Genomic DNA, 288358 nt, shown 5'->3' on the forward strand with positions numbered 1-288358 from the left:
CAGGCAATGATTCTCATCCATCTTTCTCTTCCCCACTGCCTTAAAAAGCAGGCCACCTGGTAAGTGCTTGAAACATTCCTGGCAAAGTGAATACCCACTTTTCAATAAACTCCCATTGCTAAATATCCGTGCATTTACCAGACATTAAGCTTTACATGCATATGATTAGAGTTAGTAAGTTCTAAAGAACTTCTCCTTTGGAGTTCATGGGCCTCTACCAGCATCTCCTCTCCCACCTTCACTGCAGCATTTAGAGATGGGCCTGAAATGGAGAGGACACTGCCACCTCCTGCTCTCACCTCCTAATTCTCAATTCCGAGATTTCTATTATACCTGATTTATGGCCCAACAGAGCTCATTCTAGCCCACAACCTTGAGCTTGTAAAATGCACAGGAGAAAATTTACTAACGACTGTGTTCGTCTTAATGTACTGTAGGGAATTTTTTAAGTGAAAAAGGCTCAAATAGTAGGGACATTTTAAACAGCCAATTATGAATAACAATTGTTTGATGGCCCAGCACCGTAGATCTTCCAGCTCATTCAGTTTTCATCTAATTAAATGTTTCGTTTCCACGGGCAGCATGCAGTACAAACTTGTGCCTGCTTTTGTCGGCAGGAGATAATCAATAAGAAAAATGTGGATGCATTTCAGCATTTATTAGCAGCTCAATTGGAAGTTGTTTTATTTTAATAACATTCTTGCCTTCATTCTGTTCAGGATAAATCGACAGCTTTGATGAATAAAAGACGGCAGAAAACTAGTTTATGCTATCCCATTAAGAGTAAAGAAATCAGAGAATGAAAGGGAGCTGAGAAAGAAATTGAAAGACATGTTAAAGATGCATTTTCTGTTACCAAGAAAAGGGAGAAACAAACAAAAATGCCTTCCATTCACTCTAAAGGACAATCAACCCTATCTGACTTCAGCTAGATATCCCTCCTAAGACCAAGACAATAAACTGCCTCATTCTGAATCTTTCTACCACTTTTATTTGCAGATTATATTTAGTAATTCTTGGTTAACTTCCATTGGAGCTGTAATATTGATGAGAAAGGGGAGAACCAGGTACAAAATGTCTTTTGTTCACCAGAAATAAGCCCAAATGCCCAGAGCTCATATCCTTAAATAGTAGACAAGCTGGTAGGGTAGGATGCCCTAGAACAAATACACAAGGTCCACCATGGTGAGGCATTTACAAGAGGCTTCACACCTCGGTAAGTGGAATTTAAACTGATCTGTGGGCCAGAAGACCTCTCCTTGAAATCTCACGGGGTATAACCAACCGTCTACTGGACAAGCCATGTGAATTTCCCTCAGGCATCTCAAATATAACATCTAAAAATCTGAATGTTTTACCACACTGTGACACCACTTCACAGTCATTAGGGTGAAGATTATTATTATTTAAGTTATGTAATTTAAATTATTTTTAAAAATTAATAAATAACAAGTGTTGGAAAGGAAGTGGAGAAATTGGAATCCTTGTGTACACGTGCAAGTGTGAAATGGTTCAGTCACCATGGAAAACAGTTTGGAGACTCTTCAGGCAACTGAAAACAGAACTACCATACAGCTCAGCAATTCCACTTCTGGGTATAAATCCAAAAGAAGTGAAAGCAGGGGCTTGAGCAGATACCTGTATAACCACGTTTGTAATTGCATTAAATAACAGGCAATAAACAGAGCTGAAAAATGGAAGCAACCCAAATGTCCATCAGTAAACATATGAATAAATAAAACATGGCATATACATACAATGGAATATTATTCAGTTATAAAAGGGAAGTTCTGACATAAACTACAGCATGGATGAATCTGGTAGATACTATGCTGAGTGAAGTAAGCCAGTAAGCAAAGGACGAATACTATATGATCATATGAGGTACCAAGAGCAGTCAAACTCATAGACAGAAAGTAGAAGGCTACTGCTTGCCAGGAGCTGAGGGGGAGGAGAGAATAGGTAGGTAGTGTTGAACGGGTATATTCAGATGCGGAAGATGAGACAGTTCTGGAAATTTTTAGTGGTGATGGTGGCACAACAATGTGAATGTACTTAGTGCCACAGAAGTGTACAGTTTTAAATGGTTAAAATGGTAAATTTTATGAGATATATATATGTATATATTAGCTTCCCAGGTGGTGTTAGTAGTAAAGAACCCGTCTGCCAATGCAGGGGACAGAGGAGATGAGGGTTCAATCCCTGGATCGAGTACATATACATACATACATAGGTACATATGTACATGGGTTTCCCTGGTGGCTCAGACGGGAAAGCGTCTGCCTGCAATGTGGGAGACCCAGGTTCGATCCCTGGGTCAGGAAGATCCCCTGGAGAAGGAAATGGCAACCCACTCCAGTATTCCTGCCTGGAAAATTCCATGGGCTGAGAAACCTGGTAGGCTACAGTCCATGGGGTCGCAAAGAGTCGGACACAACTGAGCGACTTCACTTTCACATTCGTACATACATACATACAAGGTGGTGCTAGTGGTGAAGAACCTGCCTGCCAGCACAGGAGATATTAGAGGCATGAGTTCAGTCCCTGGGTCAGGAAGATCCCCTGGAGGAGGGGATGGCAACCCAACTCCAGTATTCCCACCTGGAGAATCCCATGGACAGAGGAGCCTGACGAGCTATAGTTCATAGGGGCACACAGAGTGGGACACAACTGAAGTAACTTAGCATAATGTGTGTGTGTCTGTGTTTGTGTGTACCCTGCCATGATTTAAAAAAAAACAAACAAACAAACAAAAAAAAACTGAGTATTGTTAACTCCCAGACATAGCTGTCCTCTCTGATATTTCCCACCTGAACATACAGTGCATCCATTCACCCAGCTTGCTCTAGCCAAAGAGCTGGGAATCTGGTATCTTCCCTCTCCTACCTGGTGTCCCTGTATTAGCTCAGGACCCACCTGCTCCAGGCAATTCCCCACCAGCAGCTAGACCTAAGCTGGGTCCTGCCACCCCTCAGCTTTAAGCTTCCCCTTGCACTCAGAATCCAATATGCACTCCTCTCTCTGAAGCCAGCTGACCTCACCAAAATCTTGTGCCACATTCTCCCTCCCTCTGTATATACTTCCATGCTTCTCCTCACACTCTGTACTTCTAGTAGTTCTTCAAACTAACTAGGTTTCCTCCTTTGCCTAGAACATTCTCCCCTCATCCTTTGCAAGCCAAACACTCCTCCGATTTGAGGCCTCAGCATAAACAGAACTTTCTCGAGGGCTCTTCACAGAGGGACAGTGCAGAAACAGTGCCTCTGCTCTCCCGTCAAGTGCTCTTTTCTTAGCCCCCGGCACTTTCTGCATGTCTCTATTTGTATATCTCTCACTACCCAGGGGACAGTTAGATGCCAGAGGTTAGCAGCCAAGCCTGTCTTGATCCATAATCCCAGTACTTACTGCAATGCCTGGTGCATAGTAGATATGTATTTGTCGATGAGTGAATAAATAAAGGAATGCATGCTCTTTTAAATCACCCAAAAAACAGTAAGCATAAACCCTGCCTTTAACCCCAAAAGCCTCCACCCTTTACTTTCTTAGACACCTGGACAGGCCTTTGTACAGTGCCCTGAAACACTGGGAGTCCCACCTCTACTATCTCACATACCCGCTCATAACCATTGGCATTGGACATTTGCTCCCAATGGCACTCTTGCAAAAGGGCCTCGCTTTTCTCACGATGAGAATGCCTGTCATAGGCAGGCTGCTCGAGCTGTTCCCTGCAATGATATAAGTCCACTGACAAGCCTCAAAGCTGTTTCCGCACTTGGTTTTCAATGGCACGCTGCCTGCTGTATTAGTGAGCAAATTCCTTGAAACAACATGAGATCGGCAATATTGATGGAATATAAAATCAGGTCTGTGGCCGCCAAGCACCCCAGAAAGGTCCTGATTCCTTACCTCAGCAGTAATGCTGAAGCCAGCGGCTCCCCGGCCGTTATTCCTGCCTTTGGCAAGCCATCTTCCCCTAGGTAACGCTCCAACAAACAGTAACTTGGGTAATGACCAATGCTACAGTGATTATTATTGTTATCATGGACTCTATTTTATTCTCACTTAATTAGTAATTATTTTAAATTACATGGCTGAAGAGCTGCTACAATGGGTGTTTCCTGGCAGTCAGGGGCTAATTCTTGATCATTGCAAAAATATGGGCTATTTTCAGTTCTGCTGTTAAAGACAGTGTAGTGATGAGCGCCTCTCACTGCCATATGGTGTAGTCTAAACCTAGTGTCTCTTCACAACAATGGTTTCATTTCTATTACCATTAGAAAGAAATGTGTAAAGACAGCTTTTTCTCTAAACCTAGCTCCCTGCCAGCAAGGCCCCAAGTATCCTTTGGAGGAAACCAAACAACCTACAGCACAGATCAGTGCCAGTTCCTTCCTGTGCTCCCCTCAGGGACTCTCAAGCTCACAGCTGATATTTAACTGGCCATAAAAAGCAGAGACATTACTTTGCCCATGAATTGCAGCACGCCAGGCCTCTCTGTCCATCACCAACTCCCGGAGTTCACTCAGACTCACTTCCATCGAGTCGGTGATGCCATCCAGCCATCTCATCCTCTGTCATCCCCTTCTCCTCCTACCCTCAATCTCTCCCAGCATCAGAGTCTTTTCCAATGAGTCAACTCTTCACATGAGGTGGCCAAAGGACTGGAGTTTCAGCTTCAGCATCATTCCTTCCAAAGAAATCCCAGGGCTGATCTCCTTCAGAATGGACTGGCTGGATCTCCTTGCAGTCCAAGGGACTCTCAAGAGTCTTCTCCAACACCACAGTTCAAAAGCATCAATTCTTCGGTGCTCAGCCTTCTTCACAGTCTAACTCTCATATCCATGCATGACCGCAGGAAAAACCTAGCCTTGACTAGATGGACTTTTGTTGGCAAAGTAATGTCTCTGCTTTTGAATATGCTGTCTAGGTTGCTCATAACTTTTCTTCCAAGGAGTAAGCGTCTTTTAATTTCATGGCTGCAGTCACCATCTGCAGTGATTTTGGAGCCCAAAACAATCAAGTCTGACACTGTTTCTACTGTTTCCCCATCTATTTCCCATGAAGTGATGGGACCGGATGCCATGATCTTCCTTTTCTGAATGTTGAGCTTTAAGCCAACTTTTTCACTCTCCTCTTTCATGTTCATCAAGAGGCTTTTTAGTTCCTCTTCACTTTCCGCCATAAGGGTGGTGTCATCTGCATATCTGAGGTTATTGATATTTCTCCTAGCAATCTTGATTCCAGCTTGTGTTTCTTCCAGTCCAGCGTTTCTCATGATGTACTCTGCATAGAATTTCAATAAGCAGGGTGACAATATACAGCCTTGAAGTACTCCTTTTCCTATTTGGAACCAGTCTGTTGTTCCATATCCAGTTCTAACTGTTGCTTCCTGACCTGCATACAGATTTCTCAAGAGGCAGGTCAGGTGGTCTCGTATTCCCACCTCTTGAAGAATTTTCCACAGTTTATTGTGATCCACACAGTCAAAGGTTTTGGCATAGTCAATAAAGCAGAAATAGATGTTTTTCTGGAACTCTCTTGTTTCTTCCATGATCCAGCGGATGTTGGCAATTTGATCTCTGGTTCCTCTGCCTTTTCTAAAACCAGCTTGAACATCAGGGAGTTCACGGTTCACATATTGTTAAAGCCTGGCTTGGAGAATTTTGAGCATTACTTTACTAGCGTGTGAGATGAGTGCAATTGTGCGGTAGTCTGAGCATTCTTTGGCATTGCCTTTCTTTGGGATTGGAATGAAAACTGACCTTTTCCAGTCCTGTGGCCACTGTTGAGTTTTCCAAATTTGTTGGCATATTGAGTGCAGCACTTTCACAGCACCATCTTTCAGGATTTGAAACAGCTCAACTGGAATTCCATCACCTCCACTAACTTTGTTCGTAGTGAGGCTTTCTAAGGCCCACTTGACTTCACATTCCAGGATGTCTGGCCCTAGATGAGTGATCACACCATCGTGATTATCCAGGTCATGAAGATCTTTTTTGTACAGTTCTTCCATGTATTCTTGCCACCTCTTCTTAATATCTTCTGCTTCTGTTAGGTCCATACCATTTCTGTCCTTTATCGAGCCCATCTTTGCATGAGATGTTCCCTTGGTATCTCTAATTTTCTTGAAGAGATCTCTAGTCCTTCCCATTCTGTTCTTTTCCTCTATTTCTTTGCATTGATCACTGAAGTAGGCTTTCTTATCTCTTCTTGCTATTCTTTGGAACTCTGCATTCAGATGCTTATATCTTTCCTTTTCTCCTTTGCTTTTTGCCTGTCTTCTTTTCACAGCTATTTGTAAGCCCTCCCCAGCCATTTTGCTTTTTTGCATTTCTTTTCCATGGGGATGGTCTTGATCCCTGTCTCCTGTACAATGTCATGAACCTCATTCCATAGTTCATCAGGCACTCCATCTATCATATCTAGGTCCTTAAATCTATTTCTCACTTCCACTGTATAATCATAAGGGATTTGATTTAGGTCATACCTAAATGGTCTAATGGTTTCCCCTACTTTCTTCAATTTAATTCTGAATTTGGCAATAAGGAGTTCATGATCTGAGCCACAGTCAGCTCCTGGTCTTGTTTTTGCTGACTGTAGAGAGCTTCTCCATCTTTGGCTGCAAAGAATATAATCAATCTGATTTTGGTGTTGACCATCTGGTGATGTCCACGTGTAGAGTCTTCTCTTGTGTTGTTGCAAGAGGGTGTTTGCTATGACCAGTGCATTTTCTTGGCAAAACTCTATTAGTCTTTGCCCTGCTTCATTCCACATTCCAAGGCCAAATTTGCCTGTTACTCCAGGTGTTTCTTGATTTCCTACTTTTGCATTCCAGTCCCCTCTAATGAAAAGGACATCTCTTTTGGGTGTTACTTCTACAAGGTCTTGTAGGTCTTCATAGAATCATTCAACTTCAGCTTCTTCAGCATTACTGGTTGGGGCATAGACTTGGATTACGGTGATACTGAATAGTTTGCCTTGGAAACAAACAGAGATCATTTTATCATTTTTGAGATTGCATCCAAGTACTGCATTTTGGACTCTTTTGCTGACCATGAAAAAGACGATGGTCATTAGAAAATTACCACTTACTAACCTTCATAGTAACCTTTCAACCAAAAAATATCAAAGATGCTAAACTCCAGTGAGTGAGAGAATGGTGAGGAAAGAACTACTTACATAGTCTCAAAGTATCTCCTTCTAAGATACTTAATAATTACAAAGAGACTTTACAATAATTTTACAGTAGATTCACCTGGCAGTCAGCAGCACAATAAAGTGAATCTAAGTTAAAAATACCAGTAACCAAATAGACATCACTTGCCACCCTGTGGAGTGTGATTCAGGAAAAAAAAAAAAAAAAGCATCTGTGACATTCCAATCAAAACATATAATCTAAGTCCAAGTACAAATTGAAGGAGACTCTACAAAATGACTGGCTTATAATCTTCAACCATGTTCACATCACAAAACGTAGAACTCCCATGTGATCCAGCAATTCCACTTCTGTACAAATACTCAAGAGCAGTGAAAGCAGGGCCTTGAACAGATATGTGTACACTCGCGTTCACTGCAGCAATATTCACAATAACCAAAAGGAAAAGCAACCCAAGTGTCCACTGATGGGTGAATAAGGAAAACATGATATATTCATACAATGGAATACTGTTCAGCCTGGAAAAGGAAATTCTGACACATGCTATAGTATGGATGAATCTTGAAGACATTATGCTCAATTAAATAAGCCAACCACAAAAAGACAAATAGTATGATTCTTATATGAGGTACTTAGAGTGCCCAGATTCATAGAGAAAGTAGAATGGTGGTTGCTTGCTAGGGTCTGGGAGGGAGAAATGGGGAGTGAATGTTCAGAGGATACAGAGTTTCAGAGGAAGAAGATAAAAAATTCTGGAGATGGATGGTGGTGATGCTTGCCCAACAATGTAAGTGTACCTAATGCCACAAAAATGTATACTTACAATAGTCAAAATGGTTAAGCGTTGTGTTATATATATTTCACTGCAAATATAAAAGAATTCAAGCTTTGGAGTCAACCCTGGGTTTAAGGAGTAGGAGGAGATGAGTTTAGCACATAGTTCTGACAGTAATGATAATTTCATAGGTATGTATATGTACTTATCTCCAAACACCTCGTTTTATACATTAAATATCTACAGCTTTTATATGTCGGTCATAGCTCAATAAAGTGGGAGGTTTTGTCGTTGCTATTTAATTTGGCTGTGCCATGAATTGCTTGTGGGATCTTAGTTCCCTGACTAGGGGTTGAACCTGGGCCCCAGCAGTGGAAGTGCTGAGTCCTAACCACTGGACTGCCAGAAAATCCCCATTCAAGTGGTTTGGGGAAGAAAAAAACAAAAACCTGGGTTCAAATTCCGACTCTGCTACTTACTACGTGACCCTTAAGAAAATTATTTAATTTCTTTGAACCTCAGGCTTCTCATTTATAAAATTGGAGACAATATTCAAGTCCACGAGATAAAATAGTTATAAGGCAGAAAACAACATTAAACATTTAGCACAATGCCTGGCATGTAGCACGCATTGGGTTAATATTAGCAAGAGGATAAATGCCACCAGACATGAGATAACGTGCCGCATGTGTTTAGAGAACCAATGCCACTTTGTGAGGTTGAAATATGTCTGCTGAGCGACAGTGCTAGAATGAAAAGCAGGTCTTTTATGCCAAGATGAAGAGTTTATGCTTTGTCCTGAAGCCTATGAGGAGTCACTGGAGGCTTGTAAGCAGTGGAGGGAGATATTAGAGAAGAAGGGAGAGAGGGCAGAGACAAGTGTATATTTCACTTGGTCATGGGCTTTCTCCTCTCCATCAACACATAACATCACTGGCTTCAGTGAAAACAAACCATTAAGGGAAATGCCACGTTTAACACTCTAACTTTGCAGTTAGCACCTTAACAGAACAGGGAACTTAGATAGAAAGGAGTAACAAGCCTGCTGAAGACTGTTTTGCCTTTACCTCCCACCTGAATCACTGGATGGGGGGTACACTGGCCTCCCGTGCTTCTCTGACTTAGCCAGGGCTTCCCACTGCCTTCTCCATCTGTCCCTTAACCCATGCCAAGCTTCCTTTGGCCCCATAACATCTGTCATGAGCAGGGCTGGGTCAGAAGCATCTTGCTCGGGTTACAACCTGCACATCAAGGATGGCCTGTGGCATATAACCTCATCTCGCTTCAGCTTTTTAATGTGGTCACATTTTCACCACTGTCACTAAATGTCATCTAAACAGGTGCACTCTTACTGACTTTTCTATTTATAAGGCTTAAGCTTCTATGTGAAGCTCAAGGTAATGAAAGTAACCAAAAGCATACATTTCTCCTGGGTAAGCTGTGTTTTTCACCTGCTTCTGCTCAGTACCCTAAATGAGATTTTTTTTTTTAATTTTACTGTTTTTTTCCCTCGATTACCTAATGAACATTCCATTAAGAAAATGTCAAAAATATAGAAAGTACAAAAGGAAAAATAAAAACCACCTATAATCTTTTCATCCAGCTATAATACTATTAAAAATACTGGTATACATCCTTCTAGGGTTTTTTTTGCCCTAGAATCTATGCATATTACTATACTTTTCAAAATTACTTATGTTGTACACAATGAAAAATTTACATTTTAAGTAACACTTAGTAACTAGCCAACACTTCACATTGTATGTCATTAATAGCATACTGTGAACCTTACCCATGTCATTCAAAACTGTGTTCTAATGACTCCACAGTATACCATCATTTGTGTATCAGAGCCCTAACCTCCACAGTCCAAGTTGTCGCCTGCACAAGCAGTAGGCCTGGTGTGGGGTGGGGTCTCCTGGAATAGAAGACGACTTTTTTCTAAGTCACACAATGGTGCCATATTAGCTAGAAAATGCCCAAGCACACAAAGGGAACGTAACCTAGCCAGTTTCCTGTCACTGGAATGTTTTAGGTCATTTCCAATTTTCTTTATATGAATATATTTGTGCATATATTATGAAAACATTAACATATGTTAATAAAAAGTTTTTGAGGCTCTTTTTAATGCTGCTGTACTTCTACCAAGTGCTTCAGTGTTCTTTTCTCTACAGTTTCCCAATTCTAGATGTTTCCATTCTAATACTGGGCAGTTAGATATGCGACAAGTGCATACTTTCAACGTGCAACTATTTGATTACTAGGGAGAATTATTTTCAGAAGTACTTCTTCTCTTAAAAACCCGCTATTCATATTCCTTGCCTGTTTTTCTATTGGAATATTGGTCTCATTGATTTTGGGGGCTCTCTGTATTTCAGGAATGCTAATCCTTTATCTGCCACATTTATTTTTAAATTTTACTTATTTGACTGCTCTGAGTCTTTGTTGTGGTGTGTGAATTCTCAGTTGTGGCATGTGGGATCCAGTTCCCTGACTAGGGATCAAACCGGGGCCCCTTGCACTTGGGAGTGCACAGCCTTAGCCACCAGACCACCAGGGAAGTCTGTCATGTACTTTTTAAATATTTTCCCCAATTATATGTTATCTTTCAGTTTTGCTCTGCTGCTTTAAAATTTGTACATCATTTTTAATTTGGAAGTGATAAAAATCTATCAGTCTTTTCCTTGTCTTCTGCCTTTACTTTGATACTTAAAAAGCTTTCTCCACTCCAAGGCAGATTGATTTTACCCACATTTGTTTTTTATTATACACCTCATAACTGCAACATAGGTTCTTCTAACTGGATTTGGTTTACCATGTTCAGAGTCTGTTGACTGTGCTGAACTAGGTGGCTGCTCTGGCTGGTAGAGCAGATTGATTTTACCCACATTTGTTTTTTATTATACACCTCATAACTGCAACGTAGGTTCTTCTAACTGGGTTTGGTTTACCACGTTCAGAGTCTGTTGACCTGTGCTGAACTAGGTGGCTGCCCTGGCTGGTAGAGCACTAGACAGGGGATGGAGAACTGACGACAAAATGAGGGGAACCACCTTCACCAATGCACTTGGACTCTCTACGCCTAAATCCTGTTAAAACGTAGGAAATTACATTTGGACCCCAAGCGTTCCTTTTTTTAAAACTACAAAGTATGGTACATGTAAACAGAAGGCTGTACAGTGTGATGAATAAACATAAAACAAATGTTCCTGTAACTGCCATCGACATCACTGAGATGGAGAGGGAGGAAGAGAGGAGGGGGGAAGACAGGAGGAGGAGAAGGGGGAGTGGGCGGGAGGGAAGGAGGGAGAGAAGACAGACTCTCACAAGGGGTTCTTTCTCAAAAACACTCCTTTTACCTCTTGAGAATCACGGTCCTGAGGCGGCAGTCTTCACTTCTTTACTTTATACTTTGCTCTCCTATGTATTCATCAGCTATCTTTCCTGCATATTTCTAAGCTTTTAATGGTTTCATTTTTTCATCCTTATTTATAATCCATTTGGAATTAATCTTATCAGATGACGTGAGGAATTAATTTCCCACAAATGATTTTTCAATTATTTCAGCACTGTTTATAGCATAATACTTTCTTCTTGAGCCAGTTTTTTAAAGTCAGATCTCACAAGATATAATTCATACTCTTATGATAGTGTCATGAATTTTGACAAGTGCCATGTGTAGTCACAACAATCAACACACACGGATGGAGTATTTCCATCATCCCCAAGTTTGCTTCTGCCCACTTGTAGTCAGTCCCCCATTCCACCTGTCAGCCCCTGGCAACCCTGATCTGTTCTGTTCATGTGGTTTTGCCTTTTCCTGAATGTGAATGAAACATACAACGTATAGCCTTTTGATTTCGGCTTTTTCATTTACTGTAATGCTTTTGAGATTCGTCCATGCCGTTGCTTGTATCAGCAGTTCCTCCATCTTATTGATGAGAAGTATTCCATTGCAGGGACACACCACAATTCATAAATTCTATCTTCCACCATTAAGTATGACAGTAGCCATAGAGTTTTTGTAGATGTCTATTATCAGATTGAGAAAGTTCTCGTGTCCTGAGTTTTTATCATAAATGGATGTTCAGTGTTATCAAATGCTTTTCACGCAGTTATTAAGGAACACATTTTGGTCCGTCTGCCCGAGTAACAGACTGCCACTGCAGAGACTTGAGGCTGTAGTCTACTGTCCAGAGAAAAAGGCAGGGTCTTGAGCCCCCTGTCCACTGATCACTTTGAACCCTGTGGGCAATTTGAGTTTCCTGCCCTACCCCCAGCAGCTTAGAGCTTTTGATCCCTAAGGGAGGATAATCCAGGGAAGCCAATGGCATTTTGTGTCCCCAGCATCCACCAACTGCCTCCTCTGTCTGGACCTCAGATGTGGGTTCAAGAGGGCCAATCTCCTGCCCTCCCCCCGTACTTCTGGTGAGCAGCTGGTGGAAGTCTGTGGAGGACAGTCTAGCTGAGACGGAACTCCTCTGCTACCTCAGCTACCCAATTTACAGCTCACCCACATGTGGATTTTAAGCTACAATTTAGCTGATCTCATCTCCATACCTGGACAGTGGCTGAGTTTCTGCTCCCAAGCTCTGTGGGAGTGGAGACAGTTGTGAAGCCATCTCTCTTCAGAGGGGCTTGTCTCTCTTCTGAATGAGGCTGTGCCTCCCAACCTCATCTTTCTCATGAGCTCAAGTGAAGTAATGATTTTGTAGTTTATGTCATTTTCTCATTATTAGGACAGAAGAGATGTGCTTATTAGCAGCTTCCTATATTTTAAGCAAAGGCGTAAGAACATTTCAATTCCACCTTCATCCTAAACCAAATGTATATACTTAAGTCTGTTTGGGGGCCTATTTTTATTCTTACACAAGAACCATGCTGCTTTGATAATAAATCTTTCCGTGTAAGCCACCTCCCAATCTTCTAAAAATTTCTCAGCCTTTTATTAAGCTTCTCAGGTGACCTTAGGATTATACTGCCTAGATAAAAAAAGAATACTTTTGACATTTTTACTAGAATTGAAACGGCTGCATTACTGAGTTATGCCACCCAAGAATGTAGCATGCCCTGCCATGTAAGTCTTCACGTGTCCGAGGAAAGCTTTATAGTTTTGTTTATATGGGTCCTGCATAGTTTTCATATGTCAAGTTTATTCCTAGATATTTTCTATTTTAGTCTCTATTTTAATAGTTTTTTAAAATTATATATTCTGATGACTGCTAACTTAAAGCATAAGCATTGACTTATACTGATTTTGCAATCAACTGACCTACTGAACTCTCCTTACTTCTAATAATTTTTCAGTTGATTTTCTTGGTTTCCCAGGGAGGCAGTTACATGCAAGTAATAATTCATCTCTTCCTTTCCAAAGATTTTCCTCTTATTTCATTTTGTCTTATGGCTTTTGACTAAACTTTTGGGAAATATTAAATAACCATGAATAGTCAGCACACTTGACTTGTCCCCAACTTTGGTGGGAAAATCCAGAGTGTTATCATTAAGTATGATGATACCTGAGGTAGATATAACAAATTCGCTTAGTCAATAGCTACTCAAATTTCCTTCCAGCCAGTATTTGAAAAAGAAAAGAACAGTCCCTGACGTTCAGAAGTTGGCTAGGCACTTGACACAGTTATTCTCCTGTTGAACAGAAACCATCTCTCAGAATACCAACTCAGACAAGGTCATTCTGGGAACATGATTAAATGAAATAAAACAAGTACACAACATAATCTCACCTAAGGTTGCGGGGCCATCCACAAAATACCAAACACCTTTTCTTTGCTAAAATAAGTGACTGTTAATTCCTTATCGATTATTTACACCTATTTCCTCACCCAAGTTTGCCCTCCCTATATGTAAAATTTATTGAGATAATCAATCATAGAATTTCCCTCACGAATGATGACATCGAATTCAGAGCAAACCCCAGCAAGTCAACCAACCGAAGCCCAAATCCTATAAAATCACTCCACCAAAGCCCAAATCCTAACATCCTCTTGCTGAGGATTCCCCATGGTCGCCATGGTGTGTGTTCTCCCTTGCCGCAAAAAGTCATAAACCCAACTTGTTCAACTCTGTGTTCATGGTGGTCTCTGGCTGCAGGACATGTTTTAAGAGGCCAGAAAATTAGAAAGTCCATTTCTAGACTACTTTATAGCTAAAGTTCAGTCTTATGACACTTTTGCCAGTCACTGATACCCACTCCTGATTCAGAAAATGAAGTAAGTACCTGCAGACAGGGGAAAACATATTATATAGTCTGGGGCCCACTTAGAAATTCTTTGAGCTAGCTAAGATCCTTAATAATTCCCTTCTGCTTAATCTAACAAGATGTTGAAATGAGACACCTGCTGCCCTAGTGAGCTGTCTTACAATGAGACACTATTGTGATAGGTATCGAGATGCCAAAATGATTGTGAGAGCATCACTTCTAACTCCCAATTATTACTCAAGTTCATCTTTTGATCAATTCTAATCCAGAACCATGCAGAGAAATAGAATGACCCAGCCCATTTCTTCACAGGAGTAATATTTTTTTGTTTTTATGCCCTTGTATCATACATATATTTTCATTTTTTTAAATTAAAGTATAGCTGATTTACAATGTTCTATCAGCTTCTGGCATACAGCAAAGTGTTTCAGCTATATATATACATATATGTGTGTGTATATATAGTATATACACGTGTATATAGTGTATATATACATATACACACATACATATACACACAAATATATCTCCCTATACACACATATATTTTTTCATATTCTTTTCCATATGATTACAGGATATTGAATAGTTTCCTGTGCTATACAGTAGGACTTTGTTGTTCACCTATTTTATCTGTAGTATTTTGTATCTGCTAATCCCAAACTCCTAATTTATCCCTCCCCCAAGCCCTTTTCCCTTTGGAAACCGTAAGTTGTTTTCTATGTCTGCGCGTGTTTCTCTTTTGTAAATCATTTGTGTTGCATTTTAGATTCCACATATAAGTGATATCACAGTATTTCTCTTTTTGACTCACTTGATAATGTGAAGGACAGTACGATAATCTCTAGGTTAATCCATATTGCTGCAAATGGCATTATTTCCTCTTTTTATGACTGAGTAGTATTGCATTGTACACGTGTCCCACATCTTCTTTATCCATTCATTTATCAACAGACATTTAGGCCGCTTTCCTGTCTTGTCTATCTGCACCATTCGTATTTCTTTATTAAACTTGTAAGATCTGTCCATAACCATTTTTCCCTCAAATAATTAAGGAGTGTTTTACTATCAAGGAGGTTATGCTTAAACTTTCTTGAAAAGAACAACTTTCTGATTTTAGGGCAGAATGATTTTAAAAAGTGGTCTATATGATTCTTGAAAGAATATGAGGACTTCTCTGTAAATTAAAATTGCAGAATCAATTTAGAGTCTACAACTACAGAATTTAAAATTTGTAGAATCAATTTTACCAATCGTTAGAGACATTTGAAAAGACTGGTATTCTCCTTAGAGTACAAAGTTTGAAATATTTATTAGAGCTACTACTATGTAGCAAACTACCTCAAATTTCAGTGGCTTAGTAAGAACTTACCAATTTGTTCATGAGTCTATAAAGTCAGTTTGTGCTGGTTTACGTACTCTCACCTGTCATCAGTGTTTGTTCCATCAGCAGCTATGAGGATGCTGGCTAGGTTCTCTCATGTGTTTTGTGGTTGGCTGGCTGTAAGCTGGGGCCCACATCTCTCTTCCACATGGTCTCTCATCCTGGAGCATATCAGCTGGGTCTTGTTTACATAGAGAAGCAGAGATCCAAGAAAGAATAAGGAAGCAAAGACAAGGCTGAAAACCTGCAAGCTGTCACCTCTGCCACATGCTATTAGAAAGTCAGCCCAAATTCAAGACGTCAGAAGAGACTCCACTTTGCAATAAGAGGAACTGCAAAGTCACACTGTAAAGAGCATGGATATAGGAAAAGAGTCAAGAACTATGGCCAGATAGATAAAATGAACTTAAATCATTTAAATCAGATTTTCTTATGCTGGGGTCCACTACGGAAACTTGAGACTTTAAGATGAGCCTCAGGAGGTTTAGAAATGGCTTCAAATTGACTGCAGAATGTGTTCCTCCCAATGTGCATTAAACCCTTTTAGGTTCGTTTATGCCTTTTCCTTAAATTCTAGTTCATTTGATACTAATATTGCCATCCCTTACTTTCCAGAATAAAATTTTTATGAGTTTCTTTGGACTGTTAAGTGAAAATAATTCTTCATTCAGTCCCTACTGGATAAACATAAAAAAATTTTACTTGAGTGCACAAGTATGATTCACTTACCAATATTCTCTCTTCAATCCAATGAATTTGTGGTTCCATAACAGAAACATCCTAAGCTGTATACTAACGTAACTCACAGTAGGCCAGTTTGCTTAAGACTAAAGGCTAAAACCTATCTCGTACAGACACTGGACCCTAGACAGTTACATCAGACAATGGCTGAGAAGAGGGGCCTATTCTTAAGTGTTAATAATGTCATCTATTTTGTCCTGCTTTAGAATCTTTCTGGAAGCTCACCCACTCCAAAACCTTTCCTGTTTTAAACCCACACACGTGAGTGAGCTCTTCTTAATCAACTAAAATTGTTACTACAACCTCTGCATTAAAATGAAATCCATGGGAAAAATCCAATCATTTTCATCACTTGTGGAGAAACACATCCATTCTATTTTGCAATATTTGCCATATACTCACTTCACATGTCCTTCCCCTCAGGGTTAGCTGGAGCCTCATTCACAGTTTGATAACTCGGAGTCAGCTCCAGAGACAGTATACTCCGCTCTGCATCACACATGCTATATACTTCTCAACTTCTGAGAGGATGAAGTGGTCCTAACGTTCATACAGTTGACAACAAAACCCAAATTGGCCTGACAACATAGCCTTTTATTGACCTGTATGACATTTTTAATGTTTACCTTTTCCCCTCACTCTCTTTAAAATTAATTTCCCCAAAACCCAAAGGCAGTTTTCCAGGGTGCCCTGATGTCTACTCCCAAAGCCCCATTTCTCTACTCTTAACACTCAGCACGGTGAACCCTTGTAATTACTGAATTACTCCTCCTTTCCCAGTACAGTGTGAGCTCCACGAGCAGGGGTTGATTCCTTTTTCACTACCTGTATCCTCAGCACCAGGCACAGAATGGTTACCCAATAAATTGAGCTGAAGAAAACAAAAGCTTACCTTAAAAAAAAAAGCTATCATATGACAGCCAGGGTAATGGCTAGCCTTGGGGAAGAGAGGTGGGCAGTGACAGGGCAGGGGCATGAAGGAGACCCAGCGTTGCTACCACGTTCTCTCTCTTCATCTGCTTACCTGGGTACGCTCATCACTTGATCATTTATTCAGCTAAACTTGCGATCGGTGCAACTCCTGAATGTGCTGTTGCTGCTGTTTAGCCACTCAGCCATGTGTGACTCTGTGACCCCAAGGACGGTAGCTCATCAGGCTCCTCTGTCCACAAGATTTCCCAAGCAAGAATACTGGAGTGGGTTGCCATTTCCTTCTCCAGAGGATCTTCATGACCCAGGGATCAAACCTACGTCTCCTGCTTGGCAGATGGATTCTTTACCACTGAGTCACCTACAAAGCCCTCCTGAATGCGCTATACACTAACAAAAAAAAGTGTTAATCTATCATAATTCTCTGGGGAAAAAACGGAAATTACAAGCATTCAGATATTGTTAAAGAGAAGAAATCAGTTTCTGAACCATGTAAAGTTAATTTCAGCATGGAAACTAACCAGATGTACTTAGCAACAGTCATAATGGGAAACGTTCATTGAGATAATGTATACACCATGTTTAAAACAGTACCCAGTCCTGAAGGCTAGCAATCAGTACACTTTAACATACCAGAAGCAGTTCCAAATCAAGGCTGAACCTTAGATTACAAGCAAACATTCTTCATTAGACTCCAAGATGTTTTGTTCTTACCTATTTCAAAACACTTTTAAGATGAAGTAGCATCCTCATTTATGCAATTTATAGTTACGGAGTCCACACCACCACCTGGTGTGTTTCAGTCACACCCAAGGAAGTAAAAACTCTTGAGACTAAAACTCATAGAGCATCTGCCCCGAAAGAAAGCCAGGAGACCCTCCGATCCAGGGATTCTTAGCCACGCATCACTGGGGCATTCGTTACCAGTGTAAACCCCTGGTCCCCCACACCAAACCCTGACTCACTAAGTCGGAGAGTGAGGCCCAGGGATTTGGATCTTTTAACAAGCCCTTCAAGTGATTCTGAAGGTGTTCTCCAGACAACTCTGAGCCTCTTATCTTCTAGGTAAATTAAATGGAGGCCAAGCACGGAGGAAATCTGCCCAGAGTCTTACTTCTGGTTAGTGATTATGCCAAGACTAGAACAAACGTTACCTCCCACCACTCTAGTGTTATTTCCACGCTTCCATGCTATAATACCTTAGGACCCAGAATGAATCTGCCCGACACCTCAGTGACTTATTCACTGAGCCCTCTGCCTTTTTTACCCATACATTAGGTTAACTGCAGAAGCCTAGAAATATTCCTGTATATTCAGTAGGTATGCATAAATAACTTAAACCTACAGTTTAAATTACAGTCCAATATTTACAAACTGTGTAACCCAGAGATGGTTACTTGTAAAATATAGCACAGAGCATGTCAAATAATGAGGTCCCAATAAATAGTAGCTATTATTAATGCCATCTTAAAACATGGCACTGAAGCTACATTCTTCATTTGACTCAAAGTGCAGTTCCCGAAAACAGAATCATCTGGAAGTGCTTATTTAAAACAGATTTTTAGTGAATCAGAATATTTGGGGGAGAGGGGTGGAGAGGGACCCAGAAGTGTGCATTAATAAGCACCCTAGGTTCTTCCTCTGCATATAAACATTAGAGAAACACTGAACTAGGGCCGTGGACAGAGTGCTGAATACTCTTAACAATTTCTGCTAACAAGAGGGAAGTGAGTGCCATCTACTGCCTTATTTTAGAATGCAAGGCTGAGATTGGTTCTTCTGATTGAATTCACTCTGAAAAATCAATCCTAAACAAGATAGCCAAGCAACAGAAAGCACTGTTAGAAGGAGACATAAAAACAGTTATTATTTAAGGAAAATAAACTTTATAAGTTAAATGATTTTTGGAGTTTTAGATTAATATATCTAATAAATTCCTATAATTTCAAGTTTCAGCTAAAACAGTAAAGGGTTATATAAACCCTCACCCACTAGTCAATGCCAACAGTGAAAGGAAAAACTGAACCACAGAACGCTCCAAAATACTGCACTGAAACAACATGCAGGCATGCTCCCCTCCACTACCTCCCTTAGTCTCAAGAGGAAAATCAAGTGAAATAATAAGGACAAGCTTTCTTATCCTACAACATTCTACTCAAGTCTGGTATCAAAACTACCACCTGCAGGGCACTAGCTACAAAGCTAACGTTCCTTTCAAACGGGACTCAAAAAAGCCTTCTGAATTATACAGTCTGTCACTATGTTTAAAGCTGATTTCCCCTTCCTAGTTGCAAATACATAAAATATAACCAGAGGCTCTCAAGAAATGGACAGAGATTTATAAATATTCGTATAAAACCAGCAGTGGTACTTCATATTTCAATAATTCAATAACGATTCACAGAAAGCATTTGTCTTTAATTTTTGTTGGTTTTAAGAAATAAATGGCAAAATATATACACCATGGAGTCTGAATAGTCCCATCACAGAGCATGAATGATGGTCCGGTTGCGAAGCTCCTGGATATACTCTTTGGCGTGGGTGACTGCTGTCTTTGGTGCCTCAGGTGGAGGGGGAGGGCCTTCCACCAACTTCACAAAATAATGGCAAAAAACCTTCTCCATAATCCCAAAGCGACCTCTGCCGTGGTATCGGATGCGTTTCAGGTATTGGCCTCGCCCTGAGGTGGACTCAGCTAGACAGGGAAGAAAAAGAGAATTACACAAAACAACCATAACTGTATCTGCAAGATTACAGCTTGACTGGCTGAGCAATTTATGTCTTCTCCTCAGCTGGATTCTAAGATTACATGAGCTCACTGGCTGGCTAGAGCAGCTTATCTAAAGACAAGCATCTCCTGAGTTCTTCCTCACAGATCAGGCTCCATTTCAGGTCCTGGAGAAGTAAGAGTGAACGAGACCAGCAAGGGCCCTGGCTCCACACAGTGGACACTCTGGAGGAGAATGACAGAAGACAAACACCATCATTTTAGTTAGTGACAAAGCGCTATGAATAAAACAAAAACAGTGATGTGACAGAGACTGAGAGGGTGTTGTGGGGGCAACTTCAGACTGGGTGGTGTCAAGAGGCATCCTTGAGGAAGACACATTTGATCCAAGACCAGAATGAATCACTCATGCAAATACCTAAGGGCAACGTGTTCCAGGCTGAGGAAAGAGCAAGCGCAAAGCCCCAAAGGTAAGAACATCCTTGGCTTGTTTCAGGACAAGAACCTGCTAAAGCACAGTAGGCAAGGCGCAGAGTGATACAAATAAGGGGAAGAGATCAGAGATGAAGACAGGATTACACAGAGCCCTGGAGGTTGTGGAAGAACATTCTGATTTTATTTTAACTGTATGAGAAGCCTCTGGAACCAATGGTTCCCAAATGCTATCCTCAGGCTACTACATCAAACAAACCTAGGGAACACATTTAAAATGCTGATGCTGATATTCTAACTTATATTTGGAGTGGGCCTTGGAAATTATATCCTGAGCAAACAACATCCCCCAATCCAGGCAACTCTGATTCACAGTCAGGTTTACCAATTCCTGCATCACATCTATCCCCTCATCTCCCTGTCCCAATCCTACATCTCAAGGTTTGACCTTGCAAAATTTGAAGAAATCTTTTAAATAGTAATAAGAAGTAATCTATTCACCTGTTCACCCATGGTAAATCATAGTAACTACCTTCTGAATTTAGTCTTACATTTTTAGTTAATTTAATAAGCGTTTTAAAAAGGCAAAATCTATAGCATACGGAGCAAATTAATTCACTTTCATACTCACCACTTTTATTCTTACTGTGACGGAACTTTATATTACAGAGACCATGTCAAAGCATGTGCTCCACAACCCTCTGACCACAAACCTCTCATGAAGTGATTTCAGCAGAACCATCCTAAAGAGAAAGCTAAGGATGAAAGTGACTAAGAAAACTGCCTAGGGTTTCAGTGAAATAAGGTGAGAGTTAACTCCCTATTTATCAAATTCATCTACTGGGCACTAAAGAAATGAATTTAAGAATTTCCAAAGATAGCGGTAGGGGGCAGGTGGGCGAAATGGATGAAGTGAGTCAAAAGGTACAAACTTTCAGTTATAAAATAAATAAGCCATGGGGATATAATGTACAGCATGGTGACAATAGTCAATAATACCCATATTGCATATTTGAAAGTTGAGAAGAGATTATTATAAGATCTCATCACAAGAAAAAAAACAACCCTGTAACAATGTATGACAGATGCTAACCAGATTTGTTATGGTGATCACTTTGCAATACTGAATCATCCAGCTGTACACCTGAAATTAACATAATGTTGCATGTCAATTATACTTCAATAAAAAAATTTTTTTAGTTTCTCCAAACAAAAACCAGAATTACACAGATCACTTTATAATATAAAGTATTTCCAGGTGCTCTGAATCCACTTGTCAGGAGGAATCCTAAAAATAAAACCAATGACACTGGGAAGGGTGTAGAAACTTCTGAAAAGATTTTTCAAACATGATGGCTAATTTTATCTAAAACTCCTACTCTATCCAATTTGAGCATCAATTTCCAAATGCTCTGAGAATAAGGACTACTACACTCCAGGGAAAGAAGTATCAAAACTAGCTAACTGCGCAACACTACATAATCTATCAGAACACAGCGATCAGTGCTACAGGGTCCATGCTAACTACCGTTTCCTTTCCATTTCTCCCAAAATACCTAATAGCAAACACTCAGAACCTACAAAATGCCAGCCATGGTTTCCTCTTTAGGCCATAAAATAACATCTGCCTAACCTGCATGCATATAATGCCATCACTTTTTAATGTCAAAACAAAAACATTAATTCTTCTCAACCACCACACCCTGGAATGGGAATACACAACACAACCACTCAGATCTGAACGAAATCAGGGCTTACAGTATAGATTCCAAATTGGTTTACGGTATCACCTCCTCCAGTCTCTCCTCCACTAAGTATGTATGTTGAGTTTCAAACTACTTTAGTACAGAACTACGTCAATTAAAATGAAACAGTATGTAGCTGCTGCTGCTGCTAAGTCGCTTCAGTCGTGTCCGACTCTGTGCAACCCCAAAGATGGCAGCCTACCAGGCTCCCCCGTCCCTGGGATTCTCCAGGCAAGAACACTGGAGTGGGTTGCCATTTCCTTCTCCAGAAACAGTATGTAGATGCCTACTTTAATAGCAATTTGTTCTACATGAAACTTGGAATTTCTGTTTGTTGAGTGAGTGAAAAGCACAGTTTTGGCAGATCCAAAACTGTGCCGTTCACTCACTCAACAAACAAATTTCAAGTTTCTGCTGAGTGTGAAGCCAGGCTTCCCTGCCCATCACCAAATCCTGGAGCTTGCTCAAACTCATGTCCATTGAGTTGGTGATCCCATCCAACCATCTCATCCTCTGTCATCCCCTGCCTTCAATTTTTCCCAGCATCAGGGTCTTTACTAATGAGTCAGTTCTTCACTTCAGGTGGCCAAAGTATTGGAGTTTCAGGTTCAGCATTAGACCTTTCAATGAACACCCAGGATTGATTTCCTGTAGGATGGACTGGTTGGATCTCTTTGCAGTCCAAGGGATTCTCAAGAGTCTTCTCCAAGAACACAGTTCAAAAGCATCAATTCTTCAGCACTCAGCTTTCTTTATGGTTCAACTCTCACATCCATACATGACTACGGGAAAAACCATAGCTCTGACTAGATGGGCCTTTGTCGGCAAAGTAATGTCTCTGTTTTTTTAATATGCTGTCTAGGTTGGTCATAGCTTTTCTTCCAAGGAGTAAGCATCTTTGAATTTCATGGCTGCAGTCACCATCTGTAGTGATTTAGGAGCCCAAAAATATAAAGTCTGTCACTGTTTCCACTGTTTCCCCATCTATTTCCCATGAAGAGACATCTCTGCTAAATTGCTCAAATTCTAAACTAAATTTCATTGTTTCCCAAGTACACACAGTACTAATATACACGGTTTTGGTCCATGGGGTTTTGTGACCCCATGGACTGTAGCCCACCAGGCTCCTCTGTTCATGGAATTCTCCAAGCAAGAATACTGGAGTAGGTTGCCATTTCCTTCTTCAGAGGATCTTCCCAACCCAAACCGGGGATCAAACCCAGGTATCCGGAATCACAGGCAGAACCACACAGACTGAGATAACAGGGAAGCAGGCACTCAAATATTTTTTGAATGAAAGAAAAAACAGTAAGGTATCTCAAAAGAAGAAATGACCTTCAAAGATATTGCCCAGCAGGTACCATGTATTGAAAATATTCTCAATATTTCTGATTACTTGTATTTAGCTTAATGGGAACCTTAACAGTAACTTCAGAAACCCTCCCCACTTTCCCCTTCATCAGTCTTAGCCCAGAAGACTGATTTACAAAGTCAGTCATTCACTTTCCCTGAAGTGAACCACTTTAAGATGCTATGAATCACAGAGCAATGGCATTTTTTTAGTCCATGTCCACTTGTTAAGGCCTATCACTGTCATCAGTCATCATTACAAGTTTGAAAAGGAAATGAACTTTCAAAGTCTATGGTCATGCAACACCAGGTATGAGCTTTAGACTGATGACAAGCATTTGAAGGAATTACCACATAATGAGAACATATGCTACCAAAAAAGTACATCCCTTATAATCTCTCTTACTTATTTCAGGGGACTGAAAGAGCTTTTGCTGAGCCAAACCGGCAGTCAACAAGTAACTAGGCTTTCAAACTCTAAAACAAGTCTATGGAATGAAATATCTAGGCCTTCTCAAAGACTATAAGATCAATTAGTGTCCCACATTTTATGGGTAAGAATCAATAGACTTTACCCAAGCCTCTCCCTTGGGGTTTCAGTCTGTGGTGAGGACTGGGAATCTGTGTTTTTAATAAGAGAAAGTGAAAGTCACTCAGTTGTGTCCGACTCTAGAACCTCAGACAATTCATATTAGGGAAGTTTAGCAAATACAGGGATAAACTGCCTGATGTGTTGTGGTCAGATACTTCGTCTTCCGGGGGGTACTCATCTCCTTTTCCTTCATAACAAAATTAGCCAACAAAACACTTAGCAAATGAGTTTTTAAAATCATAAGACAAATCCAGACTTACTAGCCCTACTTAAGAAAAGAGACTTTGACCCAGAACTAGATGAAAAGAAGGTACAGGAGGGGCAGAGGTTTCTCAGCAGAAATGTGCATAAGAAGCCAGCACATTAAAGGACCATTCACAGTTAAGTCGATTTCTGCTTAAAGGTAATACTGGACTTTGCTCCTTCATTTGGGAAGACAGGATTAAGCTCTTCACCCTCTCGCTATATATACTAACTACTGAAACGGATTTAAACACAAATTTCATTTCACTTGCATCTGAATTACATTATGAAATGCTGCCAATCAGCTGAAAAGCCAATATTCTTATGAAATTGAATGAAATTAATTAAATGTAATTTGATATTCAGTCATGGAGCAGGAAAGGTCACCAAGAGGTTTTAAGCAAATGGTCTTGCCCTTCATCCATTTCATCTTTTCCAGTGTTTCTGGGTCCTTCCAGCATTACTTATTCATGCTTCTCCCAGAAGAAAATGTTTATGATTAACTACTGTGGCCTGCATCTTCTAGCTGCCATTTTGATTCCCCTCTAACTCTACGCATGTATCAGAATATAATTAATTTTACAAGATTCAGCTTTAAAATAAGATGTTTCAATTGAAAATCATAACTCATTTAAATTTCAGAAGTAGCTGTAGCTGCCAGCGTCAATTTCAGGTGAGGTGAGGTAAGATATTAACCAGAATAAACATCTCCAGTAGGGCAGAGGTTATGTGACAAAGTGGAATTTAGATGATCTTTTAAAATGCTAATTGCTGAAAAACTATAAGGTACAAGCAGCTAACTTCCACTATAATGATTCAGCCTTTTCCCCTCTGTGTGGAGAGCAGCAGTTCCCATATCTTGAATTTGAAATATCTTTAGTAAAACAGTCCTTCTTATATGTAGGTTTGGTAGACTGAGAAAATTTTGCTTGGACATCAACATCTCTGTTTGGTGATAAAAATCCTGAAGTCAGGAGTAACTGCTGTATTAACTCCAACCTATGCTCCATTTTATTGGGGTGGGGTAGGGAAGAGCTTTGTAATAAACACTGATCTCTTTCTAAAAAAAGATCAGTATGAAGGTATGCTAACAAAATATCCTTTACATTTGTAGAGTACACCATGCCTTCCAAAACATTTTCACTTCCATTAAATAGATGTGAGACAAGCCTACAAAACCAGAGCTAATGCTTTAGGATGTTAAGAACAAAGAGGAACCAACACATCTGGGTCACTAAGTCTTCGAAGGTCCTCTGGCTTTTGTAATTCAACAGATGATTTTCCAATCTGGTACTAGGAGGGCTAACTTACAGGATACCTCTATGGATGAGGCGCCTGGCATGGCACATTATCTATAAAGACTGTCTAAGTCCACTGTGATCCTTTATATATCTCTTTCGAGTTGACAAAGAATTCATTTTTTAAAAAATCAGCTACATTCTTATTATGAGTAAAGGACCACTCTACGTATCATCTTGATATCCATTATTTAATAACTATCAGCAATAGATTTCATGATCTCAATCTCATTAGAGAACAAGTAAAAATAAAGCAGTTAGGACCATTACAACAGACTTAACATTCACACGCTGGAGACTGAAAAATAAGCTATTACCAGCAATTTCCAATGGTAAACATAGTCCAAAGTATTTAGATATTAAAGACTGTTATTAGGTAAAGAACTTGGCACCACTACTAGAAGACACTTTCCAAAGCTAAGATTATTAGAGATCTTACCTATATATAAATTGGATCTGAATTCCACATTGTGGTCTCTTACTGCCATATCTTGTGCTTCTAAGAGAACCTTTAACAAGGAAAAGAAAGGCATTCATATGGCTGACCTTGAACTAGAACAGAATTAAATTTCTCATTTCTTGTTGTTATCTCTACATGACTGCTAATCACACGCTTTCCTATTATAGTCAATTTTAAAAAGAGAATATCAAATGATAACAGTACTAAGGAGAATGGATACAGTGAGTTTCCTTCCTCAGACAAGAATTGCAAATGCAAAGAACACAGTCGATACTGCTAAGTTTTAAATAGAATGTGTAAGCTGTAAAGGAGGAGATAACAGTACTAGCAGCAGAAACCCTGGTAATGAGCATTATGTCTTTGAGTCACAGACTTTGTCAAAAAGTTCAAGAAGCTCAAGAGCTAAATCTTACTGAAAATTCTTAAACTTTGGATGCAAAATAACCATTAACAACATCAGACAAATAGAGAAAATCATACTTTAAAATTTCCTTTAAGAATTATTAAGTTTAGGGATTTCCCTGGTGGTCCAGTGGTTAAGACCCCAAGCTTTCAATGCAGGGGACTCGGGTTCTATCCCTGGTCAGGGAACTAAGATTCCCACATGCCAGATGGCACAGCCAAAAAATAAAAACAAAACAAACAAAAAAAGAATTATTAAATTTATACTCCATAAATATTTTGAATTAACTTTCTCCAGAACACATTTCTTGAAATAGGACAGTAGTTGTCAGAAATAACAGAAAGCAGATCTTTTTGTCCTTTAAAGAGGAAGAATGTAGTACAAAGCTGGGTACACAACAGATACTTAGTAACTGCATTCTGAATGGAAATAAATAAGAGGCATTACAAGAGAGCCTCTTAGAAGTCTGAATCCAACAACCTCAGCTATTCAACTACTAAATTAAAAGATCTGACTTAATGTGAAAATTAACTGAAGTAATGCTGATTTCCCCAGATGTCCTCAACTCAGCTTTCTGAAACAAAACACTCATGTGCCTAGAATGAGTCAGCATAAATACCAACAGTATATTTGCACCAAGTGAATCAGCTACATTTAGAGCTAGAGAGGTCTTTCTTACAAATAAGAAAAATGGAACTAGACAAGTGCCTTGCCCATAGTCACAACAGAAATTGTCAGAGAAAAGATAAGACCAAGTCACCAGAGTTCCAGTCCAGTGCTTTTTCCACTCAAATTAGTTATAAAATCCCAAGCTCTCAGTTGTGGAATTGACAAAAATTCTTCTAAAATAATGTATCAAGACCCAATAATTTAAAATAAGATGTATATAAATGACTTTGTGGTACAAATAAAAGCATCTCAGGAAAAAGAATACTTAAAGCATAGAACATCCCTAACGTATAAGAACATTAATAAAACTGAGTACCCTGAATCTGTATAATATAAACTCTGCACTTAAATGAGCTAATTCTGGATTTAGGCAAAGCTTACTAACATCTGCAAGACAACTACGTGCTCTTTCCCCACCAATCTTAGTTTACCTCTTTAATTATCTGGGCTCCTTTTTTGTCACTGAATTCCAATTGAGCCAGAGCCTGGTCAATTGACATTCCTCGTATCTAGAATTAAAGGATAATAGACAAAGAGAAAATAAATAAATTGGTTTACAAAGTCAGTATTGCCACTTCAGTGAAAAGTAAAAGCCTTACATAATCCAAATAACTTCTAAAAATAGCTAACAAGTTACATGTTAATTACATCTCAGTAAAATTAGGGAAAATTTTTTTCATTAAAAATAAAAATAGCTAATAAATGCAAAGGAGAAAAATACATGTTTGAGAAGGTACACCATCACTCTCTTTAAGTTAAAATCAAACTTAAAAATTTCAACCACTAACCTGGATTTTAATAGTTTTAATAATAAAAGAGAGCAGACATGACAAAGAAAGATCATAGGTTGGCAAGGATGCTAGCAGGCATAAAAGGCATCTTTTTCCTATAGAATAAATGTATTATTATACATGTATTTGCTGCTTTTGCTTTCTCTCCTATATAAATTTTATTTTCTGGGTAAAAAACTTAAAAGGCAACAGTTTTGAAACAGGTTGAATCAGCTTTTACAGATATGTAAGTTTGCTTCCTAGATTCTCTAACTGTAGCCAGGTTCTCGATGCCTTTGTTCTAAATATCTATGAATCTAACATGATTGAGATTCTCAGGAGGTAAAAACTGGACAAAATCACCAATTTCTGAGCTATCATTTTTGGATTACCTACCAAATGTCTGAAAATGTAATTATATTCCTCACTTTTTGGAGAAAACAAGGCAAGTTTTTTTTCGGTTGTTGGTTTTTTTCAAATACTAGGATAAAATTTGAACCTTCTTTCCCAAAGTATTATATGGTAACAGTCACTTTAGCTTACCAATTTTGCCAAATACCACATCTTGTCTTTGCTGTACTTTATTTGTCTTCGACAATGGTAGATTTCCTTACAAACAGGAAAAAAAAAAAATTAAACAAGCCTATCAAAATGACAGTTGCTGCTAAGTCACTTCAGTCCTGTCCGACTCTATGCAACCCCACAGACGGCAGCCCACCAGGCTCTGCTGTCCCTGGGATTCTCCAAGCAAGAACACTGGAGTGGGTTGCCATTTCCTTCTCCAATGTGTGAGAGTGAAAAGTGAAAGTGAAGTCGCTCAGTCGTGTCTTGACTCTTAGTGACCCCATGGACTGCAGCCTATGCTCCTCCATCCATGGGATTTTCCAGGCAAGAATACTGGAGTGGAGTGCCATTGCCTTCTCCGAAAATGACAGTAACACAGTATTAATAAAGTTTTTACTTTCTAATGCCTAATGAAATACTTCCATAAGAAATAAAAACATTATCAAGAATATGGAGACTGTTTTTTCCCTATTTAAAGCCATATTTTTCCAAAGTCTCACTGTCATAAAGATTACTAAGGGAGAAACAAACTGCAAAATGGCTAGTTCGTGACAATATCTGCAATGCTTCTATACAGGTGAATAGTAAAAGACTTAAATGAAAGTATTTTAAAAACATTTAGTTGGCTAAAAGAACAAAGCACACAAAAAGAAAAAAAGTTTCTGTTAGTGAGGAAAACAATGGAAAAACGGATGAAACAACTACTTTTGTAAGAAAACCAATACTGCGGGTGTCTGGTGAAGAGCACAGGTTCTAGAAGAAGAGCATAGATTCTAGAATCAAACTACCGGGGTCTGAATTCCCACTCTACCATTTACCAACTACAGAGCCCGAGGCCCTTCACCAGTTTCTGGCTAAGTCTCTTCTTTAAAATGAAGACAATAGTACCTAACACCTAAAACTACAATAAGGATTAAATAAACTAACCTATGTGAACCAAGTACTATACAGTGCCTAGCACATGGTAAGATCTTAGTAAATATTAAGTTTTTATTTGGGGGGGCTCCAAAATCACTGCAGATGGTGACTGCAGCCATGAAATTAAAAGACGCTTACTCCTTGGAAGGAAAGTTATGACCAACCTAGATAGCATATTCAAAAGCAGAGACATTACTTTGCCAACTAAGGTCCATCTAGTCAAGGCTATGGTTTTTCCAGTAGTCATGTATGGATGTGAGAATTGGACTGTGAAGAAGGCTGAGTGCCGAAGAATTGATGCTTTTGAACTGTGGTGCTGGAGAAGACTCTTGAGAGTCCCTTGGACTGCAAGGAGATCCAACCAGTCCATTCTGAAGGAGATCAGCCCTGGGATTTCTTTGGAAGGAATGATGCTAAAGCTAAAACTCCAGTACTTTGGCCACCTCATGCGAAGAGTTGACTCATTGGAAAAGACTCTGATGCTGGGAGGGATTGGAAAGGGGACAACCGAGGATGAGATGGCTGGATGGCATCACTGACTCGATGGACGTGAGTCTGAGTGAACTCCGGGAGTTGGTGATAGACAGGGAGGCCTGGCATGCTGCGATTCATGGGGTCGCAAAGAGTCAGACATGACTGAGCGACTGAACTGAACTGATTTATAGAAGGTAGCTTTATCCCACTGAATTTTTTAATCAATCATCCATTACACAATTTATAGTTCATAAAGCATTTTTTAAGCCCTTTATTTCATATGATCTAACTCTATGAGTTGGGAGAGAAAACATTTTATAAATCTTTTACAAAATGAAAATCAGAGAAATCAAGTGACTTGTCCAAGATAGCAAAGCCTGTAAGAGACAAAGCTAGTGCCACCCAGGGAAGTATGTGAAGGGCTTAATACAATGTCTGGCAGGTCTATCTTTAAAGTTCTCCTCATGACTCTAAAACCCACACTCCTTCTACCACTACACCACACTGCCACTTAAAAATCAGAAAAACGTTTTCAAGGTAATTCAAGGCAAGTAACAGCAGAGAAACCGCAGAACTTTTTAACATTCTGAGCCCAGCTAGAAGTTTACAAATGACTTAGAAACACCAGTTAGTCTCAAGTGGCCATCTTTCAATATGTAGCAGATTTCAATTCTGTTGCAGTAGAAGCTGACAGGCTGAAAAGTGTAGCAACAGTCTAATTACATTTTCAGCAATAATCTGTCCTGGGGAGCACAGGAGAGGAAAGAACTGTCATGACTGATAATATTAATCTGCAAAATTAATACTCAACAAAATCTTTTATATAGAAACCTTTCAACTCTTGGTTTCCCATGGTGAGATATTGTTAAACCTGAATTGTATATAATCATCTTCAAATATTAAAAAAAAAAAAAAAAGACACTGTAATCCTGGCAAAACACTGGGAAAAAAGGAATCAAATGTTTACCAGAAAAGGTGAAAGTTATTCAACCATCGTCTTCTAAAACTAAAAAGCTCAATGTTTACTTGAGGCAGGTGCACTGTATAAAGTAAACCAGATAAAGTCTCAGTAAATAAACCTACCATGGCAAATAGATAAAGTGGCAAATTTGGAGGTCAGAAGGCCTGGTTAAACATAATGGCTATTAATTAACCTACACAGTAAAATTAGGTAAAGTTACATTAGAATATAATGTCCAAAACAGCTATTCAAATAAAGTATAAGTCTAAATTATGAAATGTCTAAATTAGTAACTTGTAAAGAAGTTTATTTTTAAATGCATATAATGATACAAACAGCAACAGCAACAAAAAATGTCACCTAATAGAGGATCCACATTAATGACTCTTAAGAATGACGTATGATCAGTATGTCAATTAATCCACATATTAAAAACATGCCTCTTATAGAAGTGACTGTTCAAACAGTTTTGATACAGTTTCACTACTAATTTATTTAACTTAGCTTTCTTCAGAAACATAAAAAGTCAAGCTCAATTTAACAAGGTATGACTATTTTATATGTATATATATTTTTAAAAGCCTTTAATTTCTGACTTACTTTCTTTACCAGGATGAAGTCACATGTAAGATAGTATCTACAGGAGCCTACATTGTTTGGATATTTGTACTAGCTAAATTAGGAAGACACTCTTAAAAATAAAGGAGTGGTCTAAACTGGTGACATTCATTTTAAGTTACTGCTATAGGATTTATTCATTGCCCATCTACTATTATTTAACTACATATTCCAAATGCTGAAGAACAGAATGAGACAGAATGGTAAGTATTATCTGGCCCTCTTTTAAACAAGAGGTAATACTAACTTTCTAAATGTTTGCAGCTAGCAGACTGAAAATACTAAGGAACACTGCAAATAATGACACAGTGTGTAAACTATGTGGCTAGGTGAGCAAATTGTTCCCTGTTAGTAAGCAAGGTATGTATAGTGAAAAAAGTGAAAGTCGCTCACTCTTGTCCAACTCTTTGCAACCCACTGGACTGTAGCCCACCAAGCTCCTCTCTCCATGGAATTCTCCAGGCAAGAATACTGGAGTGGGTTGCCATTCCCTTCTCCAGGGGATCTTCCCTGACCCAGGGATTCAACCCCCAGTTCTCCTGCATTGCAGGCAGATTCTTTACCATTTGAGCCACCAGGGAAGCACATCCAGGAGCGCTTCTGGATAAGCAAATAAATAAAGAAACAAAATAAATAAGAAGCAAATAGATAAGAAACAATCTTTTTAACTATCAAAAAGATAAACCTAGAATATTTTCTGTATCAATGAAAAGATCAAGAAAATTGATGTAATTTTTTTCTTAATATGGAATACTAAATCACTGCTAGCTATGCCAGGAGCCAGCGTGAGGAACTCCGCCCATGGCAAAGGTCATGAGGAAGGAGGCTTGGCATACGCAAAGGCGTGATCAAGCCTCAGGAAACCCCCTGTTCCCGAGCATCTAACCCCAAAACCAGAGTCTGTTTTATGCTCTCACCTACACCTCTGACTTTACGGGGGGCTCTCCTCCATAACCGTTTTTCTTGGAGAAGGAGTAAACGTGCAGCTCCAAGGCAATAAAAATCCTTGGGCGTGACAAGAGTGTTTCAGCTTACGGACTCCTCTGAAGGTTATCTAGCCCACCTGTATAGGTTCGTCCGGCCACATGTGATTGTTTACAGCCTCCCAACCTGAGAGGCATGAGATGTTTTAGACTTATTAAAGGCAAATTCTTTTGGGGAGTTAGAAATTATTAGTATAGTGTGTTGGTTAGGAATTATATTGGTGAAGGGTTTTTTCATTTGTTGTGTCAATAACTGCTGCTAATTCCCTGCTCTGGGTGGGACAAGGATGTCTCAGGTCAAATCTCTCTGCTGACAGACTAGCCTGTGTGACAGCATTATCCATACTCCTGCCACATGATTGTTTACTACCTCTCAACCATAAACAGCACAGAGAGTTTTGGAGTATTTTGAGAGTCTTAATTAGCATAGGACGGTTTCTTCTTGTTGAGTCAATGATTGCCGCCAGGCCTCCATATCCTTAGGCACCTGGGAATATATTAATCAACGTATTTGGAATATAGCGAAGGAAATATGGTAGTTTGATGTTAGCAATACTAGACTTTTTGAGTTAATGGATTTTCTCTTTTGTAATAGATCACTGTACTTTGTTATAAATCACTGTGTCCTTGCTATGTAAAAATGTAACTTTATCATATCTTAAGACTAAATAGATCTTAACGGGAGCATTGGTGAAAGGATTTTCATTTGTTGGGCTGATGTTTGCTGCTAAATCTCCATATTCCCTGCCCTTATAATGAATATAACTAGCATATAGGAGAAATAAGTATTAACCTTTAAGCATATAGGAGAAATAAGTATTAACCTTTAAGACTAATCATGTTAACCTTGGGTTAAATAAATTCCTTTCTTGATTGTAACTCACTACACCCTCACCCTATAGGAATGTAACTTTATTTGGAGGGTGGTGCCTGGTTTAAGAAAAAACACCCTTGGAAGAAATAAGTTTTTTGGTTATCAGAAAGAATGGATCATAAAATGTCAGCAGGTCTCACTCATGGCCAGAAGATGATGTACCTTTTTTATACATTTATATGAAGCACCTGATTTTGATAAAGGTCAGGACTGCTGACTCCCGGGTGACTCTGTATTCATCCCTATGTGTAACGAAAGGTATATAAGCAAACCCAAAAATAAAGAAATCAGATCAGTTTCCAGAAAGACTGATTCCCCCATGTCGCTTCTTTCTTGCTCCCATTTTTCTGGCTGAATTCCCGTCTGGAGCATGGATGCTATTCCACGTAATCCAAGTTATTCAGCCTCTTTTTCTCCACTAATCTTCCTACTACACTATCCATTTCTAATCTCTCTATATCTGTGATTAAATATGTATTTTTCCAAAGACGCCGACTCCGTCCGCACCTTCGAATTCCCTGGATCCACCGGGGCTGGACCCCGGCATAGCTACACAAGAGTAAGAGTGCTTTATCAAAATGAAGAGATCAGTTATACCCACAAACTTACAGCTGGTCTCCGAGGTTCTCCAGGCAGTTGTGGAGGATAAACAATTTTATTCTTCTTCTCCCATTTTCGAGATATTTCAAGAGAAGCACTTGTGTGGATATGTGATTGAGGTAAAATGCTGTGAGATGAAAAAAGCCTGTAAAGCAACAGACACTTAGAATCTTCTCCACATCTATTTTCTGAACCACATCAGCTCCATTTTGATGGAAACTATTTAAGGATAACAAGTGGGAACATTCTGGACATATTTGTTAACAGAGAGTGCTATTACATAAAATACCACAAAGAGCTTGTAGTGTACTGAATGCTAAGAAGAGTGAAAAGCCAGTAACTCACATTAAGTCAAATAATAAACATATTATAATGCCCAAGATATCTTATCCTTATTGACCAATAAACACTTATTTTTTTAGGGACTTTCTCATCATATATATATATATATAATATACAACATTATGTAAGTTTCAGGTGTACAACATAATGAGTCACAATTTTTAAAGGTTACATTCCATTTATAGTTATTATAAAATGTTGGCTATATTCCCTGTTGCACAATATACCCTGGTAGCTTACTGACTTTATACATAGTAGCTTGTACTTAACCTCCTACCCCTGTTTTGCCTCCCCCCTTTCCCTCTTCCCACTGATAACCATCAGTTTTCTACATCTGTGAGTCTGTTTCTTCTTTGTTATATTCACTAGCTTGTTTTACAGTTTAGATTCAACATATGTTGCACAATATTTGTCTTTCTCAGTCTCACTTATTTCACTAAAGATAATAATTTAACTGAAGTTCATCCACATTGTTGCAAATGGCAAAATTTCATTCCTTTTTACGGTGGCCAGCGACTACTGATTCGCTACTTTAAGTCATCTCAGTCCTAAAACAGATTTAAAGACACAGCAGATCCCTGACATGATCTGAAGAATTCCTCAACTTTGTTGAAAAATCAAGACAAATAACATCATTTTGTAATACCTAAGAAATTAATGCATAAAGGTGGATTCATATGCCTCCTGATGTAAAAAGACACCACCCACCATCTATGAAGTAGTCTTTCTGCCAAAAACAAACCTGAATCAATCTTGAGTCAACACAGAAAAGACAGAGATGGGGACACCTGTTAAACAACACAAAGGGGATGCGCTCAACAAAATCAGAGCTGTACTTAAGTCTGTGACACCAACAGCCCACTTTCTTCAACAAACAAGTCACAAGGAGAGTTTTTAAAAAGGAACTGAATAAAGAACCTACATACAGATGATGAGAACTAAGAAAAATGTTAACGAGTGGACTTTTTTTGAAAGTTTGATTCAATGTATTTAAACTAAAAAAACGGCAAAACAAACAAAAAAACCCAATTTGTCCATTTTTCCCACCCCTCAACACAAGAGGTTGCAGCCTCCTGCAACTATCAATCTGTTCTCTGTATCTATGAGCCTAGTTTTATTTTTGTTTTTTAGATTCCACATACAAGAGAAATCAAATGTATTAGTCTTTCTTTGATTGACTTATTTCACTTATCACACTACCCTCCAGGTTCGTCCTTGTCACAAACAGCAAAACTTCATTCTTTTTTACAGCTGATTAATACCTCTGTGTGTGTGTTTATATATTTATATATATCACAATCTCTTTACCTATTCATCCACTGATGGACACTGAGGTTGTTCCCATATTCTGGCTACTGTAACGCAGCAATGGATAAGAGTGTGTATACATCTTTTCAAAGCAGTGCTTTTATTTTCTTCAGAAGCAGAATTGCTAGCTGACATGGTAGCTCATTTTAAATTTTTTGAGGAACCTCCATACCGTTTTCCACGGTGGCTCCACCAAGTTACATTCCCACCGAAAGTGCACAAGGTTTCCCTTTTCTGCAAATCCCTGCCACCCTAACATGTGTGAAGTAGTATTTCACCATGGTCTGGATTTGCATTTCTCTGATGATTTATGATACTGAGTATCTTTTCATGTACCTGTTGGTCACTGGCATGTCTTCCTTGGAAAAATAGCTATTCAGATCTTCTCAGTTTTTAATTTGATTGGGGTCTCTTTGCTATTTAGTTATATGAGTTTGTTGTATACTTTAGACATTAGCCCTTTATCAGATATATTACCTACAGTTGTTTTCTCCCATTCAGTAGCTTGTCTTTTCATTACGTCACTGATTTCCTATGAGAAGTTTTTTAGTTTAATAAGGCCCTACTTGTTTATTTTTGTTACTGTTTTTGGTATCAGATTAAAAAACATTATTGCCAAGACCTAGGTCAAGGAGCTTACTGCCTGCTTTCTTCTAGGAGTTTTATGGTTTCAGGTCATACATTCAAGTCTTTAACCCACTTAATTTTAGAGTATGGTGTAAGATAGGATCCAATTTCATTATTTTGCATATGGCTGTCCAATAGAGACTATCTTTTCCCCAATATTGACAAAATATTTGTGGGTTTATTTCTGGGCTCTCTATTCTGTTCCATTGATCTATATGTCCATTTCTATACCAATATCATACTGTTCTGATTACCACAGCTTTGTAATCAGGTAGCATGATGCCTTTAGCTTTGCTCTTCTTTCCCAAGATTGCTTTTGTTATTAGAGTTTGGAGGGTCCATGCAACTTTTAAAAGTGTTCCATTTCTGTGAGAAAACGCCACTGAAAAATTATTTTTAATTTTATTTATTTTTGGCTGGGCTGGGTCTTCAGTGCTGCATGGGCTTTTGCTGTAAGTGGGCTACTCTCCAGTTGTGGTGCGCAGGCTTCTCATTGCGGCAGCTTCCCTTGTTGTGAAGCACAGGCCCTAGGACACATGGGCCCAGCAGCTGCAGCTCCCAGGCTCCAGAGCACAGGCTCAATACTTGTGGCGCACAGGCTTAGTCACTCCACGGCACGTGGGATCTTCCCAGGTGAGGGATCGAATCCGTGTCTCCTGCACTGGGAGGTGGATCATTTGCCAGTGAGCCACCAAAGAAGCCCTGCCACTGACATTTTGATAGGGACTGCACTGAGTCTGTAGACTGCTCTGAGTGGTATGGTCATTTAACAGTATTAATTCTTCCAATCCATGAACACAAAATATCTTTGCATTTATTTCTATCTTCTTCAATTTCTTTCATTAATGTCTCCTAGTTTTTAATATACAAGTCTTTCATCTCCTTGGTTAAATTCATTTTTAGATATTTTATTCTTTTTGATGAAACTGTAAATGGGTTACTTGATTATCTGATAGTTCATTATTAGTATAAACAAGTTTTTGTGTATTAATTTTGTATCTTGCAACTTTCCTGAATTCATTTAATAGTTTTTTTTGGAGTCTTCAGGGTTTTCTCATCATGTTATCTGTAAATAGAGTTTTCCTTCTTCCTTTCCAATTTGGATACATTTCTTTTCTTGTCTAATTTCTGCAGCTAGAACTTCTAATATCATTTTGAATATAAGTGGTTAGAGTACATGTATATCATCATCTTTGTTCCTGACCTTATAAGAAAAGTTTTTAGCTTTTCACCATTGAGTATGACGCTAGCTGTGGACTTGACATATATGGCTTTTATGATGTTCAGGTATGTTCACGCAATGCTTGCTTTTTATCAAAAATGGATACTGAAAGTTTTTATCATAAATGAATACTGAATTTTGTCAAATGCTTTTTTTGTACGTCCATACTGAGATGATCATATGATTTTTTTTAATCTTTCATTTTGTTAATGTGGTGAATTGCATTAACTGGCTTGCATGTGTTGAACCATTTCTGGAACTGTAAAGTATTGAATACATTTTTAGAATAAATCCCACTTAATGATGGTCTATGACCTTTTTTTTTTTTAAAGTCTGGTAAGGATTTATTAGGAAGCTTATTAGTCACAGTGAATAAAAAACCATGAACAGAAGAACCGAGATCTCCAAATTCTGCCACTGGTCTTACAACACTAGTTAGAAGCTGATAGACATTAAGAATATCCCAAAGGGAAGCATATCAAAGTCCCATCTTACCCCAACCAGGCTACCCACAAACACAGAAACAATGCCATGCTCTCCTCAGACCGCTTACCTGGGCAATAGGAAAAAAGGACCCTCTCAAGCTATTAAGCAACATCAGGAGATTCCTGCTCTTCAAGCTATAACATGGGACACTGGTGCATGACAGACAACTCCAAGTTGGGCAACTTGACATGAATGTTGAAAGATGACAGGGAGAAGGAGCAAGCAGGGACAAGTATTTCTAGTTACAGACCCCCCTGATGGTTAATACAAACACAATGCTGAGGCTTCAAAAAGTTTACCACAGCCCAGGAATAGTTTCCATTTTAAAAAACAAGTCATAAAATAATCCTGCCACAAAGCAACAAGACACTTGGGGTCCCATGGCCACATAAACTGGGAAGGCAGGCATTATCCATGGCTGCCAGATACTGACCAGCCCAAGACCCAATTTCTGTAGGGCCCTAGAGAACCACGATTGTTCCCTGGCACCCACACAACCCTTCCTGGGGGTGTGGTATCTTCCATAGGCCAGGTTTCTGCAGCAAGCCCCAAAGACAAAGCTTGGCAGAGGCTGTGGCAGCCAACTCTCTTTGGAGCCCCATCTCTCTTTGTCCTTCCCAACAGGATGTCATACTTCTTCAATGACACAATGCCTCTGTGGGAGTCTTAGCCAGACCTTAGGAAATAAAGTGTTTCTGTGGGGTTACCTGATGGACCCTGTGATCAGCTGGATTGGGTCATGCTTCATAACTACAGATGGTGACCTCATGTGAGCAAAGCTCAGTCCATTCTCCTCTCAGGCCAATATTAAAGACCTTTGCGGTATCAGCTCCAAAGTTTTTTGAAATATGAATTGAGAGATGACAGATATTTGAAAAATGAGAAATTTTTGTAGCATACTCCAATTCCCCTGTAAGATCCCAGTTCAGACTAAAGGTCTGATCTGGCTCCCTGTCTCTATCATCAAAGGACATCTGTGGAATGTTCCTGCACAGTCTCATCTCAGAAGGGTGTGAGTCATCATCTTCTCCCATTATAATGCCCTTGAGCTTGACATTGCCTGTAAATGGAATATTAAACACAAGCTCTTCATCTGCATCACTTTCAACAAACTTGGAGCGGTCAGTCAGCTCCTCCCATGGCCTAAAGACACCGTGGCCGCTGCCCTCACGGCTCTCCTTGAGGCACTGCAACTGCTCCAGGTCAAAGAGCAGGTACAGGCCAGGTACAGGCCGAAGGTCAGGCCGCACTGCTCGGGAGGCTCCTCCCATTTGGCGGCGCAGCGGCAGCCACCCCCACTGTGGCCATGCGACAGGGCGCCGCGACTGCCCGTGCGTCCCCTCGGCCTGCTGCTGCCGCCGCTCCCCACCACTCCTCTATGATCCTTTTAATGTATTGGTGAATTTAGTTTGCTAAGAACTTGTTGAGGGTTTTGCATCTGTGGTCATCAGGGATATTGGCCTGTAATTTTTTGTATGTGGCACATTCTTTGGTTTTGGTATCAGGATAATGCTGGCCTCATAAAATGTGTTCGGAACAATTCTGCCCTGTTCTATTTGGGGGGAGAGTTTGAGAAGGACTAATTTTAATTCTTCTTTGAATGTGTGGTAGAATTTACCAGGGAAGCCATCTGGTCCTGGACTTTTTTTTTTTTTTGCTCCTGGACTTTTGTTTGTTGGAGTTTCTGATTACTGATTCAGTCTCCTTGCTAGTAATCAGTTTGCTCAGATTTTCTATTTCATTATGATTCAGCCTTATGCTTCCCAGGTGGCACTGGGCTTGGTAAAGAATCCGCCTGCCAAACCAGGAGACACAAGAGACGCAGGCTCAATCCCTAGGTTGGGAAGATCCCCTGTAGGAGGAAACAGCAATCCACTCCAGTATTCTTGCCTGGAAAATTCCATGGAGGAAAGCCTGGTGGGCTACAGTCCACAGGGTCGCAGAGTCCAACATGACTGAGCACACACACACAGATTCAACTCAGCCTTAGGTTATACGTTTCCAGGAATTGTATTCATTTCTTCTAAGTTGTCCAATTTGCTGGCATATAATTATTCATAGTAGTCTCCTTTTTTTCAGTGTTTTTCAAGTTATTTATTTATTTTGGCTGCACTGCGCCCTCACTGCTGTGCACGGGCCTTCTCTAGTTGCGGCACGTGGGGGCTGCTCATCAGCTGTAGTGTGTGGCCTTCTCACTGCGGGGGCCTCTCTCGGGCTCTGGGCACGCAGGCTGCAGTTGTTGCGGTGCACGGGCTCAGCTGCTCTGTGGCACGTGGACTCCTCTGAACCAGGGATCAAGCCTGTATCCGCTGCAATGGTAGGCAGAGTCTTAACCACTGGACCACCAGGGCAGTCCCATAGTAGTCTCTTAAGATCCTCTGTATTTCTGTGGTATCACTGTCACATTTTTTCTTTTCATTTCTGATGTTATATAATAAAGTCCTCTCTCTCTTTTCTTGTTGAGTCTACCTAAAGGTTTGTCAGGTTTGGGGGATTTTTTTTTTTTAATCTTTTCAAAGAATTAGCTCTTAGTTATCAGTATTTTCTCTTGCCTTTTTAATGTCTAGTTCATTTGTTTCTGCTTTAATTTTTATTATTTCCTTCTTTCTGACTACTAACCTTGGGCTTCATTTGTTCTTCTAGATCCTAGAAGTGCAGAGTTATGCTGTTTCTTGAGATTTTTTGTTTCTTGAGGTAAGCATTTGTTGCTGTGAATTTCCCTCTTAGAGCTGCTTTTGCTGCATCCCACAAACTCTGGTATATTACATTTCCATTTTTCTTAAGGTATTTTCTGACTTCTTCTTTGACTCATTGGTTATTCACCAGCATATTATTTAATCTCCTATACCTCCTGCCACAGACACACTGAGTCTACAGCTACACATGGAACAATTTTCTCTTAAAAAAAAAGAGAAAACTAAAGGCTGGCTGGATGACAACAACACATCAGGTACACAGGAAGAAAACTATATCACAGCAGTAGGAGAGGATGGCTCACAATCTTGTCATAAATCCCACACCTACCATGGCAACCCATAACTGAGAGGGAACTCAACACTCAGACCTTCTCTCTGAGAACAAAGGGTTCAAACTCCACATCTGGCACTGCAACTTTTAAGACACACACTTGAAAGATGAACCCCCAAAACACCTAATTTTGAAAACCAACTGAGCTCACGGCCCACAGCCCACAAAGCCGGAGACAATCAGAGAAACACCTCTTAAAGAGTCACACTCAGAAACTCACCCACCCCAATGCTCAGCTCAGAAGCAGCTGATTTCCACACTTAAAGTAAAGGAGGCTCACCTGTTTACATTAAAACTTCAGCCTGGGGATTTCCCCAGCAGTACCATGGTTAAAACCGAGGCCTCACTGCAGAGGGTCCAGAGGCTCAATCTCTGGTCAGGAACTAAGATCCCACAAACCATGTGGTACAGCCAAAAGTAAATTTAAACGAACAAACCAACCAACCCTAAGCCTGAGAGGCAAGTTAACACACACATTAAGGAGCCTGCTGCAACGCTCTCCAGAGAAGGAGACTGGTAGGCACCATCTTTGCTCTCTCCTTTACCATGCTCCAGAGAACCAGTATCTATCTCCCAGAAGACAGCCTTTATATGCATCTGGTACCCCAACTTTTGCAGCTGCCACCCAGGAGATAACTCTTGACTGTCTGGCTCTGGAGGTCAGAGGAGCTTGCGTTCCAGTTCACATGGAACTGTAGTAATAGGTGTCGCCCAAAGAGCTCAGAACCCTGTCTGGCACCATGAATTTTATGACTGCTGCCAGGGGACACTTCTACATCACTTGGCTCTGGTAATCAGAGGCTTAAACTTACTTGTGGGTCCTCCAGGAATGTAACCAATGGAGAAAGAGTTCTTTAACAGTTGCCACCCATGGGACACAGCAAGAGGCAACAGATCTTTGAGGTCTTTCTATGAAGGAGGCCTATTAGCTAACCATCCTAACTGGCCTGGAGGCAGGCTTCTAAGCAAACAATACATATCAAGGGGCTGACTGTAATCCTTTCCAAAGTTGGGGTTGGTGGTGGGGAGGTTGTAGACACTATCTTAGCACTCATCCTCTGCCAGGCTACAAAGCACCAGTGTCTCTGGAGGGGAGCTTTACACACGTCTGGTATACCTTCTGCAGCTGACATCCAAGGGATGCCCCTTGGTCACCTGGCCCTCATGACCAGAGGGGCTTGTGTTCTGGGTCTCATGGGACTGCGGCCACTGGGGAAGGATGGTTCATGGCAGGCTACCATCCTCAGGTGACTGCACAGACAGCAGACCAAGGCACACTGCTCAGTCTTTCTATGAAGGAGACCACACTGCAGTCCTGGAACTTTTGAGTGGGAAGCCTCAAGTCTGCAACACATTTAGTAGCCTATGAAGCAGCTCTCAAGAATGCAGGCTGGGGTCTTCGCTGGTTGTCCAGTGGTTAAGACCTCGTGCTTCCAATGCAGGAGGCACAGGTTTAATCTTTGGTTGGGGAACTAAAATCCTACATGCCTTGCAGTGCAGCCAAGAAACAAAACAAAACAAAAAATAATGTAAGCTGTAGACATCAGCTTGGAGCTCTTTTTCTCTGCCTTACTCCAGCTTACCAATATCTTCCCAAAAAGAAGCATATCTACTCATCTGGAGGGCGTATCCTGATTTTTGCAACTGCTGCCCAGAGGACAGATCTCCTGGCTCTGGGGGCCAAAAGGGCTTACCTTTGTGGCCCCCCAGAACTGAATATATTTGCATACTTATAAGTTTGCTGCCTGAGGGTCTAGCTTCCAGTCAGATTGAATCTAGGTGCTGAAATCCTCCTCTTTGGAACACTATTCTCGGCACAACCTCAACAAACGGGAGCCATTTACCACTTGTGCAAACACAGAAGTGTGAAAGACAAACAAAAGCTGTGGCAGGGATGAATGAAAAGCTTCACCTCCTACATGAGGCCACTCCTTCAAGACTGGGAGAAGTGGCTGTTTCTTCTACTGTATAGAAACCAACACAGAGAGTCAAGTGAAATGAAGACACAGATGAATATGCTCCAAGTGAGTTAACAAGATAAAAACCTCACAAAAAATTCTTAAGGAAACAGAGATAAGTAATTTACCTAATAAAGAGTTCAAATTAACGGTCATCAAGATGCCCACTGAACTGGGAAGACAAATGGATGAAAAGAGTGAAAACTTCAACAAAAAGTGGAAAATATAACAAAATATACAGTCTGTGTATTTCTCTAGGCCAGAATACCAGCGTGGATACCCTTTCCCCTGTCCAGGGAATCTTCCCAACCCAGGGATCAAACCCAGGTCCCCCGCATTGCAGGCGGATTCTTTACCAGCTGAGCCACTGGGGAAGCCCAAGAATACTAGAGTGGGGAGCCTATCCCTTCTCCAGGCGATCTTCCCGACCCAGGGATCGAACCGGGGTCTCCTGCACTGGTGGATTCTTTACCAGCTGAACTACCAGGAAAGCAGCAGCAGTCACAGAGCTGAAGAATTATTGCACTGAAAAATACACTTGAGGAACATCAACAAATTCAATGAGGCAGAAGGAAGAATCTGTCAACTTTAAGGAAAGGCAGTAGAACTCACCCAAGCAGAGCAACAAAAAGAAAAAGAATAAACTTCCAACCAAGAATACTCTATCAGGTGAAGTTACCACTCAGAATTGAAGGAAAGACACCATAAAATGGGCATAGCAGGAACCTACCTCAACATAATAAAGGCTATATATGACAAACTCCGAGCAAACATTTTTCTTAATGGTGAAAAACTGAAACTATTTCCTCTAAGATCAGGAACAAGACAAGGGTGCTCACTCTTACCACTACTATTCAATATAGCTTCAGAAGTTTTAGCCACAGCAATTAGAGAAGAAAAAGAAATTAAATGAATCCAGATTGCAAAAGAGGAAGCAAAACTCTCACTGTTTGCAGATGATATGATTCTACACATAGAAAACCCTAAAGGAGCCACCAGAAAATTACTAGAGCTAATCAATGAATTTACAGCAAAGTTGCAGGATACAAAATTAAGAGAGAAATCCCTTGCATTCCTATACACTAACAACAAAAAAATCAGAAAGAGAAATTAAGGAAACAATCCCATCCACCACTGAAACAAAAAGAATAAAATTCCAAGGAATAAACCTACCTAAGGAGACAAAAGACCTGTATGCAGAAAACTGTAAGACACTGATGAAAGAAAGCAAAGACGACACAGACAGATGGAGAGATGCACTGTATCACTGGACTCAAAGAATCAATACTGTGAAACGAGTATACTATCCAAAGCAAGCTACAGAGTCAACACAATCCCTACCAAATTACCAACAGCACGTTTCACAGAACCAGAACAAAAAATTTCACTATTTGTATGAAAACACAAAAGGCTCCAAATACCCAAAGCAAACTAGACAAATAAGAAGGGAGCTGGAGGAATCAACCATCCTGATCTCAGACTACACTACAAAGCTACAGTCAGTCAAGACATTATGGTATCGGCACAAAAACAGAAATACAGATCAACAGAACAAAATAGAAAGTCCAGGGATAAATACACATACCTATGGGTACCTTATCTTTGACACGGGAGGCAAGAATATACAGTGGAGAAAAGAGAGCCTCTTCAATAAGTGGTGCTGGGAAAACTGGTCAACCACATGTAAAAGAATGAAACTAGAACACTTTCTTACACCATACACAAAAATAAACTCAAACTGGATTAAAGACCTAAACGTAAGGCCAGACACTATAAAACTCTTAGAGAGGAAAACAGAGGCAGTACATTCTTTGACATAAATCACAGCAATAACCTCTTTGACTCACCTCCCAGAGTAATGGAAATAAAAATAAACAGTGGGACCTAATTAAATTTAAAAGCTTCTGCACAGCAAAACAAACTATAAACAAGACAAAAAGACAGAATGGGAGGGAATAAATGCCTGTGAAACAATTGAGAAAGGATTAATCTCCAAAATATATAAGCAGTTGATGCTGCTCAATAACAGAAAAACAAACAACCCAATCAAAAAATGGGTGTGAGAACTACAGAGGCATTTCTCCAAAGAAGACATACAAATGGTCAACAAACACATGGACAGATGTTCAACATCATTCATTACTAGAGAAAAGGAAATGAGGTATCACCTCACACCAGCCAGAATGGCCATCATCAAAAAATTTACAAACAATAAATGCTGGAGAAGGTGTGGAAAAAAAGGGAATCCTCTTGCACTGCTGGTGGGAATGTAAACTGATAGAGCCACTACGGAGAACAGTATGGAGATTCCTTAAAAAACTATGAATAAAATTACCATATGACCCAGCAATCCCACTACTGGGCATACACCATGAGGAAACCATAACTGAAAAAGACACATGTAACCCAATGTTCACTGTACCACTATTTACAGTATCTAGGATACAGAAGCAACCTGGATATCCATCAACAGGTGAATGGATAAAGAGGTTGTGGTACATACATACAATGGAATATTATTCACCCATAAAAAAGGAATGCAGTTCAATCAGTTCTAATGATGTAGATGAACACAGAACCTATTATACAGAGTGAAGAAAGTCAGAAAAAGAAAAATAAGTATCATATGTTAACACATACATATGGAATCTAGAGAAATGGTACTGATTAAGCTATTTTCAGGGCAGGAACAGAGATGCAGACATAGAGAATGGACTTTTGGACACCGTGGGAGAAGGCGAGGGTGGGATGAACTGAGAGAGTAGCAATGAAATATGTATATTATCATGTGTAGAATAGCTAAGGAGAAGTTGCTGTGTCACACAGGGAGCTCAACAAGGCACTCTGACAACCTAGAGGGGTGGGATGGGGGGTGGGTGGTGAGTGAGGGGACAGATGTATACTTATGACTGATTCACTTTGTTGTATGGCAGAGGCCAATACAATATTGTAAAGCAGCTGTCCTCCAATTAAAAACAAAAGCAACGAAAACAACTGACTGAAATACATATATGTAGACAACTGGTTCAAGAGAAAAAAAAAAGAACTAAAGGAGTTTTCTAGACAAGCAAAAGCTAAAGGGGTTCCTTACCATTAAACTGACCTTACAAGAAATAAGAAATGCTAAAGGAATTTCTTAAGTGTGGACTACTATAACTTTAAAAGTATAAAAGTTATTTAACCACTGGAAATTTGAACATTACCTGGACATTCAGTACTTTTAAATAAGATACACGGTGAAATATTTATTGATGAAATAACAAACTATCTGGGATTTGTTTCAAAATATGATGGGGGGAAGCAAGGGCCAAAGATAAAGCAAGAAAGGCCATGAGTTAATAAGTGCTGGAGTTGGATGATGGGTTCATGTGGGATCATCATATTGTCTATCTTTCCTTACATCTCGATATATCCAAATAACAACAAACTTTGGTGCTTCCATACTGCTCAGAATATAGTCCAAACTCCTCAATAAGACATAAAAGGCCTTTCATATTCTAACCCCAAGCTGACCATCGTAGCTTATTTACCTTAAGGCACAGACATTCGCTGTTCCCTGTACAAGCCACATACTTCTTTATCTTTACACTTTTGCTCACATTGTTCTCTCTTCCCTCATTATCTCCTAAATGAAATGCCTGTCCTGTTTTAAGTCCCAGCTCAAATGTCACCTCAATGTGAAGCACTGAGCACCTCAACATGAACCTGATTCCTTGTTTGAGATAACCAACCCCCCCCGACCATTGCCTTAATATTAATACTTTGTTCTTGCCAGCTGTACAACAAGTTGGACTACTCCTGAACTATTAATAAGGTGACTGCAAAACAATGAGTTCCCGCAGTAAGTATATCAATTTGAGCATCTCAAGGGCAAGACTCACATCCTTTGTATTTCAGCACCAAGGACAGTATCTGGCACATTCATACTGAGTGAAAATTTAAACTACACTTAAATATTCAAAGTTGTTGTATACTGGCAGACCCTCACACAATTTATGCAATTAAATTATATACTTGGTAATGTCTCTGCTTTTAATTCTCAAACCATTCAGGCTGAAGAATTTTAAAAATGTATTCTTCTAGTGGCTCATTTCTCCTACTCTACCTCAAGTTCACTGATCAGTGCCGTTGAAATACCTAACAAAATCTGTACCTTTGCCATCCACCTTTAGGTTCCACTATTTTAACTGAAAAGCACAAAACTAGGACACATGATGTTAGAGGACAGAATTTTCTAATAAAATTATGAGCCAGGTGATGAGGGCAGAGACTATAGAATCCAGCAGACCTGGATCTAAACCCTAACTTTAATCCTAGGTGAATGGCGTTGGGGAAGTGACATACCTTTCGAGGCCTGTTTTCTCATCAGTAAAATGAGTAATAATAATAATTATCTCATAGGCTTTGTTTTGGCTGCACTGTGCAGCACACGGCATCTTAGTTCCCCAACCAGGTGTTGAACCCACACCCCCTGCAGTGGAAGCACAGTGTCCTAACCACTGGACCACCAGGGAAGACCCCCTCAGAGGTTTCTTGAAAGTGAAAGTCGCTCAGTCGTGTCTAACTCTTTGCAACCCCACTGACTGTACAATCCATGGAACTATCCTGGCCAGAATACTGGAGTGGGTAGCCTATTCCCTTCTCCAGGGGATCTTCCCAACCCAGGGATTGAACTCAGGTCTCCTGCACAGCAGGCAGATTCTTTACCAGCTGAGTCATGAGGGAAGCCCAAGAATACTGGAGTGGGTGGCCTATCCCTTTTCCATGAGATCCTCTGACCTAGGAAATCGAACCAGGGTCTCCTACACTGCAGATGGATTCTGCACCAGCTGAGCTACCAGGGAAGCCCATGGACTTCTTAAGGAGCTCAAATGAGATATTTTAAGTAAAATATTTAATCTGACACATTAATGAGGCTCAATAAATTTTAGATATTATTACTTTTAGAATGAGAAGAACAATACCTACTTCATTCTGTTGGCAGTAGATAAAAAATTAACATACAACGCCCCACAAAGTTTACCACATGATATACACCAGTAGCTAGTATTAATTTTTAATCAGGCCCTCTGAACAATTCATCTCTTCTGTTCTCAATAATCAAATAAATAAACACTTTGTAGATTTAAAAAAACACTTTGAACTGTAAACTTCACATTACAAAATTTCAAACCTTCTCTCATGTTTATAATCATGGTCAAATTTGTTTCTATGAAGCTGTGATTCATGGGCCCTAAGTTAGTCAAATTAACCTTAATCTTCTCTAATCTCATGCCTAACAGCACGATTTCAGAAATATGAATGGCTTGGCTTCTATTTAAAAAACAAACAAAACTGAAAGGCAACCAGGATCAACTTTTATCACTTGGAAATTCATATATCACTACTGATATTTACTATATCTTTTCATTTACTAGGAAACCCATATCCCTTTACCTTCACTGTATCTCTGTAACTTCGGTGAAGGAGGGTAGGCAAGAACCACCAGTCTAGAGTGTTCATATGCAAAATACACACACCGGTTCCCACACTACAGTGAGACTGCCAGAATTCAAGCAGAAAGTGGATGGCATGCTGGAACTAGCATATGAATTTCCCTACTCTCATCATTCTGGTGTTCTGTATCTACCAATACGCAAGGATTAAGTTTAAGTAGCACTTTTCAAATCCTGCCCATAGTCATTTGGCATTGAAAAGTAGCTCAGCATTGAAAAGTAGCAGATCCAAGCCAAATTTCAGGATTAAGAGTTAAATCAGATAATAAGAGTATCTGAAACTTTATAAAGTCACAATTTGACAGAATGAATACTTCCTCTTTGTTACTCAAAGTTTATTTAGAAATTTAATTCAAGGTATACCCATGTCCCAAGTGAAGATAATACTGGCCTCCAGCTCAGTCTTAAGAATATCATGTTATTAGATGCAACAAGGCACAAAATTCTTTGTTCCAAATTTACTTCAGATAACATCAAATTCCACACTTGAGACTGAATAAAAGAACATACTCCCTCCTGACTCAATTAAAATCGAAAAGGGCTGAAGTGATATATAACAGTTGAGCTGTTTCAAATCCTAACAGATGATGCTGTGAAAGTGCTGCACTCAATATGCCAGCAAGTTTGGAAAACTCAGCAGTGGCCACAGGACTGGAAAAGGTCCGTTTTCATTCCAATCCCAAAGAAAGGCAATGCAAAAGAATGCTCAAACTACTGCACAATCTCACATGCTAGTAAAGTAATGCTCAAAATTCTCCAAGCCAGGCTTCAGCAATACGTGAACCGTGAACTCCCTGATCGTCAAGCTGGTTTTAGAAAAGGCAGAGGAACCAGAGATCAAATTGCCAACATCCGCTGGATCATGGAAAAAGCAAGAGAGTTCCAGAAAAACATCTATTTCTGCTTTATTGACTATGCCAAAGCCTTTGACTGTGTGGATCACAATAAACTGTGGAAAATTCTGAAAGAGATGGGAATACCAGAACCACCTAACCTGCCTCTTGAGAAATCTGTATGCAGGTCAGGAAGCAACAGTTAGAACTGGACATGGAACAACAGACTGGTTCCAAATAGGAAAAGGAGTACATCAAGGCTGTATATTGTCACCCTGCTTATTTAACTTCTATGCAGAGTACATCATGAGAAACACTGGACTGGAAGAAACACAAGCTAGAATCAAGGTTGCCGGGAGAAATATCAATAACCTCAGATATGCAGATGACACCACCCTTATGGCAGAAAGTGAAGAGGAGCTAAAAAGCCTCTTGATGAAAGTGAAAGAGGAGAACGAAAAAGTTGGCTTAAAGCTCAACATTCAGAAAACGAAGATCATGGCATCCGGTCCCATCACTTCATGGGAAATAGATGGGCAAACAGTGGAAACAGTGGCAGACTTTATTTTTGGGGGCTCCAAAATCACTGCAGATGGTGACTGCAGCCATGAAATTAAAAGACACTTACTCCTTGGAAGAAAAGTTATGACCAACCTAGAGAGTATATTCAAGAGCAGAGACATTACTTTGCCGACTAAGGTCCATCTAGTCAAGGCTATAGTTTTTCCTGTGGTCATGTATGGATGTGAGAGTTGGACTGTGAAGAAGGCTGAGCACCGAAGAATTGATGCGTTTGAACTCTGGTGTTGGAGAAGACTCTTGAGGGTCCCTTGGATTGCAACGAGATCCAACCAGTCCATTCTGAAGGAGATTAATCCTGGAATTTCTTTGGAAGGAATGATGCTAAAGCTGAAGCTCCAGTACTTTGGCCACCTCATGCGAACAGTTGACTCATTGGAAAAGAGTCTGATGCTGGGAGAGATTGGGGGCAGGAGGAGAAGGGGACAACCCAGGATGAGATGGCTGGATGGCATCACGGACTTGATGGACGTCTGAGTGAACTCCGGGAGATGGTGATGAATAGGGAGGCCTGGTGTGCTGCAATTCATGGGGTCGCAAAGAGTCGGATACGACTGAGGGACTGAACTGAACTGATATATATATATATACACATATATATATATATTCTCAGGCATGCGTGCATGCTAAGTCACTTCAGTCATGTCTCTTTGAGACCCTATGGACTGTAGCCCACCAGGCTCCTCAGTTCATGGGATTCTCCAGGCAAAAATACTGGAGTGGGTTCCCATGCCCGCTTCCAGGGGATCTTCCTGACCCAGGGATCGAATCTGTGTCTCCTGCATTACAGGCAGTTTCTTTACTGCCGAGCAACCAGGGAAGCCCTGTAAATTCTCCTAACTCAATATAATTTTACTGTGTGAAAATCAAGGACAAGCAATCAAGGAAATAGGAATTTAGCAAACAAAAAAGAAGTGAAACCAACATTGGTCTTGGTATCTTCATATCTTCAAACTTTATGTCTCTTCCTTGCTAATTAAACCTCCAGTATCTCCTCCCTCATCCTCAGTCTCAGCTAATAACTGTGCTTCTTCACTGAGATAAACAACCAGAAGAGAACATCTACAAGCTCCCATCACCTAATCTACATACTTACCAGCATCCGTATCCATACACACTTAACGACTATACCTTCACTTACTACTATAATTCAAGTCTATGCACTAACCAGGACCAATCTCATCCCCTGCTCCCTAGATCCCATTCCTTCTCACCTACTCAAGAGCACTGCTCCCACCAATTCTTTCTTCCCCCTTTAAATCATCAGTTTTTCTTCTCTATTGGAACATTCTCATTAGCAAACAAATATACTCTAATATCTCTCAACTTAAAACAAACTGTCCCCAACCAAGTTCCTCGAACTACTCAAGCAAAACTCCTTGAATGAGTTACCTAAATTCCTTGTCTCTCATTCCAGCCCTACCATTCACCCTTAATCCTCTCTGCAATTGTGACACCAACACTGCTTTATTAAAGTCATTGAGAATATCTGTGTTGTAAAACCCAGTGGACAATTCTCACTTTTCACCCAGAATGATTGAAGTATCTCTGGTAAAAGGGATCTGACTACTCAACGATTCCAACTTGGCGGGGGGCAGGGGGTGGTTCCTCACACCACCACTAAGCAACACTGACATCAGCTGGGGGTCCTACAGTTCAATTCTGACACTCTCTACCTGGGGGTAGCAGATCAAGGTCTTCCCCCATAAAACCACCATCCACTTAGATACCAATTACAAGCCCAGGTTGTTACCTGTGCTTCTGACCAACTGCCTACAAAGATCAAGAGGTTCTCATGACCCTCTTTTTGGGTTTGCTAAAGCAGCTTGTAAGATTCAGGAAACCTACTTAATCACTAGATTATTGACTTTTTACAAAAGATTGAACCCCCTTTTGTCTTTTTATGGAGGCTTCATTACATAGGCAGGATTAACTCATTCACTGGCCATTGGTAACTGATTCAACCTCCACTCCTTCCCCCGTCCCTGGATACCAGGAGGTGGTACAACTCAGTCCCACCCCTCCATTCATGCTTGATTCCGCTCACAACCACCACCCCGTCTCCAGTGCTTTCCCAAACTCACCTCATTAATAAAAACCCTGTGGAAAGGGGCTTGTCAGGAATAACAAGAGACCCAGTTCACTTTATGCCTCTGAAGTCATAAACTGAGACGAAAGACCAAAGATGATGACAAAAGAAGCTCCCATCAATCTATGGCTCAGGAAATTTCAAAGGTTTCAGGAGTTGTAAGCCAGAACCATGCACAAAGACCAAACACATATGACAGAAGTATATTTGGATTCTCACAAATCACAATACCCCATCTGGTCACTTGCTCGTCCTTGGGACACTTCTCTGAGCTCCAGGACACTGTGCATGATGGGTTCCATCTCACCTCTGCAGACACTTCTCCAGTCTCCTTTGCTGTGTCTTCCTCACCCTGAGGTGTAAAAGCTGGCTGCCTCAGGCAGAAATCAATCCTTTAACTTGTGCATGCGAGCATGCTCAGTTATGTCCAATTATTTGCAACCCCATGGACTGCAGCCCATCAGGCTTCTCTGTCCAAGGGATTTTTCCAGGCAAGAATCTGGAGTGGGTTGCCATTACCTTCTCCAAGGGATTTTCCCAACCCCAGTCTCCTGCATTGGCAGGTAGATTCTTTACTACTGAACCACCTGGGAAGCTTTGACTCCTGAGTTTTCTATCTACTCTCACAGTGAAGCCAACCAGTCTCATGGTTTTAACTACTGTTCATACACTGATGACTCCCAAATCTGCATGCGCTCCCTGAACTCCAAACTCATATATCCAGCTGTTTCCCCACATCTCCTCTTGTATGCTTACTGGATATTTCAAATTTAAGAAGCCCTGAACTGAGTTCCTGATGGTCTCCCAAAGCCTGCTCCTCTGCAAGTCTTCCTATCTCAGCAAACGGTAACTCCATCCCTCCACTTGTTTAAGTGGCAAACCCTCGTGTCATTCCTGTTTCTCAGACTCCAATTCATCAAAAGGTCCTGTTAGCTGTGATTAATATACTGCCAAAATCCAACCATTCACCCACCTTCACAGCCATCCTAATCCAAGCCACAATAATCTTTATCTTGAAATACCAATGGTCTCTTGCTCCTCATCACCACTATGGTTTGTTCTCAACAAAGAATCACCCATTTCAGTCATATTATTCTTACACTGAAAACCCACCAATTGTTTCTCATCCCACTTAGACTAAAAACCAAAGTACTTCCAATGACCCATAAGGTTCTACATGATCTCCTATTCCTTCTTCTGACCTCATCTACTGTGTTCTTCCTCCTCTCATCCTCTCATACACTAGATATCTGGGCCTCTGCGTTTATGTTCCATCTGTCTAAAATGTTCTTCGCTCAGATGGCATGGCTTGAGAGTTTGCTCCCTGGTTTCTTTCAGATCTTTAGGCAAATGTTACCTTCTTAGAGGTCTTTCCTATCTGAAACTTCAATATCACACACACACACACACACACACACACACACACACTTTCCACTCCCATGCACGTACACGCACACACGCACACACACTTTCCACTCCCATGCACGTACACGTACACGCACACGCACACACATGCACACACACTTTCCACTCCCATGCTCTGCTTTCCCCTTCTATGAAGCTGTCACTTTCTCCTATATTCTATATTTTACTTACTATTTGCCTCCCTCACTAGATTGTACACGCCATAAGGACAGTGATTATGCTTTTTGTTCACTACAAAATTCCCAGTGCTAGAACAGCTTGGCATGTGGCAGGCACTAAATACATATTTGTATCAACAGAATGAATTACAGAATACAGGGGACAGCCAGGATAATACAAACAAGAGGGCTGAGTATAAGTACCCATGCAAAACTTTTAAACATAGTTGGAAAATGAGGGAAACTGAAGAATATTCACCATCCAAGGAGTGATATACTCTTCTGCTCTAGAAATTGCTGCCATGTCTTGCTATGCATAACAGAATCTAAAAAGCTAGATTTTTATGAGAAAGTCACCAGTTTTAAAATGATTTAAGTTTTTAAATACAATATAACATACAAAACGTATCTGCAGGCCTGACTCATCAGGCAGATCTTCAATCTGTAACCTCTTGGGGTAAGCTAGTAGAGCCCCCAAAACAACTATTTAAGTTTCATTCCTTCCCAACCCCACATTACTCTTATTTTTCATGATATAGCCCTTATTCATTATTTTGTATTTTTATTTATACATATATATTAGGGGAGGTTGGCTCACTCTAGAGGTGGATAAGAACAACTAAAGAAGTCACAATTTTCAGCAGAATAATTTTTTAAAAAAAGAATCTGAGGGAAAAAAAATTACAAAATTTATAAATATATTCTTGTTTAACTTCCAATTTCACAGATCTAACATGTTCCCTCAGAGAGGCTAGTGGAAGTCTCTGGTGTCAATAATTATTTGAAAATAAGGCACTAACCCTTTCAGATCCCTACTGTATCATTCAGAATAGTAACAGTCATGTTCTAGTCAGGAACAAAGTTACACAAGCTTCTCATTTTTTCCTAAGGAATAGTTAGAATACTTAAAAGAATCTGGATAATCAGTGCAAGCTGGTCTATTACATAAAGTTGGAATCTGTACGTGTACTTAATTTGCCATTAGGGTTCGTTCTTGGCACTGGAGTGGAAAGCCAGGATCTCAGTTTCTGGCAATCCTTCATCTACCACTTGCATCTACGCAGGCCGAAAGTTCAACTTACACTTATTGAGAAATTAATAAGGACAGGGTACTACAGGTACTGTTTCAAGTGATGGGGATGCAAAGAGACATGAAACTATCTCCTGTCAAGTGATTTAAAATTCAGTTAGAGAGATAAAGAATTAACCATACTGTGCAATAGGCATTAAAATGTCAGAAAAAGCAACAGAAGGGCTGAGGTAATCAGGATGGCTTTACGGAGTTGGGACTGAGTGTTGAAGAAGGCAGACTTCCATACTCAGAAACCCAGTACAAGAGCACTCCAAGTTAAAGGCATAGCAGAAGTAAAAACACTTTTACAGGGCATCATTCCGGAAAAAAAAAAAGACCTGAAGATGTCATCACAGACCTTTTTTGAAACTCAATGTAGTGGGCTGAACAATGATTCCCAAAATATGTCTGCATCCTCACTCCCAGAATCTGTGAATAATACTTTTTGTGGAAAAGGAGGTAATTAAGTTAGGGATCTACTGAGGAGGAGCTTATCCTGGATTATCTTGTTCAGCCCTAAATGTAATTTCATCTTTCCTAATGAGAAAGATGCAGAGAAATGGAGGGAAAGGTGAGGTGAAGACAGAAGAAGAAGCTGAAGAGACAGGCAAGGAATGAATTCTCCCTACAGCCTCCAGATGGAGTGCAGCCCTGCTGACAGCTTGATTTTGGGATTCTGGTCTCTGGAACTATGAGATAATAAGTTTCCATTGTTTTAAGTCACCCAGTTTGTGATAATTTGTCACAGCAGCCCTAGGAAACGAACACAAAAATCTTTCAAGTAAAGTTTCTACAAAGATCTACAAGTAAGGCTTCAACAAGATACAAACCCTAATTGAAAGAAGAGTCCTTACAGAAGAAACAAACACAACATTGTAAAGCAATTATCCTTCAATGAAAATTTTTTTAAAAAGAAGGAAGCATCTTGAGAGTGCCTTGAAGGAACTGTCACATAAACAAGAGACTCACTGAACAAATATAAATGTTACAGCACTGAAAATTTTCATCTGTAAGTTTTAGGGCATGGCCAGTTTAGGGCTTATTGTCAAGCCACAAATAATGGTCAATTTTTCTTTTTTCAAAAGTAAATGCCAGCATACACTTGACTTCTATTTGACTCCTTTTAACATTAAAATAAAAGATAATTAAACTGTACCATTTCAATAATAGTTTGCGGTTCGTGGGACCTTTGTCACTTTTCGGAAATATAACCTGAATTGATTAGGAGTAAAGTACCATAGTGTGTACAATTCACTTTCAAATGATTTGAGGGAAAAAAGCATATATATTTATAGAGAGCTAAAATTATGAGTTCAGCTGATGAGTCCAGCTGAAGGACACTGTAATATTCTTTTAACTTTCCTATAGAATTGAAATTTTTCAAAATAGAGGGAAACATTTCATCCATTAGCACAAGGGCCACTGCCCATATCACTAATCATCACTGAGTAGTTATATACAAAATTGTGTATCATCATCGTGCTTTTGTTTAGTTATCATGTCCCAGTGCAAAGATTCCTACACTAGGGATGATGAAATTACAAGTCAAACTATGAATACTATATGCATTTTTCTGGGAACATGTTTTGTGGCTTTCATCAGACTCTCAAAGAAGTCTGTGACTGACTCAAATTTAAGAATCACTGACCTAAAGGGCAAGGAATCACAGCTCCCTCAGGTCACAGGTTAAGATTAATTAAAAGAGCACAAATCGACATGGTAGTCGTATCTGCTGGTCACAGCAACCAGAACACTGACAGCATAGATACATTAAAAACAAGAGATAATTTCTCTTGGTAAAGGTGACACTGCACTTGAAAACATGTGCATTATTGTCAAATATCTTTTGATATTGATTTCTAACATAATCCCACAGTGATGAGAACAGACTCTGTATGATTTCAATACCTTCAGACCATAAAATATTTGCACCTTGTTTTATGTCCCTGGATATGATCCAGTCTCTCCTAATTTAATCTACGGAAACTTGAATAGAATTTTTATCCTACTGTTGTGCGAAAATTGTATAAATCTTAATTATGTTAAATCGATTTATGGTTCTTTTCAGGTCTACTATATTCTTCTACTTTTCTATATATTCATTCTATTAATTTTTGAGCATTTGATATTGAAGCTCCAAGCAAAATTGTTAATTTATCTACTTAAAAAATAATTGTAATAGTGGAACTATATGCAACTCTGTTCTGTATTTTCCAAGTCTCCTGGTAAATGTGTTATCATACTTTAAAAAAATCAAAAAGAGGAAAAAAAAGAATTACAAAAACAGTAGGGCTGATGGATGAAGTAGGTAACCTTATCTAAGAGTGCTGAGTATCCACTGATTGATTCTAGCATTAAATATGACTCCTCTCAAACAACTTCACAGCAGTATCATCTCCAACACAACATTTTCCCGGTGCCATGCACTATAAGACATTCTACGTATTAAGTCTCTTAATTCTCACAGGCATCCTTGAAGTTAACTATTATCCTCATCCTTTGATATGAGTAAACACTGAAACTGAATCTCAGAGAAGGTAAGCAAATGACCCAAGGCTCCAACACTTGTGCCTGACAGAAGCCTGAAATCCAACTCTATTACCTGCAGCCCAGTGTTTTTCAAACATATCACAATGCTGTCATCATTGTTCCACCAAATTGCTGATTCACAGTATTTCCAACTTGGTTTTTCTTGTGGAGAATTTTAACATATGTACACCTTAATTGTGTACACATGTAATTAGTGCCTTCAAACTTTTACAACCAGCTCTTCTATTTTTAAAACACCAAACCATACTCTTCACTCTTTAAATTTTAACATCACCTCTTCCGGGAAGACTCCCTTGATAAACCCCTTAAGGGCTCATCACTCGTGTCCCTCCCATGTGTGATACCACACTATTTTAAGCCAGAGAATTTTTTGTTTAGATCCCAGATTTGCCATGTAACCTTCAGTAAGTCACAAAATTTCCCAAATGCACGCATCACTAAAATGGGAGACTTAAAATTTAAAGGCTGGAAATTGTCCATCTGCTACCAAATATAACCTGTAGAAAAGTATTTGATGAGCAGCATTTTTAAATCCAGTTCAGTGTCTTTAGAGGAGGAATGTACTCAACTGTCTTCCACAAGCCCTACCACTCTTTTTACAACAACTACGTCTCTATAATTCATTTCTATCATCTGTCTGGCATTTGGGATGCAATGAGGTTTCCAACCACTGGATTATTATGTTATACCTTTTCTATTCAGTTTTAATGTGGTCATTTCCCCACTATAAAGCCCAAAATGGGGATTCATAAATTATGTAACTTGAAAACTAGAAAGAGATTACCTAGCAAAATCCAGCCTTTCTGTATCACACAGATGAAAAGACTCAAGCCAAAGTGCTTTAGTTACTTGCTCAGAGGTTCCCAATACAAGTCAGTGTGGGACAATTTAAATCAACCAGAATAAACAAAACATTCACTTTGTGCAAGACCCTACCCTGGAGCTACAAAGTGAAACAAGAATTGTCCCTAACTGTCCAGGATATACGAGGTAAGAAAGGACAAAGACATATATATCTGAAGCCATTATTTAAGAAACACATGCTAAAAAAAGAAGAAACTGATTTCATTTTTTTTTAATATTTATTATTTATTTGGCTGCACTGGGTCTTAGTTGCAGCATGTGGGGTATTCATTGCAGCATGTGAGATCTTTTAGTTTTGGCCATGTGGGATCTAGTTCCCTGACCAGGAATCGAACCCGGGTCCCCTGCAATGGAAGCGTGGAGTCTTAACTGCTAGGCCACCAAGAAAGTCCCCATTTCTTTCATTTTTAGTGAGATCATGAAAGGTAAACATTTAAACAGGGATCTGAATAATGAGAACTGCTGGATTGTTTTGTTTGTTTTGAAGATTTCCCCACTGCCCTTACTCACAGAAAAATGTATCTTCACATTTGTTCTCAACCTGACCAAGGGGAGCAGCACCCTTTCTCCCAGAGAAGTGCATTGTCAGAAGAAATGGAGAAGGACTTTGAGGGCTGCCGTTACTAAAAGAAAGTGAGGGCACAGCATGAAAAAGCCAAGAAATATGTAAAGGCACAGCATAAACAGAAAAAGTAAGTAAATCAGCATGGCTGAGGCTAGTGTGATGGAAGATAATCTACGAAAGCAAACTGAAGACAAATCCTAAGTACCAGTACTTCTTATTTTCTTCTTTAGCCACCTCTTCATCCCTTAAGCCAAGAACCTAAAACAAAGCTAGATATAATAGGAACTCAATAATAGTTTATAACAATAAAAACACTAATGGAAGCTAAGATTTAGGGTGGGAATATTATACGTCATGCACTGCATAAAACACTTTATAAACATTATTTCATTTAATCCTAATTTAAAAATCTATTAAGTAGGCACTAATAACCCTCTCATATCACAGAACTGAAGCTTAGGAAAAATGAGTTAACTTTTCCAAAATCAAAGTTAAAATGTGGATTCACAACTTATCAGATGTCTCCAAAACCTAGGAATTAAACCAAAATTAATGTTAACAAACACATCAATTAGAAAATTTACAATCAGATTATCAACCTCCACATAGCAATAGCTATACTACATTCGAAGGAAAATGAGAAGCAGGCAGAGAAAGCCTCTTACCAGTACTGACTAAAGTTCATTCCCTAACCTTAAGGAACGCTTTGTCCTGAGGTCAAAGCATGGTCTACAAAATACAGCATAAAGCTTCAAAATTCTGTAACTGTGGGACCTTGGGCACAGGTTTCCTCGTCCCAAAAAAATGGGTATTGCAGTACCTACACTATGTAGGATGGTGTAAGAATGAGATAATGCACATAGATTTTAACACAACGTCAGACACGATGTAAACTGCACCTGTCTACGATACAATCACTGCCCATATAGGCAGATAATTAGATAACGAGAAAAGTATGCTCCCAACTTGGTGGGAGAATCTAGGAAGTGTCCAGAAAAGGCATTTACAACGTCCCTTCGGTCACTGAAAATCCTGGTCCCCTCAGGGCTATGCAATACGGGGGTAATAAAAAACGGGGTGGCAAAGCTGATATTCTGGTGTACCGTTCGCCAGCCTCAGGGCATAAAGCAGAGCCCGGCACTTAAGCTCTCAGAGGATGAGATGTTGGATGGCATCACCGACGCAATGGACATGAGTCTGAGTAAACTCCGGGAGTTGGTGATGGACAAGCGCAGGCGTGCTGCAGGCCACGGGGTCGCTAAGAGTCGGACGCGACTGAGCGACTGAACTGAACTGGGCTGAGGCCAGGAACCTTCCGCAACTCCGAGGCGACACTTACCCCAAGGCCAGCTTCCCCCTGAGATTCTGCACCCATAACGCACCTGCAATATCAACACAAGTCGTTAGTTCAAATTCCCACCTCACTCCCTTCCTCCACCACTTAACCATCAAAAAATCTCACCCAAACGTTCCAGTATAACCGCCGCCATGTTTCTCCTCCCTCTACGGAAGCCTCTGAGTTCAGAACGCCGTGTGCGCAAAACGCATGCGCAATTCCCAGGGTTTTAGGGTTTTGTTGGGGTTTGTTTTCCCTTCTTATCGCGATACCCAGCCGCACCTTCATTCGTGGTGTTGTCTTGGAAACCGTCAACAGGAGGCTGGTGCTTAGGGCGGGGTCCCGTCAGCCTTGCTTCCGAATGGATTACTCAATAAGGGCCAAAGTTTAGCGAGTTTCCGAAGATTCGTCCGGATCCAGAAAAACTGCGAAGCCTCACAAATGGTCTGAAAGGACTAGGAAAACAGACCGTGAACCAAGCCAACTACCCTGGGAGGACTTCAGTTTCTAAAAACAAAAATAAGTATCACTGGGGTACAGGCTTGTAAAGACCACTAGAGATTGTATGAAAGTTCTTTTAAAGAACTCTAAGCATCAAGGTGCTAGTCACTCAGTGGTATCTGACTTTTTGCGACCCCATGGACTGTAGCCTGGCAGGTTCCTCTGTCCATGGAATTTTCCAGGCAAGAATTCTGGAGTGGGTTTGCCATTCCCTTCTCCATGGGATCTTCTCAACCCAGGGATCGAACCCAGGTCTCCTGCATTGCAGACAGACTCTTTACTATCTGAGCCACCACGGAAGCTATGTATAAAATAAGGCACAAGGATATATTGTACAGCACAAGCAATATGGCCAATATTTTATAATAACTTTCAGTTCAGTCGTTCAGTCGTGTCCAACTCTTTGCGACCCCATGGACTGCAGCACGCTAGGCCTCCCTGTTCACCACCAACTCCTGGAGTTCACTCAAACTCACGTCCATTGAGTGAGTCAGTGATGCCATCCAACCATCTCATCCTCTGTCGTCCATTCCCTTCTCCTCCCACCTTCAATCTTTCCCAGCATCAGGGTCTTTTCCAAAGAGTCAGTTCTTCACATCAGGTGGCCAAAGTATTGGAGGTTCAGCTTCAGCATCAGTCCTTCCAAAGAATATTCAGGACTGATTTCCTTTAGGATGGACTGGCTGGATCTCCTTGCAGTCCAAGGGACTCTCAAGAGTCTTCTCCAGCACCACAGTTCAAAAGCATCAATTCTTCTGTGCTCAGCTTTCTTTATAGTCCAACTCTCACATCCATACATGACTACTGGAAAAACCATAACTTTCACTAGACGGACCTTTGTTGGCAAAGTAATGTCTCTGCTTTTTAATATGCTGTCTAGTTGGTCATAACTTTTCTTCCAAGGAGTAAGCGTCTTTTAATGTCACGGCTGCAGTGAAAAAAATAAAAGTCTGCAAAAAAAAAAAAAAAAGGCTGGCACTGTTTCCACTGTTTCTCCATCTATTTCCCATGAAGTGATGGGACCAGATGCCATGATCTTCGTTTTCTGAATGTTGAGCTTTAAGCCAACTTTTTCACTCTCCTCTTTCACTTTCCTCAACAGGCTCTACTGTTCTTCTTCCCTTTATGCCACAAGGATGGTGGCATATCTGAGGTGCATATCTGAGGTTATTGATATTTCTCCCGTCAATCTTGATTCCAGCTTGTGCTTCATCCAGCCCAGTGTTTCTCATGATGTATTCTGCATATAAGTTAAATAAGCAGGGTGACAATATACAGCCTTGACATACTCCTTTTCCTATTTGGAACCAGTCTGTTGTTCCATGTCCAGTTCTAACTTGCTTCCTGACCTGCATACAGATTTCTCAAGAGGCAGGTTAGGTGGTCTGGTATTCGCATCTCTTTCAGAATTTTCCACAGTTTATTGTGATCCATACAGTCAAAGGCTTTGGCATAGTCAATAAAACAGAAATAGATGCTTTTCTGGAACTCTCTTGCTTTTTCCACGATCCAGCGGATGTTGGCAATTTGATCTCTGTTCCCCTGCTTTTTCTAAAACCAGATTGAACATCTGGAAGTTCACGGTTCACATATTGTTGAAGCCTGGCTTAGAGAATTTTGAACATTACTTTACTAGCATGTGAGATAAGTACAATTGTGTGGTAGTTTGAGCATTCTTTGGCATTGCCTTTCATAGGGATTGGAATGAAAACTGACATTTTCCAGTCCTGTGGCCACTGCTGAGTTTTCCAAATTTGCTGGCATATTGACTGCAACACTTTTACAGGATCATCTTTCAGGATTTGAAATAGCTCAACTGGAATTCCATCACCTCGGCTAGCTTTGTTCGTAGTGATGCTTCCTAAGGCCCACTTGACTTCACATTCCAGGATGTCTGCTTCATCGTGAGTATCTGGGTCATGAAGATCATGGAGTTAATCTTCAAAAATTGTGAATCACTGTTATACACTTCAAATTAATATTGTAAATCCACTATACTTCAATAAATAAAAATAAGGAACAAATGGTTCCAATACTAAGTATGATGCTAATCTTCAGGTTTACCTCCAAGAGTTAAGAGTTAATATTCAGCAGGCACTAGCTACCACATATAGCCAGCAGGCATTTCAGTAAATCTCATGTAATCCTCACAGTTAGATCCAACCCAACTAGATCTGGATCGTGATCTTACTTCTTCAGCTGAGAAAAAGGATTTATAACAGGTTAAATTCCCTGAGATAATAACTGGCAAAAACAGTGGTCAACCTAGGGGAAAAGATCTGTAATAGGTTAAAGTCTCTCACATAATAACTGGCAAAAACAGTGGTCAATCGAGGGGAAAAAGATTTATGATAAAGCTTCTCTTCAGTAGCATGGATAGTTCAGGTTTTCTTTGCTACATATTCAAGAGTTCGAGATACCCAATGCAAACAAGCAATACAAAGAAGAATAAGTGCATAAACGGAGCATTTTAGGCCGTTTGAGGTGGAAGGAAACTGGTTCTTTTTTCTCTACAGCATTTAACACATACAGTCCCTTCATAGAGTGGTACTTAATCACATCAAAAGAGGGTTACTCTATTCTGCTTCTCCTTGAGTATCAAAACTCAAAGATAGAATTTCCACCCAGTTTCAAAAACTCTTGTTTTTTATTTCTGATTATAATTTTTACCTTTTTGTTAGTTGGCTTCTTGCAGATACTTTTAAACCATCTCCAGAGCTAGCACGGTAGAGAATAAACTAGCAGGGCGGGGAGGTGACTCCATTGCTGTCGTTAATGAGAATACCTAACCTCTGGGCTGGGCTTCCTTGGTGGCTCAGACGGTAAAGAATCCGCCTGCAAGGCGGGAAACCTGGGTTGGATTTCTGAGTTGGGAAGATCCCCTGGAAAGGGGCTTGACAACCTACTCCATTATTCTTGCCTGGAGAATTCCTTGGATAGAGGAGCCTGGCGGGCTGCACAGTCCATGCGGTTGCAAAGAGTCGGACACGACTGAGCGACTAAGCACACAGTACAACCTCTGGCTAACTAGGCTCCAGTGGTACCAGACCCTCCAGGAGGAGCTGGGAAGCCGACTGCAACCCGGGGCCCCGCCTCTCCCAGGCTCGAGGCGGCTGGAATCGAGCGCGCCGTGAGGTCTGGACCTTCGCGCGCGCCGTAGCGGCGGGCTCCGAGTCAACCCCGCCCCCTCCCCGGCTCCAGCGTGGGGCTACGAACGGTCTGCTCCAGTGGTTGCTTCCCTCATCCCTGGTTGCCCGTGATTATGGGACAGGAACCGCGCACGTTGCCGCCCTCCCCTAACTGGTACTGCTCCCGATGCAGCGATGCCGTGCCCGGGGGCCTCTTCGGCTTCGCGGCGCGGACTTCGGTCTTCCTTGTCCGCGTGGGCCCGGGCGCGGACACGATCCCAGGGACGCCCCCATTTCGAGGTAAGTCCCCACCTCTTGACCCCAAACTACCTGCACTAACTGCGTTCCCCGGGGGCGCCAAGAGGGCGTGCCCGCCATAGATGGGGAAACTGAGGCTCGGGCAGAGAGAAGGGTCTATTCATAGTCGTCTAAACTGAGTTGTGTCCGGGTCTCCAAGGCTGAGCTCTACACCACGCTGTGGCTAAGCGGTCCCGCCTCCTGGCTCTCTCAGCGTGCATCCGCTGGCTTACTAAAAAGTTATCCGTGTGTCTTTCCAGGTATTTATAACACCTAGGCCTTGCTTTCTACAGCTCCAGGCCCTAAGCGAGATCTGCTTCCAGGGTCCAGCTAGGTTTTGGTTATGCCTTGGGATACGGCATGCCAGACACTTCCTAAAGACTTCTAGCCAGATCTAAATACAAATCCCTTTTACATTCTTCATTGGAGCTGCTCCTCAGCCTGAGAACTAGGCACATCGAGCGATATGAACGTATTTTACAGTTAAAAAGACTGAGTCCCAGGGAGATAAAACGACTTGTCTGAAGTCAGATGGCAGAGCCAATATCTGCACATGAGATTTCTAATTGTGGGTTTCTGGATATTTTTGTTATTCCATGGAATAAGTGAGGCCGCAATCACCAACAACAGTAAAGATGCTGGCGGGAATCTTAGATAGCTCTTTAACCTGCAGCCTGGTTTTGCTTGAAGTCATAGGCGAGTTGGTGGGACACACGGAAAAGGTGTCTGGCTTCACGTTTTGTCATCACCCGGATCAATACAACCTCTGCGCCACCAGCTCCGATGATGGGACGGTGAAAATCTGGGAAGTAGAGGCAAAAACAGTTGTGACGGAACATGCACTCCATCAGGTACCATGGCTTACTGGTTTCTCAGACTATTAATAAATATCTGTGTCAGAGTTCTCCTGCTTCAAGTATAGTTTTGCTAGCTCCTCTGTGCTAACTTTTATTTATATATATAATTGAGTATAATTTTAAAAATATATAATTATTATAAATATATATTAAATATTTATTAAATATATAAAATTTATATAATATATATGGTAACTTTTATAATTGTGTTTGTTCATTAGATCAGAAGGTATATATTGTAAAGGTACCTCAAAATTTTTTTGAACGGCGATACATATAAATCAGAGGTCAACAAACTGCACTGCTGCCTGCTTTTGCAGAGTTTCACTGGAATACAATCACAGCCGTTCATTTTAGTATTGCCTACAATTTTAACTATTGCTGCTTGCAGGCTACAATGGCAGAATTGAGAGTTAAAACAGACAATATTGCCCACACAATCTAAAATATTTACTCTCTGGCTCTTTACACGAAAAAGACTCTTCATATAAACTGTGAGTGAAACTTATTTTGAAACTAGATGGTTAAATGATATACCTGCCTAGAAAATATAGACAATAACTCAGTTAGTCTTAGGAAGAATTTTGCACTAATCTACAAAGGAAGAAAAAAATTTAATCATTCTTAGCCTGAATTCTCCTATCATTGGATTATAATATAATATTGCTATATGGGTGGTCCTAACAGTATTTATTAAGTACCTATAATATGCCTAGCATTATACAGATTAAAAACTAAGTAAAAATTAAGCAATAACAAATGAGAAACAAATATATCTTTCCTTTGTTTTAAAGCATACAATATCAGCATTGCATTGGTCTCCTCGAGTAAAGGATCTGATAGTATCTGGAGATGAAAAAGGAGTAGTTTTCTGTTACTGGCTTAACAGAAATGACAGTCAGCACCTCTTTATAGAACCTAGGACAATTTTCTGTCTTACTTGCTCGCCTCATCATGAAGATTTAGTAGCTATTGGGTGAGTACTGTGCCATTTGCACTAATAATTTATTTTTGTTTATGATGTTATTTTGTATTTTCTTTACCTTCTCCTATCCCTTTATTCCTCACAGGAAACCATTTACAGGTATTAACCACTCTCTCTGCACCCCTCGTATTGTTATTCCTGTGACCTCCAGGTCCTCACTGTATTTTTGTTTCCCTGGTTTCTGTGATACTGTACTTTCCTTATTCTTCATACCTGATTTCTTCAGTGAATCTCCAAATGTCAGAAATGTCCTCTTTCACCTTTTACTCCTCTGTACTTACCTTTGGTTATATTAATAACATTTATTCCCATAGGGTCAAATGACTCAGCTCTGCTCTGATTCTCAGCTCTTCCACTCAATTGGGAAAGCAATGTGGCATTGGGATCCATCTCCCCTGTGATCATCAAGGTTGTCTTCACATGAGCTGCCTCAGTAGGCGGTCCTCTCTCCCTTACTGCTCCATTTACTTATCTCTCAAAGATGTCCATTCTGTCTAGTTTAAAGATGAGACATAAGCACAAGCATCTAAGAGGAGAAAGTCCAACGGAGAGAATTCCAGACACTTGGAGGCGGGATAGATACACATGGTGACAACTTTTCCACAAACTCTGTTGCAGCGATGTGCATGTAGACATGAAGCCAGAGGAGGCATATGGGGGTCAGGGAGCATTAAACGGAAGATAACAAAGGCATGTTTCTATGCTGATAGAAATGAGGCAGAAGAGGGGGAGTCTGTTGCAGGGGTGAACAGTGATGAATACAGGAGTGCTGAGAAGTCAAGAGGGAATTGGCCCCAGATCACAAGTAAAAAGAACCAGCTGAGAATGTGGAGATAGGTGTAAGTAGTTTCACAGATCTGCTTAGAAGAGAAGGGTGTTTCATTCTGATGGCTTCTGTTTTTTTGTGAGGCACAAGTCAAGTTCAGAGTGGGACAGGAGCTCGATGCAGGACGAAGGTATGAAGAGTCATCTCAGAGAACAGGAAAATGAACTTTCTGATGGAAATTGCAGGTCCTATGGTCCTGGTTGAGTGCCAAGCCGAGGATCATGATCGTGAATTTTAAGTAAACTACTCAAACTGATTGAGAAAGGGGGTGGTTGGATTCAACCAGGTTTGGGGTTCTGTGGAGTAAATACCCCTGAGAAAAAGGGGGAACAAAGGAGATAAGGATTTTATTTAAGGAGTGATTATAATGATGGATCATGAATCTGCTCTGCATGCAGGGATGAACAGGAAGACAGGTGTGCATGAGTAACACTAAAAATGGAAAGGGTCTGTGATGGGAGGTCTCCATGAAATGGGAGCATTGTGGTGAGGGTACAAGAGACGGAGCAGAAAGGGTGGTAGGCAGGGGTCAGAGAAGGGTAAATCAAACTGACCTTGAAAGATGAGCAGAAATTCACAAGAAGAGGTGAGTCTTTCAAACAGTCAAACAGGATTGAATCAAAATGATTTATTTTTAAATGTTCTTCAAAACAGTGATTAGTCCCTGAAGTCTTGATTGAAATTGCAAAATAGCTTGATCACATGTCTATTGTTAGGTTATATAACTTGATGGTTTTCAAAGTCTCTATCTTCAAAGATTTGATATATTCTATGATTTTATTTTTTTTAAATAAAGTTGTAACTGGGAAAAGATTTTTTTAATAAAAAGAGAAATAAAGCTGTAGGATTATCTAGTGTATAGGAAAACAGGTATGCCTACTTTGGAGACCAATTTTGCACTTTCTAGTAAAGCAAAAATGTGACTAAGATTCTGGCAGTTCTGTTACTAGGCATCAAACCTGAAACTGTCTTAAGTGTGTGATAAGATTATTAATTAAGATTATTATATATTTTATAATCTTATAATAATAAGATTATTAATAGCATTTTATGTTTGTAACAGTAAAAAAGTGAGAGCCTTTCAAAAGGAAAATGAGTAAACTTGAAGTATATTCATACAGTGGAGTACTATGCAATAGTATAAATGACTGATCAGGGACTAGAGTTACATGTGTTAACATGGATGACTCACAAAAAGAATGAGTGGAAAAAACAAGCTACAGAAAAATAAACAACATGTTACCATTTATATGAAGCTTTTAAAGTACAAAGTAATTTTGTTTCTCATTTAGGAATATATACAAAGGAAGTCTAGAACTAATATAACACAAGATAGAGGAACTGCAGTTTACCTCTGTGGAAGAGAGGGAGAAAAATTTGATTGGGATGAGATATACAGAGGATTTCAACTGTACTGCAAAGTTTTGGGTTTTTTTTCTTAAGCTAGAGAGTAGATATTTCTTTATTGGGTCTGAAATACTTCATCATTTAAAGAAAAAACTATTAGAATGTCTCAATTTCTTCTAATTTGAAAAGAATGACAGTCTTGAAATACCCAGATCTACAGGTTAGAATTCTGCAGCTTTTGTTAGAAAAGTAAGATCACTTGTAAAATAAAAAGATATTTTTAGTGTATTAGGACAAATTCATTTCCAATTAGGGGGATTGCTGGCCCCTTTCAGGGCTACTTTTCTTTAACGTTTCCCTCGAGCACAAGCATGCTCTGCTGTCAAACTTCATGCTGGGCAACATGCATAGTATAACATAGTACCTGGAATTTGATCATTTGATCAAAATATGAAATAAGTATACTTTGGAAAAAGGACAGAACAAAATATTCCTTGCTCTCTTTCCTCCCTCCCCTCCATGCACTTAACTTGTAGAAATGCACAATAACTCCTAAGCCAAAAGTTTCCTAGAAAGACAGTCTGTATTTTTTAGCAATATTTCTAACCTTGTTTTTTAGCTACAAAGATGGCATAGTGGTTATAATTGACATCAGCAAGAAAGGAGAAGTTATGCACAGGCTTCGAGGCCACGATGATGAGATCCATTCCATAGCCTGGTGTCCCCTGTCGGGTGAAGACTGTTTATCCATAAACCAAGAGGAAAATTCAGGTAGAGATGATTTAAGAGGGTTCAGTACTCTTTAGACCCAAAGAACCAAGTGGGTAGAATAGTACAATTTGAATTACATTTAAAACTAGATTTTACAGATCAAATCTATGAAAATGATAGTTACAGGAACCCTTGCAAACTAGTTTTTTCTTTAATGAGTTCATTTTTAATGCAAATTAAAAACAAAATTACCATCTCTATCCTAGAAGAACCTGAAATTCCCAATGGGAAAGTTACAGCACAAACTCCAGTAACAAAAGGCTGCTACTTAGCCACTGGGAGCAAAGACCAGACCATTCGGATCTGGAGCTGCTCTAGAGGCCGAGGTAAGGCTAATATTCGACATTTCCCTTGTGATATAACTTCTATCAATCCAGTAAAAGCTTTTTTACTGTCTTATTATCCTGAGTGTGTGTCTTGACTGTCCATGGAACTTCTTTTAATCTGCAGGGGTGATGACTTTGAAATTGCCCTTTCTTAAAAGAAGAGGAGGGGGTGTAGACCCAACTGTTAAAGAGCGCCTTTGGTTGACACTCCATTGGCCCAAGGATCAGCCAACTCAGCTGGTATCCAGCTGTTTTGGGTAAGTTTTGTTTTTGTTTTTGTTTTTGTCATGCTCTCTAACACATTTTGTTTTCCTCTCTAGTCTCAGGAATTCCTAGGCTTCTCTTTCTAGACACATAAAATGGAGACAGCAGTGGCTAAGAGGCCCATTATATTATGATGGACCATTTGTAATGGAAAAGTCATGGAATTAATACCTGTGCTGTCTAGTAAGAGTTATGAAAAGATCAAATAAGTACAGCCTGCTTGTTAAGTGTGGACTCTGAAGTCAGGCAGATTTCAGAATCAGTCTGTTACTTATCAGCTGTTCATAAGCAAGATTCTTCACTTTTCTGAGCTTCAGTGACTTCACATGAATAAGGGGGCGGTTATAGTGTTTCCTTTCTCTTAGGATGATTATGACCATTTGTTAAGCAAAATGTATTGAGCACCTGTTTCTAGGTGCTTGAGATGACAAGTGAATTTAACAGACAAGGTCCCTGCTTTAAGAGGCAATGCAGGTAGAGCATATAGGATCTCCCAAAGTGTTAGCAGTGACGCTACTACCCACACTGCTCCAAAGCAGACATATGTCTTAAAGCCTTTGTGGTTGTGCAAATTATGGTGGCATTTTATAATTAAAGCTATTAGGAAAATCTGTTCAGAAGGTAGTCTAGTATGTTTGCATGGTTCAAAAAGAATGAAAGGATATAGTAAAGCTCCTTTTTAAAAATTTTAGCCACACCACGTAGCTTGCAGGATCTCAGTTCCCTGACCAAATCGGGCAACTGCAGCGAAAGCAGAGTCCTAACCACTAGACCACCAGCGAACCCCAGAGCTCCCTCTCCACCTCTGTCTTCTCTGCTTGGTTCTCCTCGCCATAGGCAATAATTTCTTTTGTTTTTGCATCTGTTTTAGAATATGTAATTTGTCTCTCCTTAAAGGAACAATGAACAGAAAGTATTTTGCAGCTGAGGGCCCGCACTCTGGCCCAAAACCACTTGTTTTCAGATTGCTCATGAAAGAGAACTGCTACTTGTTTTTCCTTCACAGAGGTGAACTGCTGCTATGGGATCTCACTCAGTCTTGGAGACGGAAATATACCCTCTTTAGTGGTTCATCAGAAGGGCAAAATCATTCAAGGATTGTGTTTAATTTATGTCCTCTGCAAACTGAAGAAGACAAACAGCTGCTGCTTTCCATATCAATGGACAGAGATGTAAGAACAGCTTATTCTGCATTCAGTACTGTATATTGGTGATTTATGACTTGGATAGGATTAGAGGACTTTTTCAGACTATCATCAGTTCTCACACCTCACCTCGCCCCCAGGTTCCAATTTCAAAGTTACTGTTTCTGATTGGCATTAAATACATTAGCAGTAGAGAAGTAAAAGGAAGGGGAGGAACCACCAAGATGTCTTTTTGTTAAAGCAGATACGATAAGGAAGAGATGTGTGCATGAAAGGATGTGAGAGGTCATCATGGTTTAGCTTTAAAATATCCTTATCTATATAGTTTAGGTAGCAGAATCATCTGCTCTTGGCAGAGTCTCTGTAAGAGAGAATTGGCTTTATCTGAGTAACCTTACTGTTTTTCAGTAATCAAAGCTTGTTTGATAGACTTTGTTTTCTCCCAAGTCACTGTGTTAATAAACAAGTGAAGATTAAAACCTTAGCACTCCTCGTCCAACGGAAATGATAACATATTTTGCTTTTTGAGATAAACTCTAATTCTTCCACTGTCCTAAGACCATCGTCATCTTTTTTCTTTACTTTTTTTTTTTGAGTTTACCAAATGAGATTATCAATGCTGTAATATTGTGGAAAGGCCAGTGGACTCTGGGAAGTAGGAAGCCTGAGTTCTAGTGTATTGTGTGCCTTCAATTCACTTGGCATCTTAGGGAATAAATGTATTCCAAGATCCCTTTGAGCTCTACAGTTTACTGCTTTTTTTTTTTCTAATTCCTACTGGAATAGGTAAGTTACACTCTCCTGCTGCGCTCATTGAGCCCATTCTGTCTGAAACATTAATTGTTTTTCCCGTTTCCCCGATCTTCATAAAGACCCTAACCCTTAACCTTTTCAGGTAAAATGTTGGGACATGGCCACTCTGGAGTGCTGCTGGACCCTGCCTTCCCTCGGTGGGTTTGCCTACAGTCTGGCTTTCTCTCCTGTGGACACAGGCTGCTTAGCGATAGGCGTTGGGGATGGCATGATCCGCGTATGGAATACACTCTCCATAAAGAACAATTATGATGTGAAAAATTTTTGGCAAGGTGTCAAGTCCAAGGTTACAGCGGTAAGGATGCGTTCTTTGAACTTGCCATACGCTGTTTTCAAATAACTAATTCTCCTTTAGAGAATACCTATTCACACAAATGAACTCTATAGGGAATCTACATTTCAGGAGTATTTTTGATGCAATTTGAAACTGGGAAAGCACAGGGACCCTCCCTAACCAAACGCATTACCTCCTAATTCAGAAATTTAGCTTTGTTTTGTGAAATTACATTTTTATTCAAGTCACCCTATTTTCTAATAGTAAGAAATTTAAAATAACCTGGATCTGCGTGCATTCATAGGAGGTACATTAAATTATAATATAACCACATGAGGAATAATAATGTTTGTGATTTTAAAAAAACCCACAGTACAGAAGTGTAGAAAGCAAAAATGTTCTCTTTTCCACCCTTGACTCTATTCTCCTGCTTCCATAATCCAAAGAACCACTGTTAATAGAATCATATTTTCTAAATTGTTCTGGAATCTTTTACTCCCCACCCAACAATGTATCACGAACATCATTTAAACATTTGATCCTATTTTTGTTTTTCAATTATATATAAAGTTTACTCACAAAAGATTTCTAGAAAGATACAGAACTGGTAGTGCGGTGTTTTGGATGGTGAAATTACAAGTGACTTTATTTTTAATACAATTTTTCTTTTAAATAATGAGAATTTGTTACTTTTAAAATTAGAAGACACCAAGAGCAAGAAGTGTTTCCAGCTGAACGCTGAAGTATAACTTAATGAATCCCTTAACAGTGCCCCTTTCTTCGTATTTCCTTGTAGCTGTGCTGGCACCCGACCAAGGAAGGCTGCTTAGCTTTTGGAACTGACGATGGAAAAGTGGGATTGTACGACACCTACTCCAACAAGTAAGAAATAGATGATCTTTATTTAGCCCATTGACCAAAATGTTAGTGAGTTCATTTTGAGTTCATAGACCCAGATGTTTATCATAGTAAGACTGAGAATCATCTTTAAGATTCTGACTCAGACTGGGGCTTAGAATTCAGAATTTTATTTTTAAAACATTTTTTCAGGTGATAGTGATGGTTCAGCCCATCTGACCTATGAACACCACTGAAGTTTTTTTTTTCAGGAAAATATTTGCTTTTGTTTTCCCTCAACATTTTTTTTACCAAAGTTTTCAGGCATCCAAGAATGTTAAGTTATACATAGGGGCTTCCCTGGTGGCTCAGATGGTAAAGAATCTGCTTGCAATGCAGGAGACCCAGGTTTGATCCCTGAATTGGGAAGATCCCCTGGAGAACGGAATGGCTACCGACTATAGTATTTGGACAGAGAAGCATGGTGGGCTAGTCTATAGGGCTGCAAAGAGTCAGACACAACTAAGCGACTGATATTTATATGGGCTTCCCTGGTGGCTAAGACCATAAAGAGTCTGCCTGCAATGTGGGAGACCCAGGTTTGATCCCTGGTTGGGAAGATCCCCTGGAGAAGGAAATGGCTACCACTCCAGTATTGTTGAGTGTAGAATTCCATGGACAGAGGAGCCTGGCGGGCTACAGTCCATGAGGTCACAAAGAGTCAGACACGACTGAGCGGCTAACATTTTCACTTTCAAGAATGTTAAAAGCTTAGAATAAAGAACATCTCTGTTTCTTCCATTTTGAATTACCAGTTGTTAACATTTTGCCATACTTTTGGTACACTTAACAAAAATTAGCAGTAATCCATAACATGATGTAATATCCTGTGCATATACAAATTTCCTCAGTTGAGCCAAAAATGTTCTTCTAGCAACTTTTTTTCAAACCTTTTTTTAATCAGGGGTCACACATTGTGTTTTTTTATGCCTCTTTAGCCTCTTATTATAGAATAGTCCCCCACTTCTTTCCGTAACACTGCCTTTTCAAATTGAAGATTCCAGATAAGTCGTTTTCTAGCATATTCTACATTTTGGACTTGTCTAGCTAATTCTTTGTGGTGACTTGTAATTCAGTTCACTCTTTCCTGTATTTCCTATATTCCTTGTCTTCCCTGTATTGCCTATAAACTTTCTAGAACAGCACTGTGTCTTTAGTCACAGGTGGCTACTGAAGTGTGCTAAGTGTAGAACACACTTGAGAGTTCAAAAAAAAAAAAGAATGTAAGATGCCTCAATATTTATTTTAATTATATTTTAAAAGGTAATACTTTTTATACACTGAGCTAATTCCTAAAATTGAATTTCACTTGTTTCTGATACTTCTGTTAACATGGCTACCAGAAAGCTTTAAGTTGCAGACGGGGTTTGTATTTATGGCTCACAGTATAAATCTATTGGACACAGCTATTCTGAGTGCTTGATTAGATTCCAAACCTGCACTGTTCAGTTTGGTAGCCACTGGCCACATGTGGCTACTTATGCTTAAAGTAATTAAAATTAAATAAAATTAGAGATTGAGCTCCTAGTCACATGTGCCACACTGCCAGTGCTTAAGGGCCATATCTGGCGAGTTCAGTTCAGTTCAGTTCAGTTCAGTCGCTCAGTCGTGTCTGACTCTTTGCGACCCCATGAATCACAGCACGCCAGGCCTCCCTGTCCATCACCAACTCCCAGAGTTCATTCAGATTCACGTCCATCGACTCAGTGATGTCGTCCAGCCATCTCATCCTCGGTCATCCCCTTCTCCTCCTGCCCCCAATCCCTCCCAGCATCAGAGTCTTTTCCAATGAGTCAACTCTTAGCATGAGGTGGCCAAAGTACTGGAGTTTCAGCTTTAGTGTCATTCCTTCCAAAGAAATCCCAGGGCTGATCTCCTTCAGAATGGATTGGCTGGATCTCCTTGCAGTCCAACAGACTCTCAAGGGTCTTCTCCAATACCACAGTTCAAAAGCATCAATTCTTCGGCGTTAAGCCTTCTTCACAGTCCAACTCTCACATCCATACATGACTACTGGAAAAACCATAGCCTTGACTAGACGGACCTTAGTCGGCAAAGTAATGTCTCTGCTTTTGAATATGTTATCTAGGTTGGTCATAACTTTCCTTCCAAGGAGTAAGCGTCTTTTAATTTCATGGCTGCAGTCACCATCTGCAGTGATTTTGGAGCACAAAACAATCAAGTCTGACACTGTTTCCCCATCTATTTGCCATGAAGTGATGGGACCGGATGCCATGATCTTCGTTTTCTGAATGTTGAGCTTTAAGCCAACTTTTTCACTCTCCTCTTTCACTTTCATCAACAGGCTTTTTAGTTCCTCTTCACTTTCTGCCATAAGGGTGGTGTCATCTGCATATCTGAGGTTATTGATATTTCTCCCGGCAATCTTGATTCCAGCTTGTGTTTCTTCCAGTCCAGCGTTTCTCATGATGTACTCTGCATATAAGTTAAATAAGCAGGGTGACAATATACAGCCTTGACGTACTCCTTTTCCTATTTGGAACCAGTCTGTTGTTCCATGTCCATATCTGGCTAAGGGCTACTTTATTGGACAGCACTGTTCTAGGCCAGGGATTAGAAAACTGTGGCCCATGAGCTAAGAAAGTATTTAGTCACTCAGTCGTGTCCAACTCTTTGCGATCCCATGAACTGTAGCCTGCCAGGCTCCTCTGACCATGGGATTTCTCAGGCAAGAATACTGGAGTGGGTTGCATTTCCTCCTCCAAGGGATCTTCCCAACCCAGGGATCGAACCCAGGTCTCCTGTATTGCAGGCAGATTCTTTACTGTCTGAGCCACCAGGGAAGCCCATGAGTTAAGAATAGTTTTATCTTTTAAAAATCAATGAAAAAAGAATCAAGAATATTTCACAATGTGTGAAAAGTAAATAAATTTCAAGTTTCTCTGTCCGTAAAGTTTTGTTAGAGCCCTGCCATACTCATTTCATTACATCTTATCTGAGGCTGCTTGTGTGCTACACAGCAAAGTGAATGGACTGTGACAAAAACTGCTTGACTCACAAAGTCTGAAGCACTGACTACCTGGCCCTTTACAGAAAATGTCTGCCTACTCCTGTTCTAGATCTTTTGCACCTAACTGAGAACCATTCATTATACTGTAGAGCTAAACTTTTCATGTGCCAATTCTTTAGGTACTTGTGTATAACTTGTTGTTTATTGTTTAATCACTAAGTGATATCCGACTTTTTGCAACCCTATGGACTATAGCCCACCAGGCTCCTCTTGGGATTTCCCAGGCAAGAATACTAAGTGGGTAGCCATTCAGTATGGGGATCTTCCTAAGCCAGGGATCAAACCTGTATCTCCTGCATTGGCAGGCAGATTCTTTACCAGTGAACCACCAGGGAAGACCCTATGTATAACTTACACACAGTTAACTGTTTTTCTCCATTTTTAATCTTTTTTTTAAAAGGCTACACTGTTTCAAAGAAGTACTTAATGAAATAAAATTATATATCAATTTAAATAGCTTTGTGTCAGTACAAAATTACTAATTCTAGTAAATTACTATCTTTTGCTTATTATAAGCTAAATATTCAAACTGACAGCAGCAAAGGTATATAATAGGAGGAAGGACGTTACTGTAGATATATTGCTAGGTATTCAGCCAGAAACGCTTTTCTATTTCCTTTAGCCAAAGAAAATTTGGTTTATTGTCTAGACTGATCATGATAAATGTGTCAGATACATGGAGATAAAGAAGTCAACAGCTCATTCAGTCACAGATACTGGAATTCTAAAATCACACAAAGAGTATAGTATATGTTAAAGGTAATAACTGCACTGCCCTGTCTGGACACATCAGATATCATTAATCAACCACAACCTTCAAAAATACCCTGAAGAGCAAGGTTTCTTTTTAAAAAAATAAATAAAAACCAAAAACTCGAATGACCATATGACCCTGCAATTTCACTCCTCAAGATATATCCAAAAAAACCAAAAACACTCATTCTAAAAGATACATGCACCCCAATCTTCACAGCAGCATTATTTACCATTGCCAAGGTATGGGAGTAACCTAAATGTCCATCAGCAGATGAAAGGATAAAAAAGATGTGTGTACACACACACAGGAATGCTACTCAGCCATAAAAAACAATGAAATTTCACCATTTGCAGCCACGTGGTTGGATATAAAGGACATTGTTTCATTAAGTGAAATAAGTCAGACAGAAAAAGACAAGTACTGTATGATATCACTTATATATGGACTCTAAAAAATACAACCAACTACTGAATATAACAAAAAAGAAGCAGACTCACAGATACATTGAACAAACTAGTGGTTACCAGTGGGGGGAAGGGTGGATTATAGAGATGGAGGAGGGGAAGGTATAATCTATTGGGTGTAAGGCTCAAGGATGTATTGTATAACATGGGGAGTATACCCAGCATTTTGTAATAACTAAATGGAAAGTAATCTTAAAAAATTGTAAAACATTGAAAAAATTTTTTAAATAAATACCATTATTAGGTAGAAAGGATGGAAGAAATGAATGTTTGTGAAGAATAAAAATACTAATCCAGAGGAAAAAAACCTAAAAACCTATCTACTCTGAAATCTTGGATAGTCCCTGGCTGTCCAGTGGTTAGGACTGCACGCTGCTACTGCAGGAGGCACAGTTTCAATCCTTGGTCCAGGATCCTGCAAGCTGCTTAGAACAGCCAAAAATAAATAAATTAAGCCTTAGTTTGAGAATGTGATGTTAATGACAGGTTAAGCCAAAAATGATTCTAGTCTTTTACTTGACTATAAGGTGGAGATATCTGCATAGTGATAATAATATACGCTTAGTAGTAACCTTAGTTCTGGGCTGAACAGTTTGCATTTTCTGTCTTGTCCTGTTTTTCTCAAGTTGTGATAGCCTTTACTTTTGTATATAACTACAGTAATATAAGAATATTTGACATTTAAGTGAAGTGAGAAATTCAGGAATAGATAGGGAAAATGACCCTGGCCAGTTAAGGGATATTAATAACTTTTTTCTAGGTAAAGTATGTTTGGGACTTATTTTTTAGTTGCTCTTATTACATGGTATATTATTTAAATGTTTGCTTCTTTACAATCAGTTACTTAGAGATGGGTACTGTTATTTTTCTTTAATATCAGCAACTAAGTTTGTAACAGGCAGCTTTTTTAAAAAAGATGGTCTCTTTTCCACCATACCTTTTTAAATCTTTCTGTTTATAATTTCCCTTCCCCCCAGACCTCCACAGATTTCCAGCACATATCACAAGAAGACTGTGTACTCGTTAGCCTGGGGACCACCAGTACCTGCCATGGCACTCGGTAAGTATCTGAATCATTCTCTAACAAACATAAGACTATTCTCTTTCAACTTAATCCTAGGATATTCAACCTGGAAAAAGTCATAAACATTCTAGTGCAATAAATCCTTATGCAGGCTGCTGTGTTGTCCCTGGGGTCCGTGAGGGCAGTTGTAACAGGTGATCAGTTAGAAACCATTCACCTAGAATAAGCCTCTCCAAATTATAGTATTTGGTCTCTCTGAGCTGAATTTTTTATTGTGACTACAGTTATCTCATGCTAGGTCCTGATACCTAATCTAATAATTTTCACTAAAACTTGCTATCGCCTTTTAATTTTATCAGAATTATAATGTTGGGAATTCCTTGGCAGTCCAGTGGTGCAGACTGCATGCTCTCACTGCCAAGTGCCAGGTTCAGTCCCTGGCTGGGCAACTAAGATCCCACAAGCCACTCAGTGTGGCCAAAAAAATAAACACTTTATTTAAAAAAAATTTTTAAAGAATTATAATGTTAATGATCATGTGTTTCAGCCTACAGTTAAAGCAGGGTTAGAATTTCTCAGATGATCTCTTGTTGCCTGTGAATACATTCTGACCCTTTTCCAGCCCCTCAGTCTTGCCTTTCTTATTCCTACAATGGTAGGTCTTGCAGAATTTATAAATTGAATGTGTTCAGCAAAATCTTTAGTAGTCTTTTCTTCAGCATCTATAGTGGAACATCTGTATATCTGCCTAACTGCAGTGTAAGTCATCAGAACTCAAGCAGCATTGTAGAGTTCATTCATTCATTTAGCAAATGCTGATCCTTGATTTGTGCCAAACAGTTCTACAGTAGTGAAAATAAAATGTGTCCTTACAAAAACCCATCAGAACCACTGTTTACTTCTAAAATAAACAGGAAAGTTACTATAACACCAATTGCTTTGAGAATAGCTTCTTACATTTAATCATACGAAGTCCTGCAACTTCATATATTTAAATGCCAGACAGTACTTATTTCTGTAAGAGAAGATAAATTCCCCAAAACTTTGAGAACATGTCTTCTGATCCCAGCTTTGGCACCCCTACTGTTTTGAGTGGCAGAAGATAAAACATGTCATAGTATAATATGGTCATATTAAGCAACAAACAGTTAAGCTGGTAAAGTACAAAACCGATAAGCTTTCTTTTCTTATTCCATGTAGGAGAAGGAGACAGACCTTCCCTCACTTTATACAGTTGTGGAGGAGAAGGGATTGTCTTACAGCACAACCCTTGGAAGCTTAGTGGAGAGGCCTTTGACATCAACAAACTCATCAGGGACACCAACTCAATCAAAGTAAGTTCTTGTGATTTGAAGTCTTCTCATGATCTCTCTGTTTTATCTTCTCATCTTGCATGATAAATGGCATTATGTGAGGTATCCATTATGCTGTCAGATTTCAGGCTTCTCTCAGTTGCAATGGTTATTTATTATAAACTTTCAGATCTTGAATATAAAGCACCCTTTTCACACCTGCCACTTTCTCCAGAGGGAGGTGTTTATAAAACTTACTTTATACTATGTTATCCAAGTACAACTATGAGGTATTTTGCTCAAAACAGAATTATCATTTTGGTTTTTTAGTGAAATAATTACAGATTTATACAAAAGCTGCAAAAATAATGCAAATAATTTCCTTATATCCTTCACCCAGATTTCCACGTTTAATCACATTTTCTTTACCATTATATCAATATATCTGTATGCCAGAACTGTCTTTTTAAATGAAACCATAAATGTTGAGTTTTCCTTACTCTTTCAAATGAGCATTTTTTACTTTTGCTCATTATTTTTGTATGGCTATTTTTGTTATAAAAATAATATTTAATCATAAATTGAATTGTTTTTAATGGCTATATTCCTTCATGTTTTAAATGTTATCTGAACATTCAACAGTGCATAAAAGAGGCAAAACTCCTGTTCCTAACAAGCTTTTAGTTTTGTAAGACTTAAATAATATAGATCAGAAGTTCACATAAGGAATTTGGGCCGGAAATGGAAATTTAGAGTCCCTTTATATGAGCAGTGGCTAAAGAAGCTGTGGGCATATATGAGGTGGTCTGTGGAGAGACAAGTAAGAAAAGAAGAGGGCCCAGGCAGCCTTGGGGAACAAAGGAACTGTTCTCTAATAAAAACAGAAGGATAGAAAAATAAAATTCTGGGAAAGAAACAGAAGAGATGGGAAGAAAAGAGGGTGGCGTATATGACTTCTGTTAAGATGACAGCCCCCGTGTTATCGAAGCCAGTGGACATGTTTCATGTCTTACTGTGGGATAAAAATCATTTTAATTAAGTTCATTTCACAAGGTTAGACACTGCAAATATTTAATATTCACTGGCCTGTCTTTTGTCCCAGTCAGGAAATCATATTTAGCATACTTGTTCTTAGTAACTCTTTGGCAAATTATGTAGATTATTTATAAGAATGGCTATTGTAATTAGAACATTTTTAAACCAAGGTTTGTTTGTTTTTTCCCCTCATACTGTCATCATTGATTTGTAAGCTGTGTGGCAAGAACAATGTTTTCAGTCGAGATTGGTTTGTTTTGCTTTTCTAGTACAAATTGCCTGTACACACAGAGATCAGCTGGAAAGCAGATGGCAAAATCATGGCTCTTGGCAATGAAGATGGGTATGTGTTTGTTTTTAAAAAAAAAAAAAAACTTTGTAATTGCACATATATTTGATCACAAGCTAGTGCCATCTGTAATGTTAGTTGGGAAAGCCTAGCTGTATTTGATATTCTGACTTATCCCTGATATCCTTAAATAACTCAGGAGCTGTCTGCATTATTGAGAACTGCAAAATAAGTTAAATATTTATAGCTCAAAGAGAATGTTTGCCTACTCTGTTTTGGTTGTAGTATGCTTCAAAGAATGCTTATCTCCAGAATTAAGTTCCCTAAATCTCCTTTCATTCTTTTTAAAGACAAAAAAAGCAGAAATGCTTTTTAGCTCTTACTATATCCTTTCCAATGTTTTGGTTTGGTTGTTTAGGGTGTTTTGTTTTGTTTTGCCCTTTCCGGTATTGATCATAGTAACATGGTACTGTTTCAGCCATTGGTTTATTAATTCTTCTTTTAGTTTTTCCCTGGTACCATTTATTATTTTTAGAGCATGATAAATACAACTTTCCAGAGGTTGTTGAGATTTATTAAAGCTGCTGAAAGAACTGCCTTTTGTACCTGATTTTTTGTACAAGAGTAACCTCTGCAGTTTAGATTGGGTTATCCTATTCCATTTCACCTTTCTTTGACTGATGGAATGAGGGTGATACCTGCTTGCACTGAACTGTAATTTGAGCATCCTTTCTTATCTTGGTGTGTTTCTTATTCCAGATCAATAGAAATATTCAAGGTTCCTAACCTGAAACTGATCTGCACCATCCAGCAACATCATAAGCTTGTGAATACCATTAGCTGGCATCATGAGCATGGCAGCCAGCCAGAACTGAGCTATCTGATGGCCTCTGGCTCCAACAATGCAGTCATTTATGTGCACAACCTGCAGACTGTCATAGGTAACTTTGGTTTCTTTCCATACTGGGGGTGGTATATGTGTTCAGCTACTTTTTGTTCCAATCTTCATACATTTTCCTTTTTCTTTGGTATTAAACACTACTCTTACTATTTTTCTGCTTTCAAAAGTAATGTATTCACCTTATTTAAAACACAACAAAAATTTCAAACATGACAATACCTGTTAACTTAGAAAGTGAAGTACCTCCCTTATTCCCATCCCTCATTAATAAACATTGCTGTTTCCTCCAAATTTTCTAAAGTATAGTTATTGCCAAGTCACTCTCCAAAAGATGGTGCCAATGTATATTCCCTTCCTTCAGTGTTTGAGTATTTGACACGTACAACACACATCCCATCCCATGCATGACTCCATCTAATTCTTACAATCCTGGGAGGTAGGTTTTGTTATCTTCATTTTCCTCATTGAGGCTCAGAGGGGTTAGCTCACTTCCATGCATCCCACAGCTCATATATAATAGAGCCCAGATTCATTCCCACACTGTCTAATTGCAGCATCTGCATGTGTTCTGGTAACTACTAGTCCCTGCCTAGCAGGTTGATCTTTTTCATATTTTCATACAACTTATTCCTTAACAAGGCTTAAACTTCTCTGAACTTCCTCAGCACCTAGAAGAAGTTAAATGGTCAGAAGAGCCTTTTTTAATGTGAAAGAAGATAATTACTTTTTTTCTTAATATGAAGAAAAAAACAAACACATAACCCATCTTCATTGCTAAGAGCTATAATTTTTGTTTTTTAATATGCTTTTGTTTGTTTTGCCTGAAGAGACAAATCCAAAGTAATACTGCTATCATTTATGTCAAAGAGTTCCTTTCTAAGAGTTCTAAGGTTTCCAGTTTTACATTTAGGTCTTTAATCCATTGTGAGTTTATTTCTTTATAAGGTGTGAAAAAATGTTTTAATCTCGTTCTTTCACAGGTAGCTGTCCAGTTTTGCCAGCATCATTTTCAGGAGAACATTAACTTAATTCTTAAAAGCAGTGCAGATCTTTGTCTACTGAAATGCTATCATCCTGGTTTGTTTTTTATTTCATATCTACTGAATAACAGAAAAAGGGAAAAAATGACCAGGAAAAACTTCATTTTTATCTTCTTATATTTAAATAATTCACACTTAGAGGAAAGTTGCAAAAACAGTATGAAGGACTACCATATACCTTTTCACAGATTCAACAACTTATAACCTTTTGTCATATTTGCTTTGTGCTGTGGTGTATGTATTTTCCAAAGTGTTTGTATATTTTGTAAGAATAATGATATTCCCTTATATAACCACAACTCCATTATTCAGTTAATTTAATATAATAGTTTAATCTACCATGCTTATTCTAGTGTTGTCAGTTGATCCAGTATTGTCCTTTATATCTCTCAGCCTTTTTTGTTTTTTCATCTTGATTTTTTTTTTTTTTAATACCAGCTGGTTATGTGGTAGATGCGTCCTCAGTTTGGGCTCATATATTCTTATGACTAGATTCAGGTCACACATTTTTAACTATACATGATAATACATCCTTCTTGGTATCACATCCTAAAGGCATTACTTCCATTTTGCTGGCTTTTAGAAAGAATGAGAGCTATCACTTCTTACAGTAAGCCCATGTGCCAGCCACTGTGGATATGCCTACACTTTTAACCACTAGACAGTGCTGCCCAGTGAAAATCACGTAGAAAGCATGTGGCAACATCTTGACTTGCCATGCTAATTAAAACCCTCCTTTATGTCTTTCTGTTGTTGTTATTGGTACCAATGACATCATCCCCTGTCTTTTAGAGAGCAATCCTGAATCTCCAGTGACCATTACAGAGCCCTACCGGACCCTGTCAGGGCACACAGCCAAGATCACCAGTCTGGCATGGAGCCCACACCATGATGGAAGGCTGGTATCCGCCTCCTACGACGGTACAGCTCAGGTACTATTGCATCCCTGATTCTGTGGGTTCTTCACTACATACTCTGAGACTCTTTCTTCTTCTCCCCTGTGATTTTTCTGAGCTCTCAGTTCAGTTCGGTTCAGTTGCTCGGTGGTGTCCAAGTCTTTGCGACCCCATGAACTATAGCACACCAGGCCCCCCTGTCCATCACCAACTCCCGGAGTCCACCCAAACCCATGTCCTAGAGGGCATTTTATTAAACATATCTGGGCCCTTGGCAGGGTAAATTTGGGTTTTTTTGTAACTTAGGTGAAAGAGAATATTGATAGGAACTAGCTAAACTGATGTTTTTAAAGATTTCACTTTGACCTACTGTCAGTATGATAGACTAAAGTTGATGTGAAAAGTACTCCTCCCATTCTGTTCTATCACAGAATGGTGACTATAAATCATGAAAAAAATAACTCGGTAGCTCACATCTTCAAGTTGTCAAAAATAAAGATGAGATGCCAAGCCAGAGCTATGAAGTGAGTTTCGGATATCAGAACCAGAACAGACCTCAGGAACTGGGGATCCATCATCAATGATGGATGTCTGTCTCAGTACTGAGTGGTAAATGAGCTGTCTGCACAGAGCTGAGAGCCGTGACTGGCTGCCCTTTGAGATGGAGACTGGAATCATTCAGGAAATAGCAAGGAAATTGATCATTTGCCCTGAGATAGAAGAATCATCTGTGAGAAATTAGAACCCTTGCATCACACATGTAGATGTGGGCTCTGAATTAGAGGTATCAGAATCCCCAGCCCAAAGATAACATGCAGTACTGGTTCAAGACAGTGAAATCCACAGGGCACCATTAAAGGCTTACTCCAAATCATTCCTATGGGAATGCCTCTATATCCCAGAATACAGAAACCTCCGTTAGGAAATAGCACTTTCTGAAACTGCAAGTATAAATTACAAGAGGAAATAAGAGTACACAGATTTTTTTTTTTTTTCCAAAAATGTATACCAACGCCCCCTCAGACAATAGAATAACCAAAAATTATCTATTCTCTTGTGCGACTTTTGGTTTTAGGTGTGGGATACTCTCCAGGAAGAGCCTCTATGCAATTTCCGAGGACATCGAGGTCGACTGCTTTGTGTTGCATGGTCCCCACTGGATCCAGATTGCATCTACTCAGGGGCAGATGATTTCTGTGTGTACAAATGGCTCACTTCCATGCAGGAACACTCCCGACCTCCGCAAGGTCAGTCAGAACCTGGAGCCTATAAGGGCTTGCCTCATTCCCTTTTTCCTTTCCTCAGTAAGTTATCAGTCATGCAAGGAGGACATTCATGGTGGGCAATAGAGCAGTATCGTGGGAATGGAAGCCTGGGCAAGGATAGTAGCCCGAAGAGGTCTGAAGACAACACCTGAATAGTAGCAAGTATACCTAGCACCCAGATCTTGTTTTCTAAATCTCAGTCTCTTAAAAGGAACCTACCAGGGCTTCTTGGAGAAATGGCTAGTTCCAGGTTAGGTGGAAAAAATCTAAGATAAGTCTGCAGCATCATTTGCCACAAAGGTATAACTGAGGTCATCAAAAGGACAAAGAAACCAGCTTGAAGGGGCTGGCTACCCAAATGTGAGATAATCTGAACTTGAAAATAATTAACAGAATTTCATTTCTGGCTATAAGAGACTAACTGGAACCAGATTTTCCCACCCACCAGAAATACCTAGAAAACTAAACAGGGTATATAAACAACTAGAAATGTACTCAAGAAATGAAACGATACATCCACATAAAGACTTATAAAAGAATCCTTATACCTTAATCTGTAACTGCCACAAATCAGAAACAACACAAATGTCAGCTGGTAAATAAACTGTGGTATATATCCTACAGTGGACCTATTCAGCAATAAAAAGCAAGTAGCTACTTATAAATACAACAAAATGGGTGAATCTCAAAGATTATGCCTAGCAAAGTAAGCCTGGCACAAAAGACTAAACACTGTATAGTACTAATATAGAGTATGAAATATTAGTATGAAAAATATATAGAGTATGAAAAATTGTATTATCATACAAATTTCTAAAACAGACAAAATTAAACTACAGTGATAGCAAATCAGTGACTGCCTGGGGCTCAGGGAGGAGGGGAATCTACACAAAGAGGCATGAGGGAACATTTTGAAATAATGGCAACAGTTTATATGTGGTGGTGGGTTACCTATACATCTGTCTAAACTCATAAAAACGTTTAAAAATCTGGTATTTTTTCTTGTGTTAAATTATATCTCAGTAAGACAACTTGAAATCAAAAGATAAAAGCTTTCAAACTGAAAAAGTAAATAAGTAATAGTGAAGGATTAAAACATTTAATAGGAATTCTTGAGTCCGTACTGACCACTATAAAGTAACGGTCTAAATAAATAGACAGAAGCAAAAGTTCTTTTCAGCAGAAGGCCACCTAGTAAGTGTAGACTGAACGATGGAACCGAAAATTGCCCTTTGGCCATAATCATAGTAACAATTTTTAGTAAAACTAGTGGGGACAAACCTGCAAGGTACCACCCTCCTTATTCAAGTAACAAGTAAGTATTAGTCGCTCAGTCATGCCCGACTCTTTGCGACCCCATGGACTGCAGCCCACCAGGCTCCTGTGTCCATGAACTTTTCCAGACAAGGATACTGGAGCGGATTGTCATTTCCTTCTCCAGGGGATCTTCCCGACCCAGGGATCAAACCTAAGTCTCCTGCACTGCAGGCAGATTCTTTACCAACTAGCTACAAGGGAAGCACACCAAGTAATCAAAGCGAACCACAAATAATGAGACAAATAGAAATTATGTGCTACCTCACAGGCTGCACCAGGATAAACACAGCCTCACTGGCTTGTATTGCAGCTCAAAGTACATAACCTAAATCTAATTATGCAAAAGATAAGGCAGACCCAATGTGAGGGAAATCAGACAAAATATCCTGTGATCTTCATGAGTTTCTAGTCATGAAAGTCAAAATAAAACCTGAGCCTGTTCTAGGCTGAAGGAAACTAGAGATGTAACAAGCCAGTGCAACCTGTAGTCCTGCAGTGATTTCCTTTTGCTATAAAGGACCCTTCTGGTGTAACTGGTAGAACTTGAATGAAGTGGGAATGAATAGTCTATCAGTGTTAATTTCCTGATATTAATGGTTGTGCTGTGATGATGTAGGAGAATACCCTTCTTTGTAGGATATACACTAAAGTATTCAGGGGTAAATGGGCATTGTGTTTATGATTTAATGAAATCTGAAAAGGGTTTGGTTTGGTTAACATTTTGATAATATAAGACTTCATTGGGAAGTGGGGAAAAAGTAAGAATGTTATCAAAAAGAAGAGCAATAAGGTTTTAGAGTTTATCTCCTAGAGTGCTTTTTACCCAGATATATACTTTAATCTATCATTTTCTGAACTGTGACTTCTATAGGCAAGAAAAGTATTGAATTAGAGAAAAAGCGGCTCTCTCAACCTAAGCCAAAGCCCAAAAAGAAGAAAAAGCCCACCTTGAGAGTGCCTGTAAAGCAAGAATTATGTGACGGGAATGAAGAAGAGAGTGTAAAGGAGAGCCTGGGCCCTGTTGAGAATGGCGTGTCAGACCAGGAGACAGAGGAGGAAGCCCGCGAGCCAGAGCCACCCTGTGGTATCACCTCGGCAGGCATGTAGCCGAATCTCGTGTTTCACTCTCTGGCACTTAACAGTCCTGAGCAGGAAACTAAGTCAGGTCTACCTTTGAAGTGTTAAGGGAATCTAATGATGATGATTGGGATGGAAATAGTAAAATTCTCTAGAGAAAACTTACCAACCTGGGCAGGGTAAGACTGTGGGACAAAGTGAAGCTGGGGCAGCGTATACATAGAACCTTACAAGAAAGGGCACGTTTTTAAAGTTGTGGTGGCTAGAATCTTTATAATTTTCCTTAGATCAGTTAGTCAGAGTTCTAGGTGATAAATCTACAGATTCCTGGAAGGCAGTTTGAGAGGTGGGGAAAGGGAGACTGACTACCCATGCTTCCTGTCTGAAATATTTCATCTTATATTTGGAGTAATAGATAAAATCACACTGTAAAGACTGGGATAGCTCTTAATTTTTAAAAAGAACTAGATTCTACATTGTTCTCATCCAAAGTTTTTTCTTTCTCCCCATGATGTAGTTTCTAAAGAACCAATTATCTGCACTCCAGCAGCCTTAGGTTTTGAAAAGTCAAAAAGCACCATTAATAACAAAGTCACTTTACTGAAAAAGGACGTACCTAAAGAGAAGCCAGGTTGGTATCTAATAACTAAAATAATTTGTTAAAGCATCCTCATTACATGAAAATGAAAACTCAACAGAGTATGGTTTTTTGGTTTTATTTTAGGTTTTAAATATTTGTGTTCTGATTTGGGGTCATTTTTTTAGTACTTGGAAGAACTGTCATTTTGTAGTTGTTGATGTTGGTTCAGAGCCTTCACAGGGACTCTCTGTGTGTTGAAAACACTACCCCCAGCTGCTAATAATTTAATTTGACAGCTTCCTTCTAAGAGTGGGAACGTTCTCTGCTCAGCAGTATTCCTCCAGTAGGTTGCATACCCAGTGGACATGCATTCAGTTTGGGGTTTGTAATCAGTTCTTCAGATGGTCTGTACTTGTATTACATTTCAGAAGCCTTAATCAAGAAGCGAAAAGCTCGTTCCATGCTTCCACTGAGTACAAGTCTGGACCACAGATCCAAAGAGGAGCTTCATCAGGACTGTTTGGTATTAGCCACTGCCAAACATTCCAAAGGTATAGAAGTAAACTTCCCTGGCCCATCCATAGTCTTCTGGGAACTGGCACATAAGTGGTTTTTTGGATGTTGAATGGATGAGTCAACAGACGTCCAAAATTGTTGTGTTTCTGCATCAAGCCTGCTGCGGCTCTGCACTCTGACCGCTGTCAACATTCCCCAGTGCCCTGGAGACATAATGCTCTGCTTTTCTGTTGTCAGGTTGTTGCCAGCCATCTGTGTGCTGGAATTGGTATAATGGCGGAAATATCTCGGTGTCAGTCAGTTCCATCAGCTTTTTCTCCCCAGTAAACAGCATGTACACGTAGAAAAGAACATCATTTGTTTATTGGAAATATACCCTTAATATGGCAGTCCCTTTAAAAATTTTTGATGGAAATTTTTGTTTATAGGTTTTTGGTTTTAACTTTTCAATGTCCTCACTAATGTGTTATTCTGACATTACAGCAACTTTTTTTCTTTTTAATTTTGAATTTTATGTGTTGAAAAGGGATGCACATGATAAAATGAAATTCAAACAGTATAAAGAGAAAATAAATCTCCCTCCCATCCCTCACCCCACTCTTCCATTTCTCCCCTGAAGCCACTATATTATCATTCAGTTGCCTTTTTCAAAAACAATCTATATTGAATCCCTCTGTGGAAGATCCTAGTTTACATTACAGACTTTGTTAGTTTTTTTGGTCTGTTTTTTTTTTTTTTTTAACTGCACTTAAATACACTGAATTTGAGGTTGGCTTTTTAACATTCCTTCTTCCTTCCCACCCCCAAATCTTTCTTTGAGCAAACTTCAAACTAAACTGTCTCATTGGATTTTGCCAAGACTGAGCCTAAAAAGCCTGAAGTATTTTCATATTTTGCTATCAGTAGGGGGTCTCTGTTAGGGTACAGGACTCTGTTAGGGCACAGGACTCTGTCTCAGAATCTGAAATGGGCATTACAGACATAGAATCAGAATTAACTGAACAGAAAACAGTAATGTATTAAATCACTTTCATCTGAATTTTTGTCTTTTTGAATTAGCAGGGCCAAATGAGGATGTGTCTACTGATCTTGAGGAAAGATTTCACCTGGGGCTTTTCACAGACAGGGCTACCCTGTACAGAATGATTGAGGTTGAAGGTGAGGCAGTCCAATCAACACAATCCTGTCTATCTTTGTGCTTTCCTAACACTTTGTATGTACTCCTTTTATGGCTCCCATCTTGTGGCATGCAATGACTAGTTTTACGTGTCAGCTAACTAGGCTTTGAATTCTGTGTGCAAGTTCAGACACCGCTTGCTTACATCCATCATAGGACCCTAAACTTAGTGTTCATTCTGAGTGACTGAGTACAAGTGAAAGTGGGTGGGTGGACAGATGGCTGAGGGGGCGTCAGGCCCCACTACAAACACTCCTGGGAAGGGACTGACCCATCAGCGAGTGACTACATATTCTAGAAATTTATTCCTCTCTTTCATCCTGCCTTTCTTTTTCTAGAAGACAATACAGACAAATGTTTCTGAAACATCTTCTAAATATTATTTCTCCTCCAAACAGGAAAAAGTCACTTAGAAAATGGCCACCCTGAGTTATTTCACCAGCTCATGCTTTGGAAAGGAGATCTAAAAGGTGTTCTGCAGGCTGCAGCAGAAAGAGGGGAGCTGACAGACAGTCTCGTGGCTATGGCACCAGTCGGTATGTTCTTTACCACAAAAGCTCTAGCCTCTCTAGGGTACACCCACTAAAGATAGACATTTTCTTGAAAGACAGTTTGGCCAAGTATAATGATTAGGTTTAAAATCCACATACCCTTTGACTCAGCAGTTCTAACTGTAGGAATTTAACTGTACCTACACATGCAAAATGACAGATAACATGGACCATGATCGCAGCAGTATCTGTAACAGCAAAGATCACAAGAACCTCGATGTCTGTCAGTATAAGACTGGTTAAATCTTGTATACCTATACAGTAGAAACTCCTTCAGGTAACAAAAAACTGAGTATTCTGATACAGAATGGAGCTCCAAAGTTTAGTAAGTGAGAAGAATCTGGGTATAGATGCACAACATAATATTTAATACTCTGGCATTTATACATGGTGTGGTTGTATATTCATAGACTGTTGCCAAAGGTTTCAAAAGAAACCAATAATAATAGTTGTCTCTAGGGAAAGGAATTTGGATAAGTCTGGGTAGGAGGGCTCTAGGATAACAAGGAAATTTTTTATGCCAGGCCGCATTTTTTAGCTTTTTATTCAAGTATGCAAAAGAGAGAGGGAGAGAAGTACACAGGTCATGAGTGTACCTGAATTTCACTAACTGAATACACCCTTGTTAACTAGCACCTGTATCAAGAAATATAACATTATCAGCACCCTAGAAGCTTCTCTCGTGCACTTTTTCACTCAGTCTGCATACACCCAAACAAGGGTAAGCACTATCTGGCTTCCATACTCTTGTACATCTGAATGTTGTACTATTTCTTTATGTATTACATAATCAAAGAAACAGTTTACATTTCCAGGTATAGGGATGGGGAGAGAGAGATGAAACAAATGATCATAACAGCAGCTTAATTACTATCTAAATGTTCTGCTTAATGCAGTGACTAACAACAAGCATTTTCCTTTTTCTTCCTAAAGCCGGTTACCATGTGTGGGTATGGGCCGTGGAAGCTTTTGCCAAACAACTGTGTTTTCAGGACCAGTATGTCAAGGCTGCCTCTCACCTGCTTTCTATCCACAAAGTGTATGAAGCTGTGGAGCTGCTCAAGTCAAACCATTTCTACAGGTCTGTATGATCCAACAGTTGAACTAACAGTTGGATGTGATATGAAATTAACCTATATAACAGTTCTGTTTCTTGACAACCACCATAAAACCTTTACTATAATTAAACATCTCAAATGTATACAAATATTATGTTCACTAGCTTAACAAGATCAACACATCCACCACCTATACTTAACAAAATGTTAACTCTCAGCAATATTTGCCACTGATCTTTTTTTAATTTCTTTATAAAGTATCACAAATAGAGAAAACAGCATGATACAAATGAACAACTTAATGAATTATTAAAAGAGGAAATTGTTTAACCTGGGAAAGAAGAAGTATAGTATTCCAGACTTGGCTGAATTGCCTTTCCCCAGTTCTGTCCTCATCCCTTCTCTAGCAGTAACCACTCTGAGACTGATGCTGTTAAGTTAATATTGTTTCACTGTAATACATATGTAAGTACAGAAAGCAAAAGCAACAAAATATGTCTTCTTTTAAAATTTTTACTAGTATTTATTTTTATTTATTTGACAACTAAGACTCTTAGTTGCTGCACGTGGGATCTAGTTTCCTGACCAGGGATCAGACCCTAGCCCCCTGCATTGGGAGCTCAGGGTCTAAGCCACTGGACCACCAGGGAAGTTCCCAAAATATTTCTTATACACAGCATACAACTGGGCTTTGTTTTTTTTATCTAGTCTGACAGTCTCTGCCTTTTAATTGCAGTGTTTTAATGTAAATATTGGTGTGACTGATTTAAGTCTACCATCTTTTTTTTTTTTTTCCTCTTTTCTTTTGGATTTTATCTCCAATACTGGCTTCTCAGCTATAATCCTTTATTTTCTTAATGGTTACTTTAGGATTTATGATGAGCATTTCTAATTTATCAGTTTACCTCCAATAACACTGTACCAGTTCTTGCATACGTCACACTTCTTTCTTTCTTCCTATCCATTCCACTGTTGCTGTCGTATATTTGACATACTATGTACATGTTATAACCCCACATTACAATGTTAGAATTTTTGCTTTAAACAATGAGTTGTCTCTTTAAGTTTTTAAACATTTTCTTATTTTTGCCCATATACTTATTGCCAACATTTTCCATCCTCTTATGTAGATCCAAATTTCCAGTTGTTATCAATTCCTTCTTTGCCTGATGAACTCCAACATTTTTTTTCTAGTGTGATTCCACTGGTGATGTACTCCATCAACTTTTGTTTGTCTGTAAAAGTCTTTAATTTTGCCATTATTTTAAAGAATCTTTCAGTGGGTGCAGACTTCTAGGTTTCTAAGGTTTTGTCTTTCTGTGCATCACATATCATTCCATTTTTTCTTGGCTTGCACTGCTGACTACTGTATTTATTCTTATCTTTGCTACATAGGATTTTTTTTTCCTGTTTGTAGGACTTTATCCACCACTGATTTTTCAGCCATTTCATATGGCTTTGATGAGACTTTCTTTTTGTTTATCCTCTTCTGGTTTGTTGTCTTCCTTTAGAGCATGCTGGACACTTTTGGCAAGCAGTCAAGTTCCCTGCAGATCAGCTTGATCTTCTCATGGCTGTTTTTAAGCTTTTTTAGGGCAGGTGCAGAAAAATCCATACACTAGAATTAGTTTGCCCTCCTACCTTCTAGTATCTTTGCTGAATGCATTGTGTAATTCAACAAATCAGAACTAAATGTTGGGGTGGTCAAAACTTGTATATACGTCTCCTACCCTGAATGAGCCCTGGGAATTAGTCAGCTTATGGCTCCCTGATTATTCTTTGTTCAGCCTTCAAGCCTTTCCTCCATGTACAGCTTTGTGTTTAAACCAGAGACTCAACAGTATGCATAAGCACCACTGTGGAGCTCTTTCTCTGAACAGCTTCTTGCTTCTTACTGTCCTGCCCCACAAATTCCAACTGCTTCGTCTCCATTCAGCCCTAACTGTGAAGGCTTTGCTGGAGTTTCTTCTGGGAAGATGGTTTTAGGCAGAAAGCCAGGGCCAGGGCCAGGGTTGAGCTCACAGCATGTTTTCTTTTCTCCAGGATGACAGTCCTGTGCTGCTTCGTGTCCAGTGTTTGCAAACACTTGTTTTGTACCTAGTTTCTCCAGTGTTTTAATTTTGTGACAGGAGAATACATGTGGTCTTAGTTATCACCCCGTCATGGCTGGAAATAGAGATCTTCTTAATATTGCTCTAAATCAAAAACACTGACTCCAGCTACAACTTTAGGTTGGATGCAAACCAGAAGTTGTATGTCATTTGGAAAATAGTAGTTCAGTGATTACACAGATCCTCCAAATGTTAACACATTTCATTAAAATATATATATTAAAAAATGACATTCCTTACTTCATCAGAAAAGTCTTTCTAACTTGGGGAAGCTGTCAGGTTCCCAGTGAGAGAGACAAGATTCCTAAAACTCTAATTTTCACTTGAAAGCTCAGATTTTATCACTGGCAACAGTACTGTTTTGGTTGGTTTCCGTGAAATGATACGCTTACTTTGTTCATTCTTGAGAAAACATCTGCCAGATACTCAACGCTAAGTAACTATCGTTTGTATGTTAGTCATTCTTTCAAGAAGTAATGAGAAGTAATGAGGTTCCATCAGTATTAACCTGACATTAAGTGAAATTAATAATTTTTCCGGAAATTTACCTTTATTAAAAAAAAAACAAACACAACAGCCACTACCTCCCGGATCCTTGCTCTGGGTGCCAGCAGTGTACCCACCATTGCTTTTGCATCATCAGTACAAATGTCAGCACAGTAAGAAAAGGCAAATAATCTTGACATTATTATGAAAACAGTCTTGACCTCATGAACCCCCCTGTGAGGGCCTTAGGTACTCCCAGGAATTCACAGACCACACTTTAAGTATTGCTGACCTAGGTGAAGAACAGGCGAAAAGCACAGCTTGCAGTTTCTAACTTGCCCTAAAATGCAGGAATACAGTTGTTTTATGGGAAGTTGGAGTAAGACAGACAACAGAGAAGGTGTAGCCTATCTTGCAACCCACTCCTAGAGCTTTTTTCAGATTGGCTCATTACCTCTTCTTGCCTCTAGGGAAGCTATTGCAATTGCCAAGGCCCGGCTGCGCCCAGAGGACCCAATCATAAAGGACCTGTACCTCAGCTGGGGAGCCATCCTAGAAAAAGACGGCCACTATGCCTTAGCAGCAAAATGGTAAGTCTGAGTGTGCCCAGACAGAGAAGAGCTGCAAAGAGCAGGACAAGAGTGGAAGTTAGTTTAGAGGTGGGGGTGAAGTGACTAGCAAATTAAAAAGCATATGTGTATTAAACCCAGCTTCATTAAGATTCAGCATGGTATCCCTACTTGATATTTACATAAGTCACCATAACTATTCAAGAAATCCTAGTAGTGGATTCAGAAGGTACTCCTTTCTTCAGGGATGTCTTGGATCATTAAATTTGAAAAAAGGGAAGGAATGACTCTTTTGCTTGGGTTCACCTCAGCAGCTGCTGGGGTTCCTTCATGTCCTTTACGTCCATGATGCTGCCTGGGATTCTCTGCCATGCTAGCCTCAGCCTTCACAGGGACAGCTACAGGCAGTGACTCAGCTAGGACCGCAGGAAGCCGTGCGAGTCAGAGTGGACAGAAAGAAATGATCCAACCCTCTGGGGAGCAGGAGTAGGCAGTCTTTTTATGTTTGATTTGTCTTTTGTCTCTTAGCTATTTAGGGGCCACTTCAGCTTATGATGCAGCCAAAGTTTTGGCCAAAAAGGGGGATGCGGCATCACTTAGGACAGCAGCAGAGTTGGCCTCCATCGTGGGAGAGAACGAGTTGTCAGCTTCCCTGGCTCTAAGATGTGCCCAGGAACTGCTTCTGGCCCGGAACTGGGTGGGAGCCCAGGAGGCCCTGCAGCTCCATACAAGTCTAAAGGTCAGTCTTTTTGCCTCTCCTGCTTTTAGGAGGGAGCCCCAGATCCTCTCCAGTCACGTTCCAAGTGCATTACCCAGTTGCACAAGCTGAGCCAATCTGGCAGGTATTCTCAGAAGTATCCAGCAAGCCCTAGCCATACTATCCCATCTAAGTACCCCAGGGCTTGCAGTTGCCATATTCAGAGTAAGAGATAATGTGGTCATCGACAGTGATTCTCATTGCTTAGCAGTTGAATAGCCTTTAGTCAGCTCAGCCCCTGTGCTTTCTTCATTGATGTCATCAGCACAGAAATGAAGAGGGAGAGGGTCTGCTTTGAAGAGGGAGATGGATCAGCTTTAACAGAAGTCACTGTGCTCTGCCTGTAGGAGCCCTCCTCAGCTGCATGCCATAGTGAATTTGGGTAAAATCAAAACATTCTGTTAGGGACTTCCCTGGTGGTCCAGTGATTAAGAATCCACCTTGCAGTGCAGCATATGTGGGTTCTATGCCTGGTCAGGGAACTCAGATCCCACATGCCACAGAGCAACTAAGCCTGTGTGCCACAAGTACTGAGTCTGCGCGCCACAACTAGAGAGTCCATGTGCCACGAAAGATCCTGTGTAACCACAACTAAGACCTGAAGCAGCCAAATTTAAAAAACATTTTTTTCCATTAAATCTTTTGTTTCCATCTGGCTAAATAATCAATAACTTTTTCAATAAATGTCTTTTTCGACATATCAACATTGTCTTTTTCGATATATCAACACTGTGATGATCTTAAAAGCCTTAGCAAAAATGAGTTTTGAAAACATGTAAACATTTGATTCATTTTAGAGAATTTTGCTTGTCAGATATCATATGAACTTTTTTAGTTCCTCTGTCCCTTCAGGAGAATAACTGGGCCAAACGACAGTTCCTAGCTGAATGTCCAAAGCCCAAGAAAAACACTAGGTGAGGAGGTAGCTTTCTGGGAAGTGCAGAAGAAACGTGGAGGCAAAGGTGGAACATCTTCAAAGAGTATCACGTGGCACGTTGTTTGCAGAGTGACCAAACAGAGAGACTAATTTATCTGCCACCACCACCACCACAACAAAAAAAAAGTTTCCAGAATGGTTATTTAGCACTTCTTTCTTTTTCCTCTTACTATCCTTAACAAAGCAAGAAGACTGGGCCTTTTGTCTGTGTTCTGTTCTATTCCAGTTGGTTCCCTCTGTTAAACCTACTTGGATGTAGCCCCTGACCACTGCCCCAGGTCTCAGACCCACACAGCTCATCTGCTCCAGCACTTCTGCCCATGATGCTTTAACTTTTGTATTCCTTCATCTGAAGTCTGGGCGGAGGAAGGAACTAGATAGATGAGTCCAGCCCATCTTTTCTCACACTGGCCACAAATCTTAAGTGGCTGGCCCATATGTGGCTTAAATATCAGTGAGTAGGGCTATAGTTAGGGTTTCATGTTATAAAATATGGTTGCTTGAGCTCCAAGAACTGTCGGTAGGAATTCCAAAAAAGGCTAGGATCCCAAAGATCCTAGAAAAATCATCTATTAGATCACCTCCTCCCTCCCCTCCACCCCCGCACGCAAGACTCACATCAGGTTGGCAGCCCACTGAGGGGGTATGGTTGCTGCAGATACAGAGGGGGAGAATCTGAGAGATGGGGAAAGTCCTAGATAGTGGAGCACTTCCCTGTGTAACAGTTCCTCTCCTTTGTTTTTGGGTTCCAGGGTCAGAGATTGGTGTTTTGCCTTCTTGAGCTACTGTCCAAGCACCTGGAGGAAAAGCAGCTCTCTGAAGGCAAAAGTTCCTTTTCTTACAATGCTTGGCCCGCAGATAGCGAAGGGTCCTTTGTGGAGAGGGTGACTGCAGTATGGAAGAGCACCTTCAGCCTCGACTCCCCAGAGCAGTACCAGGCAGCATTTCAGCAGCTGCAAAAGATCAAGTACCCATCTGCTACAAGTAACACTCCCTCCAAACAGGTATGCCTTCTGCCTGAGCTTCTGATATTAGTCACTCAGTAGTAGGACTTCTCTAACCCCTGTCTAGTATAATAAGGAAACATGTAGAATGCCAGTTTGCATTTCAGAAAAGACTAAGCCAGGCCCAGGAAAGTGGAAAGATCCCTTCAGGGTGATTAGAGCCCTTTATCTCTGAAGTTAGTCTTTGACCAGCATTCCCTTCTAAATGAAAAAATAAAACAGTCTGAAAACAACCACCACCAACAAAAAAAGCAGATAATAAGTACCCATCAATTGGAATTAACAGATATTCATATTCTGTCATTTTTGCTTCACAGAGTCTTTTGGCATGGTTTTCTATATTGTGCTTTTAGTTTAAGAAATACAACCAAGTCGAAGTCCCTCAGTGTTCCCTTGCCCAGTCCCATTCCCCTCCCCTAGCTCACCAACATTTTAGCCCCTGCATCAGACCATGTGTTATTTTGTGGCTTGCTTATGTGACCGTTGTTTATAAAATCTTGTCCGTATTGATAGGAAGAGAACAAATCGATTCATTACAGCTGCTCTACTCATCCTATGAAAACATCTCAGTTTATCCACTTTTTTTTTTAATGAGAAACATCATTATATTTTTGAGGAACGAGATGTTCTCAAGTAGTATAGCACTTTGGAAAACTGTGTGGCTGTTTCTTATAATTAAACATATATGCACGATGACCGGGCAACCCCACTGCCTAGATATTTCACCAAAAGAAGTGAACTCAGGTGTTTGCACAGTCTAGTACAGAAACGTTCATAGCAGATTGGTTCATATAGCCAAACAGAAGCAACCCAAATATCCATCAGTTGGCAAATGGGTATACAAACTACAGTATTTCCACAAGTGGAAAACTGTACAACAACAAAAAGGAACAAATTACGAATGCAAAAAGAGTATCAGTGAATTTTGAAAGCACTGTGATAAGTCAGAGAATCAAGTCACAGAAGACTACAGACTCTACTGTTCCATTCATATGAATTCTAGAAAAGACAAAATGATACTGGCAAAAACTAGATCAGAGGTTGCCAAGGGATGGGGAGAGGGGAGGTGACTGCAAAGGGGTTTAAAGTGAAAATATCATATCCTATGTCTTAATTTTGGTGGTAGCTATACTAAATGTATGTATATATACATATGTTTGTCAGAACTCATCAAATAGCACACTTAAAATTGAAAATTTTCTTAATTACACTCCAGATTTTCTTTTAATTATAAAGCTTTTAGTTCCAGAAAAAGTTTAATTAAAACTTTTTGTTTTAATTAAATGCAAATATCAAGGCATTTTCTTAGCCTGAACAGACTTTAAAACTAGACCGTATATTGCTGTACAACTAAATATGAATGTTTCCAATGAGGAAGCAAAAATGGGTGGTGGGGATAGGAGGATTTTTCTTAAATGTGAACTGTGTGTACTTCCCAAATGCTGTAAATAGGAGCATTTCTGGTGTCATCCCAGTGCTTGGTGTGCAAAGATGTTTACCTGAGACTCTGGCTCTTTTCTCCAGCTCCTGCTCCACATTTGCCATGACCTGACCTTGGCAGTGCTAAGCCAGGAAGCGGGCTCCTGGGACGCAGCTGTGGAAGGACTGCTTCGGGCTGTGATCCGGAGCTACGACTCAGGAAACTTCACCATCATGCAGGAAGTGCACTCAGCCTTTCTTCCGCAGGGTAAAGGAACCCCAGCCCCACTGGGGGCACACCCACTGAAGGATGATATAACCACTGCCAGTGGTGTGGTACCAGGAGTACATAGGTTATTGAAAGACATAGATGAGCCATTGTGTCATTTAGTAGAAAGTTTGAATTCTCTTACCCAAAATCCCAAGAGGTAGTTAGCGTGACTGAGCTGTTTTCCTTTACTGGTCCTACCTGCTTTAGTGTTCCCTATATACTTTCTCCTACACACAGCTAGAGAGAGAAATAGCAGTGTACTCACGAGTTATAAAGAATGGAGAAAACATTCCTTGAGCTACATAACTGGTCACTGACCTAAAACATTAGGGGTTTTCAGAACACAGTGGCATCTTAGCCCCAGAGCCTACAATGGGACTGATGAAACACTTCTTTCTGTCATGCTTTACATGGCCTGGAGCAATGAGGACACTGTCTTAGGCCAGAAGCTCTGGCTGACTTTTGGTGGAAAGCATGCGGTCCCACGCATCACTGCCATTCTTTTTCTTGGGATCTGGCTGGCCTCTTGGGTTACAGGGAACATGTGGGCATGAAATCAGATTTCTGGCAGACAAAGAAATAAACAACCCTAAATCCTTTTCTTCTCTTCTAGGCTGTGACCACCTAAGAGGCAAACTGGGTGATCATCAGTCTCCCACCACACCAGCTTTCAAAAGTCTGAAGGCCTTTTTTATTTACGGACGTCTATATGAATTCTGGTGGTCTCTCTCTGGGCCTTGCCCTGAGTCCAGTGTCTGGGTAAGAGCTGCTCACAGAAGTAAAACCTCTACTGAACAGAGCCAAGAGGTTGACAGTGTCAGCCCTGAAGAAACTGACCCCAAAGCTTCCCAGCCAGAGCCAAGCAGGACTCCAGAACTAGACGTGAGACTTATAGAAGAAGGTGAGCAAATGCAGAACGCTTGTAAGGAGCTCTTGTCAGAAAAGCATGCTGACCTCCAAAATGCACAGAGAACTGTTGCTGAAGTCCAAGAGACCTTAGGAGAAATGATCCGCCAACACCAGAAGAGTCAACTCTGTAAATCCACAGCAAATGGCCCTGATAAGAATGAACCTGAACAGGAAGGAGAGTCCCTCTCTCATCCTCAGAACCAGTGGTAAGTACTGATTCAGTATGTTGTGGAACTAAAATCCCCTGCTCGACTCTCACATGGTACTTGGTGAGACTGATCGGGTCACTTGGAAGCCCCACAGAGCAGTCATTAAGGCACAGGCTTTGGGGTCAGACGTGGGGGTTCAGTCCTGGTCCTGCTCAGTGACCTCAGGAGTCTTAATGTCTCTTGAGCTTTAGTTCCCTTATCCATAAATGGAGTACCAACCCTATCCTTGCTTGTTTTGACAAACAAAATCACAAATATTGTTAATAAAATAATACAATGAAACCCTTTTGGGCAAGATTCCCAAAAAATCAGTCATGTAAAATAGGGAGTTGCAACATTACATCATTAATGAAAACCACTGTTTTTCTTCTTTTGGCCAGCCTCCCTGGCTTGTGGAATTTTAGTTCCCTGACCAGGGATTCAGTCTGCGCCCTCAGCAGTGAAAACACAGAGTCCTAAACACTGGACTGCCAGGAAATTCCCAAAAACCATTGTTTTTTAATTTTTCAGTACTATCCCAAAAAAACACACAAAAAGGGTAGTATATAGAATTACACACCAAACTGTAAAACATCCTAAATGATCAGATTGCTGCAGTGTCCTAATCACATCTTTTGAAAACAAGGGCCAGGTAGATGATCACTGATCACTTTAGAGCCCCTTTGTATTGTCACAGGGTACTCGGCTGTGCCATCTGCAGTGATTAGCAGTTACGGATTAGTTGTTATGCTGAGTACCTTTTACCTTACGTTCCCGCCAGCAAAGGGCCTAAAATATCTTAACTGGTAGTTAATAAATTTATAGCTATTATTACTAACTTTTAAAAATTAAAATTACATTTGTTGCTCTAAAAATACAATTGAAATCTTGAGTCAAAGTTCTGAGTACTCTAGTGAGGTAAACTCTAAGCAGCACTATACGTTTGGTTTTAGTAATAAGAAAAACATTCAACAGTTCTCTAACCAACAGCTCTCAACCTTTGATCAGAGGGCCCCTTTGAGAAGTTTAAGACACTCTTCCCAGAAAAACGTGCATCCATACACCCCGAGGGTAGGGACCCCTGCTCTGTCCAACCTATTATCCAGAGAAATCCAGGCCCTCCGCACTTGGCTGCAGGTTGAATCCCCTGAAGAACCTTAATTCTTCCTGGAGCTGTGTATCTAAGAAACGGGAATTTGGAAAGTGGTGAGGAACGATAGCGCATTTTGAAAACTTTATATCACATCACATTAAATTCCCTTCTCTTAGCCTTAGTATTTAAAGATGAGAGTTAAAGACCCAGGTGACAAAAGTAATTTACAACATAATGGATTTAAAAGTTATGTGCAACAAGACATATGACTCGTAACTTTTTTTATTATCACTAGTAAAGAAGAAAAAAATGAACCAGTTTCTTTGCCTGAATTAACCAAAAGACTTACAGAGGCAAATGAGAGAATAGCTAAGCTTCCTGAGAGTATTAAGGTAAGATACATTAGCAGTTCATTTGGTAAAATATTACTTTTTGTATTATCAATTGACTACACAAAATTCTTTAATGTATCTGAATTCTGTACACATTTCTGTATATTTAAAAACTGAGGATCTAATTGCCTTTGGTGAGCTATAATGTTTTGTGAGAATAGAGTGATTGATATCCCAAGCAATTTTATACCTCAGCCTTAAGAGAAATCTATTAGGAGGTAAAGTAAAATGGTACCATGTATTTGATCATTTACAAATGGATAGGTACGTTTGAATGTGACCCCTAGTAGTAACAGAAGCATCATGTTTTAAATTCATTTGAGTAGGGCTCTTCTTAGAAAAAGATTGTATCGTTTGAGGATATCCCAGTTTTGAGTATCATCTCTCCTTAGAGTAACTGATGAAGAGTCTTAAGAGAGAAATGGCTCAGCCACGCCAGGGATATGTCAGTAGCAGAGGCTGAGTCACTAGTGACTTCTGTGCAGGTGTACAGAGCTTTTGTTTGGCAAATGCTTCCTTGTTTATCCCCGTGTCATCTTTCAGACCTGGCCTTTCCCAGACGTGCTGGAATGCTGCCTCATCCTGCTTCACGTCGGGTCCCAATGTCCTAGCTTTGTGACCCAGGAAATGCAGCAACAGGCTCAAGAGCTCCTTCAGAAGTACGGCAACACAAAAGTTTACAAACGACATTACCAGACCCTCTACACATGAACTTCCAAGGATCTGTAAGAAAGCCAAATCTGAAACATCCAACACCTTTCACCTCTGCATTTACACTTCACCAGACATTCACTTTGATCCCTAGATATTTCTGCAGTGATCCAAGTAATACAAATGAGGGGTCAAGTTTGAATCAACTCTGCACTTGGACCCAGTGAAATCTGACTCTGGACTCAACTGTAGTTTCCTACTGGAGGAAAGATCATGAAAAGCCAGCAGTAGTTACTCAAGAACTAACACCTGCTAAGTGATTGCCTTACGCAGGTTTCACCCAAAGAGGAGAAATTCTTTCAGTCACCCAAGTGTTATATTCGTAAACACAAGCTACCTTTATAAATGCTTCGCCTGATCATAAACATGTCATTCTGGTTTAAGATACAACTGCTGCATATTATGACTACTGGTATCATTTTTCTTTACCTGTTTTTGTTACTTTGGGTTCACTTCTACTCTTTCAAAGACTGAAGCTTGAATGTGAAAGAGGTCTTACCCATCATGCTGACTCTACCCTTTGTCTGAACTTCAGGCCAGAACTTTGGTTTCAGTGGGTAATGGAATTGCTTCTTTGAACAAATCACTGACTAACACTTTAGAAGAACAAATAACTAATTCAGATGTGACTTACCCCTTTAGTTTTATAAGAAATGAATGGTGATCAAAATAGCTCAGGATGAAATGACTGTTTCATTGGTTCTTAAACTTTTTTTTTTTTTGGATCATAGGAACTTTTTGAGAATTAAAGCCACAGATGATCTTTGAAGAAAAATGCATACTCCTCATTTTGCATATGTAACTTTGGAATCACTGGACTCCAACTTTAGCATAATAGGACCCTATATACTATTTAATTACAAATCCCTGTGGGGGTTTGTGGGGGGTTTATTGTTGTTTGGTTTTGATTTTCTGTTGTTATTGTTTTCCCCTCACTAATGAGCATTTTCTCAAGATCTGTTCTTCCCATTGGTTATTTACATAGCTGAAAAATGTCAGGAACAGATGTTTCTGTAATATCACAGTTGCTATAACATAGAAACCAGGCAGTTTAGGGTGAGTTGAGCGGGAGCACTTTCCCAGTACTATTTTCTTTTGGGAATTCATTGTGAAAGCTTTCCTGCTCCAGTGTCCTATTTATTTGTCAATTATTTCCAAGGGTTGGGGTTGTTGTGGGCAAGAATGAAATTGATTACAGAAATTCTAGGAAGGAAAACTAAACTTTTCCTTAGAGGCAGTTTTCAGAGATCTGACTTACTGGGATTTGTTTTTGTTTTTTTATTAGACCTAGCTTTAGGATTTTAAAACCCTAAATCCAAAAAAGGAAATATTGAACAATTTAGATCCTCATAGTTCTTTACATAGGTACGTGAATTTTAGGAAGATGTATGAAGAATCTTTGTAGCAAAGTGGAGAACTAGGTACCAGTTCTACAGTCTTTGTTAAAAGGAACAAATGCTTCACTTAGACAGAGTAAAGAGCAGTATTATTAAACTAGAAATTTCTAAATTCCTTCATGATTTACCAAAACCAACACCTCTGGGTAGGGGCATCCTACATCCTCCTTGATCCCTGCTTTCGTAAGAACAAGTATTGCTCTACAACTAAGCAAGGAGACTTCCAAAAGCAAAGATGAAAGAAATTACACAACTCCATTTCCTCTCAAACTCCTTTTTCCAATTCCAGATAATGTATCAAACTATTTTGGGAGTTGGTGATGGGCAGGGAGGCCTGGGGTGCTGCAGTCCATGGGGTCACAAAGAGTCGGACACGACTGAGCGACTGAACTGAATTCTAATTTGAATACATGGTTTTCATTTCCATCTTCCTAATTATCAGAACCACAGGGAGGTAACTCAAGCTTTCTGAGTGGATAAGATACATCACTAAGCAACTAAAGATTTAGTTTTGGTACTTTTACCCCACCCAAAGTAACTTTTTCTCTAATATAAATCACCATCCTATTACCCAGAAAGCTGCACTCACCTCTCAGTATCTGAACCTGCTTACTTTTTCTTTTTTTGTCGCATGGCTCATGGGATCTTAGTTCTCCAACCAGGGATCAAACCTGGGCCCTCGGCAGTGAGAGCACCATGTCCTAACTACTGGACCTCCAAGGAATTCCCTAAATCTGCTTTCTTATTACTAATTCACCATTCTTCATATACCAATGACTGGTATAACTTACAAATCAAATCTTGTCTACTCCTAACTAAAAAACTTTTAAAGTATTTTCCCATTGGTACTGGAAAGCCCTGCCTAATCCTAGCCCTTACCTCTCAGCTTTCTGCCTAGATGTTCTCATCCTTGCTTCAAGACTCCAGTCACACTGGTCTCTGAGCTGCCACCAAGTTCTCTTGTCATCTCAGGGATTTCTGCCTATGTTGTTTCTCTGCCTGGTCCAGTTGTGCTCATCTCTTAGATCTCAGCTTAAAAGTCCTCTCTCGGGGACTTTCCTGGTGGTTCAGTAGTTAAGACTCTGTGCTTCCAATGCAGGGGGCATGATCAAGGAACCAAGATCCCACATGCTGCACACCACAGCTGAAAAAATGTCCTTTCTCAAAGACTGTCCTTCGACTTAAACCTCAGGTACATCAATATCCTATACTTTACAGCTCACAAATTATATTTTTGTGATTTACTATCTGGCAACACAGGTAGATTGTAAACTCCAATGAGGATAGAGATTGTTTTCCATTTCCTACTTTATCCCTAGCATGTACTTACAATGTCTAGTATCTAGTAGGTGCATAATTCAGACTTATCCACTGAATAAGCTGGCAAACTGAAAAAATGCTCATTAATAGCTTAAACTTAAAGGATTCTAAACAGCGCTTTCATACTAGCACTGGCTGACAACCAAGGCTTGTGAGTGGTAGTCAACCTTACTGCCTTAGCAAACCACAGAAATTCAATAACTGGGATTACAATAGCCCCTCCACCCCCAGCCACAATGTCACTTTCCACAGTTTCAGTTACCCCCAGTCAACAGAGTCCAAAAATATTAGATGGGAAATTCCAGGAATAAACAATTCATAAGTTAAACTGTGGCCATTCTGAGTAGCATGAAGAAATCTCACAGCCCTCCTAGTCCATCCCACCAAAATATGAATCATCCTTTTGTCCAGCATATCCACACTGAATACACTACCTACCCATGAGTATATGAAGATTACAAATCATACATTATAGGGTTCGGTACTACCCATGGTTTCAGGCACCCACTGTGGGTCTTGAAACATTTCCCCCACAGATAAGGGGGACTGTATGTGGGGGAGCTGAATCACACCCAAGTTAGTATTCTCTTGGATATTCTGCAGGACCATCCCTTTCTAAGGATAACCACTGACAGCCCTACACACTCCTATATACAAAGTGAAGTTCTTTCCAGTTCTACTAGACCTGTGCCCCTTCTTTAGCACTTTAAATATAAAGTGATCTCTATGCAATGAGTACACCCCCATGTCAGTAAGCCTGTTCTTAACTGTGGCAAACATAAATGCCTATTTTATACTTGATCTTAGTCAAAAGGCCAAGAAGTAACTAAATGCCTATTTTAATCCAAGTTTTTTAGGACATCTATGTAGGGCTCATAGTCACCAGTATGCCAAAGCACCTTGATTCAGAACCACTGACTGAAGCTGCTTTACCACAATTACAACGATAAATATATATTGCAGTCAAAATTCTAGCTCTGCTCTTGTACCTGACTTACTGTGTCCAACTGTTTGCAACCCCATGGACTGTAGCCCGCCAGGCTCCTCTGTCCATGGGATTTCCAGGCAAGAATACTGGAATGGGTTGCCATTTCCTACTCCAGAGAATCGTCCCCACCCAGGGATTGAACTAGCATCTCTTACGTCTCCCACATTGGCAGGCAGATTCTTTACCACTAGAGCCACTTGGGAGACTTATTACAGCCCCATATTGTTGGGCCAAAAGGAAGGACTGGAAACAAAGTCCTGAACCAAATCTAGAACTTCAATTTGTCTAAAAGTCCAGTAATTAATAAGTGAATCCACCACATATAATGGAATAGCACCAGGAAACAGAATTAAAACCAATTTCCAAGTAAGGCCCAATAATCAGCAGAGCATATGAAGTAAAGAGACAATTCTATTTACACAGTTGCTCATTAAGAGCTTTCTACAGAATGAGACATTTTGTATGCAAGCCAACTTGTGGAAAATGGAGGCAAGTTGCATCCATGTCAACAACCATCTTCTAGAGCCAGCAATTCAGAGTTTCGAAAGACCAAACCTTCATGCCAGTGGTTAAAAAGAAATCTTTATTTTACAAAATTAAAAACATAAATAATATTTACAAGCATCTTAAATACCAGCTTATAATACTTGACATTTTTTAATCATTTCAAATTGAGTTTTCCATAAGCTTTTAAAATGCAAGACTATTCATCCACTTCAGTGAGTTACCAGTTTTCATTTCCACTATTCCAAAGGAGTTTTTGGTTTTTGAAATTGTCCATACTGTAGTCATTCAAAAAAAAGAAAAAAAATACAGCATACTTTTTAAATGACTAGTTAAAAAAAAATTTCACAATCCTGAGCTTCCTTACCCCAGTTGTGCATGGGGTACTACTCCAAGAGAACCCTATAAACCAAATTCCTTACTGCCCTGTTTACATGTAACCACTGTGACTTTTTTAAAAGACTCACCTTCCTTCTACTCACATTAATCCATGTCCCTAACTTCTCAGTTTGCTGAAAAGGAAAAGCACAGAAAACGGAGAAGAGAGGTGGGAGAACAGAGACAACCATCTGAAATCACATTACTGAAAATATAACAGACTTACGACCCAAAACCTGCTCTCAGTAATTTCCAAGATATTTTATGAAATGAAAACTTAGAATGATTTCAAATGATGCATATGTCACAGCTAATCTCAGTGGCACAATGGAACAGACTTGAAGACATTTAAGTGGTTAACTTAATACCCATTCTGGAGTTCCTTGTATATAATGCGTAGACAGATGCAGTAGAAATTTGTTTTTAAGGAACATTTTCATTATCTGGTCTTCTCAGCACTAATTCATTTCCACATAATAATACATAAGACCAGCAAAGTGTGAGGAAAGCAAATGTCCTTGAGAAAAGTCAAAATAAACAAAAGAAAGGAAAGAAAGGAAAAGGCTCAACATCTATAACCCACTTCACAAGCCCATCGCTTGGTTCCACTTTTGCTCGAAGCCCTCAGCTCAGCTGAGGTTCACAGCAAGAAGTCTTCATCCTCAGAGATTAGCAACAAATTTAAAAGAAAAAGAATGACAACAGGTAAGAGTTATATACATTTTACTAGTTTGTTTCCAACTTGTCCTGGATTTTAAAAGGTGTCAAAGGAGCCATGGATGCTGGTGGCAGGAGATAACTGGAGAAGAGAGGCTTAGGGATGAGGAATAGGGAAGACGTTACAAATTCAGAGCAAACTTCTTCTGGATCTAAAATAAAGTCATCTTTTGTCTTCAGTAAAACAAAAGTCTGTCTGTAAATGCAGATGGTAGGTACAGTTTGCTCAAAAAAGCGTCTTCTCTTGGGGAGGAAGGTGAGTATACACGGTCAGCACAGGAAGCACCACTCTGGAGCCGGGCCAGCCTGCAGAGCCTCGCCGCCATCACTGCTGCATGTTGTTGATGATCGCCAGGATGCTCATCTTCTCCTGGGCAGAGTCCACATCCTCATTCTGCTTCTGGGCCACTCCCGTGCCTAGGCCATAGAGCCGCCCACAGTACTTGGCATCATCAATACTGTCCTCAAAAAACAACTGCAGAACAGGACAGAGAACCCCTGGTGAGAACCACGCCAAGAGTCAGGCCAAGAATCAGGCCAAGCCGCAACACTATCACATCAGCACCTCCCAGCTTTCTTAAGGCCTTGAACATCTAGCCAACTAGAAGCTAACTTCATAAAGAAAGGCTCCAAACCTCTCCTATGCATAGTCGTTTCATGTTCCTTTCTCTCTATACAGGTTCCCCTTTCAAAACAGACTTCTACTGATCTTTCCATGAGTTTTCACTGCCAAGATCCCTCTGCTGCTGTTGCTGCTTTTAGTACAACGGCCTCTATCTCATCCCTTCTCTTTAACAGGTAGCACAACGGTTAAAAGCTTGAGCTCTAACCTCAGACTGACTCACTGTGGTAAAGTCACTTCAATGCTCCTTAAGGCACAGATTCCGGTCCATAAAATGGGTAACACAGTAATAGATTGTTACAAAAATGGACATGAAGCACACACAGCAAGGTGTGTCACCCTTCTGGGCACTCCTGGGCAGGAGAACGCTCTGCTGGAGGTTGAGGAGGTGGTCCAGTGTACGGTAGCACTGTGGGATATTCAGCAGCATAACCCCACTCCCCAGGTTATGAGAGCCGAAAATGTCTCCAGACACTGCCAAGGGTGCCCCAAAGGGCAAAACTGGGAGCATGATGTTGCCAGCTTTGTTCTTCTTTCTCAAGATGGCTTTAGCTATTGGGGGTCTTTTATGCTTCCATACAAATATTAGGATTATTTGTGCTATTTCTGTGAAAAAATACCCCACTGGAATTTTGATCAGGATTACATTCACTCTGTAGACTGCTTTGGGTAGTATGAATTAACAATATTAATTCTTCCAATCCATGAGCCCAGAATATCTTTCCATTGACTTATGTCTTCTTCAGCTTCTTTCATTAATGTCTCACAGTTTTCAGTGTACAGGTCTTTCATCTCCTTGGTAAAATTTATTCCAAGGTCATTTTATTCTTTTTGATGTAAATGAGGCTGTTTTCATAATTTCTCTTTCTGATAGTTCACTATCAATGTATAGACACAAAAGATTTTTATATTAATTTTTTTATCCTGCAATTTTACTGGATTCATCTATTAGTTCTGAAAGTTTTTTGATAGAGTCTTTGTGGTTTCCTATATATAGTATGTCATCTGCAAATACTGACAGTTTGCCTCCTTTCTGATTTGAATGCCTTGAATTTCTTTTTCTTGCCTAACTGCTCCAGCTAGGACTTCCAAAACCATGTTGAATAAAAGTTGGCAAGAGTGGGTATCCTTGTCTTGTTCCTCATCTTAGAGGAAAGCTTTCAGCTTTTCACCACTGAGTATGACATCAGATTGGGACATTTGATAATAGAACTCAGCATAAAATGAGTGAGTGGTTTAACAAATGTGTTCACATTACAGAAATCAGAAGAAAAGCAAATAATTGCAAGGATGAGCACTGCAAGGAACACTAAGTACACTTCTAGACTTGAGCATGCTGAGTAACCTCCATTTCAAAATGTTTCTTTGCCTCTCAAATCAGTGTGTTTAACATATGCATAACAAACACACACCCAAAAAAAACCCTGCTTTCAAGTGGCCATCAACTTCCAAGAGACACTATAAATTTCCAAAAAGCCTTTTGCCTTACCTCTTTCATCCTGAAGAATGCCATTCCCGTCAACAGTGAGTCTGAGCCTGCCTGGTGCTGCCTTCCAATTCTCTGCAAATCCAACTGATCAGCAACTTCCTGAAGACCTCCCTGGAGATGGAAGGAAAACACATGTAATACTACAGACCCAACTTCTCTACTGGAGTCACCAATGTCTGTCAACTCTGTCTGTCTGCTCTACTGGAGTCAACTATGTCAACTATTTACTTAACAGGCCTCACCCCAGACTATCCCATTTTTAACCCTCCAAATGATACACTGTCTTATATTCCACCACTTTTCACTCCCTTCTTTTCTGTATTAATCTTGTCAGGCCTCTGCCACTGAAAGTCCTCACTGCTGGAAAACAAGGTTGGGGAAAGAGTAAATGCCAGTGCCATTCTAGATGGAAGCCTCTTAGATTAGCAATTTTTAGGGGAGAGAGTTCTTAAATTGTTTAGAGCTAAAACTCCTCTGAGAGTCTGGTACACCGCAAACCCTATCGCTAACAAACTGTACACATACCTCACGTCTCCAACTGTTTCACTAGGTTCGTGGGCCCTAAGTGAGGAATGCCTGCCTTAGGGTGAGAGAAGTAGAAGGCTCCGTGCATGCCCAGGTCAAAGACAGTTACCACGCAAATCCCTGTGCCAGTCTACTCTACATGCACCCTGTCTAGCACCAGACTGGCACCCGGCAGGATTCCAAGGACACACACTCAACAAACTACAATAAAGCAAAATGACAAATCTACATTTTTATCTTTTTCTTGTTGTTGTTACTATATATTAAGAAAAATACTGTGTACCTTAAGATTTTTACAACTCTTCATCAGGTATTTGACATCATAAATGGATGGGAAGAAAAGATTCAGAATATGAAAGAATTCATGTTCTTCTTCTGGCAAACGAGAATCTGTTAGCAACTTTACCATGTAGCCGAAATCATAGCCACTATAAGGAGAGAATGAGGCAGTAAGGTAAAAGAGTTATCAGCAGTTATCAGACCCCAGCATTCAACTGCCTATTTCTCAGTTTATGGTGCTACCTCATGTTAGGAACTTCACTTTTCCAAAGGACTCGAGTTTATCCTATACTCTGAACTGTCCATTAAATGACAACCTCACAGATTAATATGGGATATATGTAAGTGAATCCAAGGGTTTATCAATGCGGGTTTTACACATCAAAAATTTAAAAGCAGTGAAAAGTAGAGAGTTCCTTAGTGGTCTAGCGGTTAGCAGCTTTCACTGTGGCCTGGGTTCAATCCTTGGTCGGGGACTGAGATCCCACAAGCAACGCAGTGTGGCAGAAAAAAAAAAAAATACCTCTCAAGGAGAATGTGGTTTTTGAGTACCCAGGAAACTCCAGGTCAGCCATTTAAATGACAAGAAAAGGTGACCAAGTCTTCTATCCTTCCCACCCTCCATCTTTCCACTTGGCATATACCCCCTGACAGCCACAGGACACAGCCTAATACTGTGTGAAATAAACCAGCATGAGCTCCAAAGTGTTTTTTGAAAAACTTAAATGTGAGCAATAGTTATCATTTCAACTTTATAACTGCTAGTGAACAATAAGAGTGCCAAGAGGACTGCAAAAGTAATGTAAGAATTCGACTGCCTGCTCCCAAAGCAAAAGAGAAACACTGAGACTGACCTGTGAAATGAGAGCCATTTGACGTTGTCACAGAGAACCACCCCAGATGTCATAAGCAGCTCTGCAAAGTGCAGTGTGTCAATCCCTTCCTCTTCATGCTTCTGAAACTGCAGTCCTGAGTTAGCGAGGAGATCTATGGAATCCTGGGAGTACATGTCCTCTCTAAAAAAGAAGGCATTCATTTCTTAGCTCCTAGCATAGTAAAAGGAGTGGGCAACAATATTACCATCACTATATAAATCACAGAATAAGTATTCTTGAATTGCTTTCATACTTTAAGAATAAATCAACTCATTCCTTCCAGTATTCTAGCAAACAAAGTAATCTTATCTGTAACAGAAAGAAAAATGGGATTTTTTTCCCCTGCAAAATAAGTGTATTCATTACGAAAGATCCACATTTTCTCATTTAAAGAAAAGCAGAGTCAGTCAATGCAAAAATTTAAAAATAACAGAAAGTGGAAAAAATAACTTTATTACAATGCTATCACATAGAAATGACTGTTTTAATTCTTTCATCTCAGTTTGGTTGGTTGGTTGGTTTAGTCGCTAAGTCGTGTCTGACTCCTGCGACCCCACAGACTGTAGCCTGCCAGGCTCCTCTGTCCATAGGATTCTCCAGGCAAGAATACGGGAGTGGGTTGCCATTTCCTTCTCCAGAATATCTTCCCGACCCTGGAATCGAACCTGGGTCTCCTGCATTACAGGCAGAGTCTTTACCGACTGAGCTATGAGGGAAGCCCTCATCTCAGTTTACATACCCTGTTTTCTCTACCCACAGACACACCTCCATCCCTGTATCTACATATCACAGACTATCTTTCCAGACCAACACTCACAGATATAACACATTCTTTGTGGCTCTGAAATAGTATTCCACTGTAAAGATCCATTAATCTAAACACAGGAATATTTATAATACCACATAACAGAAATGAAGGTTTGTGTTCTTCTCCTTTTCCACTAGATTTCACTGCTTGCCTTTTGTTTTTCACATAAACTTAGGACAGAACGCTAGAAACCAAAACACCACAATCTCAATTTTTTTGCACTAAACTGAAACCAATGCTGAATCATAATCATGTTCTTACTAAAATAAACACTATTTTAAATACAAACACCAATCATGCAATAAATATAACCCTTATTTTTCCTGTGTACTAAACTGTCATCACTGTACAAATAACAGGCTTTGGCTAAGGACTCAAAAACTACAGTTAAAGGAAAGATCCAGATCATCTCCTAAAATTATTCTCTGAACCTCAAAGAAAACTCCAGAACAATAATCAAAAAATTATTCCTGACCTATCAGATGCTCCTAGTCCCAATTAAACAAAGCAGTTGTCAAGAACTGGGGCCCAACAGGAAATACACTAACACCACCTCATTTAATGAGCAAAACAATGATCTCCCCAAATTTTCCCCTTAAAAATTACATCCTCCTCAAAAACTTCGAAGAAGAACTATGATGTGATCCAGCAATGTCACTTCTAGGTATATATACAAAGGACAGAAAATCAGTATCTCAAGGTGATAGATCTCTGCACATCCATGTTCACAGCACCACTATTCACAACAGCCAAGACGTGCCAACAACCCAAAGGTCCATCAATGGATGAGCAGATGAACAATACACAGCACATACACACAGCGGACTATCACTCAGCTAAGGGAGGCAATTCTGCCACATATGACAACATGGACGGCCCTTAAGGACATTTGTTGTTGCTGTTCGGTCGCTAAGTGGTGTCCAACTCTGTGACCCCATGGACTGGAGCACACAAGGCTTCCCTGTCCTTCACTATCTCCCAGAGTTTGCTCAGATTCATATCCATTGAGTCAGTGATGCTATCTAACCATCTCATCCTCTGCCGCCCTCTTCTCCTTTTGCCTTCAATCTTTCCCAGCATCAGGGTCTTTTCCAATGAGTCGGGTCTTCACATCAGGTGGCCAAAGTATTGGAGCTTCAGCTTCAGCATCAGTCCTTCCAATGAATATTCAGGGTTGATTTCCTTTAGGATTGACTGGTTTGATCTCCTTGCTGTCCAAGGGACTCTCAAGAGTCTTCTCCAGCACCATTATGCTAAGTAAAATAAGCCAGTCACAAAAAGACAAATACTGTATGATTCCACTTATATGAAATATCTAAAGTAGTCAAATTCATAGAAACAAAGGAGAATGATGGTTACCAAGAGCTGGGGGAAAGGAAAAAGGTGAGCTGTTGTTCAATGGATACAGTTTCAGATTTGCGAGATGAAAAAGTTCTGGAGGTGTGCTTCACCACAACGCAAATACACTTACCATTACTCAACTGTATACTTAAATATGGTTAAGATGGTAAATTTCATGTTGTGTGGTTTTTACCACAGCTTATTTCTAAAGTGCATAAAAATCTGCCCACTATCAGATAGGCTTCAGTTTCAATCACCCTTGACTAGCATACTCTCTACACTTCATTTCTATTATGAAAGACAGTAATAAGACTATTTACAGATAAGGAAACTGAATTATAGAAGGTAAAATAACTGACCCAAATTTGCCCAGCTAAGATATGGCAGAACCCTGATCTCCTAATTGGGGAACTGATTTCCCTTTTACATTTTACACAGCTCTACTAAGATATAATTCACATAGTGAACAATGCCCTCATGTAAAGTGTGCAATTCAGTAGTATATTCACAGAGTTGTATAACCACTATCAATCATGTGCCACCTCATCACCTCTAAAAGAAACCCATACCCATTAAGCACTCACTCCCCATTACCTCCCCGCTATCCACCCTGGACAATTACCACTCTTTTCTCAAGGACCTATTTTGGACATTTCAAATAAACAGAATCATAGGATATGTGATCTTTTGTGTCTGGCTTCTTTCCGTTAGCATGATGTTGTCAAAGCTCGTGCATGTATAGCACATGTCAGTACTTTATCTCTCTGGACAGTCCAGTAACATTCCATGGCATGGAGATACCAAATACAGCCATTCCTCAGATCACAGACATTTGGACTGACTGTTTCTACATTGTGGCCTTTATGAATAATGCTGCTATGAACACTCACAGGTTTTTACATTGATGTATGATTTCATCTTTTAGGTGCAATTGCTGGGTCATACGGTAACGCCATGTTTCACCTTTTGAGAAACTGCCTGTTTTCCAAAGAGGCTGCACCATTTTATGTTTCCAATAGCAATATATGAGAGTTCTAATTTCTCCACACCCTCATCAACATTTGCTATTATGTCTTCTTGATTATAGCTGCCTAGTGGGTATGAAGTAGTTTATTTACTGTTGGTTTTGATTTGCATTTCTCTAATGACTAAGGATGGTGGCCATCTTTTCACAAGCTTATTGGCCATCTTTAAATCTTCTTTGGAAAAATATATATTCAAATCTTACGCCTATTTTTAACTGAGCTTTTTATTGTCAACTTGTAAGAGTCCTTTAAGGGAGGCTTTTCTTTCTGATATTTGTTACTCCATCTTCTGACTGACTACTCTGTCCACCCCCTACTTGGGTTTGAGGGAAACATAACTTAAAAATTAATAAAATCAGTTAAAGTCACAGTCTGCACAAATGTAGAAAGTCTAAGAATAACACTGAGAAGTGTCTCAGACACTTACGTAAGGTTGAATTTGAAGTTGAACTGCCAGGTGTTGATTCCAGAAGGATATTCTCCCTTCTCATTTGTGAATGTAAGGCCCAGCTGGATGATTTTTAAAAGGTCAACATTGCACCGTAAAAGCTGATACTGGTAATCTATAGAACTACGAAATTCACCAATGGGTCGTACCACAACACCTGGAAATTCTGTGTCCTAGGAAAGGAAAAAGTCTCTTGTCATAAGGTTTCACAAACCACTGGATGCCAACTTGATCATTCATAAAAAAATTTTTATCTCCGTTTATAAAAGCTATACGACAAACCCCAAGCTCAGGCACAAAAATTCACCTTAAAATACTGATTTCATTGATCTGCAGAAGGAGCACTGGAATCATGAAGCTTTACACAACAACTTGGAGATCTAAGCAGAATGCGAACAGAAGTAGTTGACTAACTCTGGGTCCATTAAGAACATTCTCAGTTTGGGAATTCCCTGGTGGTACAATGGTTAGGACTCAGCGCTTTCACTGGTTGGCAAACTAAGATCCTACAAGACATGCAGGGTAGCAAAAAAAAAAAACACCACCATTCTAGGTTCATATACAATTAACTAGGAATAGTTGAGGTTGAGAACAGAACTCTTATGAATAAACACAAATACAGGAACATGAGACAGCCATTAGAAAATAATAATCAAGAGCCCCAAGCTTGGCTTAAAGTAAAAAGCCTGGAACAAGATCAGAGAGAGAGTTCTGAATACCAGCCTGAAGACGTAATTCTATACTCTCCACAGCAGGAGTCACAAACTCCAGGCAGTTAAAATAAAGGAGTAAAGCACACAGAATATGAAAAGGGTTATGAGTAATGGAGACTGGAGCAAACTAAAGAGTGCGCACCTCCCCTAAAAGAGGGCCTTGATTTCACTAGGACGCATGTCTCCCTCCAGCTACTCAACACCGGACAGGAAAGTGGACCCTATGGTGCCCATTTTTTCCAGATATACCAGAAATCTGGAATTTGAGTAAGATCTCTTGACTTTTAAATGCTGCCAACTACTTTTTAAAAAGTGCTGTAACACTGTCAAAGTCACCAAACCTGTGGAACACATGTGTCCTATGGGCTGAGACAACTTCTATTTAAAGACAGAGTAACATCATCAATAATCTAAGATCCTGCAGGTTACATCCTTCTCAGACACACAGGCTACCTTGATGTTTCATAAAAGCAACATAACCTGCCAGCATGTTTAATTTACCATGGCTTTAGTGTAATCATTTCTTTCAAAATCTCATAATAAATATTCCCTAAGTCCGTTTCAGAAGGTGAGTCAAGGAGAGTAGAGCTCCTTACCATGGCAATATAACTGTAACTGAGCACAATTTCTCGGATCTTCCTCATCTCTTCTTCCAGATTGCTGGCCCAGACTTCACAGATGACCTGGCTGTTCTCCACAAGTGCCGCAGGCATCCTGAAGAAACTTGAAGGGGCTTTCAGCAGATTACGTTGGAGGGCAAATCAATGGCTGATCTGATCTACATTCAAAAACATATTTTGAAATCACATTAATTTATACACTGGCATTAAGATGTTAACAAAACAAAGACATCAAAACAATACCATCACATCATCAGCTTAAACTAAAACATTAAGACTACTGTATTTATTCTCCCATTTATACAATGGAGAGACACACACAAACACATACTTTGGCTCTGTTCCTCAGTTCTTAAACTTGAAGAAAATAAATAAAATTACTTAAACATGAAAAAACTTTTGCCTAAGCTGCCCTTTAGCACAGAAATGAAGCTATTACCCTAATCCAGTTTTTGAGCCCTCTCCAGACTAACTGAAGACTAAAATAATCCCCTGTGAATACAAATATGTCCTTATACAAGACTTTCACATCACTCTGATCACTCTGCACACAGACCAAATCATGGAAACATTTCTAAAGGAATCACTTCAGGAAGTTTAAATGTACCAGGATCTCTGAAAGCCTGACAGAATGTGGACCTGAACGCTTACGCTGAAGTCTTAACCCTGTGATGAATATGGGCATGGGAATAGCCACTCCAATCCCCAAAAAAGGAAATTCTTTTTCCCCATCAAAAAAAGTCAAATACAACCAGAGGCCAAAAGATCAAGAAGTGAGAGATTTAAGTTGTAAAAACCAATCCCAAGGGCTAATCTGAGCAACTACAATGAAAACCAGAATTTGAGTTATTAATGTCTACTTTTCACCATATAATATTATAAGAAGCTAAGCAGCAATTCAACAATAAAAACAGAGAAGATAGAGGTATAAATAATTCATCCAGAAGCAACATGATTTACAATGTATATTCTGGGAGGAAACTGGGGAGGCAACAAGATAAATTCAACCTGGTTCAGTTTTAAGAGTAATGCTATTACTATAGAAATGATGTGCCTGGTTATAAAATGACAAAAAGGAGCTTATCATAAGGGTATTTACTTAAAAAGCAAGCCCACGCACAGATCCTCAATACAATATTAGAGTGGGCTCCACTGAATATATTCAAGGGAAAATTCCTAGAAAGAGTAAAATGAATCTTTGCTTGCAAGATGCTGTTGTTGTTATTTAGCTGCCAAGTCATGCCCGACTCTGCGACCTCATGGACTGCCGCACACCAGGCTTCCTTGTCCTTCATTATCTTCCAGAGTTCACTCAGATTCATGACCACTGAGTCAGTGATGTGATCTAACCATCTTATCTTCTGCAGCCCCCTTATCTTTTGCCTTCAATCTTTCCCAGCATCAGAGTCTTTCTTTTCCAATGAATCAGCTCTTCGCATCAGATAGCCAAAGTATTGGAGCTTCAGCTTCAGCATCAGTCCTTCCAATGACTATTCAGGGTTGATTTCCTTTAGGACTAACTGGTTTGCTCTCCTTGCAGTCCAAGGGACTCTCAAGAGTCTTCTCCAGCACCATAATTCAAAAGTATCAATTCTTCGGTGCTCAGCCTTCTTTATGGTTCAACTTTCACATCCATACATAACTATAGCTAGGCAGATGCGTAGCTACAGTCATATAGCTATGACTATATCAACACCATAGCTAGACAGATACAAAACTAAGAATGTGGATCAAAACAAAATTGGCATTCCCACGTGCTATCATTTCTGAGACACTTCTGAAAAACCGTCTGTAACCAACCTCTGAAGCTGTGAAGCTCGCTCAGTCGTGTCCGACTCTTTTGCAACCCCATGGACTGTAGCCTACCATGCTCCTCCGTCCGTGGGATTCTCCAGGCAAGAATACTGGAATGGGTTGCCATTTCCTTCTCCAGGAGATCTTCCCAACCCAGGGATCAAACCCGGGTCTCCCGCATTGTAGGCAGACACTTTACCCTCTGAGCCACCAGGGAACCTCTACCAACCTCTGAAGATTCCACTTATTCAAGTTACTCCATACTTTGACAGATGCTTCTCTGAAATTATAGTAGATTTTCTGTAATCACTCTGAAACTTAAATAGACTCTGTGGCAGGTTCCTAACAAATATGGGTGAACACTTCTTAAAGGCAGAATTCATTTCTTCTCATTTTTATTCTACATACAACAGGCATAAAGTAAAGGCGTGCAAATGAACTAATCAAGAACATCAGAAAATGGCAGAAGTTCAGACAGAGTGTGGAGTAAATTCCAATATTTGACCATTATTAAGAAAATGCTGGGGGGAATTTTCTGGTGGACTACTGGTTAGGACTCAGCACTCCCACTCCGGGGGGCCCAGGTTTGATCCCACGGGGGGCCCAGGTTTGATCCCGCGGGGGGCCCAGGTTTAATCCCGGGTCAAGGAACTAAGATCCCACAAGCCATGCAATGTGGCCAAAAGAAAGAAAGAAAATGCTGGGGCCCAAAACCTTAGATTCTAAACCATGCTTAAGATGTTCCCCTGCAATAGGGCATAAAACCATTTCTATGCCCATTAATATTATATCAGTACCCCTTCATGCACTTCCTTTTTGGCATCACATCAAACACAACCATAAAACTACTTTAGGGGAAGTGGGTATCCCTAGTGAGATATTTACATAAAAACAAAACAAAAGCAATTCAAGCAAAAAATTTCTTTGTCCTTCAAGCACCAAAGATCAGGCTTAAAAAGAGGATAATTGGATTATTTTAACTCTTAGAACAAGGTTCCCGAGCTAAGAAGCTCTAATGTCAAAGCGTTAGTTGCTTAGTCTCAGTTGTATTCAACTCTTTGTGAGTCCATGGACTGTAGCCTGCCAGGCTCCTCTTGTCCATGGAAGTCTCCAGGAAAGAACACTGAAGTGGGCAGGCATTCCCTCCTCCAAGGAATCTTCCTAACCCAAGGATCGAACTCAGGTCTCCTGCATTGCAGGCCGATTCTTAATGTTTTATCAAAAGAACTCAGGGAACAATCTGAAGAGGTTCCCTCTGGTCAAACAAAATACGATCTGAATATCTTTATGGATAATTACTAAAATGTATTATGACTTCTCAGATAGAGATTTAAATCCAAGAGTTCATAATGGGTCTTCCCTGGTGGCTCAGTGGTAAAGAATCTGCCTGCCAATGTAGGAGACACGGGTTCGATCCCTGGTCAGGGAAGATCCCACATCCTGCAGAGCAACTAAACCCACGCACAACTACTGAGCCTGTGCCCTAGAGCCCATCTCCGCAACAAAAGAAGGCACCACAAGAGAAACCCTCGCACCACAACTAGAGAGTAGCCCCCGCTCGCTGGAACTAGAGAAAAGCCCAACAATGAAAAATCAGCACAGCCAAGAAATGAATAAATAAATAAATAAATAAAATTTTTTTAAGAGTTCATTATGAGCTAAGAAAATACATTTCATTGGGCACCACTAGAGAATGAGAGTGAATGGACTTATTTTTTAAAACATGTATCTTGTCTTTCCTATATAAACTATAACCCCAAGTAACCAAATAGCTGAAGGAAAGTTTCTCTTTAGAGGTGGTATAGCTAAAAATAAATACGGAGTGATAGACTATCACCATTTTGTAACTCCTAACAAATTTAAAATGGCACCCCACTCCAGTACTCTTGCCTGGAAAATCCCATGGATGGAGGAGCCTGGTAGGCTGCAGTCCATGGGGTGGCTAGGAGTCGGACACTACTGAGTGACTTCACTTTCACTTTTCACTTTCATGCATTGGAGAAGGAAATGGCAAGCCACTCCAGTGTTCTTGCCTGGAGAATCCCAGGGACGGGGGAGCCTGGTGGGCTGCCGTCTATGGGGTCGTACAGAGTCAGACACGACTGAAGCGACTTAGCAGCAGCAATAGCAGCAACGAGTTTAAACATCTGGCATTTATATGGAATATCTAGAAAAGGCAAAGAAAATCTATCAGACAGAAAAGATTACACGGTAGAATGGGACTGAGAGTTACATAAATGGGAATGAGGTTTATCTTATTGAGGAGATAGAAATGTTCCCAAACTCCACAACAATGATTACTGCACAACTCAAAAAATTTAATAAAAAGAAAAAATATCACTGAATTTTACATGAAAATGGGTGTTTTTATAGTAATGTAAATTACATCTCAATAAAGATGTTAAATAATCACTATGGCTGTAATCATCACAAAGAGACCACCAGGTATTATGTGCCTCAAAAAACAAAACACATCACCACAATGAAATTATCTTGCAAAAAAAATTTAACTTGAATCTGACCATGTCTCTATATTTAACTACCAATATACAGAAAATAAGGATACAGGAACACATTAAATGACACCAGAGAAACTCAACCAACAAAATCCAGAAACTTCTACAGGAAACTAGAGAATCCAGCTTTTTCAACAAATAAATTACAAGAAATAAAGGTAAAAGACTCTCAGGATATCTATCAATCAATCAAAACATACAGACCTTAGTTAAACTCTGCTCTAAGCAACTCATAGGAAAAAAAATTCTAACATTTTTGAGACAAGTAGAAGTCTGAACTGGAGAAGGAAATGGCAACCCACTCCAGTGTTCTTGCCTGGAGAATCCCAGGGACAGAATCCTGGTGGGCTGCCGTCTATGGGGTCGCACAGAGTCGCACACGACTGAAGCGACTTAGCAGCAGCAGCAGCGGCTGCAGAAGTCTGAACAATGTCTGATTTTTTTGGTTTCAAGGTTTTCTTTACTCCTCTTTTTTTTTTTTTGGTGTTACATAGCAGTTAATAGTGTTTTTTTTATAAGTTCTCACCTTTTAGAGATAATGCAAAATAGTTGTAAGTGACTGGACATAAAATGTGGGATTTGCTTCAAAGTAACAGTGAAGAAAATTCACAACAACTTTTACAGTACTATCATTCTCCACAGGCTTCCCTGGTGGCTCAGCGGTAAAGAATCCACCCACCAATTCAGGAGACTCAGGTTTAATCCCTGGGTCAGGAAGATCCCCCAGTGAAGGACACAGCAACCTACTTCAGTATTCTTGCCTGGGAAATCCCAAGGACGAGTAGCCTCGAGGGCTACAGTCCATGGGGTCGCAAAGAGTTGGAGATGACTTAACAACTAAACAATAATTTTTCTCTATATTTTACAGATAAGAAAACTGAAATTTAAAGACATTAACTTTAAAAGGTAGTATTATGACTTCCATTTCCAAGAAAATTCTTTTTATAATACAGGGCCTGGGGATTAAGAGGAGTACAAACTATTATGTATAAAATAAGCTATAACAATATACTGTACACAAGGAATATATATAGCCAATATTTTATAATAACTATAAATGGAGTACAACATTAAAAATTGTGAATCACTGTTGCACACCTGTAACATATAACTTTGTACATCAACTACAATTAAATTTCCTTTTCACTTCTTTTTAAAAGCTAACCATTGTTCTATGTGTGTGGGTACGCTCAGTCATGTGTGACTCTTTTCGACTCCATGGTTGTAGCCCATGAGGCTCCTCTGTCCATGAGATTTTCCAGGTAAGAAGAATGAAGTGGGTTACCATTCCCTTCTCCAGGGGATCTTCCTGACCTAGGGACTGAACCCAAGTCTCCCGCATCTCCTGCACTGGTAGGCAGACTTTTTACCACTGAGCCAGCTGGGAAGTATGTATAATCACTGTTATAGTACTGACAAACAAGGAAGTCAAAACCAGACCACTGGCAAAATATTTAAGACATGCTTCCACCAAACCCTTATCTAGGAAAACTATGCAGAAACAAACAATAGCTTGGAAGCAGCAAAATGTAGTGCCACTCGAAAACTGAAAAGGAACGTTCGTTCAGTTCAGTTCAGTTCAGTTGCTCAGTCATGTCCGACTCTTTGCGACCCCGTGAATCGCAGCACGCCAGGCCTCCCTGTCCATCACCAACTCCCAGAGTTCACTCAGACTCACGTCCATCGAGTCAGTGATGCCATCCAGCCATCTCATCCTCTGTCGTCCCCTTCTCCTCCTGCCCCCAATCCCTCCCAGCATCAGAGTCTTTTCCAATGAGTCAACTCTTCGCATGAGGTGGCCAAAGTACTGGAGTTTCAGCTTTAGCATCATTCCTTCCAAAGAAATCCCAGGGCCGTTACACACATTTAATTTAGCGTAAATTACTACTGTCAGCCTAAAGCAACGTAAATAATGATGATGATAATAAATAAAGCTAACAATTCTACCTGCCACTTTCCACTCAGTGAGCACAAGCTCCAGTATGAGCCCAAAATGGGGATCAATAAACATACTTTTCCCCATGGTCATCAGTCCTCTTCCTAAGCCTCTCAGTGCCAACACAGCACAGGGCACCTCATAGTGTAGAATGACTCTATGCCATTCAACCGTGTGTATCTGTTCAACACAGCCCCTAAAGGTAACCTAATTACTGTACCTGGATTACAACCAAAGAAACTGTAATAAGTTTCCAAACTGAGGGAGAAGACTTCTTTAGTAGAGTAGTGTTAAGAATCCATCTGCCAATGCAGGGGACACAGGTTTGATCCTTGAAGCAGGAAGATTCCACATACTGCGGAGCAACAGTGTGCCACAACTACTGAAGCCCGCTCGCCTAGAGGCTGTGCTCTACAACAAGAGAAGTCACCACGATGAGAAGCCCACAGACCGCAACTAGAGAAAAAGCCTCCACAGCAACAAGGATCCAGCAGAGCCAAGACGAAATAAATAAATTATCTTTTTTTAAAAAATGAAGGTGACACAACTGCACTAGATTTACTGAGAAACACAATGGCCATTTCCAATTCTGCACTTTCCTAAGTGAAGTGACAGTGAAGTCGCTCAGTCATGTCCGACTCTTTGTGACCCCATGGACTGTAACCTATCAGGCTCCTCTGTCCATGGAATTTTCCAGGCAATAGCACTGGAGTGGATTGCCATTTCCTTCTCCAGCGGATCTTCCCGACCCAGGGATCGAACCCAGGTCTCCCGCATTGTAGACAGACGCTTTACCGTCTGAGCCACCAGGGAAGTCTTAATTTTGGTTGCATGCAAGGTTTGACCCTCAGGCTGACTTGAAAACCTGATTCCCACAGAAGCTACTCCACTCTATATGAAAGCAAAATACAAGCCCTGATACCTGTTGCTTGCCAGTACTAGACTGTGTAAGGCCACTCAGGAGTTCCTGAGGTGTCTGCCCTGTGCTCATCTGTAGAACAAATTGAGCAGATCGCCCCTCAATGATCTACAGTGTAACTTCTCCAAAACAAAGCTTCTTACTAACTCAGAAAAGCTCTGAAGAGCAACTCAAGAAAAAGTAAACAGAACGCTTTCTCTGCAAGCAATCCAGAGAACCAGACTTTGCTTGGGAAAAGCATGTTTTGGTTTTTCTGGGTTTGTTTTGTTTGAGGCTGTGTGTGCAGTTCAGTCCAAGGAAACAATAAAAAAAGACTTCCCCATTCTAGCGGACAGGACAAAGGCTTTGCAACGCACGGCTAAGAAGGAAAAGGAAGTAAGCAGCACTTCAGAAGAAATGGCAGCCTCCTGGAGGGGGGTTCTCCATTTCCCGGCCGCGGGGGCCGCCGTCCTCCGCCCCCGCCAAACAGTGTCCCAAGACACCACCCTGGACCGAACCGCAGTTCAACCAGTTTTAAAAACTACCCTTGTGGCCCGGACCTGTGAGCTGGCTCCTCCAGAGCGAACAGCTCTGGTTCAGAAAGCCACCGAAAAGCAAGGAAAAGTTGTGAGGCCGCAAGAACCAAGAAGGGGGAGGCGCGCGAGGTTCCAAACTCAGGTCCCCTGCCTTACATCTTCTTCCTTCATCTTTCTCTCCTGTTCTGGACCACTTTCCCACTGCAAACCACCCTTACCCCTCTCCTCCTCCTCCTAACCCCACTTTTTTTTTCTTTGGTAAAACAAAGATATTTAAATTACACCCCTTAGGGCCAAAGAGACCTAAGTTCGAAGCGAGGACGCGAAGGAGCTATGGGGCTTTGCCTACGTTACTTAACCTCTCTCCTGCCTCAGTTTTCCCTTCTTTTAAAATGGGTTTAATGATGGCATACATCTCGGAGGACTGCAGTAGTGGTTAAAAGAATGAAGCACATAAGGTGCTCTTCAAGCTCCGGTACACAGCACTAGAATATTACTGTCGTGTGCTAGTGGTGGTTATTATGACTACTATTTTATTTGATGGGCCTCTTTCTCTTCTCATACCCTTTCCCTCACGCACCCTCCCACTCCCTTTCCTCCCGCAGGCCCCTGATGGCCTCCACACTTTCTTATCTCACCCTCCTCCCTGATAAGCCTGGACTCGCTTACCGTGACAGGCAGAACCCGCAAAGCGCGGTCAGACGGGCTGGCGGGAGGGCTTCCCGGGAGCGGCGACGGTGGCCCTTGACCCGGTGTTCTCCTCCCCCTGCCCCGGATCGGGTCCTAGAACCGAGCGGCCCAGTGAGATGGGCGCCCTCGGGCCCAGAGCGGCTTCACGCACCGCCCCCAAACAACCTGGCCACACCGCTCTACCCATCCGATCCGCCCGACTCGCCTGCTCCTTCCGCGTCGCTTCTGGCGCGCGCGCGCCTGACTCCACCCGCCCCTCCCTTTCTGCGCGCCCCGGCGATCCTGTGCGTGTTCGCCCAACCTGTGGCCTCGCGGGAGCGTCGCGCGAGCGCGCAAACGGCAGGGCGGGGCGACCTCGAACGACGCACGCGGAATACAGGGCCCCTCCGGCCTTCGCGCTGTTCGTTGTGCTGGTTCATTTCATCAACACCACTGCTCCTCCATCTCGGTTCGCCTTCCGCGCACGCTCAAATGAAGGGGCGTGCCCTAGGGCTAGCCTCCTCCCTATGGTGGGCGTGGCCTAGCTAGACTAAAGGCCGAGGGCAGCGCTGGGTCTGTCCGACTCAATCTTCACATTTACGTCTGGGTTCTTTCTCCCTTCTCTGAAGGACCATTAAAATCGGAGGCAGCAGACTTTCAGGGAGGTTTGCTGGTGGGGGGAGTGGGGCGTCGAGGGGAGGGAAGGGGAAGGGGGGTTGTCCTGACCCCTTCCTGTAATACTAATGCCGCCCCCTGGACACTTCACTTACAAGACATCTACCTTACAACTTCCTTTCTGACAACTGGTTGGCAGTGGGGCAGCAACCCCAAATAAAGTCTAGGTGACATCCACCAAGGCCCGCTCCCCACCTCCTCGCCTCGGGGAGCAGAGCCGGCACCGCTACCATAGCAACCAGCCCTAGGGTCTGTTCGAGTTACAAAGAAGACGCGGCTTGGTTGAGGAGGCACAGTGTGAATGCTGGTCCGCTCCCGCTTTCTGAGAAGCTCCGAGACGTGTCGGGTGCTAAGCGAACTCGCCAGATCTTCGTTGTCAGAGCAGTGAGGTCCAGGCCTAGCTTAGGTTCTTTCAAAGCCCGCACCTGCCCTCTGATTATCCGTGAATCTTGTTTGGAAAGAGAGCTCTTTGCCAACTCCTATTCTTGGCAGCTTGACCGAGCTCGGATGCAAGGTTGCCTCGTGTTCTCCGATGGTGGGAGAGAACGCAGAACACTGACTTCCTGAACAGTTAGCAATTCCAAGCAGCCCTCACAGTCACTCACGCAAAACCTCCCGTCCCTGTGAGAAGGTGCAGACTCCCCAGAGCATAGAGAGTCATCCTTCTTGATGTCTTCCCTTGAAGGAGCTGTTGGTACTGCTGCTGCTGCTGCTAAGTCGCCTCAGTCGTGTCCGACTCTTTGCGACCCCATAGACGGCAGCCCACCAGGCTCCCCCGTCCCTGGGATTCTCCAGGCAAGAACACTCGAGTGGGGTGCCATTGCCTTCTCCAGCTGTTGGTAAGTGGATAGCAAATTCAACCCCAGCGATGTGAACGCTCATCCCATTAAAATTGCACTTTCTGAACACTCCTTCCCTTTCCGTCTCCGAAGGAGTATCTGTCTCCTTATCCGTAAGAGGGATATGAAAAACAATCTCACAAGATGTTTGTGTTAATAAATGGAAAAACGCTGTACAAGATATAGAAGTGTATTCAATAAAGCATTGTTTCTGGCCTGTCTCTGTTATCCCTGAAATATTCAGTATTTGTTAGCTCTGCTGCAGGCTTAACAATCATTCCATTCAGCAATACTGTGATGGAGAAGGCAGACAAGACACTCCCTTCTCCCGGCCCTGTGAGTTTCTAATATCCTCTCATCCACTCTGTCATACCATTCAGTACAGGGTAGCTCTATCAAGAGCTAGCCACATGAAGAACAGCCTGTATTCTCCCCACAGCACTGGGCCTGGTGTGCACTGAAACAATCAAGTAGGAAACATACCCCATCTTCTCCCCTCTCCAACACCCCAAACCCCAAACTGACTGTTCGTTTCTCAGGTTACACAAGTGTAAAACAAACACCCTGATGGCTTGTATTTCTGAAGACCTTAAGTGTTTGTTGCAAACAATGGATTTTATACTGCACTTGCTTATTGCAAAATTAGAACAACTGTGTAAAATCACTGATTCTTAATAGGAGATGAAACAACAGTTAGAACTGGACATGGAACAACAGACTGGTTCCAAATAGGAAAAGGAGTATGTCAAGGCTGTATATTGTCACCCTGCTTATTTAACTTCTATGCAGAGTACATCATGAGAAACGCTGGGCTGGAAGAAGCACAAGCTGGAATCAAGATTGTCGGGAGAAATATCAATAACCTCAGATATGCAGATGACACCACCCTTATGGCAGAAAGTGAAGAGGAACTAAAAAGCCTCTTGATGAAAGTGAGAGAGGAGAGTGAAAAAGTTGGCTTAAAGCTCAACATTCAGAAAATGCAGATCATGGCATCTGGTCCCATCACTTCATGGGAAATAGATGGGGAAACAGTGGAAACAGTGTCAGACTTTATTTGTTTGGGCTCCAAAATCACTGCAGGTGGTGACTGCAGCCATGAAATTAAAAGACGCTTACTCCTTGGAAGGAAAGTTATGACCAACCTAGATAACATATTCAAAAGCAGAGACATTACTTTGCCGACTAAGGTCCGTCTAGTCAAGGCTATGGTTTTTCCAGTAGTCATGTATGGATGTGAGAGTTGGACTGTGAAGAAGGCTGAGTGCCGAAGAATTGATGCTTTTGAACTGTGGTGTTGGAGAAGACTCTTGAGAGTCCCTTGGACTGTAAGGAGATCCAACCAGTCCATTCTAAAGGAGATCAGTCCTGGGTGTTCTTTGGAAGGAATGATGCTAAAGCTGAAACTCCAGTACTTTCGCCACCTCATGCGAAGAGTTGACTCATTGGAAAAGACTGATGCTGGGATGGATTGCGGGCAGGAGGAGAAGGGGACAACAGAGGATGAGATGGCTGAATGGCATCACTGACTCGATGGATGTGAGTTTGAGTGAACTCCGGGAGTTGGTGATGGACAGGGAGGCCTGGTGTGCTGCAATTCATGGGGTCGCAAAGAGTTGGAGATGACTGAGTGACTGAACTGAACTGAACTGGAGAAGAATATATTCAATAATATATATCACATTTGAAAGAAAAAAAAACTTGCTTTTGAATGGCACACATTATGAATGGTCATTACAATAAGTAAGACTTAAACATATTCTGAGCTGGGAGAGCATATAGGTTTTAAAAACCTGAGGAACATTGGTTGTAAAATCAGTTTTCCTTAAGAACAAGACAGGATGATTTCCTTAGCCAGCCAAGCCTTTCTGTTATTACTAATTCTCTTGCTCTCCCTTCCTCTCCCCGTTCATGAATGTAACAAACTCATCTTTAGTGTTATAACCAGATTTCAAAAATCTCTGTAATTTTTTTGTAATATGACCAGCATTGAGAATCTTTTCTGAACTTCTGCATTATTCTGTAATGTTCTAGAAGCAATGGGACCCCAAGGCTTCAGAATATCTCTGAAGATTTTAACCAGATGTGTTTATTTGGAGTTTGGGATGAGGGATATATTCCAGAAAAATTGGTAAACATAGCTATAAAAATCTAACTTCCATTAGATCTGGAAGGGGCCTCCAAGATACTCTTATCAAACTTGCTCATATTATAAATGAGGAAACTGAGACCCAGAGAGGCAGAGGTCACAAAACTGGTGAATGACAGTGCCCAGTTTGAGCCCAAATCTACCTTCTTTCAAGATCTCAGAACCTGTCCTCCCTTTAAAGGAGATCAGCCAAGGAAGGGACCATCTTATACAACCTTGAAGTAACAAGAAAGCTAAGCGAATCCTCAAAGACAGAATGGAGAGAAAAACCAGAGGATCAGGGAAGAGTCTCATTCATGCAAACTCTACTGTAAACCTACTATGTGCCAAAGTTATTAGTATCACGAAGATATATAAAGCTATTTTCTGTCATTCCTACCTCCACTTGTACTAATCCTCCCATCCAGAATTTCCTTCCTTGTCTTTACCACTACTCTGCCTCTTTAAAATAGAAAAAAAATTCTGCATATAGTGATCAATAAATATATGCGCATGGCAGTGATTCTTAGAGCACAGGAAAATAGGACATAGGAATAACATTAAAGGAGAGAAATAAGGCAGACCTTGGAAGTCAGTAAGGTTTGGTCAGTGTACAAGACAGACTTGAGTGGCCAGGAATATATACATTACACAAGTATCTAGATTATTGAACAAATACTGGTACCTCTAAAGAAAGCAATGATAAAAAAAAATGAACAAGTTGTACAAGATGTATTTTCTGAAGAAGCATTGAATGTTTGCTGAGCTTTGTGTTGTGCAGGGAATTAGGGAAAGATGACTAAGATGTGGTCTTTTAATTGGCCAGATAACGTATGACACATGGAGACAACAGGACAGCGTGCAACCTTAAGAAGAACATGCAGCTCTTCAAGGTACCAAATGGAACAATCTCTGCATGTGCATGCTAAGTAAAAAAGCAAGGAGCATAACAAGTATATATGGTGAGCTGTTCCTGAAAAGGGGAGACATATATGTTAGTATTTACAGAGATAAGCTCTGGATGGAAATACAAAAACATTAGTTCTAGGGGTTGCCTCTTGGGAGAAGTAGAGGACTGGGAAGGATGAAAAAAGACTTGCTTTTCACTGTACACTCTTTTGACCCTTTGGTTTTTTATATCAGACATACATGCTGCCTAGTAAAAAAAAAAATTTTCAGAAACTTAAAAATTCAATTCTTTTTCAAAAATCTCACCTTTTCACATCACGGGTCATCCTGTATCCTAATTTCACCTGTTTTACCTCTCCAGGGAGGGGTTCCTTTCCTGCATCTAGACTCAACAGCAGTAGTTGCCACATCTCTCCTCCCTTGGCTGCCCTCAGCAGCAACAGAAGCAATCAAAAGTGAGACAATGAGACCTTGTGGTCCAGGGAAGCTTTTTATCCACTTGGACACCCCATCTTCTGCCATTGACATTATCTGACTCCCACGACTCTTACCAAAACTGCCTCCTACAAGACAGTGACATTTTAAGTTGAAGATGTAACAAGTTTGGAAAAAGAAAAGAAGACAAAAGCTCAGAGCTCAGCCAAATGTGCTTTTTCAAGCCGTGGATTTCCTCTTGGTTTTCAGATGTCCTTTGGCAAGAAGGGCGTTTTTGTCTCTCATCAAAATAGACCCAAATTCTTTTTCCCATTATGTTCACGTGCCTGGCCTGAGCCAGCCAATCGGCTTGGCCAGCCTCCCAGCCCACCCGAGTACTAGCAGGGTGAGAAGGCAGCAGCTGCCGACTGGGGGCTGAAGGAAGAGAGAGCTGGCTTGAGCTGTGCAGGGACCTGAAAGAACTGGGAAACAGCCCACTGCAGAGGTGAGTGGGAGCTGGGCAGGGAAGCTCGTCACCAAGATTAGGACACGTCCAAGTTCATTTAAAGAAAGGCCAAGCATCCCCTTCTCACCTTTGCACCTCTCTGTCTTGCCCACTTACAGTGCAGGTGAGATCTGCCTCTGAGAAATGTCCTGGGATGTCTTCTTAGAACACAGAGTCCTCTCCTGTCTTGCTAATGTCTACATCCTCCGCCTGTGTTTTCACCATCTCCCTCCTCTGTGTACTCCCATTTATCTAGCAACTGACAGATAATTCTGTCAAATGGATTGGGTTTGGCTTCAACACCATGTGAAGGAGAAAACCCCAAGTTAGAATTCAAAAATCCGACTGTAAAAGACTGTCAGGAAGCAACTGTGGTTGAATTGCCTCTCTGTAAACTGGTATCCAGGGCCACCTGGAAGACATGGGGCCAATTACAACAAAATTGCAAAGGCCCAAGGTACGTGTGTGGGCTAGGAGCTGGACAACCACATCCAAGCTGTTTTCAAGCAGCATACTGGGATTTATCAACAGCTGTTCCATGTTTACATTTGTGGATGTCCTGGTAGTACCCCAGGATGGATTCCCACAGAGGTTACCAAGGGAGAGGAATAGTGTGTGTAGATGGGGATGAACAGGGGGCCAGTGATTTTCAGGGTGCTCATATGGATCCTTTGAGGTATAAGGCAAGCAAGACAAGATAGAGACTTGTAAGCTGCTTCAGTTTCATAGAAATTCCAACTAAATTTCTCTAGCTGGGATATAAAGAGTCCATTCAATTTGGCAGAAACAAATGCTCTGAGTATTAGCTTCTGACCTTAGAAAGGAAAGTGTATAGTGTAGGGAAAGGTGCTGAATTGTTTGACAGCAAATGTTAGACACATTCTGAGGGCAAAAAAAAAATCTTTTCCCCTTCTTTTGTTTATTCAACAAATACTTCCTGAGTATGCTAGGCTTGTGTTTGGTGCTGTGGATCTCCGAGTAAACAAAATAGGCATGATTTCAGCCCGCCAGCCATGCAGTCAAGTGGGGCAGTAAATCTGAAGGGGTATAAGTACCCACAGCAAAAGCAGTGAAGAGGGCATTGCTAAAACTGTCGAGAGGGGGTCATTTTTGTCTCAGAGTTTAAACGTTTCCTTCAAGCATTTTACCTTCTTGAATGAATATCTTTTCCCTCTATAAGAGTTTCATTTACATACAGACCTTGCCATTCTACCTTCTCGAAACCCTCTTTATCAGAAGCTTTAAGCTGGAGGCAGACTGCTCAGCTTTTCCCAAGAATACAAACAGCCTGAGAGCAGAGGCTGAAGTAATGGCAGTTTCAGTCCTCAAGAGACAGTAGCCCTCTCCCTCATGAAAAAAAATTTGTTATTCTGAAACCACTTGTGATACCAGGCAAAGTGTTAGAAAGCCTGGATTTTGTCAGACAGTGTGGAGTTTGGAACAAGTCAGTTTTGTTATCTAAGCTTCTCTCTTTACCTATAAAATGGAAGGGGTAGACCAGATGGTCTATCAGGTGTTCCATTTCCCTAATAATTTTCTTTTCTAATAATTTCACAAGATATTTACAAAGAAACCATGTACATTCACATAAAATACTCTTGAGAGTCCCTTGGACTGCAAGAGATCCAGCCAGTCCATCCTAAGGGAGATCAGTCCTGAGTGTTTGTTGGAAGGACTGATGTTGAAGCTGAAACTCCAATACTTTGGCCACCTCATGCGAAGAGCTGACTCACCTGAAAAGATCCTGATGCTGCAAGGGATTGAAGACAGGAGGAGAAGGGGACGACAGAGGGTGAGATGGTGGTATGGCATCACCGACTCGATGGACATGAGTTTGGGTGAACTCTGGGAGTTGGTGATGGACAGGGAGGCCTGGTGTGCTGCGGTCCATGGGGTCACAAAGAGTTGGACACGACTGAGCGACTGAACTGAACTGAACTGATCTTTTACCTGTCAAATGGGAAACTTCATCAACCATGTAGAATATCCAGGAACCTAGAATCTGAAAGAACCAGGCTGCAGACAAAACTGCCTACTTCTCCCACCTTCATCCCATCCCCCTGCCCTGTCTTCAGAGTTTCAAGGCTCTGAACATCCACTATAGCTTCACTCTGTCATTTATCTAAATTCGGGATTCTACGATAAAAACTGGCCTAGTCAGAATCACCTACTTTCAAAAGAACCACACTAAAAAGCATGTAATTTGGATAATCTTATAATACCTATTGAAATCCCTTTAAGGGAAAGTCAATTCATTGCCATAAAGTATTAGAATACTTACTTTTAGTGCATATAGTTTCTTTCTCTGAATGCAGTCCCATCATAAATGCCATTTCCTATCCTCCCCCTACATATTTTCTCACTTGGAAAATCAAAGTTATATAGTATTATGTTATTAAATAGAGCCAAGAAGCATGTCTTATTCATCTTTGTATCCTCTGTGGCTAGCATTGTATCTAGAACACAATAAATATTTCTCAAAATAATGATTAATATAGAAAAACCATGCCCTATTTTACTTTCAGTATTAAAAAAGAAAGCACGCACACACAAGATCTAATCCATTATTTACAGCTAATAGAGGCTGATCTTATTCCTTTTTGTCCCTGTACCACCTGAATGACACCCTGCATTCACCGACTTCAGCACATGCTATACATTGTGCAGACTCAGTCAGTATAATAAGCACTGAATTCAAGTTCTGCCACTAAATAACTGTAATCTGAAGCTGAATAATGAAAAATTTTATGCTTCCACTTCTTCAAATGGAAAATGGGGGCAACAGAATAGATGAGATTGGGACTTTCATGGTGGTCCAATGGTTAAGACTCCAATGCTTACAATGCAGGAGGCCTGGGTTCCATCCTTCGTCAGGGAATAGAGCCTGCATGTCACAACTAAAGATCCTGCATGCCGCAAAGAAGAGCCCGTACAGCCAAATTAAAAAAAGAAGAAAAAAAGAATAGTTGAACTAAAGACAATGGTCGTTCTTAAATGGGAGACCTCAAAAAGTAGAGAAATAGACAAGAAGCACGATAAAAATGTAATGATTATAGTACCTTCGGTTCAGTTCAGTCACTCAGTTGTGTCTGACTCTTTGTGACCCCACAGACTGCAGCATACCAGGCTTCCCTGTCCATCACCAAATCCCGGAGCTTGCTCAAACTCATGTCCATCAAGTCGATGATGCCATCCAACCATCTCATCCTCTGTCATCCCCGTCTCCTCCTGCCTTCAGTCTTTCCCTTCAACCTTTCAATCAGGGTCTTTTCTAATGAGCCAGTTCTTTGCATCAGGTGCCCAAAGTATTGGAGCTGCTTCTTCAGCATCAGTCTTTCCAATGAATATTTAGGGTTGATTTCCTTTAGGATTGACTGGTTTGATCTCCTTGCAGCCCAAGGGACTCTCAAGAGTCTTCTAAAACACCACAGCTCAAAAGCATCAGTTTTTCTGCACTTAGTTTTTTTTCTGGTCCAACTCTCACATGCATACACAACTACTGGAAAAACCATAGCTTTGACTACACAGACCCTTGTTGGCAAAGTAATGTCTCCACTTTTTAATATGCTGTCCAGGCTTGTCATAGCTTTTCCTCAATGGAGCAAGCATCTTTTAATTTCAAGGCTGTAGTCACCATCTGCAGGGATTTTGGAGCCCAGAAAAATAAAGTCTGACACTGTTTCCATTGTTTCCCCATCTATTTGCCATGAAGTGATGGGACCAAATGCCATGATCTCCGTTTTTCGAATGTTGAGCTTTAAGCCAACTTTTTCACTCTCCTCTTTCACTTTCATCAAGAGGCTCATTAGTTCTTCTTCACTTTCTGCCATAAGGGTGGTGTCATCTGCTTATCTGAGGTTATTAATATTTCTCCCGGCAATCTTTATTCCAGCTTGTGCTTCTTCCAGCCCAACGTTTCTCATGATGTACTCTGCATAGAAGTTAAATAAGCAGCGTGACAATATGCAGCCTTGACGTACTCCTTTCCCAATTTGGAAGCTGTCTGTTGTTCCATGTCCAGTTCTAACTGTTGCATCTAGACCTGCATACAGATTTCTCAGGCGACAGTTAATGTGGTCTGGCATTCCCATCTCTTTAAGAATTTTCCACAGTTGTTGTGATCCACATAGTCAAAGGCTTTAGCATAGTCAATGAGACAGAAGTAGGTGCTTTTCTAGAATTCTCTTGCTTTTCCTATGATCCAACAGATGTTTGGCAATTTGATCTCTGATTCCTTTGCCTTTTCTAAATCCAGCTTGAACGTATGGAAGTTCTCGGTTCACATACTGTTGAAGCCTAACTTGGAGTATTCTGAGCATTACTTTGCTAGCATGTGAGATGAGTGCAATTGTGAGGTAGTTTGAGCATTCTTTGGCACTGCCTTTCTTTGGGATTAGAATGAAAACTGATCTTTTTCAGTCCTGTGGCCACTGCTGATTTTCCAAACTTGCTGGCATATTGAGTGTAGCACTTTAACAGCAGCATCTTTTAGGATTTGAAACAGTTCACTAACTTTGTTCGTAGTGATGCTTCCTAAGGCCCAACTTACTTTGCACTTAAGGATCTCCATGTAAATTTTAGAATCAGTTTGTCTCATTCCAGGGGAGATTTGGGGTGTGTGTGTGTGTGTGTGTGTGTGTGTGTGCGTGTGCGTGTGTGTGTGTGTTGTAACTCTTGGGTGATTCTAATGAGTAGCCAGCATAAAAAAATCACTGCTGGCCATTCACTTTGACATTCTCTATTACTTACTTAGCTGGTTGCATGTGAAAATGACTCCTAGGCTCACCTGCACTTTCTTATTCCAGATGAAAGGAGAAGCTGGACATATGCTACACAATGAGAATCCAAACCAGGTAAATATGAGTACCCTACCCACCAAACTGAGCTTCCCTGAATGTTCAGATGGTAAAGAATCTGCCTGCAATGCAAGAGACACAGGTTCAATCCCTGGATCAGGTAGATCCCTTGGAGATGGGAATGGCTACCTACTCCAGTATTCTTGCCTGGAGAAATCCATGGACAGAGGAGCCCAGCAGGCTACAGTCCATGGGTTGCAAAGAGTCAGACACAACTAAGCGACTTCACTTCACTTTAACCCATCAAAATGGTGAGCATGCAGCCAGCACTCCCTTGCTTGCAGCGTGACTGACAGGGTGCTGGGATCGCTGACATGTTAGTGAAGTGCTCCCCTCAGTAGCTGAGCAGAATCAATGGAGTCCAAGCTGCCTCCTTATCACTCAAGCCCCTTTGCCTGCATGTAGGGCACTGAAGAGCCCCACAGCTGTCCCACCAAGGTCTCCTGGCCCTTAGAATGCCCAGGCTCAGGCTTTTGGAACCACCCCCTTCTACATCTGCTCTGGGGATGAGGGAGGTCCACTCTGGTCTGGGGCGGGGGTGGGGAACAAGCTGCGGCAGATCCCAATAACGTCTGGTCTATATGCACCTGCCCTTCACAGAGACCTTTGTTTGTATATGTTCCTGGCACTTTGGGCTACAGGAGACAAGAAAACATCATGATCCATGAAAACACATCGCGTCTTACACATGAAAACGAGGTTTTAAATTTGACTAAACTCAAAGGGAAGATTCTTAGGCCATCTGGAAAAGCTCATGAAAACGGTCCTTTGAATCCTAAAAATGGAGTAACTGCAAAAGCCCAAGATGAACTGACTGGCAAGTTTGGGGGGACCTTTAAACAGCCTACGTAAAAGAACAAGTTTCTGTGGTCCTGGTGATCCAACCCATAATGGCAGAGACAGAAAAAGAGAGAGATCAAGAAAGAAAGAAGAAAAGGAGGTCATTTTTCATAACTCAGGACCCCAAAGAGTAGTAGGCATTGAAAAACATTTCACTGGCCCTAGAAAATGACTTACAAACTTCTTCTGATTGAAAATATAAAGGGGTAATCAGAGAAGAGTCAGTGCAGATTCAGGTTGCTCTGAATGCGTCCATCAAAACAGTCTACTACGGGACTTCCCTGGTGGTCCAGGTGGCCAAGACTCCACACTTGCCATGCAGGGGGCCCAGGTTCCTTCCCTGGTCAGAGAAATAGATCCCACGTGTTGCAACTAAGAGGTCACATGCCACAACTAAGAGGTCACATGCCACAACTAAGAGGTCACATGCCACAACTAAGGGTTCACATGCCACAACGGAAACATCCTGCATTCCACAATGCAGCCAAATATTTTTTTAAAGTATTAAAAAAAAAAAAAAACCACTCCTCCAAATCTCCAAAGTCTGGGTTAAAACATGGCATCCTATTAGATCAGCTTCCTGGACAAGGGTGTGTGTGGTCGGGTTCACTAACTGCACACACCTGTAGGGACCACCACCTCTTGTTCTCTCCATTGAAGGAACATGAGCAGACTCCATCCAGGCTTATAAACATAAACTGTAATGGACATTGGTCATCCCTGTGCAAGGTGCTATGGAAATTGGTGACACACCAGGGATTTCCTTCTACAAGACTGGACCTTCCTGTTTTACCATCAGGGTTGCTATCTTTGATGTTTTAGGCTTCTGGAGAACATGTCAGGACCACCCAGTGATGGCCAGTGCCTATTCTTTGCCCAGAGAGCCTCTCATCAGCATTAGACATAAGCTGGCAGCCCAGGCTTATGTCTATGGGAGGCAGAGGACTTATCACAAGTCAGAAAATGTGTTTGTTTACTCTTTTCTTCAAGGACAAAAGAGTGATGGGCACTGGAAAGCAGGCCTGGTTGGGGAACACAGTCAAGTCCCCATGGCCTCACTGAAGATCCTGCAGATCCCTCTGTGACGGCCGTCCCAGCCTTGCTGCCCACTGAATTTCAACGGGGAGCTTTAAAAACAGGGCAGCCCATGCTCCACCCCAGAGACTCTTATGTAACTGAGCTGGGAAGAAGCCTGCATATTGGGATTTTTTAAAAGCTCCCAAGTGATAGCCGTGTATAGAAAATCTGCATCTCTGTTCAACACGAGGACTGGTCATGAAATCCCATGGCTCTTGGAAGACTCATATGTCATTATCTAGGTGACAAAACTGCCTGCTAGATTCTCTGAGGCAGGTGTGCGCTCTTCCTTCCCTCCACCCTTAAGCTCTAACTTTCATGCTCACCTCCGCACAAGCTTGAGAGCTCTTGACAAGGAAGAGCCTCCTATGGAAGCTCAGAAAGGTCAGCAGATGTGCCATGCTGGCATGACTAAGAACCCGATGGCCCATCACTCCTGCGAGGCTTCAGCAGGGAGCTGCCTGAGAAGGCACTAGTCTGGTTGGGGCCTGGCATTTTCTGGTCCTCCCCTAGAAGGGGCACAGCTGGGGCTCCATGAGGAGGATGGCTTTCATCCTGGGCTCCAGCCTTCTCTTGCTGATGATCCACTGGAACTGTGTCATAGGGTGAGTCTGCTCGGCTGGCTCTAATTCAGGATCTGCGGGCCTTGCGGTGGAGATCTGCGGGCAGAGCATGGATTCAGGAGCTGTCCACCTACCAGTCTTCACTCAGAAACATGAATGAGTTTTCTTTCAAGGCATTTTCAGAGATTTTGGGGTGCTTCCAGCTACTTTTGGCAAGCCCAGTGGGAGAGGTTGCTGTCTACATTTGAAGGGAAGGAGTGGCTCCTCTACGTTCTAGGTAAGATTCCCAGACACCAGCCCTTAGGGTGGGTACGGGTTATAGCTTAATTCTGTTTGTTTTGTTCTCTACTCTGAGACTTCTCAGTTTATTACTCTAAGGAAAGAGGACCTAAAGACAGTGGTAATCCCAAAGAGTACTACATTTGTGGGCAATCTTGAATGGATGTTTAAGGAACTTGAGAAAAAGAACTTGACACATCCCCCTAGCTATGTCAAACAGAGAGGAAAAAGAAATAAAAGGAATAAAAAATAATTGAAAAAGAAATAAAAGGAATAAAAAATAATTGAAAAAGAAATAAAACGAATCCAGATTGGAAAAGAAGTAAAACTCTCATTGTTTGCAAATGACATGATACTATACACAGAAAACTAAAGATTCTATCAGAAAATTACTATACACAGAAAACCCTAAAGATTCTATCAGAAAATGACTAGAGCTAATCAGTGAATTTAGCAAAGTTGCAGGATATAAAAATCAATACACAGAAATCTCTTGCATATCTATATACTAACAATGAAAAATCAGAAAGAGAAATTAAGGAATCAATCCCATTCACACTGCAACAAAAAGAATAAAAAATACCTAGGAATCAACCTACCTAAGTCGTTCAGCCGTGTCTGACTCCTTGTGATCTCATGGACTGTAGCCTGCCAGGCTCCTCTGTCCATGGAGTTCTCCAGGCATTACTGGAGTGGGTTGCCATTCCCTTCTCCAGGGGATCTTCCAACCCCAAGGACTGAATCCAGGTCTCCTGCTTTGCAGGCAGATTCTTTACCTTCTGAGCCACCAGGGAAGCCCCACCAAAGAAGACAAAAGAGCTGTATTCAGAAAACTTTAAGACACGGATGAAAGAAACCAAAGACAACATAAACATATGGAGAGATATTCCATGTTTCTGGGTAGGAAGAATCAATATTGTGAAAATGACTATACTACCAAATGTAATTTACAGATTCTATGTGATCCCTATCAAATTACCAATGGCATTTTTCACAGAACTAGAATTAAAAAATCTCACAATTCATATGGAAACATAAAAGACCCTGAATAGCCAAAGCAATTTTGAGAAAGAAGGCTGGAGCTGGTGGAATCAACCTTCCTGACTTCAGACTATAGTATGAAACTAGTCATCGAGATAGTATGGTACTGACAAAAACAGAAATATAGACCAATGGAACAGGGTATAAATAAATATGCCCATGAAATAAATATACCCAGAAATAAACCCATGCACCTACAGGTAGCTTATTTTTGACAAAGGAAGCAAAAATATACAATGGGGCAAAGATAGTCTCTTCAATAAGTGCTGCTGGAAAAACTGGACAGCTAGCTATGTGTAAAAGGATGACCCCATACACAAAGATAAACTAAAAACGGATTAAAGACCTAAATGTAAGACCAGAAACTATAAAACTCTTAGAGGAAAACATAGGCAGAACACCCTATGACATAAATCATAGCAAAATCCTCTATTACCCACCTCCTAGAGTAATGGAAATAAAAACAGAAATAAACAAATGGAACCTAATTAATTTAAAAGCTTTTGCATAACACAGGAAACTATAAACAAGGTGAAAAGACAACCCTCAGAATGGGAGAAAATAATAGTAAATGAAACAACTGACAAAAGATTAATTTCCAAAATATACAGGCAGCTCATACAAGTCAATACCAGAAAGACAAACAACCCAATCAAAAAGTGGCCAATAGACCTAAACAGACATTTCTCCAAAGAAGACATGCAGATAGCTAATAAATACATGAAAGATGCTCAACATGGCTTATTATTAGGGAAATGCAAATCAAAACTACAATGAGATATCACCTCACACTGGTCAGAATGACCATCATTATCCAAAAAAAAGATGATCAAAATTCAATAAAGAGGGAAGATGAATGAAAATACAAAAAATAAAAAATTATGGACCTTAAAAAAATCTATAAATAATAAATGCTGGAGAAGGTGTAGAGAAAAGGGAATCCTCTTGTACTGTTGGTGGAAATGTACATTGATACAGCCACTATGGAAAACAGTATGAAGATTCCTTAAAACATTAGGAATAAAACCACCCATATGACCCAGCAATCCCACTACTAGGCATATACCCTGAGGAGACCAAAACTTAAAAGACACATGTACTCCAATGTTCATTGCACCACTGTTTACAATACCTATGACATGGAAGCAATCTAGAGGTCCACTGACAGATGAATGGATAAGGAAGATGTGGTAATTATATACAATGGAATAGTACTCGGCCATAATAAGGAACATATTTGAGTCAGTTCTAGTGAAGTGGATTATCCTAGAGCCTATTATACAGAGTAAAGTAAGTCAGAAAGAGGAAAATAAATATTGTATACTAATGTATACATATGGGATCCAGAAAGATGGTACTGATGAAATAAATTATTTGCAGGGTAGTAGAGGACACAAAGACAGAGAGAACAGACTTATGCACACAGAAGTGGGCAGCAACGAGAGGGTAGGATGTATGGAGTGAGTACATGTAAACACACATTACCATTTATAAAATAGATACCAATGGGAATTTGCTGTATTACTCAGGGAACTCAAACCAGAACTCTGTAACTTCCAAGAGGTGCGGGATGGAGAGGGAGCTGGGAGGGAGGGTCAAGAAGGAAGGAACGCAGGTAAACCTCTGACTGATTCATGTTGATGTTTGGCAGAAAGCAACACAATACTGTAAAGCAATTATCCTTCAATTTAAAATGAATTAAAAAAAAAAGATCTTGAGACATTTCCTACATACACAAAAATAGAAAAATTTAAAAAGTTTATATATAAACGAAAGCATGTGAGAGCAGTACTCCAGCTTCCAGACATCAGGCTCACAAGCACGGAGGGCTGCTGCATCTCATGTGAGGCTGTGTCCTTGGAGCTGATGCACCCCAGCTCTTGGGACCTGACAGCATGTGTTCAATCAGCAAATATTTACTGATAGTGCCACTTGCTCTAAAGAGTACTAAGGAAACAGAGTAGAAGAAAAAGCTATTTTAAGCTAGATATCTATAACAGCATTATCTACAATAGTGACTGTCCTCAATTATACATGCATTCACTCAAATAGTACTTATTAAGCGACTTTGTGCCAAACTCATAAGTAGGATATAGGGAAATTTAAGATAAAGTATTAACATACTCTAGCTACCCCGTTCAAATTATGTCACAGTCTGACTGGAAGAAAATGACTACAAAACAAACCTCAACCAAAACTATGTCACAGCCTAGAAGGGGAGATAAAAATGTGCCAGTGTCACAAAGCAAACGTAGAGAGAAATAAATTGTCTCATGTTCCTGATGACTGTTTTCTTCAGAAAGAAAACTCTGAAAATGGGCTAAATATTAAACATGACGGGTTAATGGAATCTTAAGGACTCACTGAAAAACACAATGCAAATTACAAATGTACATGGGGAGAGTGGTGGGAAAACATTTTATGTCTCTGTTACAATGATGGGGAAACTACCTATCCTGTGATAGGCAGTGATTAGCAAATACAAGAGAGGAAAAATATTGGCAATTTGACAAGTTAGGGCTGAAAAAACATGCTCAAGACACCTCTTGTGATTTTCACTCTGTATTCCTCAAGGAGCCCTTGGATGAACAGGGAGGCAGGCACCTCGATGGATGGCCCACTAGGCCTAAGGGCCAAACTGCCCTGAGGACCTTTATGCCAGTCACATTTCCCCACTGTGTTGGCCAAATACTTTCCAGGTATTGGCTGGCACAAGCCATGGTGCTCAGCTGATGGAGCCAGAGGGCTACTAGAGGAGGATGGAAGGCAGAGAGAGAGAACGGAGGAAAACACCCTTGCTCCTCAGGATGCTGAAAGCAGAGGAGGCAGCAAGTCAAGGGAAAATACAGTGAACAGCACAAGAGTTAGGTAACACTGTGATGTCACCTGGTTACGGCCACTTGCGGTGGACAAAGTGCTTATTTGTTCACCGGAGGAGATCAGAGATATTTGGAGTGACTTCATGGAAAAGGGGGATCCAGACCAAGAGCCCTATCTAAATTTGTGTTGATCGGCATTTTCTAAAACATCCTGTAGGACAACAGCATTTCTGTAGGAGGTTAATGGGGCTGGGAGGAGACCACACAAGGTATCATCCAAATGGGTCACATGTGAGAGTAAAGGAGGGGTTGTTAAGAATGATGCTGGAATCATAGATGTAAATTGAAACTGTCCTGGGCAGACAGGGACGTATGGCCATCCTCTTCTGAGCTATCTGAGAAAACCGTACTGGAAACAGAAAAGCCTGGGAAAGGCTGAGTTTAACAAAGTCAAGCAGGAAATATCAGAGCTGTTACCATACTGGTCTGGACCCTGACTCTCTAAGAGGGCAGGGTGTGAAGATTGTTTAACCAGGGAGCCCCTCAGAGGTGGGTTTTCCACTTTGGAAAATGCCCACTGGACACCTGAGCTCCCTCTGCTCATGGCCTCATAGGCTCATGAGGACTGGGTGACCCGAGTGCCCGTCATGAGCTGAACTGGTCTCCCCCTGCTTCTCCCTTCCTCGGCTATTCTTTGGGCTCAGTGGGCAGAGACCCAAAAGTCATTTCTACGTGGAGTGCATCACACATCTTATAATGTTTTGTTGTTCTGTCTCAAACCACCTAGAAGTCTATTGCCCCCGTACTACAGCTAAGAAAAGAGATAGAGACACTCCTTAAGTGACCCATGGCAGCTTTCAGAGCGGGCTTGTCACCTGAAGACTAAAAGCAGGGCCCCGGCCCTGGGCCTGCGCACAGTGCAACCTCAGTCACCACCGAGCGTGTGTTCAGGGAATACTTACCCTGCCAGCTCCGGAAGTTGCCCTGATGTTTTCCTTCTGCTTTCTAACTTTAGGTGTCACCCAAGTGCCTCTTCTGGTCTACTGGCCCTTCAGTGGACTTCTCCTGGTGGTGGAGACTGGAAAGCCTAACTTCATCTCCCGCTACCGAATTCAGGTTGACAACAATGGCTGTGTAAGTGTTGCTGCTGCAGCTTCTGCAGGCTGGAGCACAGAGAGCAGCGGCTGAAGCTGCGACCTCCACACTCTGCTAGCCAGCCCCAGACAGAGCATGGCCAGTGCGAGCCCAGTGTTTCTGCAAAAGGCTCCCCCAGATTAGAAGCTTAGAGAGAGTACATAATATGTCTCAAATCTCAGAGCCAGCCAGTCAAGACTCATGTCTGGTCTCCTGACCCCTAGACTTGGCTCTCCACCTGCCTGTTCTGGCCCTTGACACCTGGGTCAGCATTTTAGGAACAGAAATGACTGTCTCAGTCCAGCACTGACCAAGCCCCAGAGAAGTCAGGCAGGTCTCCCCTTACCCACGGGAGCAGGGACAGCAATGGCAGACGCTGACAGGTATCAGTTGGCCTTGTTTGGGAAGGACACAGCTGCTGAAACAATGGATAACCCCACCATCATGAATTCTGTCTGTGTGCTTGGTGGTTGTTTTTTAAGCAGGGACTCCTTCCTGATTATTTCATTCAACCAATTGAATAGAGCTGCCAGATTTTATAAAACCAGTCCACGCTCTGCTTACCCTCCCTCTCTTCTGGACAGGATAGCTAGTTCATGCTTCTCCTCCCTCTTCAAATCCTCAACACATCCTCCTAGATTATGGCTTTGCCTTCAAGTAGAAGAGACCCTTCACAGCCTCGCACCACTGCAGCCTGCGGGGAGCAACTGCACGCATGCTCTCCCTGCCCACCTGGGGCAGCATGTGATCTCCCCTTGTTCCTCCTCCAGCTGTTCCTCTACCATCTGTATACTGCAGCCACCACCTCTTGTTTACTCCAGCAATTATTCCTTCTCTTTCTTGCATTCTTTTCATTTTTCCTCTCTTGCTCTCTTCGGTTCAGTTCAGTTCAGTCGCTCAGTCATGTCCAACTCTTTGCGACCTCATGAGCTGCAGCAGGCCAGGCCTCCCTGTCCAACACCAACTGCCAGAGTTTACACAAACTCATGTCCATTGAGTCGGTGATGCCATCCAACCATCTCATCCTCTCTCATTCCCTTCTTCTCCCGCCCTCAATCTTTCCAAGCATCAGGGTCTTTTCAAGTGAGTCAGCTCTTCGCATCACGTGGCCAAAGTATTTCAGCTTCAGCATCAGTTCCTCCAATGAACACCTAGGACTGATCTCCTTTAGGATGGACTGATTGGATCTCCTTGCAGTCCAAGGGACTCTGAAGAATCTTCTCCAAAACCACAGTTCAAAAGCATCAATTCTTTGGCACTCAGCTTTCTTTATAGTCCAACTCTCACATCCATACATGACTACTGGAAAAACCATAGCCTTGACTAGACGGACCTTAGTTGGCAAAGTAATGTCTCTGCTTTTGAATATGCTGTCTAGGTGGGTTATAACTTTCCAAGGAGTAAGCGTCTTTTAATTTCATGGCTGCAATCACCATCTGCAGTGATTTTGGAGCCCAGAAAAATAAAGTCTGACACTGTTTCCCCATCTATTTCCCATGAAGTGATGGGACCAGATGCCATGATCTTCGTTTTCTGAATGTTGAGCTTTAAGCCAACTTTTTCACTCTCCTCTTTCACTTTCATCAAGAGGCTTTTTAGTTCCTCTTCACTTTCTGCCATAAGGGTGGTGTCATCTGCATATCTGAGGTTATTGATAGTTCTCCTGGCAATCTTGATTCCAGCTTGTGCTTCTTCCAGCCCAGCGTTTCTCATGATGTACTCTGCATAGAGGTTAAATAAGCAGGGTGACAATATACAGCCTTGACATACTCCTTTTCCTATTTGGAACCAGTCTGTTGTTCCATGTCCAGTTCTAACTGTTGCTTCTTGACCTGCATACAGGTTTCTCAAGAGGCAGGTCAGGTGGTCTGGTATTCCCATCTCCTTCAGAATTTTCCACAGTTTATTATGATCCACACAGTCAAAAGTTTTGGCATAGTCAATAAAGCAGAAATCGATGTTCTTCTGGAGCTCTCTTGCTTTCCTGATGATCCAGCGGATGTTGGCAATTTGATCTTGGTTCCTCTGCCTTTTCTAAAACCAGCTTGAACATCTGGAAGTTCATGGTTCACGTATTGCTGAAGCCTGGCTTGGAGAATTTTGACCATTACTTCATTAGCGCGCGCTCTCTTACTCTCTGCTTTATCACAAACCTGCTATAATTTATCCCAGCTTAAAAACGAAACCAAACTCAAATCTGTTACCTCCCTCTCCCATACGCACTCCCACTCCCACTGTTTTTGGTCCCCTTTGCAGAGTTGTCTCTACAGTTTCCAGTTCCTCTCTGTCTACTCTTATTCCCCATCATTTCACACTATGAAGAATGGAAAACACATATACAGAAGGTGAAAAGGTAGTACCCTGATCACTCATTTACCCACCACCTAGATTCACCTAGGACTTCCCTGGTGGCTCAGACGGTTAAGCGTCTGTCTACAATGTGGGAGAGCTGGGTTCGATCCCTGGGTCGGGAAGATCCCCTGGAGAAGGAAATGGCAATCCACTCCAGTACTATTGCCTGGAAAATCCCATGGACAGAGGAGCCTGGTAGGCTACAGCCTATGGGGTCGCAAAGAGTCGGACACGACTGAGCGACTTTACCTTACCTAGATTCACCAGCTTTAAACAGTTCAAAATGTGTGCTTTTGCTATATATAAAAATATAAGTATCTATGCATCTATAATTTTTTGGTTTGTTTGAAACTAAGACATCATAAAACTCTAAATCCTTCCTACCTCGTACAAATAAACACAAAACTATCCTCTCACCTACTCTAGCTAGAAACTTCCTCCCACCAGGCCTTAACCTCCATGGCTCCTTCAGAATGTACAGGTCGCCAATGTCCCCGTCACAGGCTTGTCTCATTAGACCTCACAGGGCTGTTTTCACAGTTGCTCCCTGGCGCCCTGTTGCAGCTTCTACTGGCTCTCAAGGCCCTGCTCTGTCCTCCAGCCTCATAGCTTACCCCTTCCCAGCCTGCTTTCTGGCTCCACCTCAGCCTAATCTCCCCAGCCTCTTAATGTTGACACCCAGGGTTCAGCCTTGGTCTGCTTCTCTGTCCTTGTTTCTTCAGTGTCATGATTTTAAACAGCACCTAAACTCTGACAGCTCACACACATGTAGCTCTCAAACCCAGACTCTCTCCTGATCCAGGATCAAATATCCACCTGCCTCATAGACATCTCCAATCCAACATGATCTATAGACCATTTCTGAACTTCTACTCCCTCCAAAGTCTTTGCTCCCCACAGCCTCCCCCATCTGAGTTGGGCAGCTTCTCACACCCAAAGCCTTGGAGTCACTCTTGAGAATGTTCTTTCCCTCACACTCCATATCCAGCCTATCAGGAAACCTCCGGAATCCAACCACTTCTCACCACCTCCATTGCTACCCCCCTGATCTGCGCCACTGTCCTCTCCTGTGTGTATTTTTGCAATTCTAATTAGCCCCCCCACTTCTGTTCTTGGTCTCCTACCGTCTATTCCCAACACAGCAGCCAGAGTAAGCCTGTACGTGCTGTCACTTCTGGGCTCAGGACCCTGGGATGACATCTACTTCTCTTGGAGTAAAAGTCCAAGTCCTCAGCATGGCTTCAGGGGTCCTTATGCACTGTCTCCTCCCCACCTCTTGACCTCACCTTCCCACTCCTCACCCCACTGCTCACTCCTCTCCAGCCGAAGATGGCAGGAGTGCGACGCCTTAGAGCCTTCTACCAGCTCTTCGCTTTACCCCAACACACTCCCCTTCCATAAATGTTTCCTCGTCATCATTTGTTCAAATCTCACCATCAATAAAGCTTACCCTGATCATTCTATTTAAAATGGTAAGCGTATAAGTTCAGTGAGGGCAGGAATTTGTTTTGTTCCGTTTTCTTCCCGGCACACAACACACTGCCAGGAACACAGAAAGCACTCCATAAATATAATGAATGAGTGATCATACATCACACTCTCCTTCTGGTCAAGGTTGCCAGAAGAGGTGTTTTACTTCCTCTATAGGTGGTTTGAAATGAGGCTGGCCAGACTTGGCTTTGCCATGGGATGAAACTGAAGGTTTAGAGACTGAGTTCTGGTTCCTCAATACACACAGCGCTTGGAGAAGCCAGAGAGCCAGGCCTGAAGTATAAGGACCACTCTGAACCTGGCCTTGCCTTGGGGCAATACACCTCCAGCTTGTGGAAATTTCTCAGGAAGAAATCCTTTCTGACACCCCCAAACCAGTTCATTAGGACCAGCAAGTGACCTGTGGTCATGGGGCTATTCCCTGGAACAAGTTGGTCAAGAGGCCATATAGCAGCTCCCTGGCTCCTTCTTCACTAGGGCCTGATGTAGTGAGACTAGATTGCATGAAGGGAAAGGGGGTGACTTGTCCCCAAGGAAAGGTTGGCTGCAGCATTAAGGCCCAATGGGGTGTGAGCATGTGGGGCCAGGTGAAGTGGGAGAATGCTCAGGCAGGCCCCCATCCTGAGCTGAGGTCACTGAGGGTGAGTACCACCCTGAACAGCAGGAAGACCCACTTACACAAGTTGGTCAAGAGGCCAGATTGCAGCTCTCTGACTCAAATCCGTCTTCGCTTGGGCCTGGTGAGGCGAGGCTAGACCACTTGAGGAGGCACATCACCTCGATCTCTGCACCTGACCCTGGTCAAGCCTCCCTGGATGACCAGGGGCCAAAAGGCTGAAGAAGGAGTCAGGCTGACCGCCTTCTCCACGCTCCCTAAGGTGCCTGTGTGAATACATGGGGTTGGGCCTGGGCGAGAAATGGGGAGGACAGCGGTGGAAGTCGTAGAAGGAGGAAGCAGCAGGCAAGTTCAGACAGACACTCAGGCTGCGGGAGGGGACTTACCAAAAGCAGGGCATGACCAGGTGGCTTCCCCCAAGCTGGTCCACACTCGGGGGCTGCCAGCTCCAGCCGGGCATTACTCCTAGCACCCAGCCCAGAGCGAGGGCCTCCTGAGAAGAGTCCACAGGGGAGCCTGGTTTCCAGAAGACAAAGACCTGCTTATACTCTTGTCCACTTCCTTCCTTCCTTCTTTCCCTTCACAGGTGGATCCCATGAAACCACGCCAGGCTCTCCTCATGATTCTCTTCAATCAATTCGTGATCTCTCTTCCCATGCTGGTCTCACTCTATCCCATCCTCAAGTTGTGGGGACACCCCTGCCATCGAGAGCTCCCCACCTTCCACTGGTTCCTCCTGGAGCTGGTCATCTTCACTCTGACTGAGGAAGTGCTATTCTGCTACTCACACTGGTGAGCGCACTCCTGATCACAGCCAGCACCTCACTCTCCAGGTCCACCTATCACCCAGGAAACAAGGCCTCCTTGGAGTTGTGGGGATGGGACACCACCACCTGGCCTGGAAAGCCTCTTGTTATCTAGGTAACAGGAAGACCACTCTATGCTCCATAGCTGGCAACCCAAGACAACCCAGGAGTGTCTGGAACTCCCATTTATGCCTGTGACAGGGCAGTTTCCCATTCATTCCCCTAAGGAATCCTTTCTGGCCATCATCCACTTTGCAGCTCATACAACTGAGGCAAAGACAAGCTACGTCACCCTCCTCAAATTATGCACCACAAAAACGCAAAGGCAGGTCTGTCTGGGTGCCAATTCAGTGTGTTTTCAACTTTGCTCCTTGTATGTAACCTCAGTTTTTACCTTTGCTTTCTCAAGTTCTGATCAGGGATGGGGAGAGGGAGGCTGGCAAATTATGAACTGGTAACTATCTTTCACCACCACTGGTAACCATCTTTCCTTCACCACCCAAAACTCCATAAGAAAATCCGTAAGAAACACCACGAGTGGACAGTACCCATCACTGCAACCTGTCTATCTGTCCACCCTATTGAACATGTGGTGAGTAGAGCTTGGCTTCCCCAGAGGAGAGGACAGAGGGCCCCAATCCCCTTCCTTAAGCTAAGGTCTCCTGCACAAAATGGGACCACAGTGGGAGTTTCTTTCTTCTGCCCCTTCCACAGCTACCATTTATACTGGCATATCCAAGGAAAAGCCAGATGCCTAATGTGAGTTATCTCATTTAGTCCTCCCAACAAGCATTTAGAAACAACCATTCTGATAATGAGGAAATTGAGGTTCAAATAGTTAATATCTTGTCCTAGATTTCAGGCTGAAAGTTGCTTGAAATTCACCCAGTTGTGTCCAGCTCTTTGGGACCCCATGGATTGTAGCCTGCCAGGCTCCTTTGTCCATGGAATTCCCTTCTCCAGGAGATCTTCCCAACCCAGGAATCAACCCTAGGTCTCCTGCCTTGCAGGCGGATTCTTTTTATGGTCTGAGCCAGCAGGAAACCTGAAAGACTCCAGTAAATTAAGGTCCAGAAATTCATTCATCTTCCCCAGATCTGAGTCAGGAAGTCTTCCTGGTACCACTCTGAGGGAAGGGGCCATCCACCTTGGTTCCCTTCCTCCCCTCAGAGCCCCCTCAGACAGCTCTCTCCTTGCAGATCAACATGCTGCCGGCAAACAGTAATGGGCTCCCACTTGCCCTCCATCACCACGTGGACTTCCTTGGCCCTCATCTTCACCGTGATCTCCCACTGTGGCTACCACCTACCTTTCTTGCCTTCACCTGAATTCCATGACTACCACCATCAAAAGTTAGGCACCCCTCCCCACTTTGGGTCTCTGGACAGTTAACACTCACCTTTATTCCTGGAGCTCCTGACAGCAGACACTGGTGTCTCAGTGTAAATGTGGGTCTAGTGGAGGGAGACGTGTCTGGGGTCAGCACAATAACCACCATCCTGGGACCCAGATCACCTTGCCATTTTGGTTCTGACACTGGATCTTCCTTGCCACTGTTTAAGCTCCATTTACACCTGGACCCTTTGAGTATATAGCATAAGCTATGGGCACTACCAGAAAAATGCATGTATGCACAATACCTGCAGGTAATTCAAGGGGAGCTGTGCGCTTTCTGAAAGCCTCCAGTCTCAGCAGTGTGGTCTAGGACCCTCCTGCATCAGAAATCACCTGAGATGCTTTTTTCAAATGCAGGCTCTGGGGTTCCACTTCAGATACACAGAATCAAAGCCTCTGGGGAAACAGGGCCTGGCAACTGCATTTACTGTGTTCCAGGGGAATCTGATGGATTCCAGAACCTACCTCAACAAGCAGGCTCTGCTGCAGGTTCTGACTTGTGTGCATTAAATCAGAGAGAGAGCTTTTCAAAGGGAAAGCATCAATTTTCACTCTGGAGGGGCCCAGCAATCTGTGCACACCCACTTGGGTGACTCAGAAGCAGGTGGTGGGCATGGTGGGGACAGGAAGGCTCAGGTGGGCACAGGTGAAATGGACATGAGCACACTAGGCTTCAGCACCCTCCTGTCTCCTCCAGGGTTGACCAGTGCTATGCTGCTCTGGGGATGCTGGACTACCACCATGGGACTGACATCGTGTTTAGGCAGACCAAGGCCTACAAGAGACACATGATCCTGCTGGGCTTCACCCCACTCTCTGAGAGCATACCCGATCCTCTGAAGATGACGGACTAACAAACAGCTGTAGTTCCACACTGGTCATCCCCTCAGCAGAGTCCTCTGCTATGCCTGAGGACTCCTACTCACATCTAACAGCTTGCTCCTTCAGCCACACACTCTGATGACGACCCTACGAGGGCAGGGAAGATCAGCTTCCTGGAAAAGCAGAGCCACAGAGACTAGGGCTCCCCCAACTGCTCCTGTTATCCACAATGGGTCCAAGCATTCACAGAAAGAAGGAAAAAATACATCTTCCCGGAATGCAGGCCAGGCAGAGGGAAGAAGCTACTGGAGAGGGTTCCTGGGGAGCCCACTGGTCCTCTCCAATGGAAGGGGACAGGCACCCCAAATGATCCCTTGGTGGCCCTGGCAGGACACAGAATGACAAGGTGGCAGGGAGCTGCATGCCTGCAGCCATCCTTGCTCCTGGCACCAGGGGATGAGGGAACCAGATGCTGCTTTGTCCCTTCCTGTCCCCTAAAGCCTCTCTCATACCCTACTCAGGACAGGGTTAGGACACCCTGGCCGCAGTTCTGGGATTACACACATACACACACAAATGCCCCATTCAACTTAGCCCACTGCAATTGTACATCAGCCTCCTCTGAAGAGAAAAATAAGTCACAGTAGCTTCTTCCAGGATAACTGAAATATAGAGGCGCAGAGGTTACCCTAACACCTTCAGCCACTCACAGACTCAAAGGGCAAAGCCTGCGGCCCTGCTCAGCTGGGGCCCTTGTCACCACAGAAGGATGGGTCAGAGTGCTGACCTTGGAGGACACCCAACTGAGGTACCCTAGTATCCCCTGTGTAAAGGACCAAAAGGGCTAGCACTCTCTTCCTCCAATAAGGTAGCAAATACACATCTGAACAGTGGATAAAATCCTCATTTCCACCCAAATGATGAACCAGTTGTTTCAGCACCCTTTTCACGGGATAATTTTAGCTGCAATGCCTTTTCTGATGAGACCTGTCTACAACGAAACCACAGAGCTGCCCGGTGGAAGCCACCCCTACCCTGGGTTCCCAGGGCAGTCCCCAACATTGCCCAGAACCCCCTGGCTCCCAAGATAAAGGTGAAGACCACTCCTACTTGAAAGGACACCATTATTAGTTCCCAAGGTCCAGTATTTTCCTGAACTTTCAGTTCTCCTCTCTCTAGAATAACCACCTGCTGTAGTTTTATGAAATACTTCCATGTCTGAAAAGGCCTCGTCTCCAGGCAGGACTATCAAAGAGGACCTCTTCCTATGAGACAGACCCAGAGGACCTGCCCGGGAGGCCAACCAACTTACCAGGCCGCCACCCCCTGGGGCCTGGGGGGACCCCCAACTCCTCCCTGGGACCGGGCACCTTTAGCTGGTGGTATATAGCTTCTGGAGCATTAGTGCTGTGCGTGCTCACGGCTGTTGGCCCACACCCACAATCCGTCCTACAAATAGACAACTGGAGAGCAGCCCATTTTCAGTGAACTTAGCAAGGGTCCAGAGTGAGGAGTGTGTAGAAAAAGGAATGGAGGTCTTCCTCCCTTTCAGGTCTGTAGCCTGAAGGTAGTGTCAGGCTGCAGAGGGATGAAGGGCCTCAGGTCTCACCCTGTTTCTTGGGCAGGTGGTTGGGCTGGCCCTCAGACCGGTTACCAAATAGGTTCCAGCAAAGGCTGAAGTCTCAACCTTCCCACCAGAAAATGTGAAAGCAGAAAGCATGAGAAATCAACTGGTCTCCTTTGACCTGCAGTGGATACTTCTGAGTTGTTCTGGCATCATGACCTCGTGGCATGTGGGAGTCACAGCAGCACAAGGAACACTCCGCCCTCCCAGCCCCCCAGCCTCGTTCAGTGTTCCCAGCAGGCGACAGAAGTGCGGTCCCTCTTCCAGAGAGGCCTGCAGAAGCCCTGGCTGGTGTCTCCTGGACTCACCTCTGCCCCCTGCAGGCCATCGGTGGTGTTAAAGTCCCTACTCTCCAGACACAAGGCGAGCTATCTGGAAAACCATTTGTGAAGGGATGCTGACGTGCCAGGCCCAGGACACTTAACAGCTAGTGAATAAGGCCCAGTTTTAGTTTCGTCAGTACACACTACAGCCAGACTGGCATTCGGTCACTACTGCTGGTGCCCGGCCTCATGGGTCAGACAAAAGCCATCAGCAGCCTGGAGACCAGTCCTGGTGGGGGTGCTCGTCCTTCCTTCCCAGGCATATCCGGGGCTGCTCTGGATTCCGTCGGGCCAGAGCGCTGCTCCTCCTCTCCAGCCCATAGGGAAGTGTGCTCAGCAAGGAACCACAGCAGCTTCTATGTTCCTGGCTGTGTCCTGATACAACACCAAGCCACAGCCAGTGCATGAAATCCTGGAATTCCAGCTACTGGCCTGGGGAGTACTCTTGTCTATGGCACTGGCTATAGCTCCCCTGCCCTCAGACACAAGGCAGAGACATGAGCTCAAGACACATAGTTCTGCAGACCCCTGAGGAAGCACCTGAGCGCGCCAGGAGCCTCAGACACTGTCAGGAAAGGGCCCTGGAGAGGTTCCATGTGCTCATGTGAGGGCAGGTTCCCACGTGCTCATGTGAGGGCAGGTTCCCACGGATTTGAGGTCAGAACGTGAACCAGGCTCCACCCAACACACCCAATAGCCATACCCCTTCATGGGAGACCAGCCAGGCTGCTTTTTTTTGCCTTTTCAAGTTTTTATTTTTATACATTTTTTTTGTATTAAAAAGAAAAGCATAATTACCACAAATTACAAACGACTAAAGCAGGACTAGAATAATGAATGAATCACTTCAGCCTGAAAAGCAGATACTCTCAATAATATTAATGTTATAATACAAGCTCATTCAAGTATTTTACATTTTTTTTCCTTGTAAATGTGATATCCTAGCACATGGTAAAGATAATGTACTATGAGCATAAGGTGGAACCTTCTCCGCAAAGCCAGATGACAAGTTTTCCTCTCCAGTCAGAATGGGCTGCATGTTCTGATCTTCTCTGCCTCTGCCATCAATGTGGCTGAAGGAGAGGGTGGGGCTGGGACAAATCCTGGGACCCTCACACACGAGATACTTGGGGGGTCCCATTCGGGAGGGTGATCCAGACCACTCGACCCAGGCTTTTGGCAAAAAACCAGCCCACCCTCCCTAATTAGTTGTCTTCTTTGCCCCTCCTCCCACTGCCAGGGCTTTCTGAGCAGCTTTCTTTTGTAAAATCAATCACCAGGAAAGGGGAAAGAAGAACTACAATAGAACAGAAAAACATAACAACTTTGACATGGGGGCTCCTCGCTGGGCTCTGAGCCCAAGGGGTCCAGGCTGCGGCAGCGTCAGGCACTACCTAGAGTGCCTTTCCTCCCAGGTTCAGGAGACAGTGGGAGAAACCTGCCCCTGAGCAGAGCTGAGGTACACAGACCTTCTGATGTTTGAGGCCCAAAGATCATGTTGGCGTGGACCCATCTTGGAAAGGTACAGGATGAATGGAAGGATTGGGGCAGGCTGTCGCTTCTGTCTCAGATCTTGGATCCCCATGGAGGATGGTGGGTGTGAAGTGGCAAGCCCTGATGTCCTTTGCCACTCCTTGCATGCTTGTCACAGATACATCGGTCCTAAATTCAAGTGTCTTCAGAAAGTGAAGATGTAAACTACTCTTTGCAACATTAACTCCAAACATGTCACACAAAATAAAAAAGGAAGAAAAAAAGCACCCCCCCACTCCTCCCCAGCCTGTATTGAGATGAAGTCCTCACCTCCCCACCCCAAAGGGGCTTCTTCTCTCTGGGGTGTCTGTGGGGAGGGTCAGGGAGAGGATGGCAGGCCCCTGGCCTGGGAGTAAACTCTAGACAACAGCCCACACTCTCAAGGCTTCCTTGTGACCCCAAACCCAGCAGAGAACACACACTGAGGTTACTATGGTGCTGGAAGCAGTACAGGGTCGAGCAACCCGAAGGAAAAGGGGCAATTAAGGGAAGGAGGGGGTCCAGGTGTCCGGTGTGTGGTACATCATGGGGCAGGCACCGGGCTGGCAAGGGAGAGGCCCAGACTCCACTGTCAGAGCACAGAGCAGACACTCATCTTGGCCTTCTAGGCAACCAGCTCAGAGGGATGGAGATGGGCTTCCCCATAATGGGAGGGTGGAGGCTGGGGTGGGCGGGGTGGCACAGCAGTGAGGTGCCCAAGACAGAAGACAAGCCCTTGCCAGCCTGAGATGCTGGCCTCTACTCCCAAATTTAGGGCCCAAAAGAGGAAGCAGTTGAAGAGAGCTGAGAGTGTGAGCGCATGACCACCACCACCTCGGGGTGAGTGTGTCATCATGCCCACGCCCAGCCCCCAGTCCAGTCTGTGAAGGCCAGTCATGGGTCACCGTCCCTAGCTGCAGCTGCCAGGAGACCGGCCATTGCACTAATCATTCACAGCCCGAGACAATCAGTCAGTGGCTGGAGAAGTGAAGACAGGCATACTCTATGTCCACATATACCTTCTGGCCATGGGGCTTCTCCAACTGGCAGGATTACCCATACCCTCAAAGCCTCCTCATCACTTGTTCCTAGGCAGGGTCAACTGGAAGGTGGGCAGAGATGGCTTGCAGAGGGGTGATGCAAGATGGACAAACCCACCCGGCCCACGGGAGGAGAACAGCATCCTTCTCCACCTTTCAAGAGACAAAGCCTCCTGGAGGTCTCAGAGATCGATCGAGGGAATGCAAGCAATGTTTCCAAGCCTCAGCTGCCAAGTGTTCACCCTTCCCCTCTGAGGTGGGGGAAGACGGTCAGGCTGAGGACAAGTGTGCCCCAGATCCAGGCCAGCGCTGTCCTCCAACAATCTGAAGCAAACTTGGCCTTGGGGTTCCGAAGGCAGGATGAAGGGCGTCACGGCAGGACGGAGCCTGGCGAAAGGAACAGCAAGCAGAGCGACGACACGACAGTGGCAGCAGCGTGTGGACACAGGGTGTCAGCCTCAAATGACGCAACAGCGGGAATATTTGGGCACGGCTCTCATCTGAGCCACTCCCAACTCTCTTGCCTACAGGCAGGAGGTGCTATACATGCAACTCAGTTAAGAGACAGATTCTAACCAATCCAGCCCAGGCACATCCAGAGAAGGTGCGAGCTCTTCAAGTTGACTCCACGGAGGAAAACAGGCATTTGGGTATTTCAGATTCCCACTCCACAATAAGGCAACTTTTAAAAAAATACTATTTCCAAGAACAAAACAAAAAAAATCCCAAGAGTAGGGGAAAGACATCACTTTCTGTGGATTAGGTGGGGGTTTTCTGATGGTTTTTTTTTGGTCTTTTATGGTCGATTTTGTCTTTTTTTTTTTTTCTTTTCATTTCCCCAAGGATGGAAAGGTCAGAGAAAAATAAAATAAATCATCTTTCAATAGTCTTTTCTGGTATGAGCAGCGTCTCTCTGGGCTGGAGTAAGGGGCATGGGGAGAGGGGGATGTAGAGAGGCTGAAACCTTCCCTCACCCCCACTTCTAGATCCTTTGGTTTCCTCCTCCCAGAAGATGGCAGAAGGGTGTAATGGGGACAGCAGGGAGAGAACATGGCGATGGCAAGCCCCAGATGATCAAGGGGCTGGTGCTTGTAGGGCCCAGGGACGCTGCCAGAGCCTTTTATGAAACAGTGCTGGGCAATGGGGCCCACAGGGCCTTTTTGTGGGCTGCATAGTTGGCTTGAGGGGGAGCAGGAGGCAGCTGTGGATGGGGACCAGGGTTGCGGCCTACCAGCCGCGGGCAGGGCTGCAGAGTGATTTTGGTAATCCAGACGAACTATCAATAATTTAAAACTTGATATATATATATATATATATATATAAAAATTTCCCCCCTTGCCCTCCCCCCCTTAGAAGAAGCTAGGATGTGAAGAAGAGTCATGGAAAGAGAAGAGGGAAGGGGGTGTGTGGAGGCTCCTGCCCAGGGGTACCTCTGATAGCCCAAATGGTATACACATTGCTACTCAGCACGAAGGCCCATCTTAATGACTACAGGCCTGTCCCTTCTCTGTCCCCTCTCCTGGGACTGGGCACCCCAACAGACGCTCACCTACCCTCTCCATCCCTTCTCCCCCCAAAACCCCAGGGCTAAAGGGCTTTTCACTTCCCCAAAGTCTGTGCATCCGAGTGCTGGCTTGTCCATTTGGCATCTTCCCGGACGGGCTGGCCAGTGGGTGGTGTGGGGGGCTGGCTGGTGGGTCTGCTGGAAGACTGGGAGGGGCACCGTTTCCTGCCCTCGCCGCTGCCACCTCCTGCCGCCACTGGGTGTCGCTTGTGGTTGCCCTCCTCACCCATGGGGGGCTGTAACAAGGTGGGAGTCACAGTGATTAGGGAGCACTACCCACAACCCCGCCCTTGCCAGGGCTATTCAGAAACCCCCTACTTCCTACCTCCCAGTGTAGATAATAAATAGGTTTATAACCCTAAGAACTAGTCACTAGTTTTATTAAGCACATCTTCACGCCAAGATGTCAAACCTTGTGCTGATTTATGCACATTTACTCATGGGGTCTACACCACCCTTTGATGTAGACATGACCATCTAATTTCACAGAAGAGGACAGCGAAGCACAGAAAAATAATTTGCTGCCAAGAGGTCCAGAACTTTTAATGGGTAAAGACAAAATCTGAAACAGGCCTATTCAGCACTGAAGCCCAGGCCTTATCCATACGTCTTTCTGCTCCCCTTCTGGGAAGTGGCGGCTGCTCAGGAGACGGTACATGGAATGTAGCATGCAATCCACTGACATGCCTCCATTCAGAAGGCCCAGAGACTCCTGGGGACTGCCTCATGGCCCTAAAAAGGACACTGATTAAGAGTCAGACTGGGATCCAGTCTAGCCTCACCACTGCCAGAGGTCCTGTAACCCCAAGGTCACCTCTCCCCTTTCTGGGAGCCAAAGCTGAGCCCTTTCTGCTCTGCTCCCAACAGGTCTCCCTGTTCTCTGCACATGCACCCTCTGCACCCTCCCCCCGCTCCAGCCCCCAAAGGAGGAAGTCCTTAAGGATGGAAGAAAACGGGCCTAACTTGTCGTCAGGACACCTAAGCAGTACTGCCACTATCTCACTGGCTGGCCGTGGGCTCCTGATCATCCACTGCTATAGGGATGACAATAAGAACCCTGCCTGCTTCACTTTACAAAGGTTTAAAAAGGTTAAAGCATAGTGTCTGACACACAATAAAGTCAAATTTTTTAATGTATGTGAGGACTCTTACTTACTTCTATTTGCCCTTTTGCTAAAAGGTTTCAAGGAAGTAACACGACTGGCATATCCCTACTACACTATAAACACTTTGAAGGAAAAAGTTTTACTTATCTCTGGAATCCCTGATACACTCAGGACAGAAGAGGAACCAGTAGTCATAACTTTGACCACCACTGGATGTCACTGTTGAGTCACTGTGCCAAGAAGAAGTGGGAGGAGCAGGGAAGAACTAGACATACTTTATCAAGTTCTAGGGCTGGAACTGACCTCTCCCAGAAAGAATAAGAACATTTACCTACGGTACTCGTCCTGATCACCTCTAAATAGGGCACAGCAGCAAAGAGGGATGGAGGTAACACAGAAAGGGCATTACGATGGTTCAGCCACATCCACCATGGGAAAGGGAGTGGGGAGTGATCACAAACCCTCCAATGAGCCTTCACTGCCCACTTCTCATACCTTCTCTTAAAGAAACTTAAGGCCCAAAAGGGACAAGAAGGGTCCCTGGGCTAGTGGCCCAGCTGGGATCAAAACCCAGGTATCCAGATCTCTGGTTCAGTTTTCCTTCTAAGACAATCAGGGTGGGAAAGATGAGAGACATCCACTCACATCCACTCGGAAGTCTTCGAGACGTCGGAATTTGCCGAGGTATTCTTGAAGTTTGGGGTCAATGTCCAAATTTTTGGCTTTGGAATATTTCAAGAAGGCCCAGAACTTTTCTAGCCCATATAGCTGACCTGCAGGGAAATAGAGAGGTAGAAAGAAGCTTGGCCGCTGAGAAGTTAAGAACAGAGAGGCTCAGGAGAAGGGGATGTGATGTGATACAGACAAGCCCAGGGGCCAAGAAGACAGATAGATGACCAGGGCTCACAGAGTCCCAGCTCCGACTCTTACCTGCTTCGTAGTCCTTCACGGTTTCCTCCTGAAAGTCCTTAAATATGTCCAGCCGGAACTTCTTTTCCAGGCCGTAACTGTAGTATCGAAAAAGGCACTCCAAACCATATCTGTAGGAGAACACAAGTCAGTGAAATCAGGACAGTTTCTTTGTCTGTAAATAGGAAATGTATCTGGATGACAGATCTATGAAACCATTTAAAATACATGGATTACTGAGAAAATGCTAAGTGTTCTCTGGGAAGGCTGGCATTTAATGCTAGTCTAAATGAGTCCAGCATTAAACGTTCACCGAGGGTCAGCAAACTTGGGCCAAATGAACAACAGCCTTCTGCCTACACCCATCTGCCTATGAAGTTATCACTGGTTACTTTCTGCTGCTAGAGCAGACAGGAGTTGTAACAAGAGACTTTATGTTCCACAAACCTAAGCTATTTGTTGTCTGTCCCCTAAGCAAATTTTGTCAATCGCCAGCATGAGCTCTCTGCAAAGCCATTTGACCATGGCAATTAGATCATCTATTCACTCACCGGAATCAGAAATTTCAATTCTAGCAACGTATACAGGGAAATGACCAAAAATGTAGATTTAGATTTTATAGATGTACCAAAATTGTTCATAGCAGCATTCTTTTGAAAAACTTAAGTCTTGGAAGAGTGATTAAGAAAAATTATGATAACTGTACAACAGAATAATACAATCTATTTAAAATTATAATTTAAGTATACACTGATGGATACTTAAATGCTCATGCTTATAAATGATGAAGAACGTATTAAAAAAAGCATTCTTTTATGACCTGAATTCATAAATATGGCAGAACATTAACACTGGTTGTCTCTGGACTGAAGGATGTTTTCCCCCAGCTTCTTTAAACATTTGTCCTTTTCAAATTGTTCACAGAGAAAAGATTTTACTTGGGAAAAGTGCCCCTCTAGTTTGTTTTTTTTTAATAGCAAAATATTAAAAGTAACTGAAGTATCTATTAATAGGAGACTAAATTATGGTACAGCTATACAGTAAGACCACATAAGCCATAAAAAAAAAAAAAAGTTATTTATATATGGATATGGAATGATCTCTAAAATACAGCATTAATTAAAAAAGCAAGGTGCAAAATATTACCCAATAGAGGCCATCTTTTATATAAACAAAAGAAGTGTGTGTGGGGTGGGTAAGACTACACAGGTCTGTCCTTGCTTACATAAGCCAAGTATTTTTAGAGAGAACTCACAAGATTCTAACAATACTGGCTGCCTGTGGGGAAAGGAACTAGACGGCCAAAAAACTAGGATGAGGAAGACTTCTCGCTATATATAACCTTACGACTTCTTTGAATTTTGAATATATTACTTATTCAAAAGTACTAATTTTTTAAAATAAAGTACACAAAATATATACACAATGGATTTCCTATCACCGTTCTGGAAGCAGATCCAACAAAGATACCCTCTCACCATCTCTCAAGCACCAGTCAGAGTCTTCACCCCAATCTTACTCACCTGTAGCCTTCTTTGGCATCCTCCAGAGCCAACTGCTTGAATTCCTCGTACATCTTTTTGTTGAAGTGATCTCGGAGGAAGAAGGACCAGAAGCGGAAGAGAGTGTTCATCTCCTGAGACTGGCCAATGCCCAAGCGTTTTCGCTCTGATTGGGGAGGAAAGATATGATTTAGAGCCAGGCTGCCTGTGCTGCGGGGGACAAATGATCCTGTGGCTCAAAGACATCAGTCCTTTCTCCTCCCAGTTCCTTTGCTCATCACTGTTAAGTCTCCGGCGAAGTATTCACTGAGGACTAACTACTCTGCAGCAGGCCCTGCTGCTGGGCACGGGGCCTGAGCACCCCCAGAAGTAGGTGGCATCTGCCTCTGAAGCGGACATCCTGGTCCACCTCTCCACCTCAAGTATCACTGCTCTCAGTGTAGTCAGAGCCAGGAAAAGCACAAATAAGCAATCCATGCACTCAACAAATTATATTCATCATATCATTGTTACCGATTATTTTAGGAGTCCTACAATATTAACTAAAAATCGTACGTGCGAGGGCAGTTCAAGAGGGAAGAGACACATATATACTTATGGCTGATTCATGTTGATGTATGGCAGAAACCAACACAATATTGTAAAGCAATTATCTTCCAATTAAAAATTTAAAAAAATATATACACACACACACAACACCAAAGAACAAACAGATAAAATTTTAAAACTCTGGTATCATTTAAAAATTAAGAACCTTTGTATTCCAAAGGACATGATCAACAAACAAGGTGGAAAGGCAATCCACAGGATGGGAAAAATATTTGCAAATTATATTATCTGATAAGGGACTTATATTTAGAATAAAAACTAATTACAACTTAATAACAAAGACAAATAATTGTTAAAAAACAGACAAAGGATATGAATGGACATTTCTCCAAAGAAGATATACAAATGGCCATTAAGCATATGAAAAAATGCTCAACATTATTAGCTATCAAAACCATATCAAATAAAATCAAAACCATTACAGAATATCATTACACACTCACTAGGATGGCTATACTCAAAAGGAAGACGATAATAAGTGTCAGGAGGATATGGAGCAATCAGAACCCTCATACACTGCTGTGAGTAATATAAAATGATGCCGCTACTTAGGAAAACAGTCTTGTAGCAATTCCTCAAAAGGTTACAAAAAACTACCCTATTATATGACCCGGGAATTACACGGTTCCACTCAAGATAAATGAAAACCTATGTCCACACAAAAACATGTACAGGAATGTTCAAAGTAGCATTACTCATGAAAAGACAAAGCAGAAATTTTGTCCACCAACTGATGAATGGATAAACAAAGTGGAATGTTGTTTGATAATAAAAAGGCATTAAGTACTGATACATGGTACAACATAAATGAACCTTGAAATTATACGCTGAAGGAAAGAAGCCAGTCACAAAGGATCACGTGTCATGAGTCCATGTTTATGAAGTCAAATCCATAGAGAGAGAGCAGATTGGTGGTTGTGTAGGTCTGGGAAGAGTTGGGGAGGTGGAGGGAGGGGGAATGACTAGTAAGGGGCACAGGGCTTACTTCTAAGGTAACGAAAATGTTCTAAAATGGATTCTGGTGATGGATGCACAACTCAAATATATTAAAAGCCAGTGAGTTTGTACACTTCAAACAGGTGAATCATATAGTGTGTGAACTGTATTTACACTAAAGCTGTTATTACACACACATACAACATGAACACGGAAGGTGAACGAATCAAGCGTTGAGCAGCCATGTTTTGTTGAATAAAAGGAGGCTTAGTGACCAGTAACTCTAAGTGAGCATGGCTATGAGCATCTTTAGAGACAACCTAAGAAAAACCTACAGTTAAAAGGTTATCTCCTTTTGTGATAAAAGGAAACATGTGAGTGTCTAGAGAGGTTCTCTCCTTACATTCTCATCTAGAGTAGGGGTTAGCCATCTTTTTTTCTGTTAGGGGCTAGAGAGTAAATATTTTAGGCTTTGCAGGTCACATACGGTCTCTGTCATAAAGTCTCACCCTCCCCACCCCTACTTAAAAATGTTAAAACAAAAACTGTTCTTAACTCTAGGGCAGTACAAAGACAGGTTGCTGGCTGGATTTGGTCCACAGGTCATCATCTTTCTGGAGAATATATGCTGTCTCATGCATATTTGTTTGTAACATCGATGGTTTCATCAGAAACAGGAAAGAAAACTCCTGGATTTTCTTTTTTAAGATCAATAGAGAAAAATCAAGGAACAGGAATATTCTAAGCACCAGATCCTCTTTGCCTCCTATATTCTAAAACTAACTTCAGTCCTTCCTGCTATAATGTTATGTCACTTCTTGCTCTGAGGCTAGAGAGAACAGTCACCTGCTCCACCAGCCCTTACTCTGGATCTCAGTAGTGGCCCAGGAAGCTCCACCCTCTCTCTCTGTGCTTCTTACCATTAAGGCAGCGCCTACGATACTTGTGGTAGACGTGTTGTGTGAAGCCGTTTTCCTTGAGCAGCTCGTGGGAAGGATGTTGGAACTTGGGCAGCGACTGAGGGGTACAGCCATAGCTGCCAACTGCAGGCGTGCCTTCTGAGGGGCTGGAGCTGCAGAGACCATGAAACAGAGCGTCACCAGGTTCCCTAGAGCAGCCAACCATCAGACAGCAGGGGTCCCTCTGGTTCCTTCCAGCCTTCAACATCCAGCCTCTCAGTGTAACAGATAGGCCCAGCTACTGTACTAGACCCTTCATTAACTATACGCATGGATCTCACTTATTATATCCATGGGTCTCACTCAACCAACCTTCGGATGTTTTTTTAACAGTGAGGACATTGGGGCTCACAGAGACTGGGAGTCTTGCCCTGTCACAGAGCTAATATTTAACATCTCAGATCTGTACAATGCCCAAACCTGAGCTTTTAGCTATTTATTTATCCCATGTTAACATTTAACTTTCCTTAACAAGCTGAAATGGGTTAACCCATCCATATTTTTTGCAAAACCACCATCTATCTTTGCAGGGAATAAATAAGAGTGCATAGGTCAATGGCTCCCAAACCTGCTCTGGAAATCAGAACACTGGGGTCATTTTCCTGAGAATAAATAAAAAGGAATCCAGGCCCTACCCCCAGAAGCTGTATCCAGCAGACACAGCTGTACTTTTATTCAACTCCTGAGCTATCCAGAGGGAGGCAGCAAATATGCATGTCTGAAATCAACTGAGCAAACCTCCCATGAGAATACCATGCAGCCACCATACTTCAGAAAGCAGCCTTCCTCTTCCCAGGATCTGGATTAAGCTCTCTAGACTACTGGTTTTTTGGATTTGGATGAGGGCCCCAGAGGTCTTGGTCTCATCACTGTCACGGCTCTGCTGCCCTCCCTGCAGTCAGCCTGACCCCCTTTCCCATGGCCCACACCTGATGGAAGCAGTCCGGGGCCTATGCTCGCGGGAATCCATCACCCAGCCCACGTGACTCTCCAAAGGTGGGTTAGAGCTGTGTCTTGTCTTCCTTTTCCGAGGCGTCTGCAAAGGTCAGTGTGGGATTTGTTAATATACAGTCATACTCATGACTCTGAGGAGCATCAAGTATTTGTAAGATTACGATACCCTCCCAAAGTCTGAGTTATCTCACAATTTACAAAGCATTTTCATATCTAGTCTCACGCGCTGTCCACAGCTGTAAGGAGGAGCTGGCACACCTACTTGACAGGTGACAAAATTGAGGCTTGTGGGTGATGTGATCTGCTCAAGGACCTGTCAGTTCTCCTTAGATCTTATCATGGCTGCTTGGGCCACCACTCCCAGACCCCATTCCACACTGCAGATGGAGCCACTCAATCCCAGTGGGCCCACTAGCCTAATCCGGAGCAGGGAGGGGTAGGGCGGGGGGATGCGGTACTTTCTTAGCTCAAGACAAGGGAAGAAGCGGAGCCCTAGAAGGCCGTCAAGTGAGCCCAAGACTTAGCGGCTTAGCATCAACACCTCACCTTAGCATCCAGGGTTCGACCTTCCTTCACCACTGGATAAAACCGTGACGTCTGGCTTGAATCTTTGAGCTGTGGTGTCCGGGGTGTGCGGGGGGTCCTGGCATTGCGGTAGTTTGGCGACTCTGGGACAGTGGTTGGTAGAGAGCGGGCGATAGCGGAAGGCTCGGGAGCACCAAACAGCTTGTTGGCCAGGGCATCAGTGGGAACTGCAGAAGCAAGAGTGGTGACAGTGAGCAGAGGTAAGCCAGTGCCTGCCTGCCCCCAGAAGCCCCGCCAGACAGCTCCAGACTCTCCCACTCAGGCCAGGGTGGCAGGGGTCATCTCTCACCTTGCTGGAAGCGAGGGGGTCCAGGAGGGACCTCCTGGTTGGGATCCACAGGGGGCTCAGGGGTTAGTGTGTCAAATTGCTCCCGACTGATCATATTGACTTTCTTGAAGTTCTCGACTTCTTGCTACAGAGGACACAAGATGGGTGGGGAAAAGAGGCTGGTAAGAGGACTGCCCTAGCCTGTTTTAGGAATCAAGACAGACAGGAAGTTGAAGAGGGCAGTTGCCACGTCCACATATGTGGAATTCTGGTCCCTGGGCTCTCAGCTGCTCATCACCATACCTCAACCCCAGGTGCCCAGGGGTTGAGTGTGCTCACCCAGCAGGGCTGAAGACTTGCCCAGCCCTCCCTGCAGCAGCGCTGAGGTCAGAAATCCAGCCCTCCCTACAGCAGCACTGAGGTCAGAACTCCAGCCCCCCAGGAACCTGCTATAGCCTCCCCTCCCCAACTCTCTTCCTGTAATTCTCTCATTTCAAAACACATTACAACTACCACTCACTACAGAGGCTCACCAGAAGCCGACTGACCACCATACACATCCACTCCGTACACTCTATAAAATGCCCTACACCACCAGTTTTGACTGTTTCTAAGCAGCAGTGAGTTTTTAAAAGACCTATCTTTTCTCCATATTCCACACTCAAAAGCAAGTTCCTTAAAAGGCCTTTAAACTTTAATACATGCCTAAATATTTAAGAACAGAAATGAAAATCCAATCTTATTCTTCACAAAAGTGTCTAGCCAACCTCTGAAATTAAACACGGATGATTAAGAAGCAGGATGATCACCTCTCACATGGGCAGTTTACAGTGTTAATACACCTCTTCTCATTCTTAATGCCCCCCTCAAGCACTGTCAATCATCACCCCCTTTTATTAGATGAGGGTGCTGAGGTTCTGTGCCCAAGGGCATGCGCTTGTCAGCTTTCCTCTGCCTCACGTCACAGGCACCCTACGCCCCCACCACCACTATGCCCAAGGCGCACCTTGATCTGGGAATACTCGGGTTCGAACTTCTCAGTCCACAGGTCCTGCTCATAGTAGAAGAGCCCATCATTAATGACCTTGGCCAGCTCAGCACTCATCTTGGCACGCGAGGTGTGGTTGCCAGTGCGGTCGCCCCCTGGGTGCCGGCGCATGTAAGGTGGTGTCTGAGTGACAATGAGGATTTTGTTGACATCCCGGTCATCAATCTCATAGTCAGAGTCCTCATCAGACCAGGCGGTGAAGGTATTCTTTCGTCCATCCATCTGCTCCATTTCCTCATCAAACAGGAAATCCAGTTCCTCTTGCTCATCTTGATCCTTGGACATCAGCTGCTGAGAGGGTAGATGCTGAGGCAGAGTGGTCGAGTGAACAAACCTGGGTTCCTCCGACTTCTAAAATGGGGGGAGACCAAAGAGAGAGAAAATCACCAGGAAGTCCTTAGGCCAGGCTGACACTGTCCCCGGAGAGAAGCCCTGACCCCTGAACATGGGACTGTCACATCTGCAGCCCTGATAACGACACCGAGTCACAGCTGTCAGCACTGGAGTCACTCACGAAAAAAGGATGTCCCATAGGACTCTGGGTTTCTCCACTCACAGTTCACATCAGTCCTTCACAAACACTGAGATGACAAGCTCCCTGTATGTACAGACTGCACTCTCATTTACCTAGATACATGCCCCTCCATAGCACCTGGCCTCCGAGCGGGCACATGAAGAAGTTCAACAGGTTGCTTCATCCTTTTCCCCATCCCCAACTCCGCCCAATAAGCTGGAAGCTTCACCAGCCAAGAACCACAGCTGCCTTGCCTTCCACTGCACCCTCAGAACTTAGACTGGGACCGAACAACAGCCCATGCTCAACTATTTGCTGAATGGATAAGAACCACTGGTACCAGGCCCTGCGACCAGGTCCTTGAACTTATGGAGCTCACAGTTCAGCGGGAGAAAAAGTCAGCCAACCAACCAACTGCAATGTGATGGTAAAGACTATAAATAGGCCTCGTGGGAGTACTTAGGGAGGGGCACTTAAGCAACTGGGGGCGGGGCTGGGGACACTCAGGGAAGGCTTCTGTGAAGAAGTGATTATGAAAGGACCTGTTTAGGTAAGCCAGATGAAGGCACGGACAAAGACTGTAAGAGGCAAAACAGACAAAAAACCAAAAACATGGCATGTCCCCAAGGCAAGAGAAAAAACAAAGACTCCTTTCAGCCAAAACAATTTCAGAGTGTTGATAAGCTGAATTATCTCAAAAGTTTTTGGAGGTAAAACATCTGTTTACCTCACAGAACATCTTTAAACATTAATTCCCTGTTGTGCCAAAAAAAAAGCTTTCTCTATAAATCTTAAACTATTCTCTTCTGCAAGGGTCAGGGTAGGCTAGGTAGAAGTGGAGGGCTCTAACTCTGGACTGGAAGCTAGGTGTCTTTGGAAAGGCCTTTCCAAAGCCTCCGCAGTCTTAAAGACTGAACTGAACCTTGTCAGGTCCTTGTCACTTACTACCTTCTCCTCATGATTCTAGCCTACCTGGTACTTCTTGAATAATCAGAACAGACAGGGTCGGGGATGCGGGGGCAGGAAGGAGATGAGGGAGTCGATCACAGTGGTACAATGGAAAAAGGGGCACAGAATTCCATACAAGGTCATCTGTCAGGTCTCCTCTCAAGGCCTAGACCAAGGCATCCAAAGACGGGATGGCAATGGGCAGGTGAATGGAGAAGCTTGCTCCTCAAATCTTAGTTTCAGATTGAAATACTTCTCTAACAGAAGACTATGTGTGAGCTGCTCATATATTGGTCTACTATTTCTAGAGCAATCTAACCCCTCCTTCCTTTCAACCTAAGAGAAACTGAGGCCTTCAGATATTAAAGAAGTTTCCCAAGGTCACCAGCCAGCAATGGCAGAAGACCTGTGTTCCAGTCTAGACTCTCACTCTCCAGGCCATGGGTCTGCTCCTTCTTCCTTCCCTTTTCAAAGGATTTGATGGAGTTATAGATGAGAAGTGAGGACAAATTCAGGGGGACAGCGCTAAATAATGCAGCCACAAGGACTTAGATGGGGCAAAAAGAACAGCCAAGTGGCTTCCCTGGTGGCCCAGTAGCTAAGACTGTGTTTCCGCTGCAGGTGGCCCAAGTCTGATCCCTGGTCAGGGAACTAACAGCCCACATGCCATACAGATCGGCCAAATAAGCCCCCAAACAAATCCAAAAAATCAAACAAAAAAACCCACCCAAGTATTAAGAAACACTTAACTTTCAATGAGACTGCTACCAGAGGCTGCATGATCTCCTCCTGTGAAAAATGCCACTCAGGAACTACAGAACTAGGGCTGTCCTGAGGGGTGATACACTGGAAATGGAAACAGGCCATATCAGCCTTCCTGTACTCACTGGTCACCTGCGGCTTACTCATAACCCTGAACTACCTGACCTGACTTCTATCCCCTTAGAACACAGAGCTCTATGCCTATGTGATACCCGTTCCGCACTCTCCAGCCCAAGGCCCTAGAATCCAGGACAGGGGACAGGCCTCACCCACCTTGGATCGTGCTGGAGAGGGCCGAGGCCTTTTCTTCACTTCAATCCAGGTCTCAGAATCCAGGTCAGGGAGGCTGGCGGACAGGCCCTTGGGCAGCGTCTTTAGGTTGCTGACCTCCTCTGTTTTGGTTGGCACTGGGGTGACCGCACGGGGAGAGCCAGGTGCTGACTCTGAAGGGTAGAAAGGGGAGGTCCTCATCCCTCCAGCCCTCCTCTTGATGCCAGGACTGCTGGCCAGAAGACAAGGGCAACAGGGAGGCATCCACATGCCAGCAGGGTACCTACCTGTCTCTTTCTGGTAGTGCTGGCGGGGCACAAACTCTGGGCAGTTGAGAAGCTGGGAGAAATCGGTCTGGGAATAATCCACTATTGGGGGACCAGGAAGAGGCCATTTCTCAGGTTCTTCCCTCCTGCGTACTTTTTCCTCAACGATCTCTACCACTTTGCTGTCCTTTAGGGCCTGCAGGGGAGAAGGAGGGAGAAGATGCAGAGGGAAGACGCGGACAGACCGAGATCTTGGAAGCTGGGGCATGACTGAGCCCCATGAGCTCAGCGCAAGTCCAGAGTTGGCAGAGTATGAGAAAACTGGCCCCATCTTCCACAACCAGCAGATGAGTGAGATGTTCAAACTTGTAAGAGGTACCAACATGCAAATCACACTTGCCCTTTGACCCCGCCATTCTACTTCCAGGAATCAATCCGGGAAATACTTGTACCGACAGGTGACAACATGTATAAGATATGGACAAAAGGCCATTCACAGCAACACTGCCTGTAAAAGGAAAAACTGGGAACTACCTAAACTTGCCAGTACATAGGCAATTCAAACCAATTATGGCACAGCCATTCAACCCAGCACCACTCAGGCTTAAAAATCAGCTTCAAATGTGTTGAGGTGGTTAACAGTCTCAAAAAACAGGTCTAGGTCAATGACTTTAAGACCCCACTGGGGTTGGAACTCTTAAGTAAAAACATGCAAATGCACACAGATTTTTCCAGGGTTCACAGGGAAAGGGCTGCAGGCGTCTACCTCGGGGGAAGGGGGTGAAGTAATGGAGAGCAGGGAAAAATTTCCTTTTTAAAATCTTTTAAATGGAAAAGAAAAACATTTCAACACGTGACCACATACTCTGTTGGTGAGGCTCGGGAAAGAGGCATTCTCATACACTGCTGGTGAGACTGCAGAAAGCACACACACTAGAAAGGGAATCAGGTAACAGCTAGCAAAATTATACACACATTGCCCTTCAGTTCAACCATCCCACTCCTACACAAGACACACTGGCTAAGCCATGAAAAGATTACACACACACACACACACACACACACACACACACACACACACCTGTAAATAAGAACGAGGAGTATCTTTCTATTACCACCACTACTACTACTAAGTGGTCAGCTCCCAGATACATTAAGTGAAAGCAAAAAATGGTGAAGAAATACATGTGCTATGTTACGATTCATCTAAGAAAGGGTGAGTATATAATACACAGAAAGGCATTTACTTATTTTTTTAATGAAAGGATTCAAAAAAGTTTGTTTATAGTAAAAGAGAAAAAAGTGTTAAGAAAATCTTTTAAGTTGGACTTTCAACATACCATTTGCCTTTGGAACCACAGAAATATTTTATGTAAAACAAGTAAGAAATTAGGGGTAAGAAAGCATTCCCAAAAATGTGAGAGCAAAGCAAAATTACTAAAACTAATATGTACACAACCACACAAAAATTATTTCAACTTCAGAAAATAGTCACTGACCGTATAAATGGGGGAAAAAATTTAGGAGTAGGAGAGGTACTGTAAGCACAATGTGTACAGCAAAACAAATGAATAGTTACTCTGACGTTGTTTGGAATCAGCATTTTTGCCATGGGAGAAAGTAATAGTGACAAACATAAAAGATCCTTGGGTTAAGTAAAGACACTGGAGAAATATTAACAGAAAATACCAGTGTAATCTCATGATGTATTAAAAAAAAAAAAAAAAAAGACGATGACCAAGCATAGCAATAAACACCCTACAACTCAGGCTGTGATATCTAAATATTAGAACTACCATTTCCCCAAAATAAAGGACCTAGAGTGTCCTAAAGAATAAAAAAGGCCATTCCAGATCTGAGGCAACAAAAGTACAAGATGAGCCAGGGTCCCATTGGCAACGATTTGATTTAGCATAATAACTACAATAAATGAAACAAAATGCTTGAATCTACTAGTCTGTAATGATACAAAAACAAAAACCAAACTGAAACCTTACCAGTTACTTTTGAAGGTTATTAGGGATCAGCTCATAATTCTGAGAACTGGTTAACAAAGGAAAAGATCAAGCACTTAACTGCCCTTCCTGTACAAACTACATGCTTCTTGGTAACCAAACAGCTGATAAGGCAAAGTACCTCCTTAAAGAGTTATTCCAGCAAACAAATACAGACACAGATAGAACATAAACATTTTATAGTTTCTAATGAATTAACAGGTAATTTACAGCTTATATGACAAAAAAGAGAACCAGATGAAGCATTCATTAAGTGCCACCTGAGGGAATATATCAATATCACTATCTATAAAGTATTCTCAACAAGGAGGGAGAAAGGAAGAAAAAAACCTGAATCTGATCAGGCCTCTCAATCACTAATTTACAAAAAATCTGGAGTACGAAACATGTAAAATGGTACTACTGTGTCCTATGGAAAATTCTACAAACTGTATAATCTAGCATTCCAACAAAAAACTGCAAGGGAAGAGAGAGAGGAGGAGATATCATAAGACAGTGTATTGATCTTATCTGGATCCTGATTCACAAACTACTAAAAGAAAACTTCTGAAACGGGGGTGAATTGGCAACTGAACAAATATTTGGTGATATTAAAAAATTCTTAGTATATTTATATGTAATAACGATACAGTGAGTACTTTTCTTTAACAGGAGGATTCCCTGGTGGCTCAGAGGATAAATCATCTGCCTGCAATGCAGGAGACCCAGGTTCGATCCCTGGGTTGGGAAGATCCCCTGGAGAAGGAAATGGCAACCCACTCCAGTATTCTTGCCTTGGAGAATCCCATGGACAGAGGAGCCTGGCGGGCTACAGTCCACAGGGTCACAAAGAGTCGGACACGACTGAGTGACTTCACTTTCTTCACTTTCACTTTCACTTATCTTTTAGAGATAGATTAACTGAAACATGGATAAAATGTCAGATTACTGGAGATTTTCTTCAAAGTAATCTGGGAAAGGAAACAGATGAGGAGACAGATGGAATAAGACTGGCCATGAATTGACAGCTGCTGAGCATGGGTAATGGGCTCGTTACACCACTGTGTTGACTTCTGTAAAATTTCCATGTCTGCTGTCTTCCATGATAAAGAGGTGCGGGGGGAGGAAGGTAAGATAGAGAAGGGAAGGGAACGAGGAGAGGGAGGGAGAGAGGCTGGCCAAGCCTTGAAACCTTAGCACAAGTAATGAGATGAGGACTCTTCTGGGGTTCTTCGGCTTGACCCAACTCCAGCTCCTTAAGAAAGGATCTTTCTTTCCCCTCCACCCCAGCCCCAGGGAGGGAGACATACCGCAAAGATGAGTGAAATGTCAGTGGTAAGGGCCTGCACTCGGTGGAAGGACGCAATAAGTGTCATGGGAAGGAAGCCGTCAGCATCCATTTTTCGCCGCAGGAAGAAGTCTCGCTCTAAATTGTCCACGCTGAAGTAGTATTCACTGGGTGGAGGGGAGAAGTGTGATTGCTCCATCATGTGTGAACGTGCCTTCTTTGTTCTGTACATTCCAGGAACCTCATACAGCCTCTGACCAACCCTGTCCCTCTGTATTTACAATCTTAAAGGCTGGAAAGAGATGATGTTATCCTCTCATGGCTTCCTAACCTTGGGTCAAACTCTCTCTGCCCTTCAGCCTCTGGGTACACCTGACAAGCTCCTCATCCTTTAAAACCCAGTCCCAATACTGTTGGTCACCTTCTCCTCTGCTCCTAAAGAGCTTATCACACTTTACTGCAATCATCTCTTCTCTTGTATGGCTCCCCCCACTGGACTGAGACAGTCCACTAGAGGTTAGGAGTTAAGGTTTTGCAAGTCAGACAGAAACAGACTGAAATCTGTGCCTTGTCACTTATTAGTTGGGCAAGTTACTGGGCCTGTTTGCTTATCAATAAAAAGGGGATAAAACCCAGCTCATAAAAATTAAATAGGTAACTCCATAACTAGGTAAGAGAATGCCTATAAAGCTGAGCACTGGCCTCATCAATGAGGACTCCGTGAGTGTCTATTAGCATTCTGACAATGCTGCCATTACAAATAGAGGCCCAAAGGGAACAAAATCTAGACATTTTCTTTCCTTTTAAAAACATTAACTGATTCATTTTTAAAACAGAAGTACAGTTCTCTCAAGTTATCTTTTTCATCTCCAGCCAGAGGCAGCAACCACTGTGATCCCCAGAAGGGCCTGTACAGCCCTACTCCGTCCTCAGGCACCCCCCAACCCCACCCATGTCTCCAGAAGGAAGACGCCTGTCCACTCACATCTGGCGTTTGATGTAGTCTTTAAGCAACTCCTGGTCCACGCTGTAAATCTCAGTGCTGCTGACATTGTCAAAATAGTAGGTGATGTTGTTCATGTACTTGGGGGTGCGAGGCCCCTCCACACCATCAAACTTTCGGTAGCCGAACTGGTAGTCAAAATGGGCTATGGGAGGAACGAGCATCATGAGGGAGAGGAGATCCCCGCCTGCCGCCCCCGCTGAACTCCCTCAGACATCCCGGAGCCCAAAGGGGCCTCACGTACTTCGAGTGCCACCCCGTCCGCGTCCCCGTCCGCGACCACGCCCCCGTCCACGGCCACGGAAGGAAGCCCGCGCCCCACCAGCCCCATCACTCTTCACACTCGATGTCTCATCCTGGTCATGCCAGGCAGGCTCCGATTTGGTCTCTGGTTGCCAGGCTGGAGTGGGGGGGGCCACGGGCACGTAGGTGACAGGCTCAGACCCTATGGGGAGAGGGGGCATCAGGTCAGGCCTGGGGGTGACCCCCAGGCCCAGGCCCTCCATAGTGGGAGCACATACCTTTGATCTCCCCGCGGCTGGTGGGGGTGTGTCGTGGCTCTGGAGGACGAGTAGGGCGTGAGACCAGTTTCTCTCTGGGCACTTCAGGCTTCATGTCTATTTGCAACGGAACCCACTTGTGTTTGTTCCCTGGAGGATAGCGTGGGCACGAGAAAGGCTTGAAGGAGAGGCCCCTCCCGCCCACCTCTACCCCCAATCCTCTGTCCCTGGAAAGGCTTTTACTGCCCCTGTTCACCTCGGGCAAATGCCTTTCCCTCACTGGACCTCATTTTCATCCCTGAAATAAGAAAGTGGTGGACTTCAGTGTGATGGACACTCCTGGTTGACTCCCAACACTGATTTCTCCTGAGCATGCCATTTACAGCCAGACACATGGCAGCCTGGAATCAAGACCGCACCTCCAGGCTCCCCTAGATACATGCCAAGGAGAGCTGAATGCAAGCACTCAATTCTAGGGTGCGTCCCTAAAAAGCAAGGAGCTATTCCCCCCTTTCCCCACCCTAAGTAGAGTGAGTCACCTGAGATGAGAACAGCCAACACACAGCAAGACAAAGGAATCAAAGAGCTGCCATTATAGGCCTGGCCTACTTCTACCAAGCTCTCAAGTGAAAGAAACAACCTTTCATATTGGTTAAACCACTGTTCCTCCAGATACGTATGACAGCAGCCAAACCTGTATCCTAGCCATTTCAGCCAGAGCAATGGGATCTCCTGTATTTAAATGAAATCTAACACAAGGCAGCAATACATCAACAGACACCAAGAACACACTGAGGGGGGGACCCCCTGTCTTCTGCACAGCTTGAGCCTCAGTGCTGAGGACAGGGCTTTCCAGATGCTGGTTACAGCAAAAGAACTGATGGATAGATAGTTGGAAGGAAGCTTGCTGGCCTAGCAGCCTACACCCATCAGACTCTCAAGTACTTCTGGGGGCTCCTGAAATTGCTCCAGCAGCCCTTGAGTTCTCACATTTCCTGATTCTGCCTGCTACCTTCTCCCAAGTCCTGCTCCAAGTCACTCACCTTTCTTCTTCTGTCCCCCTCGCTGGCAGTCCTCGTCCCCATTCTTCTCCTCCCCCGATTCATCGGATTTGGTTTTCGGGCTCTCCTTACTATCGCTCCCCTCTCCTTTCTCCTGTTCCTTCATGTCCTTTTTGGGTGGTAGCTTGCGGGCAGGCTGAGACTTGTGGGCCTGTGGCTGCAGCAGGAAGCAGAGGAACAGGGAGGTGACGTGCATCTGCAAGCCACTCCGGATGGGAAGGAAGGGAGCTCCCTGTCACCGGAGCACGTGATGCAGGTTGGGGTGGATGTATCCTACAGCCCTGTTTTCACGCCTGACATGCCTTTGCAGGGAAGAGTGGCCAAACAGGCGAGAGGCAGAAGACAACCTACCTCTTCAGGTCCCTTAAGTCTAAATGAGAGAGACAACCCCTCGACACGGGCTGTGGCCTGCAAAGGCCAGCTGTTTACTCCCTACAACAGGACCATGTAGTTTGAATCATCTGTGGGATGGAGGAGACACTGGCCTCTGGTCTGTCCACACCAACCCTGTCTGTGAACAAAGCCGATGAGAGACCTTGCCGTCAGCCCAGAAAAAAAGATGGTGGGGAGGAAAGGACTGACCAGGGGTCCACCTTCTGCTGGGGCTTAGGAAAGCTATGTAAGCGTCTCCATAACCTGTGGTCTGGAGGTGGGTACTTGCCCTAATGACCATTCTGCTGCACTCACAGGCAATCCAAGTGGAGAACACAGGTTTTAGAACATGACACACTGACTTTCAATTCCCACCTGGCCATCAAGGACTAGTGATTAACCTCCCCCCACCCCCGGCCTCATCTGTAAAATGGGAATTACCGAAGGGCCTATCTAGGAATCACTGAAGATTAGGTGAAATAATGGATAAATGGGTCTTGGCAGTCTCTGTCACACAGCAAGGACTCAAAGGATGATTCTTAGCTATTTCAACGTTGCCCACATTTTCCAACCACTCCTTTTAAAAAACAGAAAATTAACAGCCGAGACTCTGAAAGCTTGAGGCCAAATGTGAACATGCAGACGGAGTTCAAACCTGCCCATCCCTCCCCACAGACTCACCTGCACACTCTTATGGGCTATCTCTCCAGGTGTTGGCCAGTTGATTGCATCTCCAAAGTCACCAACCTGCAAGGCACATTCTGTGAGGGTTCCAGGGTAACCCTGCCTCCACCATTCAGGCCCTCATCCAAAATATAGCTCCACCAAGAGATCATAAACCAAAACCAGTCTGTCCACGAGAACCATCCACAACAAAGACCCAGAAAAAGTGCCTCTGCTATTCAGAAATCCCCTGCAGCCCAGAAGCACTCACTACAACAGAAAAGAGGCTACCACCTCCATCCAGGAAGCCCACCCCCACCCCTGGGTTGCCAACTCATATTTCTTACCTTGCCACCTTTACGCTGTTTAGGAACTGCTGCCCTCACCACCTTGGCCGGGGCAGAATGTTCTGTGGAAGCAAGAAAGGAGAGGTGGTTATACAGCGCCCCTCAGAGAGGGCCCCGACCAGCTCCTCACCCTCATCACTGCCCCATGCCACTAAGCAACCTGTAGGTTCCCAGACAGAAGACGTGGTAGACAGAAGAGGGACACATGCTCAAACTCCGCTTTCTGAAGAAAGCATGGAAAGTGAGATCATGGAAGAGCAGGCAGCCCAAACCCCAGAATTCAACACTGGTCTCTCACAGCTCTTACCCTCTAGTGTAAGGGGGACTGAGGCCTGGAGACTCTATGTCCATGGCGGGATTTGCTCTGTAATTCAGGGCTCCTGCATCACAGCAGATCCCATAAAGGAATCTGAAAGACTCTCTCTGGCTCAAACATTCTAGAAGCCTTCGTGTGAGTAGACATAGGAAGGCAAGACAAAAACCCTAAGTGGGCAACCAAGAAGTCCAAGCCCTCTTCTAAGGCATGTGCATCAGAGGCAGCTCTGTCCTCAGTGATCTGTAGCCACCGACGGAAGACGTGCCTGCCTTACAAGTTTCCAGAGGAAAAGCGAGACCATCACCCCCCCACATTTGACTCAATGGTTCCACCTTTAGGAATTTATCCTAATGATACAAATTAAACAAGTGTTTAGGCTTATGTGCAAAGATTTGAAAGAGCTACTCATAATTTCAAAAAAACTGACAATAACTTATAACAGTAGGGAACTGGCTAAATAAAAGTTGAGTAACTTCCAGAGTGTTCTTAAATGATAATGATCTCTACTGATATGAAAACATAAACACAGTAAATGAAAAAAAATTATAATCCTATTTTTGTAAAATAAATTCAAAAGGTATACATACAAATACACATAGTAGGAACTCTGGAAGACATATAACCAAATATTACCAGGACTTAAGTAGTATGTTTGGGCTTCCCTAGTGGCTCAGACGGTAAAGCGTCTGTCTGGAATGCAGGAGACCTGGGTTCGATCCCTGGGTTGGGAAGATCCCCTGGAGAACGAAATGGCAGCCCACTCCAGTATTCTTGCTTGGAAAATCCCATGGACTGTGGAGCGTGGTAGGTTACTGTCCATGGAGTTGCAAAGAGTTGGACACGACTGAGCGACTTCACTTTCACTTAAGTAGTATGTTTACAGTGATTTAATTTTGTTTGGGATTCTCCAGTAGTTTCAACCAGGGCAGAAAAGAGCTTCCTATTTTTATTACTTTTAATTTTTATTTTTTGGCTATACCCGGCATCATGCAGGGTCACAGCTCCCTGAGCAGGAACCGCACCTGCAGCCCCTGCAATAGAAGTGCAGAGTCTTAACCACTGGCAAGCCAGGAAAATCCAGGGGCTTTTTAAAAGGGGGGAAAAAAATTTTTATAAGGAAGTAGCTCTAATAAGTCTGGTCCTTTCTACATTTACACTTGTTTTTCCAAGTTGGTTCTGAAGACCAGGAGTTTCTGAACCCTTCCTTCCCAGAGACCCACAGGATAAGACACAACCCGGGACTCTGCTCACCCATCCCTTTGCCTCCACTGTTGGCCAGCCATGCCAGGACAAGAGCTGCCCCCAGTCCCCGAGCAGATAAATTTGTCCAGCTGGTCTCAAAAGGAATGTTCCAATTCTTGATCAGACTCATGTTCCCTTAATGAGAAGGGAGTCCTTGCCTGATTCCTAATTGTGAGGCCACTGAATTCTTGGCTTCTACCCCATACTGGAGCCACTGCCTCAAGACATTCCACATGGCAAAGGAGAGCTGGGGCTCTATAACCCAACCCAACAGCATCCCCTATTCCCAGTGCTGGGCAGTGGAGAACCATAAAATCTCTTCAGTTCCAAGACGATGGAGCCCGTAGGACATGGGAACTCCTTACTCCACACTGATTCTCCTGCTAACTCCAGTTTGGCCCAGAGCAGCCTCATACCACGCAGCTCCCTACTAGGACCAGCAGAGGCAGCTGTTAGAAGATCAACTCCCTCGATTACACATGAGCTATGGCAGTAATTACTTCTCCAGGGACCCAGCCTATAGACCCCCAAAACACTCCCTGCATGCTACCAGGACAAGAGCAGGCCAAAAGGCCGGCACCATCAACGTCATTATCATGAAAGTGGAATGGGAAATGAGATTCAGAGGGCAAAGTGCTCTTGAAGACTACCAAAAAGGTTTAAGGCAAAGTTCTTTTGGGTCATTGTCTTATTTCCTTGAACAAAAACTGTTTCAAAATTGGGAAGAATCAGATCCTGTAATTACCCTGCCTAACATCTTGTTCAAGATCACAAATGGTAAAGTTCTGCTATAAATTCAGGCTCTCCTTAATGGGAGTGCCCTGCTTCCACTAAAAGACCCCACTGATTCCCTACTCCTCCACCAATCCCAAGCTGACCAGGGGAATGTGGCTTCTCTGGGCACACCCAGGAAAACCAATCAGTCAGCCCTTTTAAAAGTTTGCTGAAAAGGCCCCATCCCTAGTTAGCCTCCCTCTGTCCCAAGGACCCTCAGTACCCTGTTCCTGCTCTGCTCTCACGTAGGGCCTCAGGCTGCCCCTGCTCTAAGGAAGAAAATTCCCCAGAGAGACAGAGAAATACTTTAGGGAGAGAGAACCACCGCTACCTTGAAGCAAAATCCCTAGCTCTATTAAAATCCCACAGGGCCCAGGGAAACACAGGAAGGCTCAGATGAGCTATTGTCAGGCCCTGGGGGTAGGCTGGAAAAAAAGACTTCAATGACACATCCTTTTCTGGGTCCCGTCCCAACCATCCACCTTCACCAGGCGCATGCACGTGTGTACACACGTGGGCACACGCAGTGCAGCTCCACAATATACAGGGCCTAGCATCTAAAACGGCTCCCAATGAACACCAATCTTTTGTGCAAGAGGCCAGTCCTTATGTCCAGCACCACTGCCAGCCACCACTGACCCAAGCCCAGCTGGGGACGCACTACACTCACCACCTCGCATGTGCCCAAGAAAAGAGTTGTAGGACATGAGAGTGGCAAAAAAGGCCCGTGGTTCTGATTTCTTCCGTTCAGATAGGCAACTGAGGCTCCCGAAGGGTAATAAGGAGCTTCCCTAGGGAAGAGCCGGGATGGGCACTAGAAGCCTCAGCTCCCTCTGTCCAGTGCTCCTTCCAGCTCACCAGAGATTCCATGTGTCCACTGGTGGGAAAATGGGTCAAAAAGCCTCCCTGGTGTGATCTCAGAGCATCGTCCTGCCATCTCCTGGTGAAGAGTCACTGGTGTTGGGGAGAGGTTCCCAGGCAGAGAGAGGTGTGCTGAGGTGGGCCGAGGTGAGCCCAGCACTCGGGGAGGAGGATGGCAGGCAGAGGTTCTCTGAGTGTCTCCCTTCCCCATCAAGGCAAGCAGGGGTTAGCCAGGATATGCAAGAGGCGAAAATGGAGTCTGCTAGGAGCCAGTACTGAATGTTGTTCCGAGGGGGTCAAAGGGCTTTCTACAAACACACACTCATTCGTGTATTAAATGAAGCACACCAGAATCTCTCTGTGCAGTCAAGGCGGGGTGGGGGAGGGAACAGGGAGACCAGGAGATTTTTCATGAAGCTCTATCTGATCAGCAAACTCACTATTTTCACTTAAGACTGTGAGTGGTGAAGAGAAGGGGAGCTAAACCAATACCCTCCTCTCCCGCTGCCTGGCTCTTTTCCCACACACTGAGCCCCCCTCCCCCCAAGAAAGGCTCCAGGGCAGGTCTCCCCAGGAGAGAGAGGGGGGGATTTGCCTCAGTCCCCAGGGAGGCTGTGGTATAAACCCCTGCCACACCAGGAAGGAAGAGCAGAGGGAAGGCCTGAAGTTCCTTTCAGCTGAAGAAATTCAGCCACTCCACCTTTTTCTCAGCACAGAAGAGGAAGAGAGCCTGGCCTCAAGGAGTCTCTGTCAGCCTACAAATAGGCCTAAGCCCAAACACACCTGGTATAAACCCAAGTAAAAGCACAAAGTATGGGTGACCCTTGAACTACACAGGGGTTGGGAGCACTCAGCCCCAACAGGCTAGAAAAATCCAACTTAACATCATGCAGTATTGCTTTTACATTGAGAATAACCACATATTAATGGATCCACACAGTTCAAACCTGTATTGTTCAAAGGTCAAGTCCATTTTTTAAAAAGTATTTTTCATTTGTTTACTTTTGGTTGCACTGGACCTTCACTGCTGTGTGTGGCGAGCAGGGACTCCTCTCCAGTTGTGCTGAAGCAGCTTCTCTCTCTGTGGAGCACAGGCTCTAAGGTGTGTGGGCCTCAGTTGTGGCTCTCAGGCCCTAGAGCATGGACTCAATAGTTCTGGTTCACAGGCTCTGTTGCTCTGCCACCTGTGGGATCCTCCTGGATCAGGGATCAAATCCCTTCCCCCTGCATTTGGTAGGTGGATTCTTATCCACTGCACAATCAAGGAGGTCCCAACTGTATTTTCTACACTGCTTGCTTCCAGAAAGATCCTAAAGCTGCTGATCCTTTTGGGGAGGGCACAGGGGCAAGCTACCTAGAAGGGCCAGATGTAGGTGCAAGGACTTGGTGAACTAGCAAGAAACTAGGGAAGGTATGCAGATATGAGTCAAACTCATCAGGTTAGAGAAAAAAGAACTGATAAGAAGGGGACTTCCCTGGAGTCCAGTGACTGAAACTCTGCACTCTTAATCCAGGGTTTGATCCTGGGTTCGATCCCTGGTCAGGGAACTAGATTCCCACTCTCCAAAGAAGCCTAAAGACTCTGAGTGCCACAACTGAGATCTGGTACAGCTAAGTAAATAAAGACTGGTAACAGGAAGGGAAAAGCTGGAAATGAAACTGAGGGATGCGTGTGGGTGAAAAGTGAGATGGGGCCGGGCTAGATGGGAGAAGGCCTGAAGGATGGGGCTGGCCAGAGGAACTACTAGATTTCATGCCTTATTGCCAGGAGGACAGGGGAAGGCCAAACATTTATTTTCGGGCTGGCATCATCTCCTGGAGATTAGCGAAGTATCTAAAAAGGCTGAATTTACCCTGAGTGCAAAGAACTTCTGCCTTGGGGAACAAGGTCATTTGTTAGGGGCTGCATTAGTGGCGTTCGTATCCGTCTGCTGACCTATTCCTATGGCCGTTAGGTCAACTTCTTGAAGTGACAACCAGATCCCAGGTGAACTACCCCGGCTCTGTGCTCTCACTGTACTGTGTTAGCTGCCTGGTTACTTATCTACTCTCAACCCCACCCCGCCCTCCTTGACAGCAGGTACCAGGCCGCTTTCATAGCAGTGATTCTGGCATCTAGCTCAGGGCCTGGCAATACAGCTGAGCTTTGCGGTTTCAAGTGCTAGTTCCTGAGTCTATGGCCTCAATCCTCAGCCTTTAGCTGGAGCCTTCCCCCAGGCAGAGAAACAAGTGTCACAGGCACTGCTGGGTCCCAGCGGAACCTAGTCTAGACTCCAATACTCATCAACTGTATAATCTTAGAGACACTCCCTACCAGCCACCTTCCCTGGGCCTCCCTCACCTTCCTCAACTGAACACAGAATATTCCTATCTAGAGGGAGAGGGAAGAGAAGGTAAGATCACAAGCAATGAGACTTCTCATCAGAGCAGAAGAGATGCTAGCACCAAGCTGTGGTGGTACTAATGTTAACAGTGAGCACTTATGAGATGCCATGCGCTGTTCCAACACGGAGTTAGCTCCTCTAACTGGTCTCATTTTACAAATGAGGAAACGAAGGAACACGGTGGAAAGGTTATTTACCAAGATCACAGCCTGCAAGCAACAGAACAGGATTTGAAGTCAAGCAATCTGACTCTAAATCCTGTGCTTTCAACCACTAGCAGGAGGGTCCAATTTACCTCCTCATTGTGGTCAACAGGGCAGGCCCTCAAATCACCCTACACACTGGAGAAAACCAAGGCCCACTACAGGGAAATCTAAGATCAGGGAGCAAGGCAAGCGACATTCCTAGGATTGAACACTGGCAACTTGACAATCCCCTTCTTCCCCACCTAGAGAGAAGCAAGGGAAACTGCCCCCTAACACACCTATCTGGCACCCCCACAGTCCTGTGAGGGAAGAGGCGTTGCCTCTAGGCCCACCCCCTAGTTCCCCCATTTCTACCTCTGCCCCAATGAGGGTGGGGGGCAGGGACAGGCATCCAGCTGACATAGATTCTGCCCCAACCACTGCCTGAGCTGGAGCCCAGGACTCTCACTGCAGAAGGCAGAGAAACCATTAAGGGAGAGTGCAATGCCAACAGGAGTCTAGATTATATCACCCACCTGTGCCCATCCCTCCCAGGCCAGCTTTGGGGCACAGTCAGAAAAGTCTGGTGTATTCTCAGCTGTCATCCAGCCTGGGGGTGCGGTGGGGTCATAGAGGAGGAGTTTGGGGACCACCGACTTTTCATCCCATCCCCACTGATCCCAACACCAACCCTACCCCCGGCATGAACACTCATCTAAAGAGTTAAAAAAAAAAAAAAAAAAAGGCTTTGTTAACCATCCTCACCTTGTTCACTGATTCCTACTGTTGCCACCACTTTTCAGACAGCTCTCTCTGACCGGCTTTCCCACCCTGATTTCCCCCAGACGTTCAGAGGAAACACAGGAGGGGGCTGAAGGGTGCCGTTATGGAAAGGAATGAGAGGAGAGAGGAAATCTTCGGAAGTCCAGCTCATGGGACTCCACTCAAAGCAAGCTCCTGAAGAGTCTGCGCCCCTTGGGCCTGGGAGGAGGAGCGCAGGTGGCAGGCTCTGGTCACATGACACTGCCTGGTCCGGCCCAGCCCCAGTCAACTATCTTTAGCTGGCGGTGACCCTTTAGCCTGCGGTGACTCTCTCTGCCCAAGTAAGCCTCCCTGGGGTGGGTGTGGTCACGCCCACTACTGGTACCAGTCCCTGAAGTCCTGCCCCAAAGCTAATTAATAATCATCACAGCTGAAATATACCAGCAGCCAGTGAAGCCTCTGGCCTTCAAGTGCCAGCTCCCTGACCCAGCCTTTCTGAAGAGCACATTTGGTTCTAGTCAGAACAGTAATTCTAATAACTACCTTTTACTAAGTGCTGAGTAGGCGCCAATAACTGCTCTAAGTTGCTTTGTGCTACTTCATGTAACTGCCTGAAAAAGACATTCCAGTTGCTTGGAAAATGAAACTGAGGGAAGAGACTTGCCCAGGGTCATAGAGTATATATACTGTGTGATATTATTCACAGATCTCAGCGTAAATTCTTCTCAAGGCCTTTCTTAATTGCCCAACTAGCAACTCTGGATCAAGTTCTAATTCAGTCTATCATGTGAGGTCTTCAGAGCACTCATGAGCCCCTGAAATGTTTGCATTTGTGTGCATCTCAACCACACCAGACTAATCAATTACTAAGTCCATACACTATCCACACAAATTGCTCACACGCAGTGGCTCATTTACTTTTCACAACCACGCTAGGAGACAGGTAAGGTGATGATGACTCCCAGTTTATAGATGAGGAAACTGAGGCTCAGAGAGGCCACCTGCCTTAGGTAGCCTAAAACCCAGGTAACAGCTTGACTCTACCTTGGGCTTCACCAGCCAGCAACATGCCCTATATAGGCAATGCCTGGGATTTCCACAAGGATAGGGAATCTTTCTGCATTGCTCACTGGCCCCTGGAACCCAGGACTGCAGCCTGTTCATGGCTGGCCCATAGGAAGTATTTGCTGAATGAAGAATTTTACATTGGTATGGGTGCCTCTCAAAGAACTTCCAGAGCATTCTTTTCTGGGTAAAGAGGTTAATTAATTACCCCTTTGCATTATGTCTGAACAGCACAGCTGTGCAGTCTGGCAGCTGCAATCCTTTTGGAGTCTAGACCTAGCCCTGTTCGCCTTCAAGTTGGAAGCAGTGTGCTTCCACCCAAACACCAGACATCAGCTGTGGAAAACAGAACAGAGAGCGTGTGCAGCAAAGAAAACAGCACTGAAACTCCCCGGAGGCCTCAGACTTCAGGCACAAGCCCCCAGGCCCCGGGCTACATCACAAACCACCAAGATGGTAAGAATGGACACCAGCTCAGAGGGCAGCACCCACTCAAGGGCAGTCGCCACACCACACAGGAATGCAAGCTTATGTTGCCAGAGTATCTGAGCTTTCAAGAAATACAGAAAAATAAACTTGGTGTGGAAGAGTAATTTTCTGCTTTCTAAATACTATTAATGAATTCACATTAAAAAACAAAACTTTTCCAAGCCATATCCAGCCTGTGGGCTCCTGCATGGCTCTCCTAAGCCCTGAGGGGCAGGCCCTGGATTTCAGAGCCAATCCTCAGGCAGGCTGCAATGCTCTGCTGCCCCACTGACACCATCGTCCTTATGCAGGAGGCTGCTGACATCAAAGCTCGTTTTTCCTTGTGCCTGTGGTTACCTACCACCTAACACAAACTCATTTTAACTGTCCTAAGTCTAAGGCATTCTTTGCTGCAAGAGGCTTCTGAATCCCTAAGAAACTACTCTGGATTATCCCCGTTACTGGAGAGAAAGGCTGGAAGGGACTTGAGAACTCATGCCATTGTATGGAGAGGAAAACTGAAGCTCAGGAGGGACCAGGCTGTGCCCAGTGCCCGGTGAATTGTTGTGAAGCTAGCACTGGACATCCAGTTTCTGCCTTGTGATTCCGAGTTTTTCCCACAGGTCAGGGAGCCACTCAACAACACAACTACATTAATTCACAGACTGGGGGGCAGGGCCTCAGGGACCCAAACATTGCAGGTACTGCTCTGCACACCCACTGATGATGCCTATAATAGAGACCCAGAAGTCCCTGTTTTTAAGAACGGCTTCTCACATGGAACTGGACTACATGACAGAAAAGGAGGGGTGCTCTGGCTGAAATGGACCTGGGAGCGTAGGGCCCCACTTTCACCAGCGACCTGACTTCTCCAGGGGAGGCTCTCAGCCCCTCTGGAAGATGTGCACCAGGCAGGCCCCAAAGGGCCTGACCAGCCATCTATCCAGTGAGGCAGGCTGGGCATCCTCACTGATCCTCAGATTCCTGCTCTCTGCAATGCTCAGATCCTAACAGCTCCAGCCCTGCAGGTTGGGGACATTTGGTAACAGGAAAACTTCAGCAGAAATGGTAGAGACTTGCCAATAGTTCCAGAAGCACAAGGGGAACTGAAGTGCTTGGATAAAGACTAATTCCCCTAACCCAATTTAGCCAGATTGGCCTTGCTCCCCACAAAAGTAGTTGATCTGTTTCTGCTGCTGAGCCTGGGCCAGCCTTGGAGGTCTCTTCATACATAAGAAACCCCAACTTGGACACTGTGGATAAGGAGACAGGCTGCCCTACCAGCAGACTCCACACCCTTGCTCACTGGTGACCTATTCCACTCCCTCCCCACTTCAGCAAATATAGAGGAGATGTGACCCCTATATTACCCATCTACCCAACCAAGTAGGCCCCTGGGCTAAGAGGAAGGACAGAGCAGCTATCCCGGACTTGGGAGTCCACATAAGCCTAAGAATACTCTAACCACCAGCTGCCATCAAAATAAGAACTCTTAAAGCCAGGGGAGATGGTCTTATCTGACCAATTTCTCATGTGGCTTGTAACTTGATAGGCATTAACAGGGCCACAGAGGAATGAAAGCCAAGCAAGCAGGTTCATCAGGAACCAGAAAAGCACCTTGCATGGAAGATCCTAGAACAAGACTTAACCTCTCACTTTCTGAAACTATGCAAGGGGTTCACGGTGGCTGCCAGCTCACAGGATTGTTTAACAGCTTAAATTAAGGGCAAAGGTAAACAGAAAATTAATATGTATCTTTAAATGCATTTTTTATTAATTAAAAATAATTATTTTTTAAAAATGAGTCAATTACTGAATCTGGTGCTTTAATAAAAATCTTTTAAAAAAGATAACAATTTGCCAGATTTAGCAAATTTCAGGTAAATAATAGTAAATTTTTAGATTAATTTTGTCCCATGCAATATTTGAGACACAGAGAAGGCAATGGCACCCCACTCCAGTACTCTTGCCTGGAAAATCCCATGGACAGAGGAGCCTGAAGGCTGTAGTCCATGGGGTCGCTGAGAGTCGGACACAACTGAGCGACTTCACTTTCACTTTTCACTTTCCTGCATTGGAGAAAGAAATGGCAACCCACTCCAGTGTTCTTGCCTGGAGAATCCCAGGGACGGGGGAGCCTGGTTGGCTGCCGTCTATGGGGTTGCAGAATCAGACATGACTGAAGCGACTTAGTAGCAGCATACTAAAAAACTTGTTTGCTGCTTATCAGAAAATCAAATTTAATTAGAGATCGTGTATTTTTAATAGCAAAATCTGGCCACGGTAGGAAAGAACCACTGCCCATGCTCCACGACAGTGAGCCAAGTGTCCAGGGCACGGGCCTGGTGGTCGGGAGACTGACCAGCCCCGGCACCAGCGCTACAGCCCTTGTTCTCAGGGCATGGAAGAATTCCCCTCTGGGTGGCTTCACCTTCTCTACTAAGGACTATGCTTGGGGTGTGAAGATCCAGTCATCTGCACTCCTGACATCTTTGAATTCTATCCTCACACTCAGTGATCACCCTAACCACAACCTTCAGTTCAGTTCAGTCGCTCAGTCATGTCTGACTCTGTGACCCCATGAGTCGCAGCACACCAGGCCTCCCTGTCGATGACCAACTCCCGGAGTTCACTCAGACTCACGTCCATCGAGTCAGTGATGCCATCCAGCCATCTCATCCTCTGTCGTCCCCTTCTTCTCCTGCCCCCAACCTTAGATGAAGCCAGTTTTCCAAGGGTACAATCTACCTCTGACACCACTGCTACAAATGACTTGAGCCCTAAGATTTCAGGATGCAAAAAAATTATCTCCTGAGGAGCTTGTCAAAATACAGAATCCTGGGTCCCACGCTCCAGAGACTCTTGCTCAGGAACAGTGGAACCAGGAATCTGCTTAGTAATTCTAAGTTAGGTTTTCTCTGGACATAGCTGAAGTTATAGACCAAATAAGTTTCACCTGCTAATTCTGACAGGGCTTACTCAGAACCACTACACTGCATTTAGTATTTTTTAAATTTTTTTACGAAGCATAGTTGATTTACAATACTATGTTAAAGTTTCACGGGTACAGCAAAGTGATTCAGTTATATATATCTTTTTTCAGATTATTTTCCATTATAGGTTATTCAGTTCAGTTCTGTTCAGTCGCTCAGTTGTGTCCGACTCTTTGCAACCCCATGAATCACAGCACGCCAGGACTCCCTGTCCATCACCAACTCCTGGAGTTCACTCAGACTCACGTCCATCGAGTCAGTGATGCCATCCAGCCATCTCATCCTCAGTCGTCCCCTTCTCCTCCTGCCCCCAATCCCTCCCAGCATCAGGGGCTTTTCCAATGAGTCAACTCTTCGCATGAGGTGGCCAAAGTACTGGAGCTTCAGCTTTAGCATCATTCCTTCCAAAGAAATCCCAGGGCTGATCTCCTTCAGAATGGACTGGTTGGATCTCCTTGCAGTCCAAGGGACTCTCAAGAGTCTTCTCCAACACCACAGTTCAAAAGAATCAATTCTTCGGCACTCAGCCTTCTTCACAGTCCAACTCTCACATCCATACATGACCACAGGAAAAACCATAGCCTTGACTAGATGGTCCTTAGTCGGCAAAGTAATGTCTCTGCTTTTGAATATGCTGTCTAGGTTGCTCATAACTTTTCTTCCAAGGAATAAGCGTCTTTTAATTTCCCGGCTGCAGTCACCATCTGCAGTGATTTTTGGAGCCCAAAACAATAAAGTCTGACACTGTTTCCACTGTTTCCCTATCTATTTCCCATGGAGTGATGGGACCAGATGCCATGATCTTCGTTTTCTGAATGTTGAGCTTTAAGCCAACTTTTTCACTCTCCTCTTTCACTTTCATCAAGAGGATTTTTAGTTCCTCTTCACTTTCTGCTATAAGGGTGGTGTCATCTGCATATCTGAGGTTATTGATATTTCTCCCGGCAATCCTGATTCCAGCTTGTGCTTCTTCCAGTCCAGCGTTTCTCATGATGTACTCTGCATAGAAGTTAAATAAGCAGGGTGACAATATACAGCCTTGACGTACTCCTTTTCCTATTTGGAACCAGTCTGTTGTTCCATGTCCAGTTCTAACTGTTGCTTCCTGACCTGCATACAGATTTCTCAAGAGGCAGGTCAGGTGGTCTGGTATTCCCATCTCTCTCAGAATTTTCCACATTACAAGATATCAAACATAATTCCCTATATATATACAATACAGTAATTCTTATTTGCTTACCTATTTCATACATGCTAAGTCACTTCAGTCATGTCCAACTCTTTGTGACCCCATGGACTGTAGCTCACCAGGCTTCTCTGTCCATGGGATTCTCCAGGTAAGAATACTATAGTGGGTTTGCCATTCCCTACTCCAGGGGATCTTCCTGACCCAAGACCCAGGGATCAAACCTGGATCTCCTGCATTGCAAGCAGATTCTTAACCACCGTCTGAGCCACCTTGGGAATCACATTTTATGTATAGCAGTGTGTTCATCTTATACTCCTACTTTCTCTCTCTCCTTCCCCCAAGTTTGCTTTCGGTATCTGTGAGGCTGCTTCCGTTTTGTAAGTAAATTCATTTGTCTTTATTTAGATTCTACAAAAGTGATAGAATACTAGTCTTTCTGTCTTACTTTATATGGTAATCTCGGGTCCATCTATGCTGCTGCAAAAGGCAGTATTTCATGTTTTATGGCTGATTAATCTTTCACTGTACATACGTACCATCTTTATCCATTCATCTGTCAATGGACACTTTAGGTTGCTTCTTGGTTATTATAAATAGTGCTGCTATGAACACTGGGCGGGGGGTGGGGTGGGGGTTATGTGTATCTTTTCGAATTATAGTTTTGTCCAGCTCTGTGCCCCAGAGTGAGATAATTGTATTATATGGTAGCTCTATTTTTAGTTTCTGAACCTTCATATTGTTTTCCTGTGGTGGCTGTACCAGTTTACATTCCCACCAACAGTATAGGAGGGTTTCCCTTTCCTCCGTACCGTCTCCAGCATTTGTTGCTTGTAGACTTTTTGAAGATGGCCATTCTAACTGGCGTGATGTGATACCTCATTGTAGTTTTGATGGGCATTTCTCTAACAGTTAGTGATGCTGAGCATCTCTTCATGTGCCGATTAGCCATCTGTGTATCTTCTCTGAACAAGTGCCTATTCAGGTCTTGTGCCCCCTTTTTTGACTGGGTTGTTTCTTTTTTGATATTAAGCTGTATGAGCTGTCTGAATATTTTGGAAATTAACCCCTTGCAAGCTGCACTGTTTACAAATATTTTCTCCCATTCCACAGGTTGTCTTGTTTATGATTTCCTCTTGTGCAAAAGCTGTTAAGTTTGATCAGGCCCCATTTGTTTATTTTTGCTTTGGAGGCCTGGGAGATTTTCTAGTATTAGTATTTTAGAACTGATTGGGCTTCCCTGGTGGCTCAGTTGGTAAAGAATCTGCCTGCAATGCAGGAGACCGCCTGCAATGCAGAAGACACGGGTTCGATCCCTGGGTCAGAAAGACCCCCTGGAGAAGGAAATGGCAAGCTATTCCAGTATTCTTGTCTAGAAAATCCTGTAGACAGAGAAGCCTGGCAGGATGAAGTCCATGGGGTCACAAAGAGTCAAATACGACTGAGTAACTAAACCACACCATTTTACAATCAGGGTGTGCTTCTTAAGAAACAGTGGTAGGTACATGGGTTCTTGTTCAATGTTTTTCTTTTTATATTGTATTAAATATTGAATAATGTCTAAAAAAGAAAAATACATTGCAGAACTATTCTGGCTTCCACTCTTCTGGAGTCCCTGAGCAGAAGGCTGTGTACAAGCCCCTCACCCTCATGACTGTGGAAACAGGGACCCTGAGCTAGCAGGACTGCAACACCACGTCCATAAGCTAAGAACACCTGAGAATGTGGGGGACCTGGGTTAAATGCAGATTCCTGACTTCCCCCAAGCTCCAAAAAGCAGTTTGCAGAGAGAGGCAAAGCATGGGCATCTGCATTTTTAACAAGTTTCCTGTGCAATGCTGATGCCAATTAGTATTTGAGAACTGAGCCGCCAGTGAATGAGACTGGCAGGAAGGGACCTCTGTTCTCCACATGTCAATCCAGGGTCTCACACTTATGGACTGGAGTGCAGACAGGAACTAACTAGCTCAGAAGAGCAGGAGGGAGCAAGTTTTAATTACACACAGAGAGCAGTCACAAGAGAGACGCACCAAGAAGCTCCTCCACTCTTTACCACCATCCAACCTCTAGCGTCAGGAACCAAGACTGGTCAAGCCAAGAAGCCACAAGTGAGCCAAGTGTCTTGACAGACCTGAATTCACAAAAGTCAGTCTTGGTTGAGCTCAAGGTTCAGTTTCACAATCAGCTCCTACCTATGGCTGTGCTACAAGGAGAAGGCAGGCTCTGAAGGGACCTGTCTGCCTCTTTCTTACAGCTTCCACTCTCCCTCTAAACCTTGCTTTTTGCTCACCCAGTGCCCCGAGGTTTGGATCCTTATACCTTCCTAAGCATTTACCTCAGGCCTCCTGCTGTAAGCCTTTTGTCTATTTTCTAATCCTCCCAAGGGTGAAGCTATTCCAGTTTTATTGGAGGCTGGGTCGCTAGCCAAGGTCACACAGTGAGAAGGGAGCTGACACCAAGGATCTGAAATTGAAAGCCCAGGCTACCCTAGGTCTCTCAGTACTGCCAAAGACAGATACTTGTTTGAGATCCCAAAGGGCTCCAGCTCAAGCAGACCCTACAAGGGACTGAAGCCATCAGTACCAGAATCCACTTCTCTGAACCTATTAGCTCATCTGCCAAGCAAGGATAATGCCATTTAGGGCAGGGGACAGGGGCAAAGCACAGCCAAGAATCAGAGCACTCTTTATTGTGACGGCTCTAGGGTGGCCTGTAACCCAAAGGCCTGGGCTCTGGATACACCAAGCCCAGGAGAATTCTAACTCCTCCAGCAGATGAGAAAGGGGAAGATGGAGGAAACTGCAGAGATCCCACAGGACAAAAAACAGACTAGAGAGAGAGAAAGGGAAGTAGAAAAGCAGAGGTTTTGTGTAGGCCCTGCTTCAGGGCACAGGGGAGAGCTGAAGAAAGCATAAGCTACCCATTCAGGTAAATTACCCTTTCTGTATCCTTCGTGACTAATCGGTTCATAAGGTCTCCCTCATCCATCACTGCATCTAAGTCTCACAATATCAGTTTGAGGTAGGAAGGGTGGACATGGTTCTCCCCAGATGACACAATAAGACAGAACTGAGACTCAGTGAGCTTCCTGGTTTGTTCCAAGAACATCAATTTGTTTTTAAAGATGTCGGCCCTGGGCTCCTGCCACTCTATTATGAAACATGACCACTGACATGAGGGGTTTTGTGTGCCAGGCACTAGAGAAGTAACGGTAAACAAGACAGTCCCTATCCTCTGAGGGCTCAGTTTATATAAAGCTTTAATCTGAACTCTACCTGCAACTGCTTTATCTAAACTGCTTGGGATGCTGTACTGAGGAACCTCAGTAGACAGACTCAGGAAAAGCCTGTGATCAATTAGCAATGTCTGTTGCGAACAGGAGAAGGGACAGAAGTCACAAACGTATTTATAATTCCAGTTTGGTAACCACTGAAAAATGCTCTTCATCTCAACAACCATTCAGCCCATACTACGTACTGTGGATATAGACGTGGGTGAGACTGACAAGGATCCAGCCCAAGAAACCGATGACTGACATGAGAGCTGACATGGGTGGTGGCGGATTCAATGCACTTTCCCTTCAGGGACCACTCTGTCCTCATCCCAGGTTAAGACCTGCAACCCTTAGATCTGGTCTCTTTCAGAGATTAAGGCAAGGCCCAGGAAAAACAAACTGCAGAAACACAAGTGAGAATTACAGAATGGATACCTCTGGGGAAAGCTCACTGGGCTGCTCCATCCCCATGGTCAGCCCACATCCCCCACTCCGCTTCACCACCAGTAGCCGGACAGTGGAATGGTTAAGAATGAGCCTGGGCTCGAGTTCCAGCTCTGCCACTCCCATCTCAGTGACTCTGGATTTCTGTAAATGGAAACAGTTTCTAACCTACTGGGATTCTGAGGATTAAATGAGTTGCTATTTTTTAAGTACTTGGGGAAGCACGTACGTCTTTGTTATGTGTTAGCTATTATTTGGAAGTTTAGGTATCTCTGGTAAGACTACTGACAAATTTTTCTACCCCATCTCACTCACTGGTGAGCCTGCTACTGCTAAGTCACTTCAATCGTGTCGAACTCTGTGCGACCCCATAGACGGCAGTCCACCAGGCTCCCCTGGCCCTAGGATTCTCCAGGCAAGAACACTGGAGTGGGTTGCCGTTTCCTTCTCCAATGCATGAAAGTGAAGTCGCTCAGTCATGTCCGACTCCTAGCGACCCCATGGACCGCAAGCCCACCAGGCTCCTCCTTCCGTGGGATCTTCCAGGCAAGAGTACCGGAGTGGGGTGCCACTGCCTTCTCCACTGGTGAGCCTATTAGGTACTTAATCCCAGATGTTTCTTAGCATCCCCCCCCCCCCCGCATCCTTCCAAGAACCATGTTTTAAGCTCTGTCTTGAAGAGTAAGGTGGGGCTTCCATGCACGGGGTGGGGGGGGGCTGTTTTTAGGAAATTGAGAGCATTTCTAAGCAATACCTCCTCCATTTGAGCAGGTTTTCCCTGGCCTTTTCAGGGCTCAGGGTGTATCAACAGCTGGCCCAGTGTAGGGAAGAAAGCTAAAGGCTTGTGTCTGGAGGACCAAGTCAGAGCATCTGCACTAGGTCACCTTGGGGCGCATGCTTCTAGGTGTAGTCCTCTTCTAACCTCCACTCTGACAGCACCAACCACTTGAAGGGCATGTCTCTACCCTTGAATAAACAAGGCAGAAGACAGAACCAGCACAAGCATCCTGATTCCTTTGGTGCCACCCAGGAGACTTTGGTTAACAGATGACCTCAGCTTTCTGCAAAATGAGAAGTGATCAGATGGTTTCCAAAGCCAAACTGCACTCTGACCTTCCTCAAGTTTAGGATCTCCAACGAGCTGCCACCTCAGAGAAGCAAAGGCAGTGATGAAACAAGTCAGGGGCTGGAACGGGGAAGACCTGGAATGGCAGAGAGCATCCCAGAGGAACTGGAAGCCCAGCTGCAGCCAACAGAGAACTTCAGCAGCCTCTCCACTCCCAGCCAGAAGTCTAGCATTTCCAGACTGCCCTCACACTCCTTTCTCCTGCTCAGCAGACAAACTGCTATGCCCAGGGCAGTTCGATAAAGTCAAGTATCCTTCTACAAATGGTTATGGAGCTATAATACTATCAAGCCCTTAAGTATGACTGTCACTGTACTAAATGTCTCCCTTGCAATATCTCACTTAATAATAGACTGACGCTTATCTTCTTTTTACTCTCCTGGATTTTTTCCTTATTTGTTGTGCTTTAAACGGGTGGGAGGACTAGCTCTGCCAGTTTTTAATTCTGACCCTGGGCAATTCCCTTCATCTCCATGACCCTATAGAGAAGGAATTTCTCCATAAAAGGGGGCCAATTACTACCCACCTCAAGGGCACTGTGAGATAAGAATAAAGAAGTGTTTCGTAAAGTTTTAAGGTCTAACCAAACGCAATACCAACTGTTCCAACCAAGGACTTGATGAGTAAGACTACACCCCAGGAGTAATCAAGGATGGTGGCTTAGAATCCTCAGCTCTGGCAGTCCACCTTGGACAGTGTCCCACCTCAGCTCCTCAGAGCTCCCAGAGGAGTACAAACCTGCCAACTCCTGGTACCTGAAGCAGACCCCTCCCAGCCTTTGAAGGCCTGGCTCAGGTCTGCTGGGTGCTACAGTAACGGGACAGGAAGACTGGATATCCTGAATCTACCTAGCCTTCAAAACCCCAATCATCAAAAATCTGACCACCTTTATCTGAAACCCAACCCAGGGGCTGCTCCTCATCCCAGCCCTCCTATAAAGAGGCAGAAGCAGGCTAGTGATATGCCTAGAATGCAGCCCCTTTTTACAGGCTGAAAATCTGAGGCAAAGATTTGGGTTTCGGGAAAGAAAGGAAAAAAAAAAAAAGAAACCAAGCTCCTACAAACCTCAGACCTGCTAAGAAATGAGGTTCTTCCCACGAAAGTAGTCTCGTGTGAAACTGGCCCTGCACTAGGGCAATAGCGCTGTTCAACAAACTGACCAATTATTTAGAGATTTCTAAGTCCTGACCTCACCCAGGCCATTCCACACATGTTCCCTTCTGCACTCACTCTGGCCCTGTTGGTTTTTGTCCCATTGCTGGTTAGCCTCCACTGGGGATGTGCTGTGGGCTTCGTGGGCATCCCAGGACAAACCCAAGTGGAGAGCTCTGCCCAGCTCTTACTGGTTTCCTTTGTGCTCTGGCTAGTCGCAAACCGAAGCAGTAAGCTGTTGGAAGTAAGCTGAGTGTGACTGAAAGAGCACTGAACCGGGCACTGGAGTGCTGGGTTTTAAATGCTGCACCCTGTACAACAGCCTTGGTCAGTAGCTTCTCCTGTGTGGGTCTGCTTCCCTCAGCAAAAGAGTGGTGTGCGTGCGCTCACACACAGGGTACAGCTAACTCTAGGTGCCTGCAGGGGCAGTGGAAGAGCAGGGGCTCCAGCAGAGAACCAGAGCACATGCATCTGCACGGGCAGTAATGAAGTACTGGCCAGCTCCCTAACCTTCCTCACCAGAAAGACGTGACCCTCCTTACCAAGGCTGCTTTGAGGGTCCTAAGTGCCTTTGAAAGCCTCTATTTCTAAGTCGGGGAAAAATTTTGGCTCACAAAATATTACAGCCCTATTTTTTTAAAAGGTGTGTGCATGTATAATACATACAAGATATACATGTGTGTGACTCAAGAAGAAAAAATCTAGAAATATGCTGTCAAATACAGTAGTCACTAGCCACATGTGAACACTGAATACATGTAGCCAGTCTAAACTGAGAAGCAAGCACATTAAGTAAAAGTATAAAAGATATACCAGATTTCAAAGACAGTGTAAGAATAATTTTTATACTGATTAAATGCTGAAATGAAAATATTGTGATTATCTTGGCTGGGTTATATTAAGTTGGTTTCAACTTTCTTTTTAAAAATATGGTTACTAAATAGTTTTTAGTTATATATATGGCTTGCACTGTATTTCTATTAGGCAGCAACTGATCTAAAAAGGTATAATTGCTTAGTAGTATTTATGGCGGTTGGTGGAACAGATTATGAAGGGATTTATTTTCACTGAAACATACTTGGACATCTTCCTACAATGAACTGGTGCTGCTTGAATAAGCTGAAAAGATTTCTCTTTCAAAAGAAGTTAAAAGACTCAACACAAAATAGTATTTCCCATCCCTTTTGATAACCCAGAGCCTGAGAGCTTCCCAATGCCCGCAGAGAGTGGTCCCCAACCCCTCCCACTGGCTGGGAGGCCATGCCCAAGAAACCACAAGGTCAGCAGGGCTCTTTCCAGCAGGCTGCACGTGGCCTGACAGAGCTGAAGAGGAACATCTCTTGAGGGAAGAGGGGCCAGGGCTCCCCAGCAGAATCAGAAGTTCCAGGGCCTGGCTCATACCCACTGATGGTGGCCACAGTGGGCAAAGCTGGAACTTCCAGGCTGGGCCACCAGAGCCTGCAGATCTCTGAAGATCTGTGTGGGCCCTCTCTCTCCCAGAAAGTGTTTTTCAGGTGAAGTATGTATACTTCTGTGGTCCAGGAGAATGCAAACCCAGATTGTAAGTAAGGCAGAAGTCTGGATTCAGTCTGCCATGGGCTGGAATCCCAGCTACTAACAAACTACTATGCAGCCTTGAGCAAATTACTGAACCTCTCTGAACCACGGTTTTCTGGTCTGTAAAGCAGGATCAGGACTGTAGGAAGATCCCACAGGAATGTGAATATTAACCAAGATAATGAACAAGATGTGTGTGATGTCTTTGTTCATCACGAGAGAAGTGGAAGCTCTGGACAATCTGTCCTGGTTCCCTGGGGCATGTGTCTTCAACAAGGCAAGCTACCCCTGAGGTAGGTTTGAGGACCCCCAGCTAAGCCCAAGGGCAAGATAAAGGCACATCAGCAAAGGATGGACAATGCATTCATGAGCACGGGATCCAATCCCTCCATACAAGTTGTGAGAGTCGAAGGTCCAGCCAGGAGAAATGTGAGAGCTGGGCTGAAATCAGAACAGGGATCTCCAGACTTTCAGCTCTGGCAGTTCGCTCTGACCCCACCCTGAAGTCCTTACCTCAAATAAAAAAGCCACTCTAGTTTCCAACAAATCAGGAACAGAAAACTGTGACCAACAGAGCCCACATAGAGCCCATTCCCCATCTCCAGGCCTTACCATGCCTGAGCCCATGCAACTCCCCTCCCCCTCGAGGATGGGGCCTGGGACAGGGCAGGGAAGTCGGAAAACACTCACACTCCTCCTGGCTCTGGGGCCAAGAGACTCCTGGACAGTATGAGAAGAGAGGAGGAAGTAAGAAATAGCAATCAGAAAACTTCCTCTTAAAGTGACCTAGTCTGGAGGAGGCAAGAACAGGACATTAAGTTAGTCAAATGGCCCAAGGCACTATGCCATCATCTCTTCCTTTCCATCTCTTTTCTGGATGACTGCAGCAGTTTCTCCAGGGGTTTCCCTGCTTCTAACTTGGCCCTTCTGCCCCACCTCAATCCACTCTGCACAGAATGGAGAAATCAGCTCCTGCCACCTCCTTCCTTGCTTTCGGAACAGCACCCAAACTTCCTAAGCTGGCCTCCAAAAGCCTCTCAGGTCAGTTCCTTAGAGAACACTAAACTCATTCCCCACCTAGCACCTGATATTCCTCATCAGCAGGCTCCTTATCAATCCCATCTTGGCCCACCCTTAGAGGTATTTGCTGACACCCTGATTGAAGCTACCCTCACCCACACAATCCCAAATCCTTCTCTCTTAGTTACTGTTTCTTTAACAGCGTTCACCACTATCAGAAACTGCCAAGTAGTACTAGAGATGGCAGCAAACCGACATTCCTCCCACTGAAAAGCAGGACCCATGTCCCCTCCCCTTCCTTCACAGAGGGATCTGTGACTTCTACCAACACAGTGTGACAAAAGTGACACTGTATCAGCGCTCGGGCCCAGGACCTGAGAGCCCCAAGCCACTGTGTATGGATACCAAGTCCTACCACTTGGAAAATCACAGTGGTGGAGAGGACACCTGAAGGCACTCCAGTTCCAGATGAACCCAGCCTTCTAATCACCCTGTCAAGGTTGCAAACATGTTGAATGAAGCTCTGGTGGGCCCTGCAGACCAGGACCTGCCACCTCTATCACTGTCATGTAGAAAAGAAGAATCGCCTGGGCGAGCCATTTTCAACTCCTATCCCATGAAATCACAGAATAAAAGGGCTGTTCTTGATACAACTAGTAGCTTCCCTATTCCTCCCAACACCCCAGGAAAGATGGCCACGTGCCCTGCCATGTCATCCACCACACGGTGAGGTGTAGCTCCAGGATCTTGCTTCAGACATGAACGCTCCCTCCATGCATTAAACCACCGACTACTGTTGCTGACTCCAGGCTCTTTCTTAGGTCTTGAAGCTGGGCAACAGAGGCCCTGCAGGCCTGTGAGGTGCAGTCCAACCACTATCAAAGAAATACATAGTGTGACAGGTTAGTTAATCTTCAGTGGAGACCTCGTCTTGGTCTCCAAAACACCAAAATCACAACCAAATGCTTAACCACCACCACCAACACAAAAAACCTGCTCAATTCAGTTCAGTTTGGTCACTGAGTCGTGTCCGACTCTTTGTGACCCCATGAATCAAGGCAAGCCAGGCCTCCCTGTCCATCACCAACTCCCAGAGTTCACTCAAACTCATGTCCATCGAGTTGGTGATGCCATCCAGCCATCTCATCCTCTGTCGTCCCCTTCTCCTCCTGCCCCCAACCCCTCCCAGCATCAGGGGCTTTTCCAATGAGTCAACTCTTTGCATGAGGTGGCCAAAGTATTGGAGTTTCAGCTTTAGCATCATTCCTTCCAAAGAAATCCCAGGACTGATCTCCTTCAGGATGGACTGGTTGGATCCCCTTGCAGTCCAAGGGACTCTCAAGAGTCTTCTCCAACACCACAGTTCAAAAGCATCAATTCTTTGGCACTCAGCTTTCTTCACAGTCCAACTCTCACATCCATACATGACTACTGGAACCATAGCCTTGACTAGACAGACCTTTGTTGGCAAGGTAATGTCTCCGCTTTTGAATATGCTATCTAAGTTGGTCATAACTTTCCTTCCAAGGAGTAAGAGTCTTTTAATTTCCCAGCTGCAGTCACCATCTGCAGTGATTTTGGAGCCCAAAACAATAAAGTCTGACACTGTTTCCACTGTTTCCCCATCTATTTCCCATGAAGTGATGGGACCAGATGCCATGATCTTCGTTTTCTGAATGTTGAGCTTTAAGCCAACTTTTTCACTCTCTTTCACTTTCATCAAGAGGCTCTTTAGTTCCTTTTCACTTTCTGCCACAAGGGTGGTGTCATCTGCATATCTGAGGTTATTGATATTTCTCCTGGCAATCTTGATTCCAGCTTGTGTTTCTTCCAGCCCAGCGTTTCTCATGATGTACTCTGCATAGAAGTTAAATAAGCAGGGTGACAATATGCAGCCTTGACGTACTCCTTTTCCTATCTGGAACCAGTCTGCTGTTCCATGTCCAGTTCTAACTGTTGCTTCCTGACCTGCATACAGGTTTCTCAAGAGGCAGATCAGGTGGTCTGGTGTTCCCATCTCTTTCAGAATTTTCCACAGTTTATTGTGATCCACACAGTCAAAGGCTTTGGCATAGTCAATAACGCAGAAATAGATGTCTTTCTGGAACTCTCTTGCTTTTTCCATGATCCAGCAGATGTTGGCAATTTAATCTCTGGTTCCTCTGCCTTTTCTAAAACCAGCTTGAACATCTGGAAGTTCACAGTTCACGTATTACTGAAGCCTGGCTTGGAGAAATTTGAGCATTACTTTACTAGTTTGTGAGATGAGTGCAATTGTGTGATAGTTTGAGCATTCTTTGGCATTGCCTTTCTTTGGGATTGGAATAAAAACTGAACTTTTCCAGTCCTGTGGCCACTGCTGAGTTTTCCCAATTTGCTGGCATATTGTGTGCAGCACTTTCATAGCATCATCTTTCAGGATTTGAAATAGCTCAACTGGAATTCTATCACCTCCACTAGCTTTGTTCATAGTGATGCTTTCTAAGGCCCACTTGACTTCACATTCCAGGATGTCTGGCTCTAGGTGAGTGATCACACCATCGTGATTATCTGGGTTGTGAAGATCGTTTTTGTACAGTTCTTCTATGTATTCTTGCCACCTCTTCTTAATATCTTCTGCTTCTGTTAGGTCCAGACCATTTCTGTCCTTTATCGAGCCCATCTTTGCATGAAATGTTCCCTTGGTATCTCTAATTTTCTTGAAGAGATCTCTAGTCTTTCCCATTCTGTTGTTTCCCTGTATTTCCTTGTATTGATCACTGAGGAAGGCTTTCTTATCTCTCCTTGCTATTCTCTGGAACTCTGCATTCAGATGCTTATATCTTTCCTTTTCGCCTTTGCTTTTCGCTTCTCTTCTTTTCACAGCTATTTGTAAGGCCTCCTCAGACAGCTATCTTGCTTTTTTTTGCACTTCTTTTCCATGGGGATGGTCTTGATCCTGTCTCCTGTACAATGTCACTGGTAGAACCTACCAACAAGATACTCTACATCCAAAGACAAAGAAGCCACAAGGAGATAGCAGGAAGGGTGCGATTGAGACAAAATCAAATCCCATACCTGCTGGGTGGGTGACCCACAAACTGGATAACTATTATACCACAGAAGCTCTATCACAAGAGCGAAAGTTCTGAGCCGCACGTCAGGTTTCACAGCCTGGGAGTCCAGCAATGACAGAAGGAGCCCACAGAGAATCCGGCTTTGAAAGCCAGTAGGGTTTGATCTCAGAAATTCCACAAGGCCGGCGGAAAGAGAATCTCCATTCTTAGAGGAGGCACACAAGGTCACACGCACACCAGCATCCAGGGCTGTTTTTTGTTTTGTTTTTTTATTTACTTGGGTGTGCCGGGTCTTGGTTGCAGCACGCGGCATCTCTTAATTTTCCTTGCAGCATGTGGAATCTTTAGTTGCAGCATGCAAACTCTCAGTTGCAGCATATGAGATCTAGTTTCCTGACCAGGGATTGAACCTGGGTCCCCCAAAATGGGAGTGCAGAGTCACTGGACCACCAAGGAAGTCTCTCCAGGGCTGTTTTTTTAAGCTACCAAGCTTTGGGGTGATTTGTGAGGCATTAACAGATAACTAGAACTACCCTGCTGGCTTACAGCGTCACTCCACTAGCATGTAAACTATGAGTGCAGGCCTCTTCTGTCTTATTTCTGTCAATATTGCCAAGGTCTAACTAACACTTGGGTTACTGAAATAAATTTCTTAAATAAGCGATTTTCACTTTGGTGGCAGCCAAATTAGTTCTTTCCAGACAAACAAAGGTTAGGCTCAAGTCCCAGCGCTTCTCTAGACAAGCGTGAATACTCTGAATACTCAAGAGACTCTCCTGAGGGGACTTTCCCGGTGGTCCAGTGGTTAGGTTTCTGTGCTTTCACTGCAGAAGGCACGGGTTCAATCCCTGGTCAGGGAACTAAGATCCTGCATGCCAAGTGGCCAAAACCTCCCTCCCCTAAAAGAGTTAATAGTTCCAGGCTGCAGTGTCAATTTGGGCTCTTTAAAATTCTTTTAAAAAGAGACAAGCTCTTTCCCTACCCACCCCTCTAGCCCATGCACCTTGGCAGGCCCCCCCGACTGCCCCAAATTAAAGGGGGAAGAGAGCTCAGGCCTCCCTTCCCAGGTGTCCTTTCCGGGACTCCCCCCGCCCTTTTCAGGGGCCAGCGGTGCCCCAGTGCTGAGCAACAAGGCGAAAGTGGAGCAGGAGCTCATATTCTGAGGAAAGCCCAGAGGCCGCCAGGGTGGGTCACGAATTAAAAGGGGATATTTGAAACCCTCTGTGGCAAATGAGCGGCATATGATGCTTATCTGATCTGCCAGGACGTAATTCCAGAGTAAAGGTTATGGATAGGCATATGACAGTGAAATGGCACTATATGTCAGGAAGACATATACGATCTGAGAGTAAAAACTTCCCAAATATCTATGGGAGGAAATCACAGTCTAATGTGATTCTCAAAATCACACCTGCTTACTGTAAAATATCTGCTAATTGTGTCACACACGCACACATACACACTAAATAAAAAAAGACAATCTCTGGAGATGGGCTGGTTTACTGTTTCACTGAACTGGTTGATACTTGCACTGTGGCCTCCACCAGGCCTAGGCTCAGTCTCAGGGCCAGAAGGGGAGTCTTAGCAACTGCCCCTTCTAACCAGGTTCAGTACGTCAGGATCTTCTCAACAACATTCCTGCATGAGCCATCACTGTGTGCACACTGATGGGGGCACTCACCTTGATCCAGAACTCCCCAAAAGCCTAGGGCAGGATGAATGCCTAAGCAGAAGAATCCCACAGCCTTGGGCAAGATCTTGGGGATGACACTCTAAAGCTGGTCCAGTCATGTGGGGGGAGAGCAATCCCCATCAGATAAAATCTTCCTCAAACCAGAGACCTAACCTCCAGTTTGATATACAGAACTTAATCCCGTGGGAAAGGACCTTGAAAAGTCTTTTGGCTTGACCACTTTCATTTACAGAAAAGAGAAAGGAAGTCCAAAGAGGTTCAGTCAGCCACCCAAGGTGTCTCAGCACATGAGTCAAATCTCTGGGACTAGAAAGCTGGTCCCTAATTCTCCTGCCCTATCCTACAGGGCTCACACCCACCAGTGCCACAGAGAAGCTTCTTTTCAATGTCGGCTGCCCCAGAGTGAATTTAGCGCTCCCGTGAGCTTTAGTTCCACTGCCCGAAGAGTAGGATCAAGAACAGGCAGGCACAAGGCCTCTAGCCAGCATCCTCCCCATTCCCCTTAAGGCAGTAACATCTGCTTTAGCTGCTCTCATACCCAAAGGTTATCTGAGCTAGAAGGGGCCTTGGAGAATGTTAGCACAGATGCTGGAAAGGGAGTGAAGTCTCACCGGGGCCTAACATAACCGTGTTTCCTTGACAAGCCAACTCTTCAGCGTTCAGAAAGCTTTCCCTTACTGCCCTGGGTCCTCAGGCCAAAATGCCCAGAGTGTCCTGTCTCCCATTATATCCACTCTTCCTCAGAAAGATGGATAAGGAGACCCCCTCCAGGACTGCAATTCCTGCCCGTGAACTCTTCCCCACCCTCTCCTCTCTGATTCTCCAATAAGGACATGCCTCAGCTTGTGGGTTGGACAGACTGCTGCCCCCCTCCTTTGTATGATAAAATACACAAGAGTCTGAGCCCACAGGCCTCACACAGGTGTCCTAGACTAAAGGAAGCTAGATCCCACCGCTAGATGTGTGCGTCATAAAGGAAGGAACAGAGGTTCAGTGTGGCCAGGTCTTCTCATTTTTTTCCGTAACAATTTTATTGATATAATTCACATTCCATGCTATTGACTCATTTAAAGTAGACAATTCATTTTTTTTTTAATATCCAGAGTTTAAGTTTTAAAAGAAAAACCAAAAAATCTCTAGGTTCCCAGATACATTTTCTTGATTTTAAAACACAGATAGATGCTTAAGTTGTTTTTAAATGGAAGGGTGATCAAACTCTGTCAGGAGGCTGAACTGGATCTGAGGTGGTAAGCAGAGTGAATATACATTTGTAACTTCTACCTTTTAAGACAAAAGTCCCATCATGGCTTTTGTGTCTTGTTTACCCCTGAATTCTGGAGCCTGATACCTAACAAGTTCTCAAAAATTTTCAGAATGAATCAATCTAGAAAAGTACTTTGCCAATTTACAGCTGCAGAACCCTACAGCAAACTGCCATCCAAACTCTGTAAGTACTATCACCACGACAGGAACCCAGGACCTACAGTGGCAGCCAAATTCATTGAGAGCACTGCTAAAAGTTACTACTTGCCCAGAGTCAAAACCTACTGACCCTCCACCTCCCACCTGCCATCAGAACTTTACCTGTAGGGCCAGACTTGAAGGAGGAACAGACTTGAAGCAGGTCTGTTCAAATGCTGTACTTCAGAACAACCACACTGCCACCCACCCCAAGCTTTGATGGTCTGGGAAAAATTATCCTAGTTTCTCAACCATCCCCTCCTCACAGTAAGAGGCATGCGTCACAGTGAGCAGCTGCCTCCCTGTGTTCCTAATTTCCTGTCTCTCTCCCACTCCCCAGAAGTAGCATCCAGGGGGCTCTCACCATGGCCAAACTCCGCCCCCTACACTCGGCTCCACTGCGGACAAAACCCAAACTAGGTTATTCCATCCACATAATTCGCCTCTCTTCCTCGTATCACTTTAAGTAAGTAAGTAAGTCACTCAGTCGTGTCCGACTCTTTGCGACCCCATGGACTGTAGCCTACCAGGCTCCTCTGTCCATGGGATTTTCCAAGCAATAGTACTGGAGTGGATTGACATTTCCCTCTCCAGCAGATCTTCCTGACCCAGGGATGGAACCTGGGTCTCCCACATTGTAGACAGATGCTTTACCGTCTGAGCCACTATCACTGTAAAGATATATAAAGAACAGGAAAAGCAAGGAGACCTCCACTCCCTCAAACAAATTCAAAGCTGCAGAAAGATACCGAAGATGGAGCGGGAGGGTTTCACTGCAAAGCACCTGAGCTGTCCTCTCACCAACATTCTACCACTAGGGCACTCCCAAGTGCCGCAATGTGGGCTTCTCGTGGCAGGATTATAGCCCCCAGGGACTCCTCAAATTCCCCTCCACTATGAAGTTGTGTACCAGCCTAGGGCAGGTAGGGGGAGCTGGCTCTAAGTGATATGGGCTGCCTTCCTGTGTATCCCCAGCACCAAGCAGCAGGGTAAAGGGGTAGAGAGGACCCAGGAAGACAGAAGACTTCTGCATTTGATTTCTGTTAGCAAAGTGAAGACCTGGATCAAATTCAAGACCTCAAAAGAGGAACCGTCAACACTCTCAGAGCGATCACCACTTGTTATTTGCCAAGCTTCAGCTAAGCACTCACCTTCACCCAGTGCACACTCACTGTGATCCTAGGACACGGGTACTCCAGTTATAACTCCACTTACTGAAGCCAGAAGTTACCGATCTATCTGAGGGCACTCACTCAGTAGGTGATTGGGCTTAACTCAAACTGGATAACTACAAAGTCAATGCTCTACTTCTTCCTCCAGAGGAGTGAAAACAAAACTGGAATAGAAGCAAAAAGACGTGGGTTCAAGTCTCAGCCGTACTCTGAACTGACTGTGACCTTGAGTAACTCTATTTCCTTTCTGGGCCGGAAGTAGCTACCCTGTAAACGAATGGTTTAGGTTCAAGGACCTCTAGGGTCCCTTCCAGCTGTAAATACTCCTCCTCTGAAAGGGAGATAAGGACATCTAAGCCTCTTTGTGCAGAGCATTAAGGACAGAGTTGATAACTGGCCACAAGTCAGGGTAAGCCTGGCTCTCAAAATCCCACTCTTCTCAGAAACTAAGACTGCCTATGGGCAGATGCAAACCCACTGTTAGCTCAGATGTAACAATGGCTCGAATTCAGCTGAAAGGAGGTGGCTCTGATGGGAAGAAAACCTTGTGCCCGTAGCTTATATGTGGCAAAGCCCACCAAGCCAAGCTGCACAGAGGCTGGTGGCAGACAGTCTAGATGCAGACCCAGGAAGTTCCCTGGGTTTTTTCCCAGGTGGAGGTGGGGACTCCTGTATGGAAGCCTGTCCCCCCGCCACTACTTCCACGGCCACTGCCTCCTCTTCCCGCCTAAACAGCTGCAGTAGTGCAAGTAAGATGGGGCTCTTGGCTCAAGTGTGGACTCAGCCTAGGCCAGTCACCAGCAACTGCATTCCAATTAAGCTGGCCTTCTGAAAGGTCAGAGAAATCCGATACACTGGAGTTGCTCCCCATCCTTGAAGGATGACAACCGGTAACTGTCCTACACCTACACTTCAGGAATGTCTCAGAAGTCTGCTCTCTTCTAATCTGGGAACCCTGCCCCACAGGATGAGACAGGAAACCCCAAATCTCCTATTCTTAACCTAAGAGGTTCTCCCACGTGGCCAAAGCAAACTTTCAAAAACAAAAATCTGACCCTCATTTAAAATCTTCTAAAGCTCTCCACTGCCTTCCAGTTAAAATCAGAATTTATACCACAGCCACAAGAACTACTCAGTTCCCTGAACCTCTCGGCCTTTCCTCAACCAAGAATGAGTCCTCTTTTCAGGTCTTTTCTCAGATAACTCTTACCTATCCTTCCCATTTCAGTTTAGCCACTGCTTTCTCCAGAAAAATTACTCTGACCTGGACTGAGCGGGGTGCCCCCTGCTGCACTCCCAAAGAATCCCACAGTCTTCTTACACAGCATCTTCCATACTGCATCGAGAATGTGTGTGCTCTCTGTCAACACAAATTTTTATTATTCACTATGGTATCCTCTGCGCCAGACTCAAAATATAAATGATGCTGCTAAAAGTATGAGATTCATCCATTCATTCACTAATTAAACCTTCACTGAGCTGCCTACTCTGTGCCAGGCATGTTTAGGTGCTGGAAATAAGCAGCGGTCAAATACCAAAGACCCTTATCCAACAGCGATAAAAACTAAAAAGAAACCTGAAGCAGGTAAGAGGGATGAGATACAGCATAAGGTGCATGCAGTCTGCAGGTTAATACAGAGTGGTGGGGGCAGGCCTCTCCATCCCAGGGAAGGGAACAGGAACCGGAAGAAGGTGAGGGCATGGTCCACGTGGCTATCTGGGGGAACAGCACTGAAGAATACAAGCCCTGGAGCACAACATGCTCCAGGAAAAGCAAAGAGTCACGTCGTTGGAGAGGGAAAGTGGTGAAGATGGAGTCAGAGCTCAGGTCAGGGCAAGGGCAAGGGCAAGGGCAAGGGCAAGTCTAGGGAGTCAGCTTAAGAAGATACTCAAAGGACTCTGAATTTTTACTCCACTATAGAAGCCGTGAGAGGACTTAAAGCAGGAGTTGACAGGACACCAGTTAGAGGCTCCTGCAACCTTCCAGGTGAGAAGCAATGGTATATGGACCAGACTGGCGGCCGAGGAGGTGGTAAAAACATTCACCTTTGGTCACAGTTGACCTGTTCTGGTCTCCTCTCCACATACACTAGCTCACTGAAACTCCTGATAACCCCAAAGTAAGTAATAGTGATATTGCAATTATCCTCTGTAATCTGCTCAGCAGGCGCTCTTTTTAGCCCCACTTCAGTTACCTGTTTACCTTTGGTCAGTTTTTAGAAGCCAAAAGGATGTCCTGGTAAATTAGATATAAGGTGACAGAGAAAGAGGTAGCAAGAATGACCCCAAGGTTTTTAGTCTGAGCAATGAGGACAGTTGCTTATTAACCTCTCCTGAGGCTCACGTTCCTCATCTGTGAAGCAGGGTTAAAAAAGAGTGCCTGCTGAGAAGATTACGAAGGATAACTGCAATATCACTATTACTTATCTTGGGGTTATCAAGAGTTTCAATAAGCTAGTGTATGTCAAAGGGAGACTAAAACCATACAGGGTTCCGGTGGACCATGTGTCGAGATGGCTCCCGGCAACTATGGGATTGAATTCAGTTCCTTGGGACTTCATTTAAAGGCAAGGCAAAGAAAAGGCTATCTGGAGTTGCTGGAATGTATGTCCAGAGGGGAAGGTGGTTACCACATCAAATATGGAGGGTTATACCAAGTTCCCTGAACACAGAGGCTCCATCTGGGTTTACCAGTAACACCTCAAACTAAAGTGGGTGAAGTTTCTCATTCTATGTCAGATTTATGTGGACAGTTTTACAAAGTTCATCATAAAAGCCCACATTCCTTACCTTTCACACCTAAGGCTTTGTCAGTCCAAAGATGCAGCCAGAGGAAAAGAGCTCATCAAGACTGTCCCTCTGATTCTGGGAAAATTCCTCATGGAGACACCCTGCTGCTGCTGCTAAGTCACTTCAGTCATGTCCGACTCTGTGCGACCCCACAGACAGCAGCCCACCAGGCTCCCCAGTCCCTGGGATTCTCCAGGCAAGAACACTGGAGTGGGTTGCCATTTCCTTCTCCAATGCATGAAAGTGAAAAGTGAAAGTGAAGTAGCGACTTCACTGGTCCGGAGTGATCTAAGGCAGTGGCCACGAGAGGACAGCCTTACTTGCTAGAGGTTCATAAAAGGAAATAAATTTTAGATACCTGGCTAATAAAAGGACGGGAAACAGGGTGAAGGGGCGAAGGGGTGGGTGATGGGATATCAATCAGAATGTGCTGTTTTTCCTCATGTCCAGCTCTTAGAGACCCCATGGACTGCAGCCTACCAGGCTCCTCTGTCCATGGGATTTTCCAGGCAAGAGTACTGGAGTGGGGTGCCATTGCCTTCTCCGGAGACACCCTAGGCTAACTCCAAATTATCAATCTTCACTTAGCAAAGGCATGGATAACCCCTCAGAATGGGTAATTACCACAAACTATTGACACATACACAGTCGATCCCCAAACAACGCAGGGGTCAGGGCACCAACCTCGAGCTCAGTGAGAAACCCACTTATAAGTTTATAGGCTGTGCCAGGCATCTGTTGCTGCTCTCATCTGCGGTTCTGCAACAGCAGAGAGGGTAGGACTAGAGTACTTACTGAGAAAAATCTACATAAGTGGATCCATGCAGCATGAACCCATATTGTTCAAGGGTCAACTCAACCTGGCTTTGGAACGCATCTTCCGGCATCTAAACCACTTACATCCGTGAGGGACATTTCAAGTCATGAACTGGGCCACCCCAGAACGAGGTATCAAGCTGACCCTCAGGCAGCCTCAGCACAGGGTTAGTCCCGTCGTGTTCTGACTGAAATCCCATCACCCACCCCTCTGCCCCTTCACCCTGTTTCCCGTCCTTTTATTAGCCAGGTATCAAAATTCATTTTCTTTTATGAACCTCTAGCAAGTAAGGCTGTCCTCTCCTGGCCACTGCCTTAGATCACTCCGGACCAGCCAGGGAAGTTTGGGAGCCCTTTGCAGGCCCCAACACCCTAATCACCTGCTTCGAGGTTGTCTTGGATTTTGCAAACAGGGGCAGTCCCATCCTGCAAGCTCTCCATGTTAGAGAGGTTTTGTGGTTTCAGGTCCACTGCTCCGCCTCCTCTCCCTCCCTTTGGGAGGGAAAGAGTGCTGAGTAACAGCTCTAAAATGCTTACTCTCACCTAAGTCCCACTGCAGAGGCAGTGGGTCAGCCAAGAGACTCCGCCCCGCAGGGAGGTTCAGAGTTCAGATCTACAGAGACCACCCCCTACCTGCCCAGGGCCCCAGACCACCTCCAAAGCACCTCTCCCTCCCCAGCAGGCGTTATCTCCCAGTGAGTGTAAAACTCAAACACCCTGCCCAGATCAAGGGACAGGTTCCTGGGGAAGGCCTCCTTCCCTTCTCCCCTTCAGAGGGTGTCCCGATTGTGTGCTTTCTTTACAAGAACAGAAAGTGGTCTCAACTACAGGAAAAGAGCTTTAAGCCCTCCTTTATAAAGGCCAACATAACAGTGCTTCACCAAAAGGTGTACAATATAACTAGCTATGGAGTTTAAAACAAATAAAAAAAACCATACTGCCATTATTACACTTGACAGATAATTTCCTAATATCTATACTTTCAAAATTTCTTCTTGTATAACCTGTTTGTTTGAATCAGGATTCAAACATGATCCACACAAGGCATCTGACTGATGTCTCAACTCTTCAACCATAACAGTTCCCTCTTTTAAAAATGCTTATTTACTTTTTAATTGAAGCGAATGTACAATAATATAATAAGTTGCAGGTGAAATATAAGTCATGAGTTTTAAGTTACACTCCATTTATGGCTTCCTTGATGGCTCAGTAGTAAAGAACCCACTTCCCAATGGAGGAGATGTGGTTTAGTTCCTAGTTCAGGAAAATCGCCTGGAGAAGGAAACTGCAACCCACTCTAGTATTCTTGCCTGGGAAACCCTATGGCCAGGAGGAGTCTTGTGGACTACAGTCCATGGGGTCGCAAGGAGTCATACACTACTTAGCGACTGCTGCTGCTGCTGCTGCTAAATCGCATCAGTCATGTCCGACTCTGTGCGACCCCATAGACAGCAGCCCACTAGGCTCCTCTGTCCCTGGGATTCTCCAGGCAAGAATACTGGAGTGGGTTGCCATTTCCTTCTCCAATACGACTGAACAACTCCACTATGCTTATTATAAAATACTGGCTTATACCCCTTGTTTGTACAAGACATCCTTGTAGCCTTATTTTGTACGTAATAGTTTGTACCTCTTAACCTTGTACCTCTTAACCCCGCATCTCAACGCTGCCCTTCCCTCCTCCCCTCTCCCCACTGGGAACCACCAGTTTATTCTCGATGAGTCCGTTTCTGTTACACTCACTAGTCTTGTTCTATTCACTTATTTATCTACGCTGTGCTATGCCTCCGTTGCTCCAAGTGGCCTTTCTCTTGCTTCGGCGAGCAGCGGCTGCTCCCTAGCTGCAGTGCACAGGTGTCTCTTGCAGAGCCCAGGCTCCACGGTGCGCAGGCTTCAGGAGTTGCAGCGCTCGGGCTCAGCTGCTCCATGGTGCGTGGACTCTTCCTGGACCAGTGACTGAACCCGTGGCCCCTGCACTGGTAGATGGGAGTCTTATCCACTGTGCCACCAGGGAAGTTCTTGCTGTATTTTTTTAACGCCACTTATTTGCTAACAAAATAATCTGTCCTGTAGTTTCTCACGTTCAAAAACTGAATTAACTGCTACCTCATGGTCCATCAACGTATTCTTCTATCCTCACAGATGTATGATTCTGTTAGACGTGGGTTCAATTTTTATTTGGCAGACACAATTTTTACAGACAGCACTGTGTACTTTCTATTATCACATTCACTGTAAGGCACCTAATGCCTGGCTGCTACACAGGCTGCTCCGATATACACCTCCAAGCAACTGGCTTAGGTTCCTAAAGCCACAAAAGTGTCTCTCCAGCCTTCACAGAACTTGGATTCAAAACTGAACTTCTTAACCACAATTGCAGATACAAACATACACATATAAAAAGCTCTGCTTTGTAAAAATTGTGAATCACTGCTATATACCCGAAAATTACATAAACATTATAAACCAAGTATATCTCAATTAAAAACAAATCAAAAAGCTCTACTTTGGTTTCTTTTGTGGGGAAGGGGTTTATCAGAGAAAAAGTGCTTTTGATAGTAAAAATACTAAAGACATTTAGACCTATTCCAATTCCCTTATTTTACAGATGAAGAAACACAAGCTCAGAGAGAGTATGGGGGTTGCTAACGCCCACAAAGTTGGACACAAGCAGAATTACAAGCAAAATGAACACCTCTAATAATGGTTATGATTTATTACAGCTAGCACTTATCAGATGCTCTGTACTTGACATTAAGCTAAGTATCACACTAAATATTTATGAATCAGTTACTATCACTATTCCCGTTTTGAGGATGAAGGAACAATGGCTTAGAGAAGCTGAGTTATTTACCCAAGACTGAACAGGAAGTTAGGAACCAAGTTGGGACTCAAAATTACAGACTGTGTAATTCCAAGGAGCCAGGGTCTGAAGTAGCTCTGACACATGAGGTCTTCATGCAGTGAAGACTGACTGACACCCTAGATCCCTGCCAGTGCCCCACCTAGCTCACCAGCTGTGGGACTGGTGGGGAAGGAAGATGGGAAAGGGCCCAAACGCAGGAAGGACATGGAGACTTCGAGTGGAGGTTTATTTGGGGCCAGTTCAGTGTGGCACAAGATTCCTGGGGTTGGCCATGGGTTAGCTGGGATTATAATCCTTTTTTGTTTCATGCCACCAGTTAGCTGTACTTCAAAGGGACATAGGAAAAAAAAAAAAAAATGATACCCAGAATATAAATGTGCAAGTCTCAGACCCTGACGCCAACTTTCCTTTAAAGAGAAATGAAGAAAAAGATCACAGAAGTGTCACACAATCCACCCACTTATTCCCTGCTAGGGGTGCTGGAAGTTTGTGGGGATAATGCACTCTCAAGTCTCTACCTACTACATGTATACCAGCCACAGCAACTTTTAAAAAGCTTTTAACACAGCAAATGTTTAGTTCAGTTAGACTCGGCTTTGCCCACAGCCCTAAAGAGCACATGCACACTCTGTCAAAAGCTAATTTTTACGAAAGGCAGATAAACTAAAACTTATTTTAAAAACATTTGTTGCAACACATTCCAAAGTAAAAGTAGGCAATTGTTTGAATCATCCCATTTAAGATTATCCATACTATGTCCTTCATGTCTGTGGAGAAGCAAAGGTCTACTTTTAAGGAGACAGATCCCATATATTTCAGGGAGTACTGATAAAATACCAGAAAAGGAAAATACACCATTCTCCAACCCCCTGAATTTTACAGGTGGAGAAAACGGAAACCCAGAACAAGGCCCAGGAAATCCCAAAGTTTTAGTCTTCCACAGTACAACAGCAAACACATGCCAGGCACCAGACTAAATACTTGACACGTACCATCACAGTGAATGCTCACAATGCTCGAGGCAGATAAATTACTTTATTTCTAGAATATAACGAGGAAGCTGAGGCACAGAATGGTTAAATTATCTTGTCCAATGAAGCACAGCTAAGCAACTGGCATTAGAACACAAGTTTTGACATCAGAACCTTTGCTATCTTCTTCATTAAAAAAAAAAAAAAAAATTCGGCTGTGCTAGGTCATCGTTGCCACACACAGGATCTTTGCTGCAGCACATGGGATCTAGTTCCCTGACCAGGGATTGAACCTGGGCCCCCTCCACTGAGAGTGGGGAGTCTTAACCATCACAGAAGTCCCTCATTTCTTCTTGTAAATGAGACATCCTGCCTCTCTCATACTTAAAGAGTTGTGGCTAGAATAAGGAAAAGAAATTTTAATGTTTTCAAAACATTCTAAGGGAGAGAAATACAAAAAGCCAAAATGCAAATCCCAAGACTTAAAACCACTAAGACAGACACTTAAACCAGAACAGAGAGCCCCGCAAGAAAGGGGGGATATCACAAAACATTTTTTATTACTAGTTACTGAGTGTGTCTCTTAAAGAACTAAAATACTAGCATCTGAGCCAAAAGGAGAGCTAAAAATAGGCGTTTGCAGAAAGCTTTGGAAAGCTTTTGGCTTACTTAGGAGGCACCAAAAACATATGCATCACAGAACACAAAATTTCCCCAAGACCACACTGCCACTCCACTGGTGTCACATTTAAACTTGTCCAAATAAAATCAGGGCTGGAAAAGGGCCTTAGTGATCCATGTAAATTTCAAAGAAAGGGCCACTATCTACCCTGAACACAAAATTCCCCTTCAAAAAACATTCAAGCCCTAACAACAGGCTTAAACAGAGAAGCTACTGGATTAATTCAGATTTGTCTGTCGAAGACTATTCCGAAGGTTCAATACTAACGAGCAGACAAGACACTTCCTCGCCTAACAAGAACAGAGTAAGTCTACTGGACTTAGAATTTTGCTTTGGGCACTTAAAGCAAGTTGGCTTTTCTATTCAGAGGTAAAGGCGAGATGCCAGCCAAGCTGTCTTCTTCCCACGATCAATAACCCCGGTGACGCACCCTACCAAGGGCCCCTAGACTTGCACAAAATGCCAGCTCAGATATCCAACACCACCTGATGTCATGGCTGATTTAAAACCCACAACGCAGGTTCACCATTAGCAGAGCAGCAGCAGCCAGAGTGAGTAGCCCCATTTAAACTTCTGAGGAGTGCTCTCTCCTCCGGATGATTATACCCTGAGTTTAAAGAGGGGGGAAGGACCAAAGAGTATCTTCAAATTGCTTTTCCTCCCTCCGTGGGTGGATCAGGAGAGATTTGCAAGAAAATGGAGATTTCAGCACTGCCCTTTGCATAAGAGGGTTCTGGAAGGAAAAGGGGGGGAAGGGGAGGAGGGCAAAAGGAAGAGAACACGGTTTGAGGTACTATTAGTAAACGCCAAAGGTCCCCTCCCCCAAATGAAGCAATCTTATAAAGAAATAAAAATTACAACATGCCATTTTCAGAATTCGGTGTTCTGGTTTCCCTGGGACTACGAGGGATTCTATTCCCTTGAATGTGAAAGCATTAAGCTGCCCTTTCAACTTTCCCCATTTTGATGGTTTAAACCAGTCAGTCTCAAGCAGAAGGGGAGGAGTTCTGAAAAAGCCGTAGGGCTATGGCCACAGGCCATCGTAGTAGCTCCAATTGGGTTTTAATACCGGCTCACTGCAAGAAGATCCTGAACCCAAGAATCCAGCCCCAGGGTGTCTCCACGGGCCCGCAAAGGGAGCAGGGCGGGCGCGCCCCCCACCAAAGGCGACGATCTATTTTCGGCAAAGGAAGGCCTAGCGGAGACTCCATATTCCTTACCCTCCTTCCCCCACCAACAAGGCTCTGCGGGGACTTCCCGCACACCCACCTCCCCCGAGAGGCCGGGTCCGAAAGGACCCGAAGAAGTCGAGGAGGGAGAGGGAGGGCGCGCCGCTCGGCGGTCACATGCCGCCAGCCGCGCGGGGAGGCACCACGTTGTCCCGGCTGCGGAGGAATGCCGGGAAGGGGGGACGCGCACTCACACCCGCGCACACGCACACTCCCGGCCGCGCCGCCCGCACCCGCCTTCCGCCCGGAGCGACGCGGCGACCGCCGAACGCCCAGGCCGAGTGGCCGCGAGCAGCCCGCGGGCCGGCGGCGCGGCGCATGGCGCCCAACTGTCACCCGCCCGTCCGGCCTGGCCCGGCCACTCCCTCCCCCGCCGCCACACGCCCCTCAAGTCGCTGCATGCCCCCTTACTCGCCTCACATTTCCCCTCACTGGACGCCCCGCACACTCGCCATCCGGCTCCCTCACAAGGCGGAAGGTCCCCAGGATCAGGCGAGGGAAAGCACCGAATTCAATGACACTTTGGGTTTCCTCTTCTCCCCATTCTCCCCGTAACCGACCCCTCGAGCCGTCGCCCACGGCCATTCTACCGCCTAACACCATCTACTCGAGAACAAACTTGTTAACTTTTAAATCCCGAATCTGTGTGGTCGGTATGCACTCATCGCCGGGCGTTTTGCTGCCTATGACATATACTCATTAAACATTTACAACACAGGGACGATAGCAACGCTACCAAAACGAGGAACACGGGGCGGGGGGACGGAGGGGGCTTCCCGAGGAAGGTTCAGGCAAGAAACCGTCTCTCACACAGACACGCGGTGGGGGCGGGGGGGAGGGCCCCTTTCACCGAAACCAGCGCCCACCCCTCTCCCCGCGAGATAGGCCGGGACCACGCCGTTGCCCACTAACCGCTGCGGCCCAGGCGGTGGCCGTAGCCTCCTGGAGGCCGGGCCCTGCGGCAGGGGCAGGTTCCCGAGTGTGCTGGGGAGGCGGGGGGGGCAGGGCACGGCGACCTGAATTAGCCAGGAGATAATGAAAAAAAAAAAAAAAAAAAACCCGAGTCACCACGACCCACTGTGGCGGACCCCCGGGCCCTGGAGGCCGCTGGGGGAGGGGACGCCTATGTCCCCGGAAGAGGCCCCCGGTCCCGGAATACCAAACGGAGACCCACCTGGAGGAGACTGTCCGTTCACGGTGGCCAGGACCGGCGGCAGCGCGTTCTTAGTCCACGGGTTCACCTTGGGCGGAGGGGCCTCCACGAAGTCTCGGCGCCCGGCGCCCGCGGCTCCAGCAGCTCCTCCGCCAGCGCCCGGCTCGCCGCCGCCGCCCTCCTCCCCGTCGCTGACGGCCAGGCCCTCGGCGCCGGGCGGCTGCGGCGGCCGCGGGCTCTCGCGCTCCAGCTGCCCGGTGCCTTCCCTGTGCTGCTTGGCGCAGGGCGGCCGAGGTCTTCGGGTGCCGCCGTCCGGCTCCCCGCCTCCGACGTCGTTCGCCCCGGGCTCGCCCTTGCCCTCGGGCGGCGGCAGCGGCTTCTTCCTCACCAGACCCCCGTGATCTTCGGCCTGCAAGAGCGGGGCGCCCCCCGGCAGCAGCGGCTCCACCTGAGTGGCCATCTGCGCGCCCGCCCCCCCGGAGAAGCCGGGCGCGCCCGAGGCTGCCTCCCCCGCCTCGAACTTGGCTCTCAGAGAGCCCGCGACGCCTTCCTCCGGGGCGCTGGGCCCCAGTCCCGGCGGAGAAGGGTCGGGGTTCACGCTAGGCGCGGCCCCCCCTCCCGGTCGGATGCAGCCGCCGTAGATCCAAGGCCCGCTGGCGGGGCGGGGGGGGGAGGAAGGCCCCCCACTCTGCGGTCCAGGCCTCCTCGGCGCGCGTCCCCCCCCGCCCGTTCCTCGCAAGGGGCCCCCACCCCGAGCCTGGCAGGCTTCTCGTCCCGTCCCTCCCTCCCCCCCGCCCCCGGGGCGGCCCGGGCTTCCCGGCACGGGGGCTGCAGCAATATGGACGGACGGGGGAGAGGCGCGGCGAGCCGAGCTGACCACGCGATCCGCGGCAGGCGGCGGGCGGGCGCGCGCCTCGCGACGCAGCGGGCAAGGGGAGGGGACGGCGCAACGGGGGCGCGCCCGCCGGGGCTGGCCCTGGGCGACGGGCGGGCGAAGGCGGCGGGAGCGCGCGCGCAGGGCCTCGCGGCCCCGCCCCTGGCCCCGCCCCTGGCCTCCGATTCCTCGGCGCACCTCCCGGGCTGGTGGGTGAGGGGTACTCAAACCGGACGGGGGCGAGCACGTGCCTGATGCAATTCGGAAGGGGGGGCGGTCAGCGAGCCCGGTAGGAGAGACCGGGTGGTATAAAGAGGGGGAAGTGTCTTAAAGAGCCAGCGCGTGAGAGCGTCCGCAGGTGGAGCACATGGGACCGCGCCACGCGGCTGGCGGGGCCTGCTCGCGCTCTTTAGGCTGGGTGCGCCAGAATCTGGGGAAAGAGCCATTAATATCACCCTAAGCTTACAGGATGATGGGGTGGGGGTGCTGTCGCCTTACTTACGTGCCATAGGCCTGGCCCCTCCAGGCCCCGCCTGGGTGACCTTGGGTGAGCCGGCCTCACCTCCGCGGACTGTGCTCGGCTCCTCCCAGGCAGCCCTGGCCAGGTCACTGTGCGGACACCTGGCCTAGAAGACGGGTCTTTAACCCTTGGGGGCATCGGGCGTCTCGGAAGTGAGCAGGAAATTACCAACAGCCCCCAACCCAGCCAAGCCCTGAAACTTAGTATTTATGGGTGAGAAATGTCTTTTTTTTTTTTTCCCCTCCCTCAAATGGACTTCAGTTTTTATAAGAATTGCTTGGGCCAGAGACGAACCAACGCCGAATTGGAACTCTGGAGATCCGAGATTTTATCCTGACCCTGGTCCTGCCCCTTACCAACTCTGCATTAGTTGGGTCTCAGTTTCCCTATTATAAAATGAAGACAGTGGTTTCAAATTTTAGTGCACATTCAATTAAATATTTACTGTGGGGGGTTTCTAGGGACAAGGCTTGGAAAAAACAAGGCTTGCAAGGACCTCATGGAATTTGCATTCTGAGGTGGAGAAAGAGTAAAACAAACTTATGAACAAGAGCTTGTCTCATATCTATGAAAACAGTAGCTACTACCGCAGTAAGTCACTAGATCAGTTACTTTAGTTTGGATGATGAGGGAAAACCTTGAATGCAGATTCCAAAGTATTTGGAATCAGGTATGTCTGGGATTGGACCAAGAAACTACATGTTTAGCAAGAACCCTGTTGGTGCTTGTGGTCCCACACTTCACTTGGAGGAGTCCTGGCCCCTGGCTGGCTATGATATCACCTGCTCAAGACATAACAGCCAAGAGTGTTAGCCATCTCCAAAAGAATTAGAACACATGACCTGCTGGACAAAGAAGGCTTATTGAAAATCAGCCTTTTGAAACTGCCCCCAAGGGGTGAGGTTAGTTGTAGGGTTGTTGTAACCAGGACCACTGGGGAGAGGTGCTGGTGGGGACAACCAGACAATCTGATGTGTGGTCCCAACTCTTCCATAACGTGGTGTCCACACCTTGGCCAGCTCTCAGCACTTCACTGGAGCCCCTTCCCTGGTAGACAAATGGGGATAAATTATGCTTGACTTGCTTCTAACCTCTCAGCTTTTGTGAGGAGACAAGTGAGACAACTTCAGTCAAACAAAGTACTATGTAAATTATAGAGACTGAGGCCAGTGCTTCAAAAGAGATACAAAGAAGAAAATGATTAAATGATTAAAGGGATCTTGATGAATTAAAACAGATTCTTTGTTGTTACATTATATATAACCTTAATCAGAAGGTAAATTATTGTACACTGTCACTAGCATGCACTATTTTTTATTTTATTTTTTAGTCATTTTCTGAAGCGGATTCACATTAGACTATCTCTGAACTTTTTAAAAGAGGACATAATGGTCCTTGTTGGTCATTCTTTTCTATATTCCTATAGTTGGAGGTAGAGGGTATGTTTTGTGAAGAGAGAAGGGCTCTATGTGGACAAGTAACTTGTTCAGGTTACTTAGCATCAGTCTGAGCTGAACAAGCAGCACCAGGCCCTATGTGGAGGCTGGAGCAACACAGATCTGCACCCCTAGGCCTGCTCTGCCCCAGAGAGGGGCTCCTAACACTCATAGGCCATTTTTCAGATGAGCAAACTGGGACCACAAAAGGAAGGTAAGGTAACCAGCATGAGACCACATCTTACACTGAGGCTATTAAATTGGGAAAAGGAATCTTAATGATTAGTCAGTTCCCTTGTTTTTCAAGAAACTGAAGTTCAGAGAAGTCAGGTTACTTAACCAAAGTCACACAGCTAGTCCATGGCAGAGTCAGGTCTCATACCTGAATCTTCTAATCCTAAATGCAGTAGCCTATTGGAAATGATGGAATTGCAATTTGAATTCAGTTTTTGTTTTTTTTAGATTCCTGACCTACTATGGCATTCTATATGCATGTGTTCAGTTTTAAATACTATTGATCAAATAGTTCAGAGTAGCTACTTTTATTAAGTAACTACTATATGCTAGGTTCTATGAGAAATATTAATACTTGACATACTTTATCTCATTTCATCCTCACAATAACCTAATGAGTTAAGATACTAGCTTTTCCCACAAATACCTAGTGTTCCTACTATGTGCCAGGCCCTAGGCTAGATCTTGAAGCTATTATCTTCATTTACAAATGGAAGAAATTGAAGTTCAGAAAAAGAAAGTCAGCTGGCTGCCTAGGGTCTCAGGCAGCAGCTAATTCCCCAGGCCTGTTTTTATCCCCCACACTACACTGTAAGGCTGCCTCTCTTCTCTCCATTGCCATATTGATGGCTATTTGTGGAGCACTCATCAAATACGTTGGACTGGGGAAGATACTAAAAAAAGCTGAACCCTGTCTCTCCAAAAGGTAAACTCTAATTGGAGGGACCAAGTAGTTAAGCAATAAGTGATCTCAGGCAAAAAAAAAAAAAAAGAAGTTAAACAAGATACGCTTTTGGCAGAAAGCAATAAAGATCAGACTAACTTGTGCTTTGCCCACGGTTTGAACACATCATAGTCTTAAAATGCACAGACACACACAGAGAGAAAATCAAACTCTAAAACATTAAAATAATAAAGTGGGTCCAAATACCTATTTATAATTACATGCTTGTTTGCCTCCTGGTACTGACAGCTTCCTAAAAGAGAGACCGGAGGCTGGAGCAGGGATTAGAGACAGCAGACTTGGTTTATAACCTGGGCCCATCCCCAGCTTTGCTGAATAAATTGGAGCAGCCTCCTGAGCCTTCCTGGGCTTCCATTTCTCTGTTCACAAAATGGGAAGCATAATACCTGCATCCGGCTCATGGGTAGGAAGAAAGATACAAGTTCCCTGAAACTATTTTTTGGAGGGGTACATAGGTAAAAGAGAGGTGGTTCCTTTATCTGGGCTTGGATATTCCATTTCATTCCTCTTTGAGTTTGATTTTCCAGAGAGCCTTTTGTTTCTGAAAGGACTTGGGGTTTATCACTTATCTTCTTCTGATAGCAGGGACTCCTAGGCTTGAGGCCTCTTTATACCAACATGGAAGAGTAGGTGGGGTTAGCAAGGGAGGGGCATTGGCCAGACAGTATTAGCTAGGCAATGTTTTCCCAAACCTAAAGACTCTTGGACGTTCTGGCACAAGCCAAGAAATGTACTTCAGTTCATGAGAGGAGGCTCAGCCTAGATCTCCTCTTGTCAACTAGATGGAAACAGCAATAGTTACAGTGTAAGGAGGATAAGGAGAAGTCAGAAGTACTGACTGTTCCCATGCCTGCGTATTCAGTCGCTCGGTCGTGTCTGATTCTTTGCAACTGTAGCCCACCAGGCTCCTCTGACCATGGAATTCTCCAGGCAAGAATACTGGAGTGGGTTCCCATTTCCTCCTCCAAGGGATCTTCCTGACCTAGGGATCAAACCCGCATCTCCTGCATTGCAGGCAGATTCTCTGCCACTGAGTCACCTGGGAAGTCCGACTGTTCCCATAATAATATGGCTAACCCTCAGGGTTTCTGTAAGTATGATTACCCCCATTTTACAGATGAGGAAGTAGGCCCAGAGGCTGCCCAAGCCACCCAATGAAGTTAGTAAAAGATGAAGAATAGATTTGTAAAGTTCTGATAGAAAATCAATTTTCTTTTAACGCATTCCCCACTCTGAGTTAAGAGATAGGCAGCATACCATGGCCTCTTTCTAATCTATCCTACCTACACAGCTTCTTCCTCCATTCCCACTCCTCTCCCTAGTGTTCCTGAACTTTCTCAAGTGGTCTCCTGTGGGCTTCCCCACCAACTAACTGTTCTCCTCCCTGCCGTGCAGCCTGCCATGCTGCCTGAGCCAGTTCTCTGCTTCTTTGATTGATGGGCCCTGCCTTTGCTTAAAATCTTGGCGTGCACACGCCTGCCTGTCCTACTGCTTTCAGCCACACAGCCTACATGCCAGCAACAGTCAACTACTCACTGTTTCTTTTATCCTTTCATTCAACCAATATTTACTAAGCCATCTGCAATGTGCCAGTTACAGTCCAGACCCTGGACATGGAAAGGTGAGCAAGACACACAAGATCCATGTCTTCAAAAAGCTCCTATCTAATTCCCTGTGGGCCCCATGCTTTCCTGCCTCAATTCATGTACTTTCTCTGTGACAAAGCTGTTCACAGTGAGGTCCTGAGTGTGAATCCCAGCTTGACCATCTCGTGGCTTCAGGAGAATAACTTTCATCTCTCAAGCCTCAGTCTCCCCATCTGTCAATTGGAGATGATAATACTACTTTCCTTATAGAACTTCTGTGAGTCTTAAATGGGAGAATGTGTGTAGTTTAAAAGTACAATGCCTGGCACATAGTATGTCCTAAGTAAATATTACCTTTCATTACTTTTATTACTGCCAATGATGCCTTCCCATTTCCACATACCCAGAGTTCTACTGGTCCTTCAAGGTTCAGCACAAAATTACAACTTCTTTACAAAAATTTAATCTCCATAGCTGGAGTAGATTTCTCCCCCACTATTAACTCCTAGTGACAATTTCCATAAAATATTTAGTACTTTCTATCTTCAATTATGGCTAGTGATCAATATGCCTTATCCTCTATCTAGATTATAATATATTTCTTGAGGGCAAGGATTATACCCCATTCTTCTTAGTGTTGTTTATAGTAATCATCACTGCTGCCTTTACACAGCAAGCCCTCCATGTGTTTTCTGGACAAGGGAATGAATGAATGAATGGATGCAAGGTCATACCTTATCACTTCAATGTTCTGGTAACTAGAGCAACATTGTCAAGGGCCAGGTACTAAATTTTATACATTTATTTATACATAAATATATATTTATAAATTACTTAATATATATACTTTAATTTATAATGTATATAATAAATTTATTATGTATAATACATATAAATTACATATATACTTTTAAATGGTAAAATAAAATACAAAATGGGCTAAGTTTTGCAAATAGAAAAAAAATTTAAGTCTAGCAAAGCAGAGCCCACATACATGCACACAACCCAGAGGCAATCACAGTCAAGCTGGTATATTTTCTTCTAGTCTCTTATCTATTTGTATTTTACATAGCTGAGACTATACTGCACATTCCACAGCTTTATTTTTTTTAACACTGTATTATCAGCATTGTCTGCACATCATTGCAAATCCACTTCACACAGTCAGTGAGGGTCATCTATTGAGCACCTTTGGTATGCCTTACCTCTCTGCAGCCCACCGTCTATTTGTTCCACACTGCATTTCTGAAAGGGCTTTCATGGAGAGAGGACAGATGTGATTGTCCCCTGAGCCTCACAGAAGTTCAATGACTTGCTCTAGGATGCTGGGGCAGCAGAATAAAGATCAGAACTTCAGTCTCTCCCTTCCCATTCTAGGCTCTTGCACCACACCACAGGAAAGAGAGAGAGTACACGTCAAAAGTGCAAAACTCCCATAGCCAAAGGAAGGTAACTATGTTTAAACACTCCAGGGTCAAGAAACATCCAAGTTCATGGGGACAAGTGGAAACCAGCAGTCACAATGAAGGCAGAAAGCAATTTTCCTGGCAACATGATCATAACTGTGCTCCAGGACAGAAGGGCCCTGAGCTAGGGACTGGAGTTGAAACAAGAAAGGGCAATACATGTTTTCTGTCCTGGGGCAGAACACCGTGTCAGCACACTGCTCTCTTCACAGATCACTTGCCTGTCCTTCACCTCTGGCCCAGAGAAAAGGGCACAGGGTTTGGGGTCAGAGTCGCATTCAGGCTCGGCTTTGCCCACTTTCAAGCTGTGTGATACCAGGCAAGTTACTTCACTTCTCTGAGCTTCAGTGTCTCCAGCTACAGAATGGTGAAAAGTGAAATACTTGCCTCATAAAATTCAGAGAACATTAAATGAACCAGTATTTGTGTAAGGGTGTTATAGTCCCAGCTCTGCACTCACCTGCATGTTCTTTCACCTCTTTTTGCCTCACTTTCTCATCTGTAAAATAAGAGATGATAACAGCACCCCCCTCTTAGGGTTACTGTGGGGACTAAGTGAGTTAACACTTGTAAGGTGCTTAGAACAGTAACTGCTGAATAAATGTCTACTATTGTTGGAAACAGGATGGTGGTCACTGGCATAGAGTCAAGGCAACCATTCTTCAAATCTCATGAAGAAAGCAGAGACAGTGTTACCCTAATGTATAGATAAGGAAACTGAGGCTCAGAAAGATTAGGTATTTATCTGGACTCAGGCTGCTAGTTGGGGGCAGCTCCAGGACTTCTAAAGATTCTAAATGCAATGCCTTCTCCTCCAGATAATATTCTAGCTGTTGGAAGCTGCTAGCCCTCTGGCCAATTTCAGCCCACAGACATGTTTTGTTTGGCCTCCACGGTATTTTTTCTTTTAATTGAGTTGAACTGTGATTAGATGGGCCCAACACACACTGGTGGGCCTCAGGCCCCAGCCTCCTCTGGTGCTTGGTCCTCCCAGCCAACGACCTGCATTTAGATCCCTACACAGGCTGATACCATGCCAGTCACTAAACACACGGTACAGACACGTTTAAGAGACCAAGGGGAGGAAGAGAAGAGCACAGACCAGAGGGACAGGGAAAAGGTGGTTAGGGAAGACTTCTTGGAGGTGGCTGTACTTGAGTTAGGACTTAAAATTTAAATCTGGGAAATATCTAGATTAAAAGGGAGGATAGCATTTTGTGACCTTCAGGGAGGTTTATGAGTTTCCCTGCCAAGACTTCCTCAGGCCTTTTCCTTGGTTGAGAAGAGTGAAGAAATGAGTGCCCTTTTATCTCAGATGAGGTCATGTGACTCAGGAGGTCACACTGTCAACATCTGTTGATTGGATTACTGATCTGTGTCATCATCCCTAAAGACTCCACACGGCACAGGGCAACAGGAAGGAGGTGTGATTACCAAGGTAGGAACTCTGCCTGTCTAACCATGGCCATCTGGAACTAAATATCTTTACATCTGAGCAGTCTTGATAGCAGTTTCTAACATTTCACACCTCTATGGCAAAGAAGATGAGTGCTAGCTGTAGGAATGAGGTGGGGAAAGGCTGTGGTAAACTAGTAAAGCTGCCTGACTTCCTGTCCCAGTGGCATTCACTGCCTCAGAGAGGTCTGCTGATCCCCACCACATCCCATAGCACTGGACTTTCTGGATCTGCGACACATGGACGGAATAGGGAACTTCAAATAACGTGAGTGCCCTAATTACCTGGGCTTCCTTTGTGGCTCAGCTGATAAAGAATCCTCCTGCAATGCAGGAGACTTGGGTTCTATCCCTGGGTTGGGAAAATCCTCTGGAGAAGGGAAAGGCTACCCACTCCAGTATTCTGGCCTGGAGAATTCCATGGACTACAGTCCATGGGGTCGCAAAGAGTCAGACACGACTGAGTGACTTTCACGTCCTTCCTTCACGTCACTTCCTTCCTAATTACCTAATGCAGATAGAATGTGTAGTGATCACTAAAGACAAGGAATAGCCAGGTTCACTTTGCCCTGACAGGATTGCCTGGTGGGTTTTCTGCAAGCCTCCAGGGTAACAGGGCTCCCAGGGAGCCCCCGCATTGGGAAAAAGCAGGAAATGTTATAGCGTGTCATGCATAAGCTCTCCCATGGCTTCATAGTGCGATGAAAATGAAGTCCTCGCCTCTCATCTCAGCCCACAAGACACCATGTGTTCCAGACTCCATCCACCTCAGATTTCCCCTTTCTGCTCCTCTCCCCTGCTCTTGCCCTGTGCCAGCACCTCCAACACGGGGAGCTCATCCCTGCCCGGGGGCACTGCCTGGAACACATCCTCGCAGCACAGACACACAAACAGCATATGCGTATACTTCAAGCCTCAGCTGAAACGGCCCTTCCCAGAGAGACCGCTTTTGATCAGCTTGGCTGCAGTACTTCATGTTCTTGATGACACAGATCACAATCTCTGATTTTATACGTGTACCTGCTTTTTCCCATTTCCTCCACTAATGTGTAAACTCTGTGAGCCTGGAGCTTGTGGCTAGTTTGTTCATTCTTAGTGTTCCCAAGCACAGTCTGTGGCACAGTAGACCCTTGGTATTTTGTTGAAGGAATGCTGTGTTGTCTCTGGCAAGTTGCTTCCCCTCTCTGGGCTTCAGTATCCCCACATGTGAAATGCAGGGGCTGGATGAGGGACTGCAGAGAGCGCTTGGCACTCTGACTGTGGTTCTGTGACTGACATCTGGGCCTTGGGCCCAGGAGTGAGCCTGGCCTGCAGCATCTCCACAGTGCTGGACACAGGCACTGATTTAATCAGCCGGTGGACAACCTGTAATTTACTGTTCTGCTATCCCTCCTCCCTAGTCCCTCGGCTGAAGACCATGCTGTCAGATTTCCAAGATGATCCACGCATAGCCACCTGTTCTCACAGCTCACTGATCCCAGTGCCCATGAGGAGGGGATGGTTGGCAGGCAGGACAGGCTGGGAGAGGATGTTCAGTCCAAGAGCTCGAGAGCCAGGAGGACTTGTCAACGTCATGAACTGAAAGACTGGGATCTGTGAGAGATTTCATCAAATCCTACACTCTCTGGTAGGAAGGGACCTTCTAGGACAAACCACCAGCCCTCTGCCTCAACCCTACCTGCTGTAAACACTGCTCAGTAATGATCACCATCACCTTGATTCCACTCGAAGTGCCCAGAATAGGGGCCTCACTGCCCTCAGAGCTGTGCATCTTGTCAGTGACCAGCTCTGTTTAGAAAGCTTTTTCCTCAGCAGCACAGTGAAGCAGGAGGCAGTGTAGCACAGGTACCAGGGCTAGGGCTCTGAGCCAGGAAGCCTGGGCAGAGTCTCAGCTCCACAGCCTCCGTGCGTCGTGAGCACCAGCAAACCAGGGGCCCTCTCTGTGCTTCCGCCTCCTCTTCTGTTAAACAGAGAGAACCCTCACTGGGCTGTTGGGAAAATCACAAGTGTTAATATCTAATGGGAAGGCAATAAATTGTCTGTAACTGTTAAGTGCCACCTATGAATGTTCTTCTTGTATTAGAGTTTCTCGTTCTTCTTGGACTCTGTTCTCTGGGTTGGTTGATTCGTCTGCAGAAGAGATGGTGGGGCACAGCCCAAAGGCACAGGCTGAGAAATCAGAGGGGCGTGCTTGCTGGTGGCTATGAGAACATTTTACATCATCCTTCCGGGCCTCAGGATCCTCACCTGAAAAAAGGAGAGGGAATAGTCTCTGTCCTGCTTCCTTGTCACAGAACCCATATAGAACAAATGAGAAATAGATAAGGAGGTTTTGAAAAGTGAAACGTGCTATCTTCTCTTATGTTGTCAGAGAAGCCCTTTCCTCTTTCAGCAAGGCACATTAGCTTCAAAAGAGCTAAACTCAGCCTATTTGGCAAACAGTGTGTTTTGGGTACTTGTTGTGAATTTGACGCTAATCCCCTCAGAATCTTCTTTTATTAATGTACCAGGGCAAACAAATTTGAGAAGGGTTTACTTACAAGCACTTGGTACATTCCTACAAGATGCAGGGATTGGTTTGGCTGATTCCTGCCATCTTTGTTTATTGTTATTATATAATTATTATTTCTTCACTTTCTCTTCTTCAGCAATTTGATTGGCAGGATCCAGGTGAGGTGCATTCACTTTGCAAATATCAGCAGGACACAGTAGCTCTGCATACTCTCAGGAGTCTTCTGTGACCTTTGACCAATACCTGCTGTGTCACGTGGAGTGACAGACAGCCTCCTCATTGTACGGGAGAGAAGCCAGGGCCTAGAGAGGCGAGGGCAGCAGCCCAAAGTCACACAGCTGGTTAATGCCAAAGGCTTGATGTGGTAACCAGGTCTCCTGACTCCAAACTCTACGCTCTTTCCAACAGTTCTGTGGACCCCTGCAATTTCTCTAAAATAGCTGACTGTGTATCAGAATCTTGTAATTCACAGGGGTTCATGTTTGTCAAAGCTGACTGAATCATACATTTAAAATCCGTACAGTAAAAAGAAAAAAAGAAAAAATCTGTACAGCGTATTGTAACACAATTTTAAAAAGACAGAAAATGGTATGGCAGGGTCCCATTTCATGAGGGGGGACAGTGTCTAAGGTCAGCATTTATGGCAAAAATAATATATAATATAACAGCCTCAAGAAAAGCCTTAGGAAGGTATTAATAGCACACAGGAGTCAGCACGGTTTCTTTGAGCATTTTAACAACCGACTGTTCAGAGGGTTCAGGTTAGATGCTGGCTGGCATGTAGGGGTTGGGATGTGAGAAAAAAAAGAATGTGTCTCTATAATAGGGTGACATTCAATGTGGTGAGATGCATATGTGGGAACCACATCTGCCAAGGGAATGGCAGCTTGTAGTATCTCACCTTAGACACACACACACACACACACACACACACACACACATACAAACAGGCAGACCCCCTCTGAGCAGCTTCCTGGAGCAGGTTAACCAAGGGTCGAAAGCCAGAGACAAGGACCTGAGGGTTCCCAGGACCCACCAGCGCGAGAGTGAAGTAGGGGACATTTCAGGGCCTAGCTGGGGAGGGCTGAGGGGAAGGGGTTGAAACAGGTTGGGAAGTTGGAACAATGGAGAACACCTCATTTAAGAGGAGAGGGCAGGGGTGGGAACCAGAAAAGGAGGAGGAGATTAAAGGCTTGGAGGAGATCAAAGAGACAGACAGTGGGAAGTAGCTTGGTTTTTGAGAAGAAGAAAACAAGTACCAAGGGCTGACCTGCTGCAACATTACAGAACTAGTCATTGTCCTTTGATAAGTAAACATCCTAAAATTTGGAGTGATAAGAAGCTCATCCACAAAGCAGAGTATGTCTGATGAGAGTTTATAAGTTTCAGAAAGGTTGTTAGTCATTTATACATAAAAAAGAAGATTCTACATTTCTCAGTATCAAAACTTGTTCTTTTGAGAATTTTAAACATTCTGCCTAGAACTGTGTTAAATCAACCGACTCGATGGACGTGAGTTTGAGTGAACTCCAGGAGTTGATGATGGAAGGGAAGCCTGGCGTGCTGCGATTCATGGGGTTGCAGAGAGTCAGACACGACTGAGCGACTGAACTGAACTGAGCTGAATACATATGTTCACCTTGTACCCTTTAGGATGGCTACTATTGAAAAAGAAAAAGAAAATAAATGTTGGAGTGGATGTGGAGAAATCAGAACCCTTGTACACTGTGGACGAGAATGTATGGATGAGAATGTAAAGTAGTGCAGCTATTATACTATGGAAAATAGTATGTAGCTTCTTCAAAAAATTAAAAATATATCTATTATATGATCCAGCAATTCCACTTTTGGGTATATATCCAAAGCAATGGAAAGCAGGGTCTTGAAGAGCTATTTGCATACCCATATTCATAGCAGCATTATTAATAGCCAAGAGGTAGAAACAACCCCAAAATCAATCAGTGAAGAAAAGGATAAACAAATACGGTTCATACAAACATACAGTGGAATATTATCAAGCCTTAAAATGGAAGGAAACTCTGCCACATGCTACAACATGAATGCAACTTGAGGACATTATGCTAAATGAAATAAGCCAGTCAGAAAACAACAGATACGCTATGATTCCACTTATGTGGGGCAGCTAAAACAGTCAAACCCACAGAAACAACACAGAATGGTGTTGCCAGGGGCTGGGGGAAGGGGAAAAGGGGAGTTGTTTAGTGGGTAGATTTGGAAGATGAAAAGCTCCAGAGATTTGTTTTACAACAATATGAATACACTTAACACTATTGAGCTTTATAATTTAAAGTGGAAAATGTTATGTTAGGTGCCTTTTAAACAGTAAAAAAACAAAACACAAAAAAAAAACACACACACACACACATACAAAAACCCAGTACATTTGCCTATGCTGCTGCTAAGTCACTTCAGTCCTATCTGACTCTGGGCAACTCCATAGACGGCAGCCCAACAGGCTCCCCCGTCCCTGGGATTCTCCAGGCAAGAACACTGGAGTGGGTTGCCATTTCCTTCTCCAATGCAGGAAAGTGAAAAGTGAAAGTGAAGTCGCTCAGTCGTGTCTGACCCTCAGCGACCCCATGGACTGCAGCCCACCAGGCTCCTCTGTCCACGGGATTTTCCAGGCAAGAGTACTGGAGTGGGGTGCCATTGCCCTCTCTGACATTTGCCTATAGACCTCCCTTTACTCACTGAAAAACAGCTGGCTATAAAACATCTTGTTCAGTGTGATATCGCCCATGTCAAGTGTCCTTTTTGTTCTAACATATGTGTGTCATCATCATGAGGATATACACCAAAAGATAAACAGGTTATTTATCACGGTTATTTCTGAGTACTGATTTGTTCTTTTGGCCAACCGTATAATTTTCTAACTTTTTTTAAATGAGCATTCTGTTAGTATTAAAACAACAACAATAAAAAAAACTCCACCCCATTCCAGCCCCTGTCTTGATGTCTACAAAGCTTATAGAAGCTAAATTTGCATTTTTGAGTTTTATTTCATATGTAATTAGAAATCACTGCTAATAATTTTTTTTTGCTTCACCATGCAGGATGCGGGATCTTAGTTACCCAACCAGGAATCAAGCCCACACCCTCTGCATTGGAAGTGCCAGAGTCTTAACTACTGGATAGTCAAAGAAGTCCTACTAATTATTTAAAACATAATATTAATAGTAATACTTCCTATATAGGGCAGGCTTAATCTGTGCCAGACACTTCTGCTTTTTATGAATTATGTCACACAATAACCCTCTGAAGTAGGTATTATTATGGAGCCCATTCTACATATGAGAAAACAGAGGCTAAGTGGCTGGTGCAAATTCATTTATAAATGTTGGAGCTACATTCAGACTCACAGCAGTCTGGTTTCAAAGCCTGTGTTATTGACAGCCTGACTGTTCTGCTAGGCCCTCAGGATGTGCTTATCTGTCGTCCAGTTTATGAGTGCCTTTGTCAGCCGCAAACATATAATTTCTGTGTTACTTAAATTGTTCAAACAATACCTTTCCCAATGGTTATAGGATATTTCTTTCAAAGATAAAGCAAAGGTCAAGCTCCCTGCAGAAATCCCAAGCATGTAACATTCCAGGCGAGGCCAGACAGAGTGATGAATGGCAAGACTCTGGTCTGGGGCTCTGGTATCGTACCCAGGACATTCCCCTTCTTCACCTATGAACTGACGCCACTGCCCACTACGACCAATCAAGATACACACCCACTTCCTGGGACCAACTTCAACCAGAGGGGAGGGCACTGTGTGGACAGGAGAGGCGGCCAAATATGATTTATCTCAAAAGAATGATTACAATTATATAATTAACACCTTGTATTCAGACATTTTCATCTCTAAGGATCTCTGAGAGTCTTACAGATTATTTAAATATATATCACATACATTGCTGGAGACAAAGTCTATAGTTTCAGAAGATAATTAAAATTCCTTCCCCTTTGGAATTAAGAGAATTGCCTATGGGATGAACATTATGCCCACCAAACACACGAATAGATCTAAGCCTGGGGACTCCAAACATAGGGATAGAAAGGATCTTCAAGAGCAATAGGTACAGGAAAGACAAATGTCTAATATTCATAATACCCATTTCAAATCCCCTGCTCATGGCAGAAGTAATTAATCAGTTATAACACTCTTCCCCACTAAGCCTGGCTTTGTCCTCGGAATCTTTCTCAGCGTAGCAATTCCAGCAGCCACCACCACCACGATCAGAGCTGAACCCTTGGTCATCCTGTAGATTAGTCCACCATCATCCCTCCAGTGTGGCGGAGAGGGAACTGAAATTCAGAGAGGTAAATTAACTTGCTCAAAGTTACACAGTCAGTAATACAAAGCTGAGTTTTCCAAATGCTTTATTAATCTCCTCCTCTGCTCTTTGCTCTGCTCAAAATATACTTGGTGGATTATATGTTTTGCACTAGACTTCTCTTTCTTGAATGACCTGTTTAGAATGCCTCTGCCAATGATTTGCTGCATGATAATGGACCTAGTGCTTAACCCTTTCAGCATCAAGTGCTTTTAAGGTGAAAACAGACATAGTAATCTGGGTTCATATCCCTGCCTTGCTTACTGGAAAGCTGGGGTATTCTTTTTGAGAAATGCGAGCTGCTGCTGAAATTTATATGACTCTAGAGAAAGGATCACACTTTTTTTTTTTTTTAAGGATCACACATTTTGAGAGCACCTCCTCTAGGTAAGGCACTGTGCTCCTGCTGCAGTGTGGTTTTTCCTCAGAAGTGTAAACATGAAGCAAGACATTGGCTGGCTATGGTCACCTGGCTATGCTCCTTGGAAGGCTACCTAGAAGGAGATGGCATTTGAACAAGACTTTGGAGAGGAATATGATTAAATGTTTCTTTTGATTATAAAAGAATACATGGTTATTACATGATTACTGGGACGGTATGTCAAGAGGAAAAAAATCACCCCTATTCCCTTTGTAAACCATGTTAACATTTTATTTTTCTCTTCTAATGTCTGTTTACTCTATGCATAGGTGCTTTTTTCCTCTTTTCATATGGTTGTTAATCTATGCATGCCATTTAAAATTTTTTAATTTATTTTTGGCTGTGCTGGGTCTTCATTGCTGCGTGGACTTTTTCTCTAGTTGGGGTGGGCGGGGGCTACTCTCTAGTTGCAGTGGGGCAGGATTCCTCACGCTGGCTCCGGTGGATCCAGGGTGTAGTGGGCAGGCTTCTCATTGCCGTGGCGTCTCTCACTTGGAAGCATGGGCTCCAGGTGAGGGAGTTTCAGTAGCTGAGGCACATGGGTTCAGTAGCTGCAGCTCTAGTGCACAGGCTCGGCAGTTGTGGTGCACAGACTTAGCTGCTCAGTATCAAGTGGGATCTTCCTGGACCACAGATCAAACCTGTGTCTCCAGATGTATAGAACGGACTTTTGGACTTTGAGGGAGAGGGAGAGGGTGGGATGATTTGGGAGAATGGCACTGAAACATGTATACTATCATGTAAGAAACGAAGTGCCAGTCTATGTTCGATACAGGATACAGGATGCTTGGGGCTGGTGCATGGGGATGATCCAGAGAGATGATATGGGGTGGGAGGTGGGAGGGGGATTCAGGATTGGGAGCTTGTATACACCCGTGGTGGATTCATGTCAATGTATGGCAAAACCAATACAGTATTGTAAAGTAAAATAAAGTAAAAATAAAAATAAAAAAATCTAAACTATCTTTCAAAAACAAAACAAAACAAAAAAACCTGTGTCTCTTGCATTGGCAGGCAGATTCTTTACCACTGAACCAACCAGGGAAGCCCTGCATGCCATTTTATATTTTGATTTTATTTCAGTTTTAATACAGTATGACAATGCTTCATAACCCAATAATTCTACTCTTAAGAATAACAAACCAGAAGCACATACGTGAGACTCCCTTGGTGGTCCAGTGGTGAAGAATTGCCTTCTAATGCAGGGGACAGGGGTATGATTCCTGGTTGAGGAACTAAGATCTCATATGCCAGGGGCAACTAAGGTGGCGCATCAACTAGACGGCCGGGCGTGCCGCTGCTACTGAGCCCATGTGCTCAGGAGCCCGTGCATTGCCAGACACTCTGCATGCCACAGTGAAGACCCTCCATGCCACAACTGAGACCCCACCCAGCTAAAATAAATAAATAAATAAGAAGCACATACATGCACACGTTCACCAAAAGGCAAATGCCAGCAGTACATATTTGTAATAGGCCAAACTGGAAACAACCCAAATATCCATTAATGGAATGGATAAATAAACTGTAGTATATCCACAAAATTGAAAACAATACAGTGATGAAAAGAAACTATAATTACACGAAGCAATGTGAGTGAATCTCACAAATATAATGTTGAGCAAAAAAAGTTAAACACAAAAGGGAACACGTTGTATGATCTATTGACATAAAGTCAAAACCAGGGAAATACTCGTCCTGGTATAAGATGTTAGAACAGTGTTTACACAGCTCGTGATTGGAAGGAAACACGGGGGTGGGGGGGGAATCTGATTACAGTTTATAAAGTATAAGTACTGGGTGAAAATGTATCAAACTGTGCATCTCTGACTTGCATACTTGTGTATTTGTCTACATATGTGCTATAAGTCAGTAAAACATTAATTAAGTAGTTACAGGAAAACACATTCATTAGACAGACAGGGCCAAGAATGTCACTTTGGGCAGAGGGAACAGCACAAAGACTTAAGAGTGGGATTTGGAAAACGATCAAGGTTGTTTGTGACAGTGGAATTACAGTATTTTGCATGAAAAAACTATCTCAAAAGAATCTGCCTGCCAGGAGAAGGAAATGGCAACCCACTCCAGTACTCTTGCCTGGGAAATCTCATGGACAGATGAGCCTGGTGGGCTACCGTCTATGGCATCGCAGAGTTGGACACAGCTTAGCAACTGAACAACAACAACACCATCAGGCAGATTGTGATTTGGGGAAATAGTTCTTGATGGAAATGTGGCATAAAATGGAGAGTGAAGTGACCTAGCAATATGGAATATAGAGTTTTGTAAGAAATTAACATTTGTGTATAGAATAATAATATTCAAACAATAAAGTCTGTGGCTAAAGGAAAAAAAAAAAAGAATCTGCCTGTGCAGTGGCCACAGGTTCCATTGCTGGTTGGGGAAGATTCCACATGCTACAGGGCAACTAAGCCTGTGCGCTGCGACGACTGAAGCCCACATGCCTAGAGCGTGTGCTCTGCAACAGGAGAAGCCAGCACAATGAGAAGCCTGGGAACTACAATGAAGGGGCGCTCCCGCTTGCCACAACTAGAGCATTCCTAAGCAAAGCAATGAAGACCCAACACAGCCAAAAGTAATACATAAGTAAATAAACAAAGTAAAAATAAAACAACTTAGGGCTTAAAGACAACTGATTTTTTTGCCCATAATTCTAAGAGTTAGTAATTTGGGCTGGATTCAGTTCAATAGTGCTGCTAGTCTCATCTAATTTCACCCATGCACTTGTACTCATGGAGACTGACTGACACTGGATAGTCGAAGTAACCTTTCATCCTTTTTGTCTGCCCGAGGAAAATGGATCTGGGCCCTTTAAATATCCTTTTCTTTTGCCAGCTGGCAGGGTGCTCAATTTTGTCAACAGAGGGAACTTGAGAGACATTAAAGTAACAAAGGTTTTTTGCTTTCTCATTTCAGTGTGAAGGCTCACCAGGCTCCTTCACTGCATGTGGGTCACCCATGCTCAGCTCCTCTAGACAACAGCTTCTCCTGCATCAGGCTCCTGCAGGTCACAGCAGCCAGTCGCTTCTCCAGGAATCTTTGTCAAGTGATTTTGTAGTAAAGTGTCTCTAGTGAGACATTTCTCTATGAATAGATTTTCTGGTAACTGAGAAAGCACATTTTCAGCAACTTTCAGAGGATGAGTTCCCTCTTCTTTCCTTCCCTTTCTTCTTTCTCCTCCTCCTCTTCTGCCTCCCTATGGCACTTCAGTTATTCCTATTTAGACATCCTCACCATGTTCCACATCTCTCTTTTGTATTACATGTGCTATAGTTTGGATATTTTCTACTGACCTGTTTTTCAGTTCACTAATTTCATCTTTAGCTGTACTTAGCTGTACAGTAAACTCACATCCATCTTTCAAGGTCTTAATTTCAGTTACTGTATTTCAGGCTTAGAGTTTCCATTTCTAGGACTTCCCTGGTGGTCTAGGGATTAAGAGTGTGCTTCCACTGTAGGGGGTGCAAGACAAAACCCTGGTCGGGGAACTAAGATCCCACGCATAGTGTGGCGAAAAAGAAAAAAAGAATTTCCATTCAATTCTCCTTGATAGAGTCTAATTCTTTGCTGAAATTCTCCATCTTGTCATATAATGTCTTAAACATATTGCTGCTGCTGCTGCTGCTAAGTCGCTTCAGTCGTGTTCGACTCTGTACAACCCCATAGATGGCAGCCCACCAGGCTCCTCCATCCATGGGATTTTCCAAGCAAGAGTACTGGAGTGGGGTGCCATTGCCTTCTCTGCTTAAACATATTAATCACATGTTTTAAAGTCCATGACTTATAATGCCAACATGTGGGTCTTCTGTGGGCCTATTTTGATTGTCTGTTATTTTTTCTTGGTTTTTAGCCACTTGGTCTTGTCTGCTGGGACATTAGGTAAATTGTGATTGAATGCTTAATATTGCATATTTTTAAAATTATCAGAAAATTTGAGGTCTTTGATAGTATTATCTTCCTTCAGAGAGATTTTACTTTTGTTTCTGGGAGGCATTTAAACTTAAGTCATATAAAGAATTTAATTGATTAGATGTTAGTCTTCAGTTTTGCTGGGGCTGGTCAATTTCTAACTCACTTCAACTCCTAGGCCATAGCCCTTTGGGGGTTACAATTGAAAGCCTGGAGTGTTTATTAGGGACATTCCTCCTTGGTAGATCCTGAAATCCAGTTTATATACCCCAGCTTCATAACAATTCCAGATGCTCCACTCAGATTCTTAGCCATCTCCTGAGAAAGAGCATGCTGCTACTGCTGCTGCTGCTGCTAAGTCGCTTTAGTTGTGTCTGACTCTGGGCGACCCCATGGACAGCAGCCCAACCAGGCTCCCCTGTCCCTGGGTTTCTCCAGGCAAGAACACTGGAGTGGGTTGCCATTTCCTTCTCCAATGCAGGAAAGTGAAAAGTGAAAGTGAAGTCTCTCAGTCGTGTCCAACTCTTAGCGACCCCATGGACTGCAGCCCACCAGGTTCCTCCATTCATGGGATTTTCCAGGCAAGAGTACTGGAGTGGGGTGCCATCGCCTTCTCCGAGAAATAGCATACTAAAGGGCAAAGTGGCAGCTGAATAGTGGCATCTCCCTTACCTTTGGAATCATTGCCTCTCAGGTCATTCTTGTTTTGGTAGTTCTCTAATGCCTTCAAATGCACATACATACACACATTTGTTTTGTTCAGCTATTTTAATGATTCCCAGTAGGAGGGTGGATCCTCAATAAGCTACCATAATTATTAGAAATAAAAGACCCTTGTTCACCCAACATTTATGTTATAGTTCTCAGTGGGTTGGAAGCATGCCTTATTCTTCTCTGTAGTGCCAAGTCCTCACTTGCTTTAAGTTCTTAATAGACCCTAACTGAATAAATGGATAACGGTTTGTAAGCTGCTTTCAATATTATAATTTTAAACTGTAGGCAGGGACTTCCCCGGTGGTTGAGTGGTTAAGAATCTGCCTGCCAAGGCAGAGGACATGGGTTTGATCGCTGGTCTGGGAAGATTCCACATGCCACAGGGCAACTAAGCCCATGAGCCACAATGACTGAAGCCTGCACTCCCTAAAGCCTGTGCTCCATAGCAAGAGAAGCCGCTGCAATGGGAAGCCCGTGCACTGTAACAGAAAGGAGCCTCTGCTCACCGCAACTAGAGAAAGCCTGTGTGCAGCAACAAAGACCTGGAGCAGCCAAAAATCAATAAAAATAAAATAAATTTTAAAAAACTGTAGACCGAATTTCCTTTCTATAAATCTAGATATTGGGCCCAGAGACGACTTGCCCAAGGGTTCCCTGACTAAGGTCCATCAAGAAGTCATTGGCCTACTGGGGGCTTGAATCTAGAACCAGAACGTAGTTTTCCCCACTCTGCCATATTACACTACAATAGAACGGTCAAGAGCCTCATGGGCTTGGGTGTCAGGGTAGACCTGAGTTTAAATCCCACTCAGCCCGTTACCAACTGTGTGGCCTTGGAATAGTTCCATGAACTTTTGGAGCTTTAGGCTTCTCATCTAGTAAAGTGGCAATGATAATAATAGGAGATACTCAAGACAGTGCTGTCGACAAGATTAAAGTGAGCCAATGTGTATAATAAGGTAACCTGTCTCTGGGGACCTTTGGGTTAAAGTGTTGACAACCCCTGCTAAGAGCCAGCACCGCACTGCCTAGAAGTGACACATTAAGCCACTGTTGGAAAATCAGTCCTGGGCCAGTTATTCAGTCTCCTGGTAGGAGTTCAGAGGCCAGAGCCCAGGACATGGAGACTGGGAAGAAAATGAGACAGCAGCTCCAGTCAGGGCTCTGCCTCAAACTCTTGTGACCCTGGGCAAGCCATTCCCCATTTCCAGGGCTAACTGTTCTGTTTGAAGCAGAAAGGACTTAGACTAGAGGAAACATCCACATGGTCCCTTCAAGCTCTGACCTTCTAAGAATCAGAGACTCTATTAATCTTAGCTGTATTCTGTTCCTGGTGACCTGGTTCTTGCCTCTGTTCAGATAAGCATAGCAAATGGTTGACTCTCCCTGACTGGGCAGTGTGCTCTCAACTCTCTGCCCCGTTGCTGGCTGCTCTCTGAAAATAACCTGTCTCCCTGGACAGAGCCACACCTGCCCCTACCCTTACCAGCAGAATGCCTCAGAGTCCACTGCACATTCTGCAGTCCCTGCCAATATGTTAGCCTCTGGTTTCCCGAATTCTTTCATCTTCCCACAGCTCCCAGGGCTTGCACTGTCCTCTGGGCTCATGCAGATGGCAGGGGAGATCGCAACAACAGAGCAGCAGCACCCCCCAGCAGGAGGAGGTAGGGATGCTGGAAAAGGGAGGATGCACGGAGGCTGCAGGCAGATCCTGAGGCGTCTGGGTTGCCATGCTCTGGGGGCAGGACTTGGCCTTGTGTGCAGTGAAGAGATATCACAGGCCTTGAAGCAGAAGGACATGGTCAGAACATACGGTCAGAACGTGTCTGGGCTCCGTGAAAGGCAAGCTGGAACAGAGAGAGAGATTGGGGCGGAGAAGGGGGCAGGGGGTGTTACAGAAATGCACGCCAGAGGGCATGACACAGGACAGCAAAGGGAGGAATTGAAGAGGTCAACTGGCAGACGAGGTGACTGGGTGGTTGGGATTGTACTGTGCTGGGGAAAGGGTTTGTTGGAATTGGGAGAAAGACCCTATGGGAGAGTTGAGAAAAAGGTCTCAGGCTTAGAGATAAATATATTAAAATCTCTTTAATAGTTCTTTATGTTTCTTAAATTGGTCTCATTTTTGGAATATTACTCAACCATAAAAAGGAATGAAATTGTGCTATTTGCAGAGACATGGATGGACCTAGAGATTGTCATACAGAATGAAGTCAGAAAGAGAAAAACAACTATCATATAATATCACTTACATGTGGAATCTAGAAAATTTATACAAAAGAACTTATTTGCAAATCAGAAACAGAGACATAAACATAGAGAAAAATATGTGGATACCAAGGAGGGAAGAGAGGGTGGGATGAACTGACAGCCGGGGATTGACATCTGTATACTACTCAGTGCTCTGCGGTGATCTGAATGAGGAGGAAATCCAAAAAAGAGGGGATATATATGTATGTATAGCGGAATCACTTTGCTGTACAGCAGAAAATAACATTGTAAAGCAACTATACTACAATAAAAATTAATAACGAAAACTTTCTCATTGTGCAAATGCTATGTGATATCCACTTATATGTGGAATCTAAAAAATACAACAAACTAGTGAATATAACAAAAAAGAAGCAGCCTCTCAGACCTAGAGGACAAACCAGTGGGTACCAGTGGGGAGAGGGAAATGGGTAGATGGGTAAGAGGTACAAACTCTTAGGTATAAAATAAGCTACAAAGATATACTGCACAGGGGGCTTCCCAGGTGGCTCAGTGGTAAGGAGTCTGCCTGCTACTGCAGGAACCTCAGGAGACGTAGGTTTGATCCCTGGGTTGGGAAGATCCCTTGGAGGAGGAAATGGCAACCCTCCCTAGTATTCTTGCCTGGGAAATCCCATGGACAGAGGAGCCTGGCGGGGTTGCAAACAGTCAGACACAACTGAATGACTGAGCATGCCTATGCTGTACAACCCAGGGGATATAGCCAATACTTTATAATAACTATAAACAGAGTATAACCTTTAAAAACTGTGAATCACTGTCTTGCACACCTGTAACATTTATCACATTGGACAGCAACTATACTTAATTGAAACATTTTTTTTTCTCATTTTGTCCTTTCAAAATGAATGCATAATTATCTCCGAGAAACTTGAGGTTGTGTCAGATAGAGGACCCTGAATTCAGGTCTTCTGACTCATGGCCACAGCCTACTGCTGCTCTGAAGTGGTTTGCAGGCAGAGGTAGCAGGAAGCTCACCCCTGCCCAGCTGCTTCCCTCCACCCCTTCAGGTTCCACGGCCCCAACCCTGCCACCAGACGTGTGCCTCCAGCACCCTTCACTGCGCTAGGCCTTGGCTTTGCTTCCTGTCACAAGAAGAGGTGGATGGGGCCAAGTGAAGGTTTTTAACATGCAGACAGGATCAGATAAATCCCCCCTACTCTTTTTTCCAAAAGGATCTCATATGAACCACCAAAGCGAATTCAAATAAGAAATCTGATCAGGCAAGGCAGAGGTGGTGGATTCAGAGTTATTTGTCCGGTTGGCCGATGCTCCTGCTTGTGCCCCACGCTGTGGTAGCCTCTGTGACATTCCTTGGGTCTCCAGGGTTCCATGGCCCACAGTTTGCAAACCATGGGACTAGCAGACTCCCTAGAACAGAGCGAGGGAGTCTCAGCCTGGGAGCACAGATGGAATTCAGATGTCTCTGAGCTTGGATGGGAAAACTTCCAACTTTATTTTCACTAAACTCTAATTCAAGTTAAATACTTTGTTCCATTTGAATGTAGGCAATGGCCACAAGAATATTGATGGTTCCTGCGACTGTGTCACCAAGAGAAGTCACAGATATTTTTGTATCACATTACAGTTGTTATAGATCATTCAAAACTTCATTTCTGCTCATTAGTCTAAAATTACAATAGTTATTATACCTAATGCTCAATTTCATTTAAAATGTATTAATAAAGTACATATTATATCATAAACAATTTAAAAAATATCTTGATAACTCTATTCCAGTATGATCGGCTTCCTTCATAGTCCTGTGTATTTTACTTTATGCATTTCAAAACATTCTGAGAAGGGATCTATAGGCTTCACCAGATTGCCAGAGGAATCCATGGAATCAGTAAGGTTAAGAACCCCTGTCCTAGGACTTCTCTTCCAGAACAGAGGGGGCTGGGGAGCTCATTGTCAAAAGAGGGCATGTAGGACCTATGATCCCAGGAGACAACGTGCACTCTCTGAGCCAGATGAAAATGAGACAGGAAACTGGGGCAGGAGCTAGGGGACTCTGAGAAGTGGAGCAGAAGCCAACAGGTCATCAGTCAGGGCTCAGTCTAATGGGACAGGACTGAATTCCTTAGCCCCAACCCCAGCCAGACTTCTTGGGGGAGCTGGGACTCCAGGGTCCTCGGCTTGCTTCTGTCATCTTCCCTTCCTCTCAGGTTTCTTCTCTGAGCTAATACAGTGGAAGCAACGGTGGCTTTCAGGCCAAGAGAAATCCTGCTTCTAGACCTGAGTCTTGTCTTGCTGAATGATTTTGGGCAAGTCATCTCCCCTTCCTGTGTTTCCCTATTGGCTCAGATGGTAAAGAATCTGCTTGCAATGCAAGAGACTGGGTTCAATCCCTGGGTCGGGAAGACCCCCCGGAGAAGCGAATAGGAACCCATCCAGTATTCTTGCCCGGAAAATCTCATGGACAGAGAAGCCTGGTGGGCTGCCGTTCATGGGGTCACAAAGAGTCTGATATGACTGAGTGACTAACACTTTCTTTCACACTTTGATCTCCTGTTCCCAGCCCAGTTTTCATATCTGTATAATTTATGGCATAAGTACTGCTACAGCCCCTCACCATGCCCACAGTAGATATTGCTGACAGATCTCAGTGTATGATCATTCCATGCTCATATGTAGCTTCAGAAGCCTTTTCAAGAGCTCTACTGATTGATAGGAATTTGCAATGAAGTAAAACATATTTGCTATTATTGGGCTAGATGGTCTGCATGTTTCTATCTCTACTATTCCATAGCTCTAAAGACCTGATCTCAGAAATCCAAACAAGGAACTTCCCTGGTGGTCCAGTGGCTAAGACTCCACACTCCCAATGCAGGGGGCCCATGTTCAATCCTTGGTCAGGGAACTAGATCCCACATGCCACAGCTAAGAATTCTCATGCTGCAACTAAGACCTGGTATAGCCAAATGAGTGAATGAATATCTTTAAAAAGAGAAATCTGAACAAGACACTAGATAGATGCAAAGACCTACAAAGCATGGCTTTTTTTTGACCCTTATGTGCACGTGTGTGTGTTGTAACAGAAAAAGAGAATACATTCTCAGCTGGGCTGTAGATATTCTCTTGCACATCCTATAGCAAAAATAGGGTCAGAAGAAGATATTCAGATTTCGAAATCTCAATCTGGCTTCTTGAAACAGAGAAACAAGCACATGGAAGTCAGACCCTTTGATCAAAGTATTAGGAATGGGCATCACACTGGGGTTGGTGCCACCAGGCCCTACCTGTTTCCAAATGTCCTGTGTTATCAGGAGCATCAGACATAGTACAGTGGAATGATGGTGACAAAGAGCAAATAACACCAGCCATCCTTGGTGTAAGGCACACAGACTCAGCCAGACCACCAAGATGTGGATGTGCCAGAGAGTTAGGGCTTCCCCCTCTGCCCCGAGCAGCACAGAAAGCCACTTAGGATGTTATTTCAGAGTGTTACCTCACTCAGATTACAGCCATAGCCCAGGTAGATGCCATTACTTACTTAAAGCCACAGCCAGGTCGAGTGCTAGGACCACAACCGAGGTCTCCACAGGCCTGTAGGGCCAGGCTGGTCATAAGCAAGACAGCGGACTGAGTGGAGGGAGTCAGGAGTGGTGGCAAACAGGAAGTCACAGGCCCTGTTTAAAGGCAGAGGCTAAGAAGCAAGTCGAGTTGATTGCTGGCATATGAGAACGTGGACACACAGTGCCACGTCTTCCTTCTGATCTTCAGAGAGAAATCAGAGTCTAGATTCTTCTGTTAAATAGCTGCATTTTCAAATGTTGGCATCTACATTTAATGTTACAACAAAACAAAACACTTTGTAAGCCAAACAAAATGCACCTGGGAACTTCAGTATTTGACCTGATTTGCAACTACTGGTAGAACAGCTAAGAGGCCAGGCTCTTGATGTAGCAGTATAAAGATCTGAGTCACAGTTCTGCCACTTGTTAGCTGAGCAATCTTACTCAAGATCTGTAACTTCTCTGAGCCTCAGTGTTCTCATCTGTGAAATGGGAATAATAAAACACTCTACTGTAAGGATTAAATGTGGTAATAACACACCTAGCATAATCGTTAGATCATAATAGGCACCCCACAAATGTAGCTCCTCCAAAGTGCCTCTAAGCTTCCTGGTGACTGCAGAAAACATCAAGCCCCCACTGCACCCCAGTCACTTCAACCTCAAGCTTATTTTTCTGCAAGGTTTGAGTGCTCAGTGTCTATGATACTCTGATTCAGACATCCAAGGTCCTTAAACATGCACACACACAGCCTGAGCGCACCCTGGGGAGGATTTTTAGATGCCATGGCTGGTTACCAAGGAGAGGTGTTTAGGAGGCTTCCCTGGAGTGCAGCTGCAACCTCTTGTGTTGGTTAGAAGAGACTCCTGCCCCAAGTAGGGGGCTGGCTGACATGACCTCTTGGGGGCCTTCACACTCAGAATTTTTCAATGTGAATTTTTAGAAATAGTTTTGTTTATTTATGTTTGGCTGTGCTTGGTCTTCATTGCCCTGCAGGCTTTTCTCTAGTTGTGGCGAGCAGGGGCTACTCTTCATCGTGTGCGGGTGTCTCACTGCAGCAGTTGTTCTTGTTGTGGAGCACGGGCTCTAGAGTGCCCAGGCTTCAGTAGTTGTGGCACTGGGCTCAGTAGTTCCAGCTCCTTGGCTCTAGAGCACAGGCTCAATAGTTGTGGCGCACAGGGTCAGTTGCTCTACGGCATGTGGGATCCTCCTGATCAGAGATTGAACCCATGTCTCCTGCATTGACAGGTGGAATCTCTACCACTGAGCCACCAGGCAAGCCCCTCTACTTGAACTGTGTTAGCTCGTGTGCACACATGTGCACACTCTCACACACCACCTGCTCAACTGGACAAGAAGGGCTGCCCCTCCCTTTCTTGCAGAGCTTCTGTTCCAGCTCTCACTCCACCTCACCCTCCCGCAGCCTCGCTGGAAGGGGAGACACTGTCATGAACCCTAAACTTCACTCTCTGTGACTGACTTGCTTAGCAGGAAGTCTCGGGACAAGGAGAACAGAGTGACCAAACGGAAGGGGCCAGGACCTTGGCTGGACCCCCAGAGCAAGGAGCAGCAGCAGCCTCGTGCATTCGGGGGAATTCACTGGTTCCACACACTTACTCATCCAGCATCTCTCCAGAGCCTCCTGCTGCTGCAGAAGGTGACAAGGGTGATCAGAGCCCCTGGTGGGGAGCTGGCTGCGGTGTCTTGCCTTGAATCAGTGTATCTAGTCTGCTTCAGTCTCCAAGGATCAGGAGCCCTCTGGATCTGGGCAGCTCTAGTGGAACATGTATGTAGGTGCTGAGTCCTTGTCCTACAGTAAACCCCCCTCAAGAACAACATCAGCCAGGACTTGTGACATTCCCCCCACTCTGTTTTAGAATTTAGAAAAGATCGAAGCACAGAAACGCATAGCGATTTATACCTAAGGTCATCAGTACGTCTCTGGGTCTGCATTTGAACCCATCATTGTCTAACTGCAAAGTGCATGCTCTAACCACGCATCACACTGGCTCCCACACGAGGGCCGCATTCCAGGCCTGGGTCTCAGTTCCAGGAATCATTAGAAAATACCATTACTCAATGAGCTGTTTGTCCCTGCTTTCTGTTTATGAGACTACTTTTCAAAAAGTCCCAATAAATGATACTTTTCAAAAGGAAAAGGACTTGAATAGCAAGCAATCACAATTCCCTCATCACTGAAACAATTCTTTATCATGGAATTGTTTATCAAGAAACAATTCTTTATCTTTATCATCACATTTTACAAAACATCCATAACTCTGTTGTATCAATTCTAAAAAGCATGTTTGTGATTCTTTTAATCTCTGAATTCTGGATGCATTTTAAAGACTAGAATCTAAGCTTCTGTGAAATACACAATGTTATTTTGCCCTAATCCTGGTAGGGGCGCACTGTCAAGATTACAATCACCATTTTACAACTGGGAAAACTGAGGTTCAAAAAGGTTAGGCAACTAGCCTGAGGTCACAAAGCCAATCAACGCAGATTAGCCCAGTCTCCTGATTCCCAGCACAAGCTGTGTTCATGGTATACTGTCCTGGCTTCCAGGCCCAGTGCTCGTGCTAACTTGCTGCCATCACCATTCCCCTGGCAATCCCCCATCAGAGGCCTGAGTGTGACCTGGGCTCCCTAACCTAGGGCTGTCCAATCTCAGTCAGGGCAGGGGAATGAACCCAGTGTGGGGACACCTGGGAACAGCCCAACCCCACACCGGAAGTTTTCAGGCCAAAGGATCCCACTTTCAAGAATGCATTCCATGTGGGAGGCAGCATAGCAGGGATCAAAGCTGGGCCTGGGGTGTGAAGGCAGTGCTTCTACCTGGTACCCCCACACACCATGCAGGCTAGATTTAGGGGCTCCCCACCTAGGGTCCCCATTCTCTGGAATTACTCACCGCGCCCTCTTTCTCCTATTTCAAGAGGCCAAATGAAAATCAAATATTGGCTCTAGATAAGATCTCACAGACAGACTAAAACAACACATTTCTTTGCCACAGTTCAACTTTCATCAGCTCAGTGGCACTGCCAGGGTTTGGTCTTGCTGACCAGAAAACACTGATCGGCTGTGATAGGGCCCCAATTAACACACAAGGGGAAAAACCAATTAATGACTTATTATATAACAGGCGCAGCTTGGCAGACAAAAATCTTTCAAAACAAGGCGTGTGACCAGGGAAAGTAATCAAGGGGGCAAGCTGACGTGGGAGCAGGAGCGTGTTTCCCCAGATGGTACAGGTGAGGTTCAGAGAGCTGGACTGACTCGCTCAAGGTTACCCAGCAGGACGGGGACTAGCACCCACGGTTTCTGCCCCTTGGGAGAGGCGTCTTTCTACTATACCCTTCTGTGCTGAGGATCGAGAAGGTCAGAGCATCAGGACTCACCAGGGCTGCTGAAGGGGGCAAGGAAATGGCTTCTCCCTGGCACCTGTGGGCTCCTTCCTGGCGGGCAGCTGCCAAGGCCACGCTGTCTTTCCTCCCTGGGCGTCTGCCAGGGCAGCTAGGCGTGGGCGCCTCCTGGAAAGCCGGCTCTGGGTAAGGCGGAGGAGGTCGCCCTGAAGCAAGTACCCTCCAGGACATGAGGTCACAGGGTCACCATGGAGGGGTTTGCTACATCCAGCCCCACAGTTGCTTCCTGGCATCCGCCCCGGGATCTCTTCGGGTCACAGGGCTGGTTTTCGTGCCAGTTGCTGGGTGCCTTTAAGAGAACAAAAGCAGTTCATTGGCTGAGCAAGGCTCCCCCTACCTCTTTACCTGAGAAGGTGAAGGCTGCAAGGGTAGGGGCAGACCCAGAAGTAACAAACTGTGCCAACCCACCAGCTCACACCTCCTCCACAGCCCTGGTCCCAGGCTCCCTTCCCCTCTCCCACCCACAACTCTGAGAATAACCTGGGAGTAAACAGAGGCCCAACATTCTGCAGAATGCTTAGTGCTGTTCAGTTTAGGAAACTTCATTATTTCACAGTCACCCTTGACCAGAGTTAACAGTACGCCTTTCTCTTTCAGACGGAAAAACTGCGCTGGGAGAGGTAAATGGCTTGTTCAGTTCACCTGGATCTTGTAAGGAAGCTTGACAGAGTAGGATGGTGTGAGGACCCAAACCTGAATCCCCTGCTTTTGAATTCCCACATGGTCGTGAGTTTGATCCCTGGATCAGGAAGATCCCCCGGAGGAGGGCATGGCAACCTACTCCATTATTCTTGCCTGGAGAATCCCGTGAACTGAGGGGCCTGGCGGGATTGAGTTACATTCCACGGGGTTGCAAAGAGTTGGACACAACTGAGCGACTGAGAACACACACACACACGGTGCTCTAGACCAGCGGTCCCCAACTTTTTGGCACCAGGGATCAGTTTCATGGAAGCCAATTTTTCCACAGATTGGGATAGAGGTAGGGGATGGCTTGGGGATATTTCAAGTGCATTACATGTATTGTGCACTTTATTTCTATTATTATTATTACATCAGCTACACCTCAGATCATCAGGCTTTAGATCCCAGAGGTTGGGGACCCCAGCTCTAGACTATACCATCTACCGCCCCCTCTCCATGAAACCTTTGGCAAGTCACTCATTGCCTCAGTTTCCACATCTGTAAAATGGTACAGTCATGCTTGCATGTGAGTTTACATTCACTGTGTTCAATATCCTTTGATTTACAGCTAAAAAAGACTTTGGAGACTCTCTAGGCTATCTATTCACTTACCAGGAATTCAGCAACTATATGTGCCTGCCCAGCCTGTATCAGGGCCTAGGGATACATCAGTAAACCTGAAAGTTACAGATTCTACACCTATTGAGCTCACATTCTAGAAAGAGGGGTGGTGATGGTGGCTTAGTTGCTAAGTCATGTCCAACTCTTGTGACCCCGTGCACTGCCGCCCGCCAGGCTCCTCTGTCCATGGGGTTTCCTCCAGCGAAGAATATTGGAGCAGGTCACCATTTCCTTCCCCAGGGGATCTTCTCGACCCAGGGATCAAACCCGGGTCTCCTGCATTGCAGGTGGATTCTTTACCACTGAGCCACCAGGTAAGCAGGGGACTGCTACATATTTTACTGTTTACTTGTTTAGGTTCTAGAGTGGAGAGCTAGACTCTAGAAAGAGGGGAGCTAGACCTAAACAAGTAAAGAGATCAAATAGGCAACAATCCCCTGAAGAAAGGAAATAAGCTGACATGATCAAGTAATGGCTATGGCTACTGTAGATTATGTGGTCAGAGAGGCTGTCTCTGAGGAGGTGATATTAAAGGTGAGACTTGAGTAATGACAAGGAACCAATCATTGTAACAGCTGGATGAGAGTGTTCCAGGCACAGGGAGCTACAGATGCAAAAGCTCTGAGCAGGTGTGTTTAGAGAACAGAGAGAAAACTGCTGTGGTAAGAGTATAGTCCAATCTCTGCTGCCCTTTTTTAATAGATAAGGAAATGATTAAGAGGGATGACTTGACTTGCCCCAAATCCCCTCCTGCAAACATCTCTATGAAATACTGTGAAATACACAGATGTGGGAATGGTGACTACTTGTGGAGCTAGGAACTGGGGCACATCAGGAAAGATTTAGCTCAACACATGTTGAGCTGGGCCCACTCTGGGCCAGGCTTTCTGCTAAGTGCTCAGGCTTCAGGAGTGATATCCCTCAAGGGGTTCAAAGTCTAGATATCAGAGCTGGAAGGGGCCTAACACATCATCTAGCCCAACCCACCCATTTTACAGATGTGGAAATTGAGGTCCAGAAAAGTGAACTGACTTGCCAAGGGCACATAGTTGGTTCATGGAGGAACTAGGAATTGAACCAGGTCTCTGATGCTCAAGAAATAAAGTCTCAAAGCCACATATCCTTAAGTGGAATCCTAACTCTGTAAATCACTAGCTATGACCTTGCCCAAGTTATTTAATGTCTCTTTCCTCAGAAGGATAGTAATACCTATTCATGGATTGATATGATGATTAAATAAAATGATACACCAAAAGCCCTTGACTCAGTGACTGAAAAGAAATAAGACCTCAATGGATTGGTTATGTACTTGCACTATGATTGATATAAAGTAAGGCCTTGGCAAAGGGACAAAATGCTACAGTCTATGTTATTCTCAAAACAGTTAATGCCATACTTCCCTGAGCTGGGATGCTCAAGGTTCTGTACCAAGCTGAAGGCTTGTCCCAGGAGTTGGCTGCCTTCTATTTAGGGCTCCCCCCCCACCCAAGTACCCACATGTAAGAGAATCCTCACCACTCACCCACTCTGCTGACTGTCTGCTCTCTGAGAGCCATGCTGAGACATGACAGGGTAGCACAGCTCCATCATCTGTGTGGATCCTGCTCTCCTACCCCGAGCCTCAGCTACCTATAAAATGAGAATAACAACAGAACTTACCGCATGGGGTTGTGGTAAAGATTAAATGAATGAATGCCTAGCAAATAGCAAGCCCTCAGTAGATGAGACGCAAGATGCCTGTCCCAGGGTGTGAGACTTGGGAGCTACAGAAAAGAATTGACTTCCCTGGTGGAGCAATGGATAATACTCCGCACTCCCAATGCAGGGGTCTGGGTTCAATTCCTAGTCGAGGAACTAAGATCCCACATGCCACTACTGAGTCCACACATCACAACTAGAGAAGCCCACGGACCACAGTGAACACCCAGCACAGCCAAAGTTAAATTAGTTAATTAACTTTAAAAAAATCAACGGCATTCCTCACCCTCTAAGTGCTTTAGTCCAGGAAGGATACAGTCAGAGGCCATTCCCTTCCCGTTTTTCCCCACGCTGTCACATTTCAGGCCTGGATCAGGGCCCTGGGACCCAAGTGGTTCTGGCTCCTTTGTAGGGAGGCTGACTCTAAGAATGACTGAGCCAAAACTTCTATATCTAAACCCACCCACACACTCACCTTTGCTGCTAAGAGCCCCATTCCCAGCTCTGCAGAATCGCAGACTGTCTCCGAAGACTGGAGCCAAAGCACCATATGCTCTGAATAACAAAGCCATCCAGAAAGTTCCCCATGGCGAGCTGGGCGACACACTCCACTTGTACCCGTGGGGTCAGACAGCCAGAAATATCACCAAAGGCCTGTCCTCAAAGCCAAGCTCCTATCTCCAGCAGGCTGGAGCCACGGGGCCCAGCGAGTTTCAACCCCAAGTTCTTTCCCTTTCCTGATGCCTTCTTCTCCCAGTGAATTCATGTGTTTTTCAGCCTATTTTTACGAAGCACAATAAAACATTCTCGGTAAGATCAATGACCACCTGTCCTGATTTTGCCAACCCTAGAGAGCAAAAGCCACAGGGGATCAGAGAAAGATATGGTAAGACCAACATGAGGCCAATGGAACAAGTCAAATATATTTACCTGTGGAAGCAGGAGTGGCCTTGTTCTTTCAAGGGGCTTTCAAAGCTGTAAACTTGCAGCAGCTCACAGTCTCCAGGTAGGAGGGACAGCCGGTCAGACGGCGTAGTTGTGCATGGCAGGATCCTCGTGGGCTGAGCCTTGTTCCCCACCCTTCCCAGTGCTCAGTACCAAACACTGTGCCTGGCACTGGCAGTCAGTCCCCAAACACCTATCCAGTGAATAAAGTTGCTTAGTCTATGAACGCATTTAAGAGGCTCCTGTTGCACATTAACAGCCTGAACTTTTCCTTCTCAGTGCTTATCATACTTGTAATAATTGCGTGCACAATTATTTGTCTCATACGTGCCTCCCTGATAAGACTAGCAGCTCCCTGGAGGCAAGGACTGTCCCCAGCTTCTTTCACTACTTGTATCCTCTGGGCTTGGAATGAGATCTGGCATAGAGCTGGCACTCAATAAATCGTTGTTGAATGAATAAAAGAGCAAAGATGGCCACAGTCAGTGAGTTGACCCACCTGCTTATTTTTTATTTTACTGGAGTACAGTTGATTTACAGTGTTGTGTTAGTTCCAGGTGCACAGCAAAGTGATCCAGTTATACATGTGCATATATCCATTCTTTTTAGATCCTTCCTCATAAGGGTCATTGCTGATTTCCAAGGCCTGTGCTGCTTGAGACACTGAGCTTCACTACCAGGTCAAACGAAGCTAGCCTAAGGTTTTTACTTCAAGATGCCAACAGTATTACCAGAAAGTGTGGGGAAAGGGATTTGCTAATGTCCAGGCTCAGCTGTTCTTAGAAAGAGTCTGTCACCTACAATGTCTGTCCATTTACAAAAGCAACACGTACAATGGGAAGTATGCTCACCTGCGGGTTAACTGGGGCCTTCCCTTTGCCTCTAGCTAGTGATTTGGGACATTTGCCCTGGGGGTGGGTGAACTGGATTTCAACCTGGAATTAATCTTCATAGAGTTGTTATAGGAAAAAATGAATATATTGATGTGCAAATATTTACTACAGAACCTGACCACACCACTAGGGCTCAGTAACGTTAGGAGAGTTGTTGTTCCTGCCAATACTCTGCTTTCCAAGGCTGCCCCTGGATGAAGGACACCACCACCTAATGAAGATCTTCAGGATGGGAGTCTGGCGCTGGGCTTCTCTATGTCATCTCCTGGGGCAACCAGGTCAGACTGCAGGGAGGAAGGAGTGGATCATCTCTGTGACAGAAATACTACTCCGGACAGAGACACTACTCAAATTGACTTGGGCCAAAGGTGGCCCACCGTTCCCCTAAGTCCAGGGTGGAGAACTGCCTTGTGCACAGCTGGGTCCAGGAGCTCAAGCAACATCATCACGCTGTTTCTTCCTTGTCTCTATCTGCTGCTATCCACACTGCAGTCTTCATTGTCTCAGAGAGGCTCCCTGGGGTGCTTTACATCCTCTCTTCTCAGTTACCTGTCAGCTCCCTTGCGCGAAGTTCAGAGCAGACCCCCAGAATTGATTCTAATTGGTTATAACTAAATCACATGATCATTCCTGAACCAATCATTGAGGGGCAGGGGATGCAAGGCTCTGATTGGCAGAGTTGAATCACATGCCCACCTCTAGACCAGTGTGCTGAATCAGCTTCAGAGAAGGGCAAGGAAGGTACCCAGCAACTTAAGAGCTGCTGTTGCCAGAGTGGAGGAAAATGTTGCTGAGTCAGCAAAACAAATATTTCCCCTGCAGATTACAAACCTCTCTGCAGGTTAAGTGACAAGGGCAATGTCGCAGTGAGACCAAACAAACATCAATTCCATCAGACAAATAAAATGATAGGATCTGGAGGGATCCCCAGAGGACAATGGACCTTTACTCAGCTATCTGCCAAAAGACCTGATCTGTAGGGCCCAGATTAGGGTGAAGCAAGTGAGGCACCTGCCTCAGGCACCAAGTTAAGAGAAGCACCAAAAAACTTAGCAACCTAGATAAATAATACTTGAATGCAGCATTTTAAAAATAAAAATTAATGCCAAAAAGATCCATGATGAACAAGATACCAAAACTTTAAATAAAAGCATGATGAGCAATAGTGCTGTAGAGAGCCATACTGGAGCTTGGGGGCAAAAGGAAAAATCAGAACTATTGATTCAGTCGTGTCCAGCTCCGTGAGATCCCGTAGACGGCAGCCCACCAGGCTCCTCTGTCCCTGGAATTCTCCAGGCAAGAATACTGGAGTGGGTTGCCATTTCCTCCTCCAATGCATGCATGCATGCTAAGTCGATTCAGTGTCCGACTCTGTGCAACTCCATGGAGAGCAACCCACCAGGCTCCTCTGTCCACAGGATTCTCCAGGCAAGAATACTGGAGTGGGTTGTCATTTCCTTCTCCACTACTGATTCTACTGATTCTACTGATTCTACTGATTCTACTTTTACATGAAATTTTGCTATTTTGTTCATCATGAATTTTTTGGCAAAATGTTATTTGTCTTGATTTCTGAATTTTGGGGCACCACCCTAAGTTGTGTGCTGGAGGCAGGATGCCTCTTTCCTCCTACCCTAGTGTGGGCCCTACTGTCTTTGTGTGGGATTTGCTGGAGGCAGAGAGGGAAAGCCATCCTGAAATGAAAGGATGTGTCCAACTGGCATTCCCTAGTGAGAAGGGCCCGGGGCGGGAAGCGAAAGCCTGGACCAGCTCTGGTTCTGCCATCAGCGTGCTATCACTCCACCTCCCTGGGAAGACGTTTTCCTCTCTAGTGCTCAGTTTTTCCACTTGCATATGTGGGATACGGCACAACTGGTGGTTTTTCAAGCAACAGAACCCAATATCTTAGTTTAGAAAAAAATTTCAAATACAGCTTTTAAAGGGGGCATGTGCTGAGGTAGACACATCTACGCCTCTGTACCTCCACCAGCCCAAGAGCCCCTCCAAGTGCTCCATGGAATCCTAAGGAGTTCCAGGGGGCAGAGCATGAATACGTCTAAATCCCATGACCTCTAAGATCCCTAAGCAAACCCACTTTTCTGCCTGAGATAATATACACACTTTATTTCCTTCTATGTTCTATTAGATCACTGTTTCTCATATGACCAAGCATACCCTGTATCAAGGACACTGCAGATGCTGTATTTAAAATGCAGTTTCCATGGCCCTACCCTGGTCACACTGAATCTGAATCTCCAGGGATGAGGCCAGGCATCAGTATTTTGAACAAGCATCTTCCCTGCCAGTTGACACCCACTGAAGTGTTTGGACCTTTCCCAATCATTTCCACAGAACTTCATGAGGTATTTTATCCTGGAGCTTTTATTTATGACTGTCCTTCTGAATGACCAGGGCTAGGAGGGAAAAAAAAAACAAAACAAAACACAGGAACAGTCAGATGAGTCCAGATAAATGAATCAAGGTTTGCCAAGTGGAAACAGATCACAGCAAGATCTCCAGGGGCCCATCCCAGACAGAACATCCTGGCGGCTCCTTGCTCTGCAATCCCACAGTTTGTATCTGAAAGAAATCATCCGTGCATTTCTCTTTTTTTCCTGGAGTAGCACTGGCAACCTCAGGAATTATTTATTGAATTATCAGGTTTCTTATTAGTTTATTAATGGGTTCCTGGAAGCTAAGAGTGAGCATCCCTGTAAGGCTGTCAAGAAAATTAACTTTAGACTTCAGAAATATGGTAGATTTTTGTCCACTGCAAGGGAAACAGCCATTCATTCATTTTTTTCACTCAACTAGCTTGGCAGATTCATTGGTGCATAAGATACTTCCTCTTCTTTTTTTTCAGCTTTATTGAGATATAATTCTTACACAATACAATTCACCCATTTAAATGGTAAATTCAATTGTTTTTGATATATTAGCTGTGTGCAACCTTCACCTCCCAATCCCCTTCTGCCTCCTTAGCACTAATCAACCACTAATCTACTTTCGATGCATTTGTTTATTCTGGACATTTCATTTTCATGGAATGAAATAATATGTGATCTCTGGAGATGGGCTTCTTTTGCTTAGTGAAATGTTTTCAAGGTTCATGCATGTTGTAGATTGTATCAGTACTTCATCCCTTTTATGGGTGAATAATATTCCAGTGTCTAGACAGACCACACTTTGCTTATCTATTTATCACGTTGATGGACGTAGGGGCTATTTTCACTCTTTGACTATTCTCAATAATGCTGCCTTTAATATTTGTATATAAGTTTTTGTGTGAACATGTTTTCTTTCTTCTGCCTTTGAAGGGTTCTGGGTTCAGCAGATGTTGGAGCTAAAACAGGTACCTATGTAATTACCTGTGCCAAAAGGATGGTGCCAGAGGGACAGGGGAACAGTGTGTGGTGATCAGAACCACATGCTTCTGCCATTCTTAACTGAGTGATCTTGGAGGCAAGTTTCTTCACCTTTCTGTATATCAGTTTACTCATGTGTAAAATGAGATCAATAATTTTCTGACTGTTGTGACAATTACATGAGATGATGCACGTTAGGGGCTTAGCATCAAGCCTGGCACCGGGTAACTGCTTGGCAAAAGCATGTCATTATCATTCTCACTCTAGCGATTCCCAAAATGAAGTTTACTGTTGAGTCATGCACTGTAGCAAGAGTAAAGTCTTCATTCAACAAATGTTTATTATTTATTATGAACTTGGTGCTTGAGGAATACAGTTAATCCAGACTTTGGATCCTACTGCCAAGAGTTTGTAACCTGTGATCTGAATGGCAGGACTCACTGGCATACCTCACCCCCATATATTGTGATTTGTTCTTTAATAAAGGCCCCATACCTTCTGTGGGAGCCTTGGAGAAGAACTATTTTTTAAAAAACAAAAACAAAAAAAATTTTTTACTATGAAAGTGTTGAAACATACAGGAAAGTAGGAAGAATTATCATCTGAATACCTACACATAATCACATAAATTCAACAACTGTCAACATTTTACCATATTTACTTCATTTTTGTTGTTTAGTCACTCAGTCATGTCTGAGTCTTGTGCAGCTTCATGGACTGTAGTCTGCCAGGCTCCTCTGTCCATGGTATTTCCCAGACGAATATAGGAATGGGTTGCTATTTCCTTCTCTATTACTTCATCTTATTATATGTTAAATTTGTGGCTGAACCAGTTTAAAGTTAACTGCAGATATTCTAACACTTCAGCCCTAAACAGGTCAGCAGGCATTTCCAAAAAATATTCTCCATAACCACAATACACTTACCATACCTCACAAAACTAATAATTTCTTTATATCATCTAACACCCAGTTCATAGTCAGATTTTGCCCGTGGTCCAAAAATACAATCTTTATAGCTTAAAAAAATAAAAGAAGCAGGATATAGTCAAGAATCACATCTTACATTTACTTGCTAGTCTCTAGGATCTCTTTGAATCTAGAACTCCTCTTCTAGTGTATCTGCTTTTGTTTTGTTTTCACAACATTGACTTTTAAGATCTCATCGGTTGTCTTATAAACTGTCCCACATTCTGGGCTTGTCATTGCTTCTCTGTGGATTATATAACGGTGTTCCTCTATCCCCAGTTTGAAATTCTTCTAAACTGAAGCCAGCTCTAAAGACCAAGTTAGGTTCAGGCTCAATAAGTTTGGCAGAAGGAAAAATAGATTGAGTTGTGTGGTTCACTGCATCCTATTGTAGCTGGTGGTGTTCAGTCGCTAAGTCATGTCCAACTCTCTGGGACCCCATGGACTGCAGCAAGCCAGGCTCCCCTGTCCTTCACTGTCTCCCGGAGTTTGCTCAGATTCATGTCCATTGAGTCAGTGATGCTATATAACTATCTTATCCTCTGCCACCCTCTTTGCCTTTTGCCTTCAGTCTTTCCCAGCATCAGGGTCTTTTCCAATGACTCAGCTCTTCACAGTCAGTGGCCAAAGCATTGGAGCTTCAGCTTCAGCATCCATCCTTCCAGTAAATATTCAGGGTTGATTTCCTTTAGGATTGATTGGTTTGATCTCCTTGCTGTCCAAGGGACTCTCAAAGGTCTTCAGCACCACAATGTGAAAACACCAGTTCTTCCGTGCTCAGCCTTATTTCTGGTCCAACTCTTATATCCATACATGACTACTGGAAAAAGCATAGTTTTGACCATATGGACCTTTGCTGGCAAAGTGATGTGCCTGCTTTTCAATACGCTGTCTAGGTTTGTCACAGCTTCTCTTCCAAGGAGCAACCATCATTTAATTTCATGGCTGCAGTCACCATCCCACTGAGAGGAGTTTAATGCTGGTTGTTTCACCACCGGTGACACTAAGCATGGCCCTGGGTTAAAGTGGTGACAGTCACAGAAGGCATGACAGGGAGACAGAAGTGTCTTCACAAGGCAATGGTTTTTGAATAGGCCTTGCAAGGGTGTGCAAGGGAGCCTACTGGGTGGAGAACAGGGGTGGGGAAGGGCTTTCCAGGTATGGAGACAGTGTTGGGAAAGAGAGTGCTGAGCTTCAGGAAGTAGGAGATGGTAGTCAAATGTGGTTGAGAATTGTCATAATAATAATAATAGGCACTTAAAGCCTATTAGAGTTTACTAGGTTCCAGGAACCTGCTAAGTGATTCATTTAATTTCTCATACAGTCCTGTGGAATGGGTGCTACCACCACCATTTTAAGAGTGTGGAGATCAAGGATTAGTGATATGCGGTAACTTGCCTGAGGTCATAAAGCCAGCAACAAGCCTACTCGGGATTTGAATTCAGGTGCCTCTGCTTTGGAGAAGGTAATGGCACCTCACTCCAGTACTCTTGCCTGGAAAATCCCATGGACGGAGGAGCCTGGTAGGCTGCAGTCCATGGGGTCGCTAGGAGTAGGACACAGCTGAGCGACTTCCCTTTCAATTTTCACTTTCATGCATTGGAGAAGGAAATGGCAACCCACTCCAGTGTTCTTGCCTGGAGAATCCCAGGGACAGGGGGAGCCTGGTGGGCTGTCGTCTCTGGGGTCGCACAGAGTCGGACACGACTGAAGCGACTTAGCAGCAGCAGCAGCCTCTGCTTTTAAAACCGCAAAGCTCTATACTGAGACAAGGTGACAGGGCCAGAGAGTTGGAGAGGCACGTTGAGGGTGCGTGGAGGACAGGCCTTCTCTGCCATTCTGAGGAGCTTGTGTGTTATTCCTGGGGCAGTGGGGAGCCAGCAAAGGTTTCCTCCTGGGGCTGGCGTGGCTGTGCCTGAGAACACTCACCGCCTGGGCTGCCAAGTAAAGTGGAGAGGCACTGCCGAGCTGAGCGCCCCTTCAGGGGAGTAGGGCCCTGGGGAACAGAGGTCTTAGGGAGGAATTCAAGTCCTTCCTCCAACTTTCTACTTGTCCTGTGCCCTGCCCCAGGGGATGAGGCTGGGTGGGTTCTCCGCAGAACATCTGAGAGTCTTCCTACATGCAAACGCTGGGTGCGGAGAAAGGGCAGCGTGGGTCCAGCACCCACGGACCCCTGAGCACAGCAAATAGCTCTGGTTTCCACTGAGTCATCCTTAAGGCCGAGAATTCTGTTGGCCACAGAGCAGTGAAATACAAGTTGCAAAGGCCAGGGTAAAGGACCGGCTCATTTAACCCCTGAGACCCAGAGAGGGCAAGTGCCTGGCCTAAGATCACACAGTCAGATCTTTGCAGAGGCAAGACTAGGACTCAAGCCATCATCCAGATTCTATTCTCTCATGGTGGAGTTTATTTCAGAATCTAAGAAGAATCAACCTAGACAGCATATTAAAAAGCAGAGACATCAATTTGCCAACAAAGGTCCGTCTAGTCAAGGCTATGGTTTTTCCAGTAGTCATGTATGGATGTGAGAGTTGGACTATAAAGAAAGCTGAGTGTGGAAGAATTGATGCTTTGGAACTGTGGTGTTGGAGAAGACTCTTGAGAGTCCTTTGGACTGAAAGGAGATCCAATTGGTCCATCCTACAGGAAATCAGTCCTGAATATTCACTGGAAGGACTGATGCTGAAGCTGAAACTCCAAGACTTTGGCAACTGATGTGAAGAACTGACTTCTTGGAAAAGACCCTGATGCTGGGAAACATTGAAGGCAGGAGGAGAAGGGGACGACAAAGGATGAGATGGTTGGATGGCATCACCGATTCAATGGACATGAGTTTGAGTAAACTCTGGGAGTTGGTGATGGACAGGGAGGTCTGGCATGCTGCAGTCCATGGGGTCGCAAAGAGTCGGACATGACTAAGCAACTGAACTGAACTGAAGAATCAAGACACAATTGCTGAGGATTGGTCATGGGATGCCAAGTGCTCTGGGAAATCCTTTATTTTTTATTTATATTTTCCCACTGTGGGAATCCTCTCAGAGGGTTCTGGGTACCACTCCTGGCCACAGCCCCCAAGCCAGCATGGTATCCCTGACTCTGGCTTTGGATCCTTCAGACACAACCGGTTGACTGTTGGTGATGGTGCAGTACAAAGCCTGGGCCCTGCTGCTCAGCCTTGGGGCAGGAAGGCCATGTGGACTGGATGCAGGATTGTCCTAGAGCCAAGATACCTATGTTCAAACCTCTTTCCTCTTACTTACTAACTGTGTGACCCTAAGCCTGTCACTCCCCCTCTCTGTGCTTATTTCTTCATTTTTAAATTGGTGAAAACAGCAGTGATTCACACAGTTGAGTGTGAGGATTAAATAACACAGGCAGTGTTCAATGGGCTTAGTTAAGGCTTGCCACAAGATAAAGGCTGGTATTACTGTTCACTTGGGGACCAGTAGGCTTGGGTGCTTGCCACTGACCTATCTATTTATTGGACAAACTTTCTAGATGCTACATAAAATCTGCCTCTTCCATGAAGTATACTCAGATTAACTGCGCTTAGTTTAAAGCCTCTTTAATTCCCAGAATTTAAAGCACAACTGGCATTATTTACAATAGCCAAGATAATGGAAGCCACCTAAGTGTCTATCAACAGATGAATGGATGAAGGAGATAAATGGAATACTACTCAGCCATAAAAAGCCCAAAGTTTTGCCAGTTGCATCAACATCAATGGACTTGGAGGGCATTATGCTAAGTGAAATAAGTCAGACAGAGAAAGACAAATGCTGTATATCACCTATATGTGTAATCTAAAAAATACAACAAAATAGGGAATATAATTATTAAAAAGAAGCAGACTCACAAATATAGAGAACAAATTAGTGGTTACCAGTGGAGAGAGGGAAGAGAGTAGGGATGATTTAGGGTTAGGGGATTAAGAGGTACAAACTATTAGGTATAAAATATGCTACAAAGATATATTGTACAACATGGGGAATATAGCCAATATTTTATAATAACTATGCATGAAGCATAATCTTTAAAAATTATGAATTACTGTATTATACACCTGTAACATAGAATATTATACAGCAACTATACTTCAACAAAAAAAATCAAATCACAGGTGAAAATAAAAGCACAGCTGGCATTATGTAAACTTACCGAAATGGGGGTGGGGAAGGGCAACCTGTGTTTGCTCCCTTTCCCTCACAGCACTAAGCCAGACTCAAAGGTGCAACGGTGTTGTACTCTTACCCTGGGCTAGCCGCTAGCTAATCAATTTGGGGTAAATCACTTCATATTTGTGACTCAGTTTCTTCAGTAAAATAAGGGTGGTAATATTGGTTTGCAACATGAAAAAAAGTCAGATTTCTGACTATACTTTGAGAATGGAAGGAAACAAACAAGCAAAATGTTTTTTTCCAAGCATATTTCATAAACCAGGAAAATGACGCTAACATACAGTGTTTCTCTTCTGGATTGTCTAAGTTTTATAAGAAGATGCATTAATATAGTCTCATGGTGAAAAATGCACATTGTTATTAAATTGCTAAGTTGTGTCCAGCTCTTTTGTGACCCCAAAGACTGTCGCCCGCCAGGCTCCTCTCTCCATGGGGTTTCCCAGGCAAAAAATACTGGAATGGGTTGCCACTTCCTCCTCAGGGGTTTTTCCTACCCAGGGGTTGAATCCTTGTCTCCTGCATGGCAGGTGGATTCTTTACTACTGAACCACCAACGAAGCCTGAAAAATTCATAGTATTATAGTCCAGTGGCTAAGATTCCTGGTCAGGGAACTAGATCCCACAGGCCTAAAGATCCTGCATGCCGCAATGAGATCAAGGATCCCATGTGCTGCAACCATAACCCAGGCAGCCCCTAAATAAATAAATAAATACATTTTAAGTTTAAAAAAAAGAGCAATCAGTTATATATGAAATGTGACCCCAACTTTTCTTAAAAAGGCATAAATACACTGAAGAAGATAAACATAGGGAAATCCAACAATATGTTTACACTGCTGGTAGGATTTACTGCTGATTATTAGCTTTGTTTTATTTTTCTATATTTTCCTTTTTTTCTCTAATGAGTATATATTATTTTCATAAACAGAAAAAGTACAATTATTCTTAAAGAAAAATAATGTATTCAAGGCTAAGCAAAAGCAAGTTGGATGTCATTGACTTGTGAGTCATCAGAAACCTTTAAGATTAAAATTCTGCCTTTTGGAAGTGCCTGTTCCCCAACCATGAGTCAGTGCCTGTTTGTTTGTTGCTGTTTTTTTCCTCTTTGAAAGTTTCACACAGAGCTCCCCATTCCTTTGGTTTCCAGAACCTCACCTCCTTGCCCGATGGCCGTCCTTTTGAGCTCAAGCCTGGCTGTTTTCTGTGAAATTAAAGACCCCTGAAATCCCTGCAGAGTCACCAGTTTACTTCATTAGCCAGGAGGCCTGTTATTTATCAGTTTTAAAAAAAAGAAACCATAGCATTCGTCCGGGTCCCCTGCCCTCAACACCACCCCTTTTTTCAGTCCATGAGGATCTTCCTCAGTCCCTCACAGTTTTACTGAACCTAGAAATGCAAAACATTCAGTGGCTCCTCATTTCCTTTAGGGTGGGTGTCATCCTACTTTTTTAGTCTGACATTTAAGGACCCATAATAGAATTCCTTGGTGCCTGAGACGGTAAAGAGTCTGCCTGCAATGCAGGAGACCTGAGTTCAATCCCTGGAAGATCCCTTGGAGAAGGAAATGGCAACCCACTCCAGTATTCTTGCCTGTAAAATCCCATGGACAAAGGAGCCTGGTACGCTACAGTCCATAGTGTCGCAGAGTCGGACACAACTCTGCGATTTCACTTCCACTTTCAAGGACCCATATGATCTGACCCACCTTTCCTTATCACTCCCACAAGTCCATCAGACAGTGTGCTAGCCAGCCACACAGCCAGGCCAGGAAAGAAGAGCAATCAGTGAAGAGAGTTGGGTGTAAAAATGCAATAGGGAGGGACTTTTCTGGTGGTCCAGTGGTTAAGAACCCACCTTGCAAGGGAGGGGATGTGGGCTAGATCCCTGGTTGGGGAACTGGGATCCCACGTGCTTCGGAATAACCAAGCCAGCACATTGCAACTAGACAGTCAGTGTTCCCCAGTGGCTCAGTGGTAAAGAATCTGCCTGTGATGCACGAGATGCAGGTGATGTGGGTCTGTGAGCACTGGGTCTGGAAGATCCCCTTGGGGAGGAAATGGCACTCTAGCACTCTTGTCTGGGAAATCCTAGGGACCGAGGAACCTGGTGGGCTACAGTTCATAGGGTCCCAAGAGTTAGACACAACTGAGAATGCGTGCAGATTCCTCCGTAACGAAGACCTGAGGCAGCCAAATAAATATAAGTATATACATTTTTTAAACGCAGTGGGGAAAGGTGGGGACTATGGCAAACAGGTGCTAAAGCACAGATTTTTTTAAAGGAGCTGTCACTTCTTGGTGCCAACCAATTGCCTGATAGGATCTTTCAAGAGAATCGAGAAACCTGATCTTTATTTGACTTTTAAATATTTGCAAGCTAATTCACAAGAAATATTTGACCACTCTGCTGACCATAATTTGTGGCCTGTCAAAGGCACATATTGAACTTTCGCCCTCTGTACCTTCACTTCTGCTGTTCTCACTGCCAAGAACCCTCTCACACTCATATGGGTCTCAGGAGCTCCTCCTATGTTGTCAGGCCCAGCTGAAACACCACTTCTGTGAGCATTTCCGGATGACCTCAGCTAGAAGTGATACCTCCCTCCCTGGGGCTGCCCCATTTAGTCCTCATCTCAGGCCACGGTTATTAGCCCTGTCTCTCTTGGTAGATAATGAGCTCCTTAAATACAGCTCACCCTCAAGCAACGCAGGACTGAGGGGCACTGACCATCCCTGTAATGGAAAACCCACACCTAGCTTTATAGCTGCCTTCGTCACCTGCAGTTCTGCATGCTCGGGTTCTACCAGCTGTGGATCATATAGTACTATTGTAGTATTTATTGAAAAAAAGACTCACACGTTAAGCGGACCATGCAGTTCAAACCTGTGTTGTTCAAGAGTCAACTATACTCAACGAATATTTATGGAGCACCTGTTTCATGGCAGGCACCAGGTTAGGCAGTGGGTATACAGCCCTCAGCAAGATGGAGAGTCTTTGCCTTGGAATGGAGTCTAGTACAGGCTAGATTTTAAATGAGTCATTCTCAAGACACCTAATTTCAGTGTGTGATGAGTTTTAAGGAATTAAGAGAGTTTCTAAAAGGAACTTAATCCAGGCAAGGGGATTAAACCGGTCACGGGGCTGCTCAGGGAAGCATTAGCACTAGCTGCCACCTAAGGCTGCCCAGTTTATATACTGCACTAAGGTAACGGGAGGGAAGGGTGGCTGAGAGCCTAGATCCTACCCAAGCTGTGCCTTTTCTTTTTTGGTCTCCATGGGCGACTCCTAGGATCTCAGTTCCCCGACTAGGAACTGAACCCAGGCCGTGGTAGTGAAAGGCCGGAGTCCTAACCACAAAGCCATCAGGGAGCTCCCAAAGTTGTGCTTTTTTTCTAATTTGCAAAAAAGCATTTGTAGACTAGTGGGGGCAGTGTTTAGTTCCTCCTCTTTTTCTACCATCCCCATAACACAAAAAGCTGCTCTGCTGCTGCTGCTGCTGCTAAGTCGTATCTACCAGAACATACCCCTTAAATCCTTCCTTTAAAGGCTGTGGGGACCAAGGAAGGCATCTCTGAAGAAGAGACACAGGAGTTGAGACTGAAGGTAAGAAGGGGCCAGGCAGCCAAGAGGAACAGCATGTACAAGGCCTCTGAGGAAAGTACCAAAGCTGAATGGTCTCATAAGCAGCCAGTGTGGCTGAAGCCTGGATAGACGGGGAGCTGGGTGGGCTGGGCAGTGACCACACACCACTTGTGGCCTGGAAGGCTACATTAAGGGGCTCGATCCTCATCCTGAAATGTCTCATATCTGCCCCTCAATGACCATGCTGCTTATGGGTGTCACTGCCCGTGGGTGACCCCACAGAGAGCATGATAACACAAACTACCTTTGCAGCGTGCCCATCATGAGCCATATACTGTGCTGGGGCCACAAGCCATTTCCCTCTTCCTTCTCTACCCTCCTAAGGAAGTGTTCTTTGATTTCAATTGAGCAATGAGAACACTGAGGCACAGAGAAGATGAGCAGCCTACCCGAGGTGACTTGGCTATCAAGAGGTGGGGTGGGACTCCAAGCCTCTGACTCTAAGCCCTTCGCCCTGGCTGCCTTGTAGCAAAAACCCTTTGCGAATAAACAGAAGGCACAAGGAGTTGGGAGCCTGGAAGCTCAGAGGGGTCTGGGGGCTTGCAGCATTGGCATCACTAGGAGCCTTGCCAGAAATGTAGGCGCTTCAGTTCCACTCTAGTCTTACTAAATCACAATTCGCCTTTTACAAGAATCATGTGAAAGGAATACTACACCACAGAATAATCCAAGCACACTGGTATATTGCATTTGCAGCTCTTATACAACAGTCTAGTGTCTCAAAGGCCAAGTCTCTAGTGACTTGAGAACTACTTATTACAACCAAATTTTCCAGAACTGCCGACTGTGCCATCCTTCCACTTGCCCTAGTTCTGCCTCCTATTCCAACTCCAAGGGAAAGATCAAGATGCAGCTGCCATCACCTCCAGAGACAGGCAACATTCTGTTTCTGCTCAATTCCTTAGCATGGATCTGCTTTCATATAGAAAGAAACCTGAAGTCATTAGACCCTTCTTCTGGTTAATCACTCTCCAAAACATCTTCTATACGGGGTCCACTCTGATCCCCAGATCGTTTCCTGGAACCTACTTTTCACATGTCAATCCCTTTTCTAAGCCTGCACACCAGGGGAAGTAGAATGTTTTGGTGGACAAGACTGGCAGAATGGTTTGGTGGTCAAGATTAGCAGGTGAGGGAAAGCTGGATTCTCCTGTGTTAAGGCCAGATATTGTATGACTAGGAATCTCCCACTTCCATTTCCTCATTCCTATCTGAGAAGTGGGCAGAAGGACTAGATTAGGAATCACTAAATGGTGGTTTGGCAGGTAACAGAAAGGAAGTTCAGTAGCCCAGGTGAAACAAGAAGGAGCAGTGAGGCTGTGGCAAATTAGAGAATACCATGCCTTGATTTAAAAAGGCAGCCCCACTCAGCATTAGGCTATTGTTGACATGGGAAATACAGGTTCAGTGTTGGCATATATGCTAATTTTTCAAGAGCTGGGAATCAAATTTTGCCCAATGAAACATCCTATGGTGTTTAAACACTGGCATCTGGTTAAACATAAACATAAACAACACTGAGTGGGCCGAATTAAGATCAGGTGCAGGCCAGATCTGCCCATGGGCTGCCAGTCTGCGATGCCTGACGTAGATGCCGCCTCACGTTACTCAGAAGTTTATGATTCCATCCCACGTGCAGCTCTTCAAAACGCTGCTGTAAGGGCGGCGGAATCCGTGCGTTCTGGGGCCCGGCCGCTTCTGATCGCGGTCCTGGGCCCCACCCATGCCCTTGCGCAGCCCTCTCCGGGAGAGGACTGTACGCCGGGACTCAGCCCTGTCCCTGGTGGCCGGGATGGGTCGCATGGCTTTTTCACACCCTCCCTACCTGCTCGCCTGCTCTCCCAGCAGAGCCGCAGCGATGACTCAGCCTCTGGCTGCCCAAGCCGGGTAGGGAGGAGCAGGGGCGGGGCAGGGGAGAGGGGCGGGCAGAGCTGGGCCCACGTAGGGGGGAGGGGAGAGAGGAGGCCGGAGGATCTAGGAGAAAGGGAGGAAAGCGGAGCAGTGGGGGAGGAGGGGGTGGGGAGGAGGGCGGAGCAGTGGGGGAGGAGGGGGGTGGGGAGGAGGGCGGAGCAGTGGGGAGGAGGGGGTGGGGAGGGGAGCTGCTCCTGGGGAAGCCGAAGGTTCAGCCCCCACCTCCTCCCCGCGCCCCTCTGACTTAGGGATGGCGGGGGCCCTCGAGCAGCAGAGAGGAGCGGGTGGTGAGGGGGCGAGGCACCGAAGGGAAGGTCGTGAGCTCCCGGCATTCGTCCCCCATCCCTGAGTGTCCTTGTTGGCCCGCGGTTCCCAGCCACGCCTGCGGACCACCCCGGCCGCGGTTGGATTAGTGCTGGGAAAGACACCTTTAGACATGGCCCCTTCGTGAGCACCTCCCTGCCGGTGGAGGCCTTGCGGGACTGCAGTCAGAAAAGGACAGCAGGGAGATGGAGCCCTGCGTGCTCTGGCGGAGAGAAAACCCGCACCGCCGGCCTGCAAGTGGGAATTTAAAGGCAGAAATGACCTGCTGGAGCATTTTGCTGGGCTACACAGTAGCTATAAGGCAAGGATGAATTTGGAAGTTGGCCCCAGGAAGTTTCCTTAGCAATTTTTTAATGATATGGATTGACGAATGAATGAAATATGGTACAGGAGCATATCTGTGTGTAAGAGAAGACAGGTTTTTTTTTTTTTTAATGTCGTTTTGTATGTCTGTGTGCGGTTTGCGAGGATGTCTATAGGACTCTGTATGTGTATCTTGAGTGATGTATGCATATGTATCTTATGGATATAAGCACATTGATAGCTGGATAGATGTGCTCAGACGGCGTCTCTGTGTATATGCACAGGTGTTTTTATATGCCTGTTAAACAGGTGTTTAAGACCTATGGGCTTTCCTTGCTTTGTATTTAAATATGTGAATGGACATAAATCTGTGGGTTTGTGAATGTGGCTACATATATTAATACTTGGGTATGTGTTGCTGTTGTGTGCCAGTGTTGTACGTGTGAGTGTGTGTGTATGGGACTCTGTGTGTCTTAGTGAGATTGAATTATGGTTGTGTATGTGTGTTAATGAGTGTATGGGAATATATTTGTGAGTCTGTGAAGAAGGCCAGAGTGTGCTTTAAGGTTGCTTATGTGTTTAGATAAGAACATGTGTATATTTTTCTAAGTCTCTGTGGATGTGACTAATGAGTCTGGGTGTGTCTCTGGAGCCATCCTATTGGGTCAGTCTGTGATAATCAGTCTGTGATTCTTAAGGTTAGGCTGATTTAGGTGCTTCTTGGAGGAGGAGGTCCTCAGGGGGTGGGAACTGTGGAGGCAAGAAAAGCCCCTGGTGTGCTGGCCCAGTGGCCTTCCAGAGCCGTGGGGGGCAGGGTGAGCAATGTGGGCTGAAGCTAGACACAGTGGCCTCGAATGCCAGAATAGGGCTTCTCCTGGTCCTCAGGGCCTCCTCTGCCGCCTCCGCCCTCTCAAGTCTGCTTCTCCTGGATCCCCCTTGTTGTCTACCTTGTCAGTGCTCTTCTGCAGGGGTATGCCCTCAGTCATTAACAACAGTGACATTCTATCAACAGACATTTCTTCAAAGAACACATACAGATGTCCAAAAAGCACATGGAAAGGTGCTAGGCATTGCTAATTATTGGAGAACGGCAAATCAGAACTACAATGAGCTATCACTTCACACCAGGCAGAATGGCCATCATCAAAAATTATACAAACAATAAATGCTGGCGAGGCTAGAGAAAAGAGAACCCTCCTACATTGCTGGTGGGAATGTAAATTGGTGCAGCCACTATGGAGAACAGCATGGAGGTTCTTTAAAAAACGATAAATAGAGCTACTATATGATCCTGACATCCCTCCTGGACATATATTCAAAAAGATAACATGCACCCCAGCATTCATTGCAGCACTATTTATGGTCACCAAGACACGGAAGCAACCTAAATGTTCATTGTCAGAGGAAGAGATGAAGAAGAAGTGGTACATGTATACAATGGAGTATTATTCAGCCATTAAAAAGAATGAAATAATGCCATTGGCAACAACGTGTTTGGACCCAGAGATTATCATACTGAGTGCAGTAAGTCAGGGGAAACCAAATATCATACATCACTCATATGTGGAATCTAATTTTTAAAAAAAGACACAAATGAACTTCTTTACAAAACAGAATTACAGATACTGAAAGCAAACTTGTGGTGACTAAAGAGGAAAGATAGGGGTGATGGATAAATCAGGAGATGGATTAACACACACACACTACTGCATAAGATAGGTAGCCAACAAGGACCTGCTGTATAGCACAGGAACTCAGTATTCTGTGATAATCTGTATGAGAAAAAAATCTGAAAAAGAATGAGTATATGTATAACTAAATCACTGTGCTGTACACCTGAAACTAATGCAACATTGTAAATCAGCTATCCTCCAACGACTTTCCTGGTGGTCTAGCAGTTAAGGCTTCATGTTTCCACTGCAGGGAACATGGGTTCAATCCCTGGTGGGGGAACTAAGATCTTGCATGCTACATGACACAGCCAAAAACAAAATTATACTCCAATACAGTTAAAAATAAATAACAATAACAGCACTATTATGGAGTATTCCTGTGTGCCTGCCGCCTGAAAGCAGTGAACTGATATTGGTTCAAATTAGTGTCCCCAGTTTTGCAGGGTGGGCCACCAAGAAGGTGATGTGCCTGTTCCTGGTTACACAGCTAGTCAGGGTGCCTCAGAGTCCAGGGGCTACATGACTCCTCATCTGCTGGACCAGGCAGGGTCTCACTGCCGTGGTATGATTGACACTTGTGGTCAGCAGTTCAGTGTTACAGGGCTGCCCTGTTTGCTGGAGGATCTTCAGCCTCATCCTTGGTCTCCATACGTGTGTGCTGTGCTTAGTCGCTCAGTCGTGTCCGACTCTGCAACCCCATGGACTGTAGCCTGCCAGGCTCCTCTGTCCATGGAATTCTCTAGGCAAGAGTACTGGAGTGGGTTGCCATTACCAACTCCAGGGGATCTTCCTGACTGAGGGATTGAACCCGGGTCTCCTGTGTCTCCTTCATTGGCAGGTGGGTGCTTCACTACTGAGTCACCTGGGAAGCCCTCAGTGGCATCTATGTATCAGAGGCCAGCAGCACCTCCCTTCCCAGCTGCGACAACCAGAATGCCTCTAGGTATTTCCAAATGTCTCCTGGGGACAAAATCACGCCTGATTGGGAACCAGTGCACTAGACCATCCTGCCTTCCTCAATAGATGTGTTCTGAGAGGCCGATCTGCACCCTGTCCAGTGGCTTCAGTGGTTCCTCTTCTTTCCCAATGATCTTCACTTCCACTTAGGTAGCCCCTTGCCTCTGTCGCAGTCAAACAGGAGGTTAACTAGCTAGGCCACCTTGTCCAGCAGCTCAGCCTCTCTAAACCTCAATCACAGAAAGCATAGGGCTTAGCACCCTGTAGATACCACTATAGCTCTTATTATTTAAAAAATAATTTTATTTACTTCTTTTTGGCTGCGCTGGGTCTTCTCTGCTGTGTGGGCTTTCCTCTAGTTACGGCGAGCGGGGGCTACTCTCTAGTCTCAGTGCGCAGGTTTCTCATTGCCGTGGCTTCTCCTGCTGCAGAGCCTGGGCTCAAGGGCATGCTTAGTTGCCCTATTGCACATGGGATCTTCCCGGATCAGGGATCAAACCCGTGTCTCTTGTATTGGCAGGCGGATTCTTTACCACTGTATGTGCTGCGCTTAGTCATGTCCAACTCTTTGCAACATCAGGGAGTACAGCCTGCCAGGCTCCTCTGGCCATGGGGATTCTCCAGGCAAGAATACTGGAGTGGGTTGCCCTACCTTCCTCCAGGGGGTCTTCCCAACCCAGGTCTTTCGCATTGTATAGCTCTTATTGTTATCATCCGAGTCACAGGGCTTCCCCGGGGGTCAAAGCCAGGAAGAAGAGGGCCCCACGCCAGCTGACTCTCTCTGCCCCAAGCTGTGGATGATGCTGGTTCTGTGAGTTTGTTTTCCTGGTTCAGTGAGAAGGACACAGTGCTTCAGAGTTGGGCCAAAGCTGGCTCAATGTGATGCTATCATATTTATGCTATTTTGTCTTTACAATAAAACAGCCTGATTTTTTCCACCAGCAGAACCTGATTTTCGTGAGTACGCACTGCTTTGTGGCCAATGCAGGTACTCAGAGGGATAAGGCGGAGCCATGAGTAGGACTATCCCATGTCTGGGCTGGGACTCCAGCTACAGACAAGACACAGGTGGCAACACCTGCAGAGGCCTTCCACCTCCAGAGTCATGCCTGACTCTGCCACTCAGGAAACTCTCTTCGCCTCTTAACTGTGTGTTCCTTTGCTGTGCCATCTTTCCTGTTCTCCAATCCCTACAGTGTTCCTGATATTTACGGGGCCCTACACCCAATCCTCACCCAAGGGTGAGGGTTCTGACGCCTCACTGCCTGAACCTGCGCAGTCTTGAGCAGGGCACTTCACTCTCTGTGCCTTAGCTTCCTCATTTTGAAAACTGGGATCCCTGTGGACCCCCCTGGTGGTCCAGTGATTACAACTCCACGCTTGCAATACAGGGGGCTTGGGTTTGATCCTTGGCTGGGGAACTAAGACCCTACATGCTGCACAGTGCAGCCAAATAAATAAATAAAATGAGGATCCTAGAGAGGCCCAGTCTGGAAAGATGAAATGTGAAAGCGCATATAAAGGATGCTAGGCGTGTAGTAAGCCCTTAAATAACTAACAGCTCCCGTTACTGCTGTTATTCTTCATTAACCATGAAATACAAATGCACTCTTACTCATTGCCAGGCACTTAATCTGCCCAGGATTCTCTCTCATTTGATCCCTTCAGCAGCTCTACAGGAAGGTACTATTGTTAGTCTCAGCAGGGAAGAGGAAGTTCAGGTTCAATGATGTTAAGTGACTGACCCAAGGCGACTGAACTAATATGAACCAGAACCAAAGTGTTGTTACTGCAAAGCCTGTCTACACTGAGCTTCTCCACCCAAAGCAGATTTTACCATAGGAAGGAAGGGCTCCTCTCTAGCTAGGGGACCCCTGCAAATCTGAGAGGGCTGGAGAAGAAGGCAGTGAGGGGGCTGGACAAAAGGAGGGGTTTGGCTCAAAATGGGTGAAGTTTCCCTTCTCAGCTTTTGATGAAATCACCTAACAGAGTGGGGCTGTGGTCTCATGACCTCCAAGTGGTGTTGCCAACTTTTTCCTTGTGTGTAAAGTTTATTTTTATTACAAGCCAGCATGTATACTGTTCCAGTGCTTTTTGTTTGAATTGGATTGTAGGGAGGTACAGAAGGGTATAACTCACAGGATGGAGGGGAGCACCATTTAGAGCTGGTGCCAGAGAAAGGTGGTGTGTTTACCAGGAGCTGTGAGATTGAGGCCAGGTGAGTATATAAGCGAGGACAGCCTTGTGGAAGGGTTAGTTCTTCCAATGCACGTGCCAAAGAGGACAGAGAGGGCCACTCGATAACCGTTTTGTTTTCTTTTAAAGATATTCAAGGCATTGTTTTTCCTTGTACTGTGATGGTGTATTTATTGCCATGTAGCAAATTACCCCAAAGCTTAGTGGCTTAAAACAAATATTATCTCACCGTTCCTGTGGTTTAGGAATGCAAGAATGATTTAGCTGTGGAGGCTCTGGCTTTGGAGACTTTCATGAAGTTGAAGTCTAGATGTCAGCCAGGTCTGAAGTCATCTTGACTGGAACTGGGGGATCTGCTTCCAAGATGGCACACTCACATGGCCGTTGGCAGGAGGCTTCAGCTCTTCACCATGTGGACCTCTCAAAGGGCTGCTTGAGTGTCCTCACACCATGGAGCTAGGGAGAGCAAGGTGGGGGAGCCACACTGTCCTTTATACCTAGCTGCAGAAGTTACTCATCATTGTTTCCTGAATAACCTGTTGCTGACGCACGTCAGCCCTGCTCAGTGTGGGAGGGCACCATACAAGGACGTGAATACCAGGAGGCGAAGATCATGGGGCCCTCTTGGAGGCAGCTATGATAGTGGTCATCGTTGCCCATTTGTGTTTTAATTGGAGTATAATTACTTTACAATGTTGTGTTGGTTTCTGCTGTACAATAAAATGAATCAGCCTTATGTATGTATATAAATATATATCCCCTTCCTCTAGAACCTCCTTCCCACCCACCCCTACCCCACCCCTCTAGGTCATCACAGAGCTCTGAGCTGAGCTTCCTGTGCCATACAGCAGCTTCCCACTAGCTCTCTATTTTGTACATGGTGGCCCGTTTGTTTACTACTATATGGGAGACTCTGGATTTCAAAGCAAATCCAGTATTCAAACTGGGTTGTGAATACCAAAAAGCTGACAGCTGCTCATCCAATGGCTTCATTGTACCTGGACCTGCCTGTGAGGTCCTCTTGAGGGCATGGCTCTTGCAGTGTCCTAGGATCACTCCTTCAGAAGTAAAGTGTTATGATCCCGTGACGCTGAAAATGTGTTATTTGCTCCAGGTGCCAGCAAGTTGCAGTGGTTAAGAAGTATGAACCCTGTAACCAGGCAGACTGCTGCTACTGCAAGTCACATCAGTCGTGTCTAACTCTGTGTGACCCCAGAGACGGCAGCCCACTAGGCTCCCCCTAGTCTCTGGGATTCTCTAGGCAAGAACACTGGAGTGGGTTGCCATTTCCTTCTCCAGTGCATAAAAGTGAAAAGTGAAAGTGAAGTCACTCAGTTGTGTCCAACTCCTAGTGACCCCATGGACTGCAGCCTACCAGGCTCCTCCGTCCATGGGATTTTCCAGGCAAGAGTACTGGAGTGGGTTGCCATTGCCTTCTCTGGTAACCAGGCAGAACTGGAACCAGGCAGAACTGGATTTAAATCCTGACTCCCTTATTGATGATCTGGAAACTGGGTATCTGGCTTAACTTCTGAGCCTCAGTGCCTTTATGTATAAAGGGGATTAAAATTAACTTCATAGGATCATTAGGGAGATGAAATTCTGGATGGTAGAGCCATGATAATAGTAGTTAGGTACTCTGCCAATGTTGACCCATAGGTTTGTTATTAATAGTGATAATAAAAGTAATAATAGCTCACATTTATTGAGCGCCTATTATTGTCAGTCTCTGAAGCTCAGAGCAGTTAAGAATCTTGCCTAAGAAACACAGCTAGGAGAGCTGAGACTCAAACCCAAGTCTGTCTGTTTCCAACCAAACCACTGGAGAACTTACTGTTTTCACCTGACAGTCTGTAACAATGGACTCTACATGGTTTTACCTCTTTCCCTTTTCCCCCCTTTTTGGCTTCTTAGTAGTATATACGCTTACATGTGTGCCGTCGCTTCAGTTATGGCTGATTCCTTGTGACCCTATGGTCTACAGGCCACCGGGCTCTCCCGTCCATGCGATTCTGCAGGCAAGAATGCTGGAGTGGGTTGCCATGCCTTCCTCCAAGGGATCTTCCCAACCCAGGGATCAGACCCACGTCTCCGGCGCTTCCTTTCTGGCTGCTTAGTAATACCTGGACAGTGCATAATTAGTTATCTATTTCCCCTGTTGTTGGATACTTAGTTTCTAATTCTTCGCTATTAACAATGAGGCTTCAATGAGCAGCTTTGCTATCTATGCCTTTGCCGAGCTCACCATATGCCAGCGGCCGCACCAGGTACTTGACGCATGTACTTTGTTCAACCCTCCACCAGCCCAAGGACATCAACTAGGAACTGAAACTTTAAGGCTATCGCCTAACACATAGTACTTTTTATAAGGATTGGGAATCTCTTGCTATCTCAGTGCTGAAGTTCCTTATTCCAATAGGGCCCCCAGGGTGTACCTGTCTCTCGCCTGTAGCACATTCCTGGGAAATCAGAGGGCAGGAGTCTGCAAACTCAGGTTTATTAGAAGGACAGGCTCTCAGCACCCGGCACTCCTCAGAGGCGGCTCTGTAACAGCCAGGATAGGCCCGATTATGCTGTAGTGACAACCAACCCCAAAAGAGTGCCTTAAAACATCCATTGTGGGGTTGTGGCCAGCTCTATTTTGTGTTGTCCTCACTCCAGGCCCCAAGTCTGTAGAGCAACCACCAACCTGAATTCTGCCACTAGCCATTCCAGGAAGCAAGAGAGAAGGCAGTCATTCACATGCTGGCTCTTAAAGCTTTCACCTGGAAGGGTCTGCTTACTTCCTCTCATTTTTTTTTTGACAAAGCAGCATAGGTACTTGCATATGTAACTCTACAAATGTGTGCATCCTGCTGTGTGCCCCGAGAAGGGAGGACATCTGTGAACAGCGCAGATGACCACCACAGGCCTTTCTCCTCCTGACCATTTAGAGTCAGGCCACCAGAACCATGTTTTGGAACAACTGAGTCCAGGTCAGAAGTGCCCAAGGATGTCTTAGCCTTCTGTCCTGGAAGAAAGACTCTTACCTCTCAACCCCTCCTACTCACACCCTGAAGCTGAGCTGGCCCTGAATCTCTGGGGCTCTAGGAGATGAGAGCAGAGAAGGGCGGGTCTAGGGAGATGGACCGGGGGTGGCCATGAGCGGAGCTCTGTATTCTGAACTCTGTATTCTGTATCTGCTGTGCTGTGACTGTGTGTCTGTGCTTTTGGGGCAGTAGAAAGGGCATTTGATTCCTGTGTGACCTTGGAAGGTCATCTGAGAACAACCTAAACACACCTCAAAGCAGAAGGGCTATACAGCGAGGATACTAAATACTAAGGAGAAATGATAAAGGGTGTTTATATTTATACAGATATTCCTTGAAAACATGATGTTGAGAGGGAAATACAGCAAGTGGCAGAACGATACATGCAGTGAGATACCATTTACGTAACTTAGAAACACAGGCCCCGAACAACACTACACATATTGTTCTCTGAGGCAGGTGGAACAGATGACGGTGGTTGTGGGGTCTGGAGGGGCTGAGACAGAGAATGAAGCGGACAAGTGGGGCTTCAACTCTATTTGTAATTTAAAATAAACATACAGGATAAGCTGATATAATAAGATTTTAATAGCTGTCAATCCTGAGTAGGAAGACTTGGATGCCTGTGATATTACTGTTTATATTTTATGTTCTTTTATATTTTATGTTCTTTTATATTTTATGTTTATATTTATGTTCTTAGGATGAAAAGGGGGAAAGCCTGCTGGTCTCCTAGGTCTTAGTTTCCTCCTCTCTAAAATAAGGTCACTGGACTTCCCTAGTGGTCCAGTGGTTGGAAAACCACCAGCCAATGCAGGGGACACAGGTTCAGTCCTAAGCCCCTGCGCCACAGCTACTGAGCCCGTGAGCCTACAGCCCGCGCTCCGCAATGAAGCCGCCACCGTGAGAAGCCCGCTCACTGCGACTAGACTAGCGAGTAGCGAGTAGCCCCTGCTCACCACTAGAGAGTGCCGAAACAAACACCCAGTGTAGCCGGGGGGCGGGGGGTGGTGGTGAGGGGGAAGGTCATTGATTTAGAACAGTGGGGATGGTTATCACAGACTAGCGAAATTTCAGGAAAGAAAATTGGAGACCGGGGTGTTCATTTTTTTAAAAAAGAATATATTTTATTTGGTTACATTGGGTCTTAGTTTCAGCATGTGGGATCTAGTTCCCTGACCAGGGATAAAACCTGAGCCCCCTCCACTGGGAGCACAGAATCTTAACCACTGGACCACCCAGGAAATCCCCCAGGGATGTTCATTTTAAATTTTGCCCACAACAGGTTTTAAGAAAACAGAAGTATCTATTATGATATGAGAGCTGATTATAATTTTATTCTTATTTTCCAATAACTTATTAAGTAAAAGAAATACATACTCATTGTAAAACATTTGGAAAAGTTATTGTGAATAGAATAAATTCCCCTATTCTCACCACCCAGAGGGATAATCGCTATTTTATATATGTATGTGTACATGTGTGTGTTTATAGTGTGTGTGGTGTTTCTAATCTACATATGACTTTTGTTCTTTTTTTCTTATTGTAAAATTAGTACATTAGTGGGGATTTTTAAAAAAGATAAGTAGAAGAAAATGGAGATAATAACAAATTGAGCTTTCTACCCATAAATTTATTTTTCTCATTTCACCTTGAATCAATGAAAACTTGTCAGACTGGCATTTGGGAATAAGTAGAAGGAAGAATAATAAGTAATATTTATTGAGCCCTTACTATGTACCAAGCCTTGCACCAAATGCTTTACAGGGCTTATCCCACTTGATCCTCATCACAACCCTACGAGGTAGACACGTTTACTGCCCCCTTTCACAGATGTGGACGCTGAGGTTCAGAAAGACAAAGTAACTTGCTCCGAGTTACACATCGCCTAGAACCTGATGTCCAGAGAGATTAAGTAACCTGTCAGTTCCCGTGTCACTCCCTGAATAATTTGCCCTGAGGACCAGAGGGTGGCCTGCTCAGGGTCTGAAGTTCAGCCTGGGGTCAGGGGACAGAGGAGCTACTGCTCAGGTCCCCGTAGCATGTGGTCAGGAACGTGGTGGCCCTGGTCAGAGCCGTCTTCTCTGAGAGGAGCTTTTGTGGCCTGGTGATGGGGGTAAAATTTTTTCTTCTCATCAGCCAAGGGCAAGGCCAGAGCTGTCTCATCTCCTCGCCCCTCTGAATCGGCCTCCGGGGCCTTGGTCCAGGGTCAGCCCTGCCCAGGGGCCCCTGGGAAAGCTCAGGTCTGCCTGCTCACACCCTGCTGCACCTTCGCGTTTGGACCCCGACTCCTGTCTCCCAGAAACCAGGCAGCAGCGCCTTTCATTCGTCTGTTACATGTCACACGCTCACTCAGTCCCCTCCTTTGGACCCCAGGCCTGCCACGTGCCAGGTGCTACGGTGAGCGTGGAGGGCGGGTCTGGTGAGGAATAAGAAGAGATCTCTGCTCTCATGGAACTGTCTTAAACAGAGAGTCTGAAGGTGGGAAGAGAAGGGTCCCTGGCAACTGTTCTTTACTCACCTCCATGCTTCAGACCAGTCAGGTCTGCTAGCAACAGGCCTACTCAGCCCACCAACAGGCGGATTAGGACAGCGAGCGCCATCCTGCCAGCAGGCACAGGTGTAGTGAACCCAACGCTCACACAATCTTAGGAGTCTCCTTAAGGAAAAGAGTTCAAATCCAAAATTATAAATACAGAATTAGTGCAAACTCGAATGTTTACTCAGCACATGAAAAGAAATCACAGCAAACAGCAAAGCTTTAAAAAGCTGTCAGAACAAAGGAGGCAAGAACATACAATGGAGTAAAGACAATCTCTTTAACAAGTGCTGCTGGGAAAACTGGTCAACCACTTGTAAAAGAATGAAACTAGATCACTTTCTCATACCGCACACAAAAATAAACTCAAAATGGATTAAAGATCTAAATGTAAGACCAGAAACTATAAAACTCCTAGAGGAGAACATAGGCAAAACACTCTCAGACATGAATCACAGCAGGATCCTCTATGATCCACCTCCCAGAATTCTGGAAATAAAAGCAAAACTAAACAAATGGGATCTAATTAAAATTAAAAGCTTCTGCACAACAAAGGAAAATATAAGCAAGGTGAAAAGACAGCCTTCTGAATGGGAGAAAATAATAGCAAATGAAGCAACTGACAAACAACTAATCTCAAAAATATACAAGCAACTTATGCAGCTCAATTCCAGAAAAATAAACGACCCAATCAAAAAATGGGCCAAAGAACTAAATAGACATTTCTCCAAAGAAGACATACGGATGGCTAACAAACACATGAAAAGATGCTCAACATCACTCATTATTAGAGAAATGCAAATCAAAACCACAATGAGGTACCACTTCACACCAGTCAGAATGGCTGCGATCCAAAAATCTGCAAGCAATAAATGCTGGAGAGGGTGTGGAGAAAAGGGAACCCTCCTACACTGTTAGTGGGAATGCAAACTAGTACAGCCACTATGGAGAACAGTGTGGAGATTCCTTAAAAAGTTGCAAATAGAACTACCTTACGACCCAGCAATCCCACTGCTGGGCATACACACCGAGGAAACCAGAATTGAAAGAGACACATGTACCCCGATGTTCATCGCAGCACTGTTTATAATAGCCAGGACGTGGAAACAACCTAGATGTCCATCAGCAGATGAATGGATAAGAAAGCTGTGGTACATATACACAATGGAGTATTACTCAGACAGTTAAAAAGAATTACATTTGAATCAGTTCTGATGAGATGGATGAAACTGGAGCTGATTATACAGAGTGAAGTAAGCCAGAAAGAAAAACACCAATACAGTATACTAACACATATATGTGGAATTTAGAAAGATGGCAATGACGACCCTGTATGCAAGACAGGAAAAAAGACACAGATGTGTATAACGGACTTTTGGACTCAGAGGGAGAGGGAGAGGGTGGGATGATTTGGGATAATGGCATTCTAACATGTATACTATCATGTAAGAATCGAATCGCCAGTCTATGTCTGACGCAGGATACAGCATGCTTGGGGCTGGTGCATGGGGATGACCCAGAGAGATGTTATGGGGAGGGAGGTGGGAGGGGGGTTCATGTTTGGGAATGCATGTAAGAATTAAAGATTTTAAAATTTAATAAATAAATAAATAAATAAATAAATAAAACAGATTATTAGGTCAAAAAAAATAAAAAATAAAAAGCTGTCAGAATTTCCCTGGTGGTCCAGTGGTTAGGACTCGGCTTTCATGGCCCAGGTTCAGTCCCTGGTCGGGGAAATAAGATCCTACAAGCTGCATGGCATGGCCAAATGAAACAAAACCCAACGACTACCAAGTCCATAAGCCTCACAAAATCCAGAGTAAAAAACTAACACTGTATTAATTGGCTGACACACCTCTATTATATTTTGTCATACTTTTTTTGACTACACACCCTTTGATCACTGTGTGGATGCATTTCCAGGGCCCTTCCTTAGGGAGGTGGCAGGGCAAGTGAGAGGCCCTGAAGTTTAGCTTCATTAGCTTCTTGGTAATTCTTTACCTCACCAAATCCTCAGACTAATCCTGTCTCGTAGGTGCCATTATTATTCCATTTCATAGATGGGGCAACTGAGGCTCAGAAAGAGAATGGCTTGTCCAAGGTCACTGCTCTCCACTATGACCTTCACACTATCCTGCCCTGAATACAGCTCCTGAGTTTGGTAAACAGACGCAAACACATCCCCCGCCCAAGTGCTCCCAAGTTGGAAGAAAAAGGCAAGACAAGAAACCTGGAAGAAATAAGCTCCATCACAACGCCCCCTTGCCCCTTCCCTCCTTCTGTCAGATCTGATCAAACTTCCACCTCCTGCAGAAGTCTCTCAGGGCTCCAGGCGCCGTCTGGCCCCTTCCTCTTTGTATCATTGAATGAATTTATGTCCCCACATTGCTCTTCTTTCCCTATGGCAGGAGGGAGTCAAGGTTCCTCTTTGGGATATAGTTTCCCAAATTGGAAAATGTCTCTAAGGTCTCCTTCAACTATAGAAATACAGGATTTTTTTTTTTTTTTTTTTTTTTTGAGAAAGCCGTGAATTCTTCTGGTCCAGTATCAAGGCTGCAGCACCATCCCATCCAGTCTATCACCAAACCCTCTGACCTCTCTGGTCCAACCCCTGACTATGGCCCTGGCCAGGCTGCCACCTTCTCTCCCGCCTGGACTGTGACAACAACAGCATCGGTCTCCATACAGGCTTGAAAGAAAGTGAAAGTCGCTCAGTCATGTCCGACTCTGGCACCTCCATCCATGGAATTCTCCAGGCCAGAATACTGGAGTGGGTAGCTGTTCTCTTCTGCTGTTCCTTCTGAGTGACCTTTTAAAAACCGGGAATTTCCTAGCAGTCCAGTAGTTAGTACTCGACACTCTCACTGCCATGGCCTGGGTTCAGTCCCTTGTCAGGGAGCTAGAGATTCCCCCAAGCCATGGGGAGAGGCCAAAAAAACCAAACTCAAACAAAAACCAGTAAAGACAAAAATACCTGCCATGGCTGCTGGGCTCCTGGGCCCCTGCTCATCTCTCTCTGGTGCCCTCCATCCCCACCATCACACGCAAGCTTTTTCTCACCTCAGGCCTTTGCGCATGCCATTCCCTCTCTGGGACACTTCCCCGTGCTTCCACAGGCTAACTCCTAGGCATCCTTTCCATCTCAGGTGCAATATCTTTTCTTCAGAGAGGGTTTCTCTGACCCCTCCATTTAAATGAAGTCCCTGGAAACAGGAACTGATGTCACCTGCTATATAGTAGGTTGAGAAATGGCCACCAAAGATATCAGGGCCTACTCTTTGGAGCTTATAAAATTTACCTTGTTTGGAAAAGGCTAACATTTGCAGGTGTGATTAAATTAAGGACCTCAGCATGGGGAGATTATTCTGGATTATCAGGGAGGGCCCTAAATGCAATTATACATACCCTTGGAAGAGAGAAATGAAGGGAGATTTGACACATACACAAAGAGGAGGCAACGCAAAGACAAAGCAGAGAGAGATTTGAAGATGCTTGCCTTAAAGACTGGAGTGATGTGGGCACAAGCCAAGGAGTGCCAGCAGCCACCAGAAACTGGAAGAGGCAAGGAGTGAATTCTCCACTAGAACTTCCGGAGGGAGTGCAGCCCTGCTAACATCTTAATTTCAGTCCAGTGATAGTGATTTGGGATTTCTGGCCTCCAGAACTGAGAGAATAAATGTCAGCTGTTTTAAGCAACCAAGCTGTGGTACTTTGTTACAGTGGCAATAAGAAACTAATACACCAACTCACTATCTTGTCTCTCTTCAATTCTTACAGAATTCTTACTTCATTCAGGATGCTCAGCTCAATTCTTCGTTTACCGGTCTTCTTTCCAGGTGAAGCTATGTGACTATGTTCTGGCCAATGAGGTATAAGCAAAGGATGTGCAGATTTCTGAGAAGGCGCCTTCAAAAGGAATAGAGAACCAAGGTGTGCCCGTTTGCTCTTCCGTCTTTCCTTCTTTCTGTCTGGAATACATACGTGAAGGCTGGCATTCCAGCAGCCATCTTGAAAACATGAGGTACAACAGAGGCTTCCACACCTAAACTGCTGAACCAACACCTCCAGATTTGTCATTATGAAAAAAACAATTTTCTTTTCATGTTTATGCCACTGTCCTCAAAGTCTGTGTTTATAATAGCTGTTCACAATCCCCTCTGAAAAATCTTTCCTACTTTTCCATATCATGCCGTTTTTTTTTTTTACCCCATTGATGTCATCAGAATGTATAGTAATATCTATATTTGTGTGTTTAGCTATTTAACGTCTGCTTCCTCTACTAAACTATAATCTCTATGAGGGCAAGACTTATGTCTGCTTTCTTCATAGCATAGGACCTGGTGTAGAGTAGGTGCTCAATAAACATTTATTGGATGAATGCATGTGTGAATGAATGAATAAACTATGCCTCATCTAATAAGGCCCCAGGCTCATTGCAAGACATAGAGCACACTTCATTTCTCTTATCTCTAGCCCAGTCCTGAGCCCCAAGTGAATGTTCCTGGAATTCGGATGAAGTGGAATGGAACACAAAGAAGAGAAAACATCTGGACTCCAGTCAGCCCTGTGGCTTGGTGAGAATGGGTGCTGAGTAAAGGTTGGTTGACTGACTTGGGAACAGCCTGGCCCTCGGGAGAAGGACAAGGATGTGGGGGATGGCATTTCAGCTGGGACAAGAGGCTCCGAGAGTCCGGTGTCTGCCAGATCTCCTACCAACCATCAGCTTTGCAAGGCAGGCAGAAGCCAACTCGGAGCTCCCCCAGGCTGTGGCCACTTGAAGTTCCTGGTAAGCGAGGCTCAGAGAGGGGCAGGGGCTTGCCTGAGGTCACCCAGGATGTCGACAGAACCTAGATTCGGCCATGTAGCTCCCAGCTCAGCTCTTCCTCCTGCTGGTTTTCTCACCTCTGCACTCTGGTGCCTTCAAGGCAAGGAGACCAAGGGAAAGCAGGCCTGCATGCTGAGGGCTTCCTACATTCTAGCTGAAACATCAGCTGCCAGGGTTCAACCTTCCCATTTTACAGATGCCATCCCTGAGGCACTGTGAGGCTGTGGGTCCTGCACCGGAGTTTGCAGGGGCTGGAAACTCAGGCCAGGTGACCCCAGTGTTGAGCTTTCCCCACATTCGCATCCTGTCTCTTGACCCTGCCATAGCGATTCTCACTCCCCAAGCTAGGGGCAGAGTGTGACTTCCCACTGGGGCTCTCAAGCTCCAGACCCGAGGCTGGCAGTTTAGGACTTAACTGCTCATGCTTGATCCATATGTCTGAGGTGCCTGAGAAACTTGCTTGCCTGACCACCTGTCCTTCAGGTGGAGAAAGGGGAAGCTGAGAGCATTCCAGGGTCTGGTCAGGGTCACAGGGAGACCAGTCATGGTGGAACCAGGGCCAAGGTCTGCCATGTCTCTCTTGGCCAGTGTTCAGCCATCTGCGGTTCAGTAATGACCTCTACACTCAGCCCTGGAGAAAAAGAATGATGCATCTTGGCGAGTCCAAGGTCAAGGGCACCTCCTTCCACAAATGTAGCGGATGCCTTGCACTCACATAGCCATTCTCAGACTTTTTGGTCTCAAGACCCTCTTAAAAATCACTGAACCCCAAAGATTTTTTGTTTATGGTGTTTATGTCTATCAATATTTACTGTATCAGAAATAGAAATTGAGACACTTAATAAATATCAATGATGTAAAAATAACTAAGCACTCTAACATAAATACATGTTACAAAAAATAACCATACTTTAGGAAAAAATTAGGGTGAAGAGTAGCACTGCTTTACATTTTTCCAAATCTCTTTATTGTCTGCTTTAATAGAGAGCAGCTGGATTCTCACATCTGTGTCTGCGTTCAATCTGCTATGAAATAACGTGACACGTTGCCTCTGGGAAACTCCATAGTATACTCGTGGGAGAACGAGAGTGCAAAAGCTCTTAGTCTTACAATGAAAACAGCTGTGACCTCGGGATCCCCTTGAAAGCGTCCTGGAGATCTTCAGGGGTCCCTGGACCATACTTTGAGAACCGGTGGTCTACATTCTGATTTATATGAAGTGGATCTGGTTGTCATTTGTATTTGATAGAGGCCCAAAGTGAGGCTCAGGCTTCCCAGGGGGCACTAGTGGGAAGAACCTGCCTGCCAGGGCAGGAGACCAAGAGACACTGATTCGATCCCTGGGTCAGAAAGATCCCCTGGAGGAGGAAATGGCAACCCACTCCAGTATTCTTGCCTGGAGAATCCCATGGACAGAGGAGCCTGGCGGGCTACAGTCTGTGGGGTCACCAAGAGTCAGACACGACAGCAGGCATGCAATCACGAATGGATCAAGGTGAGGCTCAGCGAGGTTGTGAGGCTTGCCCCCAGAGACACACGACCAGTGAATGGTGCTGTCGGGATTTGAACCCAAGACCATCACCTCTAAGTAACTGTGTCCTTAATGGTGCTGTCAGGATTTGAACCCAAGACCATCACCTCTAAGTAACTGTGTCCTTAACAGCAAAACTGTTCTCCAACCTCTGGCTGGTGGACAGGGATGGTTGTAAGAGGGATGGTATCAGGAAGGAGCCAGAGGCTGTGGGATGCCATTAGGTAGGGAGAATGAAGTAGTGAGGTGGGTACAGTGTGCTCAGGGTCAGCCTGTCTGGACCCACATCCTGGCTCTGACCTGTGCATTCTGTCTGACCTGGGGCCAAGCACTCAGCTTCTCTGAGTTTCAGACATCCCCTCTGTAAAATGTGATAATATGCTATCTGCACCATAGGGTCTTTGGGAAGATTAAATATTAATTCATGTAAATATTAACAGTGCTCAATAAATGTGGATAGTGTATACATCCTTTGTTGCTATAAATTTGAGGACAGGGCTGTGCATATGTTTTCACTGAGGTTGGAGAGAGAGGCAGGGGTGCCTAGAGTACAGGTCCTGAGGGCCGGGGCCGGGGCAGTGAGGAGATAGGTGGCCTGGAGGGCGAGGGAGGGCTCAAACCCGGGGCGTGGTGCTCCCGAGTGCTGGGTATCTGCTGATGCTGACTCCATGACTTCAGGCGCCCAAGTCAGCACTGAAATACGCTCTGACCGGAGGGCCAGCCGTGCCTGCCCCAGTGGACAGAAGCCAAATCTCTTGTTCAGGTCACCATCCTGGCCACTGTGTCCTGAGACCAGGCCTCCAAGAGTCCAGCCTAGAAAAGCCTCCAGACCACCTGCCTCTCCTGACCTCATTCGGGGAGCGAAGCCGCAAGCTCTAGCTCCCTCTTCTCCTGTATTCCCGGCTCTAGAATATAGTCTAGAGCCACACTGTCAAGCGATCCTGGAGCTGCCTTGCCCAACTGCCCCCTTTCCCTTTTAGTAGGTGGGGAATTTGAGTCCCGGAGACAGAAAGGAGAGGCTCACACCACACAGCAAAGCTGGGAATACGAAGCCCAGATTGCCTGATGTTTGCCTCGGGTTGCGCCACCATGGCACATCCCGCTTGCCCTGCTCAGCAGGGATTTAAGGCCAATGTGTCTGAGGACAGTGGCTCTGGAGCTCCCCTGCCTGGTACAAGTCTCAACTCTGCCACTTCCTGGCTCTGAGACCTCAGGCAAGATGCTTAGCCTTTCTATGCCTCGTTTTTCTTTAATTATAGAATGGGAACACATAATTTCACCTCCTTCAGTTAAGTATTGTATGGATTAATGCGAGCAGATCCATGCAAAGCACATGAGACACTGCTGAGCACTGAGCCCTGGTGGGCAACACAGACACCATCACCACCACCATCACCATCCTCGTTGAGCGCTGAGCCCTGGTGGGCAACACGGACACCATCACCACCACCTTCACCATCCTCGTCGTGAGGAGATGCACTGGGGTGTTCCTTGTGGAGCATTCACCCTACTCTCTGCAAGGGAGAGGAGGGTAAAGGCAGAGCTGGATCCTGACCTCTGCATAGTAACTGATTCACAGGGCGATTTGGGGCAGATGGCCTGCTGTGTCTGGGTCTCTGGGATTCCAGCTGGAACAAAAGGGTCTGTTTAAAAAATTTTTTTCTATTATACCTCTAGCCTCCTCTGGCAATAATGACCATAGAGATGTGTAGGGCTGCTCATTACAGTATAAGGTAGCAATAAACACCTGGAAAACAATCTTAAGGTCCTTCTACTCTGCAGCTTTAAAAATAAGAGTATAGTTCCAAACGGAAATAATCCAAATGTTCGTCAACAGGTGAAGGGAAACCCAAACTGACACATCGAAGCGGTAAAACACTCTTCTGCAATGAAAGGCAATGAACTCAGGACACAGCAACATGGGTGAGCCTCAGAAACATCACGCTTGGTGAGGAAGCCTTGCCCCAAAGAGTGCCTGCCGTGTTATCCGTTAAAGTGAAATTCTGGAGGACTTTCCTGGTGGTCCAGTGGTTAGGGATCTGCCTTGCAATGCAAGATTCCATCCCTGGTCAAGGAACTAAGATCCCACAAGCCATGGAGTTACTGAGCTTGGGAGGTTCAACCGCTGAGCCAGCATGCCGGCCGCAGTTACTGAGCCCTGCATCACAACCAGAGAGTCTGTGCATCGCAACGAGAGAGCCCGTGTATTGCAACTAGAACCCAACACAGCCAAAAAGTAAATAAATAAATTTCTGGAAAAGGGAAATCTAAACTCTAGGGACAGGAAATAGTTTATTGGTTACCTGGGGCTGGGTATGAGGACAAGAGATTGGTAACAAAAGGGCATGAGGGAATTTTGGGGGCAACAGAAATGTTCCAGGTCTTGATGACGGTGGTGGTTACATGGATGTATATAAATTTGTGAAACTCACTGAATTGTTCTCTTAAAATGGGTACATTTTACTCTATGTAAATCATACCACAATCAAATTGGTTAAAATAATAAATGATAATTCACACATATAAGGAAAACTTTGAATTTGTCAGGAGTGGGCTACATCTTTGGCACCAATACGGCGAGATGTGCATGTTGCGTTGTTAAAAGAAAAATAAAGGCAGTTACACAACAAGGCAGGAGACCCTGATGGTTATGGAGAGAGATCTCTGGGGGCTGAGCCTGGGCCGCACGCCTCACGTGCATGCAAGGTTTTATAGATGAGAAGACTGAGGCGCAGAGAGATGAAGTAACACTTAGGAAGCCAAGAAGCTGCAGGGTTGGAGCCTATCGCAACTCCAATCCAGTAAATAATTGCCAAGGTTAATCTATGTGCACAAAAAATCTGGAGAGATAACCCCAAACTAGGCCTGGGGATTGTGCATAGGAAACAGATTCACGGGCACTTTCGCTTTCAATACCATGTATTTCTGTTCTGTTACATTTGTTGTAACATGCCTGAATCTTTCTAATCAGAGAAAGCAATATAGGGTTTTTTTTTTTTTAATTACTAAAGAAAGTCCCCATCCTGTATCTCGTCTGCACAGGAGCTGAGCATCCACTCTCCACTTCTCCCTCCACCAGACAGGCCCGTGTACCTGGCCAGAGCCCCGGGCCCCACTGATAAAGGCCAGGGGCCACCATATCAGGCCCACGCAGCCCCTGCAGTCCCATCCATCTGGTGTCCCCAGGGAGGGCGGGCCTAGTCCCAGGAATCAGCAGCCTCGGGGCCCTGGAGATAAGAGGACCTGGAGGGCTGGGCGGTGAGAGCCAGTGGGGTCAGGGACTGCAGCAGGGAGGGGGTCTGTGAGCCAGGGATGTTGGTGGACCTTTCCCCACTGAATAGACCAGGCTGCTAAGACCCAGAGAAGCTGTGACTAGCCTGCTCTGTTTGTGGATCTGACTTTGTCTGCTGTGTAGCCCTGGGTATATGTCTCTCTCAGATCCTCAAGGTCCCCCGGGATTCTTTGATTCCAGCCTGGTCCTCTTTTAGGAAGTAACCTGGGCCTAGAAAACATCCTTGAAAGCCCCCAGTGGGTTCTTAGGACCCCAGAATCAACTCCAAGTGGTAAGTAGAGGTCCACTAGCCTGAGCACATGCGCACATGCCTGCCTGGTGCTGCCCAAGTCTGCAGATCCCAAGGACAAGCCTGGTCACCCCGCGCCAGGCCAAGGCTTGTTTACACGTCCAAAGGTCAGATGCTGCCTTCCAGGGCTGGCCTCAGCTGGGAAGAGTCTGCAACTGTGTGCCCAGGACACAGGCAGCATGTGCCCTGGAGAGGGGTGGGCACTCCAGGAGGGGCTGGAGGGAGATGACATGCAGCTTGCCCTCCCTGGGGGCTACCTTAGTGGTACAGTGGTTAAGACTCCACTTCCACTGCAAAGGGTGCAGGTTCGATACCTGGTCAGGGAACCGAGATTCCACATGCCGTGCTTTATTGCTGTTCAGTTGCTCAGCTGTGTCCGACTCTTTGTGACCCCATGGACTGCAGCGCGCTAGGCTTCCCTGTCCATCCCCAACTCCCAGAGCTTGCTCAAACTCATGTCCATCGAGTTGGTGATGCCATAGAACCATCTGGTCCTCTGTCGTCCCCTTTTCCTCCTGCCTTCAATCTTTCCCAGCATCAGGGTCTTCCCTAATAAGTTGGCTCTTCGCATCAGATGGCCAAAGTACTGGAGTTTCAGCTTCAGCATCAGTTCTTCCAATGAATATTCAGGACTGATTTCCTTTAGGGTTGGCTGGTTTGATCTCCTTGCTGTCCAAGGGACTCTCAAGAATCTTTTCCAACACCACAGTTTAAAAGCATCAATTCTTTGGTGCTCACCCTTCTTTATGGCCCAACTTTCACATCCATACATGACTACTGCAAAAACCATAGCTTTGACTAGGTGGACCTTTGTTGGCAAAGTAACGCCTCTGCTTTTTAATATGCTGTCTAGATTGGTCATAGCCCTTCTTCCAAGGAGCAAGCGTCTTAATTTCTTGGCTGCAGTCACCATCTGCAGTGATTTTGGAGCCCAAGAAAATAAAGTCTGTCACTGTTTCCATTGTTTCCCCATCTATTTGCCATGAAGTGATGGGATGGGATGCCATGATCTTTGTTTTTTTAATATTGAGCAGAGAGGCCAAAAATTTTTTTTAAAAGACTGAAAAAAAAAAAGCTTACCCTGCCTCCCTGGGAGCGCTCCTGCCAGCTCTGCTGCTGGTGCAGGGGCGCCCTCATGGCCACTGAGGCTTGGAGTGCCCTGTACTGCCCTCCACCTCATTCGTGCCACTGGATGCAGCCACCTCCCCTAGTCTCAGTTTCCTCATCTGCAAAATGGGAGAAATCGTTGCTCTTAGCAATAGGGTATGGAGAACACGGAGGAAACTGAGGCATGGTCTATCAGGGGAGAGGCAGGGACTTGACATGGGAGTCTCTCATTTTACTGACAGCTCCTATCCCTGGGTCGGGAAGATCCCCTGGAGTAGGAAATGGCAGCCCACTCCAGTATTCTTGCCTGGAGAATCCCGTGGATAGAGGAGCTGGTGGGCTACCATCCATAGGGTCACAAAGAGTCGGACATGACTGAAGCAACTTAGCAGGCAGTGTGCACCACATCCTGGAAGCCCCACTCCACTTTAAGGGGACTGTAGAGAGCTCCCTTCCCAGAGTCTTCAAATCATAGGGTCGAGTCATCAGGTCCTGCCTGTCCCCTTTCTCCTTTGAGGAATTTTCCAACTGTTTTAAATCCTACTTCCACCTCTCCCCACTGCCCTATTGTGTTAACAAAAGCCTAGGGGTTTCTAGTCTGGTTGGGATCTGCATATTGAAACCTAAAAAGTGGCCCCTTTCAATGTATCTGTGCCTCTTGTACACTCAGGGGGAGTGTGCATAGCTGGAGCCTTGGCCTGGGAGGGCACTGGGGCCATTTTATTTTCTTATCTCTCCCCTCCCCCCAGGACACTCTTAGTCACCCAACTTCTGACTGCTCTCCTGCAAGGAAAGGGGAAGCTGAAGGTAGCTGAGTCTATTAACAAAATATTTACCAAAGGTTTCTTATTTAACCTGGTAGAAGCATGAACATTGATCGCCCCCAAGGTTGGCATTGCCATGGTAGACAGGCTGCCTCCCACACTCTGCAGGTGAGAATGAAACAGGCACAGCCCACCTGAGGGCAATTAACATCTCTCCACACACACAGCCACACACACAACTCACAAACCAGGATCACACTCCCCGGGATCTGCAGGACCCAAATGTGGCCACAGGGACATCTGTTCACAGATGTTTGTAGAAGCTTTTTTTCTTTTGTAAGAGCATAACAATCGGGTTCCATTCTGGGTCCAGAAGATCCTCTGGAGGAGGAAATGGCAACTCACTCCAATATTATTGTCTGGAGAGTCTCATGGACAGAGGAGCCTGGCAGGCTACAGTCCATGGGTCGCAAAGAGTCGGACACAGATGAGCGACTGAGGGCACACACACACACACATCCACAGGGGGTTGGTTGCCTAGACACTTTGTGATCCAAACTCACTATGGAATAGAATACGAATGTCAGAAGGCTTGGGACCCCTTTGGACATGTTTCTAAGGTTCACTGGAAGGCGAAAAAGGCAAGATAACAAGTATGAACAGAATTCTGAAAACACCTAGGTGAACAAAACTACTCTCTCCTTGATAAAGGTAAAAGCAACTCAGGTACCCCGGCATGGAAAAGTTCTAGCAGGAGTCACACCAAATGATTAACTTAAACATGGCATTTTCTACCTGTGTGACCTTGAAAAGTGACTTAACTCAGCCTCAGTCTCCTCTCCTGTTAAGCGAGTAATAGCAGAACTCATGGGGTCGTGACGAGCATTAACACAACTAATTATTGTAAATCATTTGGCACACAACAAGCATTCCATAAATGTTTAGAGAAATAATAAGGTAGGAGTCAATTTTTAGCTCAACAAATTTGTTTTCAGGAATCTAATTTTCAGGTACGTTTTAAGTGGCGAATGCATGTCTGCCTGTCCTTTCCTGCCACCTAGTGGTCACAGGTGAGAAAGCACCCATTCATTCAACTTATCCAGGGCCTTCTACAAAGTCAGGGACACACACACACACGTCCTGCACCTTTGAGGCTTCAGTGGTCCCAGGCCTCGATGAGTCTCAGTTTTCGCATCTCATGAAGGCAGGTAATAACAACTTAACCTATATGTTTGTGAGGATAAAAATGCAATCACGCATGCCGCACCCTGGTGGCTCAGACAATAAAGAATCTGCCTGCAATGAAGGAAACCCAGTTCAATCTCTGGGTCGGGAAGATCCCTTGGAGAAGGAAATGGCAACCCGCTCCAGTATTCTGGCCTGAAGAATACCATGGACAGAGGAGCCTGGCAGGCTACAGTCATCGGGTTACAAAGAGTCAGACATAACTGAGCAACTAATCCTTATCATGCATGTAAAATTTAACACTGGCTCTAACACCAAAGAAAGTTCTACAGATGGTAATTATTGGTATTGACACACAATATCTTATCTAGGAAAGCAGTATTACACCCATGTCAGTGAGGAACTCCAGTAGCTTGCCCAAACTGCTTAGCTAAGAGAGAGAGGACTAAGATTAGAATCCAGGTGTGTCCGGGAGCTGCCTCCAACCTTTAAGACACCATCTGGCATGCTTATCTGAAAAGGGGTTGTAAGGACCTGTTTTTACCACCACAACCACCTGAAGTTTGAACCCTACAGATCAGGAACATTAAAAAAATACCCAGCTATACTGCTTATCTAGTGCTGAAATCAGTCCTGAATATTCATTGGAAGGACTGATGCTGAAGCTGAAACTCCAAAACTTTGGCCACCTGATGCTAAGACTCCTTGGAAAAGACCCTGATTCTGGGAAAGACTGAAGGCAGGAGGAGAAGGGGATGACAGAGGATGAGATGGTTGGATGGCATCACCGACTCAATGGACATGAGTTTGGGTAAAGTCTGGGAGTTGGTGATGGACAGGGAGGCCTGGCGTGCTGTGGTCCATGGGGTCACAAAGAGTCGGACACAACTGGGTGACTGAACTGAACTGAACTGAAAACCCATTTGCCCCTGCATGTCCCAGCTGCCACCCTCTAGTCTGAGCCCTGCCGTCCAGCTGCAGGAATCTTGAGGCTCCACTGAGGAGCTATCTGCTTCCGCACTCATGTGGCTGCTGGTGGGCTTTGTCCTCACTAACTGCTAGACTGACATCCTCCCAGCTGCTGGCCAGAGGCCACCCGAAGTTCCTGGCCACCCTGTCAGTCTCTCTGTCGTCAAGGTTTGCTTCATCAAAGCCTACATACATGGCGAGAAGGCAGGGGCAGGAGTTACCCAGCGAGACGGAAGTCACCATCTTTTGCCACTGAATCACGGAAGTGACAGCTGCTGTATTCCAGCCTCAGAAGTGAGTCACCAGGCCCAGCCCAGCCCCCAAGGCAGGGGCTTAGACAAGGGCTTACATACTGGGAGCAGGGATCCCAGGGAACCACTCTAGAACCTTTCTGCCACACCAGAGTCATCAGCTTTTCATTTCTCCAAAGAAGGACATTTAGAAAATCAACTACCCCATCTGATTAGCATCATTCCATTAAAAAAAAAAGGAACTGTTAACAATTTTCCTAGATACAAAGAGATAATCTCAGAATAAAGTGTATCTCCTGTGGGTAGGTAAATGCAGCTCTATGAGAAACGCGCCATGTGGTCCTGAGTTTTCTCTCTGGGGTGCTCTGGTGCCTGGCCCAGCACCGGAAACCTCCTACCTGGAGTGGGATTGCCCATCAACTTGGAGGAAGCAGAGAGGAGGAGATGGGGCCTGCCTGAGCATGACTGGGACTGCCGCAGCACCCAGCATCCCAAAATTCACTGGCTGAATGAACACAGCGATGAAACACCTCATGCATAAGACAGGTGTTATCACATCTGCTCCCAACTTTCAGACAAGACACTGGGCCCTGGGACTTCCCCAGTGGTCCAGTGGTTAAGAATCCGCCTTCCAGTGCAGGGGACTGGGGTTCTATTTCTGGTCAGGGAACTAAGAGCCCACATGCTGCGGGGCAACTAAGCCGTGGATCACAACTGCTAAGTCCAGGTGCTCTGGAGCCTGTGAGGCACAACTACACAGCCTGAGCACCACAGCCAGAGAGAAGCCGGCGTGCTGGAATGACAGGTCCCCCAAGCCACAACTAGGACGAAAATAAATACTATTAAAAAGAAAAAAAAGAAAGAAACTGGGCCCTGTTAGACCTAGGAACAGATGGATCTAAGCCTGCAGGGTGAGAAAGGAGATTAATATCTGCAGAGTGGTTTCTTTGATGCTAATTCCTACACATCTATTAGCTAAACCCATAGTGTCCACAGTCCCCAACAGGAGGAAGAAGGTTCCGTTTCTCATTTTAACACTGAGCAAACAGGTCCAGAGAGGTTAAGCAGCCTGTGAAGAGGGCTTCAGTGTGGCTGTGGGGAAATGGACCCAGAGGAGGTCCAGGGAGGTTCAAAAGGAAAGCAGCAAGGGGTCACACCAAGCTGGACAGTCTGGCCTGGGGTCGTCCGCCAGGCTCCCAGACCCGCAGGGGTCCTTTGCTGCAAGGGCTGCTGCTTTCCTAGCTGGCCCTTTTAGCTGCACACATATCCCCTTGTTTATGCCTTCTCTTCCTGAGGAACCCCCTGGGGCTTCCCTCTGCAGCCCCCAGCCCCCAGCTGAGCACCTGACCAGCGACATCACTGGGACCACACAGCCGCATTGTCCAGCACTTCCCGTACCCAGGAGCACCCACTCTCAATAAACCCACTCACAAGATCCCCAGGTTCACACTGCTGTCAATCCCGCTTACAAAGGAAGGAAACCCAGGAAGGAAAAGGTTGGCCAACGTCCAGATCACAGAATCGGTGGCGCCACAGCTGGAAGGAGAAAAGGCCACACTTTCCCATCCCTGTTCCCGAGCTCAATTCGGCGGCACATACACAAAAACTGGAACAATCCTGAGAAGAGTAGCGTGATGCCTGTGCAAATGAGCGAGGCGTTTCATAGTTTTAGCCTACGGTACCCCAATTTAAAAACATGAATAAAAACAAACAAATATGGTTAAGATGGTGACAAAAAAAATTTTTTTTAAGGAAAATCCTTCCTCCTGCACCCCAGGCATTGTGTTAACACTTTTATAGGTATAATCTCACT

General features: G+C 43.9%; 5 protein-coding genes and 1 pseudogene across 12 annotated transcripts; 2 read left to right on the forward strand and 4 right to left on the reverse strand.

The window, feature by feature from the left end:
• On the reverse strand, window positions 19075-60235 carry MRPL22 (mitochondrial ribosomal protein L22). Of its 3 annotated transcripts, none has more exons than XM_005683216.3 (7): window positions 59948-60110; window positions 59825-59867; window positions 33895-34030; window positions 28437-28502; window positions 27555-27632; window positions 26031-26100; window positions 19075-19898 (listed from the first exon to the last, which is right to left on the reverse strand). In XM_005683216.3, exons 1-7 carry the CDS (start codon window positions 59973-59975, stop codon window positions 19687-19689), a joined length of 633 nt encoding a protein of 210 aa, XP_005683273.1. In that variant the 5' UTR covers window positions 59976-60110; the 3' UTR covers window positions 19075-19686. The 3 variants fall into 3 exon arrangements, with proteins under 3 accessions (XP_005683273.1, XP_005683275.1, XP_005683274.1); XM_005683217.3 differs by having other exon boundaries at window positions 19521-19898; window positions 33895-34012; window positions 59948-60235; XM_005683218.3 differs by lacking the exon at window positions 33895-34030 and having other exon boundaries at window positions 59948-60081.
• On the reverse strand, window positions 38466-39652 carry LOC108636346 (annotated as a pseudogene).
• Window positions 63444-102323, forward strand: GEMIN5 (gem nuclear organelle associated protein 5). 4 transcript variants are annotated; one of them, XM_018050124.1, is made up of 28 exons: window positions 63444-63750; window positions 64438-64598; window positions 65399-65580; window positions 68382-68533; window positions 68743-68859; window positions 68984-69116; window positions 70130-70295; window positions 71164-71376; window positions 72152-72237; window positions 77482-77564; window positions 78729-78862; window positions 80125-80198; window positions 80904-81085; window positions 82878-83017; window positions 84057-84228; window positions 86435-86662; window positions 87158-87271; window positions 87649-87771; window positions 88796-88894; window positions 89312-89449; window positions 90398-90545; window positions 93590-93709; window positions 94217-94427; window positions 96135-96386; window positions 97911-98073; window positions 98690-99191; window positions 100562-100658; window positions 101202-102323. In XM_018050124.1, exons 1-28 carry the CDS (start codon window positions 63585-63587, stop codon window positions 101367-101369), a joined length of 4524 nt encoding a protein of 1507 aa, XP_017905613.1. In that variant the 5' UTR covers window positions 63444-63584; the 3' UTR covers window positions 101370-102323. The 4 variants fall into 4 exon arrangements, with proteins under 4 accessions (XP_017905613.1, XP_017905614.1, XP_017905611.1 ...); XM_018050125.1 differs by having other exon boundaries at window positions 88799-88894; XM_018050122.1 differs by having other exon boundaries at window positions 63445-63750; window positions 68740-68859.
• On the reverse strand, window positions 105635-124255 carry CNOT8 (CCR4-NOT transcription complex subunit 8). 3 transcript variants are annotated; one of them, XM_005683213.2, is made up of 7 exons: window positions 124090-124255; window positions 115395-115576; window positions 114065-114258; window positions 110443-110604; window positions 109593-109737; window positions 108785-108895; window positions 105635-107148 (listed from the first exon to the last, which is right to left on the reverse strand). In XM_005683213.2, exons 2-7 carry the CDS (start codon window positions 115509-115511, stop codon window positions 106999-107001), a joined length of 879 nt encoding a protein of 292 aa, XP_005683270.1. In that variant the 5' UTR covers window positions 115512-115576; window positions 124090-124255; the 3' UTR covers window positions 105635-106998. The 3 variants fall into 3 exon arrangements, with proteins under 3 accessions (XP_005683270.1, XP_005683269.1, XP_013821172.1); XM_005683212.3 differs by lacking the exon at window positions 124090-124255 and adding an exon at window positions 123768-124062; XM_013965718.2 differs by lacking the exons at window positions 114065-114258; window positions 115395-115576; window positions 124090-124255 and adding an exon at window positions 112299-112422 and having other exon boundaries at window positions 105637-107148.
• FAXDC2 (fatty acid hydroxylase domain containing 2) lies at window positions 122980-149360 on the forward strand. The gene is made up of 11 exons (XM_018051641.1): window positions 122980-123189; window positions 123776-124297; window positions 124773-124951; window positions 129003-129138; window positions 136524-136615; window positions 136747-136850; window positions 141728-141846; window positions 146892-147095; window positions 147596-147870; window positions 148218-148463; window positions 149204-149360. The coding sequence occupies exons 1-11, from the start codon at window positions 122980-122982 to the stop codon at window positions 149358-149360; spliced, it is 2244 nt and encodes a 747-aa protein (XP_017907130.1).
• Window positions 152006-213726, reverse strand: LARP1 (La ribonucleoprotein domain family member 1). Its single transcript, XM_018050127.1, has 19 exons — window positions 212975-213726; window positions 174256-174317; window positions 173927-173992; window positions 172856-173030; window positions 171834-171962; window positions 171557-171757; window positions 171295-171457; window positions 170332-170476; window positions 167049-167223; window positions 166765-166934; window positions 164226-164618; window positions 163241-163364; window positions 162913-163118; window positions 162342-162448; window positions 161374-161525; window positions 158930-159074; window positions 157428-157537; window positions 157143-157270; window positions 152006-155627 (listed from the first exon to the last, which is right to left on the reverse strand). The coding sequence occupies exons 1-19, from the start codon at window positions 213411-213413 to the stop codon at window positions 155427-155429; spliced, it is 3291 nt and encodes a 1096-aa protein (XP_017905616.1). The 5' UTR covers window positions 213414-213726; the 3' UTR covers window positions 152006-155426.

Source organism: Capra hircus, chromosome 7 (assembly GCF_001704415.2).
Source record: "Capra hircus breed San Clemente chromosome 7, ASM170441v1, whole genome shotgun sequence".
Classification (NCBI taxonomy): domain Eukaryota; kingdom Metazoa; phylum Chordata; class Mammalia; order Artiodactyla; family Bovidae; genus Capra; species Capra hircus.

Coding starts and splice junctions, on each gene's coding strand:
- MRPL22 (XM_005683216.3), bottom strand. CDS start 59,975: ATGGCGGCGGTTATACTGGAACGTTTGG. Junction 34,031..59,824: donor AGGGGGAAGCTGGCCTTGGG/GTAAGTGTCGCC, acceptor GTTGCTTTACAG/GCTTTTTTCATCTCACAGCA. Junction 19,899..26,030: donor CAGATCCAATTTATATATAG/GTAAGATCTCTA, acceptor TTCCCTGTCTAG/CTGAGTCCACCTCAGGGCGA.
- GEMIN5 (XM_018050122.1), top strand. CDS start 63,585: ATGGGACAGGAACCGCGCACGTTGCCGCCCTCCCCTAACTGGTACTGC. Junction 63,751..64,437: donor AGGGACGCCCCCATTTCGAG/GTAAGTCCCCAC, acceptor TTTTGCTTGAAG/TCATAGGCGAGTTGGTGGGA. Junction 90,546..93,589: donor AAGTCAAACCATTTCTACAG/GTCTGTATGATC, acceptor TCTTGCCTCTAG/GGAAGCTATTGCAATTGCCA.
- CNOT8 (XM_005683213.2), bottom strand. CDS start 115,511: ATGCCTGCGGCACTTGTGGAGAACAGCCAGGTCATCTGTGAAGTCTGG. Junction 110,605..114,064: donor AACTTCAAATTCAACCTTAC/GTAAGTGTCTGA, acceptor CTTCTTTTTTAG/AGAGGACATGTACTCCCAGG. Junction 108,896..109,592: donor AGAGTTGTAAAAATCTTAAG/GTACACAGTATT, acceptor TTCCATCTCCAG/GGAGGTCTTCAGGAAGTTGC.
- FAXDC2 (XM_018051641.1), top strand. CDS start 122,980: ATGGCAGCCTCCTGGAGGGGGGTTCTCCATTTCCCGGCCGCGGGGGCC. Junction 124,298..124,772: donor GGGCTAGCCTCCTCCCTATG/GTGGGCGTGGCC, acceptor CTTTCTGAGAAG/CTCCGAGACGTGTCGGGTGC. Junction 124,952..129,002: donor CAGCTTGACCGAGCTCGGAT/GCAAGGTTGCCT, acceptor CTTGGTTTTCAG/ATGTCCTTTGGCAAGAAGGG.
- LARP1 (XM_018050127.1), bottom strand. CDS start 213,413: ATGGCCACTCAGGTGGAGCCGCTGCTGCCGGGGGGCGCCCCGCTCTTG. Junction 174,318..212,974: donor GAACGGACAGTCTCCTCCAG/GTGGGTCTCCGT, acceptor TTGCTTCCACAG/AACATTCTGCCCCGGCCAAG. Junction 155,628..157,142: donor TCGAAGACTTCCGAGTGGAT/GTGAGTGGATGT, acceptor ACCTTGTTACAG/CCCCCCATGGGTGAGGAGGG.